This window comes from Mustela lutreola, chromosome 2 (assembly GCF_030435805.1).
Source record: "Mustela lutreola isolate mMusLut2 chromosome 2, mMusLut2.pri, whole genome shotgun sequence".
NCBI lineage: Eukaryota > Metazoa > Chordata > Mammalia > Carnivora > Mustelidae > Mustela > Mustela lutreola.
Genome location: NC_081291.1, coordinates 196,864,270 through 197,152,627, shown reverse-complemented (window position 1 = coordinate 197,152,627; position 288,358 = coordinate 196,864,270). Strand labels below are relative to the sequence as shown.

Here is a 288,358-nt window from a genome sequence, read left to right as displayed (position 1 = left end):
AGGTAGGGAGCTAATAACTACTGGGGACTAACATCACCCGACTGACTTCATTCACTCACACTGAATTCCAATGGTAAGACTGACACAGCTCCCAGAACCGCCATACAGAGTGAACGGCCAGTGCTGTCATATGTTTCAGTAAAAGGTAGATCTGCAGATTTCTGTTTGTGCTTATGATTAAAGTCATGAGTCAGAGATTCTACATAAGCAGTCTTTTTTTATTTCCTCAGGTCAAGTGTAGATTTGGCAGTTAGGTAAGTCATTTGACATAGTCAGAAATTAATTGGATAACTCCTAACTCACCAAATCCACCTGGGGTCTGAATCATTCATTCGGATTTTCCAGAACTGAGCACCTTGTTGGGTAATTTTGTGTCTTCAAGCTAAAGTCTAAGCTCCTTAAAGGTAGGACTTTGGTCTTACAGGTGCTTGGCTCTTAAAGGAAGCTTGATACCTTTTTTTGTTAAATGCAGCAGTAGAATAAAAACCGGCCTCAACTCCGAGTAATCCTCAACGATTTGGAGGACTCAGCATAAAGTGTGTGCCAGGACCAGAAGGATGCTGAAAAATAAAGAGCTAACAAAGATAAAGATGCTCTAGGGATGCTTGGATTTAACAGAGAATCAGCCTTCCTCTAGCTACCACAAAGACATTCTTTATGGATTTATTAACGATTATTCTCAATCTACAAATGAGTTCATGGAGGCAGACAGGTTCAGTCACTTCTGGAAGATCATAATGTGTCAGCAGGAGTTCCGAGCCTGAAAGGACTTGCTCACCAAGGGCTCTGAGCTATAACCTAATAGGTTCCAAACTTCCCCAAAACTTTACTTCTCAGATCCTGAATCATTAAGGTTGTCCCTGAGGTCAGTTCTGTTTCCCCTGAGTGACTCAGGGGAAACACACACTTTTAAGGGACAAAGAATTACAGACGCTATTATCTTTTTAGAAATCATAGGGGGCCTTCTTTATTAAAACCAAAACAGGACTTCTTGGTGGGAAGATAACACATCTTCCCCACTACCATCCTCCCCCAAAAGAAACATTCACCGCATAAGGCACAAATGCGGGACAGACACATTGACTTGGGTTTTATGTAACACTTTTAAAATGATTAAGATGATCGTTGCTTCCCTTGCAGATATTGGTTTAAAAGGTCCGTTTCTTGACTAACAACCAAGAATGCACTGAGGCCTGCGTCACCGCCCAGCTTCTTGCTTGTTTTAGCCTCACTACGATCTTGAGTGAGGGCAGGGAAGAGTTAACCTGAGGCCCAGACAGTCCCCTGCTGATCGGTAATGAGTGAGAGCTGCAGCTGAATGTCAATAGCTCTTTGTGAACTTGGGTAACCCAGCTGAGCCCTCTGCTTGCCAGAGCTGGAGGAGGTAATCAGCTTGACCCGTGTGACCTTCCTGAGGCTGTGCTCGGTCCTGCCTCGAGAAGCTTCTTTGCATATGACTCCTACGGGCTGCTCCGTGGAGCCTCTTTTAGGAGAACTGAACCTGACTCAGCCTTAAGAGGAAATATAATATAAATTAGTCAATGCTGGTTGCAGGTTGCACAATATAGTAGATGCTTAAAAAAAAAAAAATACTAGGAACACATCCTGGAAACCTCAAAAAGATTTCCAGGAACAGCAATGACATCTGCCCTCCCAGCGTTATTAAAATAAATTGAAGGTTATATAACAGTTCTGTCAGCACTTTAAATTTCTTGTGGAGTTGTGTCTCAAGCAAATGCTTTCACCTTTCTGGGTTTGGCAAATTGATTTACTTTTGTTTTATTGTTTACTTGTCACTGTTTTTTTTTTTAAGATTTTAAGACAGAGATCACAAGTAGGCAGAGAGGCAGGCAGAGGGAGAGGGGGGAAGCAGGTCCCCGCCAAGCAAAGAACCCTATTCGGGGCTCAATCTCAGAACCCTGAGACCATGACCTGAGCCGAAGGCAGAGGCTCCAACCCACTGAGCCACCCAGGTGCCCCTACTTGTCACTATTTTTGTTGCGTGCTCTCAAGTATGCCATACACACAACGTTTACATTGTAGATTGTAAGTATGTATCATAAGATTTTCTTTGAATTTCCAAGAGCATGCCATCCTCCTTCTGTTCAATAGAAGAAACTTGGACAATCACTAAACTACCTCTGTCTAAAGATGCTGTTATTAAAAGAATATTATTCACTGAGAGAGTGAACGTAATTCTGCTGTTAAACAGCATAACTTACATAACCATGTAGAAAATAGCACAGTACTTCCTGTAAAGATAAGAGTGATTTGAATCCTAACGGATTAACCTATCATGGACTATACAGATCCCTAGAGAAGGTCCATAACAAACACAGAGTTTATGTTCCCAAGAAAATACGGCTTGAATAGAACAAAAATATTCAGTTAACTTAGGCTCATAGGGTTGTCCAAGTACTCCAAATCAAAGGTACGTTTTTCTTCAAGGAGCTAGAGGGGTCATTCCTACACTAAAGCAAACCTACCACCTAGTATATTAATGACGCATGTTCAGTCTTTAGAACTGGGGAATCCTTCATCACGACTAATGAATTTGGCCTGGGAAAAAAAAATCTCTATCCTGTAGTTTTCCTTAGTTTTTATAATATCATTTTAAAAAATCCTCGGTAGAGGATTGCCCCCGAAAAGGCAAATTCTTTCCCAAATGCTCTCAGCCACCATTATTACTGACTAGGTTAAAGGGCACAGGAAAGATACAGCTGCGGGAGGGCGGAAGGAAAGCAGGGAAGTTGGAAGTCCCAATCTGTGATCAAATACTATAAAATACTTTGTAGCCTTCTTTGGACAAACATGCATGGTTAGACTGTGGGGAGAAAAAAAGCCTGCTAAGGGCACTATATTAAGCTTAGCATTATACTCTCAACTCGGCCATAAGAGAAACAACACAATTATGCACCCTAAGAGGAGCGGAGGCAACAGATGGTAAAGATTACTTGAGGGAGAGGACACCTATATATTTGACCGAAACTGTCAAACACACACACAGACAAACTACATCACAATTGCACTTTACCCAGACTTGTCCGTTTCTGGCTCAGGCATCTTGTAACTGACAACTTGAACATCTCTGAATAAATAGCTTAAGAGTACCATTCCCAAAGGAGGCTGATTTTTCAAAACCATGCCACGTGCCTGAGGAAATCATGTATAGAGATTGGGCTCTGACTGCCAACTCAAACTAATAAAATATATTTCCCTTGCTGATTTTTTTTTTAAAGCTTTTGAAGATGGGTGTCCCTGATAATGAGTTATTTTAGCAAAGTCTACATTTATATATAGAGTTTGCCTCTAGAAAGTCTCACATGTTGGGTTTGCCCCTAGAATGTTGCTTATGACAAAGATTTGTGGAAATGATCTCAGTGAAAAGTAAAGATAAAAAGCAGATCTTCCTTATCCAATCAGATCGCACAGAAGAACTCACTGCTTTATCTGGATTGCCTTTTTTTTTTTTTTTTTTTTGCTTCTCTGTCCCATCTCATCAGCATTGCCACCGACACTTTCCTGAAGGGAGAAGAGCTTTGTCAAAAGAGTTCCTGGTAAATCAAAAGCATTTTGTGGCTAGTAACAGTGTGCATTGCACCAGAATGAGATCTAGTTGCACAGTATTCATCCTCAAGGAGGCCGGCTCTGTTCAGTCAAACACCTAATACCTGAAACGAATGAGGAGGTTCCAGAAATCACTCTAGTAACTAGGTTAAGCTAAACAAATGCACTTCAGTTTTGCAGAGTTCCATATTTCTACAGTCAAATATAATTTGCACAGATTAGCTAAATATACTATACAGATATAGCTAAAATATACTTTTAGCATGATCTTTACTGATCTCACAAAAATGACCCCCGCCCTATGCGCTAAGTAACATGAAGACTGGTAACGCTACCATCCCCAAACATTTGAGAGGACCTTGCTTGATGGAGACTGTCAGACTCTGTGATGATTAAGGATGAAGGAAGGCGACTAAGCTACGGTGCGCAGTTTATGGGAGTCTCCACTCAAGCAGGAGGAAAAGGCAAGTAACCATTATAAGAAAATTGTACAAATACCATAATAGAGTTAGAAGCCAAATTCCGAGTACCCACAGATGGGAGAAGCCATCAGTTCTAGCTGGGCCACTAAGCGAAGGCTTTCTGGGCAGGGGTAGCACATGAGGCCTTCAAGGGTAGCTTGGAATAGGAACTAGAGATACTCCATGCTCCTTGAATATGCACTTATCAGTGGGTATCCCTTGCTGGAAGTGCTGGGCCTTATCTCAAGTAAAGGGGGAGAACACAAAAAGCTAGAAGTTTGAGCAACCAATTTTTAAGATGTGTGTATTCTGAAAGAATCCTAGCATTCACAATAAGAGAAGGAGAATAATAAAACGATCCCACAAAGAAATGCCTATCACCTCCATTTAAAGATGATCCAAACTACAGCACATGTGTTTTCTCTACCTTGTTTACTTTTACTTTTCTTCCTGAGTTTTTTAAAAAAGAGATCCCAGACATGCAATACCTGTTTCTAAAAAGAGGGCATTGTTAGTTTATGAAATTAGTGACAGTTTTTTGGTTTTGTTTTGTTTGTTTGTAGGTCAAATGCCATCCCATGGACTCAGGTCGTGTCTCATAGGCAGTGGGAATTCCTGGAGGCCCTGAACTATATCTAAATCCTGATTGACTAGCCCTGTACCAAGCACAGTGTCCAGCCCAGAATTGACCCTCCAGAAATGTTTGCTGAATTGCATTGACTTGAACTGAATAAAGCTGTTAAGTAGAGTGGTATCTTATCAGTACTCAGTTTCAACATAGCTCTAGTGGTCCTAAGGTGGGCATTGCAAGGCCTGTCCCATCCAAAACTCTGTATGCTCAAGGAGGTTGTAATATATAGGATCAACACTGCAAGTATCAAAGGACCACAACCATACTGGCACTTTATAGAAGAAAAGTTCTCAGTTTATAGATTTACTGAAATGACCAGCCCTTGAGCCTTCTAGGTAGGGGCCATACTTTACTTATCCTTGAATATATGAATGGACTAATATCCAAATAAACTAATACCAAAGATAGATGTTTCTTGACCAGACTGAAGTATTTCCTCTGATGATTAAAAATTACTTTGAAAATATTTATTTCAACAATGTCATGGGTAAGTTATCCTTGGGCAAGCCTGTGTATTCTTTGTACCTAAGTAAAGAAACCACTAGAAGAGAGAGAACTCCATCCAGAAAGAATGGTACTCATCACTTCAGCTAAGTTTCATTACCTTATACTTTGATACACACTTATATACGTTTCTTTTTGTTATTCACAATTCATAGAATGTAGCAATATCATTATGTTACATTTAACAAGTAAGTAAACTGAGGTCCAGGGTAAGTGAATCCTGTAGTCAAGGTCTTAAAGATATTTATTGGTGGAGGCAAGATTTGAGGTCAAGTCTCTGGATACCAAGAACACACTGATGCTTTTACGTTTCACCAATTTTCTTGATTTTAGTCTCCCATTCTTAGCATCGGCTGGGTTCCAATTGTTCCATGGCATCAAATCTTCTCAGCAGAAGAAGCTGGAGGGCAGTGAAGGCTCCCTGTGTTTGTGGGTGGGACAACTAAGTAACCTTCAAACAGTTTGAAGTATCCTTGACAGCTGACGAGGTCCTCTTCATATAATTTTTATAGAATCTTCAGGCTCCATTATTATATTTGAAACTTTCTTCTAAGAAAAAAAACAGAACCCTATTTCCCAATAGAATAGGCCTCTACTAGTAATTGGTGATGTGTTTAATTTGTTCGTAGTATCCATAATATATGTATTGTATGAATAGATAATCAGATATTAATACTGCATTGAATTGACATTAAATTTTAGTATGAAAATCTTTGTAATATCAGGTTATAGTATTAAAATGAAATGCATAGAGCAACAATTAGTTCTGGCTCAATTATTTAGTAGCAAATTATCTTCAATTATTATGAATAAATGTATATGGTTCTTGCATTATTAATATATGAGCCACGAGTTCTGCATTCAGCTTTCCATTGTTGTTCCTTGTCTCCCATCCATTTTGTTCAGCTTGTAGTCCCATTTCCAGTGCTACCTGAGCTCCCAATTTTTTTAAAATTTCCCTTAAGCTATTTTATATTAAAAGGTTTTCCTAATGGTTGAAAATGGAACTGTTTTGTACAAGTACCTTTAGAAAAGACCGTATAATAGTCAAGTGCCGTGATTTCTGAAACCTAAAGAGATCGGTGGAAGATATGAATAAAGATTATTTTGGATTTTCTATTATCTAAAAGCCCTAGAAATTTAATTGTAAGATCAATTGTTTCCACTTAAAGCCAAGTCTGCTTATGGGGCTATATTTGGTTCCAACATCTCATTGTAGAAGCTTCTGACTGAGATCACACTCTGTATCTTCGCACAGTGATTTCTCAGGACACTCCACTGAGATAGGTGCTAATTTCTATCCTTCTTTATTTCCTACAAGTGGAATTAGAGTGAGAATGTTCAACTAGCTATTTTTTTTTTCTTTTAAATTAACTTTTAGCACTTTGAACATTCTTGGAAATGAAGGAAATGCATCCCCCTAGATCAGGGAGTTGTGCCGACTTACAAGGCTGTAGTTTTGGTCTTCATTTTGTTACAGGTTCTGTTAAGGATTAGTGCCAGGGGAGATGTCCATTGACAATGAAAATATCCTTTAAGGAAGAGGAGGAATGAGTACTACTAAACTTATCCAAGTAGTCCTGTTTTGAAACAAAAGAAAGGAATTTTGAGAAAAATGGGATTAAATTGCACACAAAATGGATATGATACACAGTGTGTGGGGGTTCGGGCAGCAGCAAGCTTACCTTGCAAAAAGAAAGTATTTGGGAGGGATGCTGAGAAACTTGCAGTGTCTGTGTCTTACCTCTTTTTGTCTTCACCACAGAACTGAACCAGAGGCCTTGCATAGAGTAGGTGTTCAGTAAAGTCTTGCTGAATGAACAAAAGCATGGGCCCAGGTTTATTCTGAAAGAAAATTTACAATCGTAGGACATGGTGTCTCCTGCAAGCTCTTAATTCCAACCCCCATCTCTTCCAGCCTTCTAGAAAGTGCCAGGGTGATCTTCTGAAAAGAAGATGTGGTCCTGTTATTCTTTTAGCTAAATCACCTTCAGTGGCTCCCAGTTGTCCACAGGAATCAATCCAAATGTCACAGCCTGATGACATACAAAAGCCCTTGCCTGAGACTCCAGCTTCATCTCCTACCCCCCGCCCCCACTTCCCTACACCCCATCCACCCAGGTAAATCAAGGCACTGACTTGCATTCTCTTTCTGTTTTTCTCATGTATGCTGTTCCAGCTTTCCCACTCTTAAAGTACCTGGCTGGTCACTACCCTTGTTTTAGTATCAGTTCAAAGCTCCCCTCTTTTGAGAAGCTCTCCCTGAAACCTTACCTCCTACAGGCCTGTTGTCTCTGTGTCTTGCTAGGGCTCCCAGCTTCTAGTGGGGCTTCCGGTCTCCCTGGACTACTCTCTCAATAATCTGCGTCTTTTTCACCTTAAAATTCACGGCTCTCAGCAGTATAATTCCAGGCACACAGTAGAAGCTCAAACACCTTGGAGGAAAAAAGGGAGCTTGGGAAAGGGAGAGAAAACAGAAAGAATGATGAGAAGGAAGGGGAAGGGAGAGAGGAAAAAAATAAAAAAACCAACTACTATTGGTTCAAACCACTTTTCTAGGCTCTTCAAGCCAGAAATGAGCTCTAAATAGAACACAGTGTTCAACATTTAAAAAAAAATCTATTAAACAGAAAACACACATTTTAAAGAATTAGCTTTTATATTTTGTAACTTGTTCATAAGGCTTAAATGGCAGTAATTTTGATACAATTCCTCTTGAGTGGTTGCGGGCTTTAAAAAACAAAAGCAATAATTTTCTTATGATAGCCTGCACTTGGAAATCAAAGAGAGCAGAATCATTTCCCAGTTTATTAGACACCCATGTTAAGAGATGAAAAAACAATTCAGAAATAACTGGGTTCGCACTCTAAAATATTTCCTTTAAATACCAAGGAAAAAGTCAATTATTTTGCAGTTCTTGATGTGTTTTGAGGTCATGAGATCAGTCTATTTTACTTCCTCTTTAACACGGGCTGGAGGCTCTTAACTATTTACGGATTTCACTGATCAGCAGGCTTGGCAAAACGGAGTAGGGAGTAGCTCCGGATTTTAATGCAAGTGGGGTTTTCTCAAAACAGGGGCGCATTTAGAGAGGACTTTGAATATGTTGAATGTCGTGCTTTATGATATGTAAATATGATGTCATTTTGAGACAGACAAATACAAAAAGCTAGTCATACTAATTGTAAAATCTAACACCGCAGTATACATTCTTAAGGGAAAAAAAAAGAGAGAAAGAGAGAGATGGTGCTGGCCATGGGGAAAGATCTCGCACGAAACACCGGAAACTGGCAAAGACCATCAGTGCATGATCCATTTGCTCTTCACACACACTCCCGCCCCTTTCCAAACTGCCCAGGTTATCAAGGACCTCAACAAAACAAATAAATACACTGTATGAGCAAAGCAGAGAGGATTGCTGTTTGATGTTAAATGTGCCAGTAAAATTAATAGTCCTTGGATGGATGGTTCGTACAGGACAGTCTTGCTTTGGTTGTAACAATGTTCTTCACCCCTTTGCAACCTCTCTACTTCCAAACATTGAGGCTGGTGGCCCGGAAATCTGCCTAGCTCTCAGATCAAGAAACCCTGCCCAAATCCAGCCAGCCCAAGGCCATTCAGTGCAGAACAGTTAGAGGCAGAACGGGGGAAGCCAGTCCCTGGATTCCCAGTGGGTCAGACCACTAGACCACATTGCACCATAGGAGCAAAGACAAACACGAAGGTTGTTGGAGGGCACCCTCTGTTTGTTTATGATGTGTTCAGCCTTTCTGAAGCCGTGGTGTCCTCATTTCTTTTTCCTGTTTGCAACTTGTAAGCATTTCTCTCTTCCTTTTCCCCTACTTAACCTATTTCTATGATCACTTTCATTCTTCTGTTTGAAATGGACTCTAGGAGCAACTGAAGGAAAAAATAGCATAAAATAACATGTTCGGGTTGTCTGGATGTTTCTACCAGGGTACTGATACATACCTTCCTACAGAGAATATTAAGGAAGTGCATCAGTACCAAAGACTATTTTTCAAAAAGATAGAAGGTATTTTGAGTTTAAAGTGACCTCTGACTCTCCCCACACTTTTTTTTTTTTAAATATTTTATTTATTTATTTGACACAGATGGGGGGGGAGCACACGCCCAGGGAGAAGTAGGCAGAGGGAGAGGCAGGCAAAAGGAGAGGGAGAAGCGGGCTCCCTAGTGGGGCTCAATCTCAGGACCCTGGGACCATGACCCGAGCTGAAGGCAGACTGAGCCACCCAGGTGTCCCCTTTCCCTACACGTTTTAAGTCAAAGAAATTTGAGCCATACAGAAGGGATGGAAGTTAGATCATCCATGGATCCTGTTCCTTTTAACCCAAACACAATGGTGAATTTGCCCAGACTCACAATGTTGTAAATGAAACCATTTATTTTGAAAGCATCTATTTAAATACACAGGGTGTGTCAAGAATCACGAAAGAAAGATAGATCCTCAGTCAATTTGTAGCTCTAAAAAACATGACCAATTAGACAAAGCTGAAAAGCCTAGAAATACCGTAGGAAAGAAAAAATTAACACATCATGATTGCTAACACTTGAGGGAAAGCAGTCTTGTTTTAGAGGAGGTCAAAAAGGTAGACAAATTGCTACTGAACTTGGAAAGCGATCCCAAAGCATCCAGGAGATTTTAAGCTTAGAGACACTGGTTTTATTTATATCTAATTTTATCTGACTTTATTCCTTGATATAGGAATTATAGGTTCAACCTAACACTATAATTAAAAGCCATGGTCAGGTCAGTATTTGGCTCACAAATGTAATGAATATATAATATTTCTATCAGAAATCAAAAACATTCTTGTAAAGGCAAAATTGTTTTTTCTAGTCTGTAAGTTTTATAGCATTTTTCTAATTCTCTCTTGGCTTCTATTTCTCTGGATTTCAAAATCTGTTTCTCTCGCCTTGAACCCAAGAGGGCATGAGGAGGGCTGCTCGGTCATCGGAATATCCATGTGGTCACCATGACAAACTGATTCTACAGCCGATAAAGCCAGACCCCTAGGTCTTTGCCCTTGTGCGTCTGTAACCTATGGCTAGTGACTTCAGCCTGGGCTCAGTGGCAGCAGACAGCCACAGTGACCTCTTATGAGTAACCTGGCTGGGAGCCCTGACCCAAGGGTGGGGCTGGAGCCTTTCAGTCATGCCCATTGCCTAATCCTTCTGACTCCAGCAGAACCTAAAAGGAGCAGGGATGACTCTTACATCAAGAAGGGGTATGGAAGCAAGAGGAGGGAAGATGGCCAAGTAGCCCTAGAGTGGTAGAGGTTCCTGGCCTCCATGTCTTCCCTCTTGGACAGGCAAGACACTTTAGCTGTCATAGATGGTTAAAGATAATAAGACCTTTGGAACTGGGAACTAATAGCCAGATTATTCATTTGTCTAAGAGAAAACAATTGAATTAAGAGCTAAACCACTCCCAGTTTCCTCTCCTGAGAGGAAAGGGACTCTCAGGATTCCTAGGAATGGAGAGAAGAATGAAGTGCTATGGTTGGTGAAAGATATTGGGAAGCCGGGGCTCCTTGTGATATGACCCAGCTTTTATCAAATCATCAACCTACCTCATTGTAGTGGGCTGAGAAGAGAGAGGTGAGCAGTCTGCTGGCTTATTAATGCCCATGAGAGCTGTGGGCTTCATTTTATTTTGTTTTCCTGATTTCCCTCTAAAATATTTTCCAATTTGGCTCTTTGATGGTCCTGTCTTCTCCTGGAGAGAAGTCCCACAACTGCACATTAAAGAAATCTCGTGAAACCTTGCTACCCTAGAATATTCTTTTGTGTCCTGGTGTCCTTGGTGGTTGGACTCCGGGTAACTACACAGTTATGAGCAGAAAGTCCCCCATTCAAATTATCCTGGTCATGGCCCTCCAGAATGGACACTCCTGGAAGAACCGGACAGTAGAGCTCTGAGTCTTCAGTAGGAATGAGGGGAAAGAGAGAAGCTGCACTGCTGCGCTAACAGAATTCCTCCAAAGCTCACTTCCTGGTGGCTTCCAATGGTCCTGCATCATATTTTCTGTTGTAGCTCCCCAGCCCAACTCCTTGATTTCTCATATTGTTTGGAGGAAACTAGCGCTATACCAAATAAAAGAGGAGGAGGAAAATTCATTCATTCCTCCCCCGAATCAAAAGCCTAAAGAAGGAAGAAGACTTTCCAAGTCGGTAGCCTCTCTCCCCTTCTCCCTTCTCTTCCACTGCTGGCTGTCTGGGTGGGCAGGATGGGCGGGGCTTCAGCTCCAGTCCCAAAGTCTGAATTGGAGCAACTGGGACTTTTCCATTTCCTCCCTAGAATCTTAGGGCACGAAGAATGCTCAGAGACCGATGAACAGCGAGATTGATTCATTCATTTACTCATTCATCCGCGAAAGAGGCATCTCTTCAGGGCTTGCTTTGCAGTAGGCACTGTACGAGGGTTAAAAGTGCAAAGATGAAAAAATATCAGTTCTTGCCCTGGAGAAGCTCATGGTCCAGTGACAGAGACAGACATGGAAACACACTTTGGGTGTGACTCATGACTCACAAACAGAGGTGTACGTGCCATAAGTATCGTGTATATATATATATTTTAAAGGAGATTAAGTGCTGCTCTGAACTGTCCCCCTGCAGGGCATCTGAGAAGCTCAATCTCAGTCATTATGAAGGATCCCTTCCTGTTTTAACCCTATGTCCTGCAAAGCTCCTGTGCTTTTTCACAGCCGAGAGCATGTGAGGAGATGCCTGCTGACTTGGGTCCATGCAGGCTATAGCTGGATGCTCATGGTCCAAGCCTGGCTGGTTGCTCGAGGTCTAGAAGCCCCACTACTTCCATGGTACAGATGTGCTACTGGATCCTTGAGGATCTGGGAGCTAGACACCAAAGAGCATCATTCGACATAGGTAGATAGCCATCCCCCGACACAACCAACTTCCCCCTTACCTTTCTAGCCCTAATCCCCTGGAACTGCTGTGGTCCTACTACCTTGCAGGGGCCCTGCTAGGGTCATGTGGCCCACAGGACCTACCCCACCCTGCTCTCTTTCTTGCCTGGGAGCTTAATCCTCTCTGTCTCCCTGTTCTGTATTTTCTCCACCTCCAACCTCACAGAATCTGGTCCAGGAGATGACATGTACAAGGCACAAATATGAAGTAAGCTCTTAGAGATGATTCTGCCTCTCAGCCCCAAGAATGAATGTCTCCTCAACTGTTGTACTTGGTGGCTCGTGGCCTCATCCTAGTCCCCGCCCAGTGTCAGAATATAGGCTTGAGTCAGTGATGCAGGAAGGAAGCAGCTACTTGGGGGGAATTTGGGACTCAGCGAAGTTGATGTTTCCTCTGGGTCATGGGGTCTGGAGGAGTCTTATAATCAGCAAGGGCATGGGGGATGGTATCCAGGGCCCAACAGGCAGAATGTAGAAAATAAACAGAGATGAAAGAGTCCGGGTGTTCCAGCAAAGGTGAAAATCCTTCTGTGCAGTGCCGTGTGTGTGTGTGGGGGGGGGGCAGGGGGCAGGGAGGTGATATTGGGGGTGATGACAAGACTTGAGCCTAGAAAAAAGGTTGTGACCAAACTCCTATAGCAAGTAAGGGGGTTTTCCAGGTGAGTTTCTAAAGTAAACAGTTTAAGGTCATAGCCTACACCACAGTACAAGGAGAATCCATGAACCTTGGAATCTCTTGGATGTAGCTTGAAATCCCAGCTCCATTGTTCTCTTGCCATATGGCTCTGGGCAAGGTAGGTAGCCTCTCTGTGCCTCAATGTCTATGACCTGTAAAATTGGCATAGATGATGGTCACACCCACTTCTGAGATTTTGTAAGTCTTGAATGAGACAACATATGTAAAGCGTGGTCCTGACATAGCAGTATTGGATCCCTGTTAGCCTGGTAATGTTATACTTGTAAAATTATTTTTATGTCACTATCCCCACAGCAGCACGGAGAGGCAGGTCTGACATGCATTACTGTACCATCGTGCAGCTGACAGAGGCATCCAGGGATCAGAACTGGAAGTGCTCATTGGACCAAACATACTGGCATTTGGAAGATTTAATATGACCTTACAGATGATACTGGCCGCAAAGTTGGAAACAGCCGCCCATCGGGAGTAGCGGGCCGGGGCCGAGGGGCGATGATCTCACCGGCGTGAAGGCAGGGCCTGGCACCCAGATACTACCCAAGTCATTTTGTTTTGAGATGCCCCAAAAGAACATGACACAGATAAAAATGAGCCATCAGAAAAGAGAAGGCAGCATATTTGTTTCCAAGGTCTGTTGTAACAAAGTACACAAAGCAGGTGATTTAAAACAATAGAAATGTATTATCTCACAGTTCTGCAGGCTGGAAGTCCAAAGGCAAGTCGTCAAGAGAGCCGGGCTTCCTCACGCCTGCCTAGCTTCCGGTGGGCGACACCAATTCTTGGGGGTAGCTTGGATGGCCCTGTTGTCTCACGCTGTTCTCCTGTGTGTCTGTCTCCATGTCCCTTTCCTTCTTCTTCTTCTTCTTCTTTTTTTTTAAAGATTTTATTTCTTTATTTGACAGAGAGAAATCACAAGTAGGCAGAGAGGCAGGCAGAGAGAGAGAGAGGAGGAAGCAGGCTCCCTGCTGAGCAGAGAGCTGGATGTGGGACTCGATCCCAGGACCCTGAGATCATGACCTGAGCCGAAGGCAGCGGCTTAACCCACTGAGCCACCCAGGTGCCCCCTTTCCTTCTTCTTGCAAGGAAAGGTCGTATAGGTTCAGGTCACCCTGCTTCATATGAACTCACCTTAACTTCTTCCATTTTAGCCATGTCTGCAAAGACGATTTCCAAATAAGATCATGTTCACAGATGTGAGGGGAGTGTGGAGGGTGCAGTTAGGCCTCCATCATATCTTTTGGGGGGGACATAATCCAACTTGCGAGTGTCATTATGGAAAGTGCAATGGCCTGAGAGCCGTGGGTGTGGTCAGTTTTGTCTCAGGGGTCAGGTGTACGTTGGTGAAATAGAGGAGGGGCTCTAGGCTCTAAAATGCTGATTGTCTGGGCCTCTCTTGATTCTAAAAATGAAATCCATCTAGAGGCAAAAACTGAAGCAACTAATTGAAACCATGTGTTCAAATCAAAACTGCCATTTGAGGAACTAGGGATTACATAACTAATAACCTCAGCCCTCACTGACCCTGGCCACATCAGGAAGCAGTGCTTATGAAAGAATGCACTTTGTTTGAACAATTTCTTCAGTCGGGCAGAGGAGAGATTTTCTTGTGTAACTGGCATTTCCCACCCCTCCCTCAAAATGTGCTTTGATAAATATACTTGAAAGAAACAACATGAAGTATAAGAAAGTTCTTTTACTCTCTAAATATAATCTTCCTATACCATGGCTTGAGCTGTGAGGAGGGAAACAAAGTTAGTATTAGAAATGATCCCTGGGGCATCTGGGTGGCTCATTCAGTTAAGCATCTGCCTTTGGCTCAGGTCATGATCCCAGGGTCCTGGGATGGAGCCCCACATTGGGCTCCCTACTCAGCGGGGTGTCTGCTTCTCCCTCTCCCTGCTCGTGTATGTGCTGTCTCTCCCTCTCAAACAAACAAATAAATTCTTTGGAATTTATTGGAAAAAAAAATGCCCCCTAAGGCTAATTGTGAAACAAAGATGGGCACTGAAGACCTTCCATTCATCTTCTACACCTGCCCCTGGCTCTCCTTGACTCTCACCACTGCTTACAGTAACACCTTTTTTTTTTTTTTTTTTTTTTTTGCCATACAACTACTGTATGGGTCATGTGTATAGTGTGATTGTGTCTTCAGCACATGTCACATTGTAATGTAATCTTGCCTGTTGCTGTCCAGCCAGCCATTTCCATATCATATTCTCTCATCCCTACCTATTTTATGATTTGATTGTATCTGGGAATAAGGGCCACCTGCTAGGAGCCCATCCTGGGCTGTCCAAAGGTAGCCCTTTGACACTTACCCTGTGTTCCTGAAAAGGACACAAAAGTTTGGTAGGATCTTAAAAGGTAGTTCAAACGGAAAGAGAATTCTTTCAAATTCTCGTGGAGGCTGAAGAACATAGCATATATTTGGAGGAAACTGATCTATTTCATTAGTGATCTAGTCTCAGATGAGCCTAGAAGAGGCACGCTGGGCCCCAGTTGTGAAAGGGCTTTGCCTGCCAGACAGAATGCTGGAATTTATCTTGTAGGCAGGAAGGATCCCATGAAAGTTTGGGGGAAGGTGGTTAACAGAGCAATGTTTTCAGAAGCTATCCCTTTATTCACACACCAGGTGGGCTGCTCCAGCAGAATCTGCATTTGCAGAGCCCAGCTGTGAAATGATAACAAAAGTCAGAGCAAGGGGTAACTCCAACCTGCACCAAGTTAGTGATGTTGGCAGAGAAAGGAAGGTATAGATCCAAGAGACAGGGCAGACCAAGAAGCAAGTGGTCATTGGCATGAAAGTGGGGCTTCTAGTCCCAGCAGATAGAGGGATGATGTGAGCTCGTGAACGTGTGAGAAGGACCGTGTTCTATTTTGGACGTGTTGAGTTTGAGGTGACTTCAGGACAACCCAGTGAAGATGTTCGCTGGGAAGCATGAGGTCACTATCTCTGCTCTGACTTGATTATAAAGAAGGCTCCCAAGGGCACAGACTATGGCTCTGTGTCCATTGCTGAATTCACACGCCCTGCCCTGTGTTTACTGAACACATAGTGGCTTCTCAGGAAACCCAGGTTAAGGTCTTTACACAAACTTTTCATCAAACACACAACTGAGTCATTTGCAGCCCTACCTCTCTCTGCAGCCGGGGCTGTGAGAAAAATTGTAGTTCTAACATTTTTAGCGTCGCGACTCTTAAAGAGGACATTCTTCTAAAATCAGCTTTTTACTGGGGTGTGAAAAGTGATGCAGGAATAGCCTGAAGTCACGTGTTCCCTATTTCTAAGAAATGGGAGTAGATCTCAGAAGCCTGAACTTTCAGATGACTTGTTTCATCAGGCTACTTATTTTTTTTTTCTTTGCTAGTTGATATATTAACATGATACATGGCAGTGGTTCCAAGGATCCCATCTGAGAAGAATGACCAGAAAAAGTCTTTTTTTTTTAAACCCATCAAATGGTGGTGGGAGGTTGGGGTTGGGGGGGAGAGAAGTGTTGGTTAGATGCCAAAAGCAATCGTGTGTTTTAGATATGCCCTTGGTTGGTATGCTCATAAAAATAATTTACAGGGGGAAAGTTGACATGGGGCCACTTGGTGTCCTTATAAGCAGTGACTTCTGACTTCAGTTGAGAGAGACAAAAATATGAATAGGGCAGAGGTAAAGAAACAACATGACATGCTGACACGTGGCTGCGGAATGCCGAAATCAGTTCTCTTGCCCCATTTGAGAAGGGAAGTTCATTTGCTTTTCCATCGGCTCAGGCAGGGTGGAATCTGGGAAGGTATTCTGCACCCGAAGCCAGGATGCTTGGGTTCAAGTTTTGATCGTAACCGGATCAAAAGAGAAGTTCTGCTTTTAACCTTGGGTGAATCACATCACCTTCTGCACGCTGGCATTAGACTATCATCTTCCCTCCTTCACACATCACCTTCTCTATCCCGAGAAGCAATCTTCATTAAGCAATCGCTCGCAACGTATATAAAATACCTCTGTATTTTTGGGCGTTGTATATTTCCTACTGAGGGAAGTGCCTCTTCTTGGGGCCACTAATGAAAATTATAAGTGCTTGGCTCATTTGTGTCAAGATGATACGAGTAAACTGAAGGTCACTTTCGGCATACTTTACCATGCCTCCCAGGCACTGCTGATAAGAAAAAGACAAAAGGACAAAGACAAAATTAACTTTTAATTTCCCGTCCAAGCTACAACTAACAGAAACTGAGAGATGGGTAGACTCTCTTCTAACATTCAAGGGAGAATTATATATTAAATCTCTTATCTGATTTAACTATCAGAGATAACCAAGCATGCACCTATTTAAATCTGTATTTATAGTTAGGTAAGGTCCCAAGTTCTGAGCTCCAATAAATTTTAGTGACACATTTTCATATCTAGTATCAGTCCAAAAATCTTTCAGCCCTAAATTAGATGAATAAATAAACAAATCAGATACATTAATTTTCTCTTTGGAGCAGTTTTCTTTCCACGCAATCACTAAAGTTATTTACATGCTGCTGTAAGATATTACTTAACATAATGAGTAATTTTCTCACCCTCCAAGATATTAGCCACCGAACCTGCTTCAGTATTTTTTTTTTAATTCTCTAGCATCACCAGGAATATTAGTAAAGAACGTGAATTTTTTTTTTTTGGTATCTAATTTATTTCATGAAATTGGATCAGTAATTATGACTGGTAAAGCATTAGCCATAGAAGCCACCAAACATAGTATGTTGATAATATACGTGAACTATGAGAAATGAATTAATTTTACAGACTACTCCACTCATGAATGAACTATGACGCTTAAAGTGAAATGACTAGCACTTTCAAACAATAGATTTCAAAACAATTTTGTCTAAGCTTTTCTTATATAAACTTTTCTTCTTTGTGAAGCATATCTTAATTCCACCATTTTTATGATTGTAAGCAAGGCACACCGTTGGCCTCAAAAAAAGGCCAATTTAGTAAAAAACTTTAAATATATAAAAATAAATGATCACTTTGTTGCTTTACAAATCTATTCTTTATTAAGTACAATACTCGATCGTACTTAAGTCTAATGTATTTTCTATAACAATGATTGCTCAGAAGCCTATTTGTTGTATGAAACATGTTTTAGCCCTGCTATAACTTTTTCAGTATTCAGGATTCCTACTGAACAGCAATGCACCATTCAGGAAAAATGTACAATACCAGCTTTAGATTTGACAAGTTCTGAAACTGACGAAGGAATAAGCATTCCTCCAAAATGACAATATTCGAAAGCTACATAATAATTCCATTTGATCCTAGGTCGATACAGTTCAGGAATTCCCAATGAAACAAAAACTCAAAGGGAAAATAATAACCTGGAAGTCTGTAGCAGGTAGTATACATAGTACATAAGATCTGAATATCCATTTCAATCTTTTAACTTCTCTTTTGAAGAGAGAAGATTAAATGTTCTCTTAGAAGTCCTGTATTTAGTCTTAAACAGTGGAAATGGAGGTGATATTTAAATTGAGAGCTATAGGAGGAATTAAAAAAGTACTTTCATTTAAAGTCTAAACAGGAAGCATGGAGTTTTAAAAAATGTTTTTAGTGGTATCAGTCATAGTCCAGGGTAGAAAATAACAAATAAGCAAAAAGAGTAAAATAAATGTCATTCATAATTCTAAAATTACTAATATACATATAATCTGCTATAAATCGAATTGTGTCTCCCAAATTCAAATTTTTTTTTAAAGATTTTATTTATTTATTTGACAGACAGAGATCACAAGTAGGCAGAGAAGCAAGCAGAGAGAGCGGAGGAAGCAGATCCCCCACTGAGCAGAGAGCCCGATGCGGGGCTCGATCCCAGGACCCTGGGATCATGACCTGAGCTGAAGGCAGAGGCTTTAACGCCCCGAACCACCCAGGCACCCCCCACATTCAAATGTTAAAGGCCTAGCCCCTTGTACTTGAGAATGTTCCCTTATTTGAGATAGTCCTTACAGAGATGATTGGGTTAAAGTGAGGGTATTTGAGTGGGTTCTAATCCACCATGACTGGTGTCCTTTTGAGAAGGGGAAATTTGAACCCTGTGACCTACCATATATAGAAGCAAGGCAACGTGAGGAGACCTAGAGGGAAGGCACCACCTACGAGAGAGGCCTGGAACAGATCCTTCCCTCCAGACTTCACAAGGAACCGATCTTGCTGACACCTTGATTTTGGACCTCTAGGCTCCAGAACTGTGAGACCGTAAACTTCGGCCATTTAAGCCTCTGGTCTGTGGCACTTTGTTATGGCAGTCCTAGCAAACTAATACACTCTTCTTCTTCTTTCTAAGCACGTATATCACACACACACACACACACACACAGAGGCATATGTATAAATATTTTTAAATTTATATCATAAAATTTGTATACTGTTTTGTAACTTTTTTCCCACTTTACATATAAGAACATCTCCCTAAGTCTTAAGATATACCAGTAACAGCGATGTTGCTGCCACTGCTGCTGATGAAAAAGTTAACATTGAATAAGTGTTTATTAGGTACCAGGCACTGTTTTAAGTACTTTATGTCTACAATTCTAATCCTTATGGTTTCCAGAAGAATATCATTTTTAATGACTACATAGTATTGCATTCCATTATACAGACGTATCAAAATATTTGAAGTATATCTTATTATTAAATATTTAGATTTATTCCATTTTGTGGTTTAAATAATATCTCTGCCATAAACATCTTTCTACCATAGTCTAGATGCATATATATTACCTTCTTGGGATGAGGGTCTGTGAACTTATAAAACTTAAAGGTTACTTAGCAAAATGTATACATTTATATAATACATATTTTATTTTAAAATATATGTAAACATAATATGTGTGTGTATAAATGTGTGTATGTGTGTGTGTGTGTATGTGGACAGAGAGAGACAGACAGACAGTGTGGGAAAGAGAAACATTATCTTCTAGGATAGTCATGTGAATTTGACCAATTTTTATCCCCTCAGAAATAAAGGAAGTATCTATTTTCCTTGGCCCTTTTATTTCTTAAAGCCCAGCCTAGTTATAGGCAAACATTGATATGTTACTGTCATAATTTTCGTGTTCTCAACTTCTAAAACCTTGAACTTTGCGAATCTGTGCTTTAGGCCATTCTATTTTATTTTTCTGAATGTCTTGTTTGTTTATTTGTAACCTGAAGTCATAGTAACAGTCTTTCTGGATTACTTTTACAATTTTTCAATTTCCCAATGTCTTCTCCAGTTTGAGAATTAACATCAGCTATTCCTTGTTTGGTCACCTCTAACCCACAATGCTTCTTCTCCATTCTAGGGTCATATTTCTGACAACCTCAATCAGACAGACCACAAATATAAACCAAGAAATACAATATAAGGGTCCTTAAAATGAAGGAAAATCATGAAGTCATGAAGGAAAAGTCCTCAAGTTCATGGATAGTACTCCAAAAGAGACCCTTGAAACGGAGTTTGTTTATACAAATTTTAGTGACAGAATGGAAGAACCAAAGAGAGAAAACTGATATAGTATTCATCATTTTGTTAAAATGACTCTTTGATGTTAACTTACATTAAATAAAACACTTACTTCTTGGTGGAACTTTTCTCTCTGCACTACCTCTTCTGTACCCTCATTTCACTCTTCTTATTCCCTTCTCTAGGGTTCAAAGTTACTACAGAGATTTAAATATGAGTTTTTCTGCACTGTCTTCATTGCTTTTCTACTCATCTGCTATGTGGTTCCTTTTTGATCTGCTAATATTACACATTACATAAATCTTTTATATGGCACTTGAATGTCTCTTAATTATTCGCTTCTATATGTTTCTGATATCTGACTGTGAGCATCTTTTATTATTATTATTATTATTATTATTATTAGACAGAGGGAGAGAGATCACAAGTAGGCAGAGAGACAGGCAAAGAGAGAGGGGGAAGCAGGCTCCCCATTGAGCAAAGAGCCAGATGCAGGGGCTCAATCCCAGGACCCTGAGATCATGACCTGGGCTGAAGGCAGAGGCTTTAACCCACTGAGCCACCCAGGCACCCCTGACTGTGAGCATCTTTAGATCGTTGGGCCTGGCAGCTTTGGAGCTCCAGTGCCTCATCGAGGACAAAGGCGAGATAGCTGGTAATGTCGCTGGTGCTGAGGGTAGATGTGGCTTGAGGGTGGATCCAAGACCTCTTCTGTCTAAGGCTAAATTTTATGAAATTCGTCAATGTGCAGAGTTAGCTCTTTGTAAGGCAACAAAGGTACTAGCTTCTGCATGAGACAATGACCCATCCCTGAAGGGCTTAGGTCTATACATCCATCCGTGCGTCTGTGACAATTACAAATATCACCTATCTCCGTATCTCCCCTGCTCTTAGGCTTTCATTGTTGTTGTTGTTGTTGTTTAATCTGTAAAACAAGAGTTTTGCGACATGATCTCCGAAGGGGTTTTCAGCCTGAGAAGTCTGTGCTTCTTACTCCATGTAGACAAGACTGGATGTCAAGTGTCTTCCCTGTGTTTTGCGGGGCAGATGGAGCCAGGAGCTGCTGGTGTTAGTGTCTCTGAGATAGCATCCTGTTTACACACAACAGTGGCACCATGTCTCTGATAGCCGATCTTATCAGAACTGGTTACTTGCTGCTGTCTCCAGGAGCAGAGAGCTGCAGTGTCCAAATTTGCCGGCTTCACCACTGGAGAGTGTAGGCAGCTGTCACACTCCTTTTGGGGCTCTCAGGCTGCTAACTGAAGGCTTGGGAGAATACTCCCTCACAGGGACAGCCAGCCACAGGGAAGGGCTCACCTAGAACCAGAGCTGTTTCCCATTTTCATTAATTGTGCCAATTTGTTCGGTCATCAGGTGGGGCCGGAATTGAAGGATATGTTCAAAAGACAATTACAAACACATTTATTAAGAGCAAATGAATCTAAAGAAATGGAGGTCGGGGCACAGGTTTAGAATCTGAGAATAATAATAATAATCACGATAACTGTTTATAAGCATGTAAGTCTATGGGTATTGCGGATTTTTTTGATAAATAGGTAGATTTTGGGGTAAATATGTAGATAAAATTGATAAATACGTAAATATGTAAATAGTTCCAAATGGTGATACCATAAGGAGCTAAAAAAGAGAGAACAAAACACTGGATAATTTGGAGGCATCCCTGTGTCCTCCTGCAGTGATGGATGGATATTTCAAGGTCTGAGTAGTCTTCTTAGTACTAAACCTTGGGCAGAAAACTAAAAACTTACAAATGGTAGAAGAAAGTGATAGTGCTACTTGGAAATGGCGAAGACTTAGGAATCACATGACCAGAAGCTCTGGTATATGTGTGTTGATGTTCGTGTTGACGATTTTGAAGATGGAATCAAGACCTCTGTTTTGCCCTTAGCGAAGGTGAGTGACGCCATGTCAAAAGGTTGTCACCTCCAACCTGATACAGAGTCCCTGGGCCCAAAGAGAGCATAGGCTCCATTTCTTCTCCCACTGGGCCTTCCTGAATGGTTTCGATTTCCTGTCTTCCTGCAGGAGGACTTTTTGGCAAAGGGAGCCACAAGGCCTGAACTGAAATGACCTTGTTTCCAAAGGGATCCCAACAGCTACCTGAGAGGAAAAGATCTCCCTGATTTAAGTTTCATTCACGGGGCTAGATGTTGGCCTCTCACAGTTGAGCTAAGAATTTCCTTACATGGATTCTAGCAAGACAACACTTTTAATCATACAGACTATTTTAAATGACTCTTTGTGATAGGCAAAGGGTTGTACTTGGCATGGTGGTGGACACGAAGGCCTCCCTCTTGGAAGTCTCCATAAAGAGGTCATCCTCTGCTTATCTTCCTGAGAAGAAAAGATTTACTTTGGGTAAAACGCAAGTGTCATAAAGATTTACCACAAACATGAAATGTATGTCTTTGGCAGTTTCTATAAAGTTTCATTAAATAAATTTCAATAGTATTGAATTTTCATAATATGGCCTAGGAAGAAAAGGGATATTTGTGTATCTGTGTTAAAATAATTTCTTTGTTATAGTCTTGGGCAATATTTAATTTAGCAAGGTCATAGATAGTGGGAAACTCCCACATTACAAAGAGATCAAGTCCTTAATTGCTAAGCACTTATAATAAGTACATAAGCTAACTAAGAAGTCTTACTTGGTTATAAATGATTGCAAGATATTTTGCAACCACACCATCATTTTAATATGTCTGCCAAGTACCATGAAGCATCTACCAAGTATATTTCCAGCCTGAAGTTGTTGGGAAAATGTAGTTATTTTTAGAGAGCCTTGAGAAATTTATTTTCTCAGATACTAGTTTTCTAGCATTTGGGGAAAACCTTCACTAAACTACTTGGTATAAGAAATTACTAAAATGGAAGAGATGCCACAGTGCTATTCTGCCCTTTCTATTTTTAAGATCTCCCATCTCAGTGCTGTTCACAATAGGCCAGGATGCGTATCTTGAACAAATTTTATCACCTGAGAGGCAAAAGTATTTTTTTTCCTGTGTTAAGTGCATTATACCCCCAGTTCTCAAAAGGATCCCATCATAGTGGTGATAACATTTGCCCCATTTTTATAGCAGGGGAAACTGATGTACTGGGTGTTCCATACCTTGCTCAAGGTCCTTCAGGTGATCAGTGGCAGGCCAGGAGCATCCCAACCCAGACAACTGGTTTCAAAGTCTGGATGCATATCCACTCTATCAGTCAGCCTCATCAATATAATTGGTAAAAATTACAAGGATTCAGGGGCTTAATGCGTGTGTGGGGAGGGATTCACTATTAAGGCTTCTATTTAAGGCCTAATTTCATAGAAAATAGGCTTCCACTTTGCTAGTGTTGAAAATCTACATTGCTATAGTTGCTAAAGTTGAAAATCCAGGTGCCATATTTTAGTTGACTTAAAAGTATTTAAGTGCTGTTTCAACTGGGAAAAATAAAAACTTCCACTGTATTTGAAATAAAGATGGAAGGTGAGTACAGCTTGCAACTTTTAAGGATACATTTAAAGGATAATCAGTTGTCTACAGTTAGTTTTTTTCTTTTTAAGTTTTCAAGCTTACAGAAAAGTTGAAAGATTATTATATGAAATATACTAATAATATACTAATAATAAAATATATTATACATTTACATTATATTATACATATACATATATGTATTAAATACTATATTACTAATAAAATATACTAATAACAAAGCCATAGAACCTTCATCAAGATCTATCATGGCTAATATTTTGACACATTATATTTATACTTATATATAATATATACACACATATATATAACATTCACATGTCACATTTGATCTTTGTATATAACTTACATGTTATATATAATATATGAAAATATTTTTTTGCTCAAGTATTTGTAATATCATGGCAGAGAACCCTCAGTATTAAGGATACATCACTGAAAAACAAGGAATATTTCCCACCTTCTCACAATTTGTAATAATAGTGATATTATCGTGTTTAAGAAAATTATAATTCCTTATTATCATCTAATAGCGAAGCTGCATTCAAGTTTTCCCAATTTTGCATGACAAATATTTTACAGCTATTTTGTTCAAGCCTAGGTCAAAAAACTTCCACTCATTGCATTTGCTTGTTCTAACTGTTAAGTCTTTTTTTCTAATTTACTTTTGAAATTGTTTCATTGGACTTGTATAAAGTCCTGCTTAAATGAGTGATTTTTTTTTCTTTTTTTTTTTTTTTTGTAATTCAAAAGCAAAGAATGACATTTGGAATTGTTATCTTTTTTAGAGAACTTAAAACAAATAAAATATAGCCACCTGGCTTACAATTATCTTTTAGATAACCTACCCAAGTTGTCCAGAACAATGATTTTGTCCGTCTTTTACCACCGTCTTCTTTCTCAGCCCACATCTAAGATGAAAACTAAGGAAAAAAGTTAAAACCTTCTAAATCCAGAGCTGAAAGATCAAAAATGTTGGAAATCAACCCACATAACCACCTCACTTAACACGTTAGAAAACCAAGTTCGCAGAAGGTGAAATAAATTGCCCTCAGTCACAATTACATATTAGCAGAAAATGGAACTAGAACAGAGGTGCAGACCACTTTCCAGTAACACCATAGTAGAAGAAGATCATATTACCTGGCCCCTGTCCTTCAAAAAGACTGCAGAACAAATGACTTTTCAGATCCCATGCTTCGGCACAAAAGTCAATAAAGCGCTTCCTGACATTCCAATTTGCATCTGTGACAGCACATTTTATCAAATGAGTCTGCAGGCCGAGTTCCTTAGACCCAGTTCAAACTTGTGGGCATGAGGTCAAAGATTTGTACTGAGTCTTTTGTGCTCACCTGCATGCCTGATCAAGCTACATATAGGATTACGGCTCTCAGTAGAACCTTGGAAACTTGGCCATTAACAAATAGGCTCAAGGAGAACCAATGCTACATCCTCATCCTGTCTGTTTCTTAGATCCAGCTTTTCTTTTGTCATTGGAGAATTATTTCTTCTCTTTCCATGTTTTCTCTGGTGGTCCCACACGGACCCAAGCAAGGCCAACTCAATATATGCGAATTGGGAGAAAGACTATTCTCTTTCTTTTGGATCATTTCCTGTAAGTGTATGGGCTTAACAACTTTTCCTGACACATGGTGAGAAATTTGGGTCAATTTTCAAATAACAACAACAACAACAACAACACAACAACAAACCTCATGCAGAACAGAGGTACAGAAAAAGAGAGCCTTGACACCACCACCTGGGCCTACTTGGAATTCTCAGTTAGCAAAACTATTAAATTCATGTTTTTCCTTTGCTAGATGTCAGATTTCTGTCATTTACAGCCAAAGGGGTCCTTATGAGTACAAAGTTCTGCTTTACAGAGAATTATGAAGCCCTCAGGTTTTATGGCATCTAAAGATAGTGGTTTGTACCTTGCTAAAACTATTTTTAATTTTGAAAGCAGAAGCTACACATGTACAGAGGTGCTCTACTCAGCAGTGACCAATCAGAAATAAAATTTGTGTTTTTTTTACCCTTTTCTTTAAGAGAGGTGTGCCAAAACTCTCATAATTTAAACCAGGGTGAAAAAGTGCCTTGTCGTCACAGAGATCAGCCTGATTTACATATGGTACCTTAAAATTATTTGGGAATTGCCATTAAAAGGATAGATCACCTTGGCTAACTCACTGAACGTTGCTCCCCTGAGATATGTGGACATAGGATAAATCTGAGAGGTGTAAAGAAAGAAGTCAAGATCAGTTATTCTTCCTTAGGTAGGTCTAAAGAGAAAAAGCAGTTGAGCTGAGGAGAAGGCCAGACTCAGGAGTTAGTTCATCTCAGGATTGATCTGTGCCACTCCCTTAGAACTAGCTTGCCTTTAGATGCTGGACTTGCTGGGGCTCTACACCACCTTTGACCAAACTTAGAACCAAAGAAGTGAATGGCTGTAGCAACCACTGTTCCAAGTGTGTAGGATGGTCTTCAAGAGTGAGAGGAGCAGCAGCAGAGATTAATCCCTTCCAACTCCCTCTCTACTTAACGGTAGCGGGAACTGCCCCTCTCTGAACTGGGTAAGGAGTTGGTGGGTAGAAGAAAGGCAGAGAAACCTCAAGAGAAAAATATGAGACCTCCTGTTAGGAAACATGCATGTGGGTCCTACAGCAATTAATTGAACATGAAGAAAGAGTGACCAAGCGATTGCCTTTGTATCTGGATTTCTGAAACAGAATCTATGGTTAGAGATATCACTAGCTGTACCAATATAAAGAGATATATCTATGGTAGATGATGGATGGAAGGAAGGAAGGAAGAGAGGGAGAAAGAAAGAAAAGACATATAATCTCATTTGCTAAAGACAGATTTGGGGGTAATCAAATTTTAAACCCTATTCTCTGATATTTGATCTGCCAACTGTGAGGTGTTGAAGAGTGCATAGCCTCAAGTAAGACCAACACTAGGCTCTCTTCAGTAGATTCTGGGCAGACCTTCTGCAATAAATTTAGTGCAAGCTTTTGTGTACACAGTTATAATCCCAAGGGAAGCAATTATAGTTTATAAACCAGAAAAGGGAAATAACAAACTATCTGTTCTTCCCCATAGGCAGTAGATACCTGTAAATATCTCTATATTTAGGGGAGACACCATACTGCTGCTGCCTCCCCCTCTCACTGGGTAAATTTTATTTAGAAACCAAGTCGTGAACGTCTCTAGATGATTGCTTTACATATTCCTCTTCTTTTTGACCTAAATCACTGCTCCAGAACCTGTGTTAATTTTCAGTTAAGTTTTAATTTCACAATCTGTACCAAATTTTTATTGTCTGGTTTTATCCCTTCCTTTTTCTATCTACTAGAAATGTTCATCAGGCTGCCCCCCTGAGTTCAATCTTTCTTCAGCCATCACTGTCAGACTCCCTCAAGAGATTTCTGCTGTCACCCGCTGGGATCTTGCTTCACCCTCTAGTCTGAATGTTCTGGAAACAACATTATTTTTGGTTTCAACACATGCAATTAATCATGCACATTTATGACCTGCAATCTCCAAGAAGGCTTCAGGATGTACCAATGAGAGGGCTCATGGACTAGCAGGCAAAATGCCAGTTCAGACTTGAGGATACTTGATACTTCAGTATTTCTAGCTCTAATACAAATTGCCTCAATCTGTGTAAAAAGAGACATTGAAGGGCTCTGCCTTTGGGAGAAGGTAGGAGGCAGAAGAGATATTTTTAGAGCTCTTCTCCCTTTCCCCTGGCCTATGTCCCCCAGCCATCTTAAATCATGTTCATCCTGTTCCTCCAGATAGTTCCTTTCACCATTGATTATCTACAACCTGAAAGTTGGCTCAGCCTAGAAACTGTATTGGGCACAAAAATCTTATTAGGGTGGATGGTCATGGGTGGAAAGGTGGTTGCAAAACACATTACAAGGGTGGGTTGGGGATAGGAGCTGAAATCTGGGAGATATTTCATTACTCTGGTAACAGAAACACACAAACAGTGAGAGACAGAAACAAAAATTATTGGTCGTTACAAATTCAGATTCCAACTTGGTCCAATAGTTGTCTCCAAAGTCACTATATTACAAGATTTGATCTCATAGTTTTATTATTATTATTATTATTTTTTACAAATTATAAAAGCAATGTCTGTTCCATATAGCAAAATCACATAATACAGGAGTCTAAAAAAATGTAAAACCTCCCAAAACTAATTCTCTGGAAGGAAAAATTAATTACAACTTGGTAATTTAAAAAATTACCAAAAAATATATGCTTTTTTTTTCAATATAAAATGCACACATAGAAAGACGTTTTTCAGTGGGGGGGGGGGGGTTACTGTTGTATTCTTTTGCATAAATAGGATTACAATAAACATATGTTTCACAATATTCTTTACTCTTATTCTGGTATGGACATCATAATTGTTCTTTTTTTGAGTATATAGATTTGAAGTTTAATGGGTAACTGACTATGGATTGTTATTTACAACCGAGTCAATACTTAATTAATTTGTCCAATGAACAGGGAATAAAAAGTGTGTCTCTTCTTATAAGGTTTCAATTCTATTAGGGAAATAAAGTCAAACCAAATAAATATGTAAATAGGAAAAATTTCAAGTAGCAATAACTGTTCTTCACATAATGAAAATACATTGCTATAATAGAGTCACTGAGTAGTTCCTTTATGTTTTTATGGTAGCTCTTCAAAGTCTCATCCACCAGAACAACAACAACAAAAAAAAGGTATGAGTTTTATGTCATAGTTTCTGTGCAATTAATTTCTCAGGGTTCAAAAATACCTTCCAAATGCCAATAATGGGGGGTTGTTGTATAAACTCTAGCAGACTTTGAGCCATGATATCCTCTAAGGCTAGCTCTTTGTAAGGCAATAACTATGGGTCTGATTGACCTTGGCAGTATTACCGGGTCATATTTTTACATGGCTGAATTGTTCTTGAACAATTTCTACAATGTCCTAGGTACAAATAGCTTTTCTTCAACACCAGGCATGCGTGTCTTATCTTCCTACCTATTCTCCCCACACTCTATTCTTTCATTACTTTTATAAAAGAAGAACTATTGCAGGGTATCCAAAGAAAACGCATCCCCATTGACTTTTTTCTTTCAGCATGTCTTCTTTTCATGCTATGTTATAGTTGAAATATTGCGCTCATGGACTTCTGGTCTGTTCTTAAGACAGACTTTATTTGCGAGTTTATCTTGTTGTTTGGGGGCTCCACTATCACATGGAATAACCACTTTTTCATTTTTATCCTAAGAAGGAAAAGAGCTAAGAAAGGGATGTGATTCTATCAGCAGTTCGCCTAGGAAAAATTCCAATCTTTTTTCTGACCTGCTCTTCAAGGAAACCGCAACGTCATCACAAAAGAGAATGAAATTGCAGTCAATTCTTGACTATCAAAATATTTCCAAGAAAATATCATTTTCGAATAAAAAAGTAAAACCCGTTCCCATGAAAGCAATTATTTTATCTCCATGCTTCAACTCAGCGTTGTGAAGGGGGGAAAGTACTGTCCTAGAAACCAAGAGTCAGGCAAGGTACCAGCAGTGTCCCAGACAGCATATTCGAGCAAAGTAGTTGAAGAGAACTTAAAGATACAGCAATTTACAAAAGGGTACAGAGGGTACAATGAAACCAACGACAGACAGTGAAATGCTGAGGGGATTAGGGTTGCCTTCTCAAGGGCTGAGTGAGCTATAGATGTAGATATAGAAGGTGTGGGACTCTGATGGAAGCTGCAGACATCATCCTACCATCATCACCATTATTCCTGTTGGGGGAATAAATACCTCAACCTCATTTTCCCCCAAAATGGTGTCCCTTGATGCCATCTCCCTTTCGCAGAACCCAACTGGAAGCCTGAGGGGGACAGGAGAGTTTGTGCTTATAGTTCACACATGTCAGTCTCCCATGGCACAGAGCAGTGTGGTAAAGGATGGGGAGGAGTTTCCTGGCAAAGAGAATAAGCTAGCACATCAGATCCTGCCACTGGTAAAATCTTGGGGTCCTGTTCTTCCTCTCTGAATTAGATGGTGGTTGGTGATCATTCCAAGACCTCAGATTCTGTGGATACATCTTATTTGAAGAGGAAGAAGTTCATGGCTGAAAAGAATAGGTGAAAGTTACACAAAAAAAGCTTTAAAAAAATTCTCAGCATCCTTATTTCATATCTTCTATGGTATACTCCAAGGGTGACTTTTCTCCACCTTAAAAAAAAAAAAAAGTTAATGGATAATTAAAATGTCTTGTGTAAAGTATGAATGTGTTACATGGAGTAAACGAGGTATGCTACTTTGGAAAAATTATTTAACTTTTATGTGTGTTTTCTTGAAACATCAATGTAAATGTGAAATGCTTACAGTGTTTGTCATTTTTACATTTTTCTAGATTTAACATACTCATCAAAATTAGATAGCATTGACAAGTTTTGGTTGTCACTAAATTGTAAGCTTGCTGAGAGGGGTACACATGCATTTTTGTGTTTCCTAGTATCTGTGTAATGGGTTTAGCAGTGATTTCATAGAGAATATTTGTATCCTGAGAACTTCCTGTGTGTTAAGCACAATGTTAAATGCCCTTTAAATCATAATCTCCTTCAATCCTCAGGACAAATTTAAGTTAGAGAAGTTAAACAACTTGCTCAAGTCACACAGACAATAAGTGTTATAGCTAAGCGCTAACCTGGGTCTGGGTGACTGATCTATTTGTGCTTCCTACTGGTACGTACATTGAACTGCCACTTCCAAGTGAATAAGTCAAGGGGGATAGGGATATGCAAATGACTTTCTATGCTGTCTGGCAGAGAAGTGCTAAAGACATTGTTGGTGATTTTATTGGGAGCATCATTATCATTCTGCTGAGGAATATGAAAAAGTTGACACCTCCAAGTACATTAAAATGTCGTGGGGAGTATTAGCTACTTACTCAAATGCCTATAATGCAGGATGGAATAAAGCAAGGATCATAAGACAAGTACAAAAATATATACAACGATAGAGGCCCCACTGAACAATACATGGGGTTTCCATGGTGAAGAGAAGAAAGGATGGAGAGAGCATCATGAACAAAGACTCGGAGGCTGGAACACACAGGGTGTGTACAGGAATCTACAAGGGATGTGATGACTGGAACACTGGGAAGTATAGGGAAACACTAAAAGAAAAGACTAGAAAGGTAGGTTGAACTTTGTGAGGGATCTACTTAATTGTACTATCATCAGTACATATTTTTAGAACTTGTTGACAAGAGAGCTCCACATCAAGTGCCATGATGAAATCTAAAAACACGTTGTCTACTGGGTTTTCCTGATCTAGCAATTTTGCAACCTTGCCAGAAAGAAAATGAGGTATGACTAACCACTCCCAATCCTGCTCTCCTCCAATAAATTTTCCTCACTAGAGTCCATGGGAATCTCTTAAAATTCATCTCGAATTATGTTACATTTTGTAACATTATGTTACATTTTCCTTAACACACTTGACTGGCTTCTCATTTCCCAGATTCAACATGCTGACCTCTTCAGCCATATCTCTGAATAGACCCCACCCTAAAGAGGTTCCAAACACCTCAAACTTCTTAAATGTGCTCTTCCTCCTGGCAGCATGCACTTCCTTCACACCTCTGTCCCTGCCTCTAGGCGCCGACTCATCTGTCCCTGCTGGGATGCCATTCCTGTGGCCTCCTTCAGAGGTCACCCTGCCGATCTCCCCAATGCCATTTGTTGCATACCTGTCTTTGTGCATCTGCCACAATATTTTGTTATATTCATTTAGATTTTGGAGGCTTTTTCTTATTTATTTTTATATTCCCAGTTCCTGGAGCAAAGTAGGAATGCATAGATCTTTACAGAGTGAGGGAACAAATGAATGAGGTAGCAGCATTTTCTATAACTAGAAAATATGATATAATTATATTATATAAAACTTAGCTTGAAAGTTATAGAACCAAGAGCTTTCCTGATGGTCTCTTCTTAGATGGTCAGACTTCCAGCACCTTTGTGAATAGCTCACATCTTCTCCACCTCCTTAATTCAATCTCTGAGGTGGCTGTTGAGGTAACCTCTTATATCTTTAACCTGTCCAGGCGGCCATAATATGTTCCTACAGAATTTGTGTGCAGAATTTGTATCGTGTCCTTTTTATTTTAAACATTATCCAAGATCTTTTCCCTTTGGCTTGTGAATTTTTGAAGTTTCTCTTTTGGAAGAGAAACTTTTTCTTTTCCTTCTCTTTACTTCAGTCCCGTGTCCATTAGGTTTAAAGACTACATTCTCTGTTCTGTTTTCTCCCAAGAATTGCTGGAAATCACTTAAACCACTCAAGCTGCATGCTCTCTATCAGTTTATATATTATTCATACACCGGTCAAAAATGATTTGAGATAACTAATTTCATAATTTAGCTTAATGGTTCTCATTTAAGAATGACAAATCAATTAATTAAGAATTGAGTTTTATATAATCCCTTTTCAAAGATAATTTCCTAAATGGCTAAATCTTATCTTCATTAGACTTTATTCTTCAATATTGTTTCTGCCTGGCATTCAACAGTTCTACTTGTTTTTAAACTCATCTTAATGTGGGTCTGCAATAGGGAAGCAAGAGGCTGGTCCCTATTCTACTTATGGAGCAGATAAAGGGATGAGTTAGGAAGACTCCCAGATTCAAGTGCTTAAATGTTATTTCTGTGACTAAATATTTATGTAAATTAAATAGATAGCTTACATCATATAAATATATCCTGTCATCCAGATCTTATTTTAAATCACTTCAATCCTCAAATCTGCTAATACCTAGTATCTCCTGATATCTGTGATGAGAGTTCTGGAAGAATTATGAAAACAGGTTAGGACATGGGGATGATAAGGTGATTGTACAGGCCAGGCCACTTCAGGTGTTAAGGGTTAGTGGGCTTGGGAGGAATGGCTTCTGACTTGGGCAGTCAGGAATCTCTCTGCTGCATCTGTCATCTTCTAGGCTGGGGGTCACCCGAAGGCAAGACAGGAAAGAGGGAATGTGTCAAAGTCAAATAGTTGAGTTTGGAACATGGGGTCCTGGCAGCTGTAACAGCCTGTGACTTGTTCAGCAACATTCAGAGTGACTCATCAGGCACATTTCTCTTAGGTCACTTGTTCATTCTTGAGGCAAATTTTACTTGTCTGAAGAAAGAAAACATTAATATCTTAAGGACCTATCACTAAGATTCATGCGTAGGTAATCAAGTCAGACATTCTGAGCCCACATTTGACCTTCTGTAATTACAGAAGATTAATATCAGCAGACTACCTGAATATTATTCTTTAAACCCATGGTAGCCATAAGATCAATTTTATATGTGTATGTCTATATGTACGTATGTGTGTATCCATTAAATGCCTAATCCTCCATCTATCAAGTATGGCCTTATTTGGGAATGATGTGGCTCTGTCCTCCAGGTGTGGCCATCTCACTTTATCTGACAACTTCCAAAGAATATACAGTCTTTCTTCACACAATGTTGTGCCTGATGGTAGGTGCCAAATAATTATCTCATTTAAACAAAAATTCATTTTTCTACAGATAAATTTCATTTAACCAACAGAATTCTCTGCAACAATACTAACATCAAAGACTTCATCATACAACTAAAAATAACATATAACATATACATAATTATTATAAGTAAAAATATTTGAGTGCCTCTCTGTACTAGGTATTCCACATGTGGTCTTTTACACTCTTAGAACCATCTTGCAAGGTTAGTGTCACAATTTTTGATTTATAGATGAAGAGCCAGAATTTCAGTGAGACCAAACAACTTGTCCAAAATCATCTAAGTAATCAGCGAAATTGCAGTTGGTCCTCAAGTGTGTCAAATTTCAAAGCTCCTCTTCTTTTCTAGACCATTCCTCCTTCTCTACCTCACCGGTTCTTCAATAACCTCCTCCCTCTCCTTATACCAGGAGAGGAGTCAATTCCCAAGAAACTTGGCTAAAATGGAAGATGCTTCTACTCCTCTGGGTAGATCCTCCCATCAAGTGGTGTAGAGGTCATATGACTATTGCTCAGCCTTTTTTCTCTCCTTTTCACTTTCCAAGTTGACTCAACTTATAGGAGCAGTGAGTAAGTTGGCTCTAATTCAGCAGGCTCAGACCCAGCCAAGCAAGACTCCACTGGAGTTTGAGTCCTGTTTCCTCCTCCTCATCCACCCACCTCTCCATTCATTCATTCAACTATCCATGTTCAGTCAGCAAAAATTGTATTCCAGGTACTATCTCATGTGTTAGGGATTTATTCAAAGAAACAGATCTTGCCTTCAGAGAGCTAAGAGTCTAGCAGAGAAGGAAAACATAATTTGCACAAGAATGGGAAGTGTCTAAAGGTTAGTAAAGCTATGAGAAGGACAAGATCGACTCTTCTTTGTGGATCAAGAAAGTTTTTATACGAGAAATGTTTGAGCTGGCTCAGCTGGCATGAAAACACTGTAGACTCAGGAATTTTCCCCGACCCAGGGCAGCTTTCCCCAAAGCACGCTTTTGCCAGATGATTTATGAATTGAGGTATCACTGTGCTTTCTTGTCAGCATGCCATGGGATGGAGTGTTGATGAGAGGAACTTTTCATCTCTGCAACACAGAGGAGAATCTTTGTTATGTGGAGGTGCACACCTTGGGATTTATCATCACTCTGAGACACAGTGCTAACCGTTCGAAGTGATCAATAATCTTTTGTATGACATCCGACATGTGTGCTTCAAGAACCCAGTTCTCATGTTTCCGAAGACTTCAGAAGACTCTCCCACAAACTTGTGATGACATGCCTAAGCTCAAATTAAAATCAGTCTGTAGAATGATGGCCTGCCAGGACACAGTGGAGGCAGGCAAGCATCCTGGTGCTTTTTAAAGCACCAGAGCAGAGAAGAATGTGAATCTAAGTGGAGCGGTTGAAAATAGCTGTATGCTTAGCCATTAGCAGCTGTGGCTGCAAATCAAGGGCCAATCTCATCTAGGCGGTGTAGACAGGCCCCTCCAACATGCATCATTCTTATCTGAGCTCCACATAGCCTTGCCTGATTGGTGATAGAATGATTAGCTCTGTTTTCAAACACAAAACCAAATTATGCATGTGAGCTTGACAGTGAATATTATAAAATGCCTGGGATAAAGTCATGTACCAAGTCCGTTCATTCTTTTGAGTGCTCTCTTATTTGCAGAATACCCACTGCATTCAATATAATGCTTCACATTTTTGGAATTGGCGTTCCACGGATTATATTGTCACTTCGATTTAATGTGATTCCTATGGTCTGTGCTCTACAATCATGTTTTTCCTAATTGATCTCTGTTGAATAGAGTCTAAATATAAGCCCAACTTAAAAAAAATCACTGTACTTAAATTCTAGCATATTTGAATTAACAGACCCCATGAAAATGTAAAATTTTATGAACATATTTAATCTTGAAGCAATTCTAGAATTTGGTGTTTCATACTGTGGAAAACTACTGTGTAAAATATGTTTGCCAATTGCTATTGAAACCATTTGTATTAATAACCTTTCAGAGAAGAAGTAGAATATGAAAGGCTATTATTAAGTTTTCAAGTGACTTTATTGAATGAAGGTGGGATCATTATCAGAGCTTCCAAAAATGATTCAAAATAGGGATTCCCAGTTCTAGTCCTGAGTAAAGGAGACACTATCAGTTTAGGAAACAGTGGGGCTTGACCTTGTGTCCACTGAGTCCTTAAAGATGGAGGTCAAGCCTTTTGTTTCATCCCTGCACACCCAGCTCCCCAGAGGGGGTTGGCATAAAGGAGAGGCTTAGTATACATTTGTTGAATTGGTGTGTGAGGCAATATACTGTTGTGAAACCAGTCAACGGCCAAAGAAGTAGGATCAGTTCAGTGTCTGGGTCAAACATGTGGAAATGGGGTCAGGATGACCTCTCTGAGCTTCAGTTTCTTTATCTCTAAAGCATAGCGGCTTCTTCATAAGGGTGCTATGAGATCAAATGCAATAAACACATACAAATGTTAAGAATAATGCTTGACCTTTAGCAAGAGGTCCTTTAAATGCTTGTAACCTCCATCTCTACCCATCCTTCTATGGCTTCCCCACCCCTCAACCCTTAGCCTAGAGTGTGTGTGTGTGTGTGTGTGTGTGTGTGTGTGTGTGTGTATTCTGTTACGGCAAATACATTGAATGGAAACCAGACTTGGAAATTGGTCCCAGCCTAATCTCTTAACCTCTAGATTTTGGTTTTCTCATCTGTAAAATGAGGAAATTAGACTCATTCTCCAGATCCTTCTACTTCTAGGTTTTAGCTTGAAGCCTTCTAATTCTCATTTAATTCTTATAAATTAAACAGTCTGTAATTATCTAAATTAATAAGTACTATGTAGGGGCATGATAGACCCACTACCATTTATACCAATATCTGTCCACTTGATTTTAAATATCTTTTCTATAATTCTATGAATTTTCCTCACATTTTTAAGGCATCAGCTACATATCAGGTAAATCTTACTAGAATAATTGCAATTTGGGTATTCTTTTTTTCTTTTTTTTTTTTCAAAAATCTTAGCCAACCAAAAGTTAATTTAAGTAAAGCAGATATCTATGAGTTAATTAATTTCTTTTTTTTTTTTTTTTTTAAAGATTTTATTTATTTATTTATTTATTTGAGAGACAGAGATCTCAAGTTGCAGAGAGGCAGGCAGAGAGAGGGAGAGAAGGAAGCAGTCTCCCTGCAGAGCAGAGAGCCCGATGTGGGGCTCGATCCCAGGACCCTGGGATCATGACCTGAGCTGAAGGCAGAGGCTTTAACCCACTGAGCCACCCAGGCGCCCCAGAGTTAATTAATTTCTTGATGTTTTAGAAAGTAGTTCAGAATCTTCAAAACTTTCATTTTCATTTTAGGGCTATTAGATATTGTGCTATAATATTGTGAACATGTTGGGAGGTGGGGTGGAGTAGATAATTTTTGGTTAATAAAGAGTTTTTATCAATAGAATTCTGAGTAGCAAAAATTTCCCTGAAGCAAAAGGAGAATTATAATGGCATGGAAAGACAAAAACAAATTCATATGATTTATTGTATTCCTCAGATTTTTTTATCTTGAAGTCTACATAAAAGCAGTCATGACCATCTTGAATTTCTTCAACAGTGATATTCCTTTTGAAAGAGTAGTTCTAAGTATAGGAAATATTAAAAAATTTCCAATCTCATGATAGTTCTTAGTTACTGGACTTTGTGTTCAGAAAGTGTTGTCAGTCTTCACTCATTAGAAATGCAATGAGAAAAATAATGCTTCTATTATTAATTCATGGACTGTAAAAGAATAATTAAATTCTCTTTATGTATTCTTTCTATCTAGTAGTATTGTTTTATTACTAAGATTAAGTGCGTGGCTTTGTAAAAAGATTGCTCTCCATGATGATTTTAGAAAACTAAATGACCAAAAATATTCTAACACAAAAGTTAGTATTTGTAGAAACCACTTCTGTCTCCTTTGGAGAGCCTACAAAAAGAGATTCTACCTGAGACAAATGACTCCATATTTTTTAACATAGAATATTTTCTTTCTTACCTAGGAATTGAGTTCATGGATCAAAAAGCATAGTTGATATAAGACAGGGTGACAAATTATCTATCTACCATCCACTGAGCACAATCCACGTGGTTTGGGTTGAAGAACTCCTTTTCAGCTATAGAATAATGGTGAGGTTACTTGATTGATAGCTTTTGTCCACCTTAAGACACTGATTTTAAAGCTCATGTATGCTGCTTAATTCCTTCATCAGGTACTACTTGGTGTCTAATAGACACAGCTATTAAAGATGGCCTTTTAATTAGGACTTTGAAAACAACACATTTTGGCAAATCTCATCTAGACATCAGAGTTAGCAAAAGGCAATGGTACCATTAAGTGATTTTCATTTCTTGAATTTTCTTTTGCATTTTAAAAACTTCAAAGTTAAAACAGCTTTTAATTGCTTCCTGGAATGAATCTTGGACCTATAATCAAGCATACAGAAATCCATGTTTCATGTTGCTGTGGGAGACCCATAATGACAGGTCCTAGTATACTTATTTTTAAATGATAGCAACCTGAAATCATCAGTCTGAATCCATGAATTTGCTGGGGAGTGGGGAGGAAAATGTTGCATTTATGCAGGATTGTGGTTTTTCCTTTGGGTAGTGTTATTTGGAATGATTATGGAGTTAAGGGACTCAAGTATTTTTATGGTTTCTTGGGGTGTTTCATATCGATATTTTTTTTCTCTTCGACATATCTTTTAAATAAACTTTCACAAAAATGCTTTCTAAAGGTGCTCTGTCAATGTTTAATTTTCACCTTTTGTGTAGTAATGTGTTGTGCTTCTTTCCAGAATTTGAATTTTTCTAAAACTTTAATACACTGTCACTTTAAAAAAAAAAATGGAAAGGAATTCAAATACTGAAGAAAAATGACAGTGTTTCTTTTTCACTTTAAATACCAAGGATTTTCTTCATCTTTTGTTACCAGCTTTCCAGAAATTGTCCATGATTTCATTCATTTGTTCATTCATTCATTCATTCATTCATTCATTTATTGAATAATTACTCAGGTCTTAAAGAATTCAGACTGACATACATGCCTTGCAATTTCTGTTCCCCTCTTTTAATGAAGTAGTAAATATTACTTGAGTTTCACATTCCTACCTCAGCAATCTATAGTTTGAAAAGGAAACTTCGGTCCTCATACTAAGAAACGTTGGTTCCCTTTATTGAGATCAATTTTTTTTTTTTTTAAGATTTTATTTATCCATTTGAGAGTGAGAGAGAGCCTGAGAGGGGAGAAGGTCAGAGGGAGAAGCAGACTCCCGGTGGAGCTGGGAGCCTAAAGCAGGACTTGATTCTGGGACGCTGGGATCATGACCTGAGCCAAAGGCAGTCGCTTAACCAACTGAGCCATCCAGGTTCCCTATTGAGATCAACTTTGAGGGCACAAGTGTCCAGGTGAGTTCCACAAGTAGCATTTTGCCTCAGAGTTAACTCTAAATAGAGGTATTGCAACATTTAAGATATTATCTTTAGGAATCTCAATATGGCCTAGATGATCCTGGTTTTTAATAATCCATGGGGTACAAATTTTTAATGTTGGTGTTTCCTCAACCTCATTCCCCCATTAAAGAAGAAGAAGAAGAGAAAGAAGAAGAAGAAGGAAAATAAAATTAAAACAACAAAAACAGAAGCTCAAAAAAGGGGGCACCTGGGCGGCTCAGTGGGTTAAGCCGCTGCCTTCGGCTCGGGTCATGATCTCAGGGTCCTGGGATCGAGTCCCATATCGGGCTCTCTGCTCAGCAGGGAGCCTGCTTCCCTCTCTCTCTCTGCCTGCCTCTCTGCCTACTTGTGATCTCTGTCTGTCAAATAAATAAATAAAATCTTTAAAAAAAAAAAAAAAAAAAAAGAAGCTCAAAAAAGTGAAGCTGCTTGACCAAAGTCATATGACTAGTAGGTGACAGAGCAAGAAAACAAGCCTGTTCTCCTGAGCACAGTAAACTTTCATCAGAGCATTAGACCATGATTTGGAGCCAGGAGTCTAGAGATGAAAAAAGAGATTTTCTTCAATGTATTTTTGATAGAGAAGGAAGCCAGGAATGACCATCAGGCAAGTTTCCTACGTCAAATTCCCCCTTGTCGGACTGTAATCCTAGTCCAGGCCTCCAACCCATCCCCCGCCGTTCTTCCTTCATGGATGACTCATTTAGCCTTGACTGGTAGAAAATAATGGTTTCTTTGTTCTAGCCAAGTTGTTATGCAGATACAAAGAGGAGTACTAGAAGAAGAAGATAGGAAGTCTCCAAAAAAAAGAGAGAAGAAACATTTGCCAGGCCACTTGTGATAAGTCTATTTTCTCAACCCCATGCCAAGACAATCTAGTTTGACCTGCTATTTTCTGAAAAGAAAAATCTCTTACACGAACAGCCTCCCCAAAGTATAAAAATCAAATTAATTTAGTTACCTAATTGACTTGCTGAAAATAATAACCTATCGATAAAATTGAGGCTGTCCTGAAAAGCACAGAATGTCCAGTCACTGTAAGCATAAGGAACATGAACATGGAATACTGAAACCTGCCACCCGAAGCGGAGTCCTCAGACCAGCAGCATGACTTGAGAGCTTGTTAAAAATGCAGAATCTCAGGCTACAACCCAAGTTTAACAAGATCAGCCTGTGCGTTTCTGATGATCCCCAGGCAATTTATATGCACATTAAAGTCTAAGAAGCACTGATTTAGAACACCGGGACAAAGACTGTTTAAGCGAGTCTAAAGGCTAGCCATCATAGGCTAGACGGTCCCAGCCCTTTTATTTTTCTAGTTTCTTTTGACCGTAATTTTTTAGTCTTCAAGACAGGCGCCCCTTGGGTAGCTGTCCCTGTGACTCATAACGTTCATGAACCATTGAAAGTACGATGTTCAGAGTAGGGCCTGCTGCTCCATTTCTCGATTTTAAATGGTTATTTTATTGCAATTCTCTTGACAACCAAGTGAAGCAGAAAACCACACGTGCCTTTTTACTTTTCTCAACATTTCTTAACATCAAAAAAGGCCACTGCCTTCAGTTCTTGGTTATCAAGTGCTAACCGAGTAGAAAATGGCGTTGAGAGGTTCATAAAAACAACAACAACAAAACACCTTTCAGTCGTGATTTTAACTATTTGGGTCACCCTAATCCCTCTCTACCTTTATCAGGGATTACTAATGATTTATCAAATTCACAGATTTTTAGTTTTGCCTTCTCTCCCTTCTATTTGCTTCTCTGATCCACTGGCTAAAGGTAATGGAATTAATAGTGATTAGGATAAGCTAGGAGTATCAAGGGTCCCTGGGCTGGGTAATTGAGAAGAGTCATTAAATTATCACTGCCACTAATATTTATTGAGTTGGGGGGCGTCTGGGAGGCTCAGTGGGTTAAGCCTCTGCTTTCAGCTCAGGTCATGACCCCAGGGTCCTGGGATCGAGCCCTGAATTGGGCTCTCTGCTCAGCAGGGATCTTGCTTCCTCCTCTCTCTCTGCCTACCTCTCTGCCTATTGTGATCTCTGTCAAATAAATAAATAAAATCCTTTCAAAAAAATATTTATTGAGTTGACTGTGTGATAAGCTGTGCTAAGGGCTGAGTATTTATTACCTGGCTTAATCTACATCTTCTCGGTACCATCAGGACCCACCACAGACTGACATGGTTCCAATAGAGGAACTGTTGGATAATACTAAGTTTTCTTCACCTTAATAACCTCTTGTCTAAGGACTTACTTCTTTAGCATCTGTGCGTCCTTCTACATCTTGAAATATATATATCTATTCAATGCCCTTTTTCCCAGGAAAACAAGAATGCAGAGGAAGAGCTAATCAAACCCTATAATTAAAAATTTGACCTAAAAACGTACTGGTTACAAACACACATTATTTTGTTTTTTTTAAGACTTTATTTATTTAGTAGAGAGAGGGGTGGGGGGCGGAGCAGAAGGAGAGGGACAAGCAGACTCCGCATTGATCTTGCCCTTCCTGGCCTCCAGAACTGGGAGAAATAAATTTGTTATGTATAAGTCACCCAAACGATGATATTTTGTCAGAGCAGCCACAGCCAGGACACTATGTGAAACAATATATTTTTATTTATTTATTTATTTATTTTAATTTGACAGAGAGAGATCGGCAGTAGGCAGAGAGGCAGGCAGAGAGAGAGAGAGAAGGGAGGAAGCAGGCTCCCTGCTGAGCAGAGAGCCCGATGTGGGACTCGATCCCAGGACCCTGAGATCATGACCTGAGCTGAAGGCAGAGGCTTAACCCACTGAGTCACCCTGGCGCCCGATACAATATATTTTTATGCAGAGAAACTTTTCAAGAACACTTGCATTCTATATATGGAAGCTGACAGATATTTATTCTTTAAAAAGAGCATAGACATGCAAGACGGGGTGCATCCTTGCCTTTTCAAGACACTTAGGGCTCTGAATCTTCTTATGGTTTGGGATAATAGTAATTATTATTTGGTGTCCCTCATGTTCTGGTCACAACACTAGGTTTGTTGGTCACATTAATACACATTGTCGGGATGCCTGGGTGGCTCAGTCAGTTAAGTGTCTGCCTTTGGCTGGGGTCCTGATGGTCTTGGGATCGAGTCCTGTGTTGGGCTCCTTGCTCAGTGGGGAGTCTGCCTCTCTACCTGACGCTCCCCCTGCTTGTGTTCTCTTCATTCTCTCTCTGACAAATAAAAAATCTAAAAAATCTAAAAACAAAAACAAAAACAAAAAAACATGTTGTCGTCACATTAAGTCAGTGAGTAGGTATTATTAGATTCACCCCATAGATGAGGAAAATGAGATTTAAAAATTTGAAGTAGTTTGCCCAACTTTCCAGGGAAGTGGGAGAGCCAGAATGGGACACCAGGTCTGTGAGAAACTCTGCGGTGCATTTGCTCGTGCTGGGGAAAGCTAAGGGAGGGTGATTTGGATAACAGGTGCCATTTGGCCAAATTACCCTGTTAGATAGACTTGAAAAGCCGATTAAAGCTACTGATTGATCTGTTGAAAGCATTATACCTGGGGAGAACAATCAGCCAAATAAACAAGATGTTCTGGTGAACAACTGCCCTCACGTGTAATGATTACTCTACTTTTGAAAAGTAGGTGATACTAACTCCGTAAGAAATCTCGCAGTGGTTTATTTTAAATTAACCTCCTCCTGTTTCCTATTTGGAAAAACAGTATCCTTATTTTTTTATTTTTATTTTTTAAAGATTTTATTCATTTATTTGACAGAGAGAGAAATCACAAGTAGGCGGAGAGTCAGGCAGAGAGAGAGAGAGAGAAGCAGGCTCCCGCCGAGCAAAGAGCCCGATGCGGGGCTCGATCCCAGGACACTGAGATCATGACCCGAGCCGAAGGCAGCGGCTCAATCCACTGAGCCACCCAGTATCTTTATTTATCATTCTGGAGCTGTTTGCAGGCCTCTCCTTGTCATGTTTATTATCACGAATTGTTTTGTGATGACTGATTGTCCCAAATCAAGGACGGCAAGATAGCCTTGCCTTCAGTTAAAACCACCAGAGGGACTGGCAGAGGTCAGTAGGATACACCAAAAAGCAAACACCCCACATGCAACCAGTGGCGTCATATAGAAGTTCAGTGTGTCATATTTAAAGATGATGAGAACATGCTCATTTTATACTTACCTGGCAGGGGAGATACCATGATCACGAAGGTGGTTTTCCCAGGGCGAGGCTTATCCATTGCACTCCGGATGTGCTGACCCCTGCGATTTCCCCCCAAAGAAAGACAATTATCATATGATCTCCCTGATATGAGGAAGTTGAGAGGCAACGGGGGAGGTTTAGGGGATAGGAAAGGAATAAATGAAACAAGCTGGGATCAGGAGGGAGACAAACCATAAGAGACTCTTAATCTCACAAAACAAACTGAGGGTTGCCGGGGGTGGAGGGGTGGTGGTGGTGGTGGTGGTTGGGTTACAAACATTGGGGAAGGTGCGTGCTATGGTGAGTGCTGTGAAGTGTGTAAACCTGGTGATTCACAGACCTGTACCCCTGGGACTAATAATACATTATACATTAATAAAAAAAAATGAACACGCTCATTTATAAATGTCCTACTTTCATTAATGGGAAAGCACATGACAGTTATTTTAATTAATTCCAAATCATTGTTAAAACATTTTTTGAACATGGAACTTCTTTTGTTAACTGAAGTTCACTTAAATCTTGGATAATATTTTTAATGATTTATTAATTTTACCCATTAGTAAATTTGACTCCATTGTAACCCACTATGCAAACATAGCACATATTCTCCAGTTACCATAAATTGCTGAATGTTTTAACTTGGGAATAATCTAGTGCAACATTCTTACCAATGAGGAGAGTGAATACAGAGAAGTCACATAGCTATTAAATGTCGATGTTTGGACATTGACCAAGACAATTGACTTCAAGGCAAATGCCCATTCTAGCAAACCATAGTGATAGTGTGTCTCTGAAACGGCAAAATCATCATTTTGTGTAAGTAACACTTGTTCCCCACTGGGGTAATATTTCATGACATGACACATATAATTGTCATACCAGGAGGTTAGGAAGATCTTTTAAAGTAGGACCCATGTCATATCTAGTTTTGATTCTACACAGTGCATAACTCATTTCAGGGGTGCTTTGCATGTTGTTGATTTTTGGATTTTACCCAAACCCTTCCTATAGATATCATCCCATCTATGATCAAAAAGGAATGTTGACCAGTAAACTTTTTTGGGGGGGGGGAGGGGGTCCATAGAAAACAGATCTTCATACATTGGAAAAGTATTCTATTTTGTTGTTGTTGTTGTTGTTACCTCTTATATCAAACTAGTATTTTGTGACCCTTTACAAAAGAAAAGTATTTTAACCACTCTTCCTTAGGTATGGGGTTGAAAACATTTGTAAACTGAATTAGTTCTACTGGTTACCCGAATGTCAACATATACAGGCACTGAGATATTTTGCGTCAAGGATCGTAACATCGTTTAAACACAGTGGCCTTAAATAAAAAGCAAACATTCTTTTCTCCCTTACGTGGACCATGTAGAGGAACAAAAACCTATACTATCGACTAATTCTTGCTCTTAAATGACCGTTATGGACTTTCAAGTTAGCACGTTCCCAAAGCAAATGGGATTGGGGAAGGGTTGGCTTGACACCTTAGCTGTTACTACTCTCCTGTCAGCTGTCACTGTGGGCCTAAAGCAAACGAGAACCACTCTGAGCTGAAACCCAGTTGCTGCCAAAGTGAGTGAGGAGGGCAGGGAAAGATTGTGTTACTCAGTGACAGCTGCATCTTTCCAAAAGAATTAGCTACCTAATTCCTCTAATGAAAATGTACCTTTTCTATAAATTGGAAGAGGAATAAAAATGGAAATAGAATTGGTGTTTTTACCAAGACTCAACAACCTTCCTAATCTGATGCTAAAGCAATTAAAAAAAAAAAAAAAGACATAACTATCTGTATATTCTTTGATCCAGTGGAAGTTTTCAAATTTCTGGGCCTGTGGTTTTAAGTGCTCGGCCCTCCTTGGTAAGTCGGTGTTAAGGATTCCTAATCTAAACCATAGAAAATTTAACCATTGTGTTTCTTGGGAGAAATTTCTTATTTTATTTCTTCTTCCTTTTTTCATTCAGGATCTCACAACGACCTTCACAAGAACTATTACAAAAGGGAAGCAAGGTCACCTATAAACTTGATGACACGCCATCCTGAAACTGCTCGCTGTCTTTTCTGCTTAAGGATGGGAGAGTTAAATGAGATGACATTTGAAGGTTTTCTTGCCCCAATGTCCTGTGAGATTCAGATTTTAACTGTTATAATTACATACCCTCTCTGGCTCTTAAAACCAAATCTGCCCTTTGCTTATGATCTTTTCCACATGAGTCTTTGATGTCTCATGGCGTGTCTCATGACAGTATGACAAAGTGCCACGTTGTTTTCAGATCTTCATATGAGGATACAGACAGGTGTAACCATCTCAACCCATGAATGCAAACACTCCTCTGCCCTGTAGAAAGGTTGAGTTCTTTTCTTTAAACATTGCTCTCCACCAACATTAAAATACAAAATCCTAACTGATCTTCTAGATTTTGAGATTTACATTTGATGTTCAATTTCTTTTATTTATCTTTTGTCTTGCTCTTTCAGGTTGCTCTGTCTTCTAAGCTGTTGTTGAACCATTTGGTTATCACTGGGAATTTCTGTTTCAAATAATTTATTTCTTCCAGATTCAACCATTGCCTGCCTAGGGAGTTATTCCCTAACATTTTGCATCTTCAAACCTTAATAGATGGAAGTGGAGAGGAGTAGAGGATTGAACCACTAATGAGGTCTTTCCTCTTCCTTAAAGATACTCTAGGGTGTTATAAGTGCTGATAGTGGGACTTTCTTAATAAAATTACCTGTAGTTCTTGTCCTCTGAAGGCAACAATTATAGAAGTAAGATCCCCAATCATCTTCTTGTCTCTTCCACATGTGTGGCAATATATTGTTCTACTTATTGTGTTAACACCAAGCTAGGGAGTTCTATCAAGGAGCTGGGAGTATTGACCTAGGAGTGGGGACCCACTCTAATTACTGTCTTTTTAGAATAAGAACTGAAGATAATGACTAATCGTGTTTTCAATGAAAAAACTTAGTTCTCTTTAGTCCTATCATACCATAACTTCTCATATGGGGCTGATGGAATCTTACGGCTAACTTCTTCCTCCATCCATCCGCATTTATACTAAATGAGGTGCTTATGGAAAATAGATAAAACTTGAATCTCTTGTTTCCTTATTATCTTGTATAGAAGTGTTGTGATTTACCTTCACTAGTTAAACAGCAGGTGCTTAAGCCTTTTCTTGACTTTGGAGGACTGATGTTCTCACAGTTTCTTCTCCTTTTTTATTTATTTATTTTTGGTTAGTCACTTTTTCTTAACTGTATGGAAAGGACTATTTTTTCTTCTATAGCAGCAATACTACCTTTTAGCCTCTTAATATCCTTAAGTACAGTTTATACTAGGAACTTAATAAAAAGAATGACAAAGGAAGTGAGAAAACCGAAATTTGTCATATCAAATATGTTGACAAAACCTTGTCCCAAACACTGTCGATCACCTGTGCAACATTGATTCATTTCTCTGGTCCTCCTTTTTCACTTATCTACCTTTCTTTGCAGTCATATACTTGAAGGGAACTCATCAATCCACTCCTGGTCTCAGGGGTAGGTCCTAACTGGTCTAAAACAAACATGATGGTTCCAATGCTTTTGTCCATGACTGGTTTAAGCTAATGAGCTAAACATCTGGGATTTTTTTTTTTTCCCTCCTGAAACCTGTACATGGAAAAGGCGGCTCTATTATTCTTCCCTGGCCATTGTTCTCTCTGGATATGTCATCCAGACCTGTTTTAATCATCTTATGCCCTTACAGGAAACAGCAATAAAAGAATCCAAGGCACAGAAGAACTCAAAGGTGGGCCCTGAAGATACCATGCCTTAGGGCTCCCCAGTCTCTGGGCTTCTTGCTAGAAGAGATAATTCACATCCTTATTGTTGAAGCAAGCCCAATCAAGAATTTATGTGACTTGAATCTATAATCATCCTGATAAAAAATTATTCCATATTTCTATTTTTCTGGAATGTCTAAAAATAAGACTTAAAGCAGTATACTCTGCCCTCCCTTGGGATCGTAGGTCTTGTAGAAAGCAATGAGGAAAGTAATGAGGGAGTAAGAATTAGGTTATGTTTACATACATGCAGCAATACAGCTATGACCAAAATATTTAATCTAAAATGTCCTCACAATTCCAAAAGTTTGACTTTAAGAAGTATTAATGAAAATTCCATTATTCCCCCTGATGTTTATAACTTCTGATTAGAGATCATGAGAATGTGGAATGACCATTGGAATATAGAATGATGGAATCTTCCAGTCCCCATTGGCCACTACCAGACCTGTATTGTGCATCCCACTTTAGCATGGACAATCGGGAAGCCTTGCTATGTGCACTACAGGGGTAAGCAAGAGTTGGATATTTCATTTTTGCCTTTCCTTATGGTGTCGCTCATGCACAGAGACCATCATCAAGTAAACACCCTTCAGTTCCCATTTGAAGAAAGGAGATCTGTATTATTTTACCTTAAAGCGCACAACAGAAAGAACTTGATGCAATTCCACATCTAGTTTCAGAAATCTGCTGCATGAGAAGTCTTAGTAATGGATTTGAATGCATCCTAGAGTTTATTGTGCCAATATCAATTGAATTAAGACTTCAAACCTTTTCAGGGAACTTCTCATCCTTCATTTCAATTGAATGCACAGACTGTTTTCAGCTACTGAAGAGCTGGCCCTGAAACGCAAAATGACTACCTCTCAACCAAGGTGGATCACAGAAACCCACAACATCAAGTTTTGATCAGGATCCAAAATTTTTTTTTTTTTTTTAAGTATAGACAATGATTGCTACTCTTTCCAGATTGGGACAGAAGTCCCAGACTCTAGAATTTTGCCCTGCTCCGGCCACTTTATTTCTGTGTAATTAGGCAATAATTTACCTCCTTGAATTTCTGATTTTAAAAAACTGACATTAGAGGTGCCTAGGTGGCTCAGTCGGTTAAGCATCCAACTGCTCTTAGTTTCAGCTCAGGTCTTGATCTCAGCGTTGTGAGTTCAAGCCCTACCTGAAAGAAAGAAAGGAAGAAACTGATATTAAAACGACAACAACCAATTTTGCCAAATAGGTTCAAAAAAGATTGTCAGAAAAAATATATGACAAACAAAAAGGGACTATAAAAATATCAGGTACCACTATTTTTATTAGTCTAACTTTCATTTGGGAGAAGACTTAAAAACATGCCCAAATTGGTTGCATTCTAAAGCACTGAGATGCCAAACTTGGGTGTAAGGACACTTGGACCTCCTTACGGACCCCCAGCTCTACACTTCCCAAGTATCATCAAATTCATGACCTCTTTGTTTTATCTTTTTAAATTTAAAATGGTGTTAATTTATCAGAAGCCTATTAAGTTCTTATTATATCCTGATCTTCTTTGGGACATGAAGGATACAAAGACATGTAAGAAGCCTATAATCTAGCAGCGGGAAGGGCCCAATTAGAAAAGATAATTATGGGGCAGTAAGACCATGGTATGGGCAGAGGAAATGGGAAATCTGAGGCAGAATACCTGTTCCAATTTGAGGTTCTTGATCTCAAGTGCTGAGCAAAAATATTATTTAATTTCTCCCTAGTAACCAGTTCTCATTAATTTTCTCAAGTATCCCAGAACAGTATAGCCAATATGAACCCCGATGTAGACTTCCAAGGTTCTACAGATTCCCCCACCCCCAGAAGTTTTAAAACAGATGCAGAAGAAGGCTCACTAAATGATTCATTTTCAGCTCAACTTTCATTATGTTGATAGCATTTTTGAGGGCAAGGGATATACCAGAGCCCTCTGAATGCCAAAAGGAGAATGAGGTTGTTGGCTAAGGGTGTGTTGAATAGGTTAGGATGTTACGCCTGAAATACTTCTTTTTCTTCCTGAGAATTGTGTTGATGGCATGTTTTATGGGAGTCCTTAGTTGGAAGAAAGTTGAGGCAAAGGGAAGGTGCGTTATTTGCAAGAATTTTAATCATGAGAATAGATGAAAGGGAAGAGGTAATAGAATTAAGAATCCTGATTGATAACTTGTTGAATTACCACTTAGAGTTTTAAAACAATTACTCTAAATACACCTTTTTTGTAATAAGTAGACGTCTAACCAAAGCAGAAGGAATACAGTTTCATTTTACCATCCATTCCTGTAGGACCCATCCATTCACTACTAACATGTGGCTAGGAAGTTGGGAATAAATGCACAAAAACATACATCCCAGCTGACTCACTGACCATATCACTGTGGCAAGTTCCATGCTATTATTTGGAAATTTTCTTACCTTCTGAAATTGAAATCAGGAAGTGAATACTTATTTAGATGAAAAATGGAGCTTGGGGCACCTGGGTGGCTCAGTGGGTTAAGTCTCTGCTCCGGCTCAGGTCATGATCTCAGGGTCCTGGGATCAAGTTCCACATCCGGCTGTCTGCTCAGCAGGGAGCTTGCTTCCCCCCCTCTCTCTGCCTGCTTCTCTGCCTACTTGTGATCTCTCTCTTCCTGTCAAATAAATAAATAAAATCTTAAAATAATAATAATAATAATAAAGAAAAATGGAGCTTAACAACAACAACAAAAATTAATCAATGTTTTGGCAGTCTCACACTGCTTAATCATGCTACAAATAGTGAATGGGCTTTTACACACAGACTCTCTTACTGGTGGCCCTAAAGGAACTTTCTGTGTTCCTCCCCACACTGGTGTCTCTCCTGCCACGTTTCAACTATCACCCTTATGGGTGTTGGAAACTCAGTGATCACTCCTCCATAGTGTTCAGGTGACTATTGTTGTAGTCAGTTAGCCCAACATTTAGCAGTTTAAAATGACTGCTGCTTTCTGCTTACAGTTTTATGAGTCAGAAATGTGTCACCTCTTCACTGGGCAGTCCTCCCTTAGGGTTCTTATGAAATTGCAGTCAGTTTTTGGTTATCTGAAGGCTCAACTGGACTGGGTGTCCAAGATAGTACACTCATAGGGTTGGCAGTTGTAGCCGACCACTGTCTGCAGCTCAGCTGGAGTGTGGGCCAGAAGGTTTACATGTAGCTCACCAGCGTGGCAGTCTCGGGACAGTTGTATTCTAACCTGGCTAGTTGCCAGGTTAGGATTGCCACGTGAGACTAAGCGGAACACCCAAAGAGGAAGTAAACAGCATTGGTTGCTAGCGAAGTTGTTGGTTTAGGTGCACAGCCTGATTCACTCCCTCCTGTACCCTGCTCGCTGATTGGTCATGTAAGCGTATATAAGTGTGTAGACTTGTGGAAATAAAGAGAGAGAAGATGCATCTGAACCAGAGTTCTTGTCGTCCTTGCGGGGCGAGGGCGATAGAGAGGCAGGCGGAGAGAGAGAGGGAAGCAGGCTCTCAGCTGAGCAGAGAGCCCGATGCGGGGCTCGATCCCAGGACCCTCAGATCATGACCTGAGCCGAAGGCAGAGGCTTTAACCCACTGAGCCACCCAGGTGCCCTGACAGTTGTATTCTTATACGGAACCTCAGGGCTGTAAAACATGAGTGTTTCTGCTCACAAGATAAAAGCCACATTGCCTCTTGTGACCTAACAAATCACATAACGTTACCTCTGCCATGATCTATTGGTCACAAAGAAGCAAAGAGCTCACTTAGATTCATAGGAGGGACTTTAGTCTCCACTCCTGATGCAGGAGTAGCAAGCTCTCAACGAACATGGGGGATGAGAGATATTTGGTGCACATCTTCGGAAAAGAAAATGTACCCAAAGTGGTGAAATACTGCTCTGCATGAATTTCAATACTGTTTATTAGTTCTGCTGTTGAATATTCTATAATATTGCTAATGTTGCATTAGCTCAGTTTCATAATCTTTCTAGTTCTCTTGATATTTATTTTTCTTCCTTCTTTTGATGTAGTAAAAAAAGAATCACTTAGTGGAATCCAATTTGCTGGTTTCAAATACAGGTTAGTCTCCATGTAAAGCTGTAGTATTAGATTATAGAAGATACACAGTTTACTAGGAATACTTGCTCCCTTCACTTCCATATTCCAGTCAGGTGGCCTGCTTGTTTTTACACATGGAATGCTTCCTTGTAATCAGACTTGGTCTGGGAAGGAATTCTGGAAGTTTCTTCACATTACAGAACTTCTGGCTCACCATCATGCTTATTATTAACCTTGATTCCCCAATGTCTGTTACTCAGAGCCACTATCTAGATGCAAAAATACTGGCCTGTGATTTTTGAACCCTGGGCTATGCACCTGTGTGTTGTTTGGACAGCTAGGACTCCTGCCTTAATAACATTCTTGAACTTGACCTTTGGTATCAGTCCTTATCTTGTGGAACTCTAGTTCTTAACCACGGATAGATCACCTTAAGAATGAGAGTAGGAAGGCTGTTCATAGTTCTTTCAACAGACATTTTAAGATCAAATGTTACCTTAATATAAGATTGCTTTGTGATATCTGAGCACAGTATTTTTGATTCTCACTAGAATCTAGGTTCTCTGGATGGTATAACATGCTGATTAAGAGCTTAGTATTAAGAATTAAATATTCTTAAGAGTTGAATCCTGGGCATGTAACTCCCTGGATCTCAGTTTTCTCATCTTTAAAATGCAAATAATATTAGAATCTACAAGAAAGTATTGTTATGGAAAATAAATGAGATAGTGAAGCTCTACCCCTTGGTCTAGTAACTGCACTTCATAAATACTCAACAGTATTAGGTGTTATTATCATCATCATCCTCATTATTTAAAGTAGGAGTTTTACTTTTCAGCTTTGTATATCTAGCACCTATGACAATACCTCTCATATGATAAGCCCTCAACATTGAATTAAAACTTGCATATCTGTTGAATCTTGAAAAAAGATAAATTGGATGAAAGAGTTTAAATTTTTGTCAAAGCCAAAATTATTCTGATAACACATCTAGGCATAAAAAAAAATTTAGTCATACCAGGATTGGTATCACTGGCATGATCTGCGACCTGCAGTGTGCAACTGAAGAAGCAGAAAGGAAGAAGACAGGTTCAGCAGTGTTGGAAGTAAGTCCAGCCAGACCACTGGCATGTGGTGTCTTGAAAGACAAAAATGGGTGGAGGGCATGTGGCTCAGCATATGGCATTGTCAAAGTCCAATAATGCTACAAGGCATGGCTAGAAGTACTGAATGGGGGTTAGCATCTGGGAAGTCTGTCCAAGACCCAATGATAACCAAAGACCAAATCCTTATGCCTGGAAAAGCCCAGAAAAGCCAGGCAAGGCCTCAATCCAAATAAGCTCAGTCTTAGGCTAAGCAAGTGTAGTAAGAGAAACAGGCATGAGCCCAGAACTGCAAAGACAACTTGGGGATTCAGACTCAAGAATAAAGCTTACATGCAAATGCTAGATCAGAAACAGACTGGGAGAAATAATGCGAAATCTTTGGAATATGAACTGGAGTTCAGAAAATGTCCCTTGATCAAGATCAAGGTAAATTTTAGACCCTAAGGCTGGACTGAGTCTGCAAATAGAAGTCACATGACCCCAGATGCGAGGAAGAAAGATTTGAGAAATCATTTTTGAATGAGATTTTTCTCTCATTTTGGATCTGTAGCAAATCTCTATAAGAGCATAATTTCAAACATTCTCTAGGTGGGAGGGTGAATTAAAGTTAAATTTAAGAATAATTTACTTTTGCATTGGTTATGGTGGTACATTTGTGTGTTTCCACAGTAACCTATGGATATTACCCTCTCTTTCTGTCTCTGCCTCTCTTACTTTATTTAAATATAATTCATTTAAGAGAACCATGCAACTCATTCATTCATAATGAATAAAAATTCACTCAAAATTCAATCTACAGGGGTGCCTGGGTCACTAAGCCATTAAGAGTCTGCCTTCTGCTCAAGTCATGATCCCAGGGTCCTGGGATAGAGTCCCACTTCAGGCTCCCTGCTCAGAGGGGAGCCTGCTTCTCCCTCTGCCTGCTGTTCCCCCTACTTGTGTTCTCTCACTCCCTCTCTGTCAAATAAATAATTAAAACCTTTAAAAAATCAATCTACAATTCAAAGATTTTTAGTATATCCACAGAGCTGTTCAGCCATGACCACAGTACATTTTGGAACATTTCATCACCCCAAAAAGAAAGTCCATATCCCCTAGTAGTCATTCCCAATCCCATCCCTCGCCTCCTAGCCCCTGACCATCACAAACCCACATTCTATCTCTATGGATTTACACATTCAGGACATTTTATTAAATGGAATCATATAGTATGTGGTTTTTGTGACTGCCTCCTTTCACTTAGCATCATGTTTTCAAGGTTCATCCAGTTATCCAGTTATTATGTTGTAGCATAAATCAGTACTTCATTCCTTTTCATGGCTGAATAATATTCCTTCCTATAGACATATTACATTTTCTATTCATCAACTGTTGAACATTACGGTTGTTCCTACTTTTCAGCTATTATAAATAATGCTGCTATGGATATGTGTATAACATATATTCACATGTTGTCTGGACATATGTTTTCAATCATTTTTGATATATACCTACCAGTACAATACATCTCATCCTCAATTTATTTTATTTTATTTCATTTTATTTTTTAATAAAAAATTATTTTTATTTTGTTTTTCATTTTTTAATAAAAAATTTTAAATAAAAATTATTTATTATTTATTTATTATTTTATTTAAGTTTTTTGTTATCTCAATAAACTGTTTTATAATTTTCTCTTCCATCCCACATACTCCTTTTTAGTCTTAAAGCATAAAAATAAACACAACAGATAAAGCGCCTGTGTTCAAGCTTACATTCCTCTACAAAGCTGTAAGCCCCTGAGAATAAAAACTGTAATAATTCTATTCCATGACCTATCCACATTGCCTATCACAGCTCTGCTCATTATGTTAATACAAGAATGAATTAGTATACCATCAACCTTTAGAAAAAGCTTAAATCAAAATAATAATGTTTAAATAGAGTTTGGTGCCCATCCCACAACTGACCTGTAGAATTAGTTCAATCCCTTTCAAATGTCTCTAATTTGCTAAGGAAGCTCCGTTTTATGTGTGCTCCTAAATGTAGCTCTCCTGCGCACCATGAAGCATCCACCATTGCCCCCTTCATCTTGGAATATGGACTCAGTGGGATCCAAGACCCCACACTGCTATCTTGATGGTGAAAAACACTTGTAGCTTTCTGTCCAGGGCTCTGAGGACCTCTTCTGATGCTCCTGTGATGTGTTTTGGCCTGTCTTCTTTTTCCCTGAATGCCAACTTGTTCTACTACATCCTTCCTGCTACTTAGGTTATACACTGTAAACACTATACGACAATCACCCTTATCCATGGTTTTGGTTACCCACGGTCAGCTATGTTGGAAGCAGATGATCAAAAGGTCAATAATAACTTAACACAGTGCCCATGTCATTCACCTCATCATGGAGGCATTTTATCGTCTCCTATCATTACAAAAAGGATGAGTACAACACAAGAAGATATTCTGAGAAACAGAGACCACATTCATGAAAGCTTTATTACACTCTATTGTTATAATTGTTATATTTTATTATTTGTTATTATTAACCTCTTTCTGTGTCTAATTTTCAAATTAAACTTTACCATATATGTATGTATAGGAAAAAAAATGTAGTGTTCCTATGGTTTAGTCCAATCTCAGTTTCAGGTATCCAATGGAAGTCTTAGAACATATCCCCCATGGATAAGGAGGGATTGCTGTATTCTGTTACTGAGTGCCCATGACTAATCTTTACTTTAAATAGCTCATAGAGAGGGGCACCTGGGTGGCTCAGTTGGCTACTCTTGATTTCAGCTCAGGTCATGATCTCAGGGCCATGAGATCAAGCCCCCTGCATCAGGCTCTGTGCTCAGCAGGGAGTCAATTGGAGATTGATTCTCTCCCCTTTCCTCTGCCCCTCCCTCTTCTCTCTCTCGGGGGAAAAAAAAGAATTAAATTGATCCTAGAGATTTTTCTGATCCTGGGATTTTTATTGTTGCTTCCTTCTCTTCCTGTAGACACAGAATTGCAAGGGTGAGGAGGTCTGACTTGTAAGGCTGCTTACAATTCATCAGGGTACTCAAAAATTTTCTCTCCCCTCTGACAACATCCAATTATGAAACCCATTTTATGCACCTTGAATCTCTTGTTTTCTCACAATGAATTCTTCCAGTTGGGGGTCTCTGGTTGCTCATGCAAACAGACCCTTGAAGGATCGTTTTTGCAAGCTTTCCAGACATCAGCAAAAGGTCTGAATTATGAGGATGAGCAGCTTAAGTCTCCAACTTCATTCCTGCTACAGCAGCGTTTAGTGTAAAATGTGATTTGACAACATTCTGCTCTGTGTCTTTTGTGACCACCCACATGTGAGTCTGTTTCAATTATAGCTTTGTATTTATGAGTTTGGAAATAGATTTAGGAGTGGGCCAATGGTTCAGGTAATTTCAATATGACCTGGCAGCACTCTTGATCCAGTGATTTAATTTGTATCTTGTGCAAGTCACTAAAATGCTCTGAAATTCAAACTCCTCTTTTGTAAGAAGGGGGTTATTTACCCTGCAGAGTGATGATGATAATAGCTACTGTTTGCTGTCTTATGTCTGGGCTACAATTTCACACCCTTCTTAGCTATCGGCTCAATGATTGCTCACACCAATCCCATGAAATAGGTGCTATTATACTATAGGATAAAATCATTCTAACGAATATACATGGACTATGAAAGAATCATGCTTATTACTTCTTTCATTTTTTTAAAAGATTTTTATTTATTTATTTGACAGACAGAGATCACAAGTAGGCAGAGAGGCAGGCAGAGAGAGAGGGAGAAGCAGGTTCCCTGCTGAGCAGAGCCCGATGCGGGGGCTCGATCCCAGGACCTGAGATCATGACCTGAGCTGAAGACAGAGGCTTAACCCACTGAGCCACCAGGAGCCCTATTTTTATATTTTGTATTTTATTTGTTTACTTGTCAGAGAGAGAGAAAGAGAAAGAGAGATTGCACAGGCAGGCAGAGAGGTAGGCAGAGGCAGAGGGAGAAGCAGGCTCCCTGCCGAACAAGGAGTCAGATGTGGGACTTGATCCCAGAATACTGGGACCATGACCAGAGCTCAACTGACTGAACCACCCAAGCGTCCCTGCTTACTACTTTTAAAAATGAGGCATAGATAGGATTCATTCACTTCAGGAAACTTTATATGAGATCTTGTAAATAATTAATTATGTAGTCGACATACCCTTTCTCTAGAAAACACATTGGATCTGTTCAGCCAATATAGACCCCTTCCATAAATGATCTCATACATGTGCGGCTTAGGCCCACAGACTATTTTGACTTCTGCCAAGATCCACACTTCCTCAGTTTTATCCCACACTTGAATTCCACCCTGATGAAAGGCAGACAAAAGAACACTGAGAATCACCTGAAATACCACGAGTCTATTAAGGCAGACTGAGCAATGGTAACTCACAAAGTCCAGCCCAGGACCACCCACCTTGTCTTGCTTCCTCACCCCACACTGGGCCAGTGCTCCCACGGTGAAGAGTGTCCCTTGACACTTCAGTGAACTAGACCATGGGGACAGCATAAGCCCACTCCATGTGCTTTCTGTCATCTTTTTGTCTCTGCCGTGAGAACAGCAGGCCTGGCCTTTGATTTTCTTTTCATGCAACCACCTGTGTTATTTTCTTCTTGATAGTGACTAGAGAACCACTTACTTAGTCATCAGTTTGGTCTTATCTGCTTGACTGTGCGCTTTACAAGCTGCTCTCAGATATTTGGCCAGGAATTCAGTTTTGATTAACAAATTCTGTTATATGATTGAAGAAAAGATTAATTTGTTAAGAATTATAAGTACAAAGTGGTTGGGTTGGGGGAGGGTAGGGGGCCAGAAGAATTGTTGATAATCATAAATTTTTGCATTAAAATTCCAGTTTATTAAGTAATCAGCATGGGGGTGTCTGATTGGCTGATTAGATGCAGAGGCAAATCATGTGTTGCTTTTTTAGGGAAATTTCCATCAAAGTAGTTCCACCTAGAGAATTTAAATTAATGTATTATTTTAAGTCCATGTATATTTATTTCAGATTGAGTTATCCTGCAGAACAAAGGAGTTGCTTTTTCACCCAGGACACTTGTGGCATCCGGGGTTGTGGCAGGGCTGAGAAGACCTTTTTCGGGCGTTAGTTCCACATCAAGCACACAGTTTCACTTAAGACAAGCACCCTTTCTCTCTTTCTCTCTTCCTCCTCCTCTCCTTCACTGTCTCTCATTCTCTCTCTCACCTACCAGCCCAAACCCCGCATCCTAGAGTTCTAAGTCACCTTCCACAGGCCCGCTCAGGTTAGGCCTACGTTAGGCCTACCCTAACGTAGAATACAGCTGAGGAAGTGTGGACCTGAGCCCATCAAAGCAGCTGGTCTGGGTGAGTATTCCTCACAAGTCTGTTGTTTTTTCTGCCCGTTTCTCCCGCTCCCTCTGTCTGCCCGTCAGCCTGCTTGGGATCCCTCTCTCTCTCTCTCTCTCTCTGTCAAATAAATGAATAAAAGAAAAAAAAAAGTGGGCTGGAAAACAAGTTATACCCCCTCATCTGTAGCTAGAATTTCTTCCAAGTTGTGACTGCATCAGGCCACCCCTGGCTTTTGAGAGTGTTGAGAACCGGCCCATCCCTCCTGGACACTCACTCTTCCTTATCTGCATATGCCTGACCTGGGATCTCTTCAAAGGCACCACAGGAGCGTCCCACCAGGAGTCTGTTTGGAGAGCTGGAAAAAAAAAAAAAAATCACAATTTGCTCATCGTGATGCCTCTGGCCACACCCCCAGGGGCCTGAGCCAACAGGGGTAGGAAACCGCTCTGTACCTCTACTCTACTTGGAACTCCGAGAGCAGCTAATCCTACCAGAACTCACACCCCTGTTTATTCTCGGTCCCTGCCCGACATTCAAGTCCCTTTGACCATCTACCCTCTCCCCTACTCTCAGTCCCTAACTTCCCTTCTGCCTGTGCGTTTCTCTCTGCTTTCTTCTGTCATGGCCTCGGTGGTCCCCATGCTATGACATAAAACTCCTCCACTGGAAAGCTCTACACAGAATGCTTCTGCACCTTCTGGGTTTAACTAAAATCAAATAGTCTCCAAGACCAGCACTGCCTATGAAGACCTCTTGAATGACAAGAAGGCACGCAGGTGTCTCCTCTCTCCCCACTTGGGACTTTTACACTAAGCCATATTCCCCTACATGTCAAAATCTGTCTTTGGGGGCTGATGTCAACTAGCAAGTCATGTTGTTAATACCTTTTACTAACATCCAGTCTGGGCACCCGGACCATGTATTTCCTCCTAATTTGCCAACTTCTTAACTTCTGCTATGACCTGGGGTAAATTAAATAGCTGCTTAGGTGATAATTCTAACACATTTTCCTCACAGTTTCATCTTTAATCCCAAATCTTCCATTTTCACTCTACTTGAACCCTCTCTCACACACAGCCACACAGTGGCCCTTGAAATCATTCCCAAACACCCCGTGTCTGAAAGGTGCACCCTCTTCATGGGCCAAAACCTCTTACCACTGCAATTCTCTCCATCCCTTAACCCCATTCTGCCCCTTTTCACCTAATCCTGGTTTATACCACCTTGACCATTCCATTATCTTTCAATCAGCCAGCATCTTCCTGTTAAGCCAGACCTGTTGGCCCCTAGAACTTCTGATGTGAGGCATCTCACAGTGAAAAGACAATAGTAGCTCAAATCAATAATCCATCTCCAATGCCCATTTCCTGATTCCCCTGGAGAAAAGCAGACCACTGGACTCTCATATCGCTTGACAATCATTCAGTGGGATCTTACTAGCAACTGATGGCATCCATGTTCCACACAATCTATTTCATGCCTTCTACACTCTCCCCCAGCTTGTTGTTTGCCACACTTTCCACCTGCAATGAAAATGAAATGGTTGTAGTTGTCTCCATCATTTTCAGAAAAGAGTTTTCATATGATGATGGGATTGCTATGTATTGATCGCCTGGGTTCTGGCCAACTAAAACCCTTCCTGCAATAGAGGACATTCATAGTTCCTTTCCTGAACAGAATAAATACACGTAAGAAACACATTCACCGAAGAAAGGTGTTTTATATATAGTATCTGAGCAGTTACAAAGTTGGCAAATCCCTGATAAAACAATCCTGAGTTTATCCATTTTTCTAAATATGTATATTTAAAATATATAAAATATGTAATAATATATGTATAAGATATTTATAATGAATATAATCATTTAAACAAATCCAATTAAGCACTAGTAGATGCCATTCCCACTCCTAGTAAACTCTGTGAGGAAACTATTTTATTATTGTTTTTATTCCCACTGCCTAGGGCTTATAACTGTGTATAGATAGGTTCTAGAGTTATTTGAGTATTCAGGTCTTTAATGAAATACTGTAGGAGCAAATCACATACCTTTTTTTGACATCCTCAGCTACCTCAAGATGGGAAAAAAAAATCAAGAAATCATAATTGTACGTTGCTTTCTTTTTCTCTATGACCTACATCAAGTCAAAAAAATCAGATCTATAGGATAGATAGGTCCAATTTTGGCAACAGCTTCAGATGTTTCTAATGTCTTGGTACCATACAATAAAGGGCCTAGAATATCTCCCTGTTGGTCAGATCCAATTCAAATACTGAAGCAGACATCCCCTTAGATGGCATTTTCTCTCTGCCCAAAGACACTGGATCTTTCCTTTTAACATCCTTTGGCTCTCCATGAGTCTGGGAGTAGCAAGGGTTGTCCAGGACCTCGTAGGTAGTAGTCACTAGCAAAGTACTCCTAGGAGTCAGCCTTCACTTTCATCCTCACTGCAAGGCAGGAATTCCAAACTTTGTGAATCTCAAAATGTCTCTGTGTCCATCAGGTAGGGATTTTGAATTCTTTGAAGTTGGACTTCACATACACCCAGGATTTAATGAGCCATTTGTTATCAAGACATATAATTCATGATATTATTCTCCTACCATGCTCTGGCAAGGACCAATTTTCCCCAGTTTCTCCAGGAAGTTATCCATGGGTATTTATTTCAGAGCATTACCAGTCAATTTGCATTAATTAATCAGATGTGCAGAAATGTAACAGTGCTACTTTTCTAGCTAACCTCTGAATCTCTCCTTGATCACTGGCAATAATAATAATAATAATAATAACAATATTTTTAAAATTGAAAGCATATACCTTGAAGTCATATCCTGTTTAAAATATTCCCTTTGATGTAAAAGTTTATTCCTATAAATCCTTCAGGATTTAAACTTATTCAGTTCATGGTTTAATCTCCTTAGCATAGTTGTTCTAACCTCTCAAAAGATTTCTTTGTCCTTTTGCCACCCTGCAGGGTATAAGAGGAACTCATCTCATATTATAGTGTCACCTGTGTTGGGGGAAGAGGGGGTTAAGAAGGAGTCCAATCTTCATTTCTTCCTCCAAATTCTCATTAGATGGCTGAAGTGTATTCTGCTACTGCATAGTCTATGGTTATTGATCATCAGCCTTTGTTCTCCCAACTATGGCTGCCTTCTTCACTTTCACACCTAAAGACTGGTCTCAACCTTAATCTCTGCTCACAAGGACTGAACCACGTTTGGTCCTTATCTCCATCCCAGCATCTTGTGTTCTACTGGCCCTCACAGCATTTCTGCACCCCACTAACTTTGGGAGCAGCTTCTGAATCTCTTCCTCCAGACCTGCCACATAACACAGGGTTCAAGGCAAGAGTATAAACGGTGACCCACATGTCGTCATTCCAAATATGACTAAGCAAACAGATCATTAAATATAATACATCCTATACTTTCACCTGGGCAAATATACTTTTATAATGACTTAGGTCATTTGAATTTAGAAATATTAGACTACTTACAGGTTCACACGGAAATGTGTTGACATAGGGAAAGCAAGGCCCAGTTTATGGGCCACTTTCCATTGTCCTCCCACCACTGGCTCCTTTCCTAATGGCCTTGAATGTGCCTGTATGGAAACCGCAGCCCATGTAGTTAAACTTTCATCTATACCCCATACCAACCTCCTTCTCCCCCAACACACACACAAATAAGAACATATTGGCCACCACTCAGCCCTAGGGGTTTACACATTGGTAGTATGACTTACACTCCAGAGACTAGAGCCAGGAAGAGACATACAAAGCCTAACTATAATCTTGGAAGAATTTTTAGCATCTCAAGGATCTAGAGTATGATTTAGAATAGTAGGAATGGAGTGATCTCTGGATGGGCAAGTCTCTTTGGTCCCAAAGTGTTCTAGTTCTGCAGGATAGGATCTAGTCAGAGAAAAGCCAGTGTGTACCACTTTAAAGTGTGAGTCCCAGAACAAGGGTCTAAGAACAATGTTGGTCTCCTCCTATTACAAGAGATCACAACAATTGAGGAGGTGGGGACCATCTCAAGATCCTGCTCTCTGGCTCACACTCCATTGCTACTCTGCTGTGGCTGCCAAGGTTGAAAAGAATCACTCACAGTTGTTAGTGAAAAGGGGCACATATCCTCCTTTAGTGCTGAGGTTCTCAAGTCATTTAATGTTCTCTACCTGCCTCCATGGGTTTCAAACTTATGGAGAACGCAAAAGGATCAGCACCAGACTGCCGTTCCAACTTATTTGTTCTTTCCTCCCTCTCTTTCCAGACTTCTCCATTTAGGCCAGAAAGGATGTCATGGTCTTCCACACAGTACAAAGCTGTCCTTAGGTTGTCTCTTGCATCCTTCTCTATTCTTCATGGTTAACCATATTAATGATATTATTTGTATGTGCATATTTGGGTTTTATTTACATATACACAGTTTTAAAGAGTTAATCAACAATAAACACTTATTAAAACATTTTTAAAATTTAAGTTCAATTAATTAACAAATACTGTATGTTTTTTTTTCAGGGGTACAGGCCTGTGATCCATCAGTCTTATATAATACCCAGTGCTCATTATAATATGTACCCTCCTCAATGACCACCCAGTTACCATCCCCCCGCACCTCCCCCACCATGTTTGTCTCCACCTTTGGTTTCATCTTGTTTTATTTTTTCCTAAATACTTATTATAAGAGCCTTCCATTTTTCTTTCTCCAGAGCTAATTTCAATTCTTTAGCTTATTTTTTCTGTATTTCTCGGTAAAATTCTAATAACATTTAGTATTATTTTTTACTTTTTGGTTTTATACATTAATTAGAAATGATTTACCAACCTCTCCCCCACATCCCAACCTCCCCAGGTGCATACTTATGTCTATATAACAGACTCCGGCTGGCAAAAATTCCTATTCTTATATCCTCCCCCATGCCACACACATATAACTTCTGTTTCCTTCAAGATTGGCATTCATATTTAGAATAAAGGGTAGAATCACGAAGTGACAGCTCTGTTGCCTGAGTCAAATAATTCTCCAAGTTCAAAAGATTTTACTGAAGATAACTGAAGATGTTGTCCTACCATGAATAGAGAGTCCCATAAAGAGGAGTTTTCCAGAGGAGAAAGAATGCCACCATTCTTAAAAGGGAGTCTGAATCTTGTCTTATAGCAGCATTGGAGTCTCTGAATGGAAGTGGACTGGATATATTAGACAGAAACTAAGGTACTTAAGATCAGTTTCTGAAAGTATTTGGAAGTAAGACCAGGGAAAATAATAAGCAAAAATAGCAGACAGAAAATCAGGAGACTGCAGTTAGCATGGGAACTAAGAGAGTGAAAATCCAGGGAGCGATCATAGTGTCAGATTCCCAAAGGTCAAGATCCAAAAATCCAGTGGGTTTAATGATTCAGTTGTCATGGTTAGACAGCAAAAGTGTTTCAGCACATTTGTGAAGGTAAAAAGAAGCCTTCAAGAGACCCGGAGAGTAGGAGTATAAGTAGAAATAAGACAGTAAGTTATTTTTTTAAGAAGTCTGATGAAGGGAAGGGAAGACAGTTAAACAGAAGACGGAATGAGCAAATATGAGAGAAACGTTTGAGACAATGGCAGACAAAATGTGGAGCAGCCAGTGGGTGATATTTATAGCAGACTGGAAGTTTCCAGCAGAAAGTAAGATATTGAAGATGCAAAGGTTTGCAGTCACAGACACAGTTCAAAGGGTTAGTTCTGAAAAGGAAGACTCATCCTCTTGAAAACCAGTGGCAATAACAACAATAACAACAACAACAAAAAAGCTGATAAGATAAATTGAGAGAGAATTCAGTATCCCTAAGGATGTGGGGGAGAGGAGATGTTTTAAAAAAGAAAGGAGAAAGATTAAGAGAGAAGGGTCGTGTTGGATGACTTGGGTCTTCTTGTCAGCGTACAGTTTTAAGCCAGAGATGTGGTTATCTGCTGAACATACGAGGCCAAGGAGGAAGAGACTTGGAAATTGAGAAAATTTTAAAAAGTTATGGGGAATTCACAGTGAATACTTTCAATAGGAAATCAATAAAAAGTATAAATTTCTATGAGAAGAAAAGTTTTGTGGGATGTAAATGCTTGTCTTTTATTCATTGAGGATGTTTCAAGCTAACCCTGTAATATCACTTTCAACTTGTCCCAGGAAGTCAGCTCAAAGCCATAAGCAGTTCATATAGACTTGATTCCCAAGTACAGAGACCTAGAGAGCTAGGTTTGAATTCTCCATTCTCTCTAGCTATTTTATTTTTTCTACATTGCTTCCTGTTTTCCTATTGGATCATTATATGTAATTTTTGAAGCTCAAAGGGATTCTGCTATTGTTTACACAGGCATTGCCAAGATATTTTCAGGCGACTAAGACAGGATCCATTTTAGAGAAAGGCACAGAGAACGTTTGCCATTGGATTAAGATACGTGTACCTTACTAGGACTGAACATACCAGAAAAGAAAGGACAGGGAACTAGGGGATGAAAGATTCATGCCTTGTGAATCTAGGGCAATGGTTCTCAACTGGGAGAATTTTTCCTAGGGAAATACTTGGCAATGGTGGTCACAGCTAGAGGGGGGCGGGGATTGGGGTACTACTGGTACCTAGTGGGTAAGAGGCCAGGGAAGCTGCTAAATATCCTGCAATGCACAAGACAGCCCTCCACAACCAAGAATTTTCTGGCCCCATATGTGATTAGTGCCAAGGTTGAGAAACTCTCGTCTAGAGACCCTGGAGGCAAGCAAAACTTTGGCAGGCACAAGGGCCCTTTCATCTGGTGCCAAGCAACTGACAGTGATCTCTGAAGATGCTGATATTAATTATAATATAACATAAAATATTTTCATTATTTTCCCAAGAGACATGATTAAGCCATACTTGAGTACTTACTGACCTAATTCAAAGAAATTATATATATTTTGAGGTGTGGCAAAAGCCAATTTTTGTACTCTGTCCATACTCTGATATCTTTGGCTGTACACCACATAACTCATGAATGGAAGGGAGGCTGGGTGTGTATTAGCTCAACTGACAACAGATACCAGAATTATGATAGAGTCGCACATCACACCCACTGGTTGCACCTTGGCCTAGTGTTATTATCTTTAAGAGGTCAGGTCCAGAATCTGATGAACTATTGTCTCTTCTACTACTCTGGTCTATTACTACCTCATACCAGTCATAGCTCCTTCTCCTCCCACACCAAAATTTCCAGATGCATTACAAGTCTGAAGAGGAAGATAATTATGTTTGTTGTGGTCCAAAGATTCTGCGGGGTTCAGCTCAAGGGAAAAGATCTATGGGATAAAAAAGCAAAAGAATGGGAGGGGGAGAGAGAAGAACTTCCACTGAGCACATGAGAAGAGGAGGGGGAAGTTAAGGATTGAGAAGAAAGAAGGGCCTGGCAGCTTAGTGACCTTTTCCAGCAACGGATTTATAGAAGTTAGTGGTGCTTCAAGAAAATAAAGTAGTGTGCCTGATGCCTTTTGAAACAGGAATCTGCTCTCAGCTTTTTATCTTCTAGTCTCCACCATATGTAAATTGGGTTTCATGGCATATTAGAACTGTGAAGATGATTTAATATGTCAAAATGTGTTATGGATCATTTGTGCATCAACTCTGCAGTTTAAACAGCAGTCACTGAATCGAAACTCAAAACTTCCCTTGCCAAATCATAGAGAACTTTAGGTTTTTACGCAAGTGAATGTAACACTTCTGCGTAAAGAGAGCACAGCTTTCCTCCACCTGTTCCAGGTACATGGCACAACTCTTCGTGTGTTTATTTGTTCTCATTGCAGTAAGGTGAACAAGACTAAGAGTATGAATTCTCTTCGCGCAGTGTTGTCAATAGAGTTCCTAGTTCTCTGACCATGTCATCTCTGCCTGGTCGTCAGAAACAGGGGTTGAGATGTAATACAGTGCCTAATTACATGAACTGTTTCAAGAGCAACCTGCTAGAAAAGAATTATTTCTGGAGAGCAGGGCCATCTGACTCAGTGGACACGGTCATAGTAACTATCATGATCACTTGTGTTATCTTAAAATAAATTCTTTAGTCCTTTCTTTTTAGAAAAAACTGGTTTTAGAAAAAAATGACACTCTGCCCACTCTTCTCTACAGATGTTTTTGTAAACAGAAGGTGCCTTCCTCTCCCGTGGCGCTGTCTCAAGTTCTATACCAAGGGCTGGATCAGTCATAGGAAGGGGAGTTCAAGGCAGGGACTGCTTGACTGTTTCTTTGTCTTTTTTTTTTTTTTTTATTGTAAAGATCTGTACTCACATAAAGATGATTTGAAATGATAGAAAAAAGCAAACAAAGATCGTGGACAAAACATGGTTTTGACCACTAATCTTAGTTCATGAGATGAATTCTCCCTTGTCTTGGCTAATCATGTACTACCATCTGTACATACTCACTTTTAGGCTATTGTCCCAGTAATTTTAAGATCTTGTATTATACATCATGCTCTGCTTCTACACTCTAAATTCTGGCTTTAACCTCTCATGATCACATAAATGAGGGAACCACAGTGACAGGGACAAACAATGGGCAATGGACTGGGATCACAAAGGACTGTGACTCCTAACCTTTATCTCCCATGTGTTCATTGGCTATATAATCAGAGAAGTAGCCAGAAACTGTTACCAAACACAAACAGACCTCATGAACACATGGCCACAACCCAGAAAGAGAAGAAAGCTTTAGCTGGATAGTTGTAGGGTCAATTCAGAGTTTCTCATAGGCACTGAAAAGCTCAGGTTCCAAATTTACGCCCATCCCTGTGGTCACCAGCTTCTTAGCTGCTCAGCCAGTGATGGTGGCAACAACCTTGTCCTACTTCATTTTTTTCTTCTGGTTTCTTCATATTGAATCCTGAAATCACACTAGCCAGGATATGAAAATTATGAACACTGTCATTGGGGTGGGACAGATGTTGGAAGGCCTACATTAGCACAGTGCCATAGAACTTTCAGTGTTCATGAACATTTTCTCTGTCTACATTCATTATAGTAACTACTAGCCACATGGAGCTATGAGCATTTGAAATGTGCTAGTGTGACTGAAGAACTGAATTTGAAATATCATTTAATTTTAATTAATTTAAATTTACACTGCTCAATGTGACTGGTGATTACTGTCCTGGATTACTAGACAGTAATTACTGTCTAGTTCTAGTAATTACTGTCTAGTTCTAGATATCCTACTTTTTCTTTGAATGCTTATTCACTTTTCACAAATGTCGTCTTAGCTTTGACCCTTATAATTCACTATACTCTTTCAATGAACAAAATATGGCTAATGCTTTGAAATGTATTTTGGAAATATATCCACTAGAGCATTTCTGAGGTACTTTCTTACTATATAAATTGGTTGTATAAAGCCATTGCTAGCTATTGCAGATGGATTTCCAACATGTTGAAATCATGTATGTAGTCTTATTCTGACTGCATGTGAATTCTGAGTTCTGTGTCCTTAGCTATCCTATCTGAGCTCTATCCTGAGCTGGGGGATTAATTCATGTAGTTCTCATTAGCAGTGATGTGAGTTACCTATGGAAATTTTCTAAACAACAATGAGAGAAGTGGCCGCACTGCCTTTTCTGGCTTTTGGCTAATCTGTATTGTTAAGAAATCCTTTGTGTATTGTGCCACACCTGAGGTGCTGAAGGAAAGTAAGGTTCAGGAAGTAAGGCTAGTCAAATTCTTTGTGGTAAAGTTGGATTAGCTTCTTTGTTCCTTGACTTAACATTTGTGCCTGGCAATATTCCTCTTAAAAGGTTTTTCTTTTTAAAGATTTTATTTATTTCAGAGAGAGTGAGAAATAGAGAGTTAGGAGGGGCCAGGGACAGAGGGGGGGTGAAGAGAAACGCAAGCAAACTCTGTACTGAGTTCAGAGACGAACATGGGGGTTGATCTCACAACCCTGAGATCAAGACCCTGAGCCAAAACTAACAGTTCTTAACCAACTCTCTCAGCCAGGCGCTTCTCCTCTTAAAAAGTTTTAATGAACTGGGTGCCTGGGTGGCTCAGTGGGTTAAGCCGCTGCCTTCAGCTCAGGTCATGATCTCAGGGTCCTGGGATCAAGTCTCGCATCAAGCTCTCTGCTCAGCAGGAAGCCTGCTTTCCTCTGTCTGCCTCTCTGTCTACTTGTGATCTCGTTCTATCAAATAAATAAATAAAATCTTTAAGGAAAAAAAAAGTTTTAATGAACTGCTGTTCTGAAGCTGCAAAGGGTTTCAGCTCTCAATTAAATGTTAGGCAACACACTGGGACAACTATTGTTGTCACAAGCACTGATATTAAGCAAGTGTCCCTTTTTGTTATTGTGTCAAATCATGTCCATGACAATTAATATTTAAAAATTAGGAATTGATAGAAATCAAATAATAAACATAGACTTCTCTCCACATGCTAGATATAATTCTTATTTATCTGATGCTTTCATGACCTACTTGAGGGAAGGATAGGAGTTCTTGTCTTCCAGATCTCTTTGGTCTCAAACCCTGAATGAGGCAATGCAAGATCATCTTAGAGTGAAGAGGGTGGATTTTTAGAAGCATTCAGATGGTTAGTCCAATAAAGGACAAAAAACGTAATAGAACATAAAAAAACTACATTCACATTCTTTGAGCCATGGGTTTCTGCTTTGGTCCAGGCTCAGAGTGAAAAGTGTAGACTCTTTTCCCTTCCCAAAGCAGCTCATCTAGCTTCTGTTTTGAGAAACTCTTCATCCCCTTAATCTCAGGAGCCCAAAGACTTTCTAATTTCCAAGTCTTCTTTAAGGTCTTCTTTCTCCATAGGTTTTCTGGGGTTGAGACATACTTGCCAAGGTTTCTCCATTCAATTCTTCCCAAACATTTTCTACTATTTTCTTGATCTCCTTTCTGGTGGGACTGGAACTAGATCAAGTTGTGGCAATTTCTGTAGTTGTTTTTCAAAACCATTCCTCTTCCTGATCAAATTATTTTTTCCAGATGGTACATGTTATTCTAACAGTGCTATGGGCAAAAGAAAGCACAGACCCATCCATTTAGAATATTAATTTTACTGACAAATTCTTCATGTTGTTATGTCAGAGTAGGGACTGAGCCATTCTCCTCAATGGATCGTGACCTTTAGGGGAAATTGCAATGACAGCGAAGGGCAAAGGATGAGAAGAAGAGATCCATGTGGCTCTCACCTACCTCGGTCTTCAGCTTTAAAGCAGAGTGAAATAGGTAAAGGTAGTGTTCTCTAAGTTCTCCTTTCCTACTCCATAGAAACTTCCCTTGTCTCCACTTAGCAGCTACTGTCTACAAAGATAAAGTCGACTCATCCTCTTAGTCAATTTGGGCTGCTATAGCAGAATATCATAACTGGGTGACTTAGGAAAAGCAGAAAATTTTTTCTCACCATTCTGGAGGCTGGGAATCTAAGACCAAGGCACCTACATATCTGTAATCTTGTGCGAAAACCTAGTTCTCACTAGGAGTCCCACTTCCTAGTTCATAGATAGTCATCTTTCACATGCAGAAGGAATGAGAGAACTCTCTGGGTCTCTTAAGTCCATTCATGAGAGCTCCACCCACACAATCTAATCAATGCCCAAAGGTCCCAATTTCTAATAACCATAACTTTGGGGGATTAGGTTTCAACTTATAAATTTTGGGGAACACAAACATTTAGTGTATAGCACTCACTTTACTATCTATTTTAATGGCTCTGGTGCCATTTCTTCCACCTAACACCAACAGGTGATGCTTAGTCTTCCTGCTTACCTTACTCAGTTCTGCCCACCTTAAGAAGGTGGTATTACTTTACCTCAAAAGGTGGTAAGCATCACTAGACTTATCAGCTAGAAAAAAATAATGATTGAATGGGGATAACCAATCTTTGGTCACCCAGGCATAGCACAAATGCTACCCTCTCAGAGCAGGCACTCTTCTACCAATTCCATGACGTCCACTAACCTGTGGAGATCCTGGAAAAAGAGAGCTAATTGAATTTTTTGTGTGTGGCAAGGAATACACAAACATTTCACCTCTGCCTTTTGGGGAATCGCACCTTCTTTAGTGACTTTTCCATTTCCAGGGCTTTTCTTCTCTCATGCTGAGAATATCAGGCCATAGAAAGGAAAAGGTAGCAACATGATAGTTACAGAAGAGAGATTTGGGGGTAAGCAGGATGCACTGTGATGGTTGTTAAGTCACTCATTCCGCATATGTGGAGGGCTGCCCCCAACCTCAGAGAGGCAAACTGCATTAAAAAATGAAAGCAACAGGGTACCTGGGTGGCTCAGTGGGTTAAGCTGCTGCCTTCGTCTCAGGTCATGATCTCAGGGGTCCTGGGATCGAGTCCCACATTGGGCTCTCTGCTCGGCAGGGAGCCAGCTTCCCTCTCTCTCTCTCTCTCTGCCTGCCTCTCTGCCTACTTGTGATCTCTCTCTCTCTCTCTCTCTCTCTATCAAATAAATAAATAAATAAATAAAATCTTAAAAAAATATATTGAAAGCAACAAAAATGGAATACATCATGCCAACTCAGGCCTCAGGCAGGAGGCCTAAGTCAATTCCATTTGACTTCATCTGCCTTTAGAAGGCAGTGGACAGTGAGAGGAGCAGTCTGAGTACTTTTCTCATTTTATCTACCTCTGTTGCTCTTTGGAGCTCTTCCAAAAAGTCTGCAGGTTTGGTGTCTATAGACCTCAAAATGGGCCCCCCAGAATCAGCGTGGTTGCAGTGCAGCACACTGTCTGCACCCTCACTTTCTCATAGGTTATCCTATCTATCCCTCTTTGAGTACAGACCAGAATATCCCTGGCTTTTCTTGTTGCATATCTTATTACTTACAAATGGCAATCTAATTTATTGTCTCCCAAACACCATGCGTTCCTTAGCTATTTGTTTTTTTTTTTCCCCCTGATTAATTTATCTTCATCTTCTCCTCAGATTTTATTCATTTGCATTTTCCTTAAAGTTATTTAATTATTCTATCTCCTTATTTAGAGCCTCTTTGGATTGAGGGAAGCAGGAAGATGGATAGGATAGCAATGGCTCAGTGACATTATTTGGGGCCTAATTTTTATGCTGTTAATGAATCCCTAGATAACCTCTGGAAAGTCAGCAAGCCTCTGTTAGTGAAAATGTCTTCACCTTGAAAAAATGAGAAAAGAACAATGCACCCCCTGAGGTGACCATGGGGAATAATATACAAAATGAAGTTAATAAAGTGAAAGTGATTTACAAATCAGTATTGTGAAGATTGCAGGAATCTGTTCCCTTGCAGATTAATTTCAGTATCTCTTATTTTGGAACCTGACCATTTCTACATGATGGAGAGGAAGAAATTTTTAAATTTGTTAATAAATTTGTTTCTTCAAAGCTTAGTGGTCATAATGCCCATAGGGAAAGTGATATTATCACCTTCTACAAAATCAACTGTTTTCATGTCTCTCTGTCTTTCTATTTATACCTTAATTATAACCAGGACTGATTTTATGATTGAAGCATGCTAATAAAGTTTCTACTCCTGTCATAAGATATCTGCCTGATTCATATGTAAAAATAATCTAAATCCTCGTCTTAGAAATTTTTTCTTTTAGTTCTTCAAGGCTTTTGGTTCTTTAGTAATCTCCAAATTCAATGATAATACATAACATCACATATGTATACACACACATATATATATATATTATATACCTATGTAACATACATCACATATATAAACTTTCATATATCTATTATTTTTCTTACACATGTGTAAGTAAATGTACAAACATATATAGGAAAGATAATACTTTATGCATTATTGGTAAGTAACTAATACACACTAAGACTAGAGAAGTTAGGGAATTGAAAAGAAGGTAATAGGTCAGTAAATAGCTTGCCTACATTATAGTTTCGCCATGGATTTACTCTTAAAAATAATTTTAAAAATTCCAAATAGATTAAGATTTCTGGGTAAATTGTGACTGTAATACAGAGAGTTCCTGCATACTAAGTTTCCCCTAACATTGTGCAATAATATGGTATATTTGTTATAATTAATGAATCAATAACGATGTACTATTTTTAACTAAACCCCCAACCAAGGTCATACTTCATAGTAAAAAGCTAAAAGATGAGAAAAAAGACATAGATACCCACTCTCTCCCCTTTCACTTTTTTGTACTGGACATCCTACCCAGAACAACCAGGCAAGAAAAAGAAATACAACACTCCAATTCAGAAGGGAAAAGTAAAAATTGTCTCTATTTGCATATGACATAATACTGTGTGTAGAAAACTCTAATGACTCCACCAAAACAGGACTGATAAACTAATTCAGTCAAATTGAGGGATGCAAAATCAATATACAAAATGTTGTCATGTTTCTGTATATTAACAACAAACTATCAGGAAGAGAAGTTAAGAAAGTAATTCCATTAATAGTTACATCAAAAAGAATAAAATGCCCAAGAATAAATTTAACCCAGGAGCTGAGAAATCTGTGCACTAAAAAAAAAAAAAAAAAAAAAAAAAAAAAAAAAAAAAAAAAAAAAAAAAAAAAAAAAAAAAAAAAAAATAATAAGACATTGATGAAAGAAATTAAAGTCACAAATAAATGGAAAAATATTCTATGCTCATTGATTGAACAAATTAATACAGTATTTACTAAAATCAACTAAAATGGGCTAAAGACTTAAATTTAAGACCTGAAATTCCTAGAAGAAAACATAGCAGGGAAGCTCCAGACATCAGTCCGGGCAGTGAGTTTTTCAGATTTTACGCCAAAATCAAAGGTGACAAAAGCAAAACAAGAGGTGGGACTACAACACGCTAAAAAGTATGTGCACAACAAAGGAAATCATCAACAAAATGAAACAGCAATTTACTGAATAGGAGACAATATTTGCAAATTATATATTGATAAGGGATTAATATTCAAAATACATAAAGAACTCACACAACTCATTAGCCAAAAACAATCTGCTTTTAAAATGGGCAGAGGAACTGCACACACATTTTTCCAAAGAAGATATACAAATGGTCAATAAGTACATGAAAAGTGTCATCAGGGAAATGCAAATCAAAATCACAATGAGATGTTACCCACATCTATCAGAATGGCTATCATCAAGAAGGCACAAGATAACAAGTGTTGGCAAGGAGGTACAGAAAAAGGGATACACTGTTGAAAGGAATGCAGACTTGTTCAGCCATTATGAAAAACAGTATGGAGGTTCCTCAAAAATTAAATATAGAAATACCATTTATCCAACTATTCTACTCCTTGGTATAAATCTAAAGGAAATGAGAATAGGATTTCAAAAAGATAACTGCACTCCCATGTTCATTGCAGCATTATTTACAGTAGCCAACATGTTGAATCAACATAAGTGTTTGTCACTGGATAAATGAATAAAGAAGATGTGGTATATTTATACACTGGAATATTATTCAGCCATGACTGAGAAGGACATTCTGCCATTTGTGACAACATGAATAGATCTTGAAGGCATTATGCTAAGTAAAATAAGCCAGACAAGGAAAAACAAAACAAAACAAAACAAAACAAATATTCTGATTTAAAAAAAAAAAAAAATTGAACTCTATAGGAGCAGAGAATAGAAAAGTGGTTACCAGTAGGCTGGGAGTAGGGAAATAGAAAAAGTTGGTAAAAAAGTATAAACTTTCAGCTATAAGAGGAATGAGGTCTGATGATCTATTATATAACATGGTGACCATAGTTGATAACATAGTATTACATCATTTACATCATTGAAATTTCCTAAGAGTAGAACTTAAATGTTCTCATCAAATAAATAAATAAATAAATAAATAAATAAAAGAGGTAGGTATGTGAATTGATGGGTGTGTGAATTAACTAGATGTGAGGACTCCTTCCACAACATATATGTATATCAAACCACGCTGTACACTTTAAATATCTTACAATGTTGTCAATTGTAAATCGATAAAGTTGAAAAAGAAAAGTCCACACTTTGTTCAGATTTCTTTAGTTTTTATCTAGGGTCCTTTTTTCTGTGCTATGGTCTCATCAAGAGCACCATATTACATTTATTCATACTGTCTTTTTAGGCTTCTGCTGGCCATGATGTTTCTCAGATTTTTCTTGTTTTTTGTGACCTTGGCAATTTTGAGGTGTACTGGTCAGTAATCTATAAAATTGGTGTTTTTCTGATGTTTTTCTTATAATTCAACTGGGGTTATGAGTTTGTGGGGAGGAAAATGACATGAATCAAGTGCCATTCTCATCATACTCTATCGTATCAAGGGTACATACTATCAGCATGACCTATGACTGAGGATTGTATCAAACTGGAGAGGTCGATGTCCCTCCATAACAGGCAGCTGCTAGGGAGCTCCATCTGATGGAGTGCCCAGTGTCGCTAGATCTTGATTTTTCAGCAGAAGTAAAAAACCACCACGTTTATGTGGAACATCCAACCTTTATGTTCTTTATGTTGACAATTAATTCAAATTTAAAACACAATGGTTCCATACTTGTTTGGGCCAAGTAAAATGTCTGTAGGCCGATGTTAGTCTATGGTCACTAGTTTGCAAACTCTTTGGTAAATAAAATAGATGGTCCTCATTAAAGTTTTTAAAACAAGGAAGAAGTATTACTGGACTTGACTCAGTTTGTTTCACGCTTTACAAATCATTTCTACTAGTGATAGGAGTGAAGGAAATGGATGGAACATGACTGGAGAACCATTGGTCCATCACTACAGGGATAAAGATGAGCCAAGCTGTGGGTAATGGGATTGAGAGAAGGTGATGGATTTGGGGACATCTCAGAGGTAAAACTATGAGGTCTGGCAATATGTTGGATTTCTCAGGTGGAAGTGAGGAAGACATTAGAGATAATGTCCAAGTTTCTGGTTTGGGAGACTGAAGCAATAAAATGGCATAGTCCATGGAGGAAACGTAGGGAAAAAGTAAGTTTGCAGGTATAGATAGAGATCTCTGAGTTCCCCAGTTGGATACATTGAATGAGCAACTGGAAATACAAATCAGTATCTGAAGAGAAAGATCTAGGCCAGAGATCTAGGTTAGGGTGTGTCTTCAAAAGACAGGCGATAGCTCCAATCATAACAGGGTATAAGAACACCATAAAACAAGCAGAACAGTACAGAGCCTTTCATATAGATGGGTATAAAGAAAAGGGAGCCAAGAGAAGACAACATTGAAGATATACTTGTTCAACCCTTTCATTCCACTGGCATGTCTTAAGTGGATTAGGAGTGCACGCTTGGACCTTCCACAGTGCTTCCTACTTTATCAGCCACCCTACTGCATTACCTTTTGGTTTCTGACCTCCATGCCTCTGTGCCTTTAAACACCTACTATCACCCAGAGACCTCCTCCACCCCACTACCCACTTCCAACTTGCCATTCAGAAGATAGCAGGCTCCTCATCTTCTTTCCTTTCTGATAATTTCTGTTCTCGTTTTGTCTGGTTCTGTGTTTTTCCAACCTCTCTTTGGATTCAAACCTGTGTTTTGCTGTTTACAGGCTGTGTGGCTTTGCATAAGCATCTTAACTTCACTGAGTTTTAATACAGTTATCTGCAAAGTGGAGATAATTTGTACTTCCTGGTGTGTCCATGTGGATCAAAAGCTTTACCATCTTGTGCTCCGTCCTGAGCATGAGCTAAGACTCACTGCTAACTCTCCCGGCTCTTCCTGATCCCTTACCATTCTGTTTGTATCTCTACTATCACTGGTAAGGACCATTCTTTTTTTATTATTATTTATATATTTTTATTAACATATAATGTATTATTTGTTTCGGGGGTACAGGTCTGTGAGTCAACAGTCTTACACAAGTCACAGCAGGCCAGGACCATTTTATTTTCTTCCTACTATATATAGTTCCCACTCTTTGAGGACTAAGAATGGAACATATCTGAATTTATTATTGGTGCCCTTTTTCCAGAACACAGTGTGGGTGCAGAAAATATCTATATAGGTAAACACGTACATGTAAATATCTCAATAAATATCTGGAACATGGTGGGCCTTGACAGGCAACTGTCAAAGGAATGAACACTGCTTATGATTTTTTAAACTCTTTTCTAATGTAAACAAATATGGGAAAAGGAAATAGATTGATTTTGTGAATCACAAGGAATATTTAAAAATTCTAAACCTGTGGGACGTTAGTGTATCACCAAGGGCTGTGCCCCTTTCTGAGGTAAAATATTAATCCATGCTATCACTGGAAGGGGCAGCACCCTAACCGACTGACTGGGTAACTAGTCTAAAATCCTGCCTCCTTGGCACCCATGTTCGGCAGAAGGAACGTGAATCACAAGATCCTGGCACTGGGCCAACATGACACCGGGCTCTGTTTCCCTAAGCCCCTACCTGAAGTGCTCCTTCAAACCACATTTCCCAAACGGCCTGCCCTCCTGGGTTTTATTTTGATTCTGTTCACTTCCATAATGGTAAAGCATAAAAAAGACCCTACCCATTTAAAGAAAATTGGTGTTGTCAGCATCAAAGAGGGCTGTTAGAGAAAGTGCTAGAAGGGAAAGTCAACGAAATGGATTGTGGTCTTGGTTCTGCAATATACGAATTCTGTGATCCCAGGCCAGTTGCTAACATCTCTGAGTCTCAGTTTCTTCATCTATAAAATGGGGATATTAATAGGGGCGCCTGGGTGGCTCAGTCATTAAGCAGCTGCCCTCGGCTCAGGTCATGATCCTGGGGTCCTGGGATCCAGCCCCACATCAGCGAGAAGTCTGCTTCTCTCTCTCCCACTCCTCCTGTTTGTGTTCCCTCTCTTGCCTCTCTCTGTCAAATAAATAAATACAATCTTTAAAAAATAAGTAAAATAAAATGGGAATATTAATGGGTTGCCACCTTCCCAAGACTGTCGCTAGATAGGGTCAAGCAATGACAACTCCCAGAAAAAGTGAGTTTCCTTCTGAGTCTTTAGTAGACAAATAAAAAGGACAATTAAAAGAGGGGTGCTCCCTACAGAAAGGAATAATATCAAGGGACCCTCATACGGGGAAAAGGTTTGCTGGATTCTTGAGGGTAAGTCTAGTCTTTATTTGATCTTTGCTCTTTGATAGTTTCACACCTATCTTGAACTTCCTTCATGGGTACTTACTTCAAAGGGACTCAGTTTTGCGTGTCTGCTCGGGCCTGGTTATTCTCTAGAAAGACATTTTTGACCTTGTCTTTCACACGTCCTTAAACCGGTTGCTTCCGCGCACATGCAGATTCTCCTGAAATTAGTTTGGCACCATTTAAGCTTCCATAGAAAGCATCCGTGTAAGAATCTGGGAAAATAATCTGTCAGTTGTATGTAATAATCGTCTTAAATAAGCAGTTCAAGGCTTATCTAAAGCCGGCCCGAGCTAAACAAAGAAGGCAGTCAGCAGAGCGTCAGACGCTGAACTCTGAACCCTGGCTGGACCTTGCACGGGGCAGCCTGGTAACAGGAAGGCAGTAAGACACACTTTGAACCGGGGGTTCTAAGGCTGTGGTGGGGTTAGTGACGGGGTGACAGCTGCACTTTGCAGCCTGAACTTTGTACCTAGACACAGGGGCATTTAATCTCCATAACAGGCACTTTGTTTCATTACTTATTAACAGCTCCTCCCTGAGTAAAGTTCTTTGTTAATGGAGCTTTAAAATAGGATCCCTCGCCCCTCGATTCCTGCCACGGGGATCAGCGTTTGTGCTTTTTGCACGTTCTTCCCTGATCTTTCCATCCAGAGGGCTCTTCCTCTGTTCCAAATCGGTCCTGGTAGAGTGACCGCTGCAAAGCCCACATGCTGCAACCCGGTTTAGATCCGGAGAAGGGAGCCATCGTCCTGGTGTCATGAAATGTCACGCCAGGCGACAACTGCTGTCACTTTGCCTCTTCCTCCCATAGCACCTCTGCTTGTGTTTTGCGCTTTGTTTTCATCCCTCCTTTTTCCTTCTCACGTCTTCTTCCCTTCTTAGTCTCCTTGCCGGACTTTCAGCCTCTCAGTGGCCCTCAAGTTAAATAATGATGACCCCGGTCCCATACATCATTCCACCAGCCAGCAGAGCCAAGACATGTTCTGTTGCCACTGGAAGGCAAAGCAATTTAAGTGCACATTCGAGTATCCTCCTCAAATAAACACATTTGTACATAACCACCCCCCATCAATGACTGATATTCAGTAAGCTTGAAGGCTTAGCTATTTAAAGAGAGGCTCTGGACTCCAGGAAAGGGAAAGTGAGGTTGTTCGGGAGGCAAGCATTAATTACCCTCCATACAATAAATACCAGTTCTACGGAAAATGTTCAGACTTCCATGCCCCCAAACCAGCGAGTCTATAGACTGTCTCAATCGCTTCATTTTGCTCAATACTGATCAATACGGAAGCTTTGGTTTCTGGGACCCAGGAGGTGATGACCACAGGCTATTCATTTAATCACTCACAAAGACCAAGGAGCCCCCTTGGAAGCTTTGCTGGAGGGTTTGGGGGCCCAGAAATTAACCTTTCACCACTCGGCTACTTTGTCTATTTTAGGAGCAGTCGAGCTTGGTTCAAACAATAATTCACTCTCATCTCATTTTTTTTTTTATGTGTAAAGATGCATGTGCATCTAGCTCTCATTCTCAGAAGGGTCAGTCCCAGAGTCAGCCCTGCCTGGGCACTATGCGTCAAAACCTGTCCATCCTCCGGGACTCCCCTCCCTCCCCCAACCACACACACACACACACACACACACACACACATACACATACACACCCCACACACCCTCTGGCCGGTTTCCAGCCCATCCACCTACCTGCGTCAGCCCCCAGCCACCAAGTCCCTTTATGTCCAAGCGGGGTTGACCAAGGCTGGTTTGAAAACCAGAGTCTATAGAGTCTATGTTTACACATCCCTGCCTTACTTTTCTCTTGTTTTCCCCTAGTTTTTATCCACCGTTCCTCCTCCTCTCACTGTCTCCCCCTTCCTTCTTTTTTCTTCTCCTCACTCCTTTATTTCTTCTTAGCTTGCCCAGATTCATAGTTTCCAAACTTACCCCCGGAAAGCAAGTGAAAATGTCCGAGCTCAGGTCTGGCTTCTCTAGGCACATTACCCCTCCCTCATCCCTACTCTATTTTTGCAAGCCTGCCACGCCTCAGGGCAGTGACCCAGCCATTTATCCTGGCATCTGGATTGGGATTATTTATAAGAGGAGAAGGGAAATTACAAACACAGATAACTCCTTTAGAAACACGGAGCCTCCAGCTTTTACGTTCAGTGTCCTCATGGGTGATCAGACCTGGCTTTTTGGGTACCGGCACCCATTTCACAGCGGGGTGGTGGGAGTGTCTCTGTTCCCACCTCCACCATGTTTTGGTACTAAACCATCGCACTTCGGGGCTCTGGGACCTTGCTCCCTCCTGCAGCTTTCTCTCTCAGGCTCACTGCTGTTGTTTTGGACCGCTCCAGCACCCGCAGCTGGCTCTCCAGGGGCTCCTCCCCAGGCCCTGGCTTAGGACTGCACCTGTTTGGGATTTACTCAATCCGAAAAATAGTAGGACTCCTCAAGAACACCTAATTACCTTTGCTCTGAAAGTAATGCAGTCAGATGCTTTGGCAGCACATGTAGGACAGTTAGGCCTGTGAACATGGCCTCCAAATTCACTCCCAGTCGTCATAGACAAACCACTAATTACCCCAAAGAGGACACTGCCATGGAACCTTGATTTATAGCCCACTCCTCTACCTGCCCCTGGGTCCCAGAATCTTGGCACCTGCTCCAGCAGGAAGGTTCAACCAAGTACAAGCAAAGGTTCTTGCAGCTTCTGTAGCTGGCAGCTTGAAGATATAAGACAAACTTAGTCTGATTTTTACATTCACTGTCATAATCCAAGCTTAAAGATGAGAAACACGAGGCTTATTGAATTAGTCTTTCTCTCTTTCTTTTTGAGTAAAGATGAATTAAGTGAAGCAAACATGATTATCCCATTGGGTTCCTAGCCCCTGACCCATGACTGAGAATGTATAAGCTAATGTGAGCTCAGTATTTCCTGAAAGTCCTATGTAACAACTCCTCCTCTCCATACCGTCAGCTCCTCTCTTGTGCATGGGCACACACATGGGGACAGGAGAGAAGAGATGGGGAAAACAGTAATCCTGCTGTAGACTAGAAGGAGGGCTGGGCAGGCACAGTGAAAGAGGACCCGTGTCTACGTGAGGATCTGTATCTACTGCCTGAGTGATGGGATATTCACCTACATTTTAAGATATAATGATTTTTACCTATAAAATGAAGCTTTGGAAGATAAAGTTCACTGGTTCCCAAATGGAAAAGGTAAAAGAAAGAAGCACAGAAAAGGAAACTAGAAGGACAAAGACATTACCACGCTTAAGGTATGGAGGTTGTAAAGTGAGGAAAAGAACATTCTCCAAGACGGACGCCACTGGTTTGCTTTCTCTGAGCCATCAACACCAATCTCTCCTGTCATTACCAGACAAATCCCCTTTCCTCTCACCACGTTCAGATTCCATTTTACAGAAAATAATATGGATCCCCTAACAGCAACAACAAAAAGAGATGGAGGGCAGTGGTAAATTTTGCCTAGTATTGAACTATTTAGAGTGCAAAGTTAGATCCACTATTGCATGACATAATCAAGTCATGCAATAGTAATTCCCCACCCATCATTTCTTCTTTGTGCTAATTTTGTATTTATCTTTGGCATAAATCAAGGTTAACTGCCTTTGCTTCTCCAAGAAGAGCTGCTCTGGGTGAAAGAAAGAATAATATACCCTTTAAAAAGTCATCTACTTGCTGGTTCTCGATACTGTGCATGCGCGAATGCCTCATTACTGGTCATCACCTTTTACGTTATTTATGCTATTCGTAAAATAGCACTCCAAAACTATTTGATCTAAAAGGTCCTCGCCTCATGTATGGCTTCTCATCTCTAGCTTCTCATTTCATCCTTTATCCATTTCAAGCTGTTATTCCTGTCCTGGATTTTAAGATATCGATTCCCTTTTCAGTCATTTCTTCCATTTCTGAGGTGAACGTAAAGATAGGTAATAGCTCCATTTCCTTCCTTTCTGCACTTGGAGTCTTGGAAACACTTATTTACTGGCATAACTCTCAAAATGGTTTCTCATCTTTCCAAATGGAGATTGCAGTTCTTTGTTCATTGCTGAAAGACAGTGCTTTACCTGAAATCTACCCACCCATGTTGTACTAGCAACAGTCTTGGGTTTGACTTCACCTACTGTGCTCCATCAGGGTGTAAAGAAGATAGCAAAAATATGAGCTTCGGGTTGTTCCTGTTTGAGAGGAAAGAGGGAAGAGGAAATCTGGGCCGTTGACCTACTTACTCTGCAGAGCCTTTAAAATGAGAGAAGAAAGGAGTCTAGAGTCTCCAGAAAGAAAGGAAATTTGCCATTTAGTAAGCACATACCATCTATCAGGCGCTATGCTAGGCTAAAGACTTTATATGTTTATTTCTACGCGGGGACCGAAAGCCGAGCCAGAGATCTACACAGAACGCACAGCCATTGGGGTGCCTGGGTGGCTCAGTGGGTTAAGCCTCTGCCTTCGGCTCAGGTCATGATCCCAGAATCCTGGGAACGAGCCCTACATTGGGCTCTCTGCTCAGCGGGAAGCCTGCTTCCCACCACCCCTCTCTGCCTGCCTTGCTGCCTACTTGTGATCTCTGTCTGTCAAATAAACAAAATCTTTAAGAAAGAAAGAGAGATAGAGAGAGAGACAAAGAAAGAAAGAAAGAAAGATAACACACAGAATTAGAGATTTAGCCAAGAACCAACACTGACGGAACTTCTTTTTTTCCTTCCTGGCACCTAAATCACCCCACAATTTTGCTCCATAAGACCCATCCAAATTTACTGCCCATTATTATGCATAATGTATCCTCCCCTCAAGCCACCTCATCACATTTTTATTTCTGTGCTTATGCTCTTTTATGGTGGAAAATGCAGTCTTTGGAGCCAGCTGTATCTATGTTTGGTCCCGATTCTGTCATTAGCTAGCTGTGATGTTTCTGAGCCTTGGAGGTTTCATCTTTAGAATGGGGCTAATGACTCTTTGCAGAGTTCAGCTAATATGACGTTGAGGCTCAGAAATATACCTAAAGGACTTGGCCTTCTAGCTGATAAGCAGGGACCACCCAGGGATCTGTCATTAAACCGTCACTGTGATTAGTATTGAATGTTTCTCCACCCTCGTCATCTTCCACACTTTTCTCAACAATCAACAGTTGGCTAGTCAAGTTCCCTTTGAAATCGTTTCTTTTTTTTTTTTAATTTTCACTCCTGCTTCAAGACTATAGATTTATTGTCTTCATATATTTCATACTCCATCATAAGCTCATATATCTAGTTGAAATTCCTGAAATCTTAAGGAACCTCAAATTCCTTGAACGCAAAAGCCAAATCTTATGGGTCTCTGTTGAGTCCAAGCTTTCAATAATGAGCAGTAAGTAGTTTGCTGAATTTTAACCTGTTCAGAGTTTGTATTTATTGGGCTTCTGAGGGTCTAGGACCCTATTTTATAATATTGAGTCACAGTCAGCATGCTGCAAGCTCTTAATTTTAAATAAGTTAAAGTAATACAATGAAATTACCATAAAAATGTAACATTGCCATATAATGTTGCTCTAATTAACTATTTTTAAAAATACCTAATATATGGGTTCACATGTTCAAAGAACTTTCAAAACCTGGGATTCAAGTATGCTGGAAACACACATTAGTGTTCTACAAAGCAAGAAGCCCTAAGATTAACATAAAAAATGTTCCCTGTCGCTGTTTTCCTCTTCAGTTCTTACCAAAATGAAATAAATCAACAGAATGTTGTGGGAGCTGGCCTTCTATATAAATAACCTGTGATTTGCTTTTGGTTCAATATACTGATTTACCCAGTTTACGCACGATTATAAATTTCCTTTGGTAAGATATAGGTGAATAGTCTGACGTGATGACTACACTACACAGTTTAAGGAAGGATCTAGAAATGTTTTTATTTCTCCTGTGAGGATCTTAAGAAAAGTTAAGGAGCAGTGACATGAAGATAAATCTTCATTCACCTGCTCAGAGATCAGCAAACCTTCCTCCCTGAACTTTACAGGTCTGACCCGCACCCGAGAAACACACCCTCTCTGCCTCTAGGATCTGCCCCAACCAGCTTTGTTATCCAGGACAGGCTATAAGAAATTCTTTTGTTCCTCTTTATGTGAATCACTTTGTCTCACCATTTCCTGCATTTTTCAGAAGTTACTTAAATAGGTTATTTTTAGGAGCAAGTTGGAAGTTGCTGGTAGCTTTTACATTATCTACAAAGCTCAGAGTCAAAAACTAAAGTGCAAAATTTACCTCTGGTGCCAATCAACTTTCTAATCTATGGAACCAAATTTCTATTAGTCAGTGGGACTATTTCCTTTCTTTCACAATATTTTGAGTTTCCTCCTTCGTTAACTGTTCTATCTACGTATCCTTTGCCACAAGTCGAATTTGGAGGGGGATGGTTTGGAGGACTGGAAAATCTCAAACTTTTCTAAAATATAAAGAAATATTTGTAAAAAATACATTGCAGAGGTAAGAGTGTAACCCTCTAAGTAAGAAAACCTTCCCCCAAGAGTGGTAAGCAGTTAGGAGAGTCATGCACATCAATATATGATTGGTTTGTCCAGTCCAGTTGGCATGAAAGCCATTTGGAGTATCTTGTAAATGAGAGAAAAATGCCACATACCTAGAAGCATCCTCCAAATCGGGAGGTTTCTGTGCTACCATATCTGTTCTGGATATGGACTGGGTATGTTCTGGATAGGGCAATGGACTGAATCAACCCTTCACTCAACAAATATTATTCAGCACCTACTGTTGTATGCATGCAAAGCTATGTATGCTTGGCCTGAGAGCATCCAGACCAACATAACACTTGTGCCCACAGAAACAGTTGTGATTAGGAAAAATAACACACACACCTAAAAGGTCATCGTGCAATGGATGCACATTCAGCTTCTGGTGTCAGGTCCAGCTTCGTGCAATGGATGCACAATCAGCTTCTGGTGTCAGGTCCAGCTTCTTAGGGAAAATGTTTCACTTCTTTAGGTCTTGATTTTTTTTTTTTTTTTTTTTGCAAAAATTAAGAACACAATGAAGTGATCTTTCAAATTTTCTTGAGATCTGAAATTCTTCCATTTTATGAAGCAGAATACAACATAGAATATGGGGCGCCTGGGTGGTTAGGTTGTTAAGCAGCTGCCTTTGGCTCGGCTCACCATCCTGGGGTCCTGGGATCAGCCCTGCATAGGCTCCCTGCTCAGCAGAAAGCCTGCTTCTCCCTCTCTCACTCCTCCTGCTTGCGTTCCCTCTCTTGCTGTGTCTCTCTCTGTCAAATAAATAAATAAAATCTTTAAAGAAATAGTAGATAATAAATGCTAAAATGTGTGGGACTTACAGCTAGGAAATTAGACTAAGGAACTGTAATCCTGGTTTATTGTTAATCAAGGAAGATCAGAAACACTGAAGCCTGAATGTCCTCATGCTCTTGTGGCAGTATAAGATCTTTAGGAAATCCAATAAAATGGTGAATGTGAATTTCTGCCCCTGGGAAGTCAGCACTGGGCCTCCCCTGTCATTTTCTGTTTTACAGTCACATTCCTATCACATTGGTTTTTTCTGTCCCCAGAATGCAGAAATGCTCATTTTCACAGTGCTAGACAGAATAATGGCTTCTCCAAGATGTCCATATCTTCACATTCTGTGAATATATTATCTTACTTGGCAAAGAGACTTCGCTGCTATGACTAAATTGAAGATTTAGATGGGGAGATTATCCTGGATTATCTGGGTAGGCCAAATGTTTAATCACAATGCTCCTTGTAAGCGAAAGAGGGAAGGCAGGAAAGTTGGATTCAGAGAGGTGTGAAGATGTCACTCTGCTGAATTTGAAGATGGGAGGAGGAGGACATAAGCCAAGGAATCTACATTGACTCTAGAAACTGGAACAGTCAAGGAGACACAGTCTCCCCTAGAGCTTCTGAAAGGAAAGCAGACCTGTCCACCCCCTAATCTTAGCCCAGTGAAACCCCCATGTTGGATTTCTGACCTCTAGAACGAGAAGATGATAAATGCGTGTTGTATTAAGGCCCTGGGCATGTGATATTTTGTTACAGTGCTCATAGGGAACCACCACACCCCCTGTAGGGCTTTCCTACTAGCTGTTTCCAGTACCTGGAAGACCCTTTCCCTGGAATCTTCCCAGGGCTAGCTCCTCTGTGTCTCCTCTTCTCAACTGGTATGTCATCTTGACCATATAACCCAAGGAGCCATCTAGGCCTTCTCTGCATAGTATATGTGCCATCTGTCTGGTTTTTTGTTCATAGACTGTTTCCCTCTAAGTTCAGCTTCATGAGAATGGGAGCTGATCTGTCTCAGTCAGCACCCCATCTGTGATATTTAGAATGGTGTCTACCCTTCATCGGTATTTGTTGAATGTCGGAATTAGGGAACCTGGTGAGGGCTTGGGATCCAAATCTTACAGGAACTTTTTAGATATGCACAATGGGGCCACAACACATGTATTCCCATCATCTTCAGCCATCGCAAGAGCCATCTGCTACCGCCAAAACCCCCAGTCCCTTTCCTCTATTTTGATTGTCTCTCCTTATTTCTACCTATCTCACAGAGAATGGTTGAGAAAATATGAGAGTGGTCTGAACATTCCCCCACCAAAGTAAACTTCTGAATAAGGATGGCACATATTATATCTAGAAGTCTTTGGGTTTTTAAGGAATAAATGGCAGCATATGAATATTAAAGTACTGGAGTTCCTTTAAATTGAAAATTTCATTTTTATTTATCTGTTTGTTAACTATACAACATTGCCACCCCAGCAAAATCCTGTTGCGGCAAAAAGAAGACGAATACCTCCCTCCCTCCTTCCCTTGAAATTTGTTAAAATGGCATTTCCCTTGGGTTGCATTTCCTCAGACCTGTGCAAAAACATCTCCTCCCAAGATAGAAAGCAATGCACAGCTGTAGGCTTGGGAAGCATAATGCTGTGCTCGGAATATCAGATTTTTAAATCTACCAAAGCTGGAAAAGAGATTAAGAGTTAAGGCTGAAAGTCTGTCTTTAATGTGCTCTATTATGCACCAGGCATTACAGTTAATATGTCCCTTCAGGTTTTGATGACCTACTTTTCTGGGCTTACAGATGCGGCAGCACACATTAAGGATAGCGGTTCAGCAAAGATTACGTATTTCTTTGCTTCCATTGATTGACCTCATACCCCGAATGTTATGGTGCTGTTTTGTTGTGTGTGTGAGAAGGAAAGAGGGGGGTGGTGAAGAAATGGTGAAAGGAAGAGAGCAAGAGAAATAATTCTGTGCTTTTATGTCCCCATAAATAATACAGCATCAAAAGGGGGAAGAGAAGACAGGCTTTTTAGAAATTGACCCCTGCATCTCACCATACATCCATCTTTGGCTGTTTTTCAATATTTTAGGAATATTTCCTCTTTAACTGCATTTGAAGTTTCTCATGGAGGTCTTTATTTTTCCTTTGGCCAGAATTTGCAAACTGGCAGTAATTGTTCAGTTGGTCCTCATAGACATGTTTCATTTGGTTCCACCTTGTTTAATTTTTTCTTTTTTACTTAATTGATACACTTTTAGGTAGATATATATACACTCTCATTCCAGCAGATTCCGGCACTCATTACTCCCTGGCCTCTGGCTGCTTCACACGTTTACTTTCCAGATGGTCCTGGACCCCAGTGTAAGGGACCGTGATCTAGTCTATAACTGGCTCACATATGCACCTTGGAACATCTAACTCTATTTACCTCCATATAGAAGTGCCAGACTGTTTACTTTGTTGTTCCTATTAAGTAAGAATATGACTCATAGATATGGCAACCTTATTTTTCACTACCCAATCAGAACTTCTCCTGATTTATGAATTTAGGTAGTGGAAAAATCTTCCAAATTTAAAATTCAAATCACAATTAGATTTAATAACATCTTGTCTTTTTTCCAGAAAAGATTGAGGATGGCTATTCATGGTAGTTGTCAAGATCCATGATGAAGTGCTTTTATTTAAAAGCATCAGATAACCTAAAGTCTGGATTATCTTGGAAATTCCTGCCCACATTGATACCGTGTGCCTGGCAGAAGGCAGGCATGAAAGGCTGCTGTTTTATGGAATTTGTTAGAAATGCGGTTTCAAAGTAAGAGACAGATGTTCCATTTTCAAAGCTTTTGACAATATTGATAGACAGAAGATTTCACACTGGGCCAGGCAAGACTGGGAATCCATGCAGCAGAGATCAGCATACATCTGGTTCCAAAGTGAGGCTCACTGAGCAGAGGAGCCCACAAGAGATGATCTTAGTAGAAAGTGCCGAGTGGAAAAGAGAAAAGCAGGTGGAGAAGGCGGAGCAGGTGTCGAGGCCTCTGTGGTAACAACTACCAACTGGAGCAGAGTCAGCAGTGACTTGCCCAGACAGGAAGAAGAGGAGGTGCTTTTGGAAGAGCCAGAAGATTCTGAAGAAAAGAGCAATTCCCTTTCTCTGGAGTCCAGTTATTTTCTCTTTTTCTATTTTCTATTTTTCTTTTTCCACATCCAATTCACTCACTCCCCAATTCAAAGCTCAGGAGATGTTGGGATATACATTTTAATTAAGCCAGGTCCAAACCATCATCACCTCTCATCTGACCTTTGCGAGAGGCTATCAGCTACTCTTCTCCAACAGCAGCTAGAGATTGTTTTTTAAGAAAGAAAATAGAATCACATCACATCTTTCCTTACAACTCTAATGGATTCTTCATATTCTTGTGATAAAGCACCATACTTTTCACCTGCTCTTTGAGATCCTTATGATGAGCTATCTACCCCAGAGTTTCTCCATGTTGGCTTTATTGAAATTTTTAGCTAAATAATTCCTTGCTGGGAGGTTGTCCTCTACATTGTAAGATGTTTAGCATCATTCTTGGCCTCTACCTACTGGATGCTAGTAGAGTTACCTACCCCCAGTTATGACAACCAAAAATATCACCGAACATTTCCAAATATCTTACCCTGAAGGGATCTTTCTGGACCATGCCCTGACTCTGTTTGAATTCTGCATCATTTCCCCAATGCCTCAGAAATACCACCACCACTCTCCTCTTCTCCAGCCATACCATCTTTCTTCCATCTCTTCAAATGCACTCTCCATCATGTTTTGTCACTTTGCTCTACCATGACAAACAACACAGAGTAGGAGGCTTAAAAAACAGGCACTTATTTCTCACAGCCTGAAGGGTGGGACATACAAGGTCAAGGTGCCAGCCAATATATTTCCTGATGAAAGCTCTCATCCTGACATGCAGATAGCTACCTTCTCTCTGCATCCTCATAGGGAGGAGAGAGAGAGAGAGAGAGAGCTCTGCTTTCTCTTCCACTTCTTATGGACCCTATCCCATCACTGGAGCCCCCTGTTCTCATGATCTCATCTAATCTTAATTATCTCACAAAGATCCCACCTCCCAACCATTGAGGGCTAGGACTTTAATGTATGAATGTTTGGGTGACACATTCAGTCCATAGCACACCGTTTTCCATTTTCCATTTCCATTTTCCATTCTCCATTGTTTTCTATTCCTCTACCCCCAACTCTGGACCATCCAATTCCTACTCATCCTTCAAGGCAGACTCTTTCCTGATCCCAGTAGTTAGTTTCCCTACCCCCAAATCTCATATATTTTCATAATACCTGTTATTTGCATGTGGTTTATCACCATTAAAATTGCTTTTTTAATTAGTTCCCCCTGTTATTCTTTCTGCCCTGAAAGTTTCATCAGAATAGCAGTCATATTTGCACAGCTCACAACAGTTCCTAGCACAGAGCCTGATGCAAGCCATTCCCAAATAAACAATGAACGATAAAAAAAAAAATAAGTAAAGATGAAATATTAAAAGGCGGGAGGCTCAAAGAGTGATATAATCACATGTAAGCCCCGAAGCTGCCCACTTGGGCATTCTTTGGTAGATGGTGTTATAATATATAATAATGGCTTTGCCTACAGTAATAATAATAGCTAACATTGATTGAGTGCTTAATTTATGCCAGGTGCTGCACTATGTATTTATTGTATCAATGAGTCCTTAAAATCATCTGACAAAGTAATTGTTATTAGCATCCCCATCTTACAAAGAGGTTAAGTAAATTAGCTAGGGTCACATAGCTACGAAGGGGCAGAGCCAGAATTCAAACACCATCTGTTAGACCCAAAGGCTGTTATTCTACCCCCCTATGCTATATTGCCTGCCATGAGTTAGGGAGCAGGGAGTTCAATACCTAGCACTTCCTCAAACTGTATGATAAGAGATTGTTTTAATTGTGCCCGAGGTCTACAGGTCTATATTCTCAAGAACAAGGATAAAGAAATCATTCAAAAGCAGAACACTAATTGCTGATGAATTCTTCTCAATACCATTTGGAAGATGACAGTTGGGCAGAAAGATATTAGGGGAGAGACAAGGGAATAAGGAAGTTAAAGACTGTCTTCCCACCATATCATATCCATTTCAAGTTTCATTTTAATGATCAGACTTCTCTTAGAATTTATAAAAATATTAGTCACACATACCTTGGTATGAATGATCTTGAGCCCATAAAAAGAAAACTATCTTCTGAAACTATGTATATGTGTGGGTGCACAATGGATGGGAATATAACAACTATGGGCCCTGGGGTCCTTCAGTACAGGGGGAATGACTCAGAGAAGAGTTTGGGAAACCATAAGCTTTGCTAAGTCTACTAAATACATGGTTCCAGAAAAGTAGGTGGGAGCAGGGCACTGGATCTGAAGTGGGAGGGGTGCCAAAAGTAATTGCTACCCACTTTGCAATTACTCCCAGGGCCCAGAAGCTGAGAAAAATCATCCTGAGGTCTACCTTTGGCACTGTAAGTCTGCAATAGAGTTTTCATGAATAATTCACTTTGCCAAAGTAGAAGTAACCAGAGTTTGTAGTTCACTTTCCTTCCATTAATTTAATCTATGACTTTCATTTTGTCTCTCTGTAAAAACAAAAGGGATACTAATATTTAGCTGTGAGCCAGGAAAGTGATTTATTAGGCAGCACTTATAAATCATTATTCATGGCACACTAATAATCTTGCAAAAATCTTTTCAAAATAAGATTTTTACTGAGAAACCATTCGGGAGAAAAACAGGAATTCTATAATTCTAGTCGACTGAATTTGTTTCTTCTACAGTTAAAATTTCAACTACCCAATCTTGAGGCATGTACTCAAGTGCCAGGGACGGCTCAAAGTATAAAGTCCATCTGTCTAATGGAGGTTTGGCCTATCAATCAAATTTGTCATTACTTGGATTAAGTTGTTGAGATGAGCAGCTTTTTGGAAAAGAAGTAAGATGGAAATGCCATAACAAATTATGGTAAATTATAGGGATTGGGGGTAAATGACCCCATACCAGTAGAAATCCAAGATCTTGTTATTTGGACTCTCTTTAGGACTGATAGAAAGAAAATATTCTTTCAAATGCGTCCCTTTGGCATCTTCCTAAGGCACCGGCTCTTGTCATCATGATGCCATCCCGGGGCACTGGCTATCAGTGCCCTCACGACTAATTAAAAACTTGCATAACAGCAATGTTAGAGGGCTCAGAGTCCTTTCCCTCTGAAAGCAGGACTTCTGGCTCCACATGTGGGGCTTGGTGCTATCAAGCTAAGCTAATTCTACCACATAGACACAGGCTATTTTTGAGCAAAGCCAACTCCAGTGCCTCACTATAGTGGGAACAGGAGCTGACCTTGGCTGACCCTGGATGGCCTGGACATCATGGCTTCTCTTGGGAAGTTATGTCATGCAGTTCAGAAAAACAATGTGGAGTGTCGCCCACAAAGTGCATGGTGCTGGATGACCGTGAAAAATCTAGAACCTTTCCAGAAAGGCATTTTCAGGGGAGCAAACCTCCTGACTTTTTTTTTTCCCTTCCTCTTTCTCCCTCTCTCAGAAGAACAGAAGAGGGTGGTGAGATGTACGAAATAGAAAAAGTGGTTTTGCAGGGGCAGGGGTGTGGGAGGTTGGGTGAGCTTGGCAGTGGGTATTATGGAGGGCACGTATGGCATGGAGCACTGGGTGTGGTGCATTAACAATGAATTCTGGTACACTGAAAAGAAATTTAAAAAATTAAAATTTTTTTTAAAAAAGCTTAATTTCATACATTTTGAACTTGGCATAATCACATGTATACATTAGGAAAAAATGTAAACAAAATAATGTTATTGGTGTATGTTGTGATTTCTTTCAAAATTAAAAATTTTCATTTATAATTAAAGTAACTTGTAATTTTTGAAAGTCTTAAAAAAAAAAAGTGGCCCTAGGCTTATGCACAATGTAAGCACACTGATCTCCTTAAAGACAAGTTTAGGTACTTGTTTAGTTATTTGGGAAAGTCCTATGTATCTCTATGTGTGAGATCAACCTTTCTAAGATTCGGAGCCTCTTGAAGGGAAGGGAATTTCATGCCTAAGTGTGTATGTCTATCTCTCCGGGTCAGCATTTAACATGTAAATCTAAATTATTTTACACCCAGGAAGCAAAAGGAAAACAATGTAATTTAGAAACATTTTGCATAAACACATGATTATCAGACTTTCCTGAAAAGTATGTGCCATTTTTCCATGAAGGACAAAGTATAACAGGAAAGAAATGACAAAAGAAAGTAATGAGCTATCACACAATTATTCTTCCTTCTTTCCTTCGGTGAGGTAGAAAAGTTATTCTGCAGCTCTGTCCCAGACCACTAACCCGCCTCATTCCAGGGGCCCATAGAAATTGCTTCCATGCTGCCTGGGGAAGAAATTTAGCAGGCTACTAGCTGTTCTTCCAAATATGTTTGGAAATTCATGGGTCCAGTCCTACTTTAGTTGCTTCACTCACCTCTTATGCCTGCTAACGTAAGCAGAGTGTGGGCGGGCTGCAAAGATGACCAGAAAATCTTGAAGACAGAATGAAAATGCAAGTTCCTCACTTTATTTTTTTTATGTCATCTGTTTCTTGAGGAAAGTAAAACTAAGTTATGTTCCTTATAGTTTTAAATAATAGTGAAAAAGAATGGTTTAAAAAAAAACTTTTCAACTTCAACAAATTTGTTAAGGCTATTGAGACCCTAAACGAATATCAGGACTGGGGTGATTGTTTCCTAATTGTTTTGAGCCTGGTGGATTTTCATTATGGATGAAAACAGGTTCAACAATTTTGTTGCATGTGTTGTCCTCATGATATAATTAATTCTCTGTATTGTAAAATTATTGTATGTCATTCAACAAAAAGAATGGGGCCCTTACTTTGTGTCCTGAACCATGTGAAGCACGGAATGAAATCTGATTTAAAATAAAATACGGTTCCTACTTTCCATGAGCTTCAACTCTGATTCCAGAGAAAAGAAATGAATAACTATATGCCTTTTACAAATGTTGTAAGAAACACAGTGACAGGGATGCTACGGAAGTTAAAAAAAGAATACTTTTCCAGCAGCAGCATCACAGAAAAGTCTTCAGAGAAAATAGCATTTAATACTAAAGCATAAAATAATATTTTGCTCAAGAACTGATTTGTATATGTCTTACTTCCACAGCTACACTGTAATCTTCTTGTGGCTAGACAGTGGATATTAAGCTTGGTTTTATTTTACTTGTTTATTTTTTTAAGATTTTATTCATTAATCTGAGAGGGAGAAAGAGAGAGAGAGCAAAACCAGGGGGAGGGGCTGAGGGAGAGGCCGAAGCAGGCTCCCCACGGCGGGTTGGGTCCTGGGACTCTGGGATCATGACCCTGAACGGAAGGCAGATGCCCAACAGACTGAGCCACACAGACACCTCTCTTTATACCTGCTTTTTAAAAAACGCTCCATCTTTTATTCTTTTAGCAAGAATCAGCTGCCTAGGAAAACTTTCAGAAATAATTGGTTTTGATATTTACTAAATGGTAAGACAAGAGTCAGAACAAGGGCCCAATATGTCCACTGTACCTTCTAGCTGCTAGCTAGAATTCTAGCTTCTAGATTCCAACAGCTTTAAGTGGCAGATAGTCTAGTTCCATTCTTTTGTATTGTAACTTGGGAAAACTGGATTCTAATTCTCAGTTTTCTACTGGCTTAATCTAAGAAGTGGATCAGCATTCAATGATATCACCTGAAAATGAGCCCACTAGCATCTTGAAGGTTTAATAAGTATCATTTTATGACATAAAAGAACTGTAAGGTTATTGGAAAGACATTGTACAAATACAAGATGCCATTATTACGACCACAACTTGTGTGTGATGTTAAGTTCATTCTTGACAATAGCACAGAGATTTTTTTAGAAGTATGTCATTGCTTTAATTTTTTATTTCACTTTTATGTTTCATTTGGCTCATCTTTTTGAAGTCATTTTCCTTGTTTAAATAGTTTTGTATTGTACCTTTTCTTTCAAACTGGTTTTATTTTGATGGATTTTGCTTCCCGGGAGGAAGCTGAATATGGAAAAACCTAAGAATCATTGAGCTGCTAATAATAATTATCCTCTGCCCTTTTAAAGCCTCTTTTATCTGAGGATATCAAAGGACTTTTCAAACCGGTATCTATAATTACCTTCATCACACAAAAGACTAACTGCCAGTGAGGCTGAATGACTTACAGGAGGTTGACAAAGGCAAAAAGCAGAACCCCAAATCCCCTTCCCATTTCCTTCTTTCCTGTCTCCCAGACTTCAAGACCCTTAGGGAAAACTGAGATCCAGCATAGGCTCTAAGGAGATCCAGGGAGAAAGGGAGCGAGTCTTCATGATAGGTAGCTCTAATGAAGACCTAAAGCTGCGACCCTCTGATGGCTCATAACCTAAGAACATATGAACACAAGTGGCAAGACACCAGTTCAACAGGAAACCAGTGGAGGGAGAGGTTACTTCGGGGCATAGAGGCTAAGAAATGTTAGTCAAGTGGAATTTCAGTTGACCTACCCCAGTGGCTCCTCCTCCACCCTAGTTTGCCTTTGCAATGTTCCTTCTCCCTTGGATTAAAAAAAATAATAATAACTAAAAAAATAGAGTTTATGCTTGGTAGAGGGCAGGGGTTCACTTTTCCCTCAGCAGGCCAAGTTGAGAGCTAGCAGAAATGAATTTCTGGGTTCTCCTTAAGGGTATAATTTAGCCACAGTGTTCGGTAAGATTTAAAGTGCTTTCACAATTGACCATCCGTTCTTTATAACTTTCAGATTTTCTTTCTGTGTTCTATTTGCAGATAGAGTGACATATCTCAAACTGGCAAAGTTCCCTTAAGAATGGGAAAAATGAGTAACGTGAACAGGGGTTGATTAAACATGGGGTCTCAGAACTGGTGGAAGGTCTGGCGCTGACTGATGGCTCTGGGGCCTCCCTACTAAATGGCAGACGAGGGACCATAAAAGAGATAATATAGCAAGGAGCTTCAGCCATCAGGTTATTCTAAAAATGGAGTGAGGCATTTTACACCATGGAGAGAAGGGCACTGGTTGTTATCTGGATATTGCTAATATGTCCCCTAGAACCTAACTGGAATAATTTTTTACTATTAATTTGAACAAGAGTGCCGAGACGCTTTATACGTGTAATAAAGCTAATTTCTACATTTAATAGAGACAATTTTATTTTTTAACATTAGTGGAATCAGCATCTTATTAAATTTTAGAAGTGAATAAAACTTTTATAACTTCAGGATTTCTTTCTGGGATCTATTTGGTGATTAAGATGCTCTCATTTCAATCCCCTTAGATTAGAGCGAATCGGTGGTGCCATTTGTCTCTTAGGACATATCTTGAGTATTCTGGAAATGGAGCATTCCCACAGTAAACTATTTCATACAATAAATTCATTTTTATATTTGCTCTTATATTTCAGCCAAATGCTAATGGTTGGTATTTTCCCGATCAATGAGAAATTGATGATGCTTGATTTCAGGGAAACAGTGGCTATTCCTTATGAAGCATTTACTATATGCCTAGTCTTGGGTTAAACTGCATCTGATGTCATTTAATCCTTAAAACAGCAACATAAGGTAGACCCTATTTGCATTTTACAGATGAGGAAATAGCGGCTTAGAAATTTAAGTCATTTGATCAATGTCTCACAGCTCTTAGGAGACTTAGCTGTCATTAAAACCCAGGTCCCAGGGACTCCAAACGCACTCTTCCATAGACTCCAACTTTAACCTGTTTCGTAATTGATTCTTAAATTTCTAGTTCTCTGACCTTCACTGTGTCTGGCTAAGCCATCACAGACCATGTGCCATTACTATCTGCTCAAACATCTTCCGCCAGAATGTTGACATATCTAAATTTGATCAAGTTGGAAACACCAAAGATCCGCACCCCCGTACCTCAAGCCTTATTTGGCTTTAAGAGCGCTCTGGATACAGCTTTCAGCCTTAATGATTGTAATATTCTCTCGAAAAGAGATGACCTTACCGAGTGTCATTTCTTGGTAAATAAAGCTCTGCTGCTGTTGACTTTTGATTCATCATCACACTGATATCTAGTGTCAGTCCAGAGTGCTGGGACGAGGCCGTGGTCTTGAGCTCTTATAAAGGGAAACAGGTGGCTGGTCACATTGGACATAGTGCCTTTGGCAGAGGTAGGGGAACTGCAACTAGTAGTTAGCATTTTAATTGACGCTGCTGTTTGCAAAACCGTTTTTCTCTTTAAAATTCTTTTCCAATGAAGGGATACCAAAATAGAAAGTATTTGAACTTCTTCTTGTGTCATGAACGTTTAGCTCCTTCAGAAGACGAGACTTTCTTTGCCTTAAGTGTAGCATTCACAGGCTCCCCGAGCTAACACTCAGTCATCGCCACCAATACACACCAGTGCTTCACATATCGGGGAGAGTCAATGTTTTCTGTCAACTTTTTAAACAACTTCCCCACAATCACCGACACTCTCCAAATAGAATCTGCTGACTTCAATGGCCGGGTCAGTGTTACAGAGTGACTCATTGCCGGAGAGAACAAACAAGCTCAACAAAGGCTACTTCAAGATGTAAATCCTGCTTCCTTATTGCCTGTGAAAGCTAGAGTTTTCACCAACTAGAAGGAGAAAGTCCCGTGTTTGGGGGTTCCTGCTGTCTCAGATATCCCTGGGCCTCCAGAAATATACACACCCTCTAACAACTCTTCCCCTCCCCTTCCTCTCCCAACTCCTAGAGTGCACCAGATGCATTCAGTTCCTCAGTGAAAATACTCCTGAACCTGATCCAGTCCGGCTCCAACCCACGCCACTTCCCAGAAGCTAGCCTTGCCAAGGTCTCCAGTAACACGCTCACTGCCAAAACCCAATGGCACTTCTCCATCGTGATGCTCCTTGACCTATGTACAGAATTTGACACTGCTGATAACCAATTACACAACTCTCTCTTCTTGGCTTCTGGGCCTCTTTCCTCATTTAGTCTGCCTCTCAACTCATCTGCTTTGGAGACCCTTCACCCCTCATCCCCCACCCCAGCTCCCACTTGCCACGGGGCTACCCCCACTGTTTTGCAAATCAGCTGTTTCATGTACAGTCGCCTCGCTGATGGCAAAGGCAATGCTTTATTCACCCCGGAACCCCGGGGGCCTAGGCAGTGCTTGCAAAATTGCATGGGATCAAAAAGAAATATTTGTGGAATGAATGCACGTATCTCCTAGATCAGTCTTTATATTCGCTTCTGTCTTGGATGCTGTGTCTGGCCGTAAGACAAGTTGCATGACCAATCTATACTAAACAGAAATATATGGCATGTCTGTAACTTTTCCCACGCCCAACATCCATGTGTCGGTAGAGAACACCGATACAAAGCTCCCAAATAAAACTTCTCACTGACTGTTGGTTGTTTTTCAATTCTATTTCCAGTTCCTAATTAAATCTGCTTTTTCAGTCATGACATTTTCTGAATCTGATTTGCCTTCTTTTCAACTCTTCCAATGGATTTTTTTTACCGAATAAATTTTAAAAAGGACTCTGTGTTCAACTAGCATTTGTATAGTAACTACTTGCTCTAATGTATTGCAAAGAGCAGCCAATTATTATTTGTTGAGTGATGGCCGCACAAACCACTGGATTATGTGTGCTGTTTCTCAATTTCATCATTAAGGTGGTCCAGACAAGTGAGTTAGCTGTTCCATTGTCTGTTTATTTTAGTCGTTTTAATGACCAAATTGTATTATCTCAGAGGTGATATAATCAAAGTAAAGCAATTTGTTATTTCAATGAAAAATAAGAATTTGATCCTATAAGCTGTTAATTTCATTTTATGGCTAATATGTAATCCTTTACTCCTGCTTAGGTAACCATAGACTCATCTCTCTAGAATCCCAAATTATATTTCTTTCCTTCTTTCTTTCCTCTTTAGTTCTTCTGACGAACTTAACTTTTTCACCTGTCATTTTGATTTCACTAGACTTTTCTGAGACCATACAACTTTTTTAATTTGTTCTGTAAATTATGTGTAAGATGCTCTTGCTCAGTTGTGAAGTCTTTCATTCTATTTCTTTTAATATCTTACTATTTTCTCTCTTCTTGTATACCCTGTGATTGAACCACCTCATGTGTCTGCTTGCTACTCTCTTTTCATTTATATCTTCTCCCACTGCATGGATGATGGATGGATGGATAAGTTGATAAACACATACTTAGAGAGAGCGATCAACAAATTCACATCTTACAGATATTAAATAATTGTTCAATACAATCAACTAGCACTAAACCCTTACTTTCTAATGACAGATATTTTCTTTTATCCCCTTATTATGAGCAAATCTGTTCTACCTTTCTTGTGGATCAAGGCATTTATGTTTGATCATCATGGTATTTGTGGTTTTTAGAGTTGTCTCTCCTTTCACATATTCTGCTTTATTTTCATTGTCTCTGATTATAAACTCTAAAGGGAAGATCTGATATTTATTAAGCATATCCTTAACAGTTTCCAACATTGCAATATGAGGATATAGGTGATTAAAACATGATTTATGTCTACTAGCAAATGATCGTGTCTGTGTTTAAAACTATTAGGCATCTGAAACTACAAAAATCGATTAATTCTTTCTTCTTTCACCAGTATATTCACTCAACCTTGCTAGCTGGAATATGTAATAAAAATGGACCCTTTACATTATTTGATGGATCTTGTTAGATCAATAGTATTTCCTATTTAGTAAAATGTGATGTCTCATGATTTTTCATAGCAATCTGTATAATTGGAAGGGATTCACTTTGATTAACATCAAAGAGTGGTAAGTGATACAAGGCACCATAATGAAATATAAGAGAAGTCTCTGTTGATAATTCTAATCCATCTGAGTTTCCAAAATAGATAATTTTAGGAAACTAAAGAGAGGATCCTTTCAAGTTAACTGATGGTTATCATTTCTTCTAGTCAATTCTGCTGCTATAAACCATGTACATCCCCAATGTCTTTCTCTGCTTGTTATAGCCACACTCTTTTGCCCAACATTTTATATCTTCAATAAAATATAAATGAGCAACAGCTTCCTGCTAACCACAAATTCCCCTTCTTGTTTTGCTTTGTCTAAATGTTCTTCTTGAATGCCCAAAGGACTTTCTCTTCCTGCTTGGCACAATCCGAAATCAGTTTGAATCATATTATCCTCACAACCAGTGTACCTGCATTACGATTCCAAGGGTAATTTGTGTCCTTTAACCATAGTGTGCTTATCATCAATGCTTCAAGGGACTACAATCTGGCCTTGATCTTGCTCAGTTTACTAAGGCTACTTGGGGGTAGAGTTATTCATGAGTACAATACCAGTTTTATTCCTATGACAACTCAGAAATCTATTGCTCAACCAAGGCAGTGATTTTTAACAGTTTTTTTTTTATTAAATCACATTTATAAGACAATGTTGATACCAAAGTGTGCATCCATTTTCTCCATCAAGTTCAAAACAAAGAGTTCTTTTAACATCTCTCCTTAAACTTCAGTTCTGACCTAAATCTTCAGCCCTTGAGCATCAGCTAAGAATCTCGTTCTGCCTTTGTGTATTTTTTTAAGTGTGTGTGTGTCTCTTTTTTAATGTCTCATTAAAAGATTAAGCTGTACTATTATTAGTTGAAATAAATGGGTAGACTTTGTCTTGCTTACTGCTCATCCATGTTTTTATCTTCTTCCATCCAGATTACCTTAATTCTGGGTCACTTGGTCTGCCAAAAAGACTGATTATAGACCTTTGATTTGTGCAAAATTCCCACTGTTTCCTGGGTGTGGTACAGAGACACTCAGCTATTCTTGAGCTGTCATAGAGTTCCTATACTTTTTCGTGCATAAACAGACCTACTTTATGAAATTATTTATGACCTTACAAGTTTGTGTTTGTAGCCAACTGTTTTCCAAGTTTATTTCTGGACACTAACCTGGAATCTATCCTCTCAGCTCGAAGTCATTGTTACAAGGACCCTGAAGATAGTTAACATTCTCCTCAATTCTTTGAAATTCCTGGTGAATAATATCTTCCCTTGAGTGAAATCTACGTGAACCTCAAACAAGTAATGACAGGGTAGAAAAGTTGTCAAAGTCCTAATCTTACATTTGTGGAAAAAATATGATTTTATGAATTCTACTTTTTGTATGTTCAATTCAGTGAAGTCAGTTTTAATGTGACAACAGTACCTCAGAAATGGAGATTTTCATCCAAAATGTGTAAGTCAGCATGTTGCAGTCACGTAAGTTTGGAGGCAGGGGTTTTCTCAAGATGCCAATTCTAGTTCTCACCACCTTATCTAAAAGCTTAGATCTCAAAAGACTTAGAGCTCTAGATCAAGCCTTGACACTCTTACTCACTGGATGACACGAGGGAAGGCAGCGAAATTTCTTATGACTCAGTTCCCTCTCTGTAAAATTGGAGGATTAGATTAGAGCAGCAACTGTCAGTTCCATCTGTCCCGATGGGTCAGAGTAGAGCATTCTAGTTCTAGCACCAGGTAGGACAGGGTCAAACCCCCAGCCTACATCTTCCAGCATGAGCTGCTGTAGCAGGAGGGAGTCGTAGCACAGAAGTGTTAACCACCATGTGTGCCATGGGAGATGGAGAAGGTTGAGAACACCTGAAGCAGAAAATCTCTAAGACATCCTTAGAGGATATAAATTTTCCTACCCAAAGTGAGTCATTGGAATAAAAACAACAATAATAACATTTATTTTTTTTTTTAAATTTTTTTAATAACAACATTTTTCAGGAGACTGAGATTCTGAAAATTAAACCTATGTATATGTGGTCTATGCCACATAAAAAAATACTACAACTTTGAGGAGACGTGATTATAAAACTCTGCAGATGAAATAATGTAAAAAATATTGTCACATAGACCCCTTTCACATAAAGGCAGTAGAACAGTGGAATATTGAGACTGTTCTACTTTGCCAGAGCACAACCCCTGACTAGTGAAAGCAACACCCATTCTAGTGAAGGAGGCAGACATGTTTTCAAACTATTAAAATGCGTGCCCTGCATGAGGTTGAGACTAATCTCACACAGGGGCCAAAGGAGTCACCTGAAAAGGATCTTGAAGCATGAGTCCATTAGGAAAAAAAGGTGGCATGGGATATCCCAGAAAAAGATATAGATTGCACAAAGGGGCTGTTATGTTTAAAGAAAGATGAAAAGTACCCTGAACCTGGAGAATTAGAAGGGTGGGGGTACCATCAAAATAAAGATTGAAGACATGGGTAGAAAGTAGGTTCTTACAGGATAAACTAAGGAGTCGGATTTTATGTGACAGGAATTCTTGGCAATGTTTGTTTCTACGGTATTTATTTTTTTAGATTCACTTATTTTTCTTTCCTAAATGACTACACCTGCCTTCTAAGGAAAGAGGCGGTAATCAAATGGAGAGCCATTTTCTCTCTGCCTTGATGGGCTTAACTGAGCAAGTCGGATGAGCTTTAATGTGACTGAGGTTTGGGAAAGAGGTAGCTGAATTACTCTGAAAGATGGAAGGAGAAGAATTTGGAGTTATTTGATAAGAAAGAGACTAGAAACAGAGAAATGAAGGAAAGGGAAAACCCAACAAGACAGAGAAAAACAAACAAAACACAGCTTCATAAACATGTTAGTAAATATCCACCACGTAAGGGGAAATGAAGGATATTTTAGGAGCGATGAGTTCCCTGATCCATTTGAAATGACTTGTACTGCGAATGTTTAGTCCACTCCTCAAACTTTCTTCCAGATCTCTAAGTTCATCAAACCTGTATTATGTTAAGTATTTATTGTTTGTGAAAATCAAGGGGTAGGCTGAGTTAGTGACACATATATGTCATGTGCCACAAACTGAGGCTGAGATGACTTGCAAATTTAACCCCTGTGGGCATATGTTAAACCCTTGGAAACCCTTTTGATCAAGCAGCCATGGAATTGGGGAAGATGAAGATTTTAGTCCATTTTTACCTAGAAGTCAAGTGCAGGGGCAGGGGTAGTAGAGGTCCACCTAATCTCTGCTCATAGTCGGTTTTTCAGTAAAAGAGTGGCCTGGCCAAGTTCACTGTTAAGAGATAATTTAGCAGTATGCAAATGGGCAGAGACTATGCAATTTGGCGCAGTGAGATAGTACATCAAGAGGTAGTCCAGATATCGAAGCAATAGAAAATGGCCTTTAAAGCAAAAGTAGGTGCCTGTGGGTGTCCCCATGTATCCAGCTTGATAGATCTCGGAAATGGTATTTGCTATAGGGCATCTAGAAGGGCGCATGGAGTGGGAGGGAGGTAACGAATTAGATTGAGAATATGCTTGACTTTGAATTGACTGTGATAGAGTTAATTAGAAATGCCCATTAGGAGATTGTGTATACACCTAAAGTGAGATCGTTCTCCTAGTATTTGATTTAGCAACAGTGAAGCACAGACAGTGTACTTATTCCCTCCTGTTGAGTTATGAGGTTCTCTCCCTCCTTTCTTCCTTCATTCCTTCTTACCTGAGTGGCTCAGTGGGTTAAGCCGCTGCCTTCGGCTCAGGTCATGATCTCAGGGTCCTGGGATTGAGCCCCGCATCGGGATCTCTGCTCAGCAGGGAGCCTGCTTCCCTCTCTCCCTCTCTGCCTGCCTCTCTGTCTACTGTGAACTCTCTCTGTCAAATAAATAAATAAAATCTTAAAAAAAAAAAAAAAGAAAAGAAACGCTCTGTCACTTGCAACTTTTCCTAAATCACCCTTTATAAAAATTATTTTGCACATTAATTTATTTAAAATTTGATGAAAACATTGGCTCACGTACATATTAAATGAGTTGTTAAGGTTTGATATGGTGAGACCTATTATTTTCATTTTTTTAGGTTACTATTGTTCTTATTAAAAGAATATTGTTCCTGTCATAAATATTTTATATACATCATATTTCTTGGATTCTTTCTGTCTTAAGGGGAAAATTATTCTTAAAGCTATTCCTTTATCCATTTCTATCTATTAACATTAATTTAATTTCCTAAAACTGTCTTCTCATTTTCCTATTATTCTTTCTATTTGCTCCTCTCATATGAATGAAGGCTTTCCTAGGTCCTCTGACTTTGAACTACCTAAATGTAAATGACTGATTGGATCATGTCACTATGCATTTATGAAGCTTTAATTACTTTTTGGCTCTGTTATAGTTATCTTAGAGTTGTTATATAAATGCTCCATGAGAATCATTTAAAATTCAATTTATTAAGCCAGCCATTTTTCCACAGTTAGAGCAAAAAAGAAAAGCGTATTAGAACCATTGTCAAAATGGTTTGAAACCAGCATAATCACTGCTTTTTCTTTAAGTAACAAAAGAATAGACTTTATCAACATATTTCAAGTAGAATAGAAAACATTTGAATCTGTAAAAGCAGTTAGAAATCATTTTTAATTATCTTTTTATGAATTAGGATAAGTTTGAAGATGTGATTTTGTACATATGACATATACTTAGCAAGATAAGAAAATCATGATACTTTAAAAAGTGTGATGCTTGTAAAAATACTAATTTTTGGTGGAAAGAGCAAAAATATATGCAAAAAGCAGTGACAGTAATGAGGATTAAACTTTATTAAGTAACAATGAAATACTGTCACTCCACTAATGATTAAATACTTACTGGTGTTTCTATTACCTCCACAGAGAGTTGACTTTTAAACACTATACCTCACTTTTTTTAGAAAAAAATTCCTTTAGATGTATTCCTAAGGATGTACTCCAAACATTTATAATACTAACAACTTACACTGATTTTTTTTTCAAACCTGAGAGTACCTAGGGCCTATTATAATACTTGTATCTATTTAGATCTCTAATTAAAATGAGTTTCTTTTACCATGTAGTTGATACAAAAATTGGACAAAGGATAATTGAGATAAATTATCATCATGTAGATTTTAAAGTACATTTATTCTGGAAAAAAATACATTTGAAAATGATAGTCACTACATAGAATTTATCCAATTATATCTTAAAAATAACTAAATTTGAATATCATTTGCTTGCATTCTGTATTTCTTCTGAAGAACTTCAGGTATTTTGTTATATGCATAATATACATCAGTAAGTACTTATTTAGACAATAGATAATCACAGAATACTCAGAGATAAAAATAATGGAAGTGGTTATTCCCATTAAAAAGAATCCTCAAGAAATTCTCACACAAACCCAGCCATAGAACTAAGAAAAATAACAATACAATAGTCCTGTGTCATTATCCATGCCTAAAACTACACTCTTTTCAAAAGTTTCACCGTGTATGTATAAAGGATATCCAAAATTTCCTCTAAAGTCTTACCATTTGTCTAGGCGTGAATAAATTCTCCAGAATGCAGTCGAAGGCCTTATAACTAGTACCTCTTCCATAAACCCTTCATGAAAAGGTCACTGCCATTCAAGCTCACCTTTCTTTTCCCTTATATATTTATATGTGTCACTCAACGCCCTTCCTCCTGCTTGGAAAGCCATCAAGAACTTTTATCTTGGGAGTCAGTTGCCAGTTCTGTTTAATGAACCAGTCAGCAGGATTCTCGACAGCCATGAGGATAAGCCTGTCTGTGCCCTTTTTTTCTCAGACTAAGAATGGCATTACCTCAAAAGCTGGCCATTGGGAAATAGCCTTAGAACTAGTTAGGCAGCCTCAAAGCCTACATGGACAGCCTATTCCTGGGTGTACATCCGTTCTGTTTTAATTCTATAGGTCTACCGACTCTTAAATGGGTTTATCAAGGCAATAAGAAATCACTGAAAACTTCTCCTTTTTCATTGTCTATTCTCGGACCCAGATGTGGAGACTGGAGATGTTAACATGTTTTGGTTAGCCTTCCAAACAGAAGACATAAATGCACAAAGCTTTCTGGCATCTACTGCTTCGGTACTCTTCCATCCTCCCCCGACAATATTATCATATTTGGCAAGATAGGGCTCAATTCCACTTAAGAGGATGGAATTAAACAGTCAGTTGGTCTAATGCTTGGAACCTGCATACTCTTAGAAGCACAGTTAAATTTAATCAGATATTAGGCCATAAAATTAATAATTCTACATTTGGAACTAAAACAGATTTTTGAGTTTCATTTGACATCTTAAGAGTGAGTTGAGATAAATAAGTAGTACAACACCAGGCCCATTAAATCAAAATATGTAATAGTCCTGTTTTATATTTTAAGGCTTTACAGTGGTACAAATTGCTAAGCTATATTTCAATTTTAGTACATTTGCATACTGTGTACAAAAATAATAGGAAACAAGGTAAAGAAAGCAGTGTGGGCATTTGGAATATGGGAAGAAGTGATGATGGCACAAAAAAAGTTTACTGCTAACGAATTAAAGGAAATAGATGGAGAGTGTTGTTGATGGCGTGGTGCATCTTTTTGGAGCTCAATCATCCCTTAAATTGTAATGGGCAATTTCAGACTTTCTATATCAACTTTCCAACAAATGAAATGTGCATGTATTCAAATAGGCTAAACCTTGATTTTTCCTAGACAAGTTAACCACATTGTAGATTATCAACTTTGAACTCTAGAATTAATTCTTTATCTTCCTGCTCAGCAATTTCCTTGGTAGTCGCATATGTTTTGGAAGGGCTGTCCCTATTCAACAACTGTCCCCACCCCGCCAAAGGCTTTCTATCTTCGGTCCTACCCCCAAATACAACTTTTTGCTTCCTTTTGCAGTTTCGCATATTTTAGAAAAATAACTGCAAATTTCTGAATCAAAATAATTTTAAAATTAGATCGTTAAACTCTTAAAATCCTTTCTTGCTAATTTTGATAAACACAAAATTGAAGCTAGTTTGTTCTTAACAATTTTTAGTACAATTCCCAATTTCATGAGTCAGCATATGACATTTACTCAATCACCAGTCATGCCTTTTATAGAGGAAAGGGAAATTGTATTTTCAATCATCTATCAAAATAGTAGATATCTGTATCACTGCTTTCTTCCTCAAATATGGTGGGACTGTCAACATGAACTTTTCTCTTTTTTATATCTTGGCAATTTTCTGGAGCAACGTAACTTTACCTTATATTTTTCTGCATTCTTTCTCCAAAGAATTTTTGGTTTTGTTTTTGTATTTTGTTTTTATTTTGTTAAATTTTGTTTTGTTTTGTATTTCTTTGTAATTGTGTATAAAATTACCATTATTGTTAAGGAAAGAGGGTAAGAAGACAATACAGGAGTTTTATTTTCACTTTGAAGACAGAAAACTTTGGTTTCCCCAGCATATAAAAGATGCAGAGTAGGGACACCTGAGTGGCTCAGTGGGTTAAAGCCTCTGCCTTCAGCTCAGGTCATGATCCCAGGGTCCTGGGTTGGAGCTCAGGTCATGATCCCAGGGTCCTGGGATGGAGCCCCGCATCGGGCTCTCTGCTTGGCAGGGAGCCTGCTTCCTCCTCTCTCTCTCTGCCTGCCTCTCTGCCTACTTGTGATCTCTGTCTGTCAAATAAATAAATAAAATATTTTTTTTAAAAAGATACAGAGTATGGAATGTATAATTATTTATTTTGTAGTAGGTATGGAATGAACACCAACCTCTCTATTGAGTGCTGCCCTTGACCCTGTACCAATAGACATTTACATAATCTCTTTTTAATTTAATTCTAAAAATAACTCTATCAGGTAATTTCCTGAGTTTTAAAAAATGTATGCATATTTATCAAATAAAGAAAAAAGTTAACAAATATTAGAGAGTAAAATGTCTTTCACTGTTGCCATTTTAATGAAATTTATCCTAATTTACCATTTTAATGACTTTCCTTCCTTTGTTTATTTAATGAATGAGTGGATATATAATTCTTATGCAGTTCTGGTGACTTAGTAATTATATATATTACCTCTTCACATTTCCTGAACTTTGTAAGTATAACCTACTTTTGCATTATTATATTATTGGCATATATAGTTAAAAACTGAGTGTGCTTTGCTAAGAAGTGGACCTACCATAATTAACTGTTTCTCATGGATTTTAAGTTGTTACTAATTTTTCACTATTACAGGTATTTTTAGAATAAAAAGTTTTTATCATAAAGTTTCGTTTATTTGTTGCTGTTGTTTGTATTTAGGAATTTTTCTTAGCATAAATTATCAATAACAAAATGAATCAGAACAGGAGTAGTACAAAATGCTAATAAATTAAAACAGTAATTAAATTTTATATTTGCATTTTAAATGAACAGAAACAATTGTTTTACAAATACTACTAGTAAAATTGTTACTCTCTTACTCTCATATGCTACTGGTGGTAACTCCAAGTGGCACAAACAACTCTTTGGAAAACAATCTGATACGTAACTTTTTAAATCCAATGAGCTAGCGTTACATTCTTGGGAGTCTCCCCGAATAAAATAGTGCAAAAGAGGGAAATATATCTAGCACAACAATGATCATTGCAGCTTTGCTGATTTCTTTATTAGTTCTAATCTTGTGAATGAAAATTACTCCTTTATTATTATAGGAACAATGCGTATTCATGGTGAATGATTTATGCAGTACTTAAGAACAAAACATACCCTCCAGTCCCATTCCCTAGAGGTAACTGTTCCTAACAAGCTCTTATCTACCTCTGCATTTTTTTCTATGTAAACACAGATTTCTTTTTACACAGGTCACACCATACAAATTGCTCTTTAATTTGCTATTCTTGATTACCATAGTATCTTAGACATCTTTCCATTTCAGTACATACAGATCCAACACATTCTTTTGAATGGCTAAATAGTTTTCCATTGTATGGTTGTACTATATTTTGTATATCTAGTACTCATTTTCGGTTGTATGCATTTTTCTCTATTATAGAATGTTACAGAAAAATATCCTTTTATATAAATCTTTCCACATTTATAAGTATAATTGTAGGAACTTCTTAGCAGTAGAATGGCTAACTGGAGGGTATACACATTTTAATTTTAGGTAGATTATTACCTAATTGCCCTCCAGAATTAATCACATTTCCAACAACAGATTTTGATAATGCCCTTTCCTCATAGCCCTTGTAACACTGGGTATTTTCAAACCTTTAAACTTTTGCCAACATGATAGCTCTTCATTTTATCCACAAGGATAAAATGTACTCAGTAAAGCACCTGGAAGGAACTCAGTAGAAGACATGCCACGGGTTACAAGGAGACAAGCAATATAGCAGCAGGTAATACATACATCATGAAATCACACAGTCAAAAAAATTTGAGTCTGAAGAGTTTTTGGAGGTGATATGCTTCAAACCTCTCATCTATTATTGAAAACTTGTATCTCATTAACTTCAACACACACACACATGCCCACACACACTCTCTCTCTGTCCTTGGGGGATGGCAAACCATTTCAAAACATTTATGTTCATCTCACTGGTGAGAAAACTAAGATCTAAAGAGGAAAAGCTTTCCAGTATCACACAACCATTTCTAGATAGAGCAAGAGCTAAAATAAGACCACTACAGGTACAATGTTATTTCCAAGGCAACAGGCAAGTGTAACGTGTAATGTGGCTTTATATACAACGTAGACAATGGCACAATAAAGCCTGTTGATTTGTGATTTTATCAGTGGAAATCTCTTCTAACTAGCATAGTAATTAATGAACATCTGAGAAAAAACTAACTTTGTCTTCTTTAGTTTTTAGATTTCATGTGTTTAGTGTTAAATGTATTTTTTCCCAATTATTTGAAATTAATCATAGATGCATGTTAGATTTGGAAACCAGAATGTGAATTTCCAAAGTAATCCCCAACTTTCCCAGATGCAAAATATTTATTGCAAAATTCTGAAAGAAGGAGGCAGAGAGGGGAAAGAAACTTCTGATTAGGTCTGAAGTGAACAGGGTACATAATGTTATGTGTCTTCTGTATTCCCATTTTTTTTTACAATATGAGCATTTTCTCAGGTCATTAAATATTCTTTGAATACTTAATTGTAATGCCTATAAAGACATTTTTAATTTATTAAATTCCCTTTTAGGTTACTTCCATTTCTCTATATCACAAGTAATACTGCAAAGAATAACCTTATATATAACCTTTTGTACATAATATAATGACTATTTTAACAAGCATTTATAGAAGTGGGTTTCTTGGGCCCATGCATATAAAAGCTTTTAAATGTTCAAATGGTTTTCCTAAAAGGCTAATCCCAATTACAATACCTATCAAGAGTGTGTTAGCATGTTTGTTTCACTTCATTCTTCTGAACATTGAGCATCGTCATTACATTGAAAGATTTTTGAAAGGGATTATGGATAATAATATTATAAATCTTCCCATCCCACGTTTTCCAAACTTTATACTTTGTTTATACTTTGTTATTTTATTCTCATATTTAAATGGATTACTTTGTTTAGGCATATGAGACCAAGATGTACAACAATTTGACAGGTCCTGGAAACTAGAGCAGGAGATCAGTGAGGGACACTATCAGTTCAATGGCAGACTTCAAAGGAGGAAGAATTCAGGTTGGCAAATTCAGGCAAATTTAGAGGAGGAAGAATTCAGGTTGGCAAACAGAAGACAAGGTTGCAGTATAGGAACAGGAAACGCTCAAACAGAGACCCAGAGTTTCAAAGGAGCAAAACACCTTCTAAGAACAACTGTTTTGATAAACTGGATTAAATCAGGTAGGGCCCATTTGATTCTAAAATCTCCTCGGTGATTTTCTCCTTTAACTCACATTAAGTGGATCTCTTTGAGTGGTCACCACCTCCTCCCTCAAAATTATTGAATTAAATATTATCAAGAAAGTGAATAAGAATGAAATAGGTAACAGGTTTAATTTTCAAAACCATATTTCCTATGGCAGGAGACCACCCGCTCTCTGCAGACCTTTGGTTTGATCAGAATTCTCACAGCACATTATGCTATGCCTGCTGATCTCAAGAAAACCCAGCATACTTGAGCTTTCTCAATTTGTTTTTCTGCATTCTTCATCAACACACCACTAGGCAGAATCCTCCCTAGGTTATAGAATCTGAGCTGACAGTTTTCAATTTGGAGCTTCCAATAAAATTCTTTTGCTAAATATATGTTTTTTCTCAGTGAACAGAGGGAAGAGAAGATTTTGTAAGCCTGTTTTTAGAGATTATGTCTTAATTAGCTATCTCAAGTATAGAGTACCCCCCATCCATCTGTAAACTAGTATTCAAATCTGACCACCTCATTATGTTCAAACAATTAGATTAAAAGATGAAAGATAAAAGGCAACCATCTGGATATCTGATCTACCACCCAAAGTCAGAGTCCTAAAAGCACTCTGGGTTTACATTCAGTTTCCTCTTAGGCATTTATTCATGCATTTTTGCATTTTTAAAGACCATGTCCAGAAAGGATCTGTGGCTTTGCACAGTTGGGTTCCCAAGAAGCCCTATTTTACGCCAGAGACACAACAGCCTTTTTCTCACTCCTCAGAATGTAGTGGGATACCCGAGTGTTCACAGAGGCTTTATTTATAATAACCCTAAATTGAAAGTAGACAGAATGTCCTTCAGTGAGTTAGTGGCTAAACAAAGTCTGATACACCCATACAATGGACTACTACTCAGCAACATAAAGGAACAATCTACTGATAAGCCCAACAGCTTGGATGGGTCTTAAGGGGATCCTGATGAGTGAAAAAAGCCAATCTCAAAAAGGTTGCATACCATAGATTTTCACTTACAGAAAATTCTCTAAATGAGAAAACTGTAGAAAAAAAGGACAGACCAGTGGTTACCAGGGAACAGAGATGGGGATGAGGCTTTAAAGAGAAAGCACAAGGGAGTCTTTGTGATGAAGAATGCTTCTATACCCTGATTGTGGCAGTGGTTACATAGATCTTTACATGGGGGAAAATCACATAGAACTACACACACACACCCCTTAGCCCATGTAAAAATTGGTAAAAACTGAGTAAGGACTGTAGTGTAGTTACTAGAATGATACCACTGTCAGGTTCTGGTTTTCATATTCTACGACAGGCATTCAAGATGTCACCACTGTGGGACACTGGTGGAAGGTTCACAGTACTCTATGTACTCTTTTGCAACTTCTTGTAATCTATAATTAAGCCAAAGTTAAAAGTGTTTTTTGAGAAAGCATTAAGGTCTTCATCCAAGTTACCCTCCTCTGAGACCATTAGTGCCCTGCCTCACCCTTTGAACTCTAACCCTCTGACCCCCACCAGGAAAGTCTTTCTTGGCTCTCCCGATTAGGCTTGTCTCCCAGTGTTACATGTTCTCATGGCTCTTCATAGTTCTTCTTCGGGCCTACCTATTAAATGGCTATAATAATTCCATCAGTGTAACTGACCTAGGGCTTAATACCTGCCTTACACAGACTATTCATTTTTAAAAGGCACTCGGTTCACTACTGTATCTTTAGTACTGAATATATTCCTTAAAACGCTGTAGGTGCTTAGTCAATACTTGTGGAAAACAAGAAACGAGAATGACACAGCCCATGAGCAAGCATTTCTGTAAGTCACAGCTGGGGAATTTCAGTCCGAGCATGAAGATGAGATCATGGGGAAAGTCAGTACATAGCTAATAGGTAGTTCATCACATTTTATACAGATGTCTGGTACCACAGATTATAAATATTAATGCACACCGTGCAAAACAGTCAGTTCATTTAGAACCAATCGAATATGATTATTTGATTATTTCCATCTTGTTGGGAAGAACATTTTGACTATTTTATTTGCCACTGGTAAAATCCAGTCTCCACCCCTAGTCTATGTCCTTTGGGGTATATTCCCTACAAAATACGCTAGAATAATCCCGATGATGAGGACATTCCTACCTTTCAGTGGCTTGCAAAGCTATTCCTGCCCCTAAGACCTCAAGAAAACATCAAGGATATAATGATCCCTGACACTCTGCTCCCTCTTTCTCCTATCTCCATCTCCTAACTTTGAGCACTTCCTTTCTCTCAACTCAAGTAATCCCATTCCTTCATACCATCTTCTAGCTATTAAATACCTTATTTAAATTATTAAATAAATATTAAATACCTTCTAGCCATTAAATAGTGTGGAATGCACATGTACACACTCTCCCGCCAAATCTCAATTCCTCAGTATTCATGTCAACTCCTTGGAGGAAAGAACCAGACTACAATGATGAGAGTGATAAGCAAACAGAAAGCTCTGGAACAGTAAAGATATTTTTGAACAGAGGCAGTGGTTCTCTAATCCAACTTACTGTCGTCCATTACGCCTCGGATGCCACAAAGACAGAGATTGCGAAGGGAGCATGGCAGCTCGTTTCTGAAAGTTTCCCAACCCTTGGGGTATAAGTCAAAGGGAACGTGCAAGAGACATCTGGACATACAAAACTTTGCAGTGCTAGTCTGTGTGTTCTGGAAGCAGGTACATCAAGAGACTTCTGTGAGATCTCAGTGTCTTTCACAAGATGAGTTCTGAGTTACACAGTGAGGATAGGCAAGCTGCAGAAACCAGATGCCGAACAGCACCGAGAAAATTCTGTGGGAAGTCGAGGAAATATTTCTAAGATAAGTTCTTATGTAAGAAAACTTGAGTTTACTTCCTTGGTGGTTTGGTTCAGTGTAGCTAGATGACAATGGCCATTAAGTACTGCTGCTTTGTCTGACAATATTTTTTTTTAATATAATTTTTTATTTTTTATAAACATGTATTTTTATCCCCAGTGGTGTCTGACAATATTTTAACATCATAAATTGAGCATTTTGTGATGTTTATTTGGTTTGTTTGCAGAAACTATGCAACACTTCTGTTGTCAGTAACTTGAGTTATCATTTCAGACAGTAATAGAACCAGGTAAAGCCTAAGTCTAGAGTAATGATATTGTTGATGAACATAGGGAAGAAAAAATCAAAACAAATTTGCTAATTAGAATTTTCCAGAAAACTTTTTTTGTCCAGAATAACAAATTGACTTTTACGTTTCATTTGTCACTTGGCATTTTTCTTTTGAATGACACAAGGATTACAGTTGAAATTATTGCCATGCACTGACCCGTAGTGGTAGCAAATTATGGAGAAAGGAATAGACCATGTTCTACTCTTTTGTTTTCTGATTTCCTTTAGGTGAAAATCTCTTCACTCTAATTTGAAACCATGCAAATTAATCTCTTTTCAAGTATAAACCACCCATCTGTCCGTTTTGTTCTCCCTGAAGTCATTTTGGAATTCACGATTGAAAATAAAGTTAATATCTTTAACCTACGTAATAAGTACATAGGGAAGAAAATGAGTGTAGGACACATAAAGAAAATGAAAACATCAACATTTATTCTCCCGCATTCATGACACTCATTATCAGAACCAGAAAATTATCACAGCAATAAGAAAAATATAAACTCCAACAGGCAAATGAATTGTGCACCAAAAAATTTCATTTGCAACTAGGTCATTTAGAGCATTAACACCTATAATAGAAATTAAGTTCTACCTCATAGCTAGAACCCTCAGGCATTCTATGTATGACAATATGGTCCATCTGTTTAGTCCGGAACCATAGGAATCATCATCAGGAAAGGGCCCCAGGACGAATAAGAAAAGAGAAGGAACAGAGAATGGGAAAGGAAATGTTTATTCCCCCATCTGGTACGGATCCAAGCACATTTTTTAATTAATGAAGTTCACTTTTGGTCTCCTCCTACTTGTGGCATCTTCCTCACTTTTTGGTCATTTTCATTTCCAGTATCCAGGCACTTGCACCCCCTGAGATCCACATTGTAGAAATCTAGAGATATTGGACCCCATGAACCATCTTCTTCATGGTAAATATTTCCCCATCAGCTCACAAAAGGGTCCACTCGTTCGGGTAGGTTGTTTATGATGAAAAACAAACTAGTTTAATGTTTGTCATGCATTAGGTGATTAAAACATATTTACCGAATGAATAAATGAGGGATAGTTGATATTAACACCACGCGAAGGAGAAATTTCTAAATTAGAGAAAATCTCTATCTGCATTGGTTTGGAGTTCTTAGCTTTGCTGGAATTCATCCATAATGAATTTTGTCGTTACTGCATTGTAAGGAACTGGTATAAAAAGTTATTCTTTTATCCAGAGTTTCATATGGATAGAATATTATATTCTGTTACTCATAGTGGCTTTCTCAAATTCTCTTAAAATAATAATGGTAACAATAATGCTAAGCAATACACATGGCTATTAGAGTGTGCCAGGAGCTTTGCTAAGTGCTTCTCATATCTAAATATATTTCATCCTCTCATTAACCCTAAGGGCATGCACTATTATTATTCCCACATTAGAGATGAGCAAACTACCCAGGTTATGAGTATAAGCTCACTGGCTACCTTAATGTTAGTTCAAGAAGGGAAATATCAAAATACGTATAAAATCCACAGCTCTTCTGTCGAGCCAGCAGGCTCATATTTGAGCTCTGATCTCCTGTGCCATCCTTGGGGTGGTCTGGTCTCCTTTCTTGTTTACCATTATTCATGCCCGATTTAAAAGCTCCTAAGGGCACCTGGGTGGCTCAGTCTGTTAGGCATCTGCTTTCAGCTCGGGTTCTGATCCCAGGGTCCTGGGATCAAGTCCCACATCAAGCTCTCTACTCAGTAGAGAGTCTACTTCTCCCTCTTGCCTTCCTCCCTGCTCGTGATCTCTCTCTCTCCTCCTCTCAAATAAATAAATTAATAAATAAATAAAACCTTTTTAAAAAAATTCTTTAATGAGAAGGGATCATCCTGGATAAATGGGCTGTCTTCCATTTGTTAGTGGCAGTGGTTGCATCCTCGCCATACACTGACAATGCCGGTGACGACAGGAAGAAAAGAGAAAAGAAGTGAGAGTGTGCATGCGGGGCCGCTTTTGTCCCACTTTGTAGATTCTGCAACACGTTTCTAACACTAGAGACGGAACCAACAACTTTCAGCCTCCAAGGTTGATAATTGATTTAGGATAATTTCCTTTTTTTTTTTTTTTTAAAGATTTTATTTATTTATTTGACAAACAGATTACAAGTAGGCAGAGAGACAGGCAGAGAGAGAGAGGAGGAAGCAGGCTCCCTGCTGAGCAGAAAACCCGATGCAGGGCTCGATCCCAGGACCCTGGGATCATGACGTGAGCCGAAGGCAGAGGCTTTAATCCACTGAGCCACCCAGGCACCTGGATAATTTCCTTTTTAAGTGACATTTTTAATATTGCTGACTTTTGTATCATCAACACAAGTAATTGGTATGATGACTCTAGTTAAGTTTATTCATTATCAGTTATATTCTCCCTTCTTGAACTAGCATTGAGGTAGCTAGTGAACTTGGACTTACAGACCATCAAAGCAAAATTCGAACTTCCTTCTTCCTCTGCGCCTCACCCAGCCCATGTTCTCTCTCTCTCTCTCTCTCTCTCTCTCAAATAAATCAATAAGCTCTTTTAAAAAGGGGGAAGGGGTTGATGGCAAAAAAAAAAAAAAAAAAAAGAAAAGAAAGAAAGAAACAAAACAAAACCAAAATCCCTCGTCTAGTCATTTTGGAACCTAGACTATCGGTTGGTTCATTAATTAGCTTCAGTGTCTGCTACCTGATACTTTTCTCAAGTCACAACTCAATTTCATATCACGCTTTTTTCCCTCTGAGAATTGCATGCCAACTTACTGATTTTCTTTCTAGAGTATAATTTTTTCGGCCATGAAATAAATTAACTTGTGGATTTTTAAAAGAATCCCAAAGGGCAACAACAAACAAAAACATATATATTCATAGGAAGAATAACAACCTTGCATAGTACTGTGTGAACTCGAATTCACAGAATTAAAGAACATGAGACACTGCTTAATTCCTCCCTGGATTTAGAACCTTGAGCCTGCTGGCACACACTCTCGAGTTATCCAGATACTAGAGGGATCATCCGCTTGGATTGTATAATCATATCTCCGTTTTCTCTCTTCGCCGATATAGTATGAAAACCAAAAACCATCAAAAAATAGGATGTAGCCATTCTCTTTAGCTTTAGAAAATACACAGTATGAAGTTTACTGAAACATCTTCTAAGATGAAAATGGGAAAGAAAAAGCAATGCTAGAAAAGAAGGAAAATTGTGTACTGCCCATTCTCCACTACCTTTTACCTCTTAGTGGCTGAGAAGTGACACGGAATGCATCTTAAACCCAAAGACCGAGCCTCTCATAGTACACCAAACCACTCATAATACCATATGCATATTTGGCATCTAGTTGATGATTTAAATCAGTAGACATGCGTAATATAGATGAGTCTACTGGCTATCGGTCTGGATGTTTATCATCTAGAAATTGGTACCACCTCCAGTTCATCTGGTCTACAGAAAAACAAAGAATTAGACCCCTTAGTCAAGTGGATGCTAACATAATGGGTTGGTTATTCTACCTTATTTACTCTCTGGACTATCTTATGTACCTCTCTATTCTACCTTACTTACTCTCTGGATCCTTGAGCCTTTCTTTGATGGTGCTTAGCTGGCAGAACTTCTGCGTCAGTATTCCGAGCATCAATATTTATCGAACACCCACTGCAGCAAATGAAGAAGGTGCAGAAGATTAATCTAACTATGGACTGATCACAGGAAATGACTTCTATGGCTTCTGCGGAGGGGCTTAAACAACAAATCCATGAGTTCAGTTTGTTTTCTTTGTCAAGTGTGGGATACAAACTTCTCCCAGCTAAGGTTTTTGAAAAATCAATTCTATGCTTCTCTACCTCAAAATGACCATGGCATGCATCTTCCGTTTCAACGAATGAGTCTTTGGTATTGTTTCAATGTTGAATCTGTTTCATGATTAAGCAGTGAAATGCTTTTGGCTGCTGATGTCATCTATGGTGAGTCCTGTGGTGGGTCTTCTGCTTGTTGTTTAATCCAAAGAGGAATAATGAACCACTTGCTTCTAAAGAGGAATTATAAAATAAAAGAATTTAAACATCAAATCGGAATTTTTTTGTGTCATGAAATTAAAGTTGAATTTGGAAAAAGTTTACCTTGAACCAATACATCAGACCTTTAAATAGGTTTAAATAGGATGTTAGAACAAGTCACTGAGTTTTTACTGCTGCCCTGTGGGCTGCAGAACCAAGCTGTCAGCCTGGACTTTGACCCGGGCCCTTGGGGACTCATATTCTAAATATTTGACCGTTAGTGTGGAGTTTGAGATTTGAAGCAAAACACTGTAAATGAAAGTCACGAACTGTGGGCGCTGGAAAGAGATGTATTTTCTGAGGTAATGACTTTTTTAAGTTTTTGTTTTGGTTTGGTTTTCATATTTGTTGTTACCGCTTCTGCCATAAAAGTGAAAACAAATATTATTTCCTTTCAAGACAATGAGTAATTTAGCCTCTTATTTTGGAAATTCTGACACTAATGTGCTGCGTTAAAACAAACGTTTTAGTACTCAAAAGACTCCAAAGAGTGCTAAGTGAAATATGAGTGGTTTAGGGGAATTCATAAATTCTACACTAAATACAAAGAAACAGCCCAACTTTTGAATGACAGTGTTTCTAATGTTGACTGGGAAACACAGCGAATCCTTTATTCCTGTCTTTTGTGTTTTAATTTGTAGGCAGGATTATAAAAAGTGAACTGGGCAATTTAGAAATACCCAAAAGATTATTTTTCTGACTTTTTTCCCTTCTCGGTGTTTCTATACTTAACCCATAAAATAGAAAAGATTAATGTGAAAAGTTACACCAAAGATAACGGTATAAAAGTCTCTCTAAATTGATACTCATAAAATCCATTTCTTTGGCTGCTGTGTAATTTGTAAAACATTTCCAATGGTGTCTTGGGCCAGTCTCTTCAGTATCTGATCTAATGGAAGGCACTGGAAAGATATCTGATCTTGCACAAGACAGCAGTTTAGGCCCACAGCAAGAGAGTGCATAATGAGAGTGGGTAAGGTATGTGGCAGTTTTGTAAGTGAGCACCGGTGTTTGCAAAGTGGGGCTTGGGGAAGAGGCATGCCTGAGAGCGGGCCTCAGCCTATGGTTGTCTGGTCTGGAGAGGCAGAGGGCATTATGCCAAGGGTGTGGGTAGAAGTGAAAGCCCATCCAGATTTCATTCCCCAAGTGACAGCCCAGAACACAGTGCTTTTTTCTAAGTTATACCACACTTTCCTCTGAATGGTCTGCCCAGAGGTCTGAAGTGGTGCCTTTAATAATATATACACGAAGGTGTTCTAGCAGCTGTGACTTTGGCTGATCCTGAATGACCACTTATATTAGAAACAATTCAAAATGCCTGTCGTGAAAATGACAATGGCTCTTTTTTTTTTTTTTTTTTTTTTTGCATTTCAAATACAGCACATTTTACTTATTATGGAAAATTAAAATATTCTGTTTAGGCTTCCAACATACTGGAGTCTATTATAGATTGTTCATATGAGATACTGAATACAACAAATATAATCAAATAGGAACTAAATGTAACTTTAAAACCTTTAGGTAAGTCTATAACTTGTTATTTTAAAAGGTTCCTGGTAAGGGTGCCTGGGTGGCTCAGCCCATTAATCGGTAGTCTGCCTTTGCCTTGGGTCATGATCCTGGAGTCTTGGGATTGAGTCCCACATCAGACTCCCTGCTCAGCGGGGAGCCTGTTTCTCCCTCTGCTCCTCCCCCTGCTCATGCTCCCTCTCTTTCTCCTCTCTCAAGTAAATAAATAAAATCTTAAAAAAAAAAGAAAAGAAAGAAAAAAAGGTTACTGTTAGGGGCACCTGATTGGTTCTGTCCATTAAAAGCCTGCCTTCGCTTCAAGTCATAATCTCAGGATGCTGGGATCCAGCCCCGTGTTGGGACCCTGCCCAGCAGAGAGCCTGCTTCTCCCTCTCCCCACACTCGTGCTCTCGCTCTCTTTCAAATAAATAAATAAATGAAGTCTTAAAAAAAAAAAAAAGAAAAGGCTACTGTTAGGAGAGTTTGTAATTTGTTATTTTAGAAGATTACTGTTAGGAGGAGAAAAGGCTACTATTAACCAGGGAAGTAGTTAAGAATAAAATCACAAGAGTCAGGCCTGGATTCGTATCCTGACATCACCTTTTCTGCTGGCTTGTCACCTAGGGCAAGGAACATTGCTGCCTAAGCCTGTTTTCTTACGCAAAAATGGAACTGACGGTAGTGCCCAACTCACAGAGATATTGTAAACATAATCCATAGAAAGCCCTCCACACGGCACCTGTTGGGCACACATCAAGCACTGACTAAAATGCTGACTCGAAGGAGGAGGAGGAAGAGGCAAGATGGCAGGCAGAATTTCTAAAAGTCTCAGATGTCCCACCTGCTCCTTAGTCTCCAGAAACTACGAATTTGATGAGTTATCAAATTACATGATTATGTTATATTATAGGGGTGCGGTTGGCTCTAAGAAAGGGAGATTGCCCAGGGGGTCTTGATCCAGTCCTATGCACCCCTATAGGCAGCAAGCTTTCTCCAAATGGTGGCACAAGAGAACACCACAGAAACCCAAGCAGGAGTAGGTCTCAGGACTCCATTTTTGGCTCTGAGAGGAAGGGGGCCATCCCAGAAGAAAGGCAGAGTTTTCTGTAGGAAAACAGAGCCGTTCCCTGATGACAGCCAGCAATGAAATGGCCACATCAGTCCTACAACCAGAGGAATAGGGTATGCCAACTTGAATGGGTTTGGAGGTAAATTCTTTCCTAGAGGCTCCACAATACTGCCCAGTCAAGTCAAGGCCCTGATTTCAGCCTTGTGAGACTCTGAGCAGAAAGCCCGGCTATGTTCACATGTTTGCTGACCTTCACAACTGAGAGATAAGTGTGTGTTGTGTGAAACTGTGAAGATCGTGGCAATTTGTTACACAACAACAGAAAATATAGGCAGTCGAGAAGTGGCTCGACATCAGGAAAAGGCACCGCTTCTCATGGCTAAGGTGAATTTCCAAAAAGAAAAGGCATTTTTGTGTTTGCTTAGAGATATATCTTATGGGAGAACTTTATTTTATTTGGAGAATTTTAATCAATAACTGAAAGTACTAAGGAGTAACATTTTTATTTGATTTTCCTAATAGCGTACAAAAGTGATTTATGGTAAAAAATCAAATGTCAACCTTTCCAAGAGTATATAACAGTACTAGCTGGGCCAGCAAGGAAAACAAATAAAGAGATACCTCTAGAAATAATTTTCAAAGTGAATGTATGGGGTAAAATCCTCACTCTGAATCCCCATGGAAAAAAATCAACTATTTTGCATTCATACATTGCTTGTATGGGCCAAAAAAATGTTAAAAGACAGAGTAGACAAAAAAAAAAAAAAAAAAAAGTCACATTAGGATAGTACCGAGGATATTACTGCTCAAGAGCCTTTCAATGCAGTGAACAGTGAATATTTTGGTTTGCCTAGTATTTTTTTTCCTTTGGGGAAACTGCCCATCTTCCTGGTGGTTTGGTTCACAAGGGGCTGTCTCTTTCTCCCAAGGGAGGAACTTGCTTCATGCTAGCCAATCAGAAGACCCCAAAGGACACATGTTAATTTCTGTGCATAATGACTGAGGCAGAGTTGTTCATAGCACCCAGCACCGACCATCAGGGAACCAACCAGAGAAAGAAAGGAAACACAAATCAACAGTAAATACCGCTCGTCTCTGTAGGTAAAGATTGACTGTATCCTCTATCAAATTCTTGCTTATCCAACCAGTACTTTATCAAAGTTCTCTTCTCATCTCTTTATTTCTTCCTGCAACTTTTTTAGGATTTACTCTGCAATTATGATCTTGCTTTCTTTTGAAGCTGCAAAAGGACAGGAAAAAGAGGAAAGGTGTATTTTTTTTTTTTGTATTGCCATTTTTCAGAAGTGGGTAGTTGGGGAGCGCTAACTTGGGTATTATGTGTGGGTATCCTGCACAAAGATGATTTCTGCATCTCATTCCCAGAGAACTCAAACTGGCTAGGCCACCCCTTTACCTGCTAAGTGAAGTCTCTTCAAACTACATATATTCCAGGAAGCAAAAGCTTGGGGTTCAGCATCTCTCTGTGATTTGGTCACAAGTGAGGTGACTCGTTAATTTGGCGAATTGCTGTTTGAGCTTATTTTCAGTCGAGCTTCTGCTGAGAGAAGAAAGAACAAGCAGGCGAGCAGAGAGCATACTATATGCATCACTGAAACTTATTGCTTATCTCTATTGCATTTGAGTAAATGCTCTTTTTTCTGCTGCTGCCAAGTAAGTCATCATATTTTAGTTCTGCACTGAATCCCTCAGCAGGAGACGAGATTTGAATAGATCCAGAGTGCAGGAAATAAAAGAATGCACATTTTGGCTCAAACACTCCTCTCCCCAGTCTTTCCCCCACTGCCTTCATTGGTCCCTTGCATGATCCATACTCATCCATGTGAAATGTTGTATAGAAGCAATAGTGAGATGTTGTGTAAAAGGCATCGCAATAAGTCTAAGTTACTTGAATTGAAATAGATCATTGTTAATTCTTCTGATTAAGAAAACACATGCTCAGGACACCTGGGTGGCTCAGGCTGTTAAGCATCTGCCTTCAGCTCAGGTCATGATCCCAGGGTCAAGTCCCACTTCTGGCTCCTTGCTCAGCGGGGAGCCTGCTTCTCCCTTTGCCTGCTGCTCCCCCTGCTTGTGTGCTCTCTCTCTGACAAACAAAATCTCAAACAAAACAAAACAAAACACATGTTCTTTGTGAAAAGAAATACAGCAATGAATAGAAAAGAGATTTACCTGAAGTTCCTCCTCTCAGAGGTGAATTCACGTTTCCGTGACTAACACATAACATCTCTGTTTATTATACCTTCCTGTATCCTATTATGTAAATATGGTCATAGTCATAGGATTCTCCGAATTCCACGAGCCACTTATTTTTAATGGAAATATAATCGACATGTACTATTCTATTAGCTTCATGTGTACGACAATGTGATTTGACATTGGTATACGCTACAAATGATCATCGCAATAAGTCTAGGTACCATCTGTCACCATACAAAGTTAATACAATATTATTGAATATATCTCCCACGCTGTACATTGCAACCCCATGACTTCTTTATTTTATAACTGGGCATTTGTATCTCTTGATTTCCTTCACCCATTTCACCCCTCAACCCACTTCCCTTCTGGCAACCACCATTCTGTTCTCTGTATCTTCGAGTCTGAAATTTGTTTCATTTTATTTGTTTGATTTTTGTAGATTCCACTTATAAGTGAAATTATGAGGTATTGTCTTTCTCTATTTGACTGATTTCACTTGGACAGCTTTATATTTTATCCATTATTTACCTCCCCTCTATTTCTTTCCTCTTTCCACACCTTTCTGTTGGTCAATCATATGCAAATACATTACATATTTTACTCCAAAATGGACTCATATGTCACCTACTTTTCTGTATTTGGCTTTTTGCACCTAGCCACACATTGCTGAAATCCTTCAAGGATGACTAGGAAAAGATTAATATGTTTTTTGTTAATGGTTATGCAATAAACCCTAGTATGAATGTCCTGCAATTTATTCAATTATTCACCTCTTTATGAGTATTCAGATTGTTTCCAGTTTTGTTGCTCTCACAAATAATGATGCAATAGGCAACTTTTAAAAAAATATTTTATTTATTTATTTGAGAGAGAGACAGTGAAAGAGAGAGAGAAAGCATGAGCAGAGGGAGTGGGAGAAGAAATGGCAGACTCCTGGCTAAACAGGGACCCCAATGTGGGGCTCCATCCCAGGACTCCAAGATCATAACCTGAGCCCAAGGCAGATGCTTTACCTACTGAGCCACGCAGGCACCCGCAACAGGCATCTTTATATAGTTGGTGTTTTTGGTTTTATGGAGTAGTGTCTTCCAGTAGGATCATTGAGCCAGAAAAACGTACTGGCATGTGTACACAGACATAGATTTGATGCTAAGCGATATCGCCATAGTGCCTCCCAGGATAGCCTGAAAAGTTCACACATCTGTAGGAATGTGCAAGGATAGCTTTCCCCACAAGCCACTGGGCACCTGGACCTAAACCATTTGTATTTACAACTTGATGAACAAGGAGTGAAATCTCATTGCTACTTTATCTATAGGAACTACTGAGGTCGACAAAATGTATTTTACCCCTATTTTTACTGGCCATTTAGGGTGTTCTACTCTGTAAAATGCCTACTCATTTCCTTTGCCCATTCCTGGGCTGCCTTTATTTTACATAACCATGAAAAATCGCAGTGATTGTGACTTGAAAAACTTGAAGGATACTGTGATCCTCCGGTTTGTCTTTCCCAAGGTTACCCCTTGTCCTCACCTCTCCTTACATATGGCACAGTTGGCCAACTGCGGTCTCCTTAGCCATGTTTACTCTTTCTCTGAGAGTCTTGAGAACCTCCTACTGGGACAGCTTCTTTGGGTTCTCCTTGGCTTTGGAGGATACTATTCTAGAGCACTTGTCATGAATTAATTATGACAATTATGGCTTTGGTGGGGGGGGGGAGAAAAGATTAATTTGCTTTTTTTAAAGCAACATCTTATTCCTTCTTTATCCGGGTATCTATTTATAGCTCAATGTAAAAATCACATATTTCCTTCAACTCCTTGAATAAGCTGTGAGTGTTTCCTTAATACATTCTTGGCCTGGCCCTGGATGGGGCTGGGGCGGGATGGTCTTTGCTTGGGTTATTAAAAAAAAAAAAAAAAAATGCTGTGTGAGGACAGCGCATGACCCAGTTCTTTACATTTATTCCAGGTCACTGGTAACCAGATGAATTCTAGTTGTGCAAGAAGGTTAGTATTTGTGGAGACGTGCGTTATGCTTCGGGTCTGTAGCTTTGTTTGAAAGCATTAAGTTTCTCAGCGAAGTAGGTGAAAGCTTGAGGGTTAGTGGGCAACAGAAATACGTGTATATTTAGCTCTGTTTATTCTGGCCAACCTCAGAGGGCAGATTGGCTATCCAGGCTCCTCCTAATGTGTGGCCAGACTTTACCTACGCCTCTGATCCTATTTGACTTTGAATTTATCCATCAGATGCCTCGTTCTCCTCACTTCATCCAAGGGAGCCCTCCTGACAGACCTGACAGAATGGCTGATAAATCTTCCGTCTAAATGGCAGATTCCAAACAATAGAGCCAGCACAAGTACGTCAGAGCCGGAAATATAATATGCCCTCTCGTTCTCGGTGCTCTCTTGTAAAAGATGGTACACACATATGCTGACAGCAGAGTGACTTTTAAGAAACTTGGAGCCCTGCATGAGGAAGAAAATGAGGCTCTGGGCTTCTTCCCAGTTGCTCAGGTATGCCACTGAGTCACACAGCGGTCGGCATGCCTGGCGACAGGCCACGTGCGGCCCCCGAATTGTGAAGCTCTCCTAATTTACTCATAAATCTTGATTTTTCTCGAAGCAGTTCTTTCCCTTGAAGGGATCTTTTAATTACCATCCTCTGGACTAACCAACCAAGCTGCAAAACCCTGAAAGCAGCTGAGAGAGTCTTCCTTCCACGACCGTCAAGTGCAGCCTCAGCACGTTTCCCTGCCTATGGAAGCAGTTTCTGTCAGCCGCTTCCTGCCAAAGCCCTGTGCTGAATGGAGGATGTTGTTTCTGATGCCACTTTATGATCCCAAAGAACAGAAAACTTTAAAGGGAATATCTTCAGAATCTGAAAATTGTCACAGGGCTCTTATGTAAAATAAAAACAGCAGCTACCAGGGGAGCTTTGGGTTAATAATATCCTTTCCTTGTGAGAGGGCTTCTTTTCTTCTCTAGCATACTATGATGTTTCTCTAGGGAAAGTCATGTGTGAGGAAGCAAGCGTGGATTTTCCCTTTTCTAGCTCCACTCCAGCTGGGCCCCTCCTAAGTCAAGGCATAATACCACTGTAAATGGCAGAATGTTAAAGTAGCATTGTCCAATATTCAACTTCAGCTCACTGACACCCTACACTAACCATCTGAGCAACAACGATGTCGCTGCTAAACCCAGATAAATGCAGAAAGCATTTGTAGATGGATTTAGATTATGTGTTTTTCCGTGTTTTTGGTCAGTACACAAGGTTCGTACAAAGCCACACTGTCTCCCAAGGAGAGGTAGTCAGCCAGATACCGTCCAAGTTTCATCTCCATTAAAAATCTGCCCCAGTCGCTTCTAGGTTTAAGCTTGGTGAAAGGTTGTGATTACAGTTTGTAATAAGATGAGTCATTGCACCAAACTTAGTCATGAAATAGTAGAGCTAGAAGAGGCTTGTAGATGAGATCCAATTTTTTTGTCTGTCTCCACGTTAAGTTAATGAAACCATCTATGGCTCCATTTTCCAAAGCACATTTTATGAAACCAAAGCCAAGATATACACTCTGCCAAAAAGAAAATCTTTGAAGGGAGACAAAGAAAGATTCTGGAAAACATGGAGATTCACAATAAATATTATAATATTAAAAGCTTAACTATGACCTTCAATACAGAAAGTGATTCAACTTCGTTTAACCTAGTGAGTCTCAAACAGATTTGACTACAGAACATTCTTTCTCACATGACCCATTAACACACTGTGGAACCACTCTTACACGGAAATGACACTTTGAATCATGTTGATCAAATGATTGCAATTGCCAGAGGTTCTCCAGAGAAAATTTTAAACTTTCCTTCAGAGAGTTATGTCATTCTCTCAGAAATATTCCGCATTCTTGATTTCAAGAGAAATCTTCCTTTTAGTAAATTGGCAAGGATATTAAGAAAATGGGGATCACTGGCTCCAACCATTGAGTGGGAAGGGCAGTGCTATTACTCCGCCCCCCACTATTGCTATAGAGTGAAGAACACTTGAGCTTCCCTTCCTGAAAAGAAACACCAAAGATTGACACTTTCTATCTCTCTATCTATTTTTACGGTGTTCCTTCTTGGTAAGATTAGGGCAAATCACTGTTCTTGCCTTGCCTGATCTCTTGGCTCTCTCTTTCCCTTGAACTACATGTGAGGTTGATTGTAAACAACCATCGACCTGCGGGTAAGCATCTTACTTTGTAGACCCAGTGCTTTCCTTGCCTGGGCCTTGAGTAAAGACTCGTGGAGTTGAACACTGGAAATAGCTCAGTGAATGGAGCAAAGAAAGTAGGCAAAGTCATAGAACTGTACTTGGGTCTCAGCCCCAAGCCACAACCCCCAGCCCAAGAAACCATGACCGTTAAGAGTAGGAAAGCTGACTCTACCCTTGAATTCTTACCTGCTTGCTTGTGTCTGTTCTCAATTTGGTTCTAGAAACTTGAAAACCAGAAGTGAGGAGGAAAAGAATTCATTGGCACCCTCCATCCCCAAACCTATTATCCTTATAATACCCTTTCTTCAGTTGGAAATGATTATGAGGTCACCCTGCAGCAATTTCTTCTCCAGCTCAAATAATTCCAAGTTCTTTTCCCTTTTGTTCCCCATAGGTCCATTTGCCAACACTAATTATTTTTGTTGCTCTTCTCTGGTTCATTTCCAACTTTCGCAATCACTTAAAAAGTACAGAACCCCAAATGGGACAAAGACTTCTGTGGCTCTGGCTTAGTCTGGGCTTCTAGACGGTGTGTGGGCCACCACAGCATTTTATGTTTTGTGGTGTATGCAAGTGTATCCCCACATCATCTTAGCTTTATTAGCAACAGACTGGCAGCAATGGCCCCATTCTGTGGCTTTACTATAATTTACACTTGTTTATTGTGAAGTTGATTAACAACAATGATATTATGACAGTGGCACCGTAAGCATTTCTGACTCTGTATCAATATTGTTCATTTTTTCTAAGTGCTTCACATTATATACTATTCCTAGGGGATCCTAGTGGATTTCTTTATAACTCTATCTCAAAAAGATTAAGTTTGTTTTGACTTTTCCTGGTGCTTGAGGCTAGGAAACTTTCTCATTCATTTTAAAATCTCCAAAATATTTAGTCAAATTTATGAACAGCCATTCTAATCCTGCATTTGTTATGCAGTTTCTACATACTACATCGGTTTGTTAATGCACACTTAACATTAAGATCTCTCCATATGTAATGTAAGAAATACTTTCTAGCTTTACAGTTCACAGATTGCTTTCACGATACATATTCTCCTTTACTCATTCGCTAACCAATATTTATTGACAGTGTATCAGGAATTGAGTTGGGTACTAATGGGATAAAGGTGAATATGATTTTATTTTATGTCCACTCTTGCCACTGTTATTCAACATAGTACTAGAAGTCCTAGCAACAGTAACCAGACAACAAAAAGAAATAAATAGTATTCAAGTTGACAAAGAAGTCAAGGTATTCAAACTGGCAATGAAGAAGTCAAACTTTCTTTGTAGATGACATGATATTTTATATGGAAAACCCAAAAGACTCCACCCCCAAACTACTAGAACTCATACAACAATTCAGTAATGTGGCAGGATACAAAATCAACGTACAAAAATCAGTTGCTTTCTTATACACTAACAATGAAAATACAGAAAGAGAAATTAGAGAATCGATTCCATTTACTATAGCACCAAGAACCATAAAATACCTGGGAATAAACCTAATCAAAGAGGTAAAGGTTCTGTTCTCGAGGAACTACAGAACACTCATGAAAGAAATTGAAGAAGACACAAAAAGATGGAAAAGCATTCCATGCTCATGGATTGGAAGAATAAACATTGTTAAAATGTCTATACTGACTAGAGCAATCTGTACTTTCAATGCCATCCCGATCAAAATTCCACTGGCATTTTTCAAAGTGCTGGAACAAACAATCCCCCAATTTTTGTAGAACCAGAAGAGACCCTGCATTGCTAAGAAAATGTTGAGGAAGAAAAACAAAACTGGGGGCATCACATTGCCTGATTTCAAGCTTTACTACAAAGCTGTGATCACCAAGACAGCATGGGACTGGCACAAAACCAGAAACATAGACCAGTGGAACAGAGTAGAGAGTCCAGATACAGACCCTCAACTCTATGGTCAAGTAATCTTTGAGAAAGCAGGAAGAAATACACAGTGGAAAAGACCCTAATGGTGCTGGGAAATTGAATAGCAATGTGTAGAAGAATGAAACTCGACCATTTTCTTACATCATACACAAAGATAAACTCGAAGTAGATAAAAGACCTCAACATGAGGCAGGAATCTATCAAAATCCTAGAGGAGAACATAGGCAGTAACCTCTTCGACATTGGCCATAGCAACTTCTTTCAAGATATGTCTCCAAAGGCAAAGGAAACAAAAGCGAAAATGAACTTTTGGGGACTTCATCAAGATCAAAAACTTCTGCACAACAAAGGAAACAGTCAACAAAACAAAGAGGCAATCCAGGGAAAGGGAGAAGCTATTCAGAAATGACACTACAGACAAAGGGCTGAATGTGATGTTATAACTGACCTCAGGAGGCTCACAGTCTTTGGGGGCAATGGGAACAACTCTGAGCCAAATGGTAAGTGCACGAGGAAGGAGGCAGTGCTTTTTCACAAGGGGTGGGTGGAGGATTTGCAGACTGGCAGATTGGCAGGGAAAGAGACCCTGAATGAGATTCAATATACCACAGGGTCAATATATCACAGTACAGTACAGGAGGGTTGGGGGGAGTCGGGGGAGTGGGTAGAGAGAAAGCTAAAACCAGAAAATAAGCACAGATTTTGAAGGTCTTTATCAACTGAGCATTAACTCCCTAGCTGGGGTCTGTATCATCATCAGTTTTACAGATGACAAACTTGCGGGCCAGAGAGACACACAAATCGGATGTTAGAAGAAAGATAATTTCCAGTCCTTTGACTCCTGGACCAAATCTCTTTTACATGACACATCTGTTACAAAAGTGAAGAGAAGATTGCAAAGTATTTACAATTTGGTGGCCAATTTTTCCCCAAAGTTTGTTTTTTATTGTAGAAATTAAACCATGTTTATGGTAGGACATTTGCAAAGTAAAAATGAATGAAGAATAAGTAAAAATCCTAGGTAACAACATTTCAAAATATCTCCTCTCTCATACACACACACACATATATGAATATATATGTATATATATTTTATAAAATTGAAACTGATAGGTATATAGTAACCTGTTTCCTGCTCTTTTCCTTGATCTAAAGTCTATTGTAAATATTTTCCTCTTGCAAATAAATATGCTTCCATACTATGATTTTTAAGGATCACAAAGGATTCTATCATTTGTAATCATTGTAGAATATTCCATTTATGGATCTAATGGCACACCAGTCTGTCCATTTCACTACCATGGGACATTTAAGCAGTTTCTAATAGTTTGTATTATGAATAACATTTCCATGAGCAACGTGTTCACATTTCTGATTTTTTTCTTTAAGATAAGGAATCACTAGGTCAGAAAGGATAGGGCTTCGAAGGCACTTGACACTTACCTGGCAATTTGTCCCAATTTGCCATCCCACTAGAGATGAGCAAAATGCCAGTTTCATTGCCAACACTGTGCAGAAGACAAACAACTTCTTTTTGCAACAAATGGCTTTTGTATTTGATTCTTTACGAACTTTAGAGGACATGTATCTCAGCTGTAACTCCTTAAGAATAGTATGCTTGTTAGGGCCCTGAGCCAGGGGCAGAGGAAGGGAGCAGACATGCGAGTGACAACTGTATGCACTCTCCAACCACATTTGCATTTAATGACAAGAGTCCTTCTATTTCCAGCCATCCTGGACTACTGTGGGAGATGTCCACCTGGCAGATCATACAGAGGCCGAAGTCTGTGCCATTCACACCTTGCTTGGGACAAAAAGGGTCAGCCTATAAGCCTTCTCCAGTCCTGAGAAGAGGAGCACTTGTCATAGGGCCCGGGGCGAGCAGCAGGAAGTTCTCCTTCAGGGAAGTCTGCACCACCAGAGGCTGGACACTCAAAGAAAGTGCCCTCCCAGCATCCTGTGGATATCCGCGCACTCGGCCCTCCCAGGCAGATGCCCGCTCCCTTTATGGGCAATTTCCCAAGCCATCAGTCAGGCTCACTGGCCAGCCCCACACCACCCACTGAGTCTTTTCTGTTCCCACTTCCCTACCTGCCCTCCAAACCAAAACACTTTAGTCTCCTCTCCATGACATTTTACAGAAAAGTATTGAGATTAATAAAGCAAATGCTCTTCTCGCCACCTCCCCAATGTAACAAATATGTTCATTTTGCCAGATGTGCTTCCGCTGTCATTTTCTTTCCAAGAAATAGAATGTTATACCACTCCTCATGCTATTCCCTTTCCTCCCCCTTCCTCAGAGATAACTACAAGCTTAAGGTGGTGTGGATCCTTCTATAAACCAGGTAAATCCAAGAAATCTCCAGTTCTTCTTCATTTTTCTGGGTACCAGATTTCTTCTCATTTACATATTTGAAGGGACGGAGTTGGGCACTAAAGAGAAAAGGACTGTTTATTTGGAAGAGAAGAGTTGTTTTCTTACATGGATATGGAGCCATCACAATGAAATGACAGGAAGGAAGCTCCTCCACTGGCCTCAGTCAGATGATCATGGTCAGGAAAACAATAGAGCCGTTAAACATAAAAATATGAATATCAGGGTGTAAATAGTTCGTTGATTAGAGATGCAAACCTGGAACAATATTCAAAAAGGAAATAAATTCTTTTTTTTTCTTTTAAGATTTTATTTATTTAATTGACACAGAGAGACATGGCGAGAGGGAACACAAGCAGGGGTGCGGGACAGGGAGAAGCAGGCTTTCTGCTGAGCAGGGAGCCCGATGGGAGGCTGGATCCCAGGACTCTGGGACCATGACCTGAGCCGAAGACAGATGCTTAACAACTGAGGCACCCAGGGTCCCCCAGGAAATAAATTCTGAATGAACACTTTAATGTTCAATAGCAAAGAGATATATAAACAAAATATGGTCAATATTTTGATGATATATTATACAGGCTATAAAACCTTGTTTTTGAAGATGACTTAATAAAGATAGGGACATGTGCATGACCATACTGAAATTTTAACAAGGAATAAAAAAGGAAAAATGTAAAGCATATACATAGTACTATGTATATATGTGTATACATATCCATCTATGCAAATAGAATCATGGATAGAGAGAGAGATAGGACAGATAGCAACCATTTTGTTTGTATTTGCATGTATATGTGTTTATGCTTACATGTTAGAAAAAAGACTAGGATAAAAGTGAATTAAAATGTTAATGTTTGAGTGATGGGATTACAAGTAAATTTTGTTTTTCTTTTTATTTTTGCAAATTTTCTTTAGAGTTGTATAGGTATTTCTTTACCTAATGTATGTGTATGTCTGTGTGTGCATGTAAGAAAACAATGAGATTAGAGATATGTTGAACTTCATTCAATAGGAAAGGCATTTTTGCATTCCTTTGGCCATCTCCAAAGAAACCAACCTGACAGCTCTGCTCCACTGTGTGCAGTCATGAAAGCTAGAGAAATGTTAATAAATTTAAATGAATGGATGCAAAGTGGACCTCCATTTGGGTTTATGTGGAGGAAAACCTACTTGTAAAAAAAAAAACAACAACCTGATTTTGTGATTTCAGTGTTCTTTTCATTCAGTCAGGTTGAATAAGTTACCAATGTGATCAACTAAGCATAACTGAATCACCAAGATAAAAAAAAAAAAAGAAAAAGAAAGAGATTCGACTAAAAATAATTGATCCATTAGCCACATGTAGACACAGAATCAATTTCAGGGTCAAGATAATGAGAAAATAAGGTAAACACTTGTTTTGTAAAACTTATTCAAATATGCTTAGGAACAATAATAGATAATCATGATTTTTGAGACAGGGAGTACTTTTTTTTTTATAGAATTCTTTTTTTTTTTTTTTTTTTAAAGATTTTATTTATTTATTTGACAGAGAGAGATCACAAATAGGCAGAGAGGCAGGCAGAGAGAGAGGAGGAAGCAGGCTCCCTGCTGAGCAGAGAGCCCGATGCGGGACTCAATCCCAGGACCCTGAGATCATGACCTGAGCCGAAGGCAGCGGCTTAACCCACTGAGCCACCCAGGCGCCCGACAGGGAGTACTCTTTTTAAACTATTTGTTTATAATGCTTGAGGACAGACAATATGCTTTTATAGTTTTCATTGTGACAGCTTTTCCAATGTTGGGTTCTTTGCTTTTGGATGGTTGTGGACTGCCAATCACTTCTAAGCCCTCGGTGTCCCTTCCTTCTGTCTTCCCTCACTACACAAACCACCAGGAATCTCAGCTGACTCAGGAATGCCCTGTTCTCAAAGAATTTTCTGTGAAGAGGGCAGAAGCTATTATCCCACATTTCTTCACTTGATTGTTGTTGACATAATGTTTGCTCAGAAAAATTTAATTTCTGACTCCTTTCAACGAGAGACCAAGACCAGCTAAAACTGAGTGGAAAGAGTTCTTCCTAAAATGGAACTTAGGTTGAAAGTCACAATAAAAGAGATCTCACCTTGGGTGCAAATGAAAATGTCTCAAGAGATGAACACCCATAAACACATTGTCATCCACTAACATTATGAACAGGCATTAGCGTGCGTTAATAAAAGCATAGTGTCTTAGGGGTGAAAAGGGAGTTAGACATTATCTAATTCAAGTCCTCCCTCATTTTTTAGATAAGAAAACCAAAGCCAAAAAATAAAAAATAAAAAGTGACCTGTTCAGATTGTAGCCAGTGTTTCCCAAATCTCAATGTACTTTAAAAAAAAAATAGTTAAAATTTCTTCCAGATAGTTCCATGTGGTCATCTTTTGGTTCTGGTTGCACACTGTCTTAATCCTGGGCAGCCAGCACCAGCAGAAGCTTCATCTCATAAACCATCAGGGCTTAGTGGCACAGTCGCCTCATTGAAAGCACCTCTGACCTGGGGACCTTCTGCTCATCCAGACCACACTGCAACTGACCAAGACAATTTAGTGTGGACATCAGGTGAATCTAATGATGTCAAAAAGAGAGAGAGAGAGACCACTTAAAAGCCCATTGCTTTCAGAAGAGCTTCTTTAATACTAGAGTCCACTATAAAATTGGTGATTATTGTATGTCATTATAGGAGGCCAATTTTTATGTGAAAGATCTATTTTGTTGATTAAATGAAATTCTTTTTAGTGCCATTGGGTCACACATAACATATGTCCAGGCAATTATTTTAGGAGTAGTTGAAGATTTCTCTTTTCACAGTAATAGTTTTTTTGGCAATCAATACAGCTTTGAAGAACCATTTTTCTTGATAATGACCTAGATCTTTTTTACAGGATTCCGCCCCCCCCCCCCAAGATGGATACATCTGGGTCATGGGAAAGGTGGATCATACATGCTTTATTGTAATGTTTTCAGTAAGATTGATGATTTTGCATTCTAAAAGAATGGCACAAAAATAATAGTTTTTGGTAAGTTGGAATAACTAAAAACAAATGTGGGTTTGAGTTGACAGATGTCAAATAAAAATATTGACAGTAAAGAAATAGCCAATTTTTTTCCAGGAAATCTCATCTCTTTTTATCCTACTTAGATCAATAAGACAAATTTAAGCTATACGATGGTCAATATTTTAGCCAGGTAGAAGAATCTATATTAGATATTTGGGAATTGACTTTCAGATTTAATTCTGACACACTGATTTTCTGTGGAACAGTCATTTAACTTTTAATTGCTTCACAAATAAACTATTAGGTTTTAGCTATCATTCGTATTTGTGAAAAAAACGTGCATGTTGACTAAAGGGAATACTTGCTTTTTTTTGGTTTGTTTTTTGTTTTTAGATTTTATTTATTTATTTGAGAGAGAGCATGAGGAGGGGGACCAAAGGGAGAGAGAGAATCCCAAGCAGGGTCTACACCCAGCATGGATGTGGATGCAAGGCTCAAGTTCATGACCCTGAGATCATGACCTAAGCCGAAATCAAGAGTTGGAGGTTTAAGCGACTGGGCCAACCAAGTGTCCCAGAAACACTTGTGTTTATATATGGTTGTTTGTTTCCAGTTTCCACTCAGATTAGGATAAGAAATTCAAGTGGTCTGTTGACCTGCTCTTTAGTGACACATGCAATTTTACACTGAATAGTGTTTTCTCCTGGAAGGGTTAAAACACTAGTACTGAAAGGCTTAACTAAAGACCCCTTTTTGATATAAACAGCGCTTCTATTGACAATGTGGTTAAACATCTCTGCCATTCTTGTCTGAGCACCATTTACCCACTCTGTTCATGACCAGGGAACCCTGTGGACTTACCCTTTCTCCCTCTTTCCTATTCTCCAAGCAAGATACTTGAAGCTATAGCTCATGTTCATGCCTGGTACCTGTAGACTGTGGCACTAAAGGACAAAACTTAAAGGTTAAAGAGTGCCTTCTGGCTGCAGTGAAGACAGAAGCAGGCCGGGACTTCATTCATACCTTCATCACACCTTAGCTGAAGAGGACAGACAGATAGACTCTGTCCCATGGATTCAGAGCTACAAGGGACCCACATCTGATTCTAATCCTGATATACTTAGAGGGATCGAATAACGGCTTTACCCTGCAATGATCCAGTGGACCCAGCCATTTTCCTTAAAAAAAAAAAAAGAAGAAGAAGAAGCTATTCCTATAGGATTAGGCAATGCCATGAGACCTCAAATTTGGGGAATTTGGTAACACAAACTGGGCATCAGAAACTATTTTATGCAGTATGCAGCTGCTCCTGCCCATCAAACAGGTTTTTTTTTTTTTTTTTTTTTAGCAAGCACTTTCTCTTTGTTCATATTCAAAGATATATAGATAAAGACACGTAATAAAAGTTCATTATACTCCATGGCACCCCTTCTGGAAAATAATGGAAAAGTTGTGGGTTTTTTTTTTTTCCATCTGCATCTGCCATAGCCTACATGAAATTCCCTTTTGAGACCCTTACCTATACTTGAATCATTTGCATGGGAGTTGGGGGTCACCTAACTCCATCTGAATCCAGCATCTGCAGACTGAACCCCTCGATCTGAGAGGGTGACAAATGGAAGATGGTTTTCAAACTTCTGGATGCATTGTGATTCCATTAAGTGTTCCAAGAGTTGAGTCTAAGGGTTCTGGACCAAAGCAAATTATAAATACTGTCCTTTGTTGTATATCAGGAAGCTCCTTTTCACCCTTTCCTATCTAACTGGGACTATTCTAAACATAGTGTGAATAGACCATCTTGGCATTGATACCAGTAACATACTGAGAAATTTGAAAATGAAATTTGTACAACTAAAATTTCACTAATCATAGAGGAAAAGGTCAGTCAAGGATATCCACCAATTCCTATGATTTTCTAGATACAAACAGTGGTTCACGCCCTACCTTTTCACTCGGACCATCCCAAAAAGACCTTCTCGGGAACTGAAACAGGTAATCTGACCCATGGAAAAGCCTTCAGCATTCCAACAGTTGGAAAATGACCCTTCTCCTGACACTGTGAGCAAAGTTCCTTACACCTCGAGCAAAGCTGGTGCTACAAGAGCATCCTTGCAGGAGAAATCTCAGTGCCCACATCTCTAGAAACTTGGTCCTTCCTGAAATCCCTACTGCTTATGGAACAGGAAATTCTGGCAATCAATGCCAAGTTTGAGCCAGGTCTCCAAGACAAACGATGACAAGTCATCTAAACACTGCGGCCAAGAAAAGCCAAGACAACCAGAGTAGACAGGGGACATGGCTGTGTTCTTTAAATTTCAACCAGCTCATTGTCTAAATCTTGGGCAGTGGGCACCAGCAGACACAAGGTCACACAATACAGCAGGGTAGAGAAAAGCAGACAACTCTCTGAGAACTCCTCTGACCTGAGGACCTTCAGACCATACTGTAACTGACCAAGACAATTCAGTTGGAACAGCATACAGATGCCTGGTCATGTCAGTGCCTAACCAAGGTACTAGCCAGAGTCTTTCCCAGATTTTACAGGATCCCTATTATCTTAAAAAAGTGGCAGCATATCCCAGCAGAACCATTAACAATAGTGCCTTCTTCTAGGCATGTCCTGGATCCCTGCCTAAATCCTGATCTATTGCTCTGCTCTTTGTCTATCTGGATCCATTTTCCAGCTTCAGTATCTGTGACCCTTATCCCTTGGCAACTGGCCTTTGGCATTTGGGGCCCTAGTTTTCTTCCTGTTGTAGAAACATGAGAGAAAGAAGCAAAAAGAAAAAATAAGAATTCCACCTTTCCTTTCAGGGATAAATACTGAAATACCATTTTCATACTATATCCTTACACACACATGCCTACACACGATAATTATGCATAGATACGCACATATGAGATCCTACAAGAACAATCTGTTTCCCAGTGCCTGTCGCACACTAGACCACTCTGCGAACATGAACTATTGTTTGCATATTTGATTTTTAACTTGCTTACATTACTCAGCAACATGTAATGAAGATTCTCCATGTCAATCCATGTTTTTTTCCACACGACTTTTAATAAATACAGAGGACGCACCATAATTTAATCCTCTATTGTTAGACACAAGTTGTTTACATTATTTTTTTCCTAGTATAAACACAGCTACAATAAACATTAGCCTATTTAAATTTTTATATTCCGGGATAAATTCCTAACAGTGGAATTGCTGGGTCAAAGAATTTGCACAGTTAAAACCTTTCATATGAAATGATAAACTTGCCTGCAGAAGACAAGCTTATACCGGTTTATGCTCTCCCAACAGTAGCATATCCAGAATGGTAATTCATTTATTCATTCTTTTATTCAACAAACGAATTTCATGAACTACAATAAACTCAACAGATACTTTTGGGACCAAACACACAAGGATCATGCTCTCCTGGGTATGCAGGGTCGGGCGGGGCGGGGTGGGGCGTGGGGGGCCCGGACATTAAATAAATATCACAATAATCAATTATAAAGTTTAAAAGTACCATGCCTGTAAAAAATAAGTTTCTATTAGATGTGTATTGGTTATATTTTGATGCATAGCAAATTACCCCAAACTATAGTGGTTTAAAACAACAAACGTTTTTTATCTTACAGTGTTCGTGGGTCAGGAATCTAGTTACAACCTAGCTGTATCCTCTGAAGAGATTTAGTACGTAGATTTGAGAAAATGACAGGGCAGGTCTTAGTGAAAGATTAAATGTAAATGAAGCAGAGAAATAAATCAGAAAATATTCCCAAGTTTCTGGTCTCAGCAACTGACTATAGAAAATTTAGGTTTCATTATTGCTATTTTATTGTTCTTCTTATTTGCTTCTTCAATAGAGACAAAGCATTTTCTCATTTGCTTCTCCTTTTGCATTTCTTTTTATGTGTTCACTCACGAGAGGACGTGTTTTGGTTTAATTGTTTTATGCCTACTGTCATAGCAGTCTTCCAAATGGTAGACTTTGTATTAGAAACTTGGTCTTTAAGATCTTCTTTTTTTATTAATTATTTTTATTAACATATAATGTATTATTTGCCCCAGGGGCACAGGTCTGTGAATTGTCAGGCTTACACACTTCACAGCACTCACATACCCTACCCAGTGTCACATACCCTCCCCAGTGTCCATAACCAAACCACCCACTCCCTACACTTCTGCCCCCAGCAGCCCTTAGTTTGTTTTGTGAGATTAAGAGTCTCTTTTGGTTTGTCTCCCTCCCGATCCCATCCTGTGGTCTAAGATCTTTTTAGTAATTTTACTATTATAAGCCTTCAACATAAGAAGTGAAAAAGTAAGATGCATAACTGTGTGTTCATAAGTGGGTATAATAATAAATTTATGTTCGTAGAGGTATCTATGTTTGTAAAGGTTTAGGTTGTCTATAGTAGAAAACATAAGAAACTGGAAATAGTGGGTTTTTCTGGAGAGAACTGGATAGCTGAGGGACAGAGAGAGACTTACCTTCCCCATATACTTTGCCTGCCTGTGGAATTTAGTTCCTTATTATCAGTTTTAAAACATTCTACTTACAAGTCAATAGATATGTAAGATGGTTTTGCTGAAGTAAATAGGGGACAGACTTCAAGAACCATTCTTTTGTCACCTCATATCTGTTTTACCAAATGAACAAGATACATCCACAGGCCTCCAGGGGAATTCATTTTCAAATACACTGGTTCAAAAGCATGGGTTGTATCACTGTAAGAATTGAATGTAAAGCCATTCTTGGCGTATGGTAGCCAGTAACCTGAGACCATTAGTAACAATAGTATTTTGCTCTGTGTATCATTGTCTCCTGTGCATTATCTTCACCAGGTATCAATTATCTTAACACTCACTATTGAGCTTGTGTATTATCTAGACTCTGATTCACATCCTTAGGTCCTTTGCCACCTGCCTCTTAATCATTTTCCTGCTCATTAACAGCTCCAGTGGGCATGGTCGTAAAGGGGAGGCAAACTCGAATAAATTTATTTGTTATTGTTAATTGCTCGTATAAAAGACTTTATGAGGAAAAGGTTGACTTTGGTGATTAAAATGAGATGTTTTGAAAATTTTAATTTTTTTAAATTCTTGATTCTTTGACATCCATACATTCTACTTACTACTAATTACTGGTTTTCCTCTTCTGCTACTAAAAAGTATTATCTGCATAAAAGACTCTTTAGCTGCTTACTGGACGTTCATTCTTTCATTCATTCATTCACATTCCAGCATTTATCCCCACACTGGGGAGTATAGAATGAAGTTGCAAATATAATAGCAGGTGTTGAAATGAGCTGTGCCAGGCTGGTAATCGAAGAAATCAGCAACAGAAAATAAGAATTCCGTAAAAAGACAAAGTGAAATAGTATGGGCAGATTTAAGATGGATATAGAAAGGCCAGATGTGAGATGACTTTTCAGAAACACACAGCCCCACAGAAAACAGAGACCACCTATTTAATGTGCTTATTATTTATTTTTTTTAAGATTTTATTTATTTATTTGACAGAGAGAAATCACAAGTAGATGGAGAGGCAGGCAGAGAGAGAGAGAGAAGCAGGCTCCGCGCTGAGCAGAGAGCCCAATGCGGGACTCGATCCCAGGATCCTGAGATCATAACCTGAGCCGAAGGCAGCGGCTTAACCCACTTAGCCACCCAGGTGCCCTTAACATGCTTATTAAAAGAATGGGAAAAAGACATGGAAATGGAACAAAATCTAAAGATAAGAGTAGAACAGATAACTGAAAGGGCACTCCAGGGGCCATGACTTGTTTAGTAGGGGCCCAATATCTGTTCTTTCTATTCTGATAACTGTTTCCAATTTATTTGGGAATCTGTTCTTTGCCACTAGTCCGAGTTCTTATGGTCTCTGGTGAAAAAATGTTATCTTTACTCCAGAACCAACAGGCCACCTGGAGCTGGCCAGTTAAAACATATTTCTCTGGCAACAGTAATTGGTTTCCAAAGATGCCACGGCCCGACTCAGAGCCCATGATGCCGATCTGGGTGAATTTTTGTTGCCCTTTGGAGGAATCAGATTTGTCTCTTTGTGTTGGGCTAGGAACTGGGAAATTTAAAGTCAGGAAATGTTTCCACCATATTTTTTTTTTTTTCTGCCAGTGAAGCTCAGAATAAAGCTGTAGATGAAGCAAACACACCAAAAGTTCAGATCCCCATCCTGCCGAGAGGATGGAGGCAAATCCAAACCAGCAGGATGCCCAGTGAGCTATTGCCTAAACCAGTGCCACCTGAATCCACCTGGTCTTGGCTTCCCAGTTACATCAGCTAATTAATTCAAGTTTACCTCTGCCCTTACAATAGTTTGGACTGAGTTTCCATTGCATAGAAAAGAGCCCTGAATAATAGGTTTTACTCATATAAGGCACTGAGGGAAAGAAAGATGGTTCATTTTTGCCTGGCTAATTAGTAGTTTACAGGTAGGTGTCCTGTCTCATGGAGATAACTTGCCATTCATGCACTAGAAAGACCCAATCCAGGTCTAGCAGAGCCATAGGGAGTAGGCTCTTCTACTGGACAATAGGCTAGGGGTTTCCCTTTCAGAAATTTAGAGAGTGGTAGACCCCAATACGGGATCGCTGAGATAATATCTGACAGTGGCTTACCTAAAATTTTGTAATAGGAAATATTGACCTGTGAAAGAATGAGGTTCTGAGACTGAATAAAAAGGTGGCTAAAATTGGGGAGCAAAGAAATGGAACAGTGAAGTTCAGAGTAGAAATGTGGGAAATGCAAAATTATTTCCATCCCTAATATAATGGAAATCTCTCTGGAGCTGGCAGCGGAACAGATGCCTGGAAAACATGGTCAGTTTCACCGTGACATTGAAACTTGCTGAATTGAAACCCTTTGCTGCCATCACACTTTGAAATCATCATCCTAGACTTGAACTTTTGGGAAAAGTTGAATAAGATCAAAAACTCTGAGTCACTTCTGGGATAGCTCGATGCCAGGAAGTGATGACCTCCTCGGAATAATGGGACAGTGACATCAGTTTACAGTGGGTCACTAGGTATTATGCAGGGTGGCAAGTTTTTGTGCGCTATCCAGTAATACGCTTCTTGCATGAAATATGAGACCAGAGCTCTAATTCTAACAATGTTATAAACAAACCTATGCAATTAAAGCCTGGTGCATGACTGGAAGCAGAGATAAGCTAATAAGATTATAAACCGACTAAATAGATCCTGAAGCCATATGATGACATCATGAAATTTTAGAAGATACAGCTGGCTTCCAGTGATATTTTTGCAGTTGAAAATATGTAGCATCTGGTCTTTCGTTTATCATTCTTTGCTGAAGTAGTTGTCATCTTGGGTTTCCTTTTATCATGTAGATGTGTTAAGGTTAAAAATAAAGTCGGAAGATTTTGATAGAACATTCTGTATCATTTCAAGGAAAAATTAAGCAAAAATTAATTACTGTTTTGTAAATGAGCTGTAAAGATGGGCAGTGCCCTGAGCCTTTGCACATGCATTAAGCTTCTTTGTACTGTTGGAACACCATCAACCTAGAGAATGATTGTCTCTCATGCAACTGTAGAATGTTTCATCATTCTTTCCTGTATGCTTTCAGTATAGAGAGGTAGTATAATATCCTGGGCGTAGGTTTCTTTGGTTCAAATCCCAATTCGTCATTTATTAGCTGTGTGACTTTGAACAAATTATTGGATCTGTCAAATTCAAGTTTACTCCTGTATAAAATAGGAATAATAGTAACTGTTACTAAATGAAACAACATTTGTAAAGAATTCCGCAGCATGTCCAACATATATGTCTCAAATAAATATTAATTATGATTAGTCATTCACTTAACAAATATTTATTGAGGACTAAATATGGGCCAGGCCCTATGCTAATCCCTGGGAATCCTCGGCCAAGAAAAGAGAAATGGTCTCTTAACAATTAACTTGTGTGTAGGGATCATCTCTGACATTTTAATCGTCTGAAACCTAACTGCTCCATTCTCTGACCCTGGACTAAGAAGATCTTTGAGAAGCTATGTTTCTGACATCCAGTGTTCGAGATGAAAAAGGATCTATCTGGAGAAACAATGTTAATGTTTTATTATAGGCACCTCTATAATAAAAGAGAATGTGTCCTATAATTACATGCTCTTATCAAAAATTTAATTCTAGGTGGTAGCCAGGATGGGAGTGGCACCTGGAAACACATTGCCACATCCGAGTCTGCTCCTGATGGACAAACCTGAGGCCGGTCACATTGACTTCTCCTCTGCTTTCACTTCTGTTACCTCTCTTCTGCTTCTGCAACTCCTGCCACTGGTATGCCTGCTGGCAAGCTTTCCTTTGCTGCAGGCCCTGTCTCTTCTGCCACATGTCCTGTCATCTCCATTGAACAACTTTCGACATTGCTTCTGTGGACACCGCCTCCGGTCGCTCCCAGATCTGATGGGGCCCCTGCCTTTCAGAAGCTCACAGTCTAACATGGTGTAGGGCATTTGAAAATTCAACCATATTCAAGCCTAGATGAACTAAGTCCTAACAAAGTAGTTGAAGAAACATTATAAAGAAAGGCAAGTTTTATGAAGAGAGTGGCATTTGAGCTGACTCTGGCTTTTGATGGACAAAAAAAAATAAAAGGAAGACCATCTCAGCCTACGGTAATGGCATAAGCTTCTAAAAAGGTCATCACTTTGCTGTTCTTTTAATAGTACAAAAACCCAAAACCAGTGAAGGCTTTCAACACGATGATCTAATCACTTATATCTTCTGGAAGGGCATATTTAGGTCAGTTTTTCCAAGTATACATGTGTGAATGATGCCTCTGGTTTTGCAGGATGCCAGAAGAAACAGAAAGATAGCTGTTTTTGTTTTACTTTTGTCCACTAGTTTCTTGCCTGATAACATACTGCAAGTGATAGATGTTAACACTGAGTCCGTTTTAATGTGTGGGTGCTGGGGAGTGATGAGTACTGGGATGTGTACACACATGCACATACATACATAAAATGGAAAATAATAATTTGAAAACAAAAACCCTTTGAATTTTTAAACAAGTAGTCCAATTTCTATGAAACAATAGTAAGTGGTGGACTGCTGGGTGGTTCAGTTGGTTAAGCATCTGCATTCAGCTCAGGTCACGATCTCAGGGTGCTGGGATAGAGTCCTGAACGGATCTCCCTGTTCAGCGGAGAAACTGCTTTACCCTCTGTCCTTCCCCTTGCTAGTGATCTCAATCTCTCTCTCAAATGAATAAATAAAATCTTTAAAAATAAAAAAAATAAATTAAAAGACAGTAAATAGTGGTAATATGGAGTATTTTTATTTTCTACTAGTATTAACTACTGGCTTTATTTTGTTTCACATACTGGAAGTATTGTAACTATCATAGGCTAATTCAAAAAGCATATCCAGAGTATCTGAACATTAATTACCAGCTCTTTTTTGTGATGACTTGATTAATATCGCTAATCCTCATTACTCACCTGAGACTGAGAATCATGATACCTTTGATCCATGAGATCTACAGAAACAGGATATGACTAAATGAGACAGTTCAGGCTCATGGTATTTAGATATGTCAATGAAAAACCTTCAATGCCATCGCAATACAGTTTCTTATCTCTCCTCACCAGAGTAGAAGACAATAGAGCGTGAGAAATGCATATGCCCAGGTTTTAACAAAAAGCCCATTACCATGTTAGACTTAGCTGTGCTCAGTTAACTCTGAAGGATCAAAACAGAGGCAAATGATCCAATGAGTGCACTTTATTGCCGAATGTTGTCCAAATTAAAGAGATTATTTTAGCAAATGTTTCATTAGTGTTTGACTTAACAGACAAACCACTATTTTCCCTCTGAGCATGTTTTAATCAAAATGGAGAAGCCGGCAGATGCCGTCTGATAGTTTTCAAATGTATACCAAAATTTCTCCCACCATCAAACACATTTCAAGTTCCTTTAAAGGTGATATTAAGAATGCTTATGCCCAAATTATATAGCTCAGTTCACTTCAGAGCTTTCTTGCTATTTTATGTTGATTCTCTTCCACACATCATTCAAACAGGATTAAATTATATATGCTTTACACATACAATGTGTTGAAGTAGTGAGAGTCAGCCTAGCTTCCTGAAAAGATTAATTAAGTGCATCAGCTCTTCCCTAGATAAAAAGAACCTATAAGTTTGGTTCTTTCATGCAGGATCGAGCTACTCCCCCACAAAATGGACTGGAAAAAAGTGTTGATCACAGGTAGGGCCATCCTAAAATTAGAATGTCTCATTCACATTATGTAATTGAGGAAATTTGAAAAAGCCTAACTAGCAGAAGACCAATGCTCAAGAGACACAAGGTATGCAATAACCCTTTAGGAACTATCAAGTTATACCGTATGTCTTTGATTCTGTGTCATATAACATTGATTCATCATTTGATGTCTAACATCTCTGAAATGGCAATGTATCTTACACTCATTGTCTGGGGGTGTCAATTGCCAGTACATCTGGGTCAAAACATGCTAAGGGAATATCAGCAGCTTGGGGAAAAAAATCCCAGAGATAGTCATGGAACACTCTTTTAAGAAATGCTACAGAGCAAATGCTTCTTGGTGGCCCAGAAGATTAAGTTGTGTTTAAAAAAACAAAACAAAATATAGACAGCAATGATTGGGTCAAAAAAGGATCCTTGACGGACAGACTCGGGGTGAAAACATTTTAGGAATACTTCAAAGAATGTATTTCACTTATATTTTCCTTTAACTTGTGCATAAAAGTGATAAAATATTTTAAAAATGTATTAAGTGTAAAAGCATTCCTACAATACGTGTAAAATTAAAATTTTATGGGATGAAGAGGCATCATGTCATTGTTTGAAATTTTCTTTCTTAATAGTACATGAAGCAATTGATGGTGTGTTAGAAAGTTGGTACATAAATACAGAATGTTACTATGTATTTGTAGTGAGTTGGAAAAAGGTCATGTACTGACACCAAAAGTAAGGTTGGTGCATTTCATAACTTTGTTTGAGGAAGAGATCAGGGAAATAACAACAACCACTACTACAAAGAGACCTGGAAAGTTCTGATGTGCATGCAAGCCATCTGGGTATTGGAAAAGCAAATTTTAGCTCCCGGGAGGAATCTGAATCTGCTTGCAATTGGTAAAATACCAATCTAGTCCTATGTTAACACGTTGACAATCAATGAAAATTGCTGGAAGCATAATAACATCTGCAAAATGTGTTTTGATGACAAGGTATTATAGTAAGTAGCTTTTATAAAAAGCTAATCAGTGATGGCCATGAGAAAAAAAACACATTGGTAAATTCATCATTTATGATATAGTTCAGTAATCTCTTCCTCAAAGGAAAAAACCCTTCCTTGAACTCTTGAAATACAAACCAATGCCTCCTTCCCCAGTAACACCCATCTTAATCATATCTTTATAAAAGAACATACCAAACTAAATATTAGCTCTCTCCTCAAATTGGTACCTTAAAGCAAGTAACCATAGTGTGTTCATCTGGTATCCAGAGAACTTGATATAATGTACTACAGGGTACTTAGTGGGCAATCAATACATAATTGGTGAAAGAATGAATATGTTTAATGTATTTTGTGTATAAGATTCACAGGCATTAATTTGTAGGCAGACAGTTTGTAAATAAGATTAATGATGCTGTTACAATATTACAAGTCTTAATTTATGTGGTATAAAAGATAATGACTGTACTACAAATATTAGTTTATTGATCTACTGCACCCATCTTACCCTTCTAGTTTTACTTGCTCTATTCACAGGCTTGGGAACTTCAATCTCATATTTTTTTTTCCAAAGATTTTATTTATTTATTTATTTGAAAGAGAGAGATAATGAGCAGGGGTGAGGGGAGAGGGGGAAGGAGAAGCAGACTCCCCACTGAGCAGGAAGTCCAATGCAAGTCTTGATTCCAGGACCCTGGGATCATGACCTGAACCAAAGACAAACATTTAACCAACTGAGCCACCCAGGCTTCCTAATCCCTTGTATTAAGTTAACTTTCCCTCACTTCCATTCATGGCTATAGCTGATTACACTAAGGGTAGATACTTGTCCATAAAAGTAGTCCTTTGCCTGGCTAATAGTCAATCAAATTTTCTCTTTGGAGAGTTGGACCAACAGACCGTCTGAACAAGTGGAGAATGAAGATGCATTAGTGGAGCACCACGATGAAGTTCTATGGTCTTCTGAGGGCTAGTGGGGCAACATTTTTTTAGATTCTTTGTGTTTTGTCTCTCAGAGCTTCCTTTATTTTCAAGTTAACTGGTATGTTTCTCTTCCTTAAAACCAAAGACACCCTATCCAAGTGCAGGTACACTTTTTGTATCCCATCGAGATCAAGATCTAGTATACTGGTTAACATAGGTTGGCAAGCTTTCCAAGAGCTGGACTACAATGAAACATAATTAATGCAAAATGTACCCCAACTTAATGATCCTTGGATGAATTATTGTTTATTTTACCATCTGAAGTATTTGGTATGCCTCGGAAAGTTTGGGTCTGCTCCCTACCAGAAATAACCCTTTGGCCATGCTATGGAATGACACACTAAATACCACTCTAACTTCTTTCTAGCATGCTTTCCTGGTTACTAGAGACTAGAATGCTGAATGTTTCATACATTTCTCAGACTCAGGTGAAGCTAGAGTTTCACATGTAACCTGGTTTCTGCCAGCCAGAGGATGCACTCAGATGAGACATGAGAGGTAGGTATAAACATGGTAAGCAGAATGTATGGGGCTGTTTTGGCAAGTCAGGTGGCTGAGTGTTTAGTTCTTCGATAGAGCTGCAATGGCGGTTCTAATACTTAGTCTGTATCTTCATTAGTTTTAAGTGGCAGGTGGTGGATGGAGTTTCTACTTGGCTGTTCCCATTATGCAGCTGGACCCTCCTCCTATGCATCATGGAAGCTCAGTTCCTGGATCCAAGCCTGATTCCTGGGTCCCAACAGAATTTTGTAAAATTATCTATTATATTACATTATAATAAACCCTTTTGCTGCTTAAGCTAGCAAGAGTTGATTTTGTTTTCTGAAACCAAGAACCATGGCCTCATTTTGGTACCAGAAATGAGATGCCACAAAATACAAATAACACTGATTTAGTTAAAGCAGTTGGATAGTGAGTGGTGAGGGTCTAATTTTAATGTGCTCACCAAAGATTTGCTTAACCTGTCACTTCTTTACCTTAAAAACCAGGCTATTTGCTGGCTGAGGCTATAATGTTAAAAGAAATAACAAAACACATTTGTGGTGTTGGTAGGGGTTAGTTCATTTTTGCTATTTTTAGCAAAATCTAATGCATTAGATGAACTCAGACTAGAACCAAACCTTCTTGAAGCAGAAATGGAAGAAAGCAAAGATTTACTAAGAGAGGTATTCCCTGCCTTTGCATGCTAATGCCACCGATGAAGAGTCCATTGATTCGGGCCATGTAGTGTTGAAAAAGTCATCTGCCTCTGTACCTGACCTTGAAGACGTTTTAAGCTGTGGCCATGAACCTACAGTCTTAGCAAGAGGTAAAACTCTTGCTTTGTCGTAAAGCAGCAGTGGTATTGCTGGCAGTAGGTGATGAATTGTATTGCTTCCCCAACTAAGACTATTATTTCAGATGCTCTCAAGGTAACCACCTTTAATTTAAGGGCCAAAGGGATGGGTAGAGTACAGAGCCTAGTAAATAAAAGAGGAGCATCTACAGGCTGAAAAATCATGTTTAGACAAGACTTTTGGTTGGCTATGGTAGTTTATACATAGAACAGAATGGAAGTAAATCAAGTCTATTCAACGTTTGAAGGAATTATCTTCCCAAAGACACCCCAACTTGGTTTATAATAGTCTGTGATTGTTGAAACTTGAAAACAATCTATGCCCCAGTATTTTAAAGTTCATGTGGTCTCAAGAAGGGCAATCTCCCCTGTGTCCACCTCATATGTATTTATTGAAGAAAATTGGCAAGAAGGAACCTCTAAGGGCAGATCCAGGAGCAGCAGGAGATAAAACATGAAGGGAGACATTCAAGAGAAAGAACCAGGAGCTGTCAGGTTGGCCAACCAAGGAACTCCCTGAGGTGCAGGGCAGGGAGTCCTGGCTATTCCTGCTTAGTAGGTTTTGATAATTATTATGGAATAATGACTAATGTTTCTCATTCTCCCTTCTCAAAATGGACAGGATTATTGCAATAATCCATTCCTTCTCCAAAACTTAAAGGTGCTGATAGCTGAAAACATGTCTTTAACACTAAAGGTTTTAAAGGTTGCCAGCCTACAGGGAGTCACATCTGGGATCCTTGGAAAGGGCTGCATATCATCCAGAAATCTTAGGCAGTAGATCTGAGGAAGTCTCAGAAAAAAGACTTGTGTTTGGATGCCTGGAAGAGACAGTGAGACTGCTGAGCCTCTGAAAACAAAGGTGTATATACTGGTTTAGAAAACCAAAGAGGCAGACCATGACAGAAAATGCTAATAGCCTGCTGCCTTGGCTTTAAGCTATGCCCACAAATTATTTGATACCCTTCCCTTCAGGATGACTTTCCTTTTAAGAGTGGAATTAATTTAGTGACTTACCTGGAATTAATGCAATAAAATGGAAGTACTCTGTGTGAATTGGGCGACCAGGTCACAAAGGACATTGTGACTTCATCATTGCTCTCTCTGGGGGGAGTTAGCAGCCACATCGTCAGGATACTGAAGCTCATGTAGCAAGGACCCGAGGTCTCTTGCCAACAGCCATGTGAGGAACTGAGGCTTCCTGCCAAAAGCCTTGTGAAGGAGCCTTCTTGAAATTGGATACTCCAGCTCCAGGCAAGCCTTCAGATGATTGCAGAACCTGCCAATATCCTGATTGCAGCCACATGAGAGACCTTGTATCAGAATGATCTGGCTAAGCTGTTCCTGAATTTTATACCTACCAGAAACCATGAGATAATAGTGTTTCTTGTTTTAAGCTACTAATTTTTGTGGCAGCTTGTTATGCAGCATGATATATCTAATATACCCGCTCAATATGGAGTCTCATCTTCTTAGAAACAAAACCTTGATTTTCTCTGAGAATTGTTCCTAACTAAAACACTATATACCCCCATACTCTTTCTTGATACTTCTAGTGAAATGCTAGTAGAAATTATTGGATGGTCCTTTCAGGAAAACTCCTTAAAAAGATGGTAGGTCACCCACATTCTTTCTGCCAGAAATGCAGACTTGATGACTGGAGCTGCAGCAGCCAATCAACATCATGAGGCAATCTTTAGGGTGAAAGCCAAGAAAGAGCCAAAAGTAACAGAATAGAAGGAATCTGGATGCTTCAAGATGATAGCATCATCAAACCAGTCCCAGAAATGCCTTTGTGGATTTTTATTTTTACATTGGAAGGAAATTAAACTTTTATCTTGGTTTAGTTGCTGTTAGTGTTTACCTCTATACTAGCAACCAAATGTAGTTACTAGATGAAGGAACTTAGAATTAGATTTCTTGGATATGACTATTAGGGAAATATAATACAGTGAACTACCTAATAAGAGTAATCATTTAGCTTTGTAGGAATAGTTATTACTATAAATTACTGAGTTATGTATATCATATAAGTCAGCTTTGTGGGACATGAACAGTATAATGTAGTTTATCCAGAATCTTCTTCTAAGTCACCTCCAGAATTCAATATTAGTGTTGCTGAAAGACGACACACACACACACACACACACACACTTAATATAGTGCACACTAAATTACTGACACTTGGGCTGTCCCGATAAAACCTATCCTTCTGTACTGTGTCATTGAAGAATTGTAAAGCAGCCAAAGTTAATTTCCAATGTGTAGTTTTTTGGTTTTATATATAGATACATTATTTTGCTAATTTCTGGCAAATCGTAACCAGCAAAAATAATTTTGAGTTGTAACATTTTTTAAACATTTACAGACTTTATTGTTTGATACATGTCAAAGTTTTATTTTCAAAATGAGAAGATAGAAAGGTTCTTTCATGTTGATTTGTTTTTTTTTAAATATATGATAGCTTTATTTAGATGTAATTCATATACCATACAACTCATCCATTTAAAGTGTATAACTCAATGGTTTTTGGAATATTCAGAGTTGTACAAACATCACCACAATTTTAGAACACACTTGTCACTACAAAAAGATATCCTATGCCCATTACCAGTCAATCCCCATTTCTTCCCAAACCCTGCCTCTGTCCTAGGTAATCACTATTCTACTCTCCATCTCTATAGATGTGCATATTATGAACATCTCATATAAATGTGATTACACACTATGCAGTCTTTTGGCATTAACTACTTTTATTCAGCATAATCTCTCCGAGTTCATTCATACTGTAGCATGTGTCAGCTTATTCCCTTTTTATTGCTCAGTAATATTTCATTGTAAGGATAGACCACATTTCCAAATCCATTCATCAGTTGGATATTTGCCTTTGTTTCTCTTTTTTTATGTTAGGAAGAGTACCACTGTGTACATTCATATATACAAGTTGTTTTGTGGAGATAGAGTTTTCATTTCTTCAGGGAATCTACTTAGGCGTAGAATTGATGGGTCACACGGTAACTATATTTAACCTTTTGAGGAACTGCCAGACTCTCAAAGTAGCCACGACACTTTAGATTTTCATCAACAATGTAGAAGGGTTCCAATTACTCCACATCCTCCCCAACACTTGTTTTTAACTGTTTTGTTTTGTTTCATTTGTTTATGGACATTCTTAGCAAGTGTGAAGTGGTAAAACATTGTAGTTTGGATTTGCATTTCCCTAGTGACTACTGCCAAGGAGCATCTCTCCATGTGCTTAACTTATATCTTTGGAAAAATGTCTATTCAGAGCCTTTGTTCATTTTAAAATATTGAGTAATAGTCTTTTTATTATTGAGTTGTAAGAGTTATACATTCTAGACACAACTCCCTTATCAGATATATGATTTGCAATTTTTTCTCTCATTCTGTGAGTTGTCATTTCATTTTCTTTATAGTGTCCATTGAAGTACCAAAGATTTTAACTTTATTTAAGTCCAATACACCTACTTTCTCTTTCGACACTTGTGCTTTTGGTACCATATCTAAGAAGGTTTTGCTTAACTAAGATCATGAAGCTGCTGGCACACAATCATTTTCAGACTTTTTTTTTTTTAAGATCCAGTTTTCAGGGTTCATTTCAGTGTAGAAATTGAGTGCCCTGGTTTTGCCAGTCCATGACATTCAAGCCCCACCAAAAGTATAAAGGCTCCAATGTCATTATGGAAAACTTCACAGTAGCCTGCAGACAGATGTCTGAACATCTTCATCTGAGCCCTGTAGACCTTTCCGGTACCCAAGACTCTGTGGCACAACCTTACCACTGGCTTCAGGCAGGTGACTGCCTCAAACAAGGCTGGTCTGGACTTTAGAGTCCACAAGTAACTAACTGGGCATGGAGGAACTGAAAAGCAAAACCTGGGCTTGCACAGAACGTGCTTGACGGTAACTTGCACAGAGGTAGTTCACAGAAGACTTCTTTAAAGCTTATTCAACCCCAAATTTATAGTGTTTTATTTCTGCCATAAAGCCAGTTTACGTTTACAGTCCACCACCAGAGTTAATAGAAATAGCAGTAGTTGTAACTACTGTATGGTTAATGAAGACACAGTACATAAAACGTAAACTTTGCTGATTTTCTAATTGGCATAAAAGCCTAGATACAAGAAAGTGGTTTTTATAACACAGTATAGTTAAACACCAGTAATCAACACAAATAAAATCTTAGATTTAATAAGACTTAGATTTTTCATCCTAAGAGTTTTTTTAAAAGATTTTATTTATTCATTTGAGAGAGAGACAGAGCACGAGCAGGGGGAGAGGCAGAGGGAGAAGGAGAGGGAGAAGCAGACTCCCCGCCCAGCTGGGAGCCAGACACCACATTTGATTCCAGGACCTGGAGATCACGATTCTAGGACCTAGAGCTCATGACTTGAGCAGAAAGCAGGTGCTTAATCTTCTGAGCCACTTAGGCGCCCCTAAGAGATTTCTTTTAATTGTATTGTTAAATATTTCTTGTGTCCTCTAGAGCTGTTCTGTCCAGTACAGCGGCCATTAGTTGTACATGACTTTTAAACACTTGAATATGACTTATTCAAATTGAGATGTCCATTGGATTTTTGAAAATGTAGTGTGAATAATGAAAAATATCTAAGAAATAATGTTTATGTTGTACATACATTAAAATAATATTTTAAGTCTACTTGCGATTTCTCTGTCAAATAAATAAATAAAATCTTTAAAAAATAATAATATTTTAATATATTGGGTTAAAATTACTTCCACCTATTTCTTTGTATTTTTTTGAATGTGGCTACTAAAAAACTTAAAAGTCTATATGAAGCTCACATTTGTGTCTCAATTTATATTTTTATTGGGCCGTGCTTTCTCTGGAGGCTAAGGAGAGCATAATAGTGTAGCTACACTGCAGTCCCATCACTAAACATTTTTGTCGGTTGTCATAGTTCGTTAGTCACTAATTCATAGTGTATAATGTAGATTCAATACCCCTCAATGTATATTTTTGTTTTCTTTATACCTCTCTCGTGTCCAACAGTCTTTTCTCATTTCCTGAGAATCCGTTTCTTACTTAGCCTATGTGGCAAATTTTACCTTTTAAAAGTTTGAGGAAGCATTATCTTCTCTGTAAAAATGTTCCCTCAACTCCCTCCTCCCATATCTGTACCCCAGGTGGAGCTAAACACTGTCCACTGGGCCAGAACTGAATCTTGCCCAGTGTCTACTGAATTCTGCTTGTTGGGCACAGGGATAGATGGTGGAGAGATACCAGTGTGAACCAGAGGGATATGGACCCTGACTGCCAGGAGTGCTTGCATTTAGAATGGGGTACAGTCACAAGATGGTGTGAAAAGATGCTAATGATAGCGGAGATTAGGGAGCACCTCATAAACATACCCTTCCCAGACTATTTCTCCGTGAGGGATAATCATACTAAGCCTGAACTATGAACGTCTGAGGCCATAGGAACCCTGGGTTTATAAAAATACTTTTGTGTTTAAGTATATAAACTGAAGGGCATCTTTTTCAAATCACAATTGGTTAAAATGAGTGTTGTCTTCAAAATACAAATTACTGAATAGGCATTCTGATATTATATATATGCCCCGTATCACTGCAATGTCTCTCTTAGCCAGGAAACTTAGGTATTGATTTTTCAAAAACAAAGAACAACAAAGGAGCCTCATCACAATTAGCATGATTAAGTAAAAATGAATTCCACAAAAGGTGCTCAATTTACTTTCACTAAGGCACTATCAAAAAAGAGTTCAGGATTTCAGTGATTGGATTTTTGGGGGGTATAGAAGATGGATTAATAAGAGTTGAGCACCTTTGTTAAGTCATCTGACAAATGGTTGTAGACTTTAACACTAGCGTTGGAGGGCAGGACAGATACTCTGCTGGTTGGGTCAACTGTGTAACCTCACTTATTATTAGAAGGCTGTTTGTCTACAGGTCTCAGTGATCCAAAACCCAGTTAAGGAGCAAAAACAATGCTTTTCAAAGCAACATTTGAGTGGTCTGAATAGCTGTCCCAGAGTCTAGGCATTGAGGTTGATGTGTTTTACTCCTTGGTGAGCACATCAGCTTCTTACATAAGATCTATTTAGTTTTACTGTACGGAATTGTGGGGAGTAAAGTTATCTAGATTCCCAGTCTGCACCAGACTAGAAGCTGCTGATCAGAAGAGGAGGAAAATACCAGAGGCAGGCATGCTGTGGCAATAGAGAATAAGGCCAACAGATCCTCAGTGAGTGAAGGGGAAGAGAGAAACTACAAAAGGCAGAACAAATCATGAAGTCATAGCATTCTAGAGTCCTTTAGCGCAGCCATTGATAGCTTATGCACCTCCTGGGAGCATCTCTTAACACATGGGAAGAAGCCTGATACAGAAGAGAAACTTGATGTATTTGTAGAATCCACTACAACCTACCACAATAAACACTTTTAATATAATTAACCCTGACTTTTTAAAGAACAAGCCAAATAAAAGAAAGAAAGAAAGAAATCCAATAAACTGCTTAAGGAAAAAAATATATATAACCCATTTTAGAAAATCTTTGTATAATACTTAACAGTTTTTTTTTTTTTTTAAAGTTTGACTTTTAAAGGGCCAGATTCCAATTCTGCTGATCATCACTTAATTGGAACAGTTTGTTTTGCATCAATCCTGGATAAATGATATACTATGGAACAGAAGGTTTTACTAAGTTGCCTTGAACAGATTTCACACTGGTATATACACACAATAAGCCATCATATGAAGTTTAAACAATATAAGATGGCAACAGATTGCACAGTTGAGTCACTAAGGTAATGTAAAATAATTGTTCTAAAATGCACTATCATCATTAAGCAAACTATTTCTACAATGGGCCCAGCACGGTGCTAGGTGGTGGATTTATTAAGCATATTAACCATTGCTTTCATTATTAAGACTTGAAGGTATTACAGAACTTTCATTCATATTTTTAAAGGTTAAATGAGATTTTAAATGTACAATATAGTCATTACATAACAGGCACAGAATACTGTTTCATGACTAGGATAGTGAGTTTTGGGGTTTTTTTGGGGGGAGGGTGTTTAAGTGCACCAGCAACTCTATTTTCAAATGTTATAGAATTCTTAAGGATATGAACACCTCCATGTAAGAATGGAGTGCCTCACCCACTCATTTGTTTGTGTAATAAGTGTTTTAACACGGGCATGCCATTTCTGAGTTAAGGGTGAGGCTAAGCCATACTTCAGCGTTTTTGTATCAAGCAAAAACAATTTCAGCAACAGCACTCATTTCCCCTGGTAATTTTTTTTTTTTTTTTCATGGCGAGTTACTAAATGCTAGATGCTAGAGTCAAAAAGAAACCTGACATCTGGGGAGGTGTTGAAGGGGTGTTAATAGTTCTAGTTAGATGTTTGGGGGAGCATTGAGGATAGGATTTTTAAAACAGCAAATGCAAGGTCGGGGGGTGGTGGTCGGGGGGAGGTGGTGGATTATGGTTTCGTAGGACTCTCTCCCCTCTCCACTTTCTCTCGTCACCAATCCATATGCCCCCCAGTTTAGAGGCCGGTGCAGCGAGATTAAGCTGCAGGAAACCGAGAGGCTCCACAGCGCTGCCGCCCTGGCCTCGTGATGTAATTGTTATTTCTTATTCGGAGACAGAACCGAGGAGAGCTGCCGAAGAAGTGGCAGCCCTGCTCTTTTTTGCCTCGTCTGGTAGGGTCAAATTCTTCCCGGCCTGATGTCGATTCGCCGACTGACTCCGCCGGAGACTTCGCAGTGACAAAGCAGCTGAAGACAAACCCTGCCTCTGGGTCCTACGTCCGTCCAAGGAGCTGAACGGGGCACTCCTCAGGTCTCCTCCCCAGTGTTCCTCTCCAAGTCACTCCACATTTATTCCCGGGCGCCTGCTACGCGCTAAGGCGTGGGGTCAAAGTGACCCGGAGTTAGTGCCCGTGCCCCCCAAGATCAAAGCAGGACACATACAATTGCAAGGTGGTGGAAGCTGGGGGTGGGTGACAAGGAGCCGAGAGAACGCGCGTCTTGGGGGCGGGGGGGGGATGGGAGGGGGACGCCGAGGCGCCAGCACCCCGGCGGGACCTGGGCGTCCCGGCCCCCAGACTGTGTCCCAAACGCGAGCCCTCGGCCTGGGCGACGAGAACGAGCCCCCGGGGCCCGGGAGGAGCTGTCCAGGCGCCTCCGGCGGTCAGGGACGGCTGGACAGAGCCGCGAGCCGAGGGGGCCGGCTCGGGCGCGTGGAGCACCCACCTCTCCCGGCCGCCGCGGTCCTCCCGCCGCCTCGGGGGCCCTGCAGCCCCCGCCCGGCCATCCGGAGGGCGGGCACGGAGGAAAACAGCAAAACCGGGGTGTGTGTGGGGGGGGGGGGAGGCTCCTCAGCGCCCGGGAGCAGCGGGGACCCGAGCGGCTTCCTCCAGCCCCGGTGACAATGGGAGGGAGGGGGATAAAAGGGTTAAGAAACTTGGCTGAAGAGCTGAATGGCGTGGAGCGGCGAGGGGAGGGACTGGGCCGCGGCGGACTCGGCGGCGGAGGGAGGAGCGCGGCTGCGGGCGGGCGGCGAGCGAGGCGCTCAAAGTCAGCCTCGCAGACATTGCAGCAGAGCCCCGAACTCGGGAGGCGGCGGCGGCGGTGGAGGAGGAGGCGGCGGCGGCCGAGGCGGAGGGACGACCCGGCCCCGAGCCCTCCCGCCCGCCCGCGCACGCCCGCCGGTGGCCCCGCGGCCGCCCCTGCGCTTGGCAGCGCCGCCGACCTGAGGGAAGAGCTCGCCGGGGCGCCGGGGAGGACGGGGCGGCGGGGCGCCTTCGCGGAGGGAGCCTGACGGAGCCCGAGGCTCGGAGCCGCGGCGGCCTCGGGTGAGTGGCGGCCGCGGCCGGGGGCTCCGGGAGCGGCCGCGGGCGCCGCCGGAAACGGCCCGGGAGCGCGGCCCGCGGCGGCGGCGGGCAGGGCCGCGGGGGCGTCGGGGCTGCGGGGATGGCGCGGCCGCCGGCAGGAGCGAACGCGGACGGCGGGGTGGGCACGGCGGCGGGCAGGAAGCGTTTCCGGGGACGTTGCGCCCCTCCTGCCGCGTCCGCACCTTCCCGGGCACTCGGGGGGCCCGGGCAGCCGGGCGGGCAAGTTGTGGAGTTGGCCCCGGGCTCACCGGCCGGTCTGTGGCAGTCCTGGGCCGAGGGGCCGCCGCCGCGTGTCCCCTGAGGCGGCCCGGGCACGGCTGGCCCGGCCCGGGTCGCGCCCCCGCTCGGCTGCCCCCTCGGCCCGGAGTCCGGGCGCTTCTGGCCGCGCAGCTCTCGGTCTTGCTGCCCGGGGCGACCTGGGCGGCGCCGGGCGCTGCTACCCGCCTCTCGCCCGGTGCCTCCCGGCTCCGCGCTCGCCGGATTCCGGGTCGAGAAAAGTGAACAGGACTGGGGACAGCTCTCCGGGCCCCCCCACCCGACCCCCAAGCCTGGCCGATCGGTCCTTGTCTTCCCCCCGCACTCCCCCACCTTCCCCGAGGGCGAGGCTCTTTGGACCCAAGGCCTCAACCATCACTTTCAACCCCCGAGCGCGGAGCGGGGCTCTCGTTTGGGATGAGCCCGGTGGAGGTCCTGGGAGGCTTCTTTCCTCTCCTCTTACATCTCTGCCCTCCTTACTACTAGTGAATATTGTTTTATGAACGGTTTCCCTGGAAGTAGTCTACAAACCCTCCCATCCTTTCCAAAGTAGTTTCCAAATTTTAACCAAGAGTTGGTGTTCCGTCTGGAGGAACAAAGGAATCAACTGTGTCTCCGAGGCGAGCAAGCCCGGACTCTGACACATGTTGATCTCTGAAGCATTGCAGGCGGTTCTTACCATCTATCTCATGAGTGATTGCATGGGTTTCTGAAGATAGTCAAAGAACAGAATGATAAGTACTTTTGCGTTCAGTTTCTTAATAGGACATCTTATTTTAGACAAAAATTAAGACGTTCCTACCTGCAAGGACTTCTCTCTCAGTCGGTGGAACGAAGTTGGAGTTTGTCTCCGGTCATGTAAATGATTAAATTGTGAGATGGTCCGGGGCTGAAAAACTGTCTTCAGAGGGAGAAAGACTGTATAGGTGTCCAAAGTGAAAATAGGTGTTGGGTTCTATACCATGAATGCTCTTTACATTTGGGGGAGGGGAGTGGGATTTGTGAAGCAGAGGGCTTTGGTAACTCATTCTTTAAAGCTGTGAATCGCATTGAACCTACTTATTAGTGAATCATAGGTTTAGCAAGTGGGTGCATCTTCCTGATGGATTGTTCAGTGTTTAATCACCGGTTTGCCACTTTCGTGGAAGAGGCCTTGCAATGAGTGGACTTTTTAAACACATCTAGTGCTTCCATTGCCTGGCACCTAACTAGGCTGCTGCCTGGAGTATGTTGAAATGTTTTTCAACTTAGAAATAAGTTGCTTTGGTTTTGCTCGGGGGTTCATTGATGTTGAGTGGGTTTAGCTGGTTCTGATCATAAGGCTTCATCACCAGTAGCAACTTTTCTCTGTCTGGAATTAGTTCCTAGAGACAAAGAACAGTCGTCAGTCAATGAAACAGCTGTGGGATTGTTTCTCTGGTCCACTTCATTCACTCTGGTGGGGAAACACCTCCTTCCACACCTACCCCTGAAAGTGCCCTATGAGTAAATACGTATTTGGAAAAAAAAAAAAAAAGGTCTGCTCATTGTTAGTTTTACTCAAGTGAAATCTCTGCAGTGCTTTTGAAGCAATTGAAAACCTTGTTTAATATCTGCGGGAAAACTTGACTTAGATCCATATATTGCATTTGTCTCCAAAACTCTGTAGAACTTGGAGTTTACTAATTGAAACATCCTAAAAGATTGTAGGTCTGTAAGAAAGAAGTGTCTGTAGAAGAGGCTGAAGGCTCCTCTGACTCTTGCAGTTTTAAGAGCAAAACATCATGATAAAAAATAACCTATACCACCACCTAGAGTCTGTTTGTTAGTTTATTGCTCCTGAAGTTTGCTTAAATTGACATGTCTCTTGTGGTTCCAGTAGGGCCAAAAAATGATGAAGAAGTGCTAGCTTTCAAAAGGCCATCCGAGAGAACAATTATTTGTGTAATAAATAACAAGTGCCAATTTAAATTATCCATGGTGCCTTTAGAAATGAAAATTATGACATATCCAGTTGAGTGGCTATTCTCCAAAAGGTACTAATTCAAAAGAATTTAAAACAGGGAATTTTCAGTTTGTGCTCCAAGTTTGCTCTCTCTGATGGCTTCACGACTTTAATGCATTATTAACCAGAAATTTAAGAAATGTTACAGATTAAATGTCATTAAGACTTTCTGAGGTCTGTTTCAAATAGAAGCAATGATAAAAGTATAAAGGAATGTTAAAACGCCAGAAATTCTGGAGATTCACAAGGTACGAGAGAGTGTAGGCAAAGTAGACTGAGGCTTCAGAGATGTTAAAAGTAAATCAGTGTGAAGTAAAGTGGTAATCTGTCTTGCTGGTAGTTTATGCTTGGTAAAGCAATCTGTTAAATGGGAGACCTGGGGATGGCAGCTTTAGTGCCATGTGGCTTATCACATTGTCTGGAGGAAGTAACGTTCCTTCTTTAAATGGTGTAACCTGAGAGAAAGATGGCCTCCAAGATCTTTAATTAAGTACCCGTTGAACAGAGAGAACTAGAGCACTGTATTAATTCTGTCAAACATCACTATTTTAGAACATTGAGGACAACTAAAAATGAATTAACTCATATCTGAAAGCAGAGTTTTATGGAAGGTGACAGATGAGGCAAAATATGTCAATCTAATGGAACAAGTAGGGAGATAAGAAGATATGTCATCCTTGGCTCTCTAGAAAGATGAGAGGGAAGAAGCTTATTATTAATTGTACAGATTTCATTGCAAACCAATAATAGGCGGCAATGATACAGAAGGTGATGTTAAATCAAAGTGGCTTAGGATATGTGATGGTAAAGGGATGAGACTTTAATTTTAAGACTTGCAGAATGTAAGACATTTGAAAGCTCCTATTTTAAGTGTTATTTTGGAAAAGTAGTTTTATGTATCAGGTTAAAAGATAATTCTGCCAAAATAAGTTCAAAACATCCAATTTTCATCAAGAAAGTGTTGTTCAGCTTAAACTGTGATAGGATCACTTTTGTTTTTCAGACTTTAGATTGCCAGATACCGTTAGTTTTTAGAGTGTAGGTTAATAAAGAAGAATTCTTGTTTATCTGTCAGTGCTACACCTCTCTCTCTATTGCTCTCTCCTCTCCTGCCCCCTTTTCTAAAGTAAACCGCTTCTACAATTTGGGATGTGTTCTTTCATGAAAATGCCTTCATTTGTAGCTTCCCTTCTCAGCTATTATGGTGAGGGGCAGTTTCTTTACTCGGGTGCTTTTTCCATATGCCCCTTCAGGAGGCTAATACACCATCCGGGTGCATTTCGTTTTGTTTTAATACTGATTTACTGTTCTGTGGGTGAAGACAAGGGAAAGAAGCATTTGCTCTTTTAACAAAGCCCCTGTACCCACATCTTCCAACTGAGGAAATAGTTTTATGAAAAGTGTATTGATCACCAAAAAGCACATTGATTACTATTGAAAAGTCAAACATTCTCAACAGAATAGGGCAGGGGGAGGGACCTCAGGATAATACACTTGAATCCCTGAACTGAATTGTTTAAGATTCATTTCCTTAAGTTGCTGTCTGGAGGGTAATGAACAAACTCCTTCTGTAGGATTTAGACACCAGAACAATCACCGAAATGTAACAGGATGGTCACTAAGACTTGAAAAGGTAGAAATCAGGAGTGTCAGATGATGGAGCAGACCAGTGGAATGGGACTGAGGGTTATGTCCAGAGGTTGGAATGAACAAAAAGTAAATGGAGGAGAGAGATCTTGTTTCCGTATCCTGTTTGCATCTGATGCTGAAGCAGGGACATGAATTGCTGATGGTAATGGATTCCCTTTTATGAGTGCAGCAATATTATATAAATAGTGGTTGTTTGGAGGGGGGAAATGACAAATGCCCCATCTGTGCCTGTGCACACTTTGCATTTGAGTGTCTCTTAAATCTACCTAAGTTGGAAGATGAAAACTGGGTACCAGGATAGAACCAGGACTTACAGTTTGTTTGGAAGAAAATGAATTCATATTAGATCACCTTCTCTTTATTCTTTTAAGAACTTGTGTTTTAAGAACTTGTGTCTTCTAAGGGTCTTCCTGAACATGGAAGAGAGTGCTGCATTTGGGTAGTGAACTAGGGACTTCCTTTATAGGATTGCTGAAGAAGATAACTCAATGTCAATTACTACAGAAAGAATGTTTCCTTTAGGCACATTATCAGGGGCAGGGGAAAACTGCAAATAAGAGACATCTGAAGTCTTATCAGGGTTTCTTCACACATTATGTTATAAATGCCCATCTGTTGTTTTTTTGTTCCTTGAAATTTAACATTCAATTTGATGGATACTTAATATTTAGGATTCTAAAAATTAGAGGTCATTTAGAACAGACCTTTCCTTTCACTTTACTACAGTCATCAAGGGCAGTTTTAATTTTTCATAATAAATACAGCTACTGAGATAACATTATACTAACTGTTGCCATTATAATAGTACATTCTCTGCACCGAGAACCTTGAAATTCAAATGTATTCCTGCACTATATTGCAAATATTACAGATAAAGCATTACAAACCTTGTGATATTTTAGGGTGTCAATACATCCGAAACAACGTAATTTTTTTTCAAGTTCATAGAACATTGAGAAGATCAGAAAAGAGGGAAATGTGATACATTTTACCACCGTATTTGCATTTTGTTAAAATTAATACCTTAGACCATGCTAGGGATAACATTTCGCCTAGAACTCTAGGAGCAATAGAATGAGAGAGATTTAAAGAATTCATTGGGAGATTGGCAACTCAAAAATGTAGTTCTGAAAAAAAAAGGACCACTATACTCTATTTACTAAGTAGTAGTAAGATTTTTTTCTTATTGTCTTTACCAGATTTTAAGATAGATTGTTCCTGAAGATAATGTTATGGATAACTACCTGATTTGGATAAATCATCTGTTTTTTTTTTTTTTTGGTTGAAATAAATTCAAGGATAATTCCAGAATATGTTGAACTTCGGCAATATGTTGAAATTAAAGTTTCGAATATGTTGAAATTTTAGGAGGATGCTTGTGACATCCGTCCGTCCGTCCGTCCATCCTTCCGTCCTTCTCTCTCTCTCTCCCCCCCCCCCCAACTTTCTCCATCCACCTGTCCTCTTACCCACCCTTCCTTCTGTCTTACCTTCCTCTTTTAATAAATGAGGAGGGGGGAGCATTTTGTTAAGAAATTTGGAAATAGAATTTCTTCTCTGACAGGGTTAATAGTTGTGTTTGAAATTCAAAGCTAGCATGTTACACTCTCCCCAGGAAATTTTTTGGCTTGGTGTACCTCAGGGAATAAAAACTCTAAATTAAAACCCATCTAACCATAAGTGACTCTTAATCTCACAAAACAAACTGAGGGTTGCTGGAGGGAGGGGGTTTGGGAGAAGGGGGTGGTATTATGGACATTGGGGAGGGTATGTGCTTTGGTGAGTGCTGTGACGTGTGTAAACCTGGTGATTCACAGACCTGTACCCCTGGGGATAAAAATATATGTTTATAAAAAATGTCTTTAAGGATGAAAGGAAGAGACCCTGATTTGCCTTAAATTCCAGGTCACTCTGTGACTAAGCCTAGTGCTTCAAGAAATATTAAACTAGAAGTCTGCTGGGAACTTGAGTCATCAGCTTAAGATACCACTAGGACCAGGACCACTCTTACTGACCTGATGCTGGTGTTTATTCAGAGCTTTGGTGGAACGGACGGAGTCTCTTGCCCTTGACTTCTAATTAAGAGAGTCTTTTTTCAGTCACGTGTTAAGTGACAGGGCTTATTTTCAAATCTGTAATTTGGTGATGAATTGAGGACAGATCAGGAACTAAGGAATTAGGAGTGTCTCTTGTTATTGGGATGCTTTATTTTACCTGTACCAGCAATGTGAGGTTACTGGGTGAAAAGTCAGGGGATTCGTTTTAGATAGATAAGAGGAAAGCTTAAGTCACATAGTGGTTACACTAGCTTCTCTTTGTAGTTGTGGGCTTTTAATTGTTGAATTTGCCCATACTGTGTATAACATGTGAACATCTTAAATATGTTACCGTATTTTAAAAAGTCGGATGATAATTTAGCATTGCAGTAGTTAGGAAATCATGTTTATATGCAGTCTTAAAGTGAAAATAGTATTATAATTGTGTTGATTTAATAACATAATGTAGATAAGAGTACTTGCATGTGACAGAACATAATCAAAATTTGAGAATTAGAAGTTCGAGATAAAAAAAATTTCTCGGGGGCCTGGGTGGCTCAGTGGGTTAAGCCTCTCCTTCAGCTCAGGTCATGATCTCAGGGTCCTGGGATGGAGCCCAACATCGGGCTCTCTGCTCAGCAGGGAGGCTGCATCCCCCCCCCCGCCCCCCCGCCAACCCCCGACCCCCGCCTGCTTCTGCCTACTTGTGCTCTCTGTCAAATCAATAAATAAAATCTTTTTTAAAAAAAGGGTTTTATCTTTTAAGGCGTCTCTTCAGAATTTGAGAGACAGGAAGTCTTTAAGGGATTGTAACTGGTTTTTGAAAAGCATACTTTCTTAGATATTTTTTTGATTCTTGAATTTATGAATTTATAGTAATCTACAACAGAGTGGTGGATGTATACACTAGGAAAAAAAAAACAGATTAAGGGAAGGAGGGTAGATAGAAGAAGGGTACGAACACCAAGAAAAAGTACTAGAAAACCTGTGAAACCCTCCCAGGTAGGATATAATAAGAAACATCCTCAAAGGAATTAATCACAGTTTCACTTTTTTTCCTGTAAAAGGGGTATTTGTACAATGGATCATGTAGGCTCAAGTTTGATTTTTGGAAAATTAATTTTTAAGTATTTGTTATGTTTTCCCAAGTATACTTTTTCAAGCTTAGGATCTGCTACTAATACAATGTATGATACAGATAATGGGAAAGTCCTTTTGTTTCTCTGGGTAACATCATTAGATTATAGAGCAAGGGAGATTCGTTTGACTTCTAAGTTCTGGAATTCTGGTTCTATATATCGATGTATGCTGTTGTCAGTAAACAGTGAAGATTTCAAGCCTATGGTTTTAACAGGAGTAGACAAGGGGAAAAATTTGAAATAGAGAGAAGCTACCTTTTTTTGCATTGTCCTTTTTTATTAAGAGAAAGATCAAGAAAAGGAAGAGGATTGGGGGGCACCTGCTTTGGCCAGGCATTGAGCTGGCCCCTTTACAGTTCCATGTAGTATAATGCTATCATTTTCTCTACTTATAGAGATAAACCTAACCTGAAAAATTCTCGAGGTCACACACCTAATTTCATTGATAATGATTTGCTTTATCATGGGAATATGCCATCTTTATAAGAGAAAACCAGTCTCTATTTGATTTCTAGAATGCCATCAACGATCCTGCTCCCAAACTTGATAGCCGGAGAGCCGGAGAACTCAAGGAGCACATCCAGTCCACCCAGCCTGGATTCTCAAAAACCAGTCCTAGGAGGAAAGCACTCTTATTTCTGGTTGATAATTCTGCAGGAGTTATTGTTAATTCTCTGGAGAACTAATGCCCCATTCCCTGTGCTTACCTGAAAACTAAGCACCAAGGGCAACCATGCAAGCTCTTTTCCCTCCTCAAATGCTAACCCTTGGAAAGTATACCACAGAGTTACTATAATGTTCTTTGAAGCAGAGAAAGCAACTATGTTTCTCGATTTAATTCATTAGAACACCTTGTCATGGTCTTAATCCAGATATTCCCAAGGCTAATTATGTTTGTCTACTTCAAGGAGCAGTTGCCACAAATTCAAACCTGGAGCTCTTCCTGGTTGAAAAGTTAAAATTCTTGACTATAACGGTTCTTGACATGAATTTTGTTTCATTGCCCTATGTTCATCCACAATAATTTATTTTAAAGACTAAATTATGCTAATAAACTAGGCTCTTTGATACAAAGAGGAAATTAATAATATGTTTGTGAATTTACCAGAGGGAAGCAGATAGAAAGATGAGTATTTGGCTTCATTTGGGAGTAGACTATTGTCAGGAAAGAGATTTTTGATTTTAGGGAGGTTTGTGGCATATAGTGTATTTTTAAGTGTACATTAGACATGCTCTTTTATTGTTGAGGTCATGAGAAATGTAGTCCTAAACCTCTTTACCTCTTTTTACTTACCTCATTTAAAATTTATGGAATTTTGAACCCAAAAGAGTCAAGCCGAGGGTTGCCTGTGTGGCTCAGTCGGTTAAAACCTCTGCCTTCGGCTCAGGTCATGATCCCAGGGTCCTGGGATGAAGCCCCACATCAGCCTCTCTTCTTGGCAGGGAGCCTGCTTCCCTTCCTCTCTCTCTGTCTGCTTCTCTGCCTACTTTTGATCTCTGTCTGTCAAATGAATAAATAAAATCTTAAAAAAAAAAAGCCCGACTGGTTCCCTCTACATTAAAAGTTACAGTCAAATTCAAACCACATTGGAGACACAAGGATGAGTAATAACGCTCATATACATAATATTTTCTAGTGTGCTTTAGATTTTGAATTGCCAAGTAAATGTTGGATAAACAAAAGGGTTTCTATAAAACCTGAGAAAGAATGTTTTACTATGATGTTTTATTAAGAGGATGTATTGTATTTGGCCAGGTAAGAAAGAAACTACATAAGTGAACTATTGGAGGGGGGCAAACTTTCTAGGGTTCAGATACATATTTTCATATTTCCCTAACCCATCCATGCCTTTAAAAAATATTTAATTGAAATAGACTGAATCTCCATGAGGCCAGGGATTGAAGATAGAAATTTTGTATTCACCATCTGGTTCTTTCCCAATATCCAGATGTTTGGTGGTGTTGACGCAAAACTCAAAGAATTGCATTGTTTACTTTGTTAATAAAACATCGCTTTTACCTATCCTAGTAATTATTGACTGACCTGAATCAACGTCATATTTTCCTCTTCCTGTTTTGTTTTGTTTGGTTTTCAGCTTTTACGAGTTGAAGTAATTTCATAGAATCCTTAGATTTTCAGATTGGAAGGGAATTTGATAGAACCTAAGGATGCTCCAGGTTTAAGTATATTTGTCCTAGAGGTATTTTGTCCTCCCCATTTTCAAACAAGTTGGTTTTATAGAGGCATCATAATGGAAAAGCACATAGGATAGGTGGTTGGTATAAACTATAAATCAAACAGTAGTAAATGCTACTGTTTAGCCCTTACACACCTTTTTCTTTTGATCTTCCTTTCTCTCTCTCTCTCTCTTTTGTTTCCTCTTTTTCCTGTTTTCCCTTTTGTTTTCTCAATTTCTAACTTGTCCTTGTTTTTTTTTTTTTTTCTTTTTTCTTTATTGCCAGGGTATACCTGTGGTGCAATGGGGTAAAATTACTTGCTTATCTTCCAACATTGTTGTTAATGCTATGATGTATGGAAATGTGGAATCACTATATTGTACACCTGAAACTAATATTACACTGTATGTTGACTAACTGGAATTTAAATAAAAACTGGAAAAAAATAAAATAAAATATCCAAAACAGTTGCTTGCATTTTACAGAGGAGGAAATTGAACCCCTGAGAATTTTAGTAAATTTTAAAACTCATCCAGACAGCAGGGCCGCCTGGGTGGCTTAGTGGATTGTGCCTCTGCTTTCAGCTCAGGTCATGATCTCAGGGTCCTGGGATCGAGCCCCGCATCGGGCTCTCTGCTCAGCAGTGAGCCTGCTTCCTCCTCCCCCCCCCCCTCTCTGCCTGCCTTTCTGCCTACTTGTAATCTCTCTCTGTCAAATAAATAAATGAAAACCTAAAAAATAAATAAATAAATAAAATAAGGAATCCTGAGCTCCTTTAAAAAACAAAACAAAACTCATACGGATAGCAGTTGAGTAAACCCAGGATAAGAAATCAAATCTTAATTTATTTCACACTTTGTTTTATTAAGGCAGTCTCAGCAAGAGGGCTATGTACCAGGTGTTAAGAAGTAGTTATTAATCTTTGGTGATGGATCTAGCAGTAAAGTCCAAGCTGACCTCATGATAATCAGAAAGACGGTCTTGAGAAGCACAGTGAGGCAGAGCCAGCTACACCCCCCACCCCCAACGTCTTTGTAGCCTATTTTCTTCTCCTGGGACTGAAATATGGTCTTCAGAACAGTCTTACGGTTCATGTATTCTAGTAGTTGGAATGTTACTTTCTAGGCTGAGAATTTAAAACAAGTTTTACAGTGGAGCTATGCATCTATTCATGCGGCAGCTTTGTTCCTACATGTTATATACATTTTTGAGTTCTACTTAAAAACCAGTAGGGAAACTTCTCTTTGTAGGTTAACAGAGCCAGGTGCCTTTAGTTGGCTAGTGGGATCAAAATACTCACAGGTCAGCTCTGGTTATTACTGAAGAGTCATGTTCTAAAATCATCAGTGCAGATAGTTGGGTGTCTCAGTTCAATTGGGAATATAAGGTAAGGTTATGGCCCCTGTTTCAGTGCTCTCCTATGAAAAGGTAACAAGATGAGAGGGCACTGTGTGGACGAAGGTGGTGATGCCCTGAGCCAAGTGTGTCTAGATCCACCCTTCTAGAATGAGAGCAAGAGAAGAAACCTAAGGGTAGCCCAGACTGACCACATTTTAACCCTGGTGAAGCAGATTGAGAAGGAATATTCTCACTCCTGGGACAGTGGGCAAGAGTGTGTAGATGCTCACTACAGTCCCCAGGCCTCTAGTAAGATCAGATTTGTCTCTCACTGTTCTCTGTACTCCTTCCTGATTGTAATAGTCCCACTTGTTTAGTGATTGTGTTTCTCAGTAGACCCTAAGCTCTGTGAATAGGGGCTTTTCATCAGTGTACTTTTGGTACCATAGGTGCCTGGCACAGAGAAGGCTCTTATAAACATTTGTTGAAATGGACCGTACCAATCCCAGTTACTGGTAAAATCTGGTTTTGTGGGGGGGGGGGGGGTCAGGAATGGAGTCTTTATGTATTTATATATAATGGCAGCTAATTATTATCTGTAACTAATTCGTAGTAGCTACTGTTCTACAGGTTTTTTTTTTCTTTAGATTATTTAAATTAGGACTTCTAAAAGGGATAATATTTCTAAAAATTTATCATCATCTTTCTAGGCATATTAATTATGAAGAAAAATGTGAAACTATTGGTGACATTATAATTACTTGGCACTTAAAATTGTTTTATAATGCTAGGTTTCTTCAAAAATACACAAATGACAATATATTAGAAAACACATTTAGCGAAACCTTTGGGGGAACATTTAATTATTTCTTAAGGAAACAAATTTTTTATAGAGCCTTATAGATAGTCTCTTTAGGTTATGGTAATGTAAAATCCACCAGCTTGACACTTAATCGCATTGGATTTGACTCGTTGGGAAGAGGGAGGCATTTTGAAATCTCATGTCTAGAATTAATTTTGGTGTTAATTAATCTAAAAGTTAGAGGCCATCAAGAATGATTTGATGATTCAAACCTACTAAGTTGGAGGACTTACGTAGTATATGAAGCCCCTTTGCTGTTGTTTTAACTAGTAACTGCTCTTCTCTGGAGGTGAATCTTCTGTTAGAATACTGTTATAGTCAACTAGATTAATAATGCTAAGGTAGAGAAGAAATTTATTTTAAAATGGAGCTCAGAAATTTCTAAGCTAGCCATTTTCAAATGCAAAAGGAAATGTGTAGATTATCAGGGATATATATATTTACAACACTGAGATTTCACAAATGCTCTTAAAATAACTTTAATCCAGTTTCTTGCTTTGTGAAGACAAAAGTGTTTTTACTAAACTTCAAGCATGCTTGCAAGGGATGTCTTCTCTCATGGCTCGTATATATATTTTTTATGTCACATGCTTATAAATCATAGTAAAAAAGATATGCAGGCCACTGGACGATTGTCCAAAGTAAGAGGGTAGAAAAATTAGCACATTTACTAATTATGTGATATATTCTACTTTGTGCTTTCAACCTTGTTTTATCCTGATTAACTGAATTGTCTTTGCTTTTCATTGTTCCTTAATGTCAGTCAATATGTTAAGAGAATGCATGAATTCTATACATTGGTATAAATCTTCCAAAGTAGGATTCCTCAACAAAGACTCAAACTTAATCTCTATGTTCATAAACTGACTCTTGTAACGAAGACATGATGTGTCGTTTGAATTAACAACATTTTCCTTTACAGTAAAAAGGGTGAATAAGATTCTGAATCATTATTTCGCTGGTAATTTTCTCTGCTACCAGTGTTTGTTTTAGTTCTGACTACTCATCCATCCATGTATTTTACATTTTATACATCCTCCTATGCCTTCTGATAATGCCAACTGACACTTTCCTTTGAAGGTGTCATTCTAATAGCATGACCACATTTACTTTGAGTTTTAAACTCTGATGCCGTGTTTTCTTACACCTTAACACATAATAAATTCTGTCATTGGATTTAGTCATCATTTTAGTACAACACTGATCTTTCTGTGAAAAATTATGGTATGTTCCAATTAAAGGCATATTACCTTCACCTGTAAGGTTCTGGTGGAATGACAGCATTGATTAATACTGGAAATAGGTAAAGTGGGCTTTGGACAGTCAACAATAAGGACAAAATTAAAATCTGATGACTCATCTTCTGAAAATTGAAAATTAATATGCATTTTTTCACAAGAATCCCAGATGAAATCCAAAATTTGTTATCTGTTATTGATCTTTACATTGTTTCCATGTGTTACAGTGAGAGTAGTAAGAACGTTTTCTAGCGGTATGAAGAGAATGGAAGAGGAATAATAATGCACATTACTATATGTTACAAGTACCCCAGTGATGACAGCATGTTAGTTTGGACTATATCTGATTTGATTTTACACTGAATTTCTTTTTCACTGTAAACAAAAAACAAGGTTTTTTTGTCTATATATTTTGAAATTCTGATATATGGGAACAGAAATCCATATATTTATGGGTGTAAAAAAGAGGTATTTTCAAAAGATATCCAGCTATGAATTCGTCTGCTGGGGAGAAGTTGTGAGTTGTAATTGCTTAGTGTGGCTTAAGTCATTTTCTCTGTTGAATACTTAAATGAAGCATCAGGAAAGAAAGAAAAAATTGTATTCATACATATTGCCTTATATTCGAGTGTTGCAGAAGCTAGCCGTTCTTGATGACCATTGTTAGCCTTTAAAAAGAAGAAAAGAAATAGGGCGGGGATAGAAAGTCCTGTGTGCGTGGGGAAATTATTTCTGAGGTCCATTCACGTGCCCACATATTTTCCTTTAGGCCAGTTTGTGCAGTGCGACATGTGTAGTGCATTCTAGAGGATGGGGAGCGATCCACATTTGTGGTGAAAATATTAGTATCCTTAACATGCTATCAGTTGGTTTAACTATTAATCAGAGATACAGTGGAGAATAAAGGACTAGAGCCAGAGACAGGTTTCAGTATGGCTCAGCTGAAACTATGAAAGGGACAAGTCATTTAATGTTCTTCTGGACTCAGTTGGTAAAATAAGGGGGTTGGGCTAGAATCATAATTTGGTTCTTCTCAACTCTGTAAGAGTCAGTATCACTTCAAAAACGAGGTTTTACTGTTGCATGCGTGGAGTAACAGGGTGCATAGAACTAAGGGCTGGGAGGGTGTCCCTTATGATTTTTTGAGCTTGGCATTTAATATTTTACAGCAAAGTTTTTAGCTTAACATAATTGAACTTGTACTAGATAGGGTTAATAGGCTAGAACAAAAGGTCAAAGCATAAGGCATTAGGCTTAATTAAGGGAGAGCAGGAGTGGCAGGAGTATGTGACAGTTAAATGGGTTTCCCACAGACTAATGTCGGTTACAGTGCAACCATGCCTCAACTTAAGTGGGTTATTTTGTGCAAAGGGCAGCAGTGATTAGCAGTTTGACATGCCAGACACTTCTGGCCAATCCCATCTGTTTTAGAGGTTAAAAAAGCACACCTTTATGAGCTGATGGATTGATTTGTGTGCCCGTCTGGTAAAGATTAGAAGTCCAAGGCCAATGCAGTAAATGTCAGTTATGGAATATTGTACTTTCTCCGTTGGCTCATTGTTTTAACCGTCAACTGTTTTATAATGGTGGATTACTGCTGTTTATGGAGGTGGGTGCAGGCTGGGCGGGGGAACAGGTGAGAGAGGAAGAAAAATATTTCCTAGACAGAATTGTGAATGCACATATTCTTAGCAGGTGTTTCGAATGGAGATACGGCGTATTCTAGGCAGACTTGATTTTTATGGAGTGTTTTTGGCCTGTTCCTTACAGTTTAAGTCACGTTGTGCTTTTCTGAGTGTTATCTGAACAACCCTGTCAGTCCAGGATTTAATTTTACATACACAATTGTTAAGTTTCTTTATTTAGGTAACTCTTTTTCTGACACATGGGTAGTTTATCTCTGGATCATTATATATACTTAAAAGTATAATATTTTGTTCATTAACCTTCTGGGGAAGAAGAAAGAAAAAAGTAAAGAGAAAATGGAAAGAGGCACACACATACTTGAACACGCGTGCACACTTGCTTTGTGGGTAGGATTTACTAGGCTCACCTGAGATTGATGCTGTTAAAATAAGTGTATCTAAACCTGGAGTCGGACTTAACTTCTTTCTTCGAGAGCTGGAGGAGTGATGCCGTTAATACTGTTCGTTTTCAGTTCAAGGTTGTAGCCCATTTAAAGATACACAAAGGCTAGTCTGTGGCTACAAAAATTGGTTTTAACGTGTTCTGATATCCAAGGAAAGGAAAATCCTAAATTTGTGTGGATGGAATAGAACTTCAGATGTTGTGATTGTAATCAGTGAGCTGCGGGAACATAAGGCATTTGTTCAGTCACTTGGGTGGACAGAGGGAAGTGTTTCAGAAATAACAAAAAGTTGTCATCTTAATAGGAAATTAATATTGTCAACCTGAGATTTGAGTTTAAGTAAAAATGTGACCAAGAAAAAAAAATGTGACCAAGAACACTGGAAAAAATATTGGAAGATTCTGATCTGCCCCCATGTTTTTATCCTTGTCAAAGGATATGAACCATGAATTGCCTGTTACATAGTTATACAAATTATGTATATTATATTAGACCCTGAGTTGCTTCTTACAGAAGGAAATTTATCTAAAGAAGAAATGGCCACTGAAAGTTACATGTGGATCATAATAGTAACTAGTACCTTTAGAAATACCTGTATGCATTAATTTTATTAGTAAGCTATTCCAAAGTGAATTGGCTTAACTTATAGAGAAAAAAATGAGATATTTTATTTCTCATTTAAAAAGAATAAAATGACATTATGGTATTGGAATTTATTTAGGAATATAGTACTTAAATAAATATGTATTTATCCTGTGTTCTTTGTGGAGTAGCATCGGTTGAAACTATTTGGATCTAACAGATTTACATGAAAAAAGTCTTGCCCTTCTGTGAAGGTAGAGAAGAAGGTGAAGATTTTATAATAAGGTTGTTTCTCTTTCACTAACTCAGTTTTAATTACAAAACATTGGCTTGGGGAGTATAAAAGTACGTGGTTAGTTAGTTAATGAAATGTGGGAGGCTTATCTAATTTAATGGACAGAAACTTTTTTTTTTTTAAGTGAGAGAAAGAGAGAGATAGAGAGAGGGGGTGGGGAGGGGCAGAGGGAGAGAGAGAATCCCAAGCAGGCTCCTAGTCCAGTGCGGAGCGCAACATGGGGCTCCATCTTAACAACCCCAAGCCCATGACCTGAGCCCAAACCACGAGCTGAACACTTAACTGACTGAGCCACCCAGGCAACCCTGGATAGGAATTTCTTAAATGAGTATTCCAGTGATGTTATGTTAAACATAAAACAAATATCTGATACTCTACATTTGTTCTAATAAACATTTTTAAGGTACCCCCGAGATCCTATCTTCGTCTCCTTCTCTTTTCTCCAGTAAATTCAAGTGCCAATATTATCTAGTTTGTATTAGAATTTTACAAAACTAAAGGGAAATATTTTTTTGGTTACCTTGGTTTTGTGTGGTTTGGTATATTCTGAAGTTTTCAAAGATACGCCTTGGCTTATAATCTGTGGTAATCAATTTCTGTCTGTTGTATTTCCCTCCTTTTACTAATACTGCATTACTGACATTGAGACATTTAAAATCTGCTTCTCTAAGCCAAATAATTGAATGTATGCTTGTTAAGGTTATAAAAAGAGAAAGCAGAAACTCTTAATATACTTAAGATCCTGTGTTTGCAGTTCTTGTCCTAAAAATTGTTATAACTTTGTTACCTGAATTTTAGTTGTTAGAAATTTTGTGAGAGAATGGAAAAAATAATAGCTCTGTTTCATCTTTTGGTTTTAAATGCTGGTGAATTGTGCTTTACCTCCACTCAGGCAGATTGATTTTAACAAGCAAGCCATAATATATGATGAACTTATTCTAATATATATTCTTAGTATATCTATGTATTTATAGTTATAAAATCAGTGTGCATATGTGTGATATGTTTCAAAAAGAGAACTCTGCACCTGTTGATTGCATTAAGCATTTGGTATCTTTTAATGAGGAGGGAGAAGGTGCTGAAACTCTAAGCGGATCATTCCTCCTCAGTAAATTGTATACATTTTACTTTTTTGTATTCTGTGACCTTGCAGTCAGTGACTTCAGCCCAGAATAGTTTCAAAGTCATGTAAATGAATGCAATTAAGGTATTGCTTATCATCTTACATAGTTCAGATGGAACCTTATTGGATAGAGAGATTGTTTGCTTTATGAGGAAGGTCAAAATAAGGTTAAATTTTATTACATAAAATGATTTGGTAATGTTTTTATTTAGCTGCTGAAAAAGTAATGTCCTAATAGGAAATGATAATGCTCTTTTTTCTTTTTTCTTTAAACCCCTGGGAGGTCTTTTCAGGGTTTTTGTTTGTTTGTTTGTTATCTGTCTCTAATAGTTATAATTCTATTTAAAGATGATACCGTCTGTCTACTTCTAAAATTTTGGGAACATTCTGCCCTTAGTTATGATTCTGGGTATCTTTGACTCATACATGTAGGTGACATTTCCTGGGTTGCTTAGGAGCCGCTGATGTATGTGCGTAGAGAATTTGTGTTCATGTGCAATTACCAGGCCAGTTGGTGCAGGACCTCGGACAGCAGGATTGGAGTCCTAGTTCAGAAAGGAGATGCACCACCCTACCAGGCTGATTGTCTATAAGGGATGGGAGAGCATTAATATAGATTAGAAAGAAGAGTTTTGCTGATGAAGGAGTGTGTGTGTGTGTGTGTGTGTGTGAGTGAGTAAAGTGATTAAAAGGCAAGTATTCCTCATTGTAGTTGGCCCATATAATTACCCTCTTTGTTTCACGGTATTATTTTTACTTCAGCATGGTATATTATTGAGGAAGTCTGGAAGATCCACCGATTAGTGGAGCCGGTCAGCTCTGGGCCTCGCACCGTGTTAGGTGTCGGAGGACTCAAAGATGAATGAGGGGTTCACAGTCACAGTGAGAGTAAGAAGAAGCACGATGCCCAGAAAGTGATCTGGAAGCATAATGGTCAAAGAGCCTGCTTGGGTAGGGTGTTGAGAAAGTATTACTCAAAGAAATCTGATACCTCTATGTGGTTTTAGGGTAACTACAGACACTGGTAAAATAAAGTAATGATGGAAAGTAGCTACTGTATTTTCGGAAGTTGAAATTGCCGTAGTGGGGTCAGGGTGTCTGCGTCACACCTTCTTTAGGACTAACTAACTTCACTGTCCATTAGCCTTTTGATCAATATAAAGTCCCCTCAGCTACCGCAGTATTGAAGTACAGCCTGTGTCTCTTGATGGTCAGAAAGTCTTCACCCACTCCTCTATTCCTGAGGGTATACACTTGCCCACACGTTGATGTCATTCTGTATCTAGAAGGCTTCTAAATCTCAGCTCAGCGTTTTTTTGTTCCTAGTGGTCTAGAGAGAAAGAGAGAGGAAGAAAAGAGGTGTTCAACTCAGTATTGACTACAGAATACTCCTAGTAGCTTTTCTCAGAATTCATCTTCATCATCATTAACTTCTCACCTTGAGAATAGGTAATGGTGTTTATGTAGTATAAGGACAGTGTATTTTGGTAAATAATTTTGTAAGCAGATTGTTCATCAGATACAGTCAACAGCTATGCAGAGGAAAGCATGTATAATGAAGAATATTTCTTATCTTATATCTTTTTTGCTATTTTTTGAGATAATTTATTTTAGTCAATGATTAAGATTCCATTGTAAAACATACCATTGAAATTCTTTGAGATAAGAGGCGCTTGAAGTAATATTTATTTTTCTTAATTTTCAGGGAGTTTCTGGACTGTGAGCTATTTCAGACCTCTGTTCTCAGGACCCATTATTTTAACAGTCAGGAGACACACATCCGGAAGGTATTGTATTTTGTCTGTTGCTCCATTTTTTAAAAAAAGTAGAGTTAAGCCTTTCCAATTATAGAAAGAATATTATGTTGCATTTTGTTCTTTGTTTTTCTTTAAGTTTCAGATATTGATTAACTAGTTGTTTGATGTTTGTAACAGAGGAGAGGGATATATTTCAGTGTTGGTAATTCTGAATTTTGTGTAAGTCAGTAAAAAAAAGCTGCTTTGGGGGGCTGGCTGGTTAGCACAGTTCATTAAGCATCCCGCTCTTGATTTCCACTGAGGTCGTGATCTCAGGGTCATGAGATCAAGTCCCTCGTGGGGCTCCTCACTCAGCAGGGAATCTGCTTGAGATTCTCTCCCTCTACCCACCCCCACTCTCTCTAAAATAAATAAATAAATCTTGTTTAAAAATCTGGCTTAGTGGGATGCCTGGATGGCTCAGTCGGTTACATCTGCCTTCAGCTCAGGTCATGATACTAGGGTCCTGGGATTCAGCCCCACGTCAGGCTCCCTGCTCAGTGGGGAGCCTCCTTCTCCCTCTGCCTGCTATTCCCCCTGCTTGCTCTCGCTCTCTTTCTTTCTCTCTCTGACAAATAAATAAAATCTTCCAAAAAAAAAAAGAAATTTTTGGCTTAGATAGAAACAGCGTTGCCTATTTTAAGCACCTGAAGTATTTACATTTTACCTTTTTTCATACAGGACTATTTTAAAGAATGTTTTCATTTGAAAATGAGATATTGAAGGCACTTATTTATCTAAGACAGTATGGAATAGACATTAAATTAATCAGGCAGGGCTAAAGTCCTTCCTGCCTTTGACAACTCCACCTTGTAGTATAGGGATCAGCTGCTGTCTACATTTCTGCCAGTCTTTCATCAGGATCCCTGGACACCTGACTCTGCCTCTGTCCATCTGCTAAGTTCCCTATCTGCGTTATCACGTGGTTAGATCAGTGTTGCATAATAATTCATCTGCTTGCAAAGCCTGAGTCTCAGACATGTAATGTATTACTAGGAAGGAAGGAACTTACCCGTTTTATATTTTTGTCTTTTGTGACCCCAAGACCCCATGTGATTGCACCAAAATAGACTAAAAGTCAGTGGTGAAGACAGTTCCCTTCAGCCTTATCCAAAGTTTCCTTCTTAATATTCACCTTTAAACCTCCCCTAAGTTTTGTGTTTTCCTAAACTTGCCTGCTTTCTTGCTTGGAATAGAAATATTTAATAAAATAATGCATTTCTTGAAGTTGTAGTGAATAAGCCTACTTCTTTGAATACATATTTTCTTTATTAATTGGATATTTATTATTTATATTCACATGAGATGACACAGAAATCAGTGTCATAGAGTTTCTTAATCATTTGCCAAACCACATGAATTCCTAGGATTGATTACATTTACAGTATTTTATGTTTCCTAGTACAATATATTGAACTTTTAAAAGTAGTAACTTTATGTGTTTAAAATTCTTCACCATTGGCAAAGTGGCATTTTCTCCTTCCTCTTGTCAGTTATGAGAGGGAGAGTAAAAGTGAGTAAGAAATTTAAATAAGCACATTAGGACTATAAAAGAAATTGTAAGTGAACCCCAAATGTTAACTTTAATTTTGACTATTACCAGTGAAAGAAATGATATGATCAGAAACTCTGGATTTTGTGACATCTAGTTACCTTTTTATTTTGGGGGAGGGGTTACTAGTATTTATTATTTTTAAATTTAATTTTATTATAGTTCTGGTATAATTAACACACAGTGTATAGTAATTTCACATATACAATGCAGTGATTCAACAATTCCATACATCACCCCATGTTTAACACGAGTGCACTCCCTAATCCCCATCACTTACTTCGCCCATCCCCCCACCCAGCTCTCCTCTGGTAACCATCAGTTTATTTTCTACAGTTAAGAGTCTGTTTTTTAGCTTGTCCCTCTCCCTCTTTTTCTCTCTCTCTTTTTTCCTTACTTTTTTGTTTTGTTCTTAAATTGCACATATGAGTGAAATCATACGGTATTTGTCTTTCTCTGACTGAGTTATTTCAGTTAACATTATACTCTCTAGCTCATCCATGCCATTGCAAATAGCAAGATTTCATTCTTTTTTTATAGCTTAATAATATTCCAGTATATATTATTTTATATATATATATATATATATATATATGTACAGACATATGTTCCTATGTATATATATGGCAGTTCTATTTTCAACTTTGTGAGGAACCACCACACTGCTTTCCACAGTGGCCGTACCATTGGCATTCATTGAATTCCATTTGCACTCACCAACAGTGAAAGAGAATTCCTTTTTCTCTACATCCTCCCCAACGCTGAGAGTTTCTTGTGTTTTGTTTTCGGCCATTCTGACAGGTGTGAGGTGATACCTCTTTGCAGCTTGGATTTTGCTTTTCCTGATGATGACTGATGTTGAACATCTTTTCGTGTGTGTTGGCTATCAGGATGTCTTCTTTAGGGAAATGTCTTACAAATGCCCATTTTTAATCAGATTATTTGTTTTTTGGGTGTTGTATACGTCTTTATATGTTTTGGATGCTAACCCTGTATTGGATATGTCTTTGCAAGTATCTTCTCCCATTCACTAGGTTGCCTTTTAGGTTTTTTTTTTGTTGATTGTTTCCTTCACTGTTGCAGAAGCTTTTCATTTTGATGTCCCAGTAGTTTATTTTGCTTCTGTTTCTCTTGCCTCAGGAGACCTATCTAGAAAAATATTGCTATGGCTGATGTCACAGATCTTATTGCCTTTGCTGTCTTCTAGGACTTTTATGGTTTCAGGTCTCACATTTAGGTCTTTAATCCATTTTGAGTCTATTTTTGTGTGTGGTGTAAGAAAGTGGTCCAGTATCATTGTTTTGCATGTAGCTGTCCAGTTTTCCCAAGCACCATTTGTTGAAGAGACTTTTTCCCATTACATATTCTTGCCTCCTTTGTCAAGGAATTGACCATATGATTGTGGGTTTATATCTGGGCTCTCTATTTTGTGCCATTGATCTGTGTGTCTGTTTTTGTGTTAATACCAGACTGTTTTGATGACTACACCTTTGTACTGTAACTTGAAGTGTGGGTTTATAATACCTCCAGCTGTACTTTTCTTTTGCAAAATTGCTTTGGCTGTTTGGGGTCTTTTGTACAAATTTTAGGATTTTGGGGGGGTACCAGGTGGCTCAGTTGGTTAAGTATCAGCTTTTGGCTCAGGTTATGATCTTAGGGTCCTGGGATCGAGCCCCACGTTGGACTCCTGGCTTAGCGGGGAGCCTGCTTCTCCCACTGCCAATCCCTAGGCTTTTTTTTTTCAAGTTCTATGAAAAACACTGTTGGTATTTTGATAGGGATTGCATTAATGGTATAGATTGCTTGGGGGTAATTTAAACCTTTTAACAATATTTGTTCTTCTCATTCATGGAAAGTTATCTTTTTAAATTGAAGATAAGAATGAACTATTATAATTAAATTTTTGAAACAGACATTCAAATAGTTCATTAGTTATACAGAGGCTTGTTACACTTTTCAAGTCATGAATTATCCATTTATGAAAGTTTATCATGTAATCTCAAAATTCAGAGGATGTTTGAATAAAGTTGAACTGGTTACGATATTTTATTAAAAATGCAAATAAATTCAGTTTAGTTGTAGGATTAAGTAAATTCAGAATAAGAATGTAAATTCAAAATAGGAATTGGTTTTAAGTAATTCTTTTGAAACTAATGATACTTAAGACCCCTTAAAAAAAAAAGTTACTTTTAAAAAAACAAAACAAAACAACTTTTTACCAAGATATAACTTCATGTAGTCAAATAGACACTCTTACTTGGTAGTTCAGTGATTTTTTTTTCTTGTTACACATAAGCATACCCTGTGTAACTAACACCCTACTTCAGAAGGTTGTCTTTCCTAGTCAGTACTACCTCTACTCAACAGAAACAAATCTATGACATTTTTGCCACGTGTTCGTTTTGCCTGTTTTTGACCTTCTTATGGCTGGAATCACGTAATGTGAACTCTTGTGTCGGAGCTTTTCATCAACATCTTGTCTCTGAGCGTCATCATGTGTGTGTCCTGTGTTCCCTCAGTTGTCTGTATTCCGTTATGTGATCACACCATTGTTTCTCCTTTCCATTCACTTTAGATGGACGTTGAATAGCTTTCCAGTTTGGGGCTACAAATAAGGCTGCCATGAATTTTTTTTTAGATCATTTGGTAGGAATAAGCGTTCCTTTCTGATGAGTGTATGCACAGGAGCCGAACTGCTAAATTGTGGAGCATGTGTTTATCTGACTTTAGTAGAATGCATACTTGGACTGCTCTTTGGGATATTTTGGGATATTTGGGAAATGTCAATCAGTGTATCTTTTTGTAATAACAGATTATACTGTGATACAGATTTATTTTTCTCCAATTTTGTGCAAACTCCAAAGTTGTTTTTTTTTTTTTTTAGGAGGAATGAAATTTTTCCATCTATTAAAAATAAGTTGCCTGTTTTCTGATGCCATTATGGCATGTATTTGATCTATGAAACTTAGATCTCTTCTAACCCTACTGAAGGTAAATAGGACGTAAAACCCTCCTGTATATATTTACTACTGTAGAAATACTGAAATTTTAAATGAAATCAGACATTTTAAACATGAAGCTTTTATCTTATTCTTGAATTTTGGGATACCTCTTGAATATCTAAAATAATACACTCTAGAGTCACAAAAAACTTACCTTAGCATTTGTGATGAATATTTCTTTCTACTTTTATCTGTGTTGTGTTCATCTTTTTGGTGATCTAAAGTGAAATTATTCATTCTAGAACATCAGTACTTGAGAAATTTTTTGTCAGGTCTTTTTCTCAGTCTTGAGAGCAGTGATATTCATTCAAAAAAAGTATAATGTAAGCTGCACATGTGATTTTAAATTGCCCAGCAGGCACATTAAAAAAGGAAAAAGAAACTGAACATTTAATAAAATATTTTATTTAACCCAGTATCAGCAAAATATATTTCATTGCATAATTAATATAAAATTATGAGATATCTTACATTTATTTTCTTATAGTAGGCTTTTGAAATTCAGTGTATATTTTCACTTATGTCACTTCTCAGTTAAAACTAGTCATCTTTCCTCTACATTGTTAGATCTTGGAGTTGAGTTACCTTGTGTGGGTAGTACTACATGAGGAGGGACAAGTCTTTTGCTCACAAGGGGCTCTGTTTGGCCCAGTCAATGAGTGTTATAGTAATTCTTGCTGCAAGTGTGTGTGTGTGTAAATATATATAAAGGTAAAATTGAAAATTAAAATTGAAAAGATTTTGAAAAGGCAGACTAGTCCCTTTTCAAGTGCTTCATAGCCACATGTATCTATCTAGTGGCTATCATATTGGACAGCACAGCTATAGAATTACATCTTGGGTTTTTAAAAGACAAGGCTTTAGTCAAATTCATATCTAGTTATCCCTTAGGGGCGCTAGGTGGCACAGTCGCTTTAGCAGCCCACTCTGGGTTTGGGCTCAGGTCGAGATTTCAGGCTCCTGAGATCGAACCCCCCCATTGGGCTCCACAGCCAGCGAGTAGAGTGCTTGTGCTATCAGAAGCTAATATACCATCATTGAGTGGGTCTCAAACTGCCAGTTTTTCCTTCACTGTTGAAATAATTAACATTTTCTTTGGTTGAACATCAGATAAAGCAATTCACCATGTTTAGGGAACATGTATGAAAAATACATATCTCTAAACCGCAGAATCGAAATCTGTAACAGCAGATGAGTCATAGCTTCCATCTTACTGTAGGTTATATGATGGATAGAATTTTAATCTTATTGTATGTTTCTTTTTTCCTTTTTTTATTTTTTTATTTTTTTAAAAGCATGGCTGATTCAATTTGAATGTGATAAAACTGAGCAATGTAATTCCACTATCTCCCGCATAAAATAGGGCAGTTAAAAAAAGGTTATATGTATACATATTGGTGTACCTGTGACTTTCATCAGTGAGGATATTTAAAGGTTACCTACATTATGAGGGTTAATTAATGTTTCTTCATGCATATATTTGCCAAGTAGGATAAATCAAGACATATGCTACCTCATATGAACTTAGGTCGAATTTTACTACCAAATGCCTTGCTTTAAGCTTTCTTAGTGTTCAGAATGTGGATAAGGTTCTTTTGACCTTTGAATATGGTCACATGTGGAGTTGTTGTGAGGGATAGGGCTCCTTGAGCAATACTGGCCGTAATTGTATATGTTACCTGTTATTTTGGATTCTAGATCTGAGGTAGCCGGTTTACAGTTCTACTCACTAACTTTTTTTTTTTAAGAGTACTTAACCTCTTCCTTTATAAAAGAAATCAGTTGACATCCAGTTCTAACAGTACATGGTATTGGCTGCTTTTTAAAGATGAGAATCATCCTTCTGTTGAAAATCCCTCACTTTGGTTGTAGTAAAATTTAAAGTCCTGTCTTTGCTGACCAGGCCATCACATCTTCTTAATTAGGCCTTAACCTGGCGACCACTCCACCCTGAGTGGAGGCCTTCCCTCTTTGCTTTCTCCACTTTTCTTTTTCCGCAGCACTTACTACCTTGAAAATTACCAACATGAAATTTTTTAAAGTTATTGTTTATTGATTATTTTCCTCTTCTAAAGTGAAAGCTCCCCGAGGGCAGGAATCTTTTTATGTTGTGTTCATCACTAATATATATGAAAGAAGCAAGAATAATGCCGGGTTTCGATTGGTACAGCTACTATAGAGCAGTGTGGAGCTTACTCAAAAAATAAAGAACTACTGTCTGATCCAGAGTCCTACTCCTGGGTATATAGCCAAAGAAATTGAAATTAGGAGATTGAAGAGCTGTCTGCACTCCTGTGTACATTGCAGAAGTATTCACAGTAACCGAAATATGAAAGCAACCCAGAGGTCCATCGGCATGTGAATGCATCAAAGAAAATGTAGTATTTCCATTCCTTAAAAAAGAAGGAAATCCTGTCATTTGTGACAACATGGATGAACCTAAAGGACATTACCTTAAGTAAAATAAGCTAACCAGAAGCACAAATACTACACGATCTCGCTTCGGTGAGGACTCCAAAAAGTCAGACTCACAGAAGCAGAGAATAGAATGGGGGTTACCAGGAATTGGGAGGAAGAGGAAACTGAGGTTTTGGTCAAAAGGTGTAAACCTTAAATTACGCAAGAGGAATAAATCCTAGTGATCTGCTGTATAGCACAGCACCTGTAGTTAGCAATACTGTATTTTATACATAAAAATTTGCTGAGAGGTAGGTCTTATGTTAAGTGTTCTAATCATACAAAAAATAAAGAGGGCGGAAAGAAACTTCTGAAGGTGTTGCATATATTTATGGCATTGCCTGTGGCGGTGATTTCATGAGTGTGTGATTACTTCCAAATTCATCAAGTTGTATAGCATTTTGTATATCAGTTATACTTTTAAAAATTGTTCTTGCTTGATGACAGGGATTTACAAGGAGCTCATAAATATTTATTGACTAAGTATTTCTTGAATTTGTGGACAAACTACACTTTTTTTCCACTCCTGGAAATTTGCCTTTAGGAATTTTCTGAGGGCAGGGAATATTTAAAGCAAGAAAAAAACAAAGATCTTCAGTTGTATATATAATAATACATTTTGATAATTTTGAATTCATCAAAAATAGTTTATTCATCCAATTGATACATGTATTATACCACTGAAAGGTAACATGTAAATTATTATGGCCAAGTAATTTATCTTTTGGGTATTTATATGTGTATTTTTTATGTGGGTCATAAAAATAATGTTGGTAATCAGAGAAATATATTTATAAGATACTTCTTCTTGGGAAATATAGAGACACATATTTTGGCATCTTAAAATTAGTATGAATCAAACAGACCTTGATAGTTTTTAAGAAATAATTTATATGTAGCAGAGTATAGATTACTTTTCAACTTATTAGATGTTTTCTTTCTTTTTTCTATTTTTTTAGTAGACGTTTTCTAATTGTAGTTTTTAAAGTTTTATATTTAGGTTACCTACAATAAATATCTTTAAAATAGTACAAAAATGTAATCAAAGACTTACATTAACAAATGGTGTATCCTACCTTAGAATACATTGAAAGGAGTTGTTATAAGTGGTTTTTCCAGAATGGTGAATGGTATGGTATGTGATTATATCTCAATAAGGCTGTAAAAGATGTAAAAAATATTTTAAAAATTTTAAAATTAAAAGAAGTTTTTATTTTTTTTTTCCAAAGTAGAATAGGTAACTTTATGTGGTAATTTAAGCAGTTTTTCTTGCAAGTCTGTTTACAAGTGTTTGGTTTTATTTTATGCCTTTATTTATCAACCCATGATATATCTAACCATTTCAATAGTCATTTTTATGAGAACAGGAAGAATTATAAGTTTTGGTTTCTTTCTTTCTTTTTCCACTGCTGTTCTCCAAATTCAAGCATCCGTGCTTCCTGCTTGCGAGACAGTTACTGCTGTCGCTTTCTAACTGGTCTTTTTGCCTTTTCCTTTTTATTATTCAACCCATTCTCCATACTATAGGACAGTAAACCTCTCAGAAGAAAGTATTAATAACTCTGAACAAAGGCCTTTGCCTAACAAGATAAAGGTCAAGTTCTATTTTGATCTGGCTCCTACTTCTTATCCCAACATTGTATTCCATTTGCCTGGGCCTCAGAGATGTTAACGCACATTTCTTCTGCGTTGTCTTGTGATCTCTGCTCATTTTCTTTTACCAAAAAACTCTACCTGTCCTGTGATTTGAATCATCACCCTGAAGTGCCCTCTTCTGTTCTCCCTTAGTAGTTGATGAGTACCTTTCACACTGCATTTATTTTATTCATCTCTTCTGCAAGATTGTAAACTTCTGAAGGAAAGGGACCATATGTTTTATAAATCTGCGATTCATAAAGCACCCAGCTTCAAGCCCTGTGTGTATGGGATGATAAAACGTTGATGAGACAGCAGCTCGAGGGTATATCCTGGAGCTTTAGATACAATTAAGAAAAGGATACAAATTCATCATGTACGGTGCTTAAGGTGCAACAATTTTTACATGTGGCTCCTGTGAAGATTTTACATGTGGTTAGAAATTTGTAGGTTCCAAAGTATGATCTAAGCATTTGTGATAGTTCTCAAACTGTGTTTTGTGGACTTTAAGTTTCTTTGTATTCATGTAAAATACATAGAATGTTGTTTTAATATTCCTTACCTGACTAATGACAAGATTGATTTGGTATGTTAGCTTGAATGTTTACTGTAATAAGTCTCTTTACCATTCATCTGAAACAAGAAAGAAAATAGAGATGCCTTTGGGAAAGTAATAAATTACCTGCGTGGTGAATGCAACAATTTGAGAGATGAATGAATTTGAAAGTTTTGTTAACAACTTCCCAGAATTGATCTTTAAGTCATCATATTGAATTACATGGAGTAAAAAAAATTTTTGAAGGGCATCATCTCACAGATTTCCTTAAGTTTCTCAAAGGTGACCCCATCCCTGTCAATTCTATTTCCTAGGAGTATTTAAAATTAAATAGCTTACTAGGCTAGTAGACGTTCTAAATGGGACTGAAATCAGAATGATGAATTTTTTTTTTTTTTTTTTTAATGGGGATATAGTTCTGGTGCTCAGAACAGCATCTAGAAATGGAGTAAGTTTCTGATTTTTCAGGGATTTCTTTTTTTCTCCCCCCCCAAATCTGGATATCATGTATATCTAGGTTATAGCTGTGGAATTAATTCAAAGAAAGAGATAGGTTGAGGTTCCAGGGAGGAAACGGTTTTATAGAACCAGCATCTTGAACCATGAATACAGTCACCACCGTAGACCCTGAAAATAGGGGCCCGTATGGTCTTGTGTTTATGGGATTATGGTTTCTAAATCCTCCTTACTTGTGGTAAAATGTGATGTGCAATTTGGATACTATTCTTTTGGCAACTGAATAGGTTTGAGAAGTTAACCTTACAGGCCATCCAGGTATATTTTAGGTGGTTAGTATACAAAGCCTTTACTTATTATCTAGGTCATAATAGGAAATAGCCTTTTATTTTTTAATGGTGGCTAAATATTTGATCCTTCAGTCTTTTTTGTTTGTTTGTTTGTTTTGTTTTGTTTTTGTTTTTTATATTGCAGACACAGATTTTGAAGGAAAGTCCAAGTGTTTACCCTAATAGAAATGGATAAAGCCTGACAGTGAATGGCTGTGAATTCTGGACAGTGAATGTTAAATGTTACTTTGACAAGTGTATTAAAAATATGTGCACGGGGTTTATATTAATATTGAGTCCATGCTAATTTGCTATTTTCACAATAATTTCAGTAAATAAGAAATAGATAAATAACACTTTCATTTTATTTAAGTACTTCCATGGGTTTCTATTAAGGGTGAATAGTATTTGTTGGAAAGTTGCATATAATTTAAACCTAGTCCGGTGACCACAGAATGCTATTTTCTTAGTTTTTAAGTCTTAGTGTAACTTGAGAGAAGGCAAAAGTAGCTGTTTCTTTGTCATATATATATATATATATATATATATATATATATATACACCCCAAAGGATAGACAGTTGACCTTTGAACATGGAGGTTAAGGGTACCAGTCCCTGCAGAATCGAAAATCTGTGTATAATTTTGAGTCCCCCAAACTTAACTACTAATAGCCTACTGTTTACTGGAAGCCTTCCTGATAACCGTGAACAGCTATGTGTGTTACATACTGTAGTCTTATTCTTAATTTTCTCGTATTTCTAGGCTACATGGTTCTTCCGTTTTTTCAAATTGTTGCAGATCTCCAAAAAATTTTCCAATATATTTACTGAAAGATAGTGGAGCTACACAGTTCAAACTTGTTCAAGGGTCAGTGGCATTCCTTTTACTCCTTGTGCAGATCCCAAGAGTAGTCCTGTCATGGCCACAGTTTAATACAGTGACATGAAAAATGCTGGTTTTAGAGTCTCAAGTTTGACGTTTGAGCTGTAGCTCACCAAAGAGACTGTTTAACTTGAGCCTCGAGTTTCCCTATCTGTAAAATAAGGACATAACCTACATCAGAGGAATATTATGCAAAAAGTAAAGGAGAAAGTAAGTTTGTTGTCACCCAGTGAAATGTTCTAGAAAGATAATGTTTTATTGACAATACTGTTAATTCTGTATATTCCAAAAGAATTAAAATAGGTTTTTGGATGACTACTGTTTTACTCAATAGCACACCCTTCTAAATTAGGACCTCTCTTCCACACATTATGCATTCTTCTTTTTTTGCTTCTCTTCCACTTGAGGAGTTTTCACAAACCCTGCTCCACGCTTTTGAACTCCTTTCAAGTTTGAACCCGTTACCATCTGCCACCTACTGACCCACTTCTCTCTAATTCCTTCAACTGTGCTCTCCCCATACACACTTGCTTATTTTTGTTGGGTGATTAAATTGGCCATCATTTGATTTTTCCAAGATCTAGATTAATACAGGGTTATAAACAGCAGCTCCCGAATGTGTGTGAACTATAAAGCAAGATAGAGAGGGGCCCGTAAGTAATAATACTCTTTTCTCCCCCTCAGGAAGACAGTTGTCAGAGAAAACAATGGATAAAACCCCAAATGGACTTGCTTTTCCTTTCGTTGTATAGTATTTAGAAGTTTGTAAAGTGATTTCTGATTACATATCCAGGTTAAAAAAGTTTTCAGTATAAAGTATTAGTTTGTAAAGTGACTCACCATGTATGAAAGCACTTCAAAATGCATGCCCTTAACTACTATTTGAATTTTTATAGGTTTGTAGTTTTGCTGACTGCAAGAAAATAAAAGGCCTAGTGCCAGTTTTTACTGGGTCAAGATTTATTTTAATGTATCAACATTTCCTCAACGTTTTGATACTTTAAAAAGTCCTAGAGGTTTTCCTGCAAAAAGGCTTCACAGACTTTATTCCAACAAGGAAAATTCAGGGTACTTATGCCATGGTAGTAACAAAAGCAGTATATTTGGTAAATTTGTTTACAGAAATGGCCAGACTATCCTAGAGATGTATTTTTGTTTAAAGAGGAAGGGACTAGTAATTATATTTGTACAGCTCCAGGCAGAGGAGATTTGACATGTGATTTAAAAACATACTGTTAGTCTTTCATGAAATGATCAGCAGATGGGTTGACCAAGGCAATTGGTCTGACACTGTGGAGGCTTCCTTCAGTCATGGTTTGTTCAATGTGTTATAGGAGCACACTGACTGAATTTGAATCCCAGGTCTACCCCATAACTGTTTATGACTTTGGGCAAGTCACTCCATGGCTCTGAAGCCTTAGTTTCTTCATCTGTAAAGTTGAATAGTATCTGTTTTATAGATAATGATTAAGTGAGATAATGTATGACTTAGTATGATTGTTAAAAAACAAAAATAAAAACTGGCATCTGCTTGCCATCTAATTAATAAAAGTTCATTATAATGTCTGGGATTTAACCCTCCAAATAGTAGTTTTAAAAACTTGCATTTTGGGGGCACCTGAGTGGCTCAGTTGGTTAAGCCACTGCCTTCGGCTCAGGTCATGATCCCGGAGTCTCAGGATTGAGTCCCACATCGGACTCCCAGCTCCACGGGGAATCTACTTCTCCTTCTGACCTTCTCCCCTCTCATGCTCTCTCTCACTCTCTCTATCAAATAAATAAAATCTTAAAAAAACAAAAACAAAAACTTGCCTCTCTAACGAGTACACTTTCTGTTTGCCCATGTGGCTCAGTCAGTTAAGTATCTGACTCTTGATTTCGGCTCAGGTCATGATCTCAGAGTCGTGAGATCAAGCCCTTCGTGGGGCTCCGGCTTAGTGTGGAATCTCTGACTGAGATCCTCTGCCTCTCCCTCTGCCCTTCCCCCATCCGCTGTCTCAAATAAATAAATAAAATCTTAAAAAAAAAAAGTACACGTACCATGATGAGCACGGAGTGATGTATAGAATTGTTGAATGACTATGTTGTACACCTGAAACTAATATAACACTATGTTAACTATATTGGAATTTAAAAACTTGCTTAAAAAAACTTGCATTGCATGTTGAGAGTCATTAAAGTATGGAAATATATTTAAGATTTCTTTAAAATCTTTAGGAAGCCATGTTAGAGTCAAAACAGTGTTTATGGGGTGCCTGGGTGGCTCAGTGGGTTAAGCCTCTGCCTTCAGCTCAGGTCATGATCTCAGGGTCCTGGGATCGAGCCCTGCATCGAGCTCTCTGCTGAGTGGGGAGTTTGCTTCCTCCGCCCTCTCTCTCTGCCTGCCTCTCTACCTACTTGTGATCTCTCTCTCTCTCTGTCCAATGAATAATAAAATCTTAAAAAAAAAAAATCAGTGTTTATAACTAATAGACTGAATTTGAGAAGGATTGAGACACTGGTGGTGTGTTTTGGACAAGTCTGAATCCTGACTCTTGACACCTGCTTTGTTGACTTTGGACTAACCATCTTACCTCCTAAGGCTCAGTTTTCTCATCTGTAAAATGGGGATAACTCAGTAGGGTTGGTTTTGAGAATTGAAAGACTAAAATCATGGAAAGCACTTAATGTTGTTCTTGGCACAGTAAGTTTTAGTTATTGTTAGTCCGTAGATACCTTTTAAACATGGCCTTTAGTACTTGTGAGAAGTATAAGCTAAATTTTTTGGAGTAATAGTTAATGTTGGAATTTTGGAATTGATACTTTTTTTTCCCATTTGTATAATGCTTATCTAGTTGACTTAAGATAAAATACTAAAATATTTTGAATCTCCTATTGTCCAGATAGCACTTAATTTATATTTGGAAAAACACATTTTTATATATCATCTACTGTGGTCGGAATGTTTATTTTCCCCTCTAAAATTCATATGTTGAAATCCTAACCCCCAAAAAGATGGCATTAGGAGGTAGAACATGGTGCTTAGATCATGAAGGTGGAACCCTCTCAGTGGGATGAGTTTCCATATAAAAAAGGCCTGAGAGAGATCCCTTTCTCTTTCTGCCATCTTTGGTATAGTGAAAAGATGGCCATCTCTGCACCAGAAGGTAGGTTCTCCCTGGATACCGTATCTGCATGTACCAGGATCCTAGACTTACTAGCCACCACTGTGAGAAATCAGTTTTTGTTGTTGATAAGCCACCCCGTCCATGATTATAACTCTTGTTATAATCACAGCCTGAATGGACTAAGACAGTATCCATTTTTTGGAACAATTTTATGGCTCTGTACTTTTAATCCAGTCTTAATCATGTTTCTGCTTTCCTTCCTGCATCATTGCCTGAGAGTGACCCAAAGGAGAAGCAGGGAAAGCAGGAGGAGGCAACGTCAGTAGATGGTCAGCCTTACCTTGATCAGACGTACTCGCAGGACTAAAGCCCTCGGCTAAATTGATTCATGTATACTTTTTGAAGTATTACCAATAGAATAATTTTTATTGCCTTTTTACTATTGTGGAATATGTGGACAAGATTTTAAAGGAAATCTCTACTTTTCCCACGATCCTTCAGTGATTTTTTTTCAGAGCCATGATTCATCCAGTAATTTTTCCAAGTGGCAGCTAATAAAAGATTGGCAATTAAATAGTTACCATAGGGGCCCCTGGGTGGCTCAGTGGGTTAAAGCCTCTGCCTTCAGCTGAGGTCATGATCCCAGGGTCCTGGGATCAAGCCCTGAATCGAGCTGTCTGTTCTGCGGGAAGCCTGCTTCCCCCTTTCTTTCTGCCTGCCTCTCTGCCTACTTGTGTCTCTGTCAAATCTCTGTCAAATAAGTAAATAAAATCTTGAAAAAAATAAATACTTAGCATATATTGTAGGCATAATATTCAGTATAGAGTTAAGTTTATCCTATATAAAGTTAATTTTTTTTTTTAATCTTCTGTTTGGTGCCCTTTTTGTTTAAAGAAAGTTGTTTAATGGCATAGGGATTTTACATTTGTAGGAATTTTCTAAGTTTATAAGACCTTAATGAGCAAACACTGTAGTTTGGTAGGTTCTTAGAGTGAGAACTTGAGAGTTTTGGATAGATAAAACTTTGGCTTTGTTACCAACGATTTGTCTTTGAGTTAAAAACCAAAACCTGATGACTATTAGCCCTTGTACTCAAACCATTACTGAATCACCAGATCCGCCTTCCCTGTAAATCTACAATTACTTCACGGATAAAAGGGTCCCCCAGCTGCCGTCCAGTGTGTGTACACACACAAAGGAAGTGTAATTATTTATGTTTAATTCATCATGTCCTGATTTTGTGTGGCCTTGAGACCTCCAGCGCCCCTCCTTACCATGTAACTTCCTCTCTTTCTCCTTCCCTTTCTTCCTTCCTTTGGATGAGTACTGATAGTGCTGCAGAACCTGGTTAGGCAGATAGTGGTTTAGAGCACAATTCCCTATTTAAATTATTTCAAAGTTCTATATTTAGATTGCCTTTGCTTTGGTCATATGTTTCTTTTCAACTCTTAATTAAGAACACACTGTTTATAAATTAAATTCCTGTGAGAAAATATGACTCATATTGAGAGATCTTGTTTTATTATCATATGACATGTTCTGTAGGCATGCAGCATAAAAAAGGCGAAAAACACCTGACATCCATCTTCATTTTATTTGATTAACACATTGCAGGAAACTGTGACTATTTAAAAACTTTTTTTTTCTGTGTTAATTAAAATAAAAGTAATTAAAGACCTAACTAAAATAACTTAAATAATGAGGGATAAATATCATACCAAACATGAAGTTTAAAATACCAGGTAGCTAATTAATTGTCATAATAGTGTGATCAGGAACGCACATGCTATTTTCCATTTTTCTCTGTTGTCTTGAATGTTCTGGCAATCTTTGGTTACGAGGTAGACATTTTTTCCATACTACTTTTTTTTTTTTTAAGTGAGAAAAACATTTTCTAGTAAACCCCATTGGCCATAATTGCCTCATATACCTATGCCTAAATTCCTGACTGGCAGAGTAAACATTACTTGTCATGGTGGCTTGACCTAATCAGGATTCAGTTCCTAAGAGGAAGAGAGTGAGTGTTCTGCCAGCAAGTGAGAAGGGGAAGGTGTGTCTTTGAGAGGGCTATCACGGTGGATGACACAGCTAGGGAAGTTCAGAGTTCTGTTAATTTCTACAGGCTTCCTTATGGGATCACAAAATATAGACAGGTATGCCTTGATTCATTCAATGTATGTTTATTGAGTATCTACTGTATTCTAGTTATTCTCTATCCTAAGAATAGAGCAGTGACCAAAAAGGGGAAAAATCACTGTCCCTTTGAAGCTTACATTTTACTGATGAAACAGACAAAGAGTATACAACCATTCAACTTCCTATGAACTGTGCTGAGAAAAAACTGAACCAGAGAAGGGAACTTGGAAGGTTTGGGGCAGGGATGTATGAAATTTTAGATTATGTCCAGGGAACCTTTCACTCAGAAGATGATTTAAGTAAAGGCTTAGTTGAAGTGGTACATACAGCTCTCTGAGGAGAAGAGTATTCTAGTCAAAGCCCCTGTGGGTGAATGAGAGAGAGTCACAGGAAGTGAGGTCAGAGTGAGGTGCACTAGATGGTTTTGAGCCAAGAGGTGAACACATTTTATGTGTTCACCGAATTACTTTGGCGGTTGTGTTAAGGAGAGCAAAGGGCATTAGAAACAGAAGTGGGGAAAAACCAATCAGGAAGCTGTTGTAATAATCCAGAAGAGACGATGGTGACTTGAAAGGGGCAGTGAGAAATAGTTGGATTTTAGATATTTCCAAGGCAAAGCCTACAGAATTTGCTGACAAATTGGATGTGGCCTGTGAGGAGAGGACAGGCATCTAGGATGCCAGCCAGGTTTTTAGAATGGAGTTAATATTATCTGAGATTAGAAGGAACAGGCACTTGGTCATTGACATGTTAAATCTGAGATGTCAGATAAACAATTTATAGATGTCAGATGGAGATGTCAAATAAACAGTTGGATATGTACATATTTTTAAAAGATGGTTCAATATATATTTTTAATAGGGTAACATTGGTCATTAATATAAATAGGGAATGTCTTTTAAAAGAATATAAATTTAAAAACAAAAACCATACGAGAGTAAGGGTAAAGTGTATATGGGGAGGGATATTTTATGTTCTGTTGACCAAATACAGGGAGATATTGGAAGGAATCTTAGGATAGACCAATGGGGGAAAAAAAAAATTATGCACTGAGCATTTATTTAGTGCCCAATATATTCTAGTTTCAGAAATTGCACAAGAAATATACTTATTCTTTCAATCAGTACCTCATTCCTGAAACCCCAACCTTTGTCAAAAATACGCATGAAAGTAAAATGCACCACAAGGACCAGTGGTGTGCATGGATTTAGTTTCTGCTTGTTCCCTTTATAACATGATGCAACATTTCCTCTAAAGGACGTCTGTTAACCAAGAAGCTATCGCCCCCAGCCCAATTTCCTCAGTATTGTACTATAACTATATAACTATAGGTAAGACTCAGGCGTAATATTCAGTAGTGATCCAAGCCAGGAAAAATAATTGCTATTATGTACACAGACACACACACACACACACACACACACACTATATATAATGTATCAGGATGAGTGGTTTTTCTTTTGAAGAGGAATTAGTCCAAGATGCCCTTTAACCAGATTTTCAGTCTGTGTGTATCACATAAAGTGCTGAGAAGCACCTTATAAAATACCTTTTATATTATAGATAATAAATATTTAGATAGAAAATTTGATTTAGAGCATCATTAACATTTCTAACTTATTTTTAAACTTTTAAAAACCCTATGCTGCATGAAGTAAGTGTTGCTTGATAATACGTGCCTTACCTCTAATGCAAGGTTGTTGAGAAAATTGAATTATCATGGGTTTTGTCAGATCAAAGTATTGTATAATGAGTATAAGGAATTGTTTATTGGGCAAACAAATTTTGCTTTAAGGTGGGTTAGGCTTTTCTCATCAAACTTTTGGCCAATCAGAATGAGTATATAACCATTAGACTATAAGACCAATGAGGGGAAATGCTTAGGATTAGAGGGGAAATACTGTCTAGTCAGAACCTGAAGTATATTGAATTACTTCAGTTTGCCTGTTTCTCATGTTAAGTAATTTTTGCAACGTGACCATCTCCCATGAAAGAGTTCTGCAGATTTGCAGTAATTAAGCAAGCATTTATGCTAGTTTTGAGACCAAATTGACAGTAGATATGAATTAGCCTCATTCTTTGGTTGACCGAGCTCTAAGTTTTTATCTACAAATCTACCTTCCATTTCCGTGGAGTGTATCTCTTTATGTGCTCCTTTGCTTTTGTTTTTGAAGAGGAGATTTAGGAAAATCTGTTCCCCAGCAGTTTAGCACTTGTTCATGTGTGCAAGTTAAGATGCTTACCTAAACAATATTCTTATCAAAGTAAAACTCTGTTTTGCTACAGCGTGGCAGCTTATTTTTTATTATGCAATCAGGAATATATTTATATTTTAAAGCATAATACTGAAATGATCTACCAAGAATCCACCAGCTGACATGGAACCAGAACTTGACTAATAAAGTCTACATCTACCAGCATACGCCTCTTCTTCCCTGTGGTGCTGCCCTTACTGCCCTCCCTGACCCCCCGACCCCCCAATCATTCTTCAAGTTCGTGTTTATCATTTACTCTTTAATAATACTGCTGTTATCACATGGGTCTTTAAGTAATATGCTATTTAATTTTACTTTTTTTTTTAAAGCTTTATAAAAATGGTAGCATTCTGCATTAGCATTCTGCATCTTCTGAGACTTGCTTTTGTTCTTTGTGTTTTTTTTGAAATTTATTATCATATGTAGTTTGTAGTTCATATATTTCACTGCTGAGTAATACTTCATTGTATGAATGTATTTATTTTCTTGTTGGTAGATATCTGGATTATTGTTGCTGTTGGGTATTTTTGTTTGCCTGTTTCTGGGCAACTATATTGAGTTTGATGTATATCTGTACGTTGATACAGATATGTTTTTGCTATTAAAAGCATTGCTAATGTCTGCATTCTTTTATATGTGTTCTGGAGCACACGTGTAAGACTCTAGAATACATACCTGGGAGTAGAGGTGTAGAGAATTATGAGCATTATATGAATATATTAACCAATTATACAAATTAATGCCAGTTGTTTAACATATCATTGGGCCAGTTTAAATACCACGAATAACAACCAGAAGCTCCCAGTGAACCAAATCATTGCCAAAACTTGGAAATCTCAGGCTGCTTAACTTTTCTGAATATAGTAGCAACAAAATGACATCTTACTATTTTGCTTTTCTGTGATTGGCAGTGAGATTGAACATCTTTTTATGTGATTACTCAACATTGGTATTTTTCTTTCATGAATTTCTCATTTATGTGTTTTATCCATTACATACTCAAAACTATGCATTAAATATATATATTTTTAAAATTTTAAAAATTAAAAAAAATAAAATAAAATTTAAAAAATTTTTAAATAACACAATGAGGAGGAAAAATTTCCCCCAACCAATTTTTCCCCAACCAATCACCCATTCAGGGGTGATGCTTAATCACCCCTGAATAAATGAGTGTATATTTCCTACAAACAAGGACATCATCCTATAAGCCACAATAAAGCCATCAAAATCAGGAAATTAACATTGATGCATTACTACCATCTAATCCTCAGATCTCATTCAATTTTCACAAGTAGTCCCAATAATGTCCTTTATAGCAAAAGGATCTAGTTCAGAAGCACAGCTTGCATTTTACTTGTCACATCTTTTCAGTCTCCTTCAATCTGGAACAGTTCTTCAGTCTTTGTTTGACTTTCAAGACCTTGGCACTTTTCAAGACTCTGCTGTATAAGCCACCTATTTTGTAGAATGTCTCTACCTTTAGGTTCAGCTGCTGTTTCTTAATGATTACGTGCTAGTTAATGTATATTTGCAGGAATATCACGGATGTTATGCTGTGGGAGTCAGAGTCCAAGCTTTGGCAGAGCGGTATGGGTTGTATCTTGTCAGGTGACACATTTTCATTGTGACCCATTACTGTGTATGTTTACTTGATTACTTGATTAAGATGGTGTCTGCCATGTTTCTCTACTGTGAAATTACTCATTTTTTCTCTGTGTTTAATAATTGTTTTGTGCAGAGGTACTTTAAAACTAAGTGACTGTCTCCTTCCCCATCAAGCTTTCATTTAATTAATTAATTTGTATTAGTATGAGTTCATGATTCTGTCTTTTATTCAGTGAGCTCTGATCAGTAACTGTTGTTCCTTATTTTGATGCTCACCTTGCCCCGATTTAGCCAGAGGGATTCCTTTAAAGTTGGCTTCTGTGTTCTTTTGATATGTCATTCATCAATCATGCTGCTACTTCCAATTTCATTCCTACACGAAAGTTTAGTCCCATTTTTCCCCTTTCTTTTTTTATATCCCCTTCTCTAACATTAAGAAACTTGCCTATAATTAGCCTAAATGTGTTTACTTAATTTGACCAGTTCCACTGGGTGTCCTCAGTCTGCCATATCCATCACACCCTCCTGCCCAAATTCTCTTTAAGCTTAGAAGACCCTTCATGTGGAGGCCCCCTTCACCCTGTTTGGATTCCTGCATTCCTACATGCACCGCACAGTGCATCATTTTATGGGCACCCTCCTGCCCCTGATCAGTCACTCACATCTGCTGTTAGATCGCTGGTGGGCAGGTCCTGCTCCAACCCATACCGCTCTGCCAAAGCTTGGACTCTGACTCCCACACCTCACTTTTCCCTCCATTCCAGCATGGTACCAGCCTCATCCTGCTCAGACTCTCACACCCCTAATCAGGGATACGTTTTTGTATTTTGCCCATTTTTATTTTTATTTTAAAGATCTCATTTATTTATTTATTTATTTATTTGAGAGGGAGGCACTGCACCTGAGCATGAGCAGAGGGAGAAGCATCAGGAGAGGGAGAGAATCTCAAGCAAACGCCCAACTGAGCCAGAAGCCCTACACAGGGCTTTCTCTCGTGACCCTGAGATCATGACCTGAGCTATAGTCAAGAGTCGGAAGGCTTAACCAACAGAGCTGCCCAGGCACCCTTACATTTTGCCTAATATTTTATTTTTTAAAGTTTTTTTTTTTTTTTGTAGATTTTATTTATTTATTTGACAGAGAGATCTCAAGTAGGCAGAGAGGCAGGCAGAGAGAGAGGGAAACAGATTTCCAGCTGAGCAGAGAGCCCGATGCGGGGCTTGATCCCAAGACCCTGAGATCATGGCCTGAGACAATGGCAGAGACTTTTGCCTATTTTTAAATAAAATGTTATAGGATACACATACGTGTGCACACACACATATTCCAGCCACCGTTTTTTTTTTTTTTTAGGCAATGTGCTTTGTGGTATTGTAGTTAATCTTTTTTTAATTTTTCCTTGTTGTGTCTGTTGATGAATGAAAGTTTTTAATTATAATGTACTTGAATTTATTAATCATATGCTTTATAGTTAGCCCTATTCTGTGTCTTAAGTTTTAAATCATCCGTACTCTGAATTCATAAAGATAGTCTCTTATGTTTTTTTCAAATATTAAGAACTTGTATTCTCAACTTAAAATTTTAATCCCTCTTGAATTTATTTTTTACATGTTGTGTAGGAGGGATTCAATTTCTTTTTATCCCTCAAATGAATAACCAATTCTTTCAGCACTGTTGAATGATTCCTTCTTCCTTCAGTGATCTGCAGTGTTGTGACTTTTGTCAAATATCAACTCATAAAACCTTTTGAATTTCAATCGGCATTGCATTAAAATCAGTTGAATTTGGGGGAAAATTTTCATTTTATGATACTGAGTCTTTCTTTGATGAATATGGTATGTCCTCCTGTTTATTAGGTCATATTTAATGTCTTCAGATAAATTTTCAAGTTAACTTTTATTCTTTAGGTACATTTTATTGTTGGATATTTTTTAAATGTGATTTTCTGTTTGTTACTGGTGAGTAAAAGTGCAGTTGATTTTTTTTTTTTAAGTGTGATTTTGTTTGTTTTTGTTTGCAAGATTTTATTTGTTTATTTGACAGAGAGAGAGAATGAGCACAAGCAGGGGGAGGGACAGGAGTGGCAGAAGCAGGCTCCCCACAACAAGGAGCCCGATGTGGGACTAGATCCTAGGACCCTGGGATCATGACCTGAGCCAAAGGCACTTAACGAACTGAGCCACCTGGGTGCCTGCAGCTGATTTTTTAAAAATGAATTCTATATAGCCACAATGAACTGAACACTAACATACCTGTTTAGATAAATGTTAGACATGCTCAAAAGAAAGTAAGATTAGAAGCCCAGATTTTTACTCTGAAATTACTTTTGCTGTTTTAATAAATCGTACATTAACAGTCATCGTTTTTTTACATATGGAACGCTTCACGAATTTGCGTGTCATCCTTGTGCAGTGACCATGCTGTTCTTCTCCGTATTGTTCCACTTTTAGCATATATGCTGTCTAAGTGAGCACAGTAATCATCTTTTTTAATAGATTTTATTGAGATACAGTTCACATACAATAAAATTCACCCATTTAAAAGTGTTCTTTATAGTCACACGTGTACGCAGCATCACTACCATCTAATTTTTGAATATTTTCATGATCCTAAAAAGAAACCCTATACCCATGGTCAGTCACTCCCCATTCTTATCCTTCCCCACTCCCAGCTCTGAGGCAGCTACGAATCTATTTTCTGTTTCTGAATTTGCCTGTTCTGGACATTTTTACATAAATGGAATCATACGGTACATGTTTTTTTGTGACTGGCTTTTTTCACTCAGCGTAATAATTTCCAAGGTTCATCTGTGTTGTAGCTTGTATCAGTACTTCATCCTTTTTGTGGTTGGATAATACTTTCTTGCTGAATGTATCACATTTTGCTTACCCATTCATCTGTTGAGAGACACTAGACTGTTTCCAGTTTTTGGCTGTCATGAATAATGCAATTATGAGCCTGCATATACAGATTTTTATATGGACATAAGCTTTCATTTCTCTTCTATTTATACTTAGGGGTTAGACTTTCTGGGTCATATGGTAATTCTGTATTTAACTTTTAAGGAACTGCCAAACTGGTTCTCCTTAGCAGTTATACCATTTTACCCTTCCACCAGCAATAGATGAGAGAGGTGAATAGTCGCCTTAAAACTACTTTTGCATTCTCTAAAGAGTAGTTGCTATACATTAGGCTTATCTTTAATTGTGATTATTATTTTAAATAATGGGAGAAATAGCAATTTATTTTAACATCGGATTCATTTTAAGTGAATTTAAGTGAATTAAAATTCATTTTAAATGAATTGAGAAACACTCATTTATGATTCTATTTAGAATATATCCTTTTAATTTTTTATAGCCTTATTGAGGTGTCATTTACATACCATACAGTTTACCCTTCCTTAGCATTCAGCATGATGATGTGCAGCCATCACCACCGTCCAGTTGTAGAACATTTCCCTCACTCCAAAGGGGTCCTTTATGCTTGTTGCAGTCAATTTCTGTTCCCTTCTCCTGTCCCAGGATATGATCTACTTTCTCCTTAATTAATTTTGGCTTTTCTAGACATTTTACATATAAATGGAATCATATAAATATGTCTTTATATCTAGCTTCCTTCACTAAGCATTACGTTTCTTCCATTAAGTTTTATCTTTGTTGCATGAATTATTAATTTCTTTCTGGGGTATTGTTTGTTTGTTTGTTTGTTTGTTACTACTTTTTGCTTATCCCTTTACCAGTTGATGGATATTTGGGCTGTTTACAGTTTTTGGCTGTTATGATTGATACTGCTATGACCATTTACATACAGTGACATATGTTATCATTTCTCTTGGTTAGATACCCAGGAGTGAAACTACTGGGTCATATGGTTAAGTATCTGAGTAGGCTGTTGAGAAACGGCCAAACTGTTTTCCAAAGTGGCCGGGCCATTTTATATTCTCATCAGCAATGTATGAGGGTTGCAATTTCTTCCTATCCTCCCAAACTTTGAATTTTTCAATTTTATAAAGATAATTATGGCTATTCTAGTGAGTTGTGTAGTGGAATATCATTGTGGTTTTATTTGTATTTCTCTATTAGGTAATGATGATGAGCACCTTTTTATATGTTTACTTAAATATTAATGCATCTTTGGTGAAATAGCTTCATAACTTTAGCCCATTTTAAAAAATTGTTTTATTATTCTTCAGGTCTGAGGGTTTTAATATGTTAGACACCATTTCTTTATCATTTGTATGATTTGCACATATTTTCTCTTATTTTAGGGCTTGTCTTTTACCTAAATTATGACTTTTGAAGAATTTGATGAAGTCTAATTTTTCCATTTTTCTTGTTCATTTTTTAATAGATTGCATCTTTGTTGTCATGTTTAGAACTCTTTCCCTAACTTAAGCTTACAAGCTTTTTTCTATGCCTCCTAGAATTTTTGAAGTTTTAGTTCTATAATTCCTGCGGTGGTCCATTTTAAGTTATTTTTTTTGTATATTGTGAAAGATTGATACTTATCTACTTTTGCATGTGATTCTTGACCTGTCCCAGCATCATTTGTTGAAATGACTATGAATGTGAGAGTTTATTCTGGGCTCTATCCAATTTCATTATCTGTATGTCTGTCTTTATGCCAATATCACACTGTGTTGGTTTTTATAGCTTTATAAAGGTTTGAAGTTAAGTAATGTAAGTCCTAAAGCTTTAATCTTCTTTTTCAGAATTGTTTTGGATATTCTAAATCTTTATTTAGATTTTATATATATCTATATATGATATATAAGATATTTTATATATATGTGTGTGTGCATGTATATAAATATATCTTTCATATATATCTTAGAGTCAATTTCATGTGTATCTTAGAATCAGTTTCTACCAAAAAAATAGCTATGGTGGTATTTTGATGATGATCAGTATGGGGAGACTTGCCATCTTTTTTTTTTTTTTTCTTTTTGCTAAGAATGTTTTAATTTTTTAAATTTTAATTCTGGAATACTTAACATACATGTTATATTAGTTTCAAGTGAACAATGGTAGTGATTCAACAATTCCATACATTAGCCCATGCTCATCACGACAAACACACTTCTTAATCCCCATCCCCCCCCCTGCTCTGGCAACCATCAATTTGTTCTCTGTAGTTAAGAGTCTTTTCTTGGCTTGTTCAACTCTCTCTTCTTTTTTTTTTTTTTTTTCTTACTTGTTTTGTTTCTTAAATTCCACATAGGAGTGAAATTGTATGGTATCTGTCTTTCTCTGACTTATTTCACTTAATATTATACTCTGTAGCTCATCCATATCTTTTCAAACGGCAAGATTTTATTCTTTTTTATGACTGAATAATATTCCATTATATGGAATTTCATTATATTTTATATGTAGATATATAGATTTATATATTGCAGCCTCTCTAAACTTTCTTAGTAGCTTTTTGGTAGACTTCCTAGAATTATCTCATAGAAGATAACGTTGCCTGCAAAGAGTTTTAACCTTTTTTTTTTTCCCCCCAATTTATGTGTCTTTCTCTTCCTGGTCTTACAGCAGTGAGTAAACTTTCTGGTTCAATGGTGAATAGTGTTGTCTAGAGCAGGCCTCTTGCCTTTTTACCAGGATTATAGGGCAGTAGAACAGAGCATTCAGTCTCTCACCATGAAGTATGGTATTAGTTGTAGATGTTTGTTTCAGAAAGGAAGGGTTGTTTTCACTCTGAAGCAATCAATTACGTAATATATCTTATTAATAGAATAAAAGGACAAGAGCCTTTTATGTACCTCAGTAGATGCAGATAAAAGAAAATCAGGGAAATATAACAAAATAAAAAGTTTAAACAAAAGAAGAGGTAGAGGGGAAGCTACTTTATGTAAAGTGATGTGGACAAACTTCTCTGAGGAAATGACATTGAAATTGATTATCTAGACAACCTAAAGGTCCTAATCAGGCAAAGAGAATATACATGAAGGGTAGTTCAGCATCTGGCATTGTTCTTGTCTTATTCACTTTATAATTCCGACACCAAGCACAGTGCCTAGCCCCTTACAATTTGTTCAGCTTAACAGGTAGTTGAGTGTCTTGCTTTCTTAGCATCACATTCATTTTGCTGTATCTGTCATTAAATATTATTTGAAATTATGTATTTTGATGATCACATAATATTGTACGGAAATACTATATTTCTATAATTATAACAGTTACTTAAATGCTTTCTTATTCATAGAAATGCTTCCTATCTTCATGATCCCAAACTTCTGGGAAATATAGTTCCACTGACTTGTATTTAAGACTGATTTACTCATTTATTAATATAAAACAGTCTTAAGATATTAATCTATGAGAGTAGTTTCTTTAATATTACCTTTTGCCAACTTTTATTTAAGTATTCTTTTAATTTATCTTTCATGTGATCGTGTTGGCTCAAAAAGGTTAAATAGTGCTTTAATAGAAACTAGCCATTAAACTGTTGTAGAATGTGGCAAAATATCAGACACCAATTTTGGGCTCTGGGTATTTTTCTCTTTATATAGAAAGTATAGACTCGTGAACTTCATATACCATTGCCAAGTGTTTTGTACTGCCTGAACTGAGACCACTGTAGGTGGGTTACTCTAGAGAAAAGTCAGATGTCTCTTCCAGAGAACTGCCAAGGCCCCATTTTTGTTGTAAGTAAAATATACCAGAGTTTGAATTCCACTTTAAGCTTTTACTGGTATTTTGATTTGGGGCCAGGTTCCTCATTTATAAAGTGGGATTGATGATAGTCACCTCATTAGGTCGTTTTAAAGATCATGTATATAACCTGATACACATGACACACTAGCGTGTCTGATACACACTAAGCACCCAGAAAACAAGGCTACCATTAATTACCTTTTAAGTCTCTGGTAGTCGTGGGCGTGTTGGTAGGAATGCTAGCTATAAGTGTTCCTAATGCTTCAAGGCCTCATTAGCAGATGCTAACCAGCTTGTTAATGTTGTGCCTCTGAAGATGGTTACTGATATTTTTGTGAGGAATTGATCATTTTCTTCACTGAGTATACTTGGAGTCATCTGGAGACTGTTTCTTGACTGCACGTGTCCCCAAAAAGATTTGGCCCCAAAGGTGGTATTTTAAAATACCATTAAGTTAGATCTTTTGACCTCTTGTAAGTCAATGTTTGTAGCATTCATTAATTTATGTATATAGTTATGGTTACTTTTTTTACCCTCTTTAAAATAAAAGGTAATACATTTTCTTTATTTTTCAAGAAGGAAAGAATTGCAACTGAAAAATAAACGATTAAATTCTACTTGAATTTCAGAGCTTTAGTAAATAATGTTGACAAGGGGCAAGATGGGGTTGCCAGGGTCTAGCGTCTGGAAATCCCTAAGGCCCCCAGCAGATGCTAATAGGAATACTAATATGATTGCGAATACGGTTATTTTAAAATTCACATATAAATCACTGCCTTCTAGTTATAAATAATCAGAAGTGATTATTCCCTGTTTCTCTTAGAATTCCTATCAGAATTTATAGTCAAGGCTCAATTTAAATCCAAGATTTGGGGACACCTGGCTGGCTCAGTTGGTTAAGCAGCTGCCTTCAGCTCGGGTCATGATCCCAGCGTCCTGGGATCGAGTCCCACATCCTGCCAAGCAAGGAGCCCGCTTCTCTGCCTCTGCCTGTCACTCTGTCTGCCTGTGTTCGCTCTCTCTCCCTCTCTCTCTGACAAATAAATAAATAAAATCTTTTAAAAATAAATAAATAAATAAATCCAAGATTTGTAATTTGGGGACACGACACTTGATTGGCCTTGCTCAGTTGTCTGTTTCCCCTCGGTAAAATGGGATCATGCCTTCTCTGCTCGTTTCACTGAGTTACGAAGATCAAATGAGGTCATGCCCATGAAAGCGCTTTGTAAAGCACGTAGCTTACTAATTATTACTCCAGTTTATCCTGTCAGACCTGCCCTTTTCTCACGACTGTTTGGTAGGTCACTGGTGGAGGTGACATGATAGCTCAGAGCTCTGTAATGGGCACAGCTCTGAGGAGTCTTTTACTCGTATAGGGAGTGGACAGTTGTAGGCTGTTGGTATTTTTATCCTTTAATTCATTTTATTTTACCAAAGTAATGTGTGTTTATTATAAAGAAAAAAGAAACTAGGGACTATAAATCAGCAAAAAGGAAAAATAAAAATTACCTCTAAATACAGAAATAATTGCTACATTTATTTTCATATATGTTGGAAACAAATTCAGCTATACTGAACTTAGTGCTCTGTTTCCTATTTTTATCACTCAGTGCATGTTTTATGGAATGATAGCCTATATTTTTTTATATAATATATTAGTGGCTACATAGTATCCTACCATGTAATATGCCAGAATTTATTAAACCTGTCCCAAATTTGTTATTTTACATTTAATGGCTGTTTTCTATTTTTTTTTTAACGATTAGAAATAATGTATATTGTCACATCCTTATGGCTGAATACTTGTATATGTCCTCATTTTTTTTTCTCATTATGATAAATCCTAGACTTGGCATTGCTACACAAAGGGGCATACAACATTTGAGGAAATTTAATATTTTGTAGCTTTATTAAGTCGTAATTGACATCTAATAAACTGCACATGTTTAAAGTTTAAAGCTTGATCAATTTTGAATGTGTATACACCCATGTCCAACACAGTTAAGGTAACGTCCTTTTGTAATCCTTCCTTCCTGCACCATCCCACCGCTGGATCCCCAGATAACCACCGAAACATTTTCTTTCCCTGTGGATTACTTTGCATTTTCTACAGTTTTATGCAAATGGAATTACAAACTGTGTATTCCTTTTTGTCTGGCTTCTTGCACTCAGCATAATTATTTTGAAACTCATCCGTGCTGTTGTTTATATCAATCGTGCATCCTTTTTTGTTGCTGAGTAGTAAATATCCCATTGTATGAGTATACCATAATTCATTTACCTACTGAAAGGCATTTGAGTTATTCCCAGTTTTTGACTTTTTAAAATAAAGCTGTTTTGGAGATTGGTGTGCAAGTCTGTCTCTGGACATAAGGCATTTGATATTTATTACAAATTTTGTGCTAGAAGGTTACATACGGAGTATTTTGTAACAGAAAAAGCTTAATAGGAACATCTATTTTTCCTTTTTCCTTTTTAGTTTTCTTTTTAATTTCTTTCCTTTTTTTTTTTTTTTGAAATATACCTTTGGGAGGATTTAGAATTTTTAGATGTAACTTAATTGGAATAATTTGACAGAAATTTGAAATTAACAGAGGTTAACAAGCACAAGCTAGCAACTGTAAACCTTACTCACTTGCCTTGAAACATCTACTTCGATCCAATGTATTGTCTAGAAAGCAAAAGTTACGTAGTTTCCCTTAATGAATGATCCCTATTTCATAAACTATATTCCTCTGTTAAATGACTACTTCTACATTGAACTTCAACAGAAAATATACTGGGAAAAGTTTACAGAACTCCACAAAAAATATTCCAGAATCTGGTTTTCCTTTTCCTCAGGTGCACACTAGACTGGAGGAGAAACGGGGAATTTTAAGTTTCCAGATGACACCAGAGCTCCTTTTCAACAGCCTTCTCCATTTCCTTTCTCAGAAAGTAGAGACAGATGGTGAGAATATTCTTCCTGATTTCTTAAGGCTTAATCATGGTGATTTTAATATATTTTGGAGAATCCTTTCTTAGTGATAAATTAGCTTGTAATCACCAGATTTATGTTTTGTGTTTTATCTGTGCAAATTATTTCATTAGGCACAATGTGGTTTAAAACAAACCAACAAAAAAGTCGATACTGAATAAGATACAATCCTAAGGAACTTACTGAGAAAGGATAAGTAGAGATAAATTTAATCAAGTAGTAGAAAGAGCTTAAACGCCATAAGAAAGACAAAAAAAAAAAAAATTCTATAGAATTCAAAGGACTAGATTACTTGTGGAGTGGGGTATTGGGAAGCTTGAAATTAAAAATAGTGTTTGTGTTGATGATAATGTGTTTTTACCAAAAAACAGAGAAAATGAACAGTTAATATAAAACCCGAAATAGCAATCTGATTTCAGATAAAAAGTTAATTATTGTTTTGAGGAAAAATAGAAGCATGCTTGGTTATTGTGGGATTATTATAGTCTAAGTCAATGATTACTTTTTGAATTAGGTAAAATGGTTACCTCTTATAAGGCAAATAGTATATTAGAATTTCTGAGAAGCGATAAAATGGTCTGATTAAATTAACACTAGTAAGTGGACAGCACAACAGAAAGAGATGGGTGAGTGGCTAATTCTGTGTGGATTAACACTCCTGTTATCTAGTTGAACTAGAACCTAAATGAATTTGTCATATCTTAAGCTCTTGGACTTTGTGCCTGCTTACGCCTGGGCAGAGAAGCACTCCAAATAAACTGGGAAAGGACACAGTGATTAATTATTGTGCTCATCATTCGTTGTGAAGAGTTCACTTTCAATTAGCTAGCTGAAAACTCCTGTTAGAAGAAAGCAGATAGGATATCCTGAACTTCATGGTGTTTTAATGGACCCTGATGTTTCTAAAGGAGAATGGCAACTTTGAATCAAATTTGTTCCTTATCTAAGGTGTCATATGGTTGGCTCAGTGATAATACAAATTCCCTTTTCTCTACTCTTCTGATTATATTCAGAAAACCTAGTAATTAAGTTATTTAAGCATTCTACTTCTTTCTTATTTTAATTCTGTTTATTCTTGTAGTTTAAGCAAGAAAATCTTTAAAACATTTACTTAATAAAAATTAGTTACTCATAATTATTTGGTTGCTCGTCATTCGTCACATACTCACATACTGTTTTTTTTTCCCCTAAATCAAGATTTTAAATCAGCCAGACTTTTATTTGTTCAATGCTGAGTTGTTTCATTCAGGTATAATTATGTGTTAATGACTGATAGTCTGAAATCTATTTTTATATTTGATGAGCTAAGTTGCTACTGCACCCCAATTCCCAACTTTTAATTTCACTAAAATGAAAATTATAATCATGCATATTCTTGTGACCTGCAAGATACAATTAGTTTGTTGTTGTTCTTTGTCAACGCCTTTGTTGTTCCAAGTACCGACCACCACTTTGCCAGTTGGATAAATAAATCATACATAGCCAGCTGAGAAATTTACTTAGCCAATAAGTTGTCCTTGAAAAATGGTCAGATTTAGATCTTTCTCCCAGATGGAAAAGACAGATTATTTAGAATGTACAATGAATAGTTTGGAAAGCATATACAAATGAGCTATTTGTGATCATTTTTTGTGTATATTTAAATTTTTTTCAAGATTTGAAAGGGAATATGTTAAGTATATGTTTTCCAAATTGTGTTTTGTATATGTGCTGCCGAAGCGAGCACTCCAAATTGTGTTTTGAATGAGACTCCATGGTCAAATAAATTTGGGAGAAGTTGTCATTATATAAAATATCTTTTCAGTAGGCATTCCATGAGCCAGCCTTTGACTTCTCAGTTTCCAAAAGGAGGGTCTTATTTAGACTAGTATTTGATAGAAAAGCATTTGAAGACTCTGAATTAATATATTCCATGAGGTTTTACTATGGTTTGTCTGTCATACAGCTACACTCCAAGAACGGGTATGGTCACTTTTTTTTTTTTTTTTTTTTTAATGGAAGAGAGAGAAGGGAGAGGGAGAGAGAGAGAATCTCAAGCAGAACCCACACCGAGCTCGGGAGCTTTATACGGGGCTCAGTCTCACGACCCTGAGATCATGACCTGAGCCGAGATCATGACCTGAGCCAAAATCAAGAGTTGGATACTTAACCTGCTGAGCCACCCAGGCGCCCCAGTACATCGTGTTTTTTAAGTAGAGTAATGTCCTGAATGAGAGGCCAACGAGGGTGATTAGGAAAAAAGGAGAAGAATCGGATTAAATGAATATTGCAAACCATATAAAGCAGGCGGCGTTTCTGAAGCTTCTCAGGGCCTGAAGCGAGATCTCCTTTGCTCCCCTGTCAGCTCCTGCTTTTGAACAGAAAAAGTAATCATCCCACATAACTCATAAAATAAAATCACCTTTTTCTTTGGTTTTTAGAACTCCATATTCTTTCTGTCTTCTGTTTATTTCAGAGTGCAGCATTTGTTAGCTGATTTTGGCAAATACTGATAATATTAAAAACAGTGACTGTCTCCGGTAGAATTAGATAATTGGCCATAAATCAATTTACCTTAAGTACTTGAATATACTCCTTTTCTCACTAAGTGGAGTTTTTATTACTATATCTCATGAGTTCTCACTGGGAAGAGTTCTTTAATGTATGTTTTTTTTTTTTTTTCCCTAGTTTGATTACATTGGTGATAGCTATTTCAATGCACATTAACTATTTCAAAACAGTTTTAAGTGCTAGAACTTTTCGATCAGTGATAGAAGTATCTGTATGAAAAGACAATGGCCATTACTCAGTTGGTTCTTACAGAATAGGTCACCAGTAAAGTGACCTATTTTAGTAGGTGGTAAAGTGAGTCTAATCATCTCCATGAAATGCTTTCCCCAAACTTTATAAAACATTTCTTAAAGTCATGTTTTTAATTTAAGAAATAATACTTTGAGAGGCACCTGGGTGGCTCAGTCAATTAAGCATCTGGCTCTTGATCTTAGCTCAGGTCTTGATCTCAGGGTCATGAGTTCAAGCCCCACCTCCACACCCAGCATGGAGCCTACTTGAGAAAACAAAAAACAGGGGCGCCTGGATGGCTCAATGGGTTGAAGCCTCTGCCTTCCGCTAGCTTGGGTCGTGATCCCAGGATCTTGGGATGGAGCCCCACATTGGGCTCTCTGCTCAGCAGGGAGCCTGCTTCCCTCCTCTCTCTCTGCCTACTTGTGATCTCTTCTGTCACATAAATAATAAAACCTTTAAAAAAAAAAAAAAAGAAAGAAAGAAGGAAATAACACTTTGAAAAAGTGTTTATGCAAGGTAATCAGTGAAGACTGTGGTACTGGTGAAACCAAGATCAATCCAGAATCTAGGTGAGTTATTTTAGTTGGAATTAATTCCCATAAACTAAGTTGTCTTTCTCAGCTGATGTTTCCCTGGCTTTGTGGACAACCTGGGCAAGAAAATTTGGGTGATGGGCTCAAATGAAGTATTGATTTCCAGCATTGCTTCTACCTACTCTTTAATTTCCTTTCCCACAGCCAGCATCTTGTCTCCGAGTGCATACCTCATCTGGAATGCTTGTTCTGGAAGCCTGCTTACTTAGGCCTTGTCTCCACAACTACCACATTTTCCTAAAACTTCCAATTTGCTTGTTACTTCTCTGATAAAATAATTCAGTGATCCCAATAATATAATGACCATAGGAAAGTGACAGGCCTTCCTTAATCCTAATTCACTGTTACAATGGGAACTGTTAATATAATTAATATTTTGCTGAAATTGATGTCATTAAAGAATTGGCTTTTTTAAAGTCTTTTACTTAGTACCTTAGTTGATACAACCAGCATCATTTTGAGAGGGAAATTACCCACTACACCAAGCCTCCATGTCAACTCAGGTTTTTTTCTCTCCCATGAAAATTTTCAAATGAAATAATTAAAATAATTTTAAACTGTCTTGGTAAGAGTGTCCATTCACTTTCTCTTCTTATTCACACTCTGGTTTTTCTCACTTAAAATAATTGTAGTGAACCTGATACTCTCCTTGATTCTCTGCGATGTTTGCCCTCCAACCACACGGCCTGAGGTTTGCACTTTGAAGTTAGTGTGATGCTAACAGTACAGCTTATGCATGTTATTTAGATAACCAGAATTTCCTCATTCTAGATCAGAGATATACTACATATACTAGAGTAATTTTCAAACCCTATTTATTTATTTAGTTAGTTAGTTATTTGCAGTTACTTATAGAAAGATTATTAATAGGGCACCTGTGTGGTTCAGCCGATTGAGTGTCTGACTCTTCTTGATTTCAGCTCAGGTTATGATCTCAGGGTTGTGAGATCGAGCTCCAGGACAGGCTCCCACACTGGGCATGGAGCTTTGACCAATGTTCTCCCACCTTCTCCCTCTCCCCGCCCTCTTCCTGCCCTGCCCTATATGAGCATGTCCTCTCTTTTTCTAAGCAAAATAGATGATGAAATTTTTATCTCCAGTTGTCCTGCCTCCATCCCACCATCCTGCAGCTTGTTCTCTAAGGTTCTCAAAATGCCTATGGCAAAGGACCAGTGTTTGTTTACACTCCATTTTTTTTTTTTTTAACAAATTACTGTTATTGTATTTTTTTAAAAAGCCACTATCTAGGACAGATTGGAAATGAAGAAAAAGGCCTACAAATTTACAAGTCCAAATTTTCCATCATTGACTTCAACTGATATATCATATTACATTATCGAATTCTAGAAAGTGTCATTACTCACAATTTCTGTGCCTTGAACAGAGGTCCGTTATCTGTTACTAGAAACTTAGTTAAACAAGTCTCTAAAACATCTGTGTGCTGTTCCTCTTCCCGCTGGGACCGACGCACCTCCCCCTGCTTGAAGAGTGCTCCTTAACTTCTGTTCCATTTGGCAAAGCCTGATTTTTGCTAGTCAGTTCATGCCACCTCCGTGGCAGAGTGCCTTCACTAACAAACGTGTTCCCTGCTTGTCTTCCTCCCAAGAATTTGCCCTTCCATGCTCTTTTGGCTTTGCGCAGGCCTTTTCTTACACTAGTATCTCACTGGGTTGTGGATTACGTTTTTCCTGACAGGGTGGGCCTACCAACGGCTCGTTTGTTACTTAGTTATCCTCCTGTCCCGTCTTCAGCTCTCGGCACACACCAGCTTATTTATAAATATTTGTGGATTTGTTACTTCTGGCGTGGTGAATTCAGAAGAGTAGTAACTGTGCGTCTCTAGCTTACTAATTTTCTTTTTTAAAGGTCATTTTTTTCTCCCCCCTACTCAGCTCTCCGAGACGTTTCTGCATAGAGAACAGTACTTATCTGGCATAGTTATAGCATAAATTCTTGAAAATTAGAAAGTAGAGATTTTGTTTGAACATTAAAACCAAGATGGAAGTTCTTAACTTTATTAGAGTAGACTAGCAGCAGCTCTCAAACTTTTCCCTCTCAGCATCCCTTCAATCTCTTAAATTATTGAGGACCCAAGAGAGCTTTTCTTTATGGGGGTCATATCAACCAATATTTTACCATACTAGAAATTAAAACTGAGAAAATTTGTAAAGCACAAGAATATACAAGGCTACACTCCATGAGCCATTAACACATTAGCCATGACACATCTCATGGCCCCTGGACAACACTGTTGCACACTCATGAGAGAGACAAAATGGGTATCAGATTAGGTTTTGACCTCATGCACCTCCTAAATGGATCGTGGAGACTCTGGGGATCCCTGGACCACGGTTTAAGAACTGCTTTATAGGAATTTACTGTCTAATTGCCTACAGAATATTCTGTATTTTTACTTCAATAATGTATCTTAGCTTTTGCATTTGTAGGTTAATAATTTGTGTGGGTTTTTTTGTTTGTTTGTTTTTTGGTTTGTTTTTTGTTTAGTATCTACAAGTCTTAACATAGTACCCACCCCCATATTAATAACTAGACATCCAGTGTGCTGGAAACTTATTACTGCTAGGGTGGAGATGCTCAGTCAAGAAGTCATTTTGTTTGTAGATACTTGGGAAGGTCATTTCTAGTTGTGCCCTCTCACTATACTGGCTTTCAATTGCTAGACCTTTTTATGACTTGTGAATCTCCAAATATATCTCCTGTGATGATGATTCTTCCTCCGGAGGGTTTGGAGACTTCATCATTTCTTAAGGAGTTCACAGAGTAAAGTTTGCTTCTTCTTCAGGGAAGTGAGAAGTACTCCCTTCAGAATCTTTCTTCTCTCCTTTGTTTGACCTTCCCCTCCACTTGCCTCAACCTGATCCCTGATGCTGGCTTTCCTTTTCTGAGAGTACAGTCTGCTCTCTGGCAGATAGTTTCTTGGCCCTGGTGACTCCTGTTCTTTTTTACTCCCTACCCTCTTACTTTGGCTGATACTCTGTTAAATTCTTTCTGAGGTCTTAGCAGGACAGTCAGTCTCCAGAGAATTTGACGGCTCTCTTCAAATTGCATGGGTACTGGGTCTTCCCAGAGAGTTCTGGGATTTCTCTGTATACCTTGTCAGCTGCCTGGGAATACCAAGATGGCTGCTAGTTGAGAACTGATTCCCTGAAAACTCAATATTCTTTTTACTAACAGGCTTTTTATTGTGTAATGGTGTGATGGTGTGAACTATAATTTAGGGACTTATCATTGTAAGTGACACACTAGAAGCACAAAGTTGATAGAATGTTGGGGACTTTTTATTTTTTAATTCTGAGTTCTAAACATAGTACATACTCAATAAATGTTTGCAGAGTTAATTTTGTGCTCATTAGTGTTGATGAAATGCTTCATAATATGGTAGCCTCATCAACCACGTTATGATTTAAGCCAGACATCTCTGTCTTATACCCAAGGGAGATATGCCTTCACACTATTCTGAAAAGGTACATATTGCTGCCTTCATAAACAACAATCCCTACCTGATACTTAATGAAGATTATGGTTTGAAATGTACAAAATTCAAATCTCAATGAATTCTGATTCTGACTGTTCCCTAAATTCCTCTAAAGGAGTTCTTAGTTATCATGAAACTTTGTACAAATCATGTCAACAAGATGATTTACAAATGTGGGCTTCAGATATAATAATTATTTTCATTGTTTTTTGACTTAATGAATTTGCTATTAAAAATACCCTTTTTGGGGGCGCTTGGGTGGCTCAGTGGGTTAAGCCGCTGCCTTCGGCTCAGGTCATGATCTCAGGGTCCTGGGATCGAGTCCCGCATCAGGCTCTCTGCTCAGCAGGGAGCCTGCTTCCTTCTCTTTCTCTGCCTGCCTCTCCATATACTTGTGATTTCTCTCTGTCAAATAAATACATAAAAAATCTTTAAAAAACAAAAAAACAACCCCTTTTTTACAGCACTATTTATGTTCTATAAATTGCTTTCTAAATATTCAGACCAGCCTTTATTTATTTTTCAGTTAATTTTTTTCTTCAACATTCCTGCCCCTGTCATATTTTGACCATATTTTCTTCTCTGCACAAATTCATCCCAATTTCTCCCCTCCAAGCCATCAACGACTCTACAACTTCTGTTTTTGTTTTTGGCATGCATTTAATCATACCATTGCCTGTAAACCTTCCACTGCCCACCAGATAAAGGCTAGCTCCTTGGCATGGCCTTGATTCAAAGTCCTTGGTCCCAATTGCATTTTCAGCCTAATCTCTAGTCACACTGGACCACCCCCTTCCTGTATCACACTCAGCTCTTCCCTGCCTATTTATGTAACCCAGAGTGGCGCCTTTCTCTTCTCCCTGGCCAGACCTTCCTTGTTTTTTAATGATCACGGACCATCACCTAGGGCACACGTATCTGTGAACGGAAAACCTAGTTACTGCTCACTCTGCATCCTTAGAGTTCTTTTTTTTTTTTTTAACACCAGTTTTCTAGCTGAAGCATTTAGCACAGTATATATACTCTTTTCTCCTTTTGCACAGGTACTAAAGAAATTCACATGTATGGTTCACTTTCATGCGTTATCTACTTACCTAGGTACTGCTTTACCCTTTTCCTGTCCCATTCAGGAAAGCCTATCAGAATTCAAGTTAGTGGGAGTGCCTGGGTGGCTCAGTGGGTTAAAGCCTCTGCCTTCAGCTCAGGTCCCCATCCTAGGGTCCTGGGATAGAGCCCTGCATCTGGCTCTCTGCTCAGCAGGGAGCATGCTTCCCCCTCTCTCTGCCTGCCTCTTTGCCTACTTGTGATCTCTCTCTCTCTCTGTCAAATAAATAAATAAAATCTTAAAAAAAAAAAAAAGAATTCAAGTTAGTGAAAGTGTCCTTGTTACTCAGCATAATCTTCAGTTTACTTAGTCTTTTTTTTTTTTTTGAAGGGCATGATTTGAAATCTATTGAACCTTAACAAATTCTGTACCTTTTACTAAATGCTCTTTACAACGAATTATGATATACCTTATATCTGATGATGACAAACAGACATGTTACAGGTGCAGAGATACTTAAAATGCAGTATCTTAAAATCAGTGTTACAGTGTTTGTTCCCTTAGACTATTGGGAGCATAGCTACTAAATTAAACTTTGAGAGCATTGCCAGGTAAGACTCACACCCTGTGCTGGCATTGATACTGATTTTTTGTAACAAGCCTGACATTGCTTTGTTTAAAGTATGTTCATTTTCACTATTCTGATTTCTTCCTTTTAGCAGTGTATCCATCATGTTAGATATAAGAAATTTGTAAATATATGATGTAATTTTCTTTACCTGTTGTAATTGTGGTGAGCTATATGTAATACGTATGAAGCTTGCAACTTAACCAGCTAGAAGCTTATTCTTAAAAAAAAAAAAGAGAAAGAAAGAAAATTCTAGAGATTAACGTTGATGGAAATACTTCCTTACTCTTAACCTATGACTGTTCTGCAGATCTAAGAGCAAACAAACAGAGCTTTAAGTTTTACATTCACTACACTAAAATGCAGGCAAGAAGAAAATTGACCCAAATTCTTAAATAAGTGCAGTGGGGAGGTTTAGTTTTGAGGACTAATAGCTGCCCCATCCTTTGTGATTGCTTGCTTACATAATTTGTTATGAAAGAATGCTTCTAGGTAAACCATTTCTCCAGAAAGCTTGTGATTTGTTCTGTTCTGCTTGGGAAGGGTTAAGAGGAGACAACATCCTGTCAAAGACCTTGTTTTTAATTTTGCCTCTCACACTGGCACAGATCCTGCTAAGAGCAGCCCAGATTAGTTCGGAAAACCTTTGAAGAGATTTAAGATGTCCTTCAGCCAGTTTGAAGGTTTTTGTCTTGCAAATCCAGTACAAGGGCGCCTGCAGGCATCTCGACCCTTGCTGTGCCGCTGATGCAGCTCAAGGTCACACTAACCCGCCCTGTGACATTCAACAACAAAAAAAAATTATGCGGTGAAACTGCTTCAGCGTTTAGCCAACCAACAACTTCCTTTAGTGAGGAACTGAGGAAGAAGTCTTTTTTTTTTCCCCCCTCTTTTTCTTTTTTTGGGGACTCTGTGAATTTTTTGCTGTAGGAAATAATCCCGGATTTATGGTGTGTGTGATGACAAGGTCATTTCTTAATTAGAACACATGTAAAGAACAAAGCTAAATGGCTTCAAAACAGCTTTGTAGTTGATGGAGAGGATTTAAATTATTTAAAGAGATAGTCACCCATGTATGATGGAAGCTGAATTCTAAAGGCATTAACTCCTTCATTCCAGTCTACTTGCCATTTCTTCCTTTGAATTCTTACGTTTGACTTGAGAAGGTTGCCTTCTGCACTAAAGCAAATGTGTAAATGCCCACTTTTTAACAAGGTGAAATGTAATTTACGAATCAAATTCTTGGGTAAACTTTTAATGGAGAAGTTTTCTTCCCATGACAGTTCCCTCCTGGAAATTTTATCCAATGACTTGATTTAGGAGCCAGGAATTATGAACTTTTCCCTCTGGCAACCGTGATTTATTTATAATGTGTTGGAGGGGATGAGCGAAGGGCTTTTTATTGCCTCACCTTGTCTCCCTCACTTTTGCCCATTTGTGATTTAGAATTCTAGTTGAGCAATTGGTCCCTGCTTCTTTAGAAATCGTAGCACAGATTCATTCAGGTTTCTCAACTCTCAAAGAATCAGTATGGGAAGTTACATGCTTTTTCCTAAGGGAAAGAAAAAAAAAATAGTGTCAGTTTAAAGTGGACTTTCAGAAAGTTGTTTCTAACCATACAGAACTTTTTTGAGGCACAACGAAACCATGTCCATGAACACTGAGCCATACTGGATTCCCTCTCCTTTGTGGGGCTTGTTTGCCAATTTTGTTCCTCCTTTGTTGCCTTGCAGTGTGAAGTAGCAAAGACATTCCTTGGAGAGATCCAAGTGAATTAGCTTCCTATGCTTGGGACTTAATGCATATCACACCTAATGCAGAATAAGCCGCGTAATTTATAGTTGGTTTTTTAGATACATATCCTACACAGAAGCACACCCTGCAGTTACTTCTCTGTACACAGAATCACACCCTGTACAGAAATTTAACATCGGCGTAATGATAGCCACATCACAGTTTTCTCAGAATTCATACCCGGTTACTCTCTTGGAGACATTTCCCTGTGAGTGTGATTAAAGTAGAATCAGGGCAAGCACTAGGTGAAGAGGGATGATGTTTTGAGGGTGATTATTTGAACTGATATTTTAGATTTTGTGGGCCACACTTAAATTGAAGTTTGAGGCAATAGCGTGACAGATTGTTTAAGAACAACTTAGAGTTAACTAGACTTACTGTTCTGAAGGATTTTCTTCTAGTCAAGAAACAGTTTCTTTGGGTCTTCCCTGAAAAGTAAGAAGGTATGTGTTCTTTGAGGTTCTGGGTATTTTAAAGGATTTTAGGTTTACAGAAAGAAAAAGCTAGAGGGAAAATCTATATGCAAGAAGATGGTCCGTGTGATTCTTCCTGTCCCTGCCCTTGCCTGGAGTCTGCTGTGCCCTTATGTCATGTATGACCCAGGCTCACCTGCTAGTAATTTCTAATTCACTGTCCTAATTCATCGATTTGTTATCACTAATTGTTCTTCATTTACTTCTGTGTAGTTTCCAGTACCTAAAGGGTTGAAAGGTTGCTGTAATTGGCACCCGCAGCTGCTCTTTCTTTTGACAGGGGATAATTTTGCAGCCTATGCTTTGTGTGACAGCTGCCTAATTGGGCATTCTCCCCTTGTAGCAAGCCTGCCTCCTCCAGCCTCCCTGCTGACAAATGGTGGTGGATTATAGATGAGGACACGCTGACCCATTCGACCTTGCTGAGACAGCGGGGAGGGGCCTCCTGCTACTTGAGGGAAGCTTTAGGTCATTTAGAGGACAAGGTCATGAGCCAGGTGGGGAAATGACATGATATCACATGACAGTAGCCTGATGACATGGTCAGTGTGTCAAGGACAAATGCATCAGTATTGATTAAACATTATTGCAAACATTATTGCAATACTTCATTGAAGGCCCTAGTATTTCTTAATTGTTCCTGCTGCCTTGTTTTTTTTTTTTTTTTAAAGAAAAGTGTGCAAAATAGGACATGTTTTCTAGCAGTGTTAAAGCATTTGTGTACATGAAAATAGATCTGGTTTAGGAAGCCTCCTGTTAAGTTTCTTTGATGATCTAGAGTGTTTTGTCCCTAATTATTGCTTTGTTTGCAAGTCCTCGACTGTCAGTACTTTTGAGGAGTTTTTTGAAAATTAAGGCAGGCAAATTAAAACGGTAATATGTGTTGTTAAAAAAATATTTATCAACTACTGTCATCACCCTAATCAATGATTGGCTTACCTTTTCACATTTTGGATAAAAGAAGAATAAGCCAAGTAAAAATGCCCCATAGAAAGGAACCTCAGTGTTTTGAATTTAGGAGCTCAAAATTACCACTATGCTACTACCATAATTATAAAGTTTTGTTAAAAATGTTTTCTAAATAATTTTGAGACCTGAAAAATTTTTTTTTAAATAGCTTGTGTTTATACTTCGTATGAAAACTTTAAGATAAATGAAAATCTTTTGAATATCTCTTCACTGTTGGTAATGCACATACTTTTCTTGAAGGAGTGGATGTGAGCTATTACTTTTTGGTGCAAAATTCTAAGAATCTTTGCTGAGTCCGTTAACCCTCTGTTAATACTTGAAAGTATAAGTCCATGTAAACTGTACTGAATAGTCCAATTTAGAAAAATGCCATGTTTAAAAAAACTGAACAGTATAATGCAGAGAATACTGATCATGATTCTCGTTTCTGGAAAAACGTAATTATTGTTGGGTACTGTTGGATCTAAGCCCCCAGTCCAACAGGAGGTAATTTTATGCTCCTGAAATTAAAAAAAAAAAAGAAAAGAAAAGAAACTATCAGTGGTAAAGTGTGATGAATTAGTTCACTGAAGTAGACACATCTGTATTTTCATGGCATGTGCATGGGTGGGTATGTGTGGGTGGGTGTGCGTGTGTGTGTGTGTTTCATTTTGACTGTGCTGTGCATGTGTTAGCTGCTCTCAAACCCTGACTCAAGCTTGGTGGAGGTTTAATCCTGTGCCCTTGTACACGTAGACTTGATTAGTAGTTGTGGTTATCTCAGCAGAAGACATACCGCCCTCCTCCTAGTATTGGTCGGGACCCGGGCATTGGGGAGTCAAGGCAAAGGAGAAAGAAAAGAGATTTTACATTAGTATTCTATGAAAGCCTTACTGTCTGCAGAACAAATTGATTGCTCCGGTGTACCTGTGCTTGGCACCACTGCTGTGAAGGAAAGGTAGGGTTGTAATCTGTTTTATTGTATTACATATTGTGACACTCCAGGAATATTTAACATGCGCTCTTTCTGTGGCACGTGCTTTAAGTGTAAGTAAAGAAAAAGGAAATAAATGAATGGAAAGTATGCAAGAACAGTGGGCTACAGCTTTGTTTACTTCCATCCATGAGAGTTCATTCGAGTAAGATAATTTTGCTGAAAGCGTCACGAGGAACAAACCCTGATTGATAACGAAACCCTGTAAAGTGTTCTGAGGCACTAATCTGCTTCACTGCTTGAAACGTGTCAGGCAGAGATGAAATTCAAGCTAATATTGTAAGATTTTAACCACAAAATGAATGGGAGAAGTCATGGAGAACCTAGTTGGTTTAGGAAATGATTTTTAATTATTTTCAGTATATTACCTTGTTAAAGGTCCTACATAACGTGGTGCAGAGAATAAGAAAAGAGATTTTCATTTTAAAAAAAAGAGGTAATCACTGTACAGCCTTAACTATATTAAGTAAATTAAGAAATGTTTTATTTACTTTATTCTTTTACTGATTTCATTCATTTATATGAACATTGGACTGATTCTGTTGTAGGAAATTGAAACATTTTTTCAGGGTTTTTTTTAATTATGTGACTGTCAGATAATTATAGTGTAAAATTTAGGGTTGTTTGGTATGAATTCAATAAATGTTTTAATATTTCACAAAATGGTTGAAATATCTGTGATTGGAATTTGACCCCTTGCCATTTTCAGGCATTCTTGAAATGTTGTGGCTGTACTTTTGAGGTTACGTATAAATCTGTACTGTGAAGGGGAGAGGAGAAATTCCTCTTGTCTGAGCCTCTTGCCACATGTGAACTGCAAGTGCCCTTTGCCGCCTCTGTCCCCATCCTGATCCTTCGATTAGAATCAGAACCTTGATTTCGGTCAGAGAGGAAGCAGAATAGCTCAGAGATGAAAGGAAAGTTGTTTTCCATTGTTTACTACAACATTCCTGAAATTAGTATATAGCTTTACAGTTTTTAGGTTGCATTTCACTTCCACTTAAATGTGTAATTGTTCTGCATATCTAATTTTAGTTTTATATCACAAAAACATCCTGATACAGAAGATCAGAGGTCTCGGACATTGGTCTAGACTTGCTCTCAGAGACTTTTATAGATAATGGGTAAATGGAGAAATATTTTTAAGCATTTGTTAAATAACAAATACAAATATACCAAATCCTGATGTGATTAAAATGTAAGGCTTTATTACCCATGAAGAGAAGGGCTGTTTTCAAAGAACTTTTAAACTTGATGGCAAATTTAAGACGACTAGAGATGTTTTCAGAGGAATATAAGCTATCCAAATGATTACTGCTGTACTCTTATGTACTTAGTTCTGTAGTTGTTTTCCTATTGAAAAAATGTAAATTGAGATAACGTTGAGGAAAAATAAACCATGGCACTAAGAACCAGAATATATTCCAGAATAAAACATCTTTTAAACTTTCTCTAGTTCTAATTTTAGTTTTTAGTTTTGTAATTACTTCACAAACTTTAAAAATTTTGGAATCTTTCACCTTCTCAAAAGAAATTCATGGCATGTGTATATATAATGTTCAGCCAGCTCAGAATGAGAAGATAGAGAAGGGGATACCCAATAAAAGAAATTGGTCTTTACGTTTTCTTTTCTTTTTGTAGTTGTTATTCTTCCCCTCTTTTGGTGGAGTGGGAGGTTGGTTTTTTTGTTTACCAAAGTACCCGAAATTCTTATTGTATCTGGCACATAATAACTGCTCAGTAAATATTTCTTGGTCAAATGAAAAAAAAAAAAAATGCTTAACCAATCCATCCCCCGCCCCAGCACACACACTTTAGATTTTCCTCTCTCGTCTATTTACGGTTCCGTTTTTACAGTGCGGACTAGAATGAGTACTTAGCGTCAGCTTCTCTTCTTCTTCTTCTTCTTCTTTTTTTTTTTTTTTTTTTAAGATTTATTTATTTATTTATTTATTTGAGAGAGAGACAGTGAGAGAGAGCATGAGCAAGGAGAAGGTCAGAGGGAGAAGCAGACTCCCCACGGAACTGGGAGCCCGATGTGGGACTCGATCCCGGGACTCCAGGATCATGACCTGAGCCGAAGGCAGTCGTCCAACCAACTGAGCCACCCAGGCGTCCCTCAGCTTCTCTTCTGAAAGTACTCTGTGTTGAAGGAATAGGGACTCATTGTTCTAGAACCAACCTAGGGATCGTGTTTATAGAATTATCTGACGGTCAGAGTAATTCAAATGACTGCTTTATCTTGTTCTTCCTCTGAACACAGGACAAGGAAGTATGAAAATCAGAACTGATCCGTGATGTTGAATTTTTTAAAACTATGAAATCTGTTTCTTATTTAGATTCATTTTGTGAATCTAGGTACATTATGCTTATTAATCAATATCAACAAATTACACTGAACATCCAAGGAAACTGCATGTTAACTTGGGTCAGAGATTTCTAGGTACATGAAACATATGGAGAAGACAAGCATTTGGCATGTTATCATGACTATTAATTTAGGCCACAAAATAAAAGTCATTCATGAGGACAACTTTGAATATGTGGGTGACAATTCTCTAAGCTCAGTTAATGAGTTAATGTTTTCATTAGTTGGTGTCCATTAGCTCAGCTTAGACCAGAGTTTTTGAGTTCTAAGAACCTTAGAAGTCAGTTAATATAAAGCATACATTTAACAAATGAGAAATCTTATAGCCACAACAAAATTGAATTCATTTCCAAATAGGATGTAAATTAAAGCAAACTGTTATATCATTTTATACACACATATTTGTGGATTGCTCCCAATGAATGTGGACACCCTATATTTCTATACCAGAAAGAGTGAGAAAATATTGATATTACTAAAAAAGACATTAAAAACTAGGGAGAAAACCTTTATATAAAATTATAGAGTGTATAGTAGAATAAATCTGTGAAAGGTACTGTCTCAAACATGTAATATCTGTTGTTATATAATAATTTATGGCAGTGTTTTCCTTAATAGTGTAATAATGGCTGAGCAGAGAAAGAGAACAGCTAACAGAGACTCTTGTTGGGTAATAGGAACCTCCAAGATGGAGATCCCAGCCTCGCATGGTCTCCTTGAAGCATAATTAAATGCTGAATTGACAAGTTTGCGAAATATTCTGATTGTTCTTGGAAATATCGGACTCGTGGGGATGGAGTTAGGGTGTGCAGATCGGTCCCAGCAGTGCATGTCAGATGAGTATCCAAGTCATAGAATGAGAAAGTCTGTCCAAAATGTGTGCCTGATAAGAGTAGACTCGCCTTCATCTACCTGTGCTGAGATTTATAACCTCATTTTATTTTTAGCAGAGAAATAAGTGAGGAACTAGAGAACTGATGGGAAACCAAACTGGCCAAACATGGAAGTAGTGGAAAACTAGTAGGCATTGGAGGTGTGGTTTGAGGACTTGGCTGTCTCATGCTTAAAATTCAAGTTTATATAAAGCTGACAAGTCAGAGGAATTACAATAAACTGTTCCTAAGCCTTTCTCTCCCGTAAGTAGGGTGGCAGGGGGTGGGGTGGGGAATCTCCATTCTTAGCTCTTTGATTCAACAGTTGGACAGAGCAAAGTTTACCAGCAAACTGTTTCACATCTCCAAACCTCAGTTTGCCCATCTTCAAAATGGGCATTATTAAAATATCTACCTTTTGAGGTTATTATAGTGAAATGAAAGGACTCGTGAATAGTGCTTGGACCATTATAAAATTATCTGATCATTTTTTGTGTATAGGGGCTTGTGTGTCTCAACATAAGACAGCCTTGCCCTGTGAAGATGTATTCTTTATGCTACTATTGATAACAGAGGCCCTGACAAGATAACCATAATACAATGTGATAGAACTTTTGGCTATTTTAAAATAAATGATATAGTGTTTTATATGCAGTATAGTGAAGCTGTATAAATATTCTTATTCCCATTTTTTTTTAACCTGTCCACTTAGTCTCAGATTTCAACATTAAAAAAAAAAAGGTCTGTAATTTTATATTATTCCCTCTCAAAAATACATACTGGTTAGTTATGTGGTATTTATTTGCATTGGCTGTATTAAAATATGTATTAAAAACTGTGCATAATTTTCAATGACCACCTTCCAATGTAACTGTGTAAAATGCTGAAGTAAATCATGGATCTCAGTTTAGAATTACAGCAAATAATTTAGAAAATGAGAAGCTAGAGGAGATAAAGTTTAATTTGGTTCAATCTTAGCTAAAAAGTTTAGTGTTCTTCCAGTGACACTTGTAGTTTCCACACTTTTCTTTTCTCCCTATAGTTGTAGGATCTACGTAGCAATTTTAAGGCTTTTGTAGATCTTTAGGGGATCTAAGTGTACCAACATGAATGCTAAATAAATTGCATTTAACACGATACTTTCTCTGGAAGGCACAGAAAAGAGAAATATTAGAAATCCTTCATGATCGATCTGAGTTTAAAATTTAACTTTTTCATTAGGTAGTACTTATAATTTTAAACAAAGTGATTATTTCTTTTGATCTTTATAAAATCATAAAAATCAAAGAATTTCTTAGTGATACTTTTTAAAACGTCTTTACTTGTCTTACATGATAAATTATTTAAGTGATTGTATATGTATTTCTTATGCTGCAATTTGTTATTCAGTATGAGAGTTGTGTGGTCAGAGAGAAACTAAGAATATGTATAGATCCCCACTTACTCAGCAAAAATTCAGTGTCTCTGACATGCCTGTGGCAAACAGAATAAAACTAATCCTTGTCCTGGAACAATAATTACAGCATAGTGGTCAAAGACAGGCGTTAAACAAATATTTAAAAAGCAAGGAAAAGCAAGCAAGAAAAAAAAATTACAGAATGAGAGAAATCTTAAAACAACTGTGTTTTCTGGGTACTATGCTAGGGCGTGAAGCCATTGGAAAGAGAGGGGACACACAGACTGAGTTGGGGAAGGCGGCAAAGGAGCTGTCAAAGGAAGAGCCTTCTAGGAGAAGGGAACCTCATGAAGCGGGGGCGGGAAGAACTGCCTGTTCTGGCACCAAGGGAAGTCCATGTAGCTCAAGTGATGCTGTCCTGTATGGTAGCTGCGAGCCACTCAGGCTTTGTTGAAATGGAGATGCGCTCCAAGTGTAAAATATATGTTAATTTAGAAGACTTGGTGTGATGAAAAGTATATAAAATAGCTTAAGAATTTTCTGTTGGTATCAAAATATTTGGGGTATATTGGGTTAATAAAATTTATTCAGGTTGGCTCTACCTTTTTTTTAACTTTTTAAAAGGTATGGCTACTAAAAAAATTTAAATTACATTTTTGGTTCTCATTATATTTCTGTTGGACAGCGGCTTAGTAGGGTATAATGAACAAGGAACTAAATGGCTTGAGATAAAATTGGTTCGATTCACCAGAGCCAGGTTATACGGGGCCTTGCGGGCCACAGAGAAGAATTCAGACTTGATTTGAAGTGAAATAGGAAACCATTATGGGTTTTTAGCCAAGGGGATTTACCTTTCACAAAGAGCATTGGCTCCAACGTGGAGACTGTATTGGAGGGGAGCCAATTAGGAAGCTCCTACAGTAGGACACACACACCCAGCTAACGCAGTTATCACAACAGCTGTCAGATAATGTTATATAAGAAGTCGTGTCTGTAATCGTAAGTGAGTTTCTCAGTCCTTCTGATGGAATTTAGAAAGCTGTAGATGTTAGACATGGGTTTAGGTTTATATGTGTAAGAGTTTTCTTTTCTCCGTGTTCATGGAATATTAAAATTCTTACACAATTAAATCTCTACCAGCTTCCCAGAGCACTGTAATTCATGGAAACGGTAATACCTCAAATCACGTATAGCTCTAAAGATTTTTAAGAGTTTTGACAAACCTGAAACATTTCTTAGTACTTTGTGGTTCAAGGAATTACTTGCTGATATGGTGGAAGCTGCTGACATCGTGGATGGGGCAGGTCTGTCTGTGCAGCCTCGATCTCAGGCTTAAGAAGCTTCATCAGACTGGACGGCCTTTAATCCTCCGGACTATTCTCCTGGTAGAGTTTGTTCTCCCTCTTGTGCAAAAAGACGCCGGAGACTTAGAGTAATTAAGCAAGCTGCCAAGGTTAGAGGGTAGTAAGTAAGTTTCTGGCCTGAACCTCCGATCATTCAGATAGGGGTTGTGATTTCCTCTTATCTGATTGCTCCTTTTCTGTAGTGTGTGTGTGTGTGTGTGTGTGTGTGTGTGTGTGTGAGAGAGTTCGATTCATCATTCGTTTTTTTTGGCTCAGAAGCTGCATTTGTAAGGACCACTGTTCAACTTACATAATAACATGGGAATGATTCATAACTTTGGCTTTTTACTGTTATTCTGTGATGGCACAGGTTTTAGATTATTTTTCATAGTTTTGAAAAAATGTAAGACCTGTCAATATAGTTCGGGGTTTTAGTCATTGTTTGTTTTTTGGGTTTGGTGGGGTTTTTTTTGTTTGTTTGTTTGTTTTTGTGTTTTTGTTTGTTTGGGTTTTTTTTTTTTTTTTTTTTTTGCCTAATTTTGGGGAAAGAATACAGTTTATTTACCATAGAATCTGCTTCTGCTTATGAGTACTTACAGGATACCAGCCACAATACTATGTACTTTGCTTGTTTTATGTCATTAAATCCTTTTTACAGCCTTATTTAATAGGTAACATTATTCCCAGAATCCCAGAAAAGTGGCTATCTGAACTAAGATTCAAAGCCCAAATTCTTAGTTTCGGTATGTTACCCATTTTTTAGGTATATTTGAAACAGTTATCTTCTCAGTATCCCTGTTATGAAGCATTTACACTGTCAACAGTATTTTTCACTGTAAAAAGCAAAGGTCAATTAAACTTAAGTTTGTAAAAATCACAGTTCTTGGGGCACCTGGGTGGCTCAGTCAGTTAAGCGTCTGCCCTCATTCAGGTCACAGTCCTGGAGTCCTGGAGTCGGTCTCCCCATCAGGCTCGATGTGCTTCTCCCTCTGCCGCTCCCTCTGCTTGTGGTTTGTCTCTCTCTCTCTCTCTCTCAAATAAATAAAATATTTTTTTAATCTCATTTTTTTAGAAAATTGAAGTTGATGCAGGTGTTATCACTGAAAAGGCTGATACTTTTCAGTAAACTAAAGGTTTTATTTCCTTTAATTAACTGAAAATGGGGGGGAACAGTTAAGGCAGCACTTATGTTCTCCCTGTACAGCATAAAAATCTAGAAGTTTGCTTTTAATGGATGATCTTACAGAGAATAGGATAGTGGAGTCAGTAGGACCAATACGTGATTAAGTGATTTCCTATCACTTAACATACCAAGTCACAATAAATACATGTTATGTGGTTCTACTTTAGATTTCAGATTCTGTTAGATAGCTATGTCTTATTTTATAAAAGGTTCTTGAAAATACTTGAGTATCCAAAACATTTACAGTATAGTACTAACTTACTTTAGTTTCCACTATATTGATTGGTTTTGGAAAGGACAGATTTTGCCTAACTAATATAAAATTATGTTAAAACAATTACATAAATTATCAGCAGTATCTACTAGAGAGATAAGTAGCACAAAGAAGGAAACTACGTTAACATTTCTTCAGGACTCGCTGTGTTGGATGTTATATATACATTACTCAGTCTTCACAACTGTCCCTTTCGATGAGTTGATACCCTACATATTAAACTGAGGTGCAGACAGATTTACCCACAGTTGCAGAGCTAGTGGATGAGCCCCAGTGCCCCTGTGTTTAAAGCTCGCAGTATGTTTTATAAATGAAAACTGGAAGGAATTTTTGATGATACGAATTGTTTGAAGATGTAAAACAAGCTCTTTCCAAAGTGAACTGCGGAGAATCTGACTCTTAAATTTTCTTCATTTTAAAGGATTGGCATTGAAAGCTTTTGCGATTAAAGTGGTATCTAGTCCTGTGAGTAGCCAAGGCAGTGTAACAGTTCATGGAGTTTAGTTTCTCAGTCCTAATTTTTTGTTGTTACTGGTCTCCATTTTTTTTTTTTTTTAAAGATCTTATTTATTTACTTGACAGAGATCACAAGTAGGCAGAGAGGCAGGCAGAGAGAGAGAGGAGGAAGCAGGCTCCCCGCTGATCAGAGAGCCTGATGCGGGGCTCGATCCCAGGACTCTGAGATCACGACCCGAGCCGAAGGCAGCGGCTTAACCCACTGAGCCACCCAGGCGCCCCCTGGTCTCCATTTTTGTTGGTTCCATCCAACCATCTTTTGTCCCCAGGCCCATCACAGATAACGCAAAAGTATAAAGACTTCATAATGCAAAACACAGAGGTGATCTTCTGCCATTGTAGAAGTGTTTTTCCTGTTGGCATTTCTTTTAGCAACTAAAAACTGGTATTGAACAGATTCGAAGGAGGTTTAATCATTTTTTTCCCTTTTCAGTCATAATTGTGTACTAAGAAGATTTGACTAGTAGCCACTATCTGATGACCGTTTTTCTTGACTGTGTAGTTAAAAGTAGAAATTCAGGGCACATTCTTACTCAGTTTTGTGCCAGTATGCAGGTTTTAATGTATAATTTTATTCTTCAATTTTGCTGGTTATACACAAGTGCATTTAGTCCCTTTATTCTGACATGTGTTCCAACCAGTTTTACTTCATAATGTTTATACTCTTGAATAATACAGTTAGAACCAAAATATGGTTCAATTTGGGGACTTTTTTTAATACATCGTAGATATTTTTAGTATATTGAAGGGTCCCCTCCCCTTCCCTTTCCTGTTTTGTGTCATTCTTCTAGAATTTTGGAAGGAATTCTCTTAGTATTCCTATAGTGCATACCTCTTCAAAGGGTGAAGGGGACACTGTACTTAGGAAGACAACTTTGGTAACTATTTTACAGCAAACCTGTGTTTGCAGTTAGACTTTTTTTTTTTTTTTTTTTTGGAAACACTGAGTCTTTTCTTTTAAAAGTTTGAATGGTATTCTCTTATGTAAATGGGTACAGAAACTTATCAGCCATTTCTGTGAGTGGATTTTAAACCACTGTCCTCACTCAAGCTGAATTTTTAAGTTAAATTGTTTAAGTGTTAACCTTGCCTCTGGAATTTATTTCCAAAATAGACTGAGTCTCTTTAGGTACAGTAGTGCATTCGGACTAGAGGAGAAAACATTCGTCAGAGAAACAGGGGAAAGCAAGGGAGAGGAGGAAAAATTCTTGCAGGAAAAGAATCCTGGATGCGGTTTCTTACCGTCTCAGATGTTAATGGACAATATTTATAGTTTCTCCCACTTTAATACTGGAAATATTTTTGGCAAATCTTTCTCACATGCCTGGGTTCTAGAGTGTGTTGTGGGGAGAGTGAAAGGAGTAATGCATACCATGTTTACTCTGATTATGATATACATAGAAGAGTACATTACCTTTTTATTCTAGTCACTTTTTGAAAATTTGGTACCCTTTATGCAAGTATTTGTATTTCCTTTTGAAATCCAGGGTAATTATCTCTAAAGCTCAACTGCAAAACAATTGGAGTGACACTTACAAAAGTCTCCCTTTTGTGAGTAAGAAGGAAGATGAAAGAAGATATTTGATGCCATCTAGAGTAGGAACACATATATACTTACCCCCTGAAAGGAGCATCAGTCCTAAAAGATGGAGAAGAGAAAGAAAGGCAGAATGATTGGGCTTAGCTGTACTAAGAACATTCTCAAGGAGGGCTTTAAAATAAGAAGCTAAAATAGCTAGAGCCGAGGGAGATGAGATAGAATCTTAAACCCGATCTTGTTGAGCCTTCTCCTTTTAAATGAGTAGAGTGAGGCACAAAGAGATAAAAACACGAGGTCACTTTTTCCCCCCCTTCAGTATCCATTGTAGCTCCAGGGTTCCAGGAATTGGTCCCGGTGGCCAAATTCAGTATCTTCTGCAGCTGATCGTGCCCTGGTCCTGTTAACAGGAAGAGGCATTCTACGTGATGTGCAGGAAGGAATCGAGGGAGAAGTAGTCGGAGAACGGTCACAGAGGAGGAACCTTCTGCCTCTTTTCTTATTTATCCCACCATGGAGTAATCGTTCTTTCTGACTCTTCCTTTGGACAGTTAGTGTCAAAACATTTTGGCCGAGGCTGTAGTCTAGGATCAGAAGCCACCAAAGTTTATTTAAGAATTGGAGGCAGGTGGATATCCATTAGTTGACAGCAGCAGATGAAACAAGAGCAGCATCTGCAGCCCTTAGGTGAGCCTGGGCTTGCCTGAGCCAGGGTAACCCTGGCTTCACTAGCGAAGCTTGACTGCAGGCACTACCCAGTGTGAGGCTGCCCACTGTTAGATGCTGTACCCATGCCCTATTAGAAATAGGGGCGTATGTTTTTAGAGATGGTAGAGGTTAGCTGAATCGAGATCCCTTCATCTAATATTTTGCTATCGAGCCCTCTGAGCAAGAACCATCTGGTCTTTATTTGCTTGCCAACTTCAAAATAACCCATCTACCCACCCTTCGTGCTTGGTTCTACTTTAGGAATTCATTTTCCATATCCACTCACACATACAGCTTGAATACAAGTGTCTTCCTTAAGATTTTATCACCTTTGTCTGATTCCTACTGTAATTCCCTGGCACAGACCCTTACCTTTCAATTAAGAGAAAATACCCAGATTTGTATATTGGGTTAAAGATATTCCCTCTAAGCTTGCCTTCCCCCCCCCTTCCAAACATTCGTTTTCAATGCCTTAAAAGGTTCAGGGGCCATCATCTAGGGCTTGGACAACCCTAGTCTTAGTCATAGTTAGGCATTAATACCTGCAGTGTTAACTACGAATAACCCACCCTGTCCCACTCCCACATCCAGTTCCCAGCATAGAGAATGGGACTTTCCCGTGAACCCCAGGAACCGTTGTCGCTGTGAATACCTGCAACATTGATGAGTGAAACAAGTAAAATTAATTTAAGACTTGAGAATTAAGCCTTAGGCTAGTGGTGCTAGAACCAGGATTTGAACGGACTTGATGGATGTGAATCTGACCTTGAGGTCTTAGGACCTGCTCTTGAGGTTAATAGTCCAGATTTGTTGTCATCTTCGCAAAATTACAAAGTAGAAGAAGTCGGGATCGTGGAGAAGGAAATGGGCTATGTGTGTTCTTTCATGGTTCCCTTTTTTCTTGATTGAGAGGAAGACCAGTATTCTGTTGCCTGTGAAAAGAACAGTGGGTCTTTATTTCCTTTCCAGTGGCCATGTTTTAGATGAATTGCTTTCATTTCGAATATGAGAAGTCCATTTAAATGTCAGAAAATATCAGTCCCCTTTGCGCACGCACATGTATGCACACACACAATATGTAAGTTCATGTAGATTCAGTAACTTCAGAGTCAGTTAAGCTGCTTGGCGGATATGAAAATATTTATCTACTTTCAAATTTAATAGAGTGGAGGGAAAATGATAAAACAAATTAAACTGTAAAGTTCCTCAACATCAGTAAGTTTCACACAGCTGCAGGGATAACTTGACGAAAGGACATGTTCAGCCAGATGGCCTGCGCTGGCCTCCTTCCCATTCCTGCAAAAGATATGTTATTCACTCCCAGGGTAACTCAGGGAAAGAGCTGATTATGGAATTAAAACAACCAATGTCCAATTAACCCCTGTTTTGGTCAATGTTTCCTACACAGTTTGGATAATTGGCATACTTTACTTCCATCAAGGGAGGCAGCTGCTTTATGGGTGAGTTCAAACTCCTGGGAATAAGGAATTTGAAATTCTGTTATCAGCTCTGCCCCTACAAACCAAGTATGACCTTGGACAACTTACTTACCTCTTCGTGTCATCACATTTCCCCATTTGAAAATTGGAAATACATGTTGCTCTCAGACCTTCCAGAGGGGAAGGCACTAGGAAAAGTAAGGGAGAGTGTTGGTATATTGCAGATAAGACTGTCGATAAATGGTACAGTAGTAGGGGCGCCTGGGTGGCTCAGTGGGTTAAAGCCTCTGCCTTCGGCTCAGGTCATGATCCCAGGGTCCTGGGATCGAGCCCCGCATCGGGCTCCCTGCTCAGCAGGGCGCCTGCTTCCCTTCCTCTCTCTCTCTGCCTACTTGTGGTCTCTGTCTGTCAAATAAATAAATAAAATCTTAAAAAAAAAAAAAAAGATACAGTAGTATTATGTAGTATAATTATGTAGTATAATTATGTAGTATTATTATAATATTATGTCCTGGTTGCACAGGACAGAGGCCCACTCAACACATGTACGGAGGCTTCACTAGAGACATGCAGTCAGTTCAGGAACCCAGTGACAAGAGTGCGTTGCACCTCCTTGAAACTGGAAAGCCATTCAACAACTCCGCACTGTCTCTTCTTTCTTCCTTTTGCTTTCCTCGTCGTTGCTTCTCTGTATGCGCCTCCTTCATTCCTCTTTTCAGCATACTGATGCCTCGGCATTGTCATCTGTGTGTTGTGGCCTCATTAAAGCAACCCAAAATGAAGGTTTTCCATCTCACTGAATTTCCCATCCTAAGAGAAGAAATGAATCAATCCAGTTTAGGCAGGTTCCAAACGTCCCCACATTTCCCTGTGCCCTGGGGACTGGGAACAGATACTTGACGAAAAAGGTCTAGGGCAGAAAGAAATGAGCGCTATCTTTTGTACCTAAACTAACTCTTTGGTTTATGAAAACATGTCTTATAAAATATTAGAAAATTAAGGAATAAATTAGCTAGGTTATTCAATTATTTTATAGATACACAGCATTTATTTATTTATTTAGTTTTCCAGGATATTTAGAGAGTATGTTAAAGCATTCAACAGATAATTTTGAGTGTCTCTAATCTATTAGGCACAGGATACAAACACAAAAGACAATCTCAGTTCTCAAGGAACTTTATGTGATGACGGGCAAATAAAGAAATTTTTCTTCTTTTTGCAAAGATCTGGTGCTACGGCCATGACGAAAAGAATAGTTAACATTAAAAAATACCCGATGTTGGGACGCGTGGGTGGCTCAGTGGGTTAAGCCTCTGCCTTCGGCTCAGGTCATGGTCTCAGGGTCCTGGGATTGAGGAGCCTGCTTCCCCATCTCTCTCTCTCTCTTTCTCTGCCTGCCTCTCTGCCTGCTTGTGGTTCCTCTCTGTCAAATAAATGAATAAAATCTTAAAAAAAAAAAAAAAAGATGTTATACTAAAGTGTTTTACATGCGTATTTCATTTAAGACAACAGCTTCATGAACGTTGGGAACCTCACACCAGCTTTATGAGGTAGATACTGTGATTCCTGTTTTCCAGCTAAAGAATCTGAGCCCCAGGATGGATAGGTGACCGGCCAGAGTCACCTGCTGATGAATGACAGAGTCAGGAATCCACAGAATTCTCAGAACCACTGTGCTTTATGGCCCTTATAATAAAAACCAAGAGACAGGACAATAGAGACAAGATTTGGGAGTAGAAAAAGTAATCCAAAGTTTTCAGAGTGCTGTAAATGTATTTGCCTTACCAAAATGTTTCCAAATTCACTTACGCTCTACTGGGTGGCAGTTTTACATGCTAATAAGAAAGGCTAGAACCAACTTAGGTTTGGATGAGCTACTTAATGGCCTGTTTAACCACTCACTCAATTGCTCTTAGCTTTACTACCTTTGTTCATTAAAATGTGAATGAGGATAATATACTATTAACCAACCCCGTAAGAAGAAATGAAGGAAATATATCTTGGTATTTCATTGGAGGAGATGTGGCTTAAAGCACTTGGGGAAAATCAGGGCCTTTTTAATTTAGAGTAAACAGCAAAGGAGTCCACAGTTTGTAGCAGAAAGCCCCCAGGAGCTTTTTAGACACTGCTTTGGCCAGCCGGAATATGTAAAGAATTGTATCTTTGGGGCACCTGGGTAGTTCGTTCAGTTAAGCATCTGTTCAGGTCATGGTGTCCGGGTCCTGGGATTGAGGCCTACATTGGGCTCCATGCCCAGCAGGAAGCCTGCTTTTCTCTCTCCCACTCCCCTGCTTGTGTTCCCTATCTTGCTGTGTCTCTCTCTGTCAAATAAATAAAATATTAAAAAAAAAAAAAAAAGACTTGAATCTTTATAGCACCCACCACAGACTGGAGCCTGAGAACTTTTGTCTTCTTTTGTTTGTCTTTTTTGTTAGACTCCTGTCTACAATGAAGTTTTAACTCTCTTACCTAGAACTTAACGAAGTGCTAGACTTAGTGGAATATGGCAGTTCTTTTCTCCGGACTGAAGGATAATTGCAGGCTTAGCCGAGTTTTCTGAGGCCTCTACAGGACCAGCCCTCAGGCTAAAAGGAGACAAGAGGATAGCCCAGTGTAGGGAAGAATTTTTATACTGTTGCACTTGTGCAAATGTGAAACAAATTCTCTACGTAATAGGTAACCTTTACTGAGTGCCTGCTCTGTGCCCAGGCACTGCACTGTGCACTCCGACTAGGTTTTTGCACATTTGTAAATAAAACTTTCAAGAGTAGTTAACTTGCTTAAAGTCAGACAGTTTACTAACGAATTGATAAGAATAGTTTGCTAGGTGGAAGAGCTAGAAATTGAACCCAGAGCTGTCTGGTTCCAAAAGATAGCACCTTGGAAGACAGTCCATGGTCACCAAAGGTTTTGGGGAAAAAAAACTAGACAATCAGAGTTAGTAAATGGGTTATAAAGGAGCTTAAGCATTCTGTGGAATGATTGGTTAGGCAGACCTTTCACTTCTCTTTCAACCATTAAATTCTCATCCTGTAGTGTATGTAGAATCAATTTGCAAGACGTACTGTTAGGGAAATGATAGCCAGAGGTAGAGTCATTACAAGAAAATAGGTTTCTCTTTAGAAAAATTAGCTCTTCTACCTATTTTATACAAATTCTATAAATTTGTTTTCCCGATATTATGCAGACTATGATGTTGGTCAGTTTAGCTTTAAAAAGAAGTCATGAGTCCAAGTGAAGAAAGTGCCAGGAAAAGAAAAAAAATTATAATGAATTGACGAGAATTTGATTAGAAAGCTCTGTATCTTTAAAGCCAATGACTAAATAGCTTTTGGAATACATTAAGGTATGTTTTGTTTTTAACATATATTTAGGAGTGGTTTACTGTACATTTTAGAAACCTTGAGTTTTCAAAATCTTATCCGTCTACGTCAAAGTTAATTTTTTGGACCCATGTGACTCCCTTGCCTCCTCAGACCTGAGACACATTATTTAGGCTTTAACACTATACCAGGAAGCAGGAAGAGACCTGAAGTTTACCCCTTCAGCATGGGTCAGAAGAGTCAATGTCCTGATTTTATATCACTACCAACAGCACCATGCAGATAGGGCGAAAAGTAGAAAAGGCACAGCAGTGACAGCTTGATCTCCTGCATCAGTATTCAAGACCTGCTTGGATAATATTCGTTTTTATTGAATTGGTTATTAGTTCTTTAGTTTTTAAGTCTTCAAAAAATAATTCAATTACTTTTATGTCCTCTAATTGAATGACTTTGGTAGGATATTGTTTTTATTTAGCCAGACATAGTAAAATCTCACACTTAGAGCTCTAAAGGTTCAAATGAAAAAGATTATCCTAAGAATAGTTTTGACAATTTGATTTCATCTTTATCACATCATTTAAAGGGTTCAAGTTCTTTATGATGATTATCTGTTTCAGTGATTGATCTTTAAAATGGGCATAGAGAAACAGTTTCTCAATTGTGGTTGATACAGCTGTGAATTAAGGTTAATTCATAAAACCTTTCTTTTCCCCAGTTTGTCATAACTGTTTTTTAGGATTTGGTATGTCTGGCTTTGGGAAATAAATCTTTCAATGTATTAACTTCATTTCTTCACATATCTCCGTCATATGAAAATTTAACAAAATAATATTATAATGTTAAATAGGTTTTAATCAATTTTCTGTCAAGTATAGAGTACAGTTTGAAGGGGGAAATATGATAAAAAGCTTTATGATACCAGTATTCTGAAACATTTTCCCATTCTAGATATAGTCTGTGGGCATATTAGATCTTATAAACCTTGACTGGGGAGACACTAATTAAAGGAAATTCAATGAGTATGATCAGTTTTTATATATACATATGTATAAACATGTTGAAAAAGATGTTCCTGTGAAAACTAAAATCTTCTAAATAGATATATATTTCTAAAATGTTTAAAAGTTGTTTTTTTCTAACAGAATACTAGTCACACTGTCTTCCAAACATAGAACTTTCTGCATAGGACAAAATACTTTATTACTCCGTAATTTTGTGATTTATTTTTTTATAACTTTATATCCAGAATGAAGGGGAAAAGGATATCTTGAATTCAGAACCAAACATTATAAATAGAATTATCATACCATCTTAAAAACATTTTTTTTAAAGATTTTATTTATTTATTTGTCAGAGAGAGAGAGAGTATGAACATCAGCTTGGGGGGCGGGGCAGCAGGCAGAGGGAGAAGCAGGCTCCCCACTGAGCACAGAGTTCAATGCAGGACTGGATTCCAGGACCCAATGATCATGCCCTGAGTCAAAGGCAGACGCTTAACCAACTGAGCAAACTAGACCTCCCATATCATCTTAAATCTTAAAGTACTTTAAAGTTATGACAGTGGGCCCCTCATTTTACAGACTCAGATTCCAAGAGGCTGACTTGTTGCATGTTCTACTAGGAACACTACCTCTGCCAGGTGCTGGGACATGAGGATGACAAAGATGTAATGCTTGTCTCTAAGTTGCTTACCCTCTAGTTGAGGACCAGGCATAAACAAATAAAATACAATTTTGCAATGAGATGATTGAACGATCTACTGAGTGCTGTGGAGTCCCAGAAATGGAAAACTATCCTCAGCCTCCAGAGTTCGGGGAAGGCTGTAAAAGGAAGGGGTACGTCCTCAGCTGAGGCTTACAGAATAAAAGAGGTGTCTTATTCCTTTAGCTTGAGAGTAGGCAAATGGGGCTTATTTTATGATTCAAAAATGTATTACCTGATGCGTTATAATGTCTGATACATTTCATGAGACGAGGATGATTGATTGTAGGGACTGTGTGGGTGAATGGGGGAGGGGCACTGAGTAGAAGGTTCTTGACTCTCCATCCATTATTCTCCCATTATTATGTCTTATTCATGTGTAATGACAAGAATTTAAATATGAAACAAATAATTCATTTTATAAATGCCATAATTGAAAATACAATAAGGACCAAACAACCAAGCAAAATATAAATAGTAGAAAGTATTGATGTAAGGATTTCAATCGTTGATGTTAGAGTTGAACAAACTACTAAGCATAGAAGTGATCGAAATAGTGCATATGTGCCACTCCACATATCATCATTCTGTCAAAAAAAGAAAAATGATATACATGATACCCTGAGAATCTCCTAAAGCTAGAGTGTGTGATTTTTTGATGTAGAAATGTTTTAATTTCATTAAGTAATGCTAATGGTAGATAGTAGTGGTGGTTTTTTAGGATCTTAATTGCTGAAGTCAGAGTTGTTCTGAAATGTCTTTGGTCTAATGAGCGAAGTCAGAAAAGCCCTGACTTCTATTACTGCTGTCCTTCTCACTTCTTCTCCAGCTCGAGAGGAGCCTCTTCTAAAGCCTCCTTACTACCCTGCCCCCAACCTGGGTCTGTATTTGTGGCTGAGTGTCAGGTACCCCGGCAAAGGCCACAAGTAGACTGTCCCTGAACGGACTGAACAGACCCGAGACCTGGATAGCAGCTCAGCTGGAGCTCACACTGGTAGTGACCGCCTATAGTCACTGAGATGATTGCTGCAAACATTTGCTTACGTGCCCAGTGAGCACAAGACAGGTTGGAGGAAAGTATGGGTGGCAATTTCTTCAATAAAAATGAAACCATTTAAATAAATAGCCTGTTGACGGTTGGTATGCCAGTAGCTCCATCTTCCTAGTTGAAGAACGTATTTAATGTTACCCTTTAATATTTAAAGACAGAAATTCTCCAGGTACATTGTGCATACTCTCGTTTTTTGTTTATTAATCCCCTGGGGTGGGACCCTGTTGGCTATGGACATCTTTTCCTTACAGATACCATCATTATGTCTGTCTGCCCAGGGATTGTGTCTCTAGTGATGTTTCTCTGCCTCAGGCTGACTAAAATCTTCAATTAGGAAAGCTCTGTATTCTGGGCCAACACAGGCAAGAGTGATATTGTGATGTTTACCGTTTCTGGAAAATCAAGTCAGAGTTCATGGACCTTTCATAGCAAAGCAGCACTTTCATCCACGCAGCATGTAAAGAAGGATGTTAATTGGTGAACTGATTAATTGATAGATGATCCTCTAAATAGACATTAATAGTGTATTTTATAAGGAACTTTACTTAAAATAAATGTCAGTAGATTTCTGTGATCAAATTTTGATATACTAATTAGTATCCATTACTAGTCATTTTACTACACCCATATTCTTTTTCTGCCTGGTAAAGGAAGTTCCACTTTTTGTGGTATTTCATTGGATACATATATTTTTTATCTTTCTACTTTGTATCTGAGAAACCCAGTCTTCCTACCGTAGTACAATTCTGGTATTTTCATTTAAACCTATTTAATTATCAAAAATAATTTTGCAAAATGAAAATCTGATCATTGAGAACGTCTACATGTACATACATTATAATTTACAAATTATATAAAACTATAGCAGGTGATACTGGATTTAAGAAGGAAAGCTTTTATAGTATGAATCTACCCCCAAACCACTATGTGCCCTTAAAAATGATTTCTTTTTTTTTTTAATAAGTTTTCTTTTTTTTTTTTAAAGATTTTATTTGTTTGACAGAAACCACAAGTAGGCAGAGAGAGAGAGGGAGGCAGACTTCCTGCCAAGCAGAGAGCCCGATGTGGGGCTTGATCCCAGGACCCTGGGATCATGACCTAAGCTGAAGGCAGAGGCTTTAACCCACTGAGCCACCCAGGCTCCCCAAAAATGATGATTTCTTGATCAGAACAGGAACATTCATCACATAACTCTTGGTTCATAAATGTAATTTAATATAAATTCAATACGTTGTTTGAACAGCTAAAACAAAAGGCATGGTTTTGTTAGATAATATATTCCACTAAGAATCACTTTTATTGCTGTTGTCAGTAACAAAATTTTCTTCTTATAATTTGGAAGTTATCATGGAAGACTTTGGATACGTTCTAAAATTTTTCTGGTTCAACCAGTTTTTAGCAGTTAAATCTGTGTATTTGGGAAGAAGTGGCCCAATATTGAGAACTATATGATTAATTTCCATTTCAGCTGGTACAAAGGCATGAAGGGTCGGGGACCAGGGAATGATTCAGGGACCTGCAAGTTAAATTAATTTCAAATTGTCACATGGCAAAGATTGGTAATAACAAATTAATATGCAAGCATACACATGCACATACATATATACAAGTTTCTTCTCATGTTCTGTGATCAGTACAACATTTTAGACAGAATATGCTTTATAACAAAAAGTGCACAAAGATCTTGTCTTCATAGATGGGGAACATTTTTAAAACAGAGTGTACCCTGTGAGTAAATGCAGAGTATCTGGTAAGTGTACTTAAAACCTCAGGAGCTTTGATCAAATGCCAGCTGTTACATCAGTTCTGTTGGTAATCTTTCTTACTGATCTGTGACCTTGACCTTGTGCTTGTATCTGTATGTCAAATCTATTTTGGGGATGGGAAGACCATAGTTGAATTTAATAGGATTTATGCTACAATCTCAAAGGATGTCCTGGGGTATGTGTGTGTGTGTGTGTGTGTGTGTGTGTGTGTGTATACATAATACATACACATGTACACACACACACACACACACAAACACACAGTGTAAACACTTAATTCTAGGAGAAGAAAGCACCATTTTTCATTATACTTTACATTTTGATAGGGATTGGAAAATATACTTTTGAAAACGAATAGAAAGAAAGCACCAGTTACTTTGAAGAGCTCTTTAAAAAGGTTAATAGAACCTATACCTTCTATTTATTTTATATTTAAGCACTTTTTTCCCACATTGATGTGCTACCAAAATAATGTGTCAGTGAGTGTTTTGTGTTTCTTCAGAGAAACTGTTGTTTCCTCAAGAACAGTAGGAGGCAGTGAACAGACATTAATATTAATGCTAAATAAACATCGTATGTATTCTTTATCATATAATGATTCTCTTCTAGGTTTTTAAAAGTTGTAGTTAGAATTCATTTTAGCTAAAAGTATTCTAGTTTTCTAGCTAATGCAGCCCAACATCCAGGAAAGCATTACATTTTTGGTATAGAAATTGGGCAATCCAGCTCTTTCTCTAGCTCCTTTCATTCTGTGAGCCTTTTTTGACTTAAAAACCTCCAGCTTTTTCATCTTAATTTCTATTTAAAATAAATTTTTTAATAAACTGTAGAGGCAGAGTAAAAGGGATAGTGGATTTTATTGAAATCCTTTTATTGAAAGCCTTCAGAACAAAGAAGCTCTTTATTTTGCTGTATCAGTTATAGGGGATATCTGTTTCTGTCATCTGGACAAATAATTGTCCTCTCTCTCATATGCTTTTATCTACGTTATCAAGGATCCTAAATCTTTAGTATTGCATTTTATGTAGTATGTAGTCACTGTGAGATAAGCCAAAACTCCAGTTTGAACATTAGCTCATATTTGGCTTTTAAATAAATATCTGTTTGAAATTCTGTGCCCCCCCAAAGACAAAAGCGAAGATAAATAATTTGGGGGGTATTGGATGTGCCAGGTGTATGGCTCTTTGAAAATCATTTCCTTCCCTCAGAATTAACTAAAAAGACTATAACACATCTTAGGACTATTTCCACAACTTTATGATAAGATTATCATCTTTCTGATTAAAATGCTGTCACGTTCATCAACTACAATTTGATAAATTACTTGGAATCAGAGAAATAAAATTTTAGAGTTGAAGAGGTCCTCAGATACATGTCCTTCTATTAAACACTTGAGTAAGTCAAGCACTAGTGTGTCCTGGGGAGTCTCTTTGAACAGGGAGTGTGAGTGACACTATTTTACTCTTATGGAAGCAGCTGACAGCAAGTTAAAGCTGATGGACTTGGAAGTTAGGAGCAAATTTGGCCTTGGGCAAAAATATGTAAGTCCTTCAGGTTGCGGTGCAGAGCAATCTGGACACCTGCTTTCCTCACTACAGTGTCAGTGACTTCTGTTAGCAATCTCTGAAGACTATTTACATTTAAAATGAGAATGCCTGGGAGAGGGCAAGAAGCTCTTATGTTCTAATTTAATGTTGAGGCCCCCAGTAGCGCAGAGTGTTCTTAAATAAACTTATTTTCCTAGTACCCATCAAATTGTACAACCACACATCTGTCTTTTGATGATGATACTACTACAGGGAAAATTACTATCTTGGGATTCAAATTATAGCAAAGGACATTAACAAATATTTATTCCTTTTTTTCAATGAGAAATAGATTCTGATAAGTGAAATTTCAGGCTTCCTTTTTGACCATACCCTTTTTATTCCCCCTTGAAATGGCAGCAATTGAATGTTTCTTTCACTTTTTGTTCCTTAATTTTTTTTTTAAACTGACTTTTGCCCATTTCTGCCACTAATTTATTATGCTTCTCTTATAGCGGGGGTCAGTCTTTTAGATTTAGTTTTAATAAAATGATAGTTATAATAATTAAAAGAATAACAAATGATATTTACAGTTTTTTAGATGAAATAACTCAAAGTTTTTTAAATGTTTACAAATACTTAGAATTCCTTAGTTTTTCCAGTTTGAAATAATTGACATACATTACTATAAGTTTAAAGTGTACAGCATAGTGGCTTGATTTACGTATATTGTAAAATGATTACCACAATAGATTTAGCTAACTTCCATCTTCTCATATCAATACAATTTAAAAAAAAAAAAAGAGAAAGAAAAGGAAAAAAATTTCTTCTCATGATGAAAACTCTTAGGATTTACTCTCTTAACGAGTTTCCTAGATAGCAAACAGCAGTGTTGTTTTATTTTTGTTTATTTCTTTAGATTCTACATATAAGTGAGATCATATCATATTTGCCTTTTTCTGTCTGACTTAGCATAAGAGGCCGTCCCTGTTGTTACAAAATAGTAGGATTTCCTCTTTTTGTGGCTGAATAATATTCGTGTGTGTGTGTGTGTGTGTGTGTGTGTGTGTGTACACAGCTTTTTCCATTCACCCATCAATCCGTAGACACTTAAGTTATTTCTCTGTCTTGTCTCTTGTTGATCATGCTGCTCTAAACAGGGATGCAGATCTGTTTTCAAGTTAGTATCTTTTTTTGCTTTGGATATAGTCTCCGGAGTAGAATTGCCAGATCATATGGTAGGTCTATTCGTCATTTTTTGAGGATCCTCCATACTGTTTTCCATAGTGGCTGTACCAATTTACAAACACACCAAGAGCGTACAAGGGACTTTTCTCTCTACACCCACATTGGCATTTGCTCTCTCATTCTAACAGGCATGAGGTGATGTCTCAATTGTGGTTTTAATTTTCATTTCCCTAATGACTAGTGATGGTAAGCATATTTTTTCCTGCATCTTCTTTGGAGAAATATGAGGACTACTCAAGTCTTTTGCCCTTTTTTAAAATAGGTTATTTGGGTTTTTTCTATTAAGTTTGATGAGTTCTTTAAATTTTTTGGATATTACCCTTTATCAGATATATGGCTTCCAAATATCTTTTCCCATTCCATAACTTATCTTTCCACTTTGTTGATTATTTCTTTTGCTGTGTGGAAGCCTTTTACTTTGATATAGTCTAATTTTTTTTTAATTGCTTGTGCTTTGCTTTATTGCTGGGTGTCATATTCCAAAAATCATTAACAAGACCCGTGTCAAGGAGCTTTATTCTTATGTTTTCTTCCAGGAATTTCATGATTTCAGGTCATACTTTAGTCTTTAATCCATTTTTGTGAATGGTATAAGACATGGGTCCAGTTTTATTCTTTTACATGTGACTATCCAGTCATGCCAACACCAGTAACTGAAAAGGCTATCTTTTCTCCATTTAGTATTCTTGACTCTTTTGGCAAATATTAGTTTATTTCTGGGCTCCAGATTTTGTTCCATTGGTCTGTTTGTTTTTATACTAATACTATTTTGGTGATTATAACTTTATAGTATAGCTTAAAATCAGAGAGTGTGATGCCTCCTGATTTATTCTTCTTTCTAGCTGCCCTCCCCTGCCCCACTGCTATTTGGTATCTTTTGTGGGTCCATATAAATTTTAAGAGTGTTATTTTATACTTCTGTAAAAAAAAAAAAAAAAGCAATTGGACTCTCGATAGGAATTGCATTGACTCTATAGGTGGCTTTTCGTAAAAATAACATTCTAACAGTATTAATTGTTCCAGTCCATGATTACAGGATACCTTTTCATTCATTTGTCTTTTTCCTTTGCTGTCATCATTGTAGTTTTCAGAGTAGAGATTGTTCACTTAGTTAAATTTATTTCTAAGTATTTTATTTTTGATTCTAGTGTAAATAGAATCAATTTCTTTTTTAGAAAATTTGTTGCTAGTATACAGAAATACTACTGATTTTTGTATGTTAATTTTGTATCTTGCAGCCTTACTGAATTTATTGATTGCATCTAACAGACTTTTGATTGGTTGAGTCTTTAGGATTTTCTTTTTTTTTTTTTTTTAAAGATTTTATTTATTTATTTGACAGATGGAGATTACAAGTAGGCAGAGAGGCAAGCAGAGGGGGGTGAAGCAGACTCCCCACTGAGCAAAGAGCCTGATGCGGGGCTTGACCCCAGGACCCTAAGATCATGACCTGAGCCGAAGGCAGAGGCTTAACCCACTGAGCCCCTAGGATTTTCTATATATAAAATCATTTCATCTGCAAATAGAGACAATTTTTGCTTCTTCCTTTCTAATTCTGATATCTTTCATTTCTTTTTCTTGCCTGATTGCTCTACCTAGGACTTCTAATACCATATTTAATAGTAGTGGCAAGACCGGACACCATTGTCTTGTTCTTGATCTAAGACCAAAAACTTTCAACTTTTCACCATTGAGTGTGTTGTGAGCTGGGGGCTTGTCACATATGGCTTTTATTATGTTGAGATATTTCTTCTGTGCCAAATTTGTTAAGAGTTTTTGTCACAAATAGATGTTGAATTTTGTCAAATGCTTTTCTGCATCTAGTAAGATGATCATCATTCTTTTCTTTCATTCCATTAATATGATGTGTCACATTAATTGATTTGCTGGTCTTAAATCATCTGTACATCTCAGGAATTAGTCCCATTTGATCATGGTAAATGTTTCTTTTAATATGCTGCTAAATTTGGTTTGCTAATATTTTATTGAGAATTTTTTTTATCTGTATTCATCAAGGATATTGACCTGTAGTTTTTTAGGTTTGGTTTCATTCTGTTTTGTTTTCTAGTAGGGTCCTTTTTTCTGGTTTTGTATCCAGATAATGCTGGCCTCAAAAAGTGAGTTTGTGAGTGTTACCTCCTCTTTCATTTTTTGTAAGGGTATGACAAAAATTGGTGTTAATTCTTCTTCAGAGTTCAGTGAAACTCACCAGTGAAGCCATCTGGTCCTGGGCTTTTCTTCATTGGGAGATTTTTTAGTACTAATTCAATCTCCTTACTAGTAATGTCTCTTCAGATTTTCTATTTTTTTCCTGATTCAGTCTTGGTAAGTTGTATGTTTCTAGAAGTTTTTCCATTTCTTATAGGTTGCCTAGTTTGTTGGAGTATAGTTGTTGATAATAACTTCTTATGATCCCTTTCATTTCTGTGGTATCAGTAATGGCAATATCTCCCTTTTTATTTATAGTTTTTGTTGACTTGAGTAAACACTAATTTTTTATTTATATATAAAGACTGTAGTCTTTACTTCTTAAGGAAGTCCCAGGACCCTCAATCTGAAATGTTATTTTTTTCTTTCTTGTTCTGTGAAATTTAGTGTTGAGTTTCATGTATTATAACTTCTCATTGGCCCTTGGTTTAGAAAGCTTAATCTCATACATTTGGAAGATGTTTGGTGTTATGTCCTTTTGATAAATTTTAATAAATATAAATCTTGGATTTTTGTTCCCTTTTCAACTTTTAAAACTTTCTTTCAAAGTCTCACCTTAGAGAACACCAAGAGTTTTCTTAATTATTTAGCTTGATTTGTATTGATTTAATGGAAGTTTCAATAATAACGACTTTGGAATCTTCCTAGTACTCAGATATTTTTCTTTAAATGCTTAGTGAAACATCTTAATAGTTTTCTTAGCCTGTTGGGTGAAAAGCATTCCTAAAATAATCTACAGTGGAAATTAGGTAATATTGTCCAATAGGAGTTACTCTTGAATGTCACATTTCAGTAGACTTTCAGTTACTTTTGCATTTTGAGGAACCAGAGCCAAAATTTAAAATGCTCATTAGAGTGATATTGGAGAAGTATCTTTAAATTCAGTACTCAAGCAGGTATTACTTGATAATGGAGAAGAGAGTGGAAGAGATTTCATGGAAACAATTGGAAGTCATGAGGTATTCACTAGACATAATTTTAAAACCATAAAAAGTGAATTCATAGGTGTTTAGTCATTGAAATGTGTTTCTAGTGGAGAATTTGATGCAAATAAGATACTGAATCCTTTACAGCTGGAGGAAGACCTTTCTCATAATTTATTTATTGTCAATTAAAAGTAGTCACACATGCAAGAATTCTATTAGATTCATCTTTCATTTATCCAAATAAAAATCTGTTTTGCCATTTTAAAAAGTGCTTAAAAATTCAGTAGATTTTTCCCTTTCCTTAATAAGCCATTACCAAATAGGGAATACAAAATGCATTGCAATGAAAATAGTTTAACTACTTCAAAGAATCAATATAACACTCATTTGGGAACTCTTAACATGCAAATTATTTACAACCATCTTATTGATTAAAGTTCTAAAAAAAAAAAACCTTAGACTTCAACATAATTTCATATTTTTCAGGTACTTAAAGAAAATGTAGCTTTAAAAAACTACACTCTGAATTCACACATTTTACTAGATAGACATTTAACTAAACTAACCTATGTGTTGAAACTTGAATCTTTCCCTAGTTTTGTGCATATGGTCAAGATTCCATGGACTTCTTTAATAGTTTTTTTTTTAATCTAACAATAATTTTTTTAACCATATGCTAGCTAGAGCAGTAAAATGTCAACTTTATAAAATTTAAAAGATTTGCATGCTTCTAAATAATTTTCAGTTAATAAAATGAAGATTCAGTTTATAATTTTAATGTTATAAAGTAGTTTTACATGAATTTTATTAAATTATCAGGAACTGCATTAATCCTTGATATACTGTCAAGCAGGGTTCTTTGGATCTGGTGTTAGTTTTTGAAACTTTTTTTTTTTAATATTTCTATCTAGTAGGAAGGATTATATTGCATGTCTTTAACTCTTCTTTTAACATTTTAATCAATGTGTTTTTAATAGGAAAAGAACAGTTATCTTGCTGTTACTATATGTGCCAAATCAAAGATATGTTACAGAACCTTAGTGACCTTAATTTTCCCATACCATTAAGTATTTTGCCATTTTCTGGTCTTGAGAATTAATTCATTATTTATTTCCAACTGTGCCAAATAAAGACTAAAAAGAATAAGCCAAGAGAAAATAATGGAAGTGCCTAGAATGATGATGCAGTAGTGAAATAAGCCATCATTATATCATCTTCAGTTTCCTTATCGCATAGTCCATTAATTCTGTATCATTTTTCATGAATGTTTAAAAAGTCTGGAGACACTGTCTTTGTAGTCTTCCTGTTCTAAGCCTTTAGTAAACACAACGGAAAATTCAGCATTTTCCATTTTCCATCTATAATGTCAAAGAAAAGAAAGTTAACCTGGGAAGATGTTCCAATTAGATGAATCAGGGGATGACTGCAAAGAGAATGATGAGTAGTACTCCACACATGAATGGCGATGGTGACATTGACCGTATAAGCAACAGCTCTCACGTGGTCTTCAGATGACAACATCCTCAATGAATTTTTTCACACTCAGGAATCAGTGAGTGAACAATATAGTCCAACGTTATAGTTCTTTTATATTTTTCCAGGTTTATTGAGGTATAATTAACATGTAACATTGTGAAGGTTTAAGGTCTACACTGTAGTAAATTGATATGCACATTTTTGCAAAATGATTACCATAATAAAGTTAGTTAATACACCCATCACCTCACATTGTTCCCACAACACTATAGTTCTAAAAACAAAAAGGAAATACAGTATTTCATCTGGTCAGTTGACTTCAATAAGAAGGGCTTCATCACTCACTATTTTGTGACAAGAACCTCAACTGTTCTGTTTCGCTCAAAGGAAGTATGACAGTATTTTTCTTTTATGATGTTGGTACATCCAAATTTATTTGAAATGATCGTTAAGTAGACAAATATTGAAGGCTGGTTTGTAATAAAAGAGATCAGAAGAAAAGAGATGACATGGATATGAAATAATTCATTAGGTTGGTCATTATAATTGGTGTTAGTAAGTCTAAAAATAAAAAAATTTACGTATTTTGCAATTATGAAACAAGGAAGATTTCTGTCCTCTTGTCAGCGTCATTATGAGCTTTCAGAGTTCTCTAAAGTAACACATTTTGAATTATACAAGTACAAAAAGAAGACTCGGAGGTGATGATAAAGTTTACCCCTTAGACATGTACCAATCTGGAATTGGTACTTAAAGGATGTTTCCCGGTTCTTGCAGGACAGTTGATGAGCTGTCAGTTACCATTATCTTTCAAAACCAGGAAGATACAGAATTAAGAATGTGTAAATTTTTACTTAAAATTCTGATTTTTTAAATATTATCCCTTCATTCCTACTCTATTAACTATTCATAAATGGACTTAAATATTAGTAAAATGTTTGTTGCACTTAGATGGTAATGGTGATGCCTATTTTTCTTGGTACACTGAGGGTTAAACAAATCCATTAAAATTACAAAGAGCTGATTTTGATTTAGAATGATAAATCTAAAATGAAGATTAAGTCACCTCTTGATATATTATAAAAGATTACAGAGAGCTTTTTTTTTTTTTTTTTTTTTTTATAATTTTTTATTTTTTATAAACATATATTTTTTATATACATATATTTTTATCCCCAGGTCTGTGAATCACCAGGTTTACACACTTCACAGCACTCACCAAATCACATACCCTCCCCAATGTCCATAATCCCACCCCCTTCTCCCCAACCCCCTCCCCCCGGCAACCCTCAGTTTGTTTTGTGAGATTAAGAGTCACTTATGGTTTGTCTCCCTCCCAATCCCATCTTGTTTCATTTATTCTTCTACCCACTTAAGCCTCCATGTTGCATCACCACTTCCTCATATCAGGGAGATCATATGATAGTTGTCTTTCTCTGCTTGACTTATTTCGCTAAGCATGATACGCTCTAGTTCCATCCATGTTGTTGCAAATGGCAAGATTTCATTTCTTTTGATGGCTGCATAGTATTCCATTGTGTATATATACCACATCTTCTTGATCCATTCATCTGTTGATGGACATCTAGGTTCTTTCCATAGTTTGGCTATTGTGGACATTGCTGCTATAAACATTCGGGTGCATGTGTCCCTTTGGATCACTACATTTGTATCTTTAGGGTAAATACCCAATAGTGCAATTGCTGGGTCATAGGGCAGTTCTATTTTCAACATTTTGAGGAACCTCCATGCTGTTTTCCAGAGTGGCTGCACCAGCTTGCATTCCCACCAACAGTGTAGGAGGGTTCCCCTTTCTCCGCATCCTCGCCAGCATCTGTCATTTCCTGACTTGTTGATTTTAGCCATTCTGACTGGTGTGAGGTGATATCTCATTGTGGTTTTGATTTGTATTTCCCTGATGCCAAGTGATATGGAGCACTTTTTCATGTGTCTGTTGGCCATCTGGATGTCTTCTTTGCAGAAATGTCTGTTCATGTCTTCTGCCCATTTCTTGATTGGATTATTTGTTCTTTGGGTGTTGAGTTTGCTAAGTTCTTTATAGATTCTGGACACTAGTCCTTTATCTGATATGTCGTTTGCAAATATCTTCTCCCATTCTGTCAGTTGTCTTTTGATTTTGTTAACTGTTTCCTTTGCTGTGCAAAAGCTTTTGATCTTGATGAAATCCCAGTAGTTCATTTTTTCCCTTGCTTCCCTTGCCTTTTGCGTTGTTCCTAGGAAGATGTTGCTGCGGCAGAGGTCGAAGAGGTTGCTGCCCGTGTTCTCCTCAAGGATTTTGATGGATTCCTTTCGTACATTGAGGTCCTTCATCCATTTTGAGTCTATTTTTGTGTGTGGTGTAAGGAAATGGTCCAATTTCATTTTTCTGCATGTGGCTGTCCAATTTTCCCAGCACCATTTATTGAAAAGGCTGTCTTTTTTCCATTGGACATTCTTTCCTGCTTTGTCGAAGATTAGTTGACCATAGAGTTGAGGGTCTATTTCTGGGCTCTCTATTCTGTTCCATTGATCTATGTGTCTGTTTTTGTGCCAGTACCATGCTGTCTTGATGATGACAGCTTTGTAATAGAGCTTGAAGTCCGGAATTGTGATGCCACCAACGTTGGCTTTCTTTTTCAATATCCCTTTGGCTATTCGAGGTCTTTTCTGGTTCCATATAAATTTTAGAATTATTTGTTCCATTTCTTTGAAAAAGATGGATGGTACTTTGATAGGAATTGCATTAAATGTGTAGATTGCTTTAGGTAGCATAGACATTTTCACAATATTTATTCTTCCAATCCAGGAGCATGGAACATTTTTCCATTTCTTTGTGTCTTCCTCAATTTCTTTCATGAGTACTTTATAGTTTTCTGAGTATAGATTCTGTGTCTCTTTGGTTAGGTTTATTCCTAGGTATCTTATGGTTTTGGATGCAATTGTAAATGGGATTGACTCCTTAATATCTCTTTCTTCTGTCTTGCTGTTGGTGTAGAGAAATGCAACTGATTTCTGTGCATTGATTTTATATCCTGACACTTTACTGAATTCCTGTATAAGTTCTAGCAGTTTTGGAGTGGAGTCTTTTGGGTTTTCCACATATAGTATCATATCATCTGCGAAGAGTGATAATTTGACTTCTTCTTTGCCGATTTGGATGCCTTTAATTTCCTTTTGTTGTCTGATTGCTGAGGCTAGGACCTCTAGTACGATGTTGAATAGCAGTGGTGATAATGGACATCCCTGCCGTGTTCCTGACCTTAGCGGAAAAGCTTTCAGTTTTTCTCCATTGAGAATGATATTTGCGGTGGGTTTTTCATAGATGGCTTTGATGATATTGAGGTATGTGCCCTCTATCCCTACACTTTGAAGAGTTTTGATCAGGAAGGGATGTTGTACTTTGTCAAATGCTTTTTCAGCATCTATTGAGAGTATCATATGGTTCTTGTTCTTACTTTTATTGATGTGTTGTATCACATTGACTGATTTGCGGATGTTGAACCAACCTTGCAGCCCTGGAATAAATCCCACTTGGTCGTGGTGAATAATCTTTTTAATGTACTGTTGAATCCGATTGGCTAGTATTTTGTTGAGTATTTTCGCATCTGTGTTCATCAAGGATATCGGTCTATAGCTCTACAGAGAGCTTTTTTAAAATCAGTTTTTCTAAAAGTTCTGTGGCACCACCTTATAAAAATGACAACTAAGTTTCAATTCAATCAACTTTTACTCTATCACTGGGTAAGTTTAATTTTTTTCTCCTTCATACATGTGCACATTTAGGGTTCATTAAGTCTTTCTTGGCTTTGCCTGTCATATCTACCAACCTAATGTTTAAAGATAGTATACTAATATAACATGTTTTAGTTTCTAAACTAAAATTCTTTACAGAATCTCATGAGAGTTACAAAACTTGTGAGGCCTGCATTTGTTCATTTGTTACTTTTTTCTACCTTTTTTTTCCCTGCCCCCTCCTTACTTTTACAAAGCTCTTGGTTTTCTTTTACCTCCCATAATCCAAATGTTGTGGAAAATTCTGTTCCCTTTGCAAAACCACTTAGCAAGTGTATGCCATATAAGTAAAGTCTCTTCTTTATTGTGTTTGTGAAAAGACCATTGAGTATCTTTAAGTAGACACAGTCTCTAATAAATCATTGTCAAAATTATGGACGTGCAAGTAGATCCACTGGTAGGCCATTGAATCACAGTATTTTGTAAAATATTCCAGTTTTAAAATATATTGCTTACCAATCTCTCAAGAAGCCTAATTCTTTTTTTTTTTTAAGATTTTATGTATTTATTTGAGGGAGAATGAGTGAGAGAGAGCATGAGAGAGGAGAAGGTCAGAGGGAGAAGTAGACTCCCCAAGGAGCTGGGAGCCCGATACTGGACTTGATCCTGCAAGTCGGGATCATGACCTGAGCCGAAAGCAGGCACTGAGCCACCCAGGCACCCATCAAGAAGCCTAATTCTTAATAGTGTGTTGACATTTAGTTATTTTTAACCGAATATATGTGTTAAGCATCTGGCAGTGTTTTTAAGTAACCTGTATATAAAATAAAAAAGCAAACAAACTCTATGTCAAAGATTCAAAAATAATGTGATGGGGCACCTGGGTGGCTCAGTTGGTTAAGTGTCTGCGTTTGGTTCAGGTTATGATCTCAGGGTCCTGGGATCGACTCCTGCATGAGGCTTCTTGCTTAGCAGGAGGTCTGCTTCTCCCTCTTCCTCTGCTTCTCCCCCTGCTTGTGCTCTCTCTCTATCTCAAATAAATTTTAAAAATCTTTAAAAAATGTGGTTGTCTTTTTGCTAAAAGAAAATGAGTCGGGATATTATACTAACTACATGATTTTAACTTTAAGAAGTTTATTTATTAGGCGTGGTAATCCTTTACATTATACCCTAATATCTGTAGTTTGGGAGATGTACCATATTCAGTCACCTTGCCTCCTCTTGTTTCTTTTCTAAATTTGTCAATTAAATTGTATTCTTTATAATGGAAATATGAAAAGGCAAGATTTGGGAAGGCTAGGAAGGGTTGTTAATGATTTCTCCTGCTTCATTTATTTAAAGGAAAGAAAAGGAAGTTATCAGAAAGTATTTGGCTCACTCAATTCCCTGAAGAGTTTTTAATAGTAGAATCTGAGTGAATTCAAGCCTTAAGTAGTCTCAGAATTCCTCCTTTCTTCGGCATTTCATTTTTGCTAGCACGATGGTAGCTATTGCCACTGAGTGCCTCTTGAAGCAGCATCTCAGGAAATGCAGCCTTTGATTTACAGATTCATCATATTAAAAAACAGGTTTCCTATTAAAAAAAAGTCTTTCCTCCCTGTTTCATAATGGTGCTGTTTATATGTTTTCTTTCCACAAAAAAATTAATGAAAAATAACCACATTGACTTCGAATTTTCTGGAAGCAATTATTCATCTTCCCTTCAAGCCTATTCTAAATTTGTTTCCTACCCACTTTCTACAGGGCGCTGTGATTGCCTCTTGTATACACATGGTAATGTTTACACGTATTATGGTAACCACATTTTCTCAACTAAAAATTGGTACAAGTGCCTTGACACATTTTTCTAGATTAATGATTTTTATTTTAAAAAATCTTATAAATTTTTTTCAAATCACGTATAATAGTTTATTTATACTTTATTTATACTGATAATGAAGTCACACAAAAAGAAATAGCATTGGTAGGGAAAAGAGTATTTTCTATGAGGAACATTCTAGAAATTTAGAATTACAAGTTCATCCATAACCTGTCTTCTTCATCTGCTAGGAATGGACCTCACATTAAAATTTTTACCTAGAGCAATGAGTGAAGATTTCGGATACATTAAACCTCTGATAGACTTGATGAGCATGTAGAGAATCACTCTCTTCTGGTTTTAATAGGTCATGGTAAAAACAAAGCTTTGATTATGCTTCAGTGTTTATGAATATGACCAAGACTGTCACACTTTGCATAGGCCTGTAAGATACTTACACTTGTCAGTCTTCCATTTCTTTGAAAACAGAAATCCTACAGATTACTTAACAGAATTTGCAATGTTTCAAGGATGCTATCAGAAGTAGTACTCAACCCTACACCCAGCTCATCAGATGAGTCCATGTCACATGATCTCTTTTCTTTTCTGCACCTCTGCTTCTGTTCCCTCATAAGCTCCCAGTAAAATAAGAAGGCTAATTCTAGCTCCCTTATAGAGCTACATCACTATAAAAGAGACTTAGCATTCATATTACTCTGTGCAAAGTGCTCATGAAAATTCAGAAACTTGGTGTGCTTTGGAAGACAGTTACATAATGCCAAAGTATTTTCTCTAATTGATTTGCAATGTGGATCGATTCATGGGATTTCCAGGGGCAAGTTGCAGTTTAATAGGAATGGCAAAATATGTACCAAAGAACTGTCTACAATGCATAGATGTGTATGTACATTATGTTTTACGTATGTAAGTATGTTTTACACACACATGTAGAATCTTACAAATACTAGATTCTTTTGCTTATCAGTAGCATAACATGAGTTCTGCCCCTTCTTAACTTTTTTATTTATTTTTTTCTTTTTCTAGAACACTGTTATTTGCATTTAATTGGACACAAAAGATGAAGAAGGAAAAGCAGTATATTCGCTGAGGATTCTATGTGCTTGCTGCTGCAGACCTGTGTATTGAGGAATTCTTCTGCTCCTTCTTGCTTAGGAGTTGATCAGCCCTGTGGTCAGGCTCCTTTGGAATTTGCCTATCTTTCACCTTGTCGTTGCCAGAGGAAATCCTGGTTGGAATGTCACAGGGCATCTCTGCCTGATTACTATGGAAGGTGATAAACTGGCAGTCACTTATTAAAGTTACATCTCACTCACCCCCAGAAAACCATTCTTTAACGTGAATAGAAACCAAGCTCTTGTGAACACTTCTATTGAACATGACTCATGGAGAAGAGCTTGGCTCTGATGTGCACCAGGATTCTATTGTTTTAACTTACCTAGAAGGATTACTAATGCATCAGGCAGCAGAGGGATCAGGTACTGCCGTTGACAAAAAGTCTGCTGGGCATAATGAAGAGGATCAGAACTTTAACATTTCTGGTAATGCATTTCCCACCTGTCAAAGTAATGGTCCAGTTCTCAATGCACAGTCCTATCAGGGATCTGGCATGCTGCATCTCAAAAAAGCCAGACTCTTACAGTCTTCGGAGGACTGGAATGCTGCGAAGCGGAAGAGGCTGTCTGATTCCATCGTAAATTTAAACGTGAAGAAGGAAGCTTTGCTAGCTGGCATGGTTGACAATGTGCCTAAAGGCAAACAAGATAGCACATTACTGGCCTCTTTGCTTCAGTCATTCAGCTCTAGGCTGCAGACCGTTGCTCTGTCGCAACAAATTAGGCAGAGCCTCAAGGAGCAAGGATACGCACTGGGTCATGATTCTTTAAAAGTGGAGAAAGATTTAAGGTGCTACGGTGTTGCATCAAGTCACTTAAAAACTTTGTTGAAGAAAAGTAAAGCTAAAGATCAAAAGCCTGATACCAATCTTCCCGATGTAACTAAAAACCTCATCAGAGACAGGTTTGTGGAGTCGCCACATCATGTTGGACAAAGCGGGACAAAGGTCATGAGTGAACCCTTGTCGTGTGCTGCCCGATTACAGGCTGTCGCAAGCATGGTGGAGAAAAGGGCTAGTCCGGCCACTTCACCCAAACCTAGTGTTGCTTGTAGCCAGTTAGCGTTACTCCTCTCAAGTGAAGCCCATTTGCAGCAGTATTCTCGGGAACATGCTTTAAAAACACAAAATGCAAATCAAGCGGCAAGTGAAAGACTTGCTGCCATGGCCAGATTACAAGAAAACGGCCAGAAGGATGTTGGCAGTTTCCAGCTCTCGAAAGGAATGTCGAGCCATCTCAATGGTCAGGCAAGAACATCATCGAGCAAACTAATGGCGAGCAAAAACACGGCCTTCCAAAATCCAATGGGTGTCGTTCCTTCTTCCCCCAAAAATGCAGGCTATAAGAACTCACTGGAAAGAAACAATATCAAACAAGCTGCTAGTAACAGTTTGCTACTACATCTTCTTAAAAGCCAGACCATACCAAAGCCAATGAACGGACATCACCATAGTGAGAGAGGAAGCATTTTCGAGGATAGTAGTACGCCCACAACTATTGATGAGTACTCTGATAACAACCCTAGTTTTACAGATGACAGCAGTGGCGACGAAAGCTCTTATTCCAACTGTGTGCCCATAGACTTGTCGTGCAAACATCGAATTGAGAAACCGGAACCTGACCAGCCTGTTTCTCTCGATAATTTAACTCAGTCCTTGCTAAATACCTGGGATCCCAAAGTCCCCGCCACCGTAGATATCAAAGAAGATCAAGATACCTCAAGGAATTCTAAGCTAAATTCACACCAGAAAGTAACACTTCTTCAGTTGCTCCTTGGCCATAAGAATGAAGAAAACGTAGAAAGAAACAGCAGTCCTCAGGAAGTACCCAGCGATGTGCCCAAGTTCAGTACTCAGAATTACACGAGGACTTCGGTCATCGAAAGCCCCAGTGCCAACAGGACTACCCCCGTGAGCACTCCTCCGTTACTCGGCTCCACGAAACCAGAGTCTCCTATCAATCTCTCCCAACACTCTCTGGTCATCAAATGGAATTCCCCCCCATACGCCTGCGGCTCTCAGTCTGAAAAGCCCACCAACACCGCATCCAGCCACTTGATGGACCTGACGAAGAGCAAAGAGTTGCACGGAGAGAAGCCCGTCCAGAATGAAGGCGCGCAAAACTCCGCAACTTTCAGTGCCAGTAAACTGTTACAGAACTTAGCTCAGTGCGGAATGCAGTCCACCTCAGGAGACGAGCAGAGACCCAGCAGGCAGCTGCTAAGTGTAAACACAGATAGACCCGTGGGCATGGTTGACAGATTAAACAGTCCTCTGCTGGCAAATAAAACAAACACAGTGGAGGAAAACAAGGCGTTGAGCAGCCAAGCAACAGGTCCCGAATCAGGACTTTCTGGTTCTGAAATAGAAAATCTGCTTGAAAGGCGCACTGTCCTCCAGCTGCTCCTGGGAAACCCCAACAAAGGGAAGAGCGAAAAGAAAGAGAAGATTTCTGTGAGAGACGAAAGTACTCAGGAACACGCGGATAGAGCTTTAAGTGAACAAATACTGATGGTCAAAATCAAATCTGAGCCTTGCGATGACTTACATACTCACAACTCAAATGTGCACTTGACCCATGACGCCAAGGGGGCCCCATTCTTGGGTGTGGCGCCCCCGGTGCAGAGAAGCGCAGCTGCCTTACCTGTGTCCGAGGACTTTAAATCGGAGCCCGTTTCACCTCAGGATTTTTCTTTCTCAAAGAACGGTCTGTTGAGTCGACTGCTAAGACAAAATCAAGAGAGTTACCTGGCGGAAGATCTGGACAACAGTCACAGAAACAGTGAACTGACAATTCTAGAATCAAAGAACCTTTGTATGGTCCCTAAGAAAAGGAAGCTCTATACTGAGCCTTTGGAAAACCCATTTAAGAAGATGAAAAATAACATCGTCGACGCGGCAAACAGTCACAGTGCTGCGGAAGGACTGTATGGGTCCTTGCTTAACCAGCAAGAGCTGAAACTGAGCAAAAATGATCTTGAACTTAAGTACCCTGCCAGTCATGGTGCGGCGCCCGAAAGTGAACATAGGAGTTGGGCCAGGGAGAGCAAAAGCTTCAATGTCCTGAAGCAGCTGCTTCTCTCAGAAAACTGTGTAAGAGATTTGTCCCAGCACAGGAGTAACTCTGTCGTTGAGAGTAAAAAGAAAGGACACAAAAATAACGTGACCAATAGCAAACCTGAATTCAGCATTTCTTCTCTGAACGGACTGATGTACGGTTCCCCTCAGCCCGGCGGCTGCATGGATAGCAGGACATTTCCGTACCCAGGAGTAGTGAAATCTCCCATGAGTCCCCCTTTCCCTGAGCACTTGGGATGTGCAGGGTCTAGACCGGAATCTGGGCTTTTGAACGGGTGTTCCGTGACCGGTGAGAAGGGACCCATTAAGTGGGTTATCACAGATGCGGATAAGAATGAGTATGAGAAGGACTGTCCCAGGCTGACCAAAACTAACCCGATACTGTATTACATGCTTCAGAAGGGAGGCAGTGCTGTTACCAGTCGAGAAACGCAGGACAAGGACATTTGGAGGGAGCCTGCACCTGCCGAAAGCATCTCACAGGTTACAGTCAAAGAAGAGTTACTTCCCGCCACAGAAACTAAAGCTTCTTTCTTTAATCTAAGAAGCCCATATAATAGCCATATGGGGAGTAACGCCTCTCGTCCACACAGCGCCAATGGAGAAGTTTACGGACTATTGGGAAACGTGCTAACAATAAAAAAAGAATCAGAATAAAACGTACCTGCCATCCAGCTTCGGATCTTTTTAAAACTGCTTAGTATGAACTTGCGATCTGTATAAATAAGAGCATGATTTGAGAAAAGCATGGTATAATTGAAACTTTTTTCATTTTGAAAAGTATTGGTTACTGGTGATGTTTAAATATGCATACTGCTTTTTGCTTTACGTTAGATGTCATGAGGAAACTACTGAACTAGCAATTGGTTGTTTACCACTCTGTATGCATCGGACAACAACTGTGAGTAGCCTATGAATGAAATTCTTTTATATTCAGATAACAGGCATAAATGAAAATGTAAATCTCCATCCATAGTGGATTAACGCATTTTGCTGCCTTTATTAGGGTACTTTATTTTGCTTTTCAGAAGTCAGCCTGCATAACACATTTGTTTTTAAATCCAAATTGCTAAATAACTCTTGAAATGTTAATTATTGAGTTTAAAAAAAAAAAAAAACCTAATTCACTTCTCATTATCTGATTCAGAACCAAATTAGAAAAGAAAATGCTTACATTTTTCACTTTTGCTAAAACAACATATTTATTTTTAACTCTTGGAAGGGGTTTTGTGGTTCCCAATGTGTCTGCCCTACCCCAGTCCTTTTCAATATCTATTTCTTTAAACCTTGTACTACTTAGTAAAAATTGGTTACAATTGATGGGAGTTTGATAGATCCTTCAAAAAAGGCAGATTTCCATTTTTGTATTTTAGCTACTTTACTAAATTAATAGTCCTCCTTTTACAGAATTAGGAAAGTTAACAATTTACCTTCAGGTGGTTTCCTGAACAGGTGAACATTTAAGAAGTTGTTTTTAACAGAAGCAAAATGGTTTTTCTTTGGACAGTTTTCACCATCTCTTGTAAAAGTTACTTCTCACCATTTCTGTGGTACCTGTGAGTCTTACGACCAGGGTTTCTTAAAAGCTGGACTCAGACCACCTGCATTAGAATCATTTGGAGCCCTTGTTTTAAAATGCAGATTCCCAGGCAGCATCTCAGATCTACAGATCAAGAAGCTCTGCTCAGTGGACCGGGGAATCTCCCACCTGCATCTTAACACACTCCCTAGATGTTTCTTCTGCATGCTGAAGTTTGAGAACCATTGCTTATGACTTTTCTCAGAACACAGGATTGTAAAAAAAAAAAAAAAGAAAAAAAAACAACTATTTGATGCCTATATTTTCCCCAGTACAGTTAGTTATACATCAACTCAAAATTTGCAATATTGTAGTTCATATATAACCGTTCTGTCTTTGGAAAATCGGGTTCGAAATACTTTTTATGACAAAAAAAAAAAATTGGGTGGAGGGGACAACTTTCATATCTGGCTCAGCATCTCAGGAAAATCTATGATTATTTATGTGTTCTAATGAGTAACATCTACTTAATTAGCCTTAGGGATGGTATAACAGGGCCACTTACCAAACTCAGGTGATTCCAGGATGGTTTGGAAACTTCTCCTGAAACATCCTTAGTTTCTATTGAAATCATTGTCCTAAGATCACTGCTGACAAAGATGAAAACATTTCAAACCCAAGGAAGGCACTAAACTCAGCTTGACTAAACAGAGAAGTTCAAAGGGCACATAGACATGACAGAGTTGTACACGATCACTCCATTGGACCTATTATTTTAAAATTGCAATTAGAAGTAAACATTAATATTATCTTGGAAGAACTTATTATTGAGCCACATGGGGTTTTGACCTCGCAACAAGTCCATATGTTTAAGTTCAGCTTTCATTGTCCACAATTCAGTCACCCGATAATATTTTTGTTTTTAAAAGTGAACCAGGTTTGCAACTGACCTATCAACAAATTGTTATATAATCAACTATTAATTAGAAGGAAATCTATTTGAAGTTGTTCTACTTGAAGTTGTTTCTAAGATTTTTATATTAAAAATGGGCGTTATTTCCTAATATGAATTAAAACCCTAAATGATTATTTTTTCTCAAAATGATTTGTAAATAGTTACTGGATTATATTATAAAACAATAGTCCGGAGTGAGTATTATGCTACATCATGGAGAGATGAAGGCATACACTTATTCTGAAGTGAAAATCCCACTGGCCAGTGAATATATTCTACTCCATCCCATATTGACTTTGTGACAATCTTATTGTCTACATCCTATAAATAAGCTTTTAAGCAAGTCATTTTTCTCCCTGCTACATTATGAAAGGTCTGGAGCCTTAGAGATATGCTAGAAAAATTGTTGGTATTCCCCTTTGGTCGGGGGAAAATGGGCTTTCACAAGGGAGGGAAATTGAGGTCAGGGGAATGAACATCAGGGGCCAGCATTGCTGTATTTTTGTTTGTTCCTTTGGTTGGTTGGTTGGTTTTGTTGTTGTCGTCGTTCACAGTTAAAGGAATGAGGATATATAATACGTAGCTAAACATGACCAGAAAAACGATGTTCTGATTTACTAGAGAATGTCCCCAATTTGAATTTAGGGTGATCTTAAAGAAGAACAGTGAGAAAGGGCACACATCCATAAATTCACTTTGTTTATGCATATGTAGATACAAGGATGCACATATACACATTTTCAAGGACTATTTTAGATACTAGATAATTTCTTCCCAATGAAGTCATTTGTGAAAGGGTACTACAGCTCTCATTGACAACAGTAAGGTAGCATTGCCTGTTTATTCTCTGGTACATGTTACAGAAGAGTAAACTGGTGAGAGTATATATTTTATATATATATATATATATATATATAATATGTATATATATATATATTGACTTGTTACACGAAGATGTTAAAATCAGTTTTTAAAGGTGATGTAAATAGTGATTTCCTTAATGAAAAATACATATTTTGTATTGTTCTAATGCAACAGAAAAGCCTTTTAATCTCTTTGGTTTCTGTATATTCCATGTATAAGTGTAAATATAATCAGACAGGTTTAAAAATTGTGCATGTATGTATACAGTTGCAAGTCTGGACAAATGTATAGAATAAACCTTTTATTTAAGTTGTGATTACCTGCTGCATGAAAAATGCATGGGGGACCCTGTGCATCTGTGCATTTGGCAAAACGTCTTAACAAGTCAGATCAGATGTTCATCCCAACATGACAGTATTCCATTTTTGGATATGACTTCTGTGGTTTAAGCTTTGTGGAAGAATGTGCTTTGAATCCAAGGGTCTTAAAACTTTTTAAAATCAAGTCAACCACTTTTCAACATGACAAGTTCACACAACTACTTTCATGAATTTTTTAATCCCATTGGAAATGTACTGTTCTACCAGGAGTATCCCAGTATGCTGGAATACAGGCACATTACCACTCATGAGATGAATTCTGGAGTTTACACAACCAATTTTGATGCGATCTGCTTCGTAATATAATTTGTCATTTTTATTAGAAATTTAATTTCTTCATGTGATGTCATGGAACTGTACATACTGCAGTGTGAGTTTTTTTGTTTTGTTTTTTAATCTTTTAGTGTTTACTTCCTGCAGTGAATTTGAATAAATGAGAAAAAAAATGCATTGTCTTTGGTTTCAAATGACTGTTATTTTGTGGGCTTTCTCTGGTTTTTAGGTTTTCCATAAATATAAAACTCCCTGGTCACGAAAGTAGCAAGTCTTAAAGGATACTTTACCCTTCTCCGAAAGAAAATGAAGAAGGCGGCGGCCAGTGAGTTAATGTATCTAGAGGCAGGGCAATTGAAGTGTAGCTCAAAGAGGCAGGCAGCCTACCTTGCCTTGATTCCATTGTTTGGTGTGTAACTCAATGATGACTGTAGATTTTCAAAGTGTGGAAGAATTTGTAAAGTGTTCAGAAATAAAGATTTGATAAACATTTGTTTTAAAATAAGATTTTATTGGGTTTTATCCAATTTTCAATGAGTGTTATGTTCATTTTAAATTTAAAAAAAAAAAAAAGGTCAGGGCGCCTGGGTGGCTCAGCCTGTTAAGTGTCCGACTCTTGATTTCAGCTCAGGTCATGATCCTCAGGGTCATGGGATCGAGTCCCCTGTGGGTCTCTCTGCTTAGCCAGGACTCTGCTCCAGATTCTATCTTTCAACCTATGCCCCTCGCCCCTCCCCCTGCCTGCTTGGTGTCTCTCTCTCTATCTTTCTTTCTCTCAAACCACATAAATATTTAAATAAATAAATAAATGTCTTCAGTCATCTTCCAAAACAATGTATATACACGTGTGCCCAGGCATCCATATGTAAATATATACCATATGTATATAGGTAATGACTAGTTGACAATGATAAGCAAAATATGTAATAAGTAAGGTAGACAAATTTATTTAGGAAAAAAACAATTCCTGTGAACCGATGGCTTGGGAACTTTTATTTTTGCATAAGGATTATTAATGATAATTTAGGAGGAAGACATTTTCCCAAAATGAATGTCTATTTTCTGGCACTAAAATAAGTCTGTTACAACAGCAAAAATGTTGCAGCTACTCTCCTAACAGGTCTATAAGCCTTTTCTGAAAAACTACCAAGTAGCAGAAATACATTCAGCTATTCTACATCATCAAAGCACTGAAGTTATACTTTGCTATAATGTATAGCAATGAATAGCTGTATAGATATAGATGTATAGATATAGATACAGATATATAGATACCATCATTAGAAGCATAGCCCTGTTTATTGATTTATATTCTGAAAATGCATAATAAGTGTACTGAGTAATTAATTGCCCAGTAAGGAATTTTTTTGTTTGTTTGTTTGTTTATTTAATCTCTACACCAAGCATGGGGCTTGAACTCAACAGCCCCAAGATCAAGAGTCTGCATGCTCTTCCAACTGGGCCAGCCAGGCACCCCAAAGGGATTTTTAATAAGAGAACTAATTACTAATTCTTGACTACAAGATAGAGCCCATGACTTAAATATGAAGTCTTTAATTATCAGAATTTTTTCCCACCACTGATATCACTAAACTGTGTCCTATTTGGTTTTAGATATAGATATAGATATCATCTATAGATAATTTTTATCTATCTCTCTCTCTCTCTCTCTCTCTCTATATATATATATATATATACTACTAAAGTATACTACTTTATATATACTACTAAAGTATACTACTTTAATACACATATATATGTATTAAAGTAGGTTTCAAATGTTTGTTATTAAACATGTCACTTTGTGTTTATTCCATGAAGCTAAGAGAGGTATCAAACATGCACCTCATAAGGGCTGGTGGAGGGAGCTATTGGTATCATTTAGCATGAACTATGTTTCTCTCAATGGTTGGTAAAGTAATATTTACAACATTTTTAAGGTGCATCTTCCTCGGTAAGTTAAAGACTCCTCTGAAAAACCAGTATTAATGTATTCTTTAGTTTTAGCAGAATATTGGAAATAAAATCTGAATCTTATAAACTTATAAGTAAACAAGTAAATAAATAAATGAAAACTTAATAAATCAGTCCTGAGGAAGTGCTGCTGCACTCAAGAGCTCCCCTGAGTGTCTGACAATAACTATATAAACCAAGGTTTTATTTAATTTTCTTTTTCTTCTTAAAAACAAACAAACAAACAAACCTGGTTTTTTAAAATCGTGTATTTCTGCAGTCAGAGCAAGAGGATTTTTGAGTCATTCCAAGCAGTCTTACAGCCTTTTCAGTGATTCATATACCTAGACAAATTCTGTTTTCCAGTCTTTGCTTTTACCAAGTTTCATTGGGAGGTGCTCTAAACTTTGAGAGAAGTTTATGACCTTTCTGGACTGTGTGCTGTAGTCCTATCTGCTGATCCAGCATCCCCCTGTGAAATCACTTCTGTAAAAGGATGTGGCCTCTCCCGGGTGGATGCCCCTAGCCTATATTTTTCTAAAACCACCAGCTGGACCACAGAGGAGAGCCGAAGTGCGAATACACGGAGATTTTATTTTCTCTTAGCTAATTAACATGAAATAATTTAAGGACAAAATAGTTAGATGGTTTTCTTAGTAAACCGCAGGTTTCTCTGAAGACTGAAAGCGTTGCCTGTGGCAGCCATTATAGCTAATCTTACAATCGAACCGAGAATCCTTTTAAGACTGTCAGCACCCCACTGGGTGTGCCACCCAGCCCTGTTCCATCTGGTAGCATGCCTTCTGACTTCTGGCCCTGCCTGCGTTTTCCCATTTAGCTCCTTCTCCCACCAGCTAATACCTTTCTGCCCATCATCACAGAACATTATGATGTTCATACCTTCCCAAGAAGAATTCACTATTCAGGGAACACATCTGCCTTCTTGGCATCAGCGCCTTTCAATCATATAACATTGCCTAAAACACCTCCCTCTGCCCTTTTGTCCCCACCCCCGGCTTTATAAACTTGTACTTGTCTTTACAACTTAAGAAATATCACCTCCTCAAAGAAGCCCTTCGTCTGCGGGTCCTCTAGGGCAGAGCCCCTTCAGGCCTCTGTAATCCCATAATGCTTTGTGCGGGCCTCCTTTGTTGCAATCCTTAGAGTACTTGCCAACATGCCTTGTATTCTTCCAAAGGCGAGAAATGTGTCTTCTAAGTCTGACCTTCGGTAGCAAGTCCAAATCCTGATACAAAGCAGCTAATTCAATAAAGGTGTACCTCGTCAGAAAACGAATGAAATACACAAATACATTTTTTTGCCATACACACACAAAATGAAAGGCTGCCCCCCGACCCCCACGCACCAGTCTGAGACATGAACAAAGTTATTTATGTAGGAACGGGTCCATTTCCCTGAAACAATGTCCAGCCTCCTCAGCCACCTTTAGCCCCAGAGCTCGTGATCTCTGTGGTCCAGCCCGTGTATTCTTCCTTCTGCCTTCTCTATCCACAGAAATGTGACCTGCTAAGAAATTCCTGATAAAGAAACTGGTTCTTGAAAGCAGAATGGAAATTGGGGGTTTGACCAGTAAAAGTCTAATAACCTGTTGTACTGTACCTCCCTCCAAAGAGCAGGGAGCATCTTAGAAGTTGTGCCTTGTAGCCAAGAAGCTCTCAACCCTTCCAAGCATCACTTTGCTGAGATAGGCCTGAGGCAAGAATTCATGGCTTCTCCTGCCAGTCATGAATGTGTTTATGTTCCAGAGGGCTACATTTGTCGGAACTCTCGAACTCTACAAAATCAAAGCCAGGCAAAACATGTTGTCTTGGGGAGTGTGGTACAACTAACTCCTTGATGCTGAAACCCTCATCAGGGAAGGAGCTGGAATTAGCATTAAGCTATTTCCGGTTCTCAAGGCAGTCTGGGTCCCTATGGCGTGGAAATGCAAGAAACCAGGGCAACATATGAACTAGTCCATCCAAATTAATATTCATACATCAGAATGCTTTGATGGTGTCAACTTAGGTATAAGACCAAATCACCATGTTTTAAGAGTATTGTAAAGTAATACATACATACATTCAGTGATTTGTTAGGTGCTGAATAAAAAATTGTGTTATATTGATGTGAAAGCAGAAGTTCATTTTTCATGTGTGGAACTGGGCAGATGCATGTAATTTCCTTTTATTCAGATATAAAATTAACATAATAAAAATTTTAATTTTTAATTATTGCATTTTATTCAGAAAAACTACCTTGCCTGTTCCCAGCCCCAAGAGAAGAAATAAGGTCTCAGTTTAAATCATGCTTGTTGTATGTCCAAATGGCCTTAAGGATTAGCAGAAGAGTATTCAAGACGAAGCGATCACACTATACACTCCAGGATTTTCTTTTCCTCAAAATTGTGACTGATAGTCATCTGAGGAAGGTTCCAAGAAGCCAGGGTCTTGCAATAGTCAAAGCATAACTTCCTAAAATAATGATGACATTGATGCCAGTAGGTGAATGGGATCATAGAGAACTTAGAGCTCCTTGTGATCAGCAAGTGAACTCACTCAAGCAGGGAGATAGGCCAGAGCATCCTATTCTTATATTTATCAGATTGCTTTCTCAATCTCTCTCCCTCTCTCTTTCTAAAATATAATAGATACATACTGTACAATCACATACTGTGTAATAGACCAATCTGAAGTATATAATTCAACGAATTTTAGTATATGTATAGTCACTATAATCTCTAGACACATTTTCCTCACCCCCCCAAAACAAACTCCGTTTCTTCCCATTGTGTTAGATTAACTACTAAATCTAGTTTCTGTCTCTGTAGATTTTTATATATCCTAAACATTTCATATAAATGGAACCATATATGATCTTTTGTGAATGGCTTCCTTCACTTAACTTAATGTTTTCAAGATTTATCCATGTTGTTGCATGTATCAGTACAGCATTATTATTTTTTTTTCTGAATAATTTCCCATTTTATACATGCCACATTTTTATCTATTTATCAGTCGCTGGACATTTGGGTTGTTTTCCTTTTTAGCTATTATGAATAATTGTGCTACAATAGTTGTTGCTGTAGTCACTCTTTCAAAAAGAAAATGGACAACCAACTAAAATTTGGCTTGGACATAGCCACATATGCACATCGTTACAGTATAAAATTGATTGACCATAAATGTGAGGGTTAATTTCTAGACTCTCAATTCTATTCCATTGATTTATATGATTATCCTATGCAGTAACACACCATCTTGATTACTGTAGCTTTGTGGTCATTTTTGAAGCAAGTATGAGTTCTCCAAATTTGTTCTTCTTTTTCAACATTGTTTTGGCTATCGTTGGTTTTGTAAATTTACATACCCAAATTTTAGAGTAAGACTGTCGATTTCTGCAACAGTGATTGGTGGAATTTAGATTGCATTCAATTTGTAGATTAGCTTTGGGAGAATATTACCTTAGCAAGATTAATCCCTCCCATCCATGAACATGGAGTGTGTTTTCATATATTGCAGGCTTTAATTTCTTTCAGCACCAGCACCCTAGAATGTTGGCTTGAGCAGGACTCTCTTGGACTGTCTCTTTCCCTGATCTGTTAAACCGTCTGCTTCTTCTGGTGTCACATCCAGCTGTTAGGCTCCACTAATTGCTTGATCCTTGCTCTATTGTTTTTGACAATGCCCTGGGGCATAAATAGCTCCATTGTCTGATCTAATTAAATTTGGGTCCTTTTGCAAGAGTAATTTTTGAAGCCAGTCTTTGAGATTTGTTCTATTCCATGGGAGGGCTCTTCCTAGCAGTCTCGTGCCCTCATTCTCTCTGGTAAACAGCTGGTTTATGGCTTAGCTTTTTGTTCTCATGGAGCTACCAGCCTCCGAAGGGTTGCTCACCACCAAGATCCTCATTGTTTTCAAGAACTCATGATGCTTGAACTTCTTTAACTCTGTTCTAAATGAAGGAAGACTTTCAGAACTCTCTGCCCTTATGGCTTGCCTCTTCCCCTGGGCAAAATTTCTGAGCCATTATTGTTGCATTGCTGGGGCAGAGATAGTGGCCTGCTTCTCTCAGTTAACAGTCTTGCTTTAAAAGCAGGGTTCTGGGTAGAAATGATAGTCTTTAGGGCTCTTTGGTCACCATTTCTGGTGGGAAACATCTACCCCCTGAGTGAGCAGTGGTTAGTTAGGTCAGCCAATGCCCACCATTCCTGGCCCGCCACACCAAGGGTAGACTTTCTTCCCTTAGAGTGGAAGCCATGTAGAGGAAGGACTGTGTAGAGTCAAGGACTGATCCTTGATATTTGGCACTTGCCTGATATTATGCTTCTGTAACACAGAGCATTATGGAGATGAGAAATGCTGGTGACCTGGCCCTTCCAAGGAGAGACACTTTTATTATTTTTTTAAAGATTTTTATTTATTTATTTGACAGAGATCACAAGTAGAGAGGCACGTAGAGACAGAGAGAGGGGGAAACAGGCTCCCTGCTGAGCAGAGAGCCCAACACGGGGCTCGATCCCAGGACACTGGGATCATGACCTGAGCTGAAGGCAGAGGCTTTAAACTACTGAGCCACCCAGGCAGCCCGGAGATACACTTTTAAAGAGGAATTGGGGAGGGGATCCTCATCTTCTCAGCCATACCCAACTTGAGGGTAATTTCCATCCCACTAAACCATGGCTGAGGAAAAGGTGCCGATCTTGGTTCAATGCCATAGACTCTCACTGTTCTTACCAAGATTTAACAGAGATTTTTCTTATACAAATGCTCACTGCCCTTAGGAAAATTTTCAGAGTATTTAAAAAAAAAAGTCATCAGTTTATATTGTTTTGCTTGGGAGTGTGGGTCTGTAGGGTGCCTTATGCTCCCACTTTCAAAGTGGGTCCTTACCACTGACCTTATTTCTAATCACCAAATTATTCAAAGCCACATTCTTCAGAGTCACCTGCTTAAGCAATGTTGAGCTAAAGCTTTATTTCTGTCCATAAGATGGCACATTTTTGGCACATACTGTTTTGAAAGACTCTTTTCCTCATTCTCATTGTCCATAATTTACCTAAATCTATTCTCTTTTCTCCAAGAATTTCATTTCTTTCTTTTTTTATTTTTTCATATCCTGCCTGGACAATATTCCTGGCCCATCAAATGTTCCACAGTTGAATCCACCAGATCAACCTCAATACAACAACCTGCCAACACTTTCATATTCAACTTATAATAATTTAAATGGCTCTTTGAATTTAGTTCAATAAAATTATTCTTAATTTTATTTTTTGTTTTCCCCTTGCTGAATCTTTTGAGCAGTTTAAGGTTTACAGAATAGATCAGAAAGTATGAGCATTCCCCCATATCAACATACCACACTCCCTCACTCAGTTTCTCTTATTATTAATACAGTGCATTTTTACAACTGATGAACTAATATTGATAATGTCTTCATTGTTGTTCATAGTCTCCGTTGGGGTTCACTCTTTCTATTATACCTTCTATGGGTTTTGACAGAAATATAATGATATGAACCCACTGTAATAGCAATATACAGAACAATTTCACTATCTTAAACATTCCCTATGCCCCACCTATTCGCCCCCTCATCCACCTTTGCTTCCATCCCCCATTTTCCCCCACAACTGATAGGCAACCAATGATCACTTTACTGTCTCCATGGTTTTGTCTTTTCCAGAATGTTGTAAAATGGGAATCACACAGTATATAGCCTCTGTGGATTGGCTTCTTTCACTTAGCAATATGCATTGAAGTTTCCTTTTATGTCTTTTTTGCAGCTTGACAGCTCATTTCTTTTTATCATTGAATAATATTCTGTTGTATGTATGTATGTATCACCATTTTCTTATCCAGTTACCTACTGAAGGGCATCATGGGAACTTCCAAAGTTTTAACAGTTATGCATAAAGCTGCTATAAACATCAATACACAAGTGTTTGTGTGCACTTTCTTTTGTTTTTTGGTATGTGTTTTCAGAGACAGAGCTTATCTTCCGGTGATTTAAATTTCCCACCATTCCTGTGCACCAACAGGGCTTAACAGTCAATTCCAAGCCCATCGATTTCATTGGATGTATCAATTGGCTCGGCTGAGTGATACTGCAGTATCACACAACCCAAGCTCTCAGTGCCTGATAACCACAGTTTATTTCATATTCTTGCTACGTGTCTGACTTGAGTTGGCACAGGGCTTTGTTTGTGGTGATGCTTGCTTTGGGACCTGGGGTGGTGGAGCCGTCACTGTCCCAAAAGGTCGGTGGTTACCATGGCAGAGCTAAAGAGCATGGTGAGCTGAGCACCACACTTCATACTACGTGAAACAAAGCTTCTGCCAGCTTAACTTCAGGGGTGTAGGAAATATAGTTGCATCCTGTAGCTAGAAGAAGAACCAGAAATATTGATGAGCTTTCAGCAGTATCAACTTTTATTTTACAATTTGTGTGAACATAGAACAATAATCTTTTTTTAGAACAATAATATTTTGATTACTGAATTTAATTTGATTATATTTTAAAGTTTACCTTCCCTCTACAGACTCTAGGCGATAGGGCAGAAGATAAAATTAATTAAACTTAAGAGTTCAAACAGTATTTACTAATCCAAACAAAAGTATTCTGGTTGTAACACAGACTTCTATAGGCTCCCTGTAAGGAAGACATCACAGGACTCAGCACAAATGAGGATGAGTTCTTTTTACCAAGGCTCAGTGCAACAACAGAGAGATATTCACTTGTGCTATCATGTAACTGTCTATTCATATACATTGACTGATATTATTTCAGGTTGTATGATTTTTAATGTTTTATGTATTTACTTTTTTTTTTTTTTAAGTAGGATCCATGTCCAATGCAGGGCTTGAACTTACAATCCTGAGGTCCAGACCTGAGCTGAGATCAAGGGTCCGATATTCAATGGATGGCGCCAACCATGCAGGTGCTCCTTTTAAAAAATTTTTTTAACTTTGTATTTGATTTTTCAGTTTGTATGATTAAATCTTCTCTTCTCTTTCCAAAATGGGATGTTTCATTTGAACCTAAACATACCTTGAAGCAAATTTCAACTCAAAAGAGTTTTGGTTTAGGTCATTGTAAATTTATGTAATTGCTCTTGAATTCTTTAGTAGATACCTACTTTGTTTGGTTGTTTTCAGGATTTACTTACAATTTCTGATTTACCAGCACCCACCTTATAAAAATGCTTTATTGACAAACAGCTCCTGGCCCTGGGCACTCCTTCACCAGTCCATCCCCAGAAACTTCTCTTCCTTCCCAAAACACCTTGTGATTAAGCTTAGGATTTGGAAATGAGAAGATTATCACAGATTATCCAGATGGGTGTGAAATATAATCACAAGAGTTCTTAGAGAAATATAATCACAGAGAGGACATTTGACACAGGCAGAAGAAGAGAAGGCAATGAGATCACGGAGTCAGAAACTGGATTGCTGGAGCCACAAACCAAGGCATGCCAGTAACCACCAGGAGCTAGAGGAAACAAGGAACAGATTCTTCCCTAGAGCCTCCTAAGGGATGGCAGCCCCGCTAACACCTTAATTTTGGCCCAGTGAAACTGATTTCGAATGTCCGGTCTCCAGAACATTAAGAGAATAAGTTACTGTTGTTTGAAGTCACCAAGTTTGCAGTCATCTGTCCCAGAAGCCCTAAGAAATTTAGAAATCCTGTCCTGCTGCCTAGAAAAATGAATGAAAGACAAAGGAATCCACTTTAATGTTCTGCAAATACCTTTCCAGGGCAGGTGCAAACTCCTGTAAACATGCACAAACTACATGAGAGATCTGTGTCTTGTTTATGTGTGTGTGAAAATTTAAGAATCAAGTATTTACTGGCCTGAGGGGAGTAATAAAGAAAAGGTAAATTTCTCAAGCCTGAGGTATATATATTCTAAGTAGAACACACATACACACACACACACACACACACACTTTTAGCAGAGTACAGAGCCCTGTGTTTTCTCAAAGTCCACCTTGAGGTACACACTTTGAAATATGTTAGAATTCAGAACACATAAACATGAAAGTGTAGTTTGAATCCTCCCCCTTTGGAGATATAATTGCAGTTGTGGAAAGGAAAATAACAAGGAGTCGCAGATAATAGGGCCCCAAAGATCTCAAAGAAATAGGTTAATCTCACTGTGGATCCTAGCATGTCATAAAACATCAATGTGCACTAGCTTCTCTTTCCCTTCCTTGGTTAAAAATGTCCCTTTATCGTCAAGGTCTAAAAAAAGGCAAGACATAACAAATGAATCCGCAGTGATGTTTGAAAAATATGCCCTGACACATTTGGAACATACCCACTGTTCAAAATCTGCCGGCTAAGAGAAGCTGATTAGAACCCCTGATGGCCCGTGGGAAGCCCCGTCCAGGTGCCTGTTACCTGCTGCTGCCAGCTCTGCCTTGGGCCAGCGTGGAGCCAGAGTAAGTTGCCTCTCATCTTTATGTAAACACCAGACCAGGAGGCAGCCACTGCTGTGGATACAAACATGAAGGGAAGGTTGTGCTGACTAGCGAAGAGGACGAGGCCCCTCTCTTCCTCTTCCTTGGCATTCGACTTCAGTTGGGTCTCTGTAGTGATGACAGTTCATCTTTTTCTTTATGAGATGCCTTGACTTTGGTAGTTTTTGTGTATCTCTTCATTTGAAATCAGAAAAGATGCTCTCTACACAGTCTCCCTTGAAGCTCCCAACCAAGAGAGACTTAAAATGATCATCTCTGTTGGTATGTGGATTTAAAATCGAAAGGACAATTCTGAAGTTGGCCAGAAGCCTTGAATTCCAGCCCCACATGGTGGATTTTCAGTGTATTTATCATTCACATTTCCTTTCCTTTCTGAGGGTGAAAAAAAAAAAAAAAAAAAACCCACCCTGCCAGAATTCATTTAGCATGTATCATTTTTTATACTACTATATATTCTGAAATAAATCATTAATGTGATTATAAATAATAAAGCATGGGAAAAGTTTTCTAGGAATGAAATAAGTCAAAATGGAACTACTGGTGCTATAAGCCATAGACAAAGCAGCCATGATCCACAGTATAAAGAAAGTCTCATTAGGGGAAAAATGGTTCATACATATATTTATTCATTTAACAAAACATTTATTAGTGCCCGCTCTATAACATCATTGTGTAAGCTCCTAGAAACACAATGAGGAATAAGATTGATCGTGTGTCTGCTCTTAAGGAATTTAAAATCTAATTATTTTCAAAACTAACAGGAGAAACAAATGGCAATCACCACTTGGTTCTCTGATAGGGAGCAGAGGAAAGCATCTAACTTCAGACTTGATTGGTCGTAAGCCTTTGCTGAGGAAATAATATTCTCCTTGGAACTTTGAGGATGGAAACAACTTGAGCAGCGACTTGAAGGTAGGAGATAATTTGAAGGATATTAAAATACGTAAGTAGGATCACAGTGGCTGGGAGATGAACTCTGAAGCTACAATCCCTCAAAGGGATCTTGTAAATAAAGATGGCGGAGGTTATTAAAGGACATTAAGCAGGTTAGTGATGTGATCCAATTTACCCTTAAGAAAAGCTCTGTATCTACAGTATACAAGATGGCTGCCAGAGTCATTTCGGGGAGAGGCGATGGCGGCCTAGGCAGTGGTAGCGATAGTGAGGAAGCAGCTGTAAGTGGATGATCCAAGAGATACTTAGGAGAGATAAATTTGTCAACCTTGGTGATTGAGTAGGCAGGAGGTGAAACAGGAGAAGGCTAAATCAAGGACAACTCTTAGCTTCCCAGACTTCACCAAGCGGCAGGTAAAGTTAATGGGCTCAGTTTCAGACAAATGCATCGGAGATGTCTAAGTTATGTTCAAGGAAAGATGTTCAGCAGAGAGTTGGATAAACGAGTTATTTCAGGAGAGAGATCCAGGCCAAAGGTATGATTTAGGAGTTGTCAGCAAGCGGTGGATTATTGAAGCTATGGGAGCCACAGAGGATACTTAGAGAACCTTCTAGGTTTAGAAGAGATGAACACCTGGGACAGAACCTGAGAAATATGACGTCTTATGGGATGAGAGGAAGAGAATCTGGCAGAAGAAACTACAACATAGGAGAAAAACTGGGGGAGTATATATCATGGAAGCCAAAAAGGAGCTTTTGAAGAAGGATGCCATGGTCCCAAATGCTGACTGTTGCCTTGATCAGTATCCCATGTATTTAATATTGGGGCAAGAGTCCCTGTTTCCTATGATGAAATTATTTGTAGTCATCATCAGATGAGATCGTAATCGTCTTTATTTTCTTGATTTGTTAAGGTTAAAATGGGCACAATTTTCAAAGAATAAATTTTAACTTTGAAGGTACTATTCAAACTCAGAAATAAAAACAAAGTTAAAATTAAAAATGAAAAATAAATAAAATTTTAAAGAATTTTAAAAAACCCTCAGTAAATTATTTCTTCTACAAATTAAAATTTATACTTACAAAGCAAGTAACACCTCAAAGTTCGCACAGTTTTGCTGTTTCCAATTTTATTTATATATTTATTTATTTGAAAATTTTATTATTATTTCTTAAGTAATCTTTACACCCAATGTGGGTCTGGAACTCACAACCCTGAGATCCAGAGTGAGCCAGTCAAGTGCTCCCCAATTTCAAATACAAATAAAAACTCCTAACATGTGGTAACACAAAATGACAGAATTAAAATAACTCAATTTCTGTTTCTTTGTCTTTACAATCCCCGTGTTGTCATGGCTTATTTTGAAGCTACTGATTAAACATGGGAATATGTATACCGTATGGCTGGAGACAAAAACCATGCCCAAAGCAAGCCCGAATGATTCTGAATCATTATGGATTTCCTCTTGAAATAAATATATGTAGCTGAGCCCATATGTGTCTGAGGTGAGCTGCAGACTCCTGAATATGTTATTTGCTAAAGGATAACTAATAAAAGCACGCTTATTTTAATTTTACACACATGTACATTTATATATACAATATACCATATTATAATATACATGGATAGTAATAATATATATTATTGAAATGAAGCAGAAAGTAGCAATTGCATAGAACTTAGATCAACAAAAGAATTTTGGGAAGGAGGATTTTATACTTACATTGCTTGGTATTGCTGGTGCATTGCGATGATAGTAAGACTTTCATAAGAAAGTCATCGGTGACCTTGGCAGACATAGTTTCAGAGGAGTGGTCAGGCGCGGGGGTCGGGGGGTGAAGCCATTTTACACTGGGCTGAGAAATCACTAGGTAGAGAAGCAGTTTAGACAGTGACCTATCTTACTGGTCCTCCAACTTCCAAATTCCTGGTTACTTTTTATCTCTTCCCTTTCAATCTTGCCTATACCTTCTACTTCTCAGGCACATTCAAATTTTCCGCTCTTTCTTGAGCATAGCAAGATCTGTGCTAATCTTCCTTTGCACTTACCATTCTGCTTGCTCAGAATGCCTTTTCCTCCTGATCAATTCCTTTCTTTCTTGCCACCCCTTCTCAATGTCAGTGATCCAAGCAGCATCTTCTCAACTCTCCCAGGCAAAATTTCAGTCTGCCCCACTGTCTCTGTACTACCCGGTTGGGTAGAATATGTTTTCTTTCACATCTCCAACAGTTACCATCAAACCTGCCTGTTTTACTCATAAAGGTTCATTGGGTGGAAAAATGGGGGAAGGAAGAGGGAGTAAGAATTTAAATGAGCAAACAGGTGAATGCATCAAGTCAAGTCAAGAAAATCTGAGCCCTTTAATTCTACATGTGTAACCACATGAAAGCTAAGCGGCCTGATGGCAGTGTGGTGATGGCCACAGTTACAGGTGAAGTTGGTCCCTGGCAGATGAGTTCAATCTGAAAATGATCATCAGACTTAAATCAGACCAGTTGGTATGTGGTCCTATCTCTGGCTTTGAAGCTCCGGGTTCTTCCCATCTACTAGGATTCCCCTGACCCTTCTGCTGTGGTTCTCTGGCACCGTAACCAAGAGGGACATTTCAGTTCTCTAGGTGCAGGAAGCAAGGGAGGTTTCTGCAAAAGCAGTATTTTTTTTTTTTAAGATTTTATTTATTTTTTTGACAGACAGAGATAGTAAGTAGGCAGAGAGGCAAGCAGAGAGAGGGGGCAGCAGGCTCCCTGCCAAGCAGAGAGCCCGATGCGAGGCTCGATCCCAGGACCCCGGGATCATGACCTGAGCAAAAGGCAGAAGCTTTAACCCACTGAGCCACCCAGGAACCCCTGCAAAAGCAGTTTTGTCAGCTCAGTCTTAAAGCTCAGTTGAGCAAAGCAGGAGTTATTGTTGCCCTAATGTGTCCCACTCGTGCAGGAAAGGCTCCATTGGGTTTTCAGAATGAATGATTCAGATGCATCTAAATATTTACATTTGTTTGAGAAAGATGGAGATTTCAGAATGTAAATGGACAGAATGTAAATGGACATGAGCCTTTCCCCCCTTTCGTGCTTTAAATGTTCAACAGCATGAAACCAGGTAGTACTCGACTCGAAGTAACTTTCAGCAGGTCAATGTCAGCTCCAAAGTCAACCGTGTGCCTGAGGTCAGGAAGGAAAACTGGGTTGTTCCTAAGACCCCTCCCCTCCCCGCACCAGTTTATTAGTACTTTTTCTTGTAGTTGTTAAGTTTATAATGGGCCTTTTCCACATCTTGAATTCATAAACCACAAACGAGGACTCAGACTTGTTGATAATGGAAACTTGAGGCTGGGGTTCGGGATGTAAAATTGGGCTCTTTATTCTGAATATTTGTTTTCAGACTGTGTCCGTGGAGCTCCTCAGCCTACTGGGGGCTGATACACTCTGTCTCTAACAAAAGCCATTTAAATATTTGCAGTAAGGTTCTCCTCTGTGAGTTCAATGGAATGAATAGTTGAATAAATAACAAGAGGGTCAATTTCTGTGAAGGAACAGTAACATTCAAGAATATCTCTTTAAGTATGGTAACCTTTATGACTTTTACATATTAGAAAATCTTAACAATGTGTAGCTGGTGAGTGAATGCCCTTTTGATAATTGAATATTTTTCTGGGATACAAAGCTCTAGATTTAACAGATGTCCAGTCAACAGTGAAAGCTATACTCAGTTGTGTAAACACTGACCTTTTCTTATCCAATTTCCCCCCTGAGTTTATTGATACACATCTGAGCACTCTTCTTTACAATGGCCTATCCAAATCTTGAACAAATTTTCGTTATTTACATGCAACTCAGCTAGAACTAGACACAGTAAGGCCAGGATGAGAATAATAGGATCTTGTTATTTGTTGATAACAAATTGCTATTTGGTGATTTTTTTCAAGGGCAGATATTCATGCTAAAATTAAATTCAGGAAATGTAATGATGCAATAGAAAGATCCTGTTGTAGTCCTGTCTTGGCCATGAAAGCTACCATATGACCTTAGAGAAACCAATGAACATCTCTGGCCCTCAGTTTCTTCATGATTGTAATGAAATCATTGGATTAGATCACTGGTGTTCAGCCTTATTCCTAAAAGCCCCAAAGCCTCTCAGGACATGTCAAGTGCCATATGGTTTGTTTTCTCTGTGGTTTTTCTTTTTGCCATGTTTCTGTAAAAACTGGCACAAAATCTTGCCATTATTTTACATATATATATATATATATATATATATATATATATATATATATATATCATATGTATCAGTTTGAATTTTGTCTCTGTTTATGATGGAGTTGATATTCTGACTTCCATGCCCGAGCCCCAATCCCGCTGTCAACGTCCTGTCTTTCTGAGGAGGCTTCTCCTTTCCAAGGATGAACTCCAAGAACTCCCTCCTTTACAATACCTTGATTGATTTACCAACTCATGTGAATTGTTTGATTTCCCTGAACTTCCATGAAGTAAACACTTTGTGTCTCCTTTTCTATAGTTTTATTCTCTCTGCGTTAACTCCAGACTCAGCAAGTAGAGTGCAGATCTCACGTGAGCACGACTGTGGCAACCTTTTAGTGGTCGCTCCCATCCCTTCCCTTTAGGCACAACTGAATGGATCCTCTGACTATGTTCTGATCTAAAACTGGAGAGTCATGATTGGTCTAAATCAATTACAGAAACCCTGTTCCCCTTTCTCAGGTTCTCTACTGCTGAACTTGAGCCTATGACCTAGTTCTGATCAGCGATATATAAACTAGTAGAAGTCCACTGAGGAGATTAAGGGAAAGAAAGCTTTTTTTCTCTTGAGGAGAACTATCCTTTTTTGCTTTCTCATCCTTCCTGCTTCAACCACAGATAACATGCCCTGAATAGCAACAACCATGTGGAAACTGTTGAGGCAACCAAGATTGAGGGAAAGACGAAGGAAATCTCAGAGACACAGGACCCTGATCTTGGTAAATGACAAAATCAATAACAAAAATGTACCTCTGGATTTTCACTTTTTGAAAAACTTTTATTTATTAATGGTTAGAATTTTAAATTCATTCATTCATTCCACAAGTATTTATGATGAATTTATCATATTCCAAACATAGTTCATGAAACACGTTAGTAAACTAATATAAAAAGTTCATACCCTCACAGAGTTTACGTTCTAGGAGGGGAGAAGAGACAAAAGATTAGCAATAGCGATAATAAATACCCCTCATGTCTTTCTGATTTGAATATAGCCTCACATTTTTCCATATATATAATTTGGAAAATGCTACGTGTTATGGAGAAAAGAAAGGATATGTGTATTAGAAAGTCTACACTGGGTGGTGGGGGGTCAGCTCAGCCCCCAGTAGGTGGGAAGCTCCACAGGCACAAATAAGGTACTAGGAACTCGGGAAAGTGATATTTGAGCACAGACTTGAAGGTGGTGAGAGATTTAATCATAACGCTCTTGATAAAGGATAGTTGGAAGGCACATAGGAAGGGACAAACTGTCTACCCCTAAACCCTTAAAAGGATTTTACACCACCCTGGAGAAACCTTTTACCCTTACCCACGTGATATATCAGTGACAGAAACCTGATTGGATGACAGGTGCATGGAGGGCTCATCAAATTGAGACAGCCCGCCAACAAGCCCCATAAGAACCCCTAGACTTATACATTCCAGTGGCAACCCCTTCAGGTCCCCTCCCTCATTGGGACCCTTGTGCTATCACTTTGCTATCGCTCAATAAAGCTTGTTTTGCTGCCCACACCTCTGTCTGGTCTACCTCTTCGTTCTTTGAAGTGGCGTGACAGAGAACCGTGGGCACCGACGGAGAAAAAATCCTGCAGCAGTCTTGGAGGAAGAAAAGTTCAGACATGGAGTGTAATCAGTACAAAGATTGGAAAGCTAGAGCAAGCTGAATCTGCCCAAAGAACCGCAAGGAGACCAGTGTGGCTGGAGGGAAGTGAGCGGGGTAGACGGGAGCGTGTGTGTGTGTTGCATTTTACAGAATCATGTAGTTACTGTAAAGACTTCGTCTTTTCATGACATCTGTATCTTTGGGGTAAATACCCAGGAGTGCAATTGCAGGGTCATAGGGAAGTTCTATTTTTAATTTCTTGAGGAATCTCCACACTGTTCTCCAAAGAGGCTGCACCAACTTGCATTCCCACCAACAGTGTAAGAGGGTTCCCCTTTCTCCACATCCCCTCCAACACATGTTGTTTCCTGTCTTGTTAATTTTGGCCATTCTAACTGGTGTAAGGTGATATGTCAATGTGGTTTTAGTTTGAATCTCCCTGATGGCTAGTGATGATGAACACTGTAAGGAAGAAACAGTTTTCTCTCCACCCTCTCAGAGTCCCTGACAGGGCCTGGAAATTAAATTGACAGACACAAATTAATAAGAAAAGTATACAAATTTTATTAAATTTGCACATGTACACGGGAGCCTTCACAAAAGAATGGAAAGCTAAAGAGTTCACTTTTGTCCCACCTTCGTCAGAACCCTTCGCTGGACAAGTAAGGAGAGACAAGATCCTTTTGTAAATCGCTGCATTTTATGATGTGAGGCGACTGAAACTGTCTGTGACTTCCCCTTCCTGAATTTCTTTTTCTTGTATCTAAATGGACATAAGGGAAGACTAATTTCTTTTTTTTTTTTTTAAATATCTTATTTATTTGAGAGAGAGGCCAAGTAAGCAGAGGGAGAGGGATCGGCAGATCCCACTGAGAGAGGAGCCTGATGCGGGGCTCGATCCCAGGACCCTAAACTGCAACCTGAGCCAGAGGCAGACGCTCAACCGAGTGAGCCACCCAGGGACCCCGAAGACTAGTTTCTACCTATCAGGATAGATGCTTCATCTATGAAAAGCATGAGCTACTTATCCAATTGCAGTTCGTTATGCTAGACTGTATGAACCGTACCTTTGCAAAATCAAGATGCTGAGCTAGAGCCCAATACTCCACTGAGGGCTGGGCTAGCAGTTCTTCTAGACATTTCTCAAGTGCATCTAGTGGAGTCACCAATGATACTGAGTCAGTTCGAAGAAAGGCAAAGACACATGGCAGCCTGTCCAGGATGGATTTAATAATCCCCTTTAGTTTCAGAGAATTGTTAGTTGTCAGGGAATTCTTGGCATCATGACATGATGTAGCATATATTGTAAAATAATATACTAATAGACAAATAGCTAGAAAACATTTCAGCAAAGGTAGTGCATTCTTGGCAGAAGTGACTACATTTGGCATTAACCTCAGAGGTACAAGAGGAAGATTGAAAACATGGTATTTTCAAATTCGTATTTTTTCTAAGATCCACTTATTTTTACACTATGAGTTAGAAGATATAAATCCTATTTGTGTGTTGGACAATACACTCTACAATTTTAGGACACTTTTTAAAGGTTATTTTTTCTCTTTGATGTCTAGGATTAAAACTGTCTGTATCTGCACCCCCAAAAGGATGATAGTCTTACTTCATTTTCATTTTCTTCCTCACTAACTCCGGCACCTCCCATAGTCAATTTAACTGAAATTTTTGCTCCAAGTGTTTATTATGCTTTGGGTTTCTGCACTGTGCATCAAAAATTATTCAGGTATTATGAGGAATGTGCTACTACTACTCTTTTGTATATTTGAGACTATATCATGCCCTTTTTTGTCATTCATTGCTTATTTGTGGCTGTGTTTCTTCAACTAAGTTTTTCAGAGATTGCTTAGCTTGGTAAACACTTAGAGGCTTCGACTTTCTGAATATTTATTTATATTATTTTTCACTTTAATGCCAGCTTGGCTGAGTATAGGATTATAGGTTTGAAAGAACTCTTCCCTTTAATTTGGAAGATCATAATCTCTGTCTTCTAGCATTGAATTATGCTCCTGAGAAGTTATGCTGATAGCAGGCTGATTTTTCAGATTTTTTTTTTTTTGGTTGCCTGTTTTTCTCTTTTTTTCTTTAAAAAGACTCAGGATTTTATTAATCCTTGCAATTCTGAAATTTCACAATGATGCCTGTGGCTTTGGCTCTTTTAAAGTCTGGCTAAGCACTTTCGATTTAAAGATCTATCTTTTCTTCAGACCAAGAATTTTTGGTTTGTATGGATTGGATCACATTTTCTCTTTTTTCTTATTCTATAATTTCTATAGTCTAGATTTTGGAATTTCTGGATCTACTCTTTCTGGATCTACTCTTCATATTACTGAACTCTACACTTACATTTTCTCTCTTTTTATCCATATGTCCTGTTCTGTATGAGAATGTCTCAGCTCAGGTTTTTCAGCCCAGTATTTCACAACACAATACGTATCATAGTTGCCTCTGTATTGGGATATTCATTTCTGTTTCTTTTATATTCTCAGACCTCTAGGAAATACATTTCATAGATGCAATGTTCTTTCAAACTTTTCCAAGTATATTTATATTTACTCTAGTTCGTTCCATTAGCTTTATTAACTCTATCCGGGGGTGGGGGGGTATTCTTTTTCTTATTGCCTAGCTGCCATATTATTGATTTTCTTAAAGTACCTAGTGCTTCTTGACTGCCTATAACTTTGAATTTGAGACTCAGCACTCGTGTGCCCTTTGTATTTCCATGATCTGTGTCAGTGTATGGAGAGGAAGCATTTGGAATGGAAGCTTGTCTTCCAGGTGTTAGTTTCCATCGTTTCTGGAAGTCAGTAACTGCTTGACCACCGCCAAGACTTCTCCAACCCCAATACCCCTCTGTAGCCAGTGGTGAAAGCCAATGCAACCCAGAAGAGGGAGAAAGGAAGGAAACTGACTAGCTTGCTGTTCCAAATGCAGCTCTCCAGTTAAGTCTCCTTTTAAATGCCCAGGGTTTTCCCTTAATTCTTGGAATTGTTAACATTGGGCTTAGAGACCTTTAGACCTCTTACCTGCACAGCAGGCTTCTCCTACATGTGTTGGAAACCTGTGGTTTCCTCCAGTTCTGTTTTGCTGAAGATCTGCTGGTATATGCCTTCTAAATCCCAGAAATTCTAAAAAATCTGTGGTTCATTGATTCTACTTTTAATACTTTCTAAATATTTTCTGTATTTTTACTTCTTCATTGTTGTTTTGTGTATCTGGGAGAGGGGAATAGAGGTATGCTAAGTCCATTTTGTCTAAGAAATCATTCTTACAAGAAGAGCTTACAAAAGTAAAATTATTTTCCTCAAGTTCAGAGGAACTACTTCAGTTCAAGAGTTTAATTTGCTCTTCAGTACAGGACTTTCCAAATAGGGGCATGATAAATTATATACCACAAGCAATCTTGGATCAAAAATATTTTCTTAGGTCTTTTCGTAAGACAATAAGGTGAAGACAAGGTCCTTTCAATTATTTTTTTGACCTTATACCCTGCTATTTGGGGATATTTTTTCCCTAGCAATGTTCTCATTACAATAAAGTTTCACCACAATAAATGTGAAATCTCCCTACAGTTTATTGTAATTGGTGGAGATATTAATTTTTAATGGAGTTCTCATGAGGACAAGGAGACATCCTTTGGGATCATGTGGTGGTTTTATCCTTAGAGAAGATGAAGTCATTTTGAATATAGAGCATCCTTTAACTTGCTTAATGGGATCATTGACCAATAACTTTCTATCAGTGACCTGACTTGACTTCAGTGCTGAGTTGTCTAAAATATATGCAAGACTGTGACATTTAATTACAACACAGTTTTCGGAAATAGTATCATTACATGTTAGCCACTAGATCATGTACTTTTGGCAGTGGATATGGGCTAATTTCAACAATGCAAACTTCTTATTTTAAACTGCAGTTACAGATAGAGTGCAGAAACTCTCTGTGCTACTGTATGTGACTATAATCCTAGAGCGATGAATGAGAAGGCATGGCAGATGGTTGATGAAATAATGCTGGATATGAACTTCAGAGTAATCTCCCTTCCTTCTCTTTTTATTTCTTTCTCCCAGCAGAATGTTGTGTGTCTTTCAGCAGGTTTCTGCATTACCATATCACATTTAGTAAAGTTTGGGAGATTACTAGCAAATTACCAATAATAAGAGTGTTTCAGGAGTCCACTAGTCTTCAGTTTGATTAGGTGTTTCTGCCATCTTTTCTAGTAACTCAGACTGACTTAATGCTTTCATATCTGTAAGAAGATGTGCCTGTAGTAGAAAAATGCACATACTTGCTGATTTAGTAATTGATTCAACACTATTGGACTCAAAATATGAGTGATAGAGATCAATCTAAAAAGAATATTTTTGTTTTTCTATAGCCAGGTTGACTTTGCCTTTGACATTCAGTTCAACCAGAACACATTGGCCTTTTTTATATGCATGTTAGCTCTTTAATGTTAAGTGACTCCTTAATATAACATGGGAATAATGATTCTTATTCTATTTTAGCAAAGAGATGAAGAAGTTCAGTAAGTTCACCCAAGTCATACAGTCAGTCTTTGGTAGGTCCAAGGTTAAACTTCAGGAATTCTGGCAGAAATGCAAAGAGAATTTTCCATTGACTCAAAAATCTAGTAACAAGGCTGTAAATCAAAAAAGAAATGGACCCTGGTTCAGAAACCCAGAGGCTGCATGAATATTACAAATACTCTCCAGAGTATCATCGGCTCTGAGAGTCCCAAGCACAAATGAAGGAAATTCCTGATCCCCTTCTCAAATAATTTGAAGCCACTGGTACACTGAGCCTAACTAAACCTATAAGAATGTCCAAACACAACTAGATTGTGGTTTAGATGGTCACAACACACCACACTTACACTCTGATAGAGGAAAGGGTATGATTTTTCTGTGGAAAATAATGTTTTACTTTAGTCTTTATTGTTCTTTTACATACTATGTCCAGAATACAGAAAAAAAAAAAAAAAAAAAAGCGATGAGGAGCATGGTGAAAGGAGACATAATCCCATGTTAAAGAGAGGAAACAGTTAATAGAAGCAAATACTGAGATGTTTCAGGTGTTGGATTACCAGGCAGGGACTTTAGGGAAACTATAATCAATATGTGGAAAGGATGGATGATGTGGGGGAACAGAAGGGGATTTTATTAGAGATGTGAACTTTTTTTTTAAAGATTTTATTTATTTATTTGACAGAGAGATCACAAGTAGGCAGAGAGGCCTGCTCTGCTCTGAGCAGACAGCCCGATGCGGGACTTGATCCCAGGACCCTGGGATCATGACCCTAGCTGAAGGCAGAGACTTTAACCCACTGAGCCACCCAGGCGCCCGATGTGAACATTTTTTAAAAGGCAAATGGAAATGGTAGAAATGAAATATATAGAAAATTAAGAATTTATTCAGTGGATTTATTGACAACTGGAGTGGGCACAGAAAAGAACTGGTGAGGGGTGTCTGGGTGGCTCAGTCATTAGGTGTCTACACACCTTTGGCTGGGGTCATGACCCTCGGGTCCTGGGATCAAGCCCTGCATGGGGCTTCCTGCTCAGTGGGAAGTCTGCTTCTCCCTCTCCCTTTCCTCCTGCTTGTGTTCCCTCTCTTGCTGTCTCTCTCTCAATCTCTCTCTCTCTCTCTCTCTCTCTGTCAAATAAATAAATAAATAAAATTTTTTTTTAAAAAAGAAAAGAACCGGGGAGCCTGGGTGGCTCAGTGGGTTAAAGCCGCTGCCTTCGGCTCGGGTCATGATCCCAGGGTCTTGGAATCGAGCCCCGCATCGGGCTTTCTGCTCAGCAGGGAGCCTGCTTCCTCCTCTCTCTCTGCCTGCCTCTCTGCCTACTTGTGATGTCTGTCTGTCAAACAAATAAATAAAATCTAAAAAAAAAAAAAAAAAAAGAAAAGAAAGAAAAGAACTGGTGAACTTAAAAATGGGTCAGTAGAAATTATCCAAAATGAAATAGAGAGAAAAGAAACCCAACAAGGAAAGTAATGAGGTAGAGTATCTGAGATCTGTAATTTAATGATTTAATACATGTGTAATTGCTATCCCAGGAGAGGAGAGAAAGAATGAGGCAGAAAAAATATTTGAGGATACAATGAGAGTTTTCCAAAGTTAGTGAAAGACATCAAAAAGTGCAAAAAATCCTAAGTGGAGAGTGTATGAAGAAACCTTCACCTAAGTCATATTTTTAAATATTTTTAAAATAGAAATATAGGGGGCCCTGGGTAGCTCAGTCATTAAGCATCTGCCTTGGCTCAGGCCATGATCCCAGCGTTCGAAGATGGAACCCCCGCATCCAGCTCTCTGCTCCGTGGGAAACCTGCTTCTTCCTCTCCCACTCACCCTACTTGTGTTCCCTCTCTCATCATCTCTTAATAAATAAATAAATTCTTTTAAAATAAATAAATAAATAAATAAATATAATAGAAAAATAAAAGAGACGACAACAAACAGGGGAACCATGATAAGAATAATGGGTGCCTTCTTATCACAAACAGTGAAGGCTTGAAGAGAAAATAATTACATTTAATTCTAAAATAAAATTCTAAAATAAAATTCTAAAATCACCTGAAATTCATATCCTGTAAGAGTAGCCTTCAAAAATGAAGATGAAATTAAGGCAGTTTCAGAAAGGAGAAAAGGTTAAATTCATCTGCAGCAGATCTGTACCATAGCACATATTTAAAGAAGTTTTTTGGAATGAAGAGAAATTATGCCATGTGAAAACTAGGATATGCAGGAAAGAAGTAAGAGCACCAGAGAGAGAAATTCATGGATAAATGTTGGAATGGCAGTCACTACTTGTATTCTGCATTGTACCAGAAGTCCTACTTACTATAACAAAGCCAGAAAAAGAGAGAGAGAGAGAGACATAATGATTACAAAGGAACAAGTGAAACTGTGTGTATAAAACTCCATGGAATCCACACATATATAATAATTACTACTGAAACTAGTAAGTGAATTTAGCAAAGTCTCAGACACAGTTTCAACATTCAAAAATGAATTGTGTTACTATTGTATTCTATCATTAAAACTATAAAATGAAATTTTAAAATATCATTTGAATACCCTCAGAAAGCCTTAAATACCTAGCAATCTAACAAAAGATGAGCAAATTTAAAAACGTTATTGAAAGAAATTTTAATGAACTTAAATAATACCATATGCATGAATTGGAAAGCTCAATAGTGTTAAGATGTCCATCCTCCGTCAAATTATTCATAGATATGATACAATTTCCATAAAAATATCAGCAGGCCTTTTTGAAGAAATTACAAGTTAGTCTAAAAATGCAAAAGAACTGAAGTAGCCAAAACAATATTGATAAAGAACAAAGCAGATGCGTTTACACTACTTCATTTCAGAGCTTAAGACAATGTCACAGTAATCAGGTCAGTATGGTATGGACATAACAATAGACAGATTGACGGAACAGAATTTAAAAATCCAAAAATAGGCACACACACAAATATATGATATGTACACATCATAGGGCACAAATACATGTATATGATATCTACGTCCACAGATATTTGGTATCTGACCAAAGTGGCAAATGAAATCGATGATGAGGAAGAGATAATTTTGTAAACATGATGTAGAAACAACTGGATGTCCCTTTGAAAAAATTTTGTTGGTCCGACCTCACTCAATACACAAAAATGTTATTTGGAAATGGATCACAAATGAAGATTAGCAGAATATGCCACCCCAAAATTTGCCTTGTTAGCATAAGGATTATTTTGAGTTCAAGATAATTGAAAAACAGCAGGTGCAAGAACACTGTGACCTTCCTTTTTCTTCCTAAAAGTAAGAGGTGAAATTTCCAAGTGAAAGATACCCTTTTTCACCAGGAAGAAAGAAATATTCTTAAAACCAGAGACAAGGGCTTGAAGCCAATAGAAATCTGTACAAACAGACCTTGTTAAAATCACTCTTAACTTCCTTCATTTTCCTTATACATTTACTTTTCTAGTTGTCTCTCTTTGTTCAACCTTGTATGTAAACACTTAGGCCTAACCAATTCTCTGGGTCTTCATTACCCTATGGGGTTCCCCCACCTATGTAAAAATCTGTATGCTGCTTTTCTCCTGTTCATCTGTCTTATGTCAATTTAATTCTCAGAACAAGCCAGAGAACCTAAGAGGGTAGAAGTAAAGTTATGCTTCTCCTACACAAATGTAAATATAAAATCTATAACAAAAAATCTTCTAGAAGAAAACAAGTAAGAAGATCTTTGCCTTCCTGGGATATACAAAGATTTATTAGACAGAATTTAAAAGATAACACTTATAAAAGAATATTTGAGTTTCATCAAAATTAAAAAGTTTCTGCTCATGAAAACAAAAGAAGTAGACAAATAACAGTCTGGGAAAAATATTCTTATCATTTCTATTTCATGAAGAGTTAAGATCCAGGACATATAAAGAACTTTTACAAGTCAATAATAAAAAGTTAAACGCCTAATAAAAATGTGAAGAGACTTGAACACAAACTTCATGAAAGAAATTGTAAGAATCCCACATAGGAATGAGGCCAATGACCACATGAAAAGATACTCAGTATCATAAGTCATCAGGAAGACGCAATTTAAATATAATTAAACAGCACTTCATACCCAGGAGGATGGCTAAAAGACGGACAACACCAAATACTAGCAAGAGTGTAGAGCAACTTAAATACACATTGTTGTCAGTAGCAGAAAACATTACTACTGTTTTGGAAAATCATTTGCCATTGGTTAAAAATTAAATATTTACATACTATGAGTTCCATTCCTAGGTAATTATCCAAGTGATACAAAAATAGATGTATACAAAAATGCTTATATAAGAATGATTGGAGGAAAAACTGGATGTTAAGTATCTACATTCAGGAAAATAGATGAGCAAATTATAGTATATTCATACAATGAAATATTACACAGCAGTGAAAAGGAATAATCTAGTACTATGTGTAACAGCACGAATGAATCAAAAACATAATAGTGAACAACAGAAGCCAGATACAAAACAATGCATGTGGTGTCTTACTTCAAGGAGAGGCAAAAATGACCTATGGCAATAGAAATCAGTCCAGTGGGATCTGCCTAGAGAGGCAAGAGGAATATTTCTGGAGTACCTGAAATGCTTTGTATCTTGTTTTTGAGTGGTATTACCTTGGTGTATATAGCAGTTATCAAAACTTACACAGTGAACAATTAAAATATGCTCATTAAAATTTTAAAATTCCATAATTTATAAAACTGTAAAGGAGAAAAGGGGAAAAGCCATTTTAGGCATCATGAGCCCTATGAACTGTCATTTTTTTTAAACACTTGGCTTTCATCTAATCAATGTTTCGAAGCAAGACTAGGGGGACTAGTGCAGGATTTGCTGAGTATTTGCGAAGGTGGAAGGAAAAGGTTAGGTCAGCACCACCTGTTTCTGGCACTCGTCTGACTAGACAGCAGATTGCCTCCTGGCTTATTCCAGCTTTTCTGAACACAGGGAGAGTCACAATAATACCAGGGAGCCTTCTGCTTGCAAGATGGACACCATATGTTTTCACTATCCGTTCAGAGCTCTTCTCCTCTCTCTCCTTCTTCTGCCCTTTTACCATTGGGATCCAATGACCCCAAGAAATTTAATATGAGAAGACACCATGAATGAAATGTTAACATTTTTTTAATCAAACACAAAGGGAATGCTTATATGTATTTATTCTCTTCAACTATCCAATAGCTGTTACTTATCAAATTACCACCCAAACTTTCAAACTGTGTCTTAAAATGAATATCCATGCTTTGTACAACTAATTGTGAACACCTATTAAGAAATCCTACACATATGACTTAAAGATACCACTTACCCAGGATAGGAATTCTAAATAAATTATAGTAAATGTCAGAGAAAAAGCAAAATGTGGCAGGATATTCAGAAAAAGTAATTAGTACTTGAAGACAGGTAAATGTATTAATTTTTTTTAAAGATTTTATTTACTTATTTGTCAGATAGAGAGTATAAGCAGTGGGAGCAGCAGCAGAGGGAGAGGGAGAAGCTGGCTCCCTGCTGAGCAGACAGTCCCATGCGGGACTTGATCCCAGGACTCTGAGATCAAGAGCTGAGCTGAAGGCAGATGCTTAACCGACTGAGCAACCCAGGCACCCCAAGATATTACATTTTTAAAGGTGGGATTGTTATGAGGCACTGAGCTGGGTTTCTCTCTTTTTTTTTCTAATGACCAGATTAGGATTTAAACACAAAGATGTGTGTGAAGGATGATGTTAGTGAGAATGCACAGGAGTGCAAAATTTGCAGACTGGTTCTGCGAGCTTAGACCTGTTTTAGGATTTAGCTCTACCTGGAAGTCCAGAGAAACACAATCCTGTTGGCTGTAGTATGAGTCTAATTTCTCCAAACTGCCCCTTATTTGTGGAGCGAATTTCTACCCAGCCACTAAAAATAACTACTTGCCTCTTGAGACACATATTGTAGTAATAAAACAATGTAATTTACTTTCGAGGAAAAGAATTTGTATATAATTTTAATGTTACATTTAATGCCTACAGTTTCAGAATCTCTGGGAAGGAGTGAGGACAGTCGGTCCAGGTTTCTCAATCCGCTCCCATCTTTGGTGCTGGAAATGGACCTTCCCCAAAGCCTTAGGAAGTAGCTTCTCTCTCCTATTCAATCCAGAGAAATTACCTCCTTTCTCCTTATTTTATCGCTTTATCCGATCTCTTCTAACTGCCTCTCTCCCTTTCTCTCCAACTCCTGCATGTTTTTCAGCTCATGCTTACTTCCCACGTTTTGATGTGTACGATTGATAATGCTCAGCTTTGGATCAATCAGTTACAAAATATGCTGCAGCCAAAAATATTTAGTAGAAAAGCATATTGCTGCTGGAAAACGACGATTGTTTGGAGAAGCAGTATTGGGCCATTGAGAAAGGATTCCGGGTCTCAGTTGCAAGTAAAATGTGATGGTAATTCAGATGGAAGAGTAAACAGCTAAGGATGTGGTCATCCAAACAGCCCACGCTTCCCCTGCTTCTCCAGCTCGCTGTGTGACCTACGTCTCCCAGCTGGAATTTCAGAACAGCAGGGGTCACAAAGCTCGCGTCCACACGCACTGTGAGCCCGTATTTCTGACCCTCGGTAGAGCTGTCTTCTCAAGAGCTTGGAGGTTGTCGGGAGGATACAATGTAGATGACTCTGGTCTTCGGCCAGTTTCCCTGTCCCCAGGCCCTGCAAACTTTCACACAGTTCACGGTGGCCTTTATTATATGTGAGAAGTGCTACTTACTGAAACAGCAAGAGTAGAGTAACTGGTTTTGTGTTTGCAAAGCCAGAAGGAACATGTCTGCGCTTTGTCGCTCTGTGGGATTACCGGCATCAGGATTCTGCTATGGGCGTGCATCAAGTGGGCATGCGTGGGCATTTTATTTATTGATTTGCTTTTATTTGCTTACTTGTATTATTCCATTTTATTAATAGTATGGCCTTGTACATTTCCATAGCTCCATGAGGACTTTGATCTCCATACTTTGGATTCATGAAAAAACTCTCTGAGTCGTCTTCAGTGTCTTCCATCAATGTTTTATGGTTTGCAGTCTCCAAGTCGTTCATCCCTTCTGTGACGTTTATCCCTTAGTATTTTATTCTTTAGTGCGATTGTAAATGGGGTTGTTTTCTTAATTTCCCTTTCTGCTGCTCTGTTGTTTGGGGTTTTTGTCCTGAACAGAGGTTGTACTTTGTCAAATGATTTTTCTGCATCTACTGAGATAGTCATATGGTTTGTTTGTTTTTAAGATTTTATTTATTCATTTGTCAGAGAGAGAGAGAGCATGCGCACAAGGAGGCAGAGGCAGAGAGAGAAGCAGGCTCCCCACTGAGCAAGGAGACTGATGCTGGACTCGATCCTACGACCCTGGGATCATGACCTGAGATGAAGGCAGCAGCTTACCTGGCTGAGCCACTCAGGTATCCCAATAGTCGTATGGTTTTTATCCTTCTTTTGGTTACAGGGTTTTTTTTTTTTTTTACATTTTTGTTTAAATTCCAGTTCATTGTTTTTTTGTTGTTGTTGTTGTTGTTTTTTTTAAGATTTTATTTATTCATTTGTCAGGGAGAGAGAGAGCACAAGTAGGGGGAGCGGCAGGCAGAGGGAGAAGCAGGCTCCCCGCAAAGCAAGCAGCCTGATGTGGGACCCATCATGACCTGAGCCGAAGACTAACTAGTGAGCTAACCAGCTGAGCCACCCAGGCATCCCAAATTCCAGTTCGTCAACGTAAAGTGTAATATTAGTTTCAGGTGTAGCACACATGCATTTTAAAACTCACTGATCCTTCCTGGTTGCCAAGGAAATTGGAAGGCCACTGTGGGCACCTTAATTCACTTGCTATCGGAGTTTGCACTTTGTTTAAGTGCTTACTTTGCTCCCGAGTTAGTTTTATGTTCCATAAAACCTGCTCCTTCTTGGACCGAAATTTGAAGTTTGTCTTTTTTTGTCGCTTGCCTACTAGACTCCTGGGGCTGAGCAAGAATAGACCCGAAGCTTCTGCGTAACATACAGAATCAGGCTTGTTCTCAGAGTATTTGAAGTCTTACCAGGCGCCCACTTGGTTAACTCAGACCTGTGCTTCTTGCAAATGCTATCTGACTGGGAATATTTTAACTGCCTCCAAGGGCTGCCTCTCAAATCTAATGAGCCTTGCTTGCTTGGGCCTGGCCTATAATAATCTAAAGGTATTTTGGGGACCACTTCACCAATGGTAATTCTGACCCACTTACTCTACAGCAACTTTTCTTGCCATGAAATGCTGCAGACATTTGAGAAACACTTTGCAAAGCTAGCATGTGCTATCTTTGGCCATATGAAATGTTTTCTTGTCTGTAAGCAGTGCGCTTTTCTTCTTACATGCGATCATTTGGGGCGACTGCAGGAAACGTAGGTATAAACACAGGTTCACAGTTTAAAGAGAACTTAAGAACGTGGGGACAAAGTTGATGGGAATTTACGTTACACGATCAGGGTGTTTTTTCTTGACCCTAAGCTACATGTGGCGAAACACTAAACCAACACGAATAATAAACGGCATGATGTCAACCTTCCGTAACTTACTGTCAGAAACGTCTTCTAAATATCAAAACAGTTGCTCTGAGGCAGTGATTCTCAACTTAGGAGTGGTTAGGAAAGAATATTCTGTCCCCCTGGCGGGGGGCACTTAGCTATGTCTGGAATCATTTTTCTGTCATTTTTGCGATATTAATGGCATCTAGCCGGCAAAGGCGAGGGATATTGTGAAACATCTTAGAGTCCCCAGTACAGAATCCACTCCACCCTCAATAAAGAACTTTCTGGCCCAAAGTGCTGGTGATACTGAAGTACGGTGCCCATGCTCTAGAGGCAACATCTCAGAGAAATGATATCCTTTTATGTCTTTTGACAAAATCTCTAGATTAAATTTCATTCAATGATGAAAGAAAGAGAACTTAGTCTGTAAGTCTACCTATTTTCGGGCTAGCCTTTGACCCCTTTCTCCATTGCCTGTACTCACGTATTGCAATGTTGGTATTCCACTCACTTTTTTTTTTTTAAGATTTTATTTATTTATTTGACACAGAGAGAGATCACAAGTAGGCAGGGGCAGGCAGAGAGAGAAGGGGGGAAGCAGGCTCCCCACCAAGCATAGAGCCCGATGCGGAACTCGATCCCAGGACCCTGAGACCATGACCCGAGCCGAAGGCAGAGGCTTAACCCACTGAGCCACCCAGGTGCCCCTTCCTCCCGCTTTTTTTACTTTCGTACAGTTTGACTTTTGAAACATATATTCTGTATTTGAGGAAGCAAGTTAAATAGGTAGGAAAGACATCAGATTCAAGCATGACCATGGTGAGGTTGAAAGAGAGTGGACTCTACCTCCTAGCGCCTCTCTAGGCTTCAGCGACTTGTGCCCCACATTCTATAACCTAATATCATATTGAATAATTATTTTAGAAGCTATAAAACACCCAGCTCAGCAGTATTTGCCAATGAGCACAGTGGTAGGGAGAAACATTTTGCATAAATAAGTTTCATTGAGTTGATATAATTTAAAGGCTGGTAAGAATGATTTTATATCGAATTCAAGTTCTAGAATTTATAGCAAAACGTTATTTTACTGCATTTAGTATCAAGAATTTCCCATATCAGTCATAGGGGGAAAATGTACAACCATTAATAGTTCTAACTGAGGAGCATATGAGAGGTTATTAAAAAACATTTTCAAAAGGAGAAAAATCTTTAATAAAATATGATACTATAAACCGTATTAAAATTCCTGTCAAAGCATCTTTGCTTTGCCAAGTAGACCTTTACATAGAAGATGGAAAGAATTTGCTAGAAGTAATCTCATCTTTTGATGTATCTTTTTATTTTTTAATTTTTATTACTTTTTCAGAAGATTTTATTTATTTATTTGAGAGAGAGGATGAGAGAGAGCATAAGCTGGGGGAAGGGCAGAGAGAGAGGGGGAGAGGAGCAGACTTCCCAGTGAGCAGGGAGCCCAAACAGGGACTCAATCCCAGGACCCCGGGATCACCACCTGAGCTGAAGGCAGATGCTTCACCAACTCAGCCACGTAGACGCCCATTGATGTATCTTTTTAGAAGTGTGTGTTTGACTTAGTTGCAAGTGTTCTGCTTAGTTACCAATGGTGGATTTAAACTATATCTGGAGCAACATTTTTTTTTTCCCTTGCTAAATGTAAATGAATTCTGTAGATTCTTTGCTTTCACTGTGTGATGAAACAAACATACACACATGTAACCCATTTTCTTTGTCAGGAGCAGAATTTAGGATGTACTGATTACGAAAGCAAAAACAACAAAATTATCTCCAAAAAGAAAGTGTGAGATGTAACAAAATAAGGTAAATACATCTACAAGCTTTTCCAAAGTTCAGCTTACCTCCTTATGATATTGCCCAATTTAATTATCTATCATCTTAAGATTTGCTTCTGACTTACTTTTGGTTATTTATAAATCACATTTACACTCAAAAGATGAAGCTACATTATCATAAAGACATTCCAAAATTGTGGCACGGAGAATGAA

At 38.4% G+C, this 288,358-nt stretch overlaps 1 protein-coding gene, 1 non-coding gene and 1 pseudogene across 4 annotated transcripts; 2 read left to right on the top strand and 1 right to left on the bottom strand.

The window, feature by feature from the left end:
• The first annotated feature begins 42,995 nt into the window (after positions 1-42,995).
• Positions 42,996-43,123, top strand: LOC131826058 (U1 spliceosomal RNA; annotated as a pseudogene).
• A 110,157-nt stretch (positions 43,124-153,280) lies between these two features.
• Positions 153,281-256,240, top strand: NRIP1 (nuclear receptor interacting protein 1). Of its 3 annotated transcripts, none has more exons than XM_059164486.1 (3): positions 153,281-153,482; positions 173,011-173,092; positions 248,907-256,240. In XM_059164486.1, the coding sequence occupies exon 3, from the start codon at positions 249,259-249,261 to the stop codon at positions 252,727-252,729; it is 3,471 nt and encodes a 1,156-aa protein (XP_059020469.1). In that variant the 5' UTR covers positions 153,281-153,482; positions 173,011-173,092; positions 248,907-249,258; the 3' UTR covers positions 252,730-256,240. The 3 variants fall into 3 exon arrangements, with proteins under 3 accessions (XP_059020469.1, XP_059020470.1, XP_059020468.1); XM_059164485.1 differs by lacking the exon at positions 153,281-153,482 and adding an exon at positions 154,455-154,497; XM_059164487.1 differs by lacking the exons at positions 153,281-153,482; positions 173,011-173,092 and adding an exon at positions 154,411-154,497.
• LOC131826158 (U6 spliceosomal RNA) lies at positions 195,445-195,551 on the bottom strand. The gene has a single exon (XR_009351453.1). It is a non-coding gene; the product is annotated as a U6 spliceosomal RNA (small nuclear RNA).
• Positions 256,241-288,358: the final 32,118 nt, after the last annotated feature.

What these genes read in the sequence shown, in the direction of transcription:
- NRIP1 (XM_059164486.1), top strand. Translation starts at nt 249,259, where the DNA reads ATGACTCATGGAGAAGAGCTTGGCTCTGATGTGCACCAGGATTCTATT.